Raw genomic sequence first — 257882 nt, forward strand, 5'->3', positions numbered from 1 at the left:
TAACCATGAGTTTTGTTAGCAATGATATTGAGAAAAGTGCAGCAGATAAAGTCTAAGTGTTGTCTCTTGTATGTACTAAACTTTTTTGTTGGACATCACTGGGATCATACGTATGCAGATCAGAACAGAATTTGCTTATGGTAAACTCTTCTACTGAAAACAGCCTATGTTGTCCTTGTTTATGCCTGCGCAAACATTGCCATTTCAGTGGTGATGTTGCAAGTAAACAAAGGTTGAGTTTGCACTGTATACTTGAGACTAAACTATTCATGTAAATTGCTTGAATATGTTATGAATTTGCGAGCTTACCCAATGATATTCACTGACTATAACACAGTTAGATTTTCATGTCTAATAACTGTCAAATGACTAAGTGTTTTTCATTAACATAAATGCTCCACTTTTTGCATTTGCGTCAGAGAACCTCAAACCACTTTGAGACAATTTATATGGTAGCTCAGCCTCTCACACAAATGGCTTATTCCCTTTTCCCACCTCTCCAATATACTGTCATATATAAAATATTTTCATCAATATGCTTGTTTGCTCTGATTCCCCTCATCGATAGCTTTAATTTTTTTAAATGCCACAATTATAGATGTTTTCTCTGTGATAAAGCCTAAGAAATGAGCCTCAAGGAACAGAGAATATCAGATTTTTCTGTGTAGTCAAAAGTACTAAGGTGAAATGTACCTGTTTATCTGTAAAAATACTTGGGATGGAGTGAGGGAGCACCACACAAATTTATTGTACATATATTTAATTTTACATAACTACTATAAGGCTTGCTGTTGCTATAATCAATACATTTGTTTCATATAATTGTTTTTAGAATCTTAGCTGTAAATCATTAATGAATATTATTCCTGGCAATGTACATATGCAGTTATCTGGGATGCAGCATCAGGAGCAAGATTCCAAAATGTGACTAGATTACGCAATAGGTAGGAAAGTAAGGATTACAACATAAATAAGCAATGACTTTGCTATGTACTTCAGTTACATTTGTCAATATCAGTCAAGCAAACTAAACTGAAAGATCTTTGTAACGTATAGTCAAAGAAAAGTATTGCAGTGATACAAACTACTTTTCGAAATACTGGCAATTTTATGTAATCTGTCCAAGGCACAGCCCATCCCCAGAGTATTTACGCATGTTTCATGGAGTTTTGTATCCTGTCTGGCGACTAGCCTGAGACAGACACGAGCATTTTTTGTGACATATAATTGAATAATGTATTCTGCAGAGGCTGTACATGAGGATATGGTGTTGATCCATGCCTTTGTATTGCATATTAGTGTTGAATTTGGAACACAGAACAATTACTGCACTATACTATACATAATCAATGAAAGACTAGCACTTTCAGAAACTCTGCAAACTGGGATAAAGAGTGAGCAAATAGAAAGAAATATATTGTTAGAAATAATACTGTAGAAGGGGGTATGTGAACTAGGGAATATCACATAGCTCCATCAAAGCCAGAGGCAGTTACACCCCTAAATGACTTATTCGATAGAAATATTTTTGCCTGTAACTTCTACCACTGGGAGCTAACAGTTCACAGTTAAATATGCCATGTGCAATCCTGTAACCTCCTGCTGATATAAATGAAAATGCTCCCTTTGAGCAAAAGTGCCAAAGCATGCCCTTACTTAATGAATATTTATAGAAAGGTGTTATTGAAAAATGAAAAGAGAAAAAAAAATGAAAGAAAGAAAGAAAAACATTTCTGGAGGAATTTTCAGCAATGTGGTTTGAAATTTGGCAACAATTCGGAAAACATACCATATGTGACCTTAGACAGGCTTCAAGCAGTGGTAAAATTATTAATGTGGTGGCCGGGCTCTCAGCCCAGAAAAGAAATACGTATTACTTTTTGCTGTGCATTGCCAACAGGGGAAAGTGCAAAGGTGTAAGACTGAGGACGAGAGAGCAACTATAGAATGCAAAGCCTGGCCAACAGATTTGGAGTTGGTTAAGGCCAGGTTGAGCTGCACTCTCTCTGCAGCTTCACAGACCTACCCTAAAGCTGCCAGTGAGCCTATGTATGTGAGCTCCCACCCAGTGCTGTTCCACTGACATCCTGGCAAGAACACAGGCATCTATTTTTTATGCAGTGCTTTTCAAGCAGAAGAACTTAGTAGGGTGCATTCCCATCCTGGCTGACACAAGCAATGGCGACGGTTGCAATCTGTAAAATGTTACTGCTACTACTTATTCTTACATTAATTAAAAAAAAAAAAAAAAAAAGTGAATGCCTACTAATGCTAAGCCCAGATCAAAAGATCAAAAAGGAACAACCCTTTCCAAATGCCAAGTGGAGGTACGCAATGGGGGGAAAAATATGTTACTGACCTTACATTTTGGTTTGTTCTTTGCTTTGAAGGATGGCATGGCAGGTTCCCTTTCTCTGTATACACTTCTGCAGCAAGAACACACATTTATTTTTTTCACTGATGAGTACGTAATTTGCTCATTGAAAATTTTAGCCTAAATGTACCTAGAAATTTGCTAGCTGAGCTTGATAGAACATAGAGAGGCCACATGAATTAATGTTTGGCTAATTCAGGAATTCTGTATCTTGAACAAACAGGGTCCATTGCTCACATCTCTTGACAAAGGTTCCTTAGCAGAGAGACCTTGCACTAAGAATGCCTTTTTCCCCCACAGAACACATCAGAGTGCACACATGATAGCATATCAGTGTAATCATGAACAAAATAACACTTGTCAAAACAAGTTAACAAAATACACTTTGCTGCATACTAGTTTGACTCATGGGCTGAATTGCAAAATTTCTGTACCTCACAATAGGATTTCAAGTCACTATGTCCACTTAGTTCTCTGAAGCAATATATCATTTGGAGCACTTCAGAAAGGAGACATGCTGTTGTTTTAATCTTAAAAATCAATGGGACAACATAGCCCAGGGCTTTCAAACATTAATTTTTATCAGATTTTTTTTTTTTTTCTTTCTATTGGTTCTTAAGTGGTGGACCTTTCCTGCCACAAAGCATGAGTAAATTAGAATGCATGTCTGGAAACATGCTTATACTGGATGATATGTGCATTAGTAGTTTTTGGAAACAAAGACATTCTTTCACTCAAGTAAAATTTGCAAATCCTGCCCCTTGGCATGAGCAGCTCACTTCTTGCACTCCAGTTCTCAGAGGGCAAAAAGCTGGTTTGGGACTTTTTTTAGTAGCCCATAAGAAAAATAATACCATGTGATATAAAGACATTCCAGCATGTGTTAAATACACTCATTTCTTTTAAGCACAGGAGCATTAAGCTTAGCATTTGTTTCAGATTTCTAGCAATACTACCATTGCTGTGTAATAGCTGCAAATTGTTCCATCCATCCTATTATGAAGTTTCTTCATTTCTTGACAAGGGGACTGTAAGTACAAGGCAAACTGGGGGAAGGGAGAAACAAAACTGTGTGAAATGCTTAACCTTCCACCACAGTTCAACAAAGCTAAACATTTTTGGCAAACTGCCTAGATTTTCTAAGGCTACTAATGTTTTGTAAGCCCCCAAAGACCACAGCACTTCTGGCTCGAGACAGAAATCACATAGGAGACCAGCCAGAGCTGAAGAAAATTTTCAACCGTGTTGAGTAAACAGTTCAAGAAACAACAGTTGGTCATGGTGCTCTTAAATGTTCTGCATGAGCTGGCTGCCACATCTCAGACAAAGATGAACAATAATCATAAAGATATTGTTTGACTTCAAAATGCTTCTAGAAATCATGGTGAAGGTCAGTGGGAGGTGAAACATGGTGTATGTTATTTCTGTTGAAACAATATGCTGGAAAAAGGAGCAAAATGATGAATTCACTAACTGCACAGTAATGCTCCTTAAAACTCATCTACGTAAATCATCATGAGGAAACTGAAGTAAAAGCTTCTCCCTATAACAGGATTTCTGATTCTAACACCATAGAATATAAGTTCAAGCTTAAGATCATAGATGTCATGGCACAAAGTAAAATGCTTTGTTCTGAAAAATTGTGCAGTGATTTGGGACTGATGAATTTAGCATGGAGAACAGTTACACATCCAATCAGTGGTCTTTTAGCCATTTTTTTTTTTCCCCATGTCTAACAAACAAAGCTATTATCCTGTCTTCATAAGGCAAGGCTTTTGTGTATAAATATTGTTAATAACAACGACCCCTATCGCTGTGAAAAGAGGTTATTGGGCTTCAGTTCACAAAGCTTTGTGTATTTCTCTTTCCAACTGTATTAGTTACACTAATGCCAAAGATACTGTTCTTCCCATTGCTGTGATGATCTTCAGACCATCACAGCTGTAATGACACTGCATTTTAGCCAATTCATTTTTATTTAAAATAATAAAAATAAATAAATTAAAAATCATGCACTATTTGGTGCTTGAAGACAACCAGCGGCACTTAAGAATGCTCAATATTGGATCATCTGATGTGTGTTTTGATATTTGTGCAATGAATTTGCACAATATACTTCAAGATACCAAGAAATGGATGGTAAACAGTTTATGAGCTGTAGTGACGCACCTCAGATTCATGTTTGCAGTACCTTGAGTAACTGCAGGCTTATAACTGGCTGCTATTTTTCTTACTGAAGAAGAAATTTGATTCCTTACAAGAAGAGTTACCGGCTTATTTTTTAAAAAATCTGAAATTAGTCCAGCGTACTTAAATCTCTAGCCCTGAACTGTAGCCCACACTTAGTAGCATTCCTCTCCTGGCTCTAATTCCAAGGTGATAATTTTATAAATTAATAGATCCTCTGTGCTTTGTAAATCTCTAACAATCTCGCTTTACTTGGAAATATACCACATTTTCCACATGGTAAGAACCTTTTGTCATACTAAAAATCAGGAGGTGTGGGGATTTGTTAGCTTTTTAAACTTTTTTTTAATTTCGTGTTCAGTTCATGTTTAGGGTAATATTTGAGATGACTCATGTTCAACCCAATCTTTTAGGAAGCTAGAATATTATGGACCCATTCCTTCATATCTTGCACAAGGAATACAGTCATAACACTGAGGCAAATAATGACAAACAAGGACAGAAGGGGTGAGAGCGTCCTGCCAGGAAAATCGAAGTGCCTGCTTAAAAGTTTTCATTACATGCTGACTTCTTTTCAATTTTATTGCAAGCTTAGATTTCTTGATAAATTTGCTGTAGCCGGGAATAAAATTGTCAGATTTGTTCCCTGCAGGATCAGCGTAAGGTATCTTGCCATACTGTCATGCGCTTCAAAAGATAATTTGACTGGTTAGTTCAAACAGCCAGTATTTTTGAGAAACAAATGGTAGAAATGTTAAAGGGACTGCTCAGTCAGTTACACTTCATAGAACAGAGAGATTAAATGAACATTAAGAAGATTACAAAACTTTTTGAGTTTTAATCATCATACTGAAAGTATATTGATTGTATGTATATATATATACATATATATAAAAACAAACAAATATGGAAATAAGGTATTTGATGGCATAACAACTACATACCTTGGGTAACAAAAGTATTTGGTCTTCAGACTCAATCAGCAGAATGCTCCTGAACCCTGCTGCTGTAGCACTGTACTGCATACCTTGTCATGTGCTGTTACAATGCATGTCAAAGGACAAACGTTATTAGCAAAAGTTTCACAGATGATTTTCACCATCTATTTTCTGGTAAACTCCAGTTAAAAACAATTTCATATTTTGCCCACAGGCTAGAAAGCCACGTTCTTGTCAGAGGCATTTCTATTTTAGCTGTCATAGTCCAAAATGAACATTTTATTTTAAAAAGAACCTGGAAAAATTAATATGAAAGGGAAAATGTTATTTATTTTGACATTAAATAACTCCAATAAACAAATTGTCAATTTATACAATACAATAAGCATAATGTAGTCTTCAGTTTCATAGCAAATAGTTGAAGACGAACTTGACAGAAGGCACTGCTTTTACAGGAAGTTATTTTGGTCACATCAACCTCAAAATTCTTTGCTAAAATTTGACTTTGCCATGGACTGCAGTCTGAGTTTGTTTTTCTGGATACTTCTTGTATCCGTTGTGATTGCAGGGAATAATTCAAACACCCAGTAACTAAGCAATATGAGAGAAAAAGTAGGTGAAGAAGACTGGTCATACATGAAATGTATGATCTGTTGGATTGGTCATTTTTACGTCATGTTTGCAGTTTAGGTAGAATATTTTGTCTGTAAAACAAATAAAATAGCATCCCAACTTCACACACAGTGACAAAACTGAAATTTAGACTGTGCAAATTTCAGTCTTAAGTGTCGTATATTAAATCCACTGATAAATGCACAAAAGACAGTTTACTTGCATATATCAGATCACTAGTGATTTAACATATGTACATGGTTAAAGTCCTGGGCAGGACTGTAATTGATCTGTGGATGTTCATGTAGCGGATGCACACTGGAAGGCCTTTTAAATTCACTCTGATCTCATTCCCATAACAAAGTCTGATACTTCTTGAGATTTTCTCTGTTTGCACTAAAGCTTCTCAAGATTCATTTGAACTTTTTGATTTTTGGATGGAGAAAATGGAGCAAGGGGGAGTGTAAGGGGTTTAGCATGCTTATGTTCCTCCTACACACACCCTCTTTTTATGCATGTGTAGGAGGAATGAAGAAAGAGCTATTATTTCTTTTACTTACTACAGTTTTCATTTCCTTTCCCAATGTCTGGATGCAGAGACTGCAAGAAATATTAAAAGATTTTTTTTTAAAAAAAAGAGAGAACAAAATAAAATAATTTTAAAACCCTCACAAACATGCAGCATTGTTTGTTGGGATTTCATGTTAGTTCCAGGATTGTGGGTTTTGTATTTTTTTTACTCTCCAGAAAACAAATTATGAAATATTGTCTTTGTAGGAAATACATGCCTAAATTGATCCTTCCTTATTTGTCAGTCTTATGCAAGAATGAATGTCAAACACTAGGTGCACACTTGTGGTGAAAATTTGTTGAATTGAAGATTTTAAGAATTTTGATACAAACCTTTGCTGTACATCCTTTTAAGAAAAGCTTTCCTTAGCCAATTGGTGCTCATCCTGCTCATTTTGTGGCTGTTACTTCAGCACTGTAGCATCTCTGTTAAATTCCATACCTCTTTCAGAACATTTTTCCAATTTTTCACAATCCTTTTTAAAAAAAAAAAAAAAAGTTAATTTCTGTCTTGTAATGGACAGGCAGTTCCTCTGAGTTGATAGCATTTTCAGGTTCAATACATCTATTCCTTATATTCCTCCCAGGTAAGTAATGACCAGAAAGCACTGACAGACATTCTAAATCAAGACCCACACTTGATATTCAAAGATTTTTCCAGGCAGCATCTTCAGGATTTTCCAGAGTTTTAGGATCTCCTCTTAACTTCCATCGTTGGTTCTTCAGGAAGAATGATAGCCTTTTTCCAAGTAAGTAAATGCAGGAGGTGGATCAAAAAATGCTTTCAGCAGCAGAGTAGAGCAATCTATAAAGATACCTGCTATCCAAACAGTTGTGTGTGCCAGCTGGCAGCCAGATATGCCAGGGAATTCATTTCAGGTCCTAACCCTAGAATTGGATGCCAGCTGAGCACTGAGAAGTCCTTAGAGAACCAAAATAAGCTCTAGATAACCAATATCAGTTAAATAGGATTATATTTATACAAAAAATATTGTAAGAATTTACCTTATTTTAGAAAACAAGTAAACCATATAGTACAAAGGTTAGTCTGTTAAGCATTTGCTTCTTGTTGTTGTTGGTTGGTTGGTTGATTTCCTCTGTAGCAGAATCTTAGAATCATGGAATGGTTTGGCTTAGAAGGAGACTTAAAGACCATGTAGTTCCAACCCCCTGCCATGAGCAGGGACACTACCCACTAGACGCAACCCACTCAGGTTGCCCAAAGCCCTGTCCAACCTGATCTTGAACACCTCCAGGGATGGGGCATCCACAGCTTCTCTAGGCAACCTGTTCCAGTGCCTCACCACCCTCAGAGTAAAGAATTTCTTCATTATACCTAAACTAAACCTACCCGTTTTTTGTTTAAAACCATTACGCCTTGTCCTGTCAAAGAGAACAATAGTAGAGGACTCAAAATATGCAGTAGGGGACTCAAAACATGTGAACTAAGGTATGGCCCTGAAATCTTTGGGAAAGATCCATTAGCAGGTACAGGCATGTGCATGAAAGCACACAGTGGCTAACGTGAATAATTCCCGTTGGCTTTGCGTGAATTTTTAGTGCACAGTCTTGAATTCTTCGGAATAGTAAGCCTCTCCTTTCTTCTAAGATTCTCATGCTGATTGGGGAAAATTAATGTTTTAATTTCCAGGATTCTTGTTTCAGACTTCCTTCTTGTATTTGAAACTGACCTTATACCAGCAGAAATCAGCAGTAGCAGGCCAATGAAATTATTTCAATGTTGAGGTAAAGTTATTTTTGGAAATTATATTATATAGGGATCTGAGCTGAGCAGGCATCAGGAAGAAGGAATTGTTTCCATACCAAAAACCTAGAAGAAACTCAAGTAAAAAAGAAAAAAGAAAGAAAAGAACTTTTGCAGTAGAAAACATTAAATCTGCTTCACTTCAGTTGCAAGTCAGTGCAACTGGAGAATGATTTCTTACTGGGAATTTAATTCACTTGGCCATGTATTCATCTCTTAGGCCATTGTTAACCATTGCCTCTTCATACATGAGCCCTTTCATATCCATGTTCACTGGCACTGTGTCAGTGTCCATGCGTATATTTTAAAACTTGCAAATTTATATGCATCTGCAAAAGTGTGGGGTCTTTTTAAATGAGGGTGTAAATCCTAGGATAAACTGTGATGTGAAAGCAGTATTAGTGACTGCAAAGGAAAACACAGCTGGCTAAAACTAAACTATTTGTGTAATTTAAAGAAAAATAACTTAAGCCCTCCTCTTCCTCTTCACTGAGATGTACACACAGCCTCTTAAAGCATGTGAGATGAAGTTTCAGTTCAATCAGCAGTGTCCACTGCAATATGTAAGAACTACATTGATTTACTCTAGCTGAGGAACTGGCCCTTTATTTATAATAAATATAAATAAAAAATGTTTGTTTAACCTCAAAAATATCAAGAACATCAACTCATGACTTGCCTGTTTTTACTGGAGATTCCTCTGGATGACTGGAAAAAGTTGTTCTGAGTTAAAAAAAGAATAGGATGGAGAGAAAGCCAAATTAATGCCAGAGGACAGTTTAAAACTGTTGAGGACAGATGTTTAGAGTGTTCTCTGGGTCAATTTGGGGAAAAATATGATGCTGTGACCCACTTAGAAATTCTATTGACACTGACAGTTATCTGTTTTGTTTCTGAATAAACAGAGAAGTGTTGTATCAGTTAACAGTAATAGTGGCATTTAACATTTGTCTGTTTAATCATGATGATTCATCAAAAATCAAAAATTAAGAAGAAAGAAGAAAAAAGGAAAGAAGGAAATCCCTAGAAGATGAATCTCTTTAAACCAGTTAAAAGAAAATCAGGATGTTCTTAAATGTTCTTATTGCAAGCCCAATGAGAAAGCTCAAAATAACTCCCTTCAGGGTTTTTTCTTAGGCCCTGCCCTAGCATGGGTTGTGCTAAGAATAGGAAGAGTAGGTGCAGAGTATGACTTGAACAGAGAGTACCTTGGAAGTAGCCCACTGAGGTTTCTATATTTTATTCATGTCCTGAAATGAGGAATTCTCCGTCTACTGAGCAGTGTAAATTTAGGAGAGTGCTGAGTCCTCCTGCACTCCACCCTAGACCTTCTGCTAGGACAGTAAGTTTTATAATGTCCCTATCTGCAGGTCAATGTCATACCCTGTACCTTGTTTTCAATAGGCATCAGGTGTTTCTGGATTCCACTAAATCTTCTAGGAATGATGTGAAGCTGGTAATTCATCAAATAATTGATGGCAAACTGACTTAAGCATTATAGACCCAGAAAGAAGACAGCAAGATATTTGTAAACAAACAAACACACAAACAAAAACAAAAAATGATTCTCATTACAATTGACGGTACAGACACGGCAGGGGAAAGGGTGTGTGGGTGGAGGTTTCAAGAGGTTTTCAGCAACTCGGAGGATCATTGGCTTGAGTTTCTCAATAGACACCTTGTGCAGTGCCAAAAATATATTTGGTTAAAGTTCCAGCAGCTGCAAAGAATTGTTGGGATGTCATGGTTTTCATGCAGCTGGGAAATTAGGAGACTTAGAGCCAACAAAGATGAGGATGTTCAGAAAGACTTTTCTTCTACCAGTGTAGAGGCCAATAAAGTGATGCTGTTTGACCTGCGGTGTCTGCATAAATCATGCAGGTGCTTAATATGCAAATGGGAGAGCTGTCCCCCTTTATGGGGCTGTGCATGTGGAAGTGCATGTTGTGCTAGGCAGGGCTGTCCTGGTGTAATTCTTTGCTGATCAGCAACTGTCCAGGCATTTGGCCTACAAATCACCATCTACTGCACACGGGAAGAATATGCCTAAAAAGCACATCTGGCCCAAGGTCAGACTGGAGAGAATCATCATGTCAATATTGAAAAATTAATAAATATTAATGCCTCATTGAAAGCAAAATGCTGACTCTGATACCTGGAAAGCCATTGTGAATTATTGTTAACACTGGAAAGTATGGGTTGAAAGACAGGGTTAATTCTCAAGAGAACGTATATAGAGAGATATGTGTATATCCATAATCAGGAGTGCCAAGACACCAGCATGCTAGCTTGGGGAGGAAAGAAGGAATCCCCAGTAAATCATCATCACTAGTTTCTGGCTCACCTTCCCTAGAAGGCCTGAAGTCCGCCAGCCTTTAACTTGCAGGTAAGTACACAGTATTGGTCCTTCAGGAGAGCATCGGCTGAATCCTGAATCAGATCCTGAATCCTACCCCTCCGTCCTGAAAGACTGTATCATTCTAAAACTTTTCCTGCCCTCAGTCTTTCCATGTCCATTTGAAACTACTTTCTTCTTAACGGTTTTTGGAAGGCATTGGCAGAATTAATGTAGCAATGAGCTCAATGTTTTCTGATGAACTTCTGGCAGTGGGGACATGCATTTACTACAATTGCACCTTATAGATGAAATCCATATGTGATCAAAACATGTAGTGGAAAGAGAGGTACAGTCCTTATTCCAAAATAATGGGTACTGAATTCATCTGTGGGAAGAAAACATTGCAGGCAACAGGTTTCGTGTTATTGACACATGTCTGAGAGCTTTGCATAACAGTGAAAGAAGATAGCAGAGCCCAAACAAACAACACTAAATAACCCTGGTGAAACAGAAGCAGCAGCAAATCCCCAGTAGCTGCAAGTTCTTCTTAGCCTGAAAAATCCTGAATCTCCTGTTGTATGGTCCTGTATAGCCTAAATATTTTGGCTATCTTATTTGCTAAAATTACTTTCAAAAAGCAGCAGTAGTGTCTTTGGGGCTGCCTACATTGAGTTAAATAGAAGTTCTTTCTGATTTCCTTAGAGAAATGATTCTTTGATTAAAATGTCATCTTCAAACTGAGGCAAAGTGCTTTCCATATTATTATTGACTCCTGTAATGTGTCCTCCCCAGACAGATATCTTCTGCTGTAGACAAGGAAATACAGACTTTACATTAGACTAAAGGACCCAAGGAGACTAGTTAACGTATTGATTTTATGATATAGGATGTAGTTACCACACTTGTCCATTAATTTAGCACTCCAGATATCAACCACTACCAAGAAGAGTAAGTGTATGAAGCTGATATTTATAATGATAATCTGCTCTTCCCAAGCAACAGCCTCCTTTATCATGAAACACAGGCCTCTGAAAAAGCAATTCCCTCATTGCTACTATCTGAAATAACAGCTTCCTCTGACTACAGAGCTCCAAATACAGTAGACAACCTGTACTGAGATGCTTCAGGGGGAAATACCACATGTGAATGAATGCCCTTCTTTGAGTAGTTACTATGACATGAGGATGCCCTTTGAAAACCCTAAGAGTTTCCTGCTGACAACGCAGTGCAGAGTAGCTTTTCCACTGGATGAGATGTGAATACTCAGAAGCATTTGCAATGGTTGGAATGCTGTGGATTTCCCTTGAGTAACTTAAACTCTATGAAAATCACCTTGAAAGTGATCGTGTGACCCAATAGTACCATGTAAAAAGGATAAGACTACTCATAACTGTGTATTTTTACTCTCTCACCTGTGCTCAGCACAGAGTGCCTGGTTTGTACACTGAAATGTATAAATAGCCTTCTGTTATCACTAAGTGTGACAAACACTCCAGTCATATCAGCACTGGCGTGGCTTACTCTTCAGTATGCTAGCTCAAGTTGTTTTTATTATTAAACAGACACTGTCTATAACCATTTCATTAGCAGTGCTGTACAGCTCTCCTCTAAGAGGCCTTCTACACATTGTCATACAAATTTTATAGACTTAATTCAGAGCTCATGGTAAATAAAGCTGTTCCCAAACTTAGAAATCCTGAGAGCCAAGAATCACAGTTTATCAAATCTCCAAAATAAATAAGGCATGCTTCAAACTTGCTGAACCTTTGGCAAGGGGATACCATGAACACTAGAGTCTGGTTGTTGATAAGGGAATGTGGACTTTGAGAAGTGTTGACTGACACAGCACTCAAGGGAATGGAAAAGAGAAAGTTGTGGAAGAATGAAAATGTGTCAGCTGATATCCCAGTAGGATTTTTTTTTTATTTTTTTTTCTCGTTCTGTCAAGATATCTTCCTGGTGGACTGCAGGGAAGAAGAACTCCCAAACTTCTGCTGAAATCAGTTTTATGAGTTTCTTTTAACAGTGTTGTGGACTTGTTGTGTGATGATGGGCAGTCTTGTGAACGAGTTTTTTCTAAAATGCCTAATAGGTTTGTTTACCTTGATTTTGATATTTGTAGTTACCAATACTTTTCACCTTCAAAAAGTATATACCCTTGCTATCTCAATTAGAACATACAAAATGATGCAACGGAATTGACAGACACTTTGGTCTATAGCTTCACTCCATTACTAACCTGTAATAGAGGATAACTGCCTTCAAAACTGAGACTTCTTCCTTCCTGTTTTTTTTTTGTTTAATTATTATTTTGTTTTGAGCACCTTTCTATGCATCTCAAGGCTTTTCTTTTCTTTTTCCTACTTCCTCCCTAAGAAATGTACTTCTTGTTCTTGGAGGATATGTCATCTGCTCGTTCTGTTGCTAGCAAATCAGCCAGGAACATTTCCAGTAAGAGGCCATGTGTCATGATGCACTAGCACTGGTATCCCACAATTATAAATAGACCACTGCACGGACCTCAGAAGGGGGTAGAAGTAGACATTCTCAAGAAGTAGACATTCAAGATTACTGCAGTCTTACAGGAGAAAAATAACAACTCTAAAAGCTAATGCCAGGACCCAGTGTTCAGTTATTCAAAGGGCTGTTTTTTCTCCTGAAGGGGTTGGCTTGTGTAATGCTTTGGACATTTTTTTTTTAGTTTTGTCCTATTTGTTTTCCTCTGGCACGTGGACAGACTGCTGCTACCCAGCATGTGCTTTAGTATTATTATTAGTTTTTAGGAGAAGAAGGAAAAGTTTCACTGTTACGGTTGCTTCTGGTTTTCGTGTTGCTGTGTTCTTTTCACAGCTTCTGTCCCCAAATATGCATAGCTTTGTGATGTGTGGATAAGAGGTCTCCTTCTATTCTGTGCATAAGAAATCTGCTAGCTGAGTCCAGGAAGAGTCTTTTCAGAGCGACTCAACAAGTATTTGAAAATCTTTCATTTGGGCCTCCTCAAGTGCTTTCAAGAAAAACAGTTGCATAGTTGGAACATGGTAGTACTTGCTATGAAGTAGATGCTAAATCTGACCAAAAGGGGTCGGTAGCACCTTGCATTAGGATTTGCAATGTTTTTTTTGTTTTGTTTTGTTTTGTTTGTTTGTTTCCAAACACATTACACAGTTTTCTAAAACTCCTCCCTCTCCTTCTCTGCCATTTGCTAGAATAGAGCATGCCAGGTGGACACCTGTAAAACCCTCCCTGAACTTCATTGATTTGGGGTTTAACAGGCAACTCCTGGTAAATCCTAATGTGGTGCTTTGGTATGCCCTTAAGCTCCAGCTGCCTGTGCTGTGTCTCTGCTGGAGGTTTCCCCTTCTGAAGCTGAGTCAAGGAAACGCTTGGGTCTCCACTGTTGCAATCTGAAGCCCAGCATTTTAGCTTTACACACTGATGGAAAAAACATGTATCCCCTTCTCATAAATCAGATTTGGGGACAATAGATTTGGAAGGAAGCAAAACAGGACTAGTAGCAATGTGTGGTTATGACTTAAACCACCACAGCCATCCTTGCCTTTTTCTGAATCCTGTGGCAGCATAAACCTCCAAACTTTCCTCTGGAAAAGAAAGAGAAGCCTTACTGGTTATGTGGATGTCAGATAAACACAGGGCACCTGTGCTCACAGAAGAGAAGTTTGGCTTCAGCTACAGAAATTTCTTGTTTAGTATTTCCTTGATCTCATGTGCTAATGCACTCATTACATTGAGTGAATTCTCATAAGGTTCTAGCCATGTACATGCTATTTCCGGCTTCTTCAAAGGTAGTTCAAGTAGGACTAGATTTTAAGGAAACATTTCTCTTCAGAAACTTTGGGTTAACTTTCAAGGGTGTAATAAGGCATTTGGGCTGCAAAACAGAACATACTCAATTTGATCTCCTTGTGTAGCTCATGTAAGTCCTGGAAGGCTACAGCAAGAAGCAGCAACATTATCTGTGCGTATTTGCTCAGCACTCCCACTTGTAGGGCTCTGTTTTCAGCTGATTGCTTGCCAGGTTGGAACCACTTGGCCTTGGCACTTTCATGGCAGGTTTCCCTGGCAAGCATCAGTCTGAATGAAACTTTCCAGAAACAGCAAAAGTGATTCGGCTTTCTAAGATAGGAAGGGAAAAATATATTTTGCTTATATGTCTAGAAAATATCTCATAGCCTCTTCATTAAGAAGCTCTTGTGCAGACTTCTTTTTTTTTTTTGGCTTTGTTTTTATTATTATTTTTAATCCAACACAGGAATGGTTGTGGAGTCAAGGATTTCCCGGTTTTTCTGATCTGGAGAAAAATAAAGGTTTATGTTGGTCTGTCGCCTTAAACTGGCGTCCATAGCCAAAACAGAGGAGGCTTTAAAAGCGAATATCCCCGTTTCCCTCTCCCCCTAGCACAGGGGGCCGCCCATTATCCCGAAACACCTCCGCGACCTGGCCGCTTTCCCCCGGCGGCAGGACGCCATTTTGTGCGCTCGAGTGGGAGCGGCCTCCCCGGGCCGCTAGATGGCGGCCGTGCTCTGCGGCCCCTGGCCGTGCTGCTGCGGCGGGGCGGGGCGGGGCGGGGCGGGGCGGGCCGCGGAGAGGCCGCCCAAGGGCGAGGAGGGGACGAGGTGTTTGAGGCGGCACCTCGGGAGCAAAGGCTGCCTGCACGCCTGGCAGAAATCCCCACGCGTGCCTGCCGCGGGTCATCGAGTGGTAGGTTTCCCAGAAGCGCTGTTGCAGTGGGTTTGAGCTGAAAGTGTATGGGTCTGAAGGCAAAGCCTCTAAAATCCATGTCCTCCACTGAGTTCCCTATGCCTGCGTGCATGGAAATCAGGAACACACTTGGTTCTGTTCAGACTGAAATGAACTGTGATGATTTCAGAAAACTGGTCTGTAATTTAATTAAGCTGCTTTTGTGTTTCTTCTTAGTCCAGCCCCTGTCTTTGGTCGAACTTTGTGTTGCAACTGTCTGGAAATAACATGCCAGGTTACATCTTTTTTCAAATTGGTACAAAAAGGGTTACACTCCAATTTCTTTTGGGTCTGGCTCTTCCCTATATATTCTTCAAAATTGCTTAGATGAGATTGTCTATAGGATATAGCATTAAAAAAATGTAGAAACAAAGTGTTATTAAGACCATAAAATCAGGCACACGTTAAATTTAACATTGCTTGTATGTCCTGTGTTTTCTCCTTCCTACAGAAGTAGAAATGCATTATGTATAGTAAAACACACTACTTAATTTCCACCATGTCAGTATGTTCCTTCATCGTCTTTACTTCATCAGAGTTATTACTTGTACTCTGTTACGGTGACTGAGTTGGTGATCTGTGGGGACACTTTTGCAATACTTTACAGTATCTGTAGAAAATCGGGCTGTGTTACTGCGCAACACAGGCAGTGTTGTGATATGAAAGCCAGAACTGCCATTAATTTTGGTGGTCACACTGAGATGCCTTCAAAATGCTCTTCAAAGCACTCTGCATTTTTATACCATATTAGGTATTCAGAAAATCGTTATGATACGTTGAACTGCAGCTGCGAGGACTCGGTAAACTTGGCCAGATGTTTCACATGGCACAAGTAAAAAGTGAGAGAACTGGTGATCATCCCATTAGCGAAGGTTTCTGTTCAGAGACCTGCCATGTGTTACATACAGAGGCAGGCATGGGATCTCATTCTTCAGGCAGCATTCAACTGCCTTGACCCTAGGAATATTTAGTTTTCCTCCCTGCAGTGCTCTCATAAATTTGCCACCTGTCTTCTGAGTTATTAAAAAAAAAAAAAAAAAAAAAAGGAAAAAAGAAAAAAAGAAATAAGAAATGAGACGATTACAAGAACAACAGTTGTCTTGGCTATGCAGCTGTGATGACAGTAGAGCAATGTATATCATAAGGAATAGGCACAGAAGAGAGCACATTAAGAGAAAACAGGCATTTATAATTGTGATTTTTTTATCTTATGAATTTCTTCATTGCAAACACAATATTTTTAATATTTTTGCCATTCCCTAGGTTCTTAGAAAAACAAACTGAAAGCCAAACTATATTTTGTGCAATCATAACGGCACCCACAGCGGGTATCTGAAAGATGGCAATCTTTGGATCCATCTGACAGCCATCTCCTACTTGAGCTAACTATGTAATTGATAGTGGTAGCAGAGACTTATTTTTCTATACTGACTGTCAGCAGACAGGAAGAAGGGATGTGAATTCCCAGGATTCCCTAACCTGTTGCTGGGAATGGAGAAATTTTCCCATACCATCCAGATCACCGGAAGGGAGTCATCACTAATTGTCCAGATCCTCAAAGAATGAACCTGTCTGTCCTTGTCATACTACTCCTCATTTCCTTGTCTCAGTCTTCTGTCTTGTTCTCACTGCCTCTGGTTTTCTTCCCTATATTATTCCTCCTTGAATCCTTCATTCTGTCTTCCTTCATTGTTTGTAGCAATCTCAACTCTCTCTCCAACTTCATAGCTCATTCTGTCTTCAGTTCACCTTGGTTTCCTGTCTTTGGGGCCCAGTACTCTCCAGGGCTAGATTAGATGAGCTGATATCATTTCAAAACCTGCAATTTTCCTGTTATCCCTTGACTATTCCCAATGTCCGGCTCAGCCTGGGGGGTACTATGCTGCTCCCCTGCTCCCACTCTTCATTTCCTCCAATTCCAGTACCAGTTTCCCTCATCCCGTCCCATATAACAGGGACTGTTCGAGTCTTGGAACCCTCAATTATAGTGTGTTTTCCTGAATGTAAGCACCATGCAAGTAAAGTTATTGTCCTGTCTGTTTTTAAGTTAGGTAGGTCTTCAGATCTTCTGAACTTTACCTACTTTCTTCAATGTACTCTTCCTGCAAGAAGTTCTCAGAGAATATGCCTACAGCTCTTGAATGGGGAGGGAGTGCAGTTGAGGACAATCTTACACTGTCTGGAGCTCCATAGTCAAATCAGCTTGGTTGTGTTACAAGGAAACAGAAAGAGGATAGCGTATCTTCTGTCTCCTTCACTTCAGTACTAAGTGTAACAGAATCACAGGTTTAAGTCCACAGGGTATGATCAAATCGTCTTTTTTTGAACTCTTACATGCTGTGAGGCCTTATGTTTCATTCCCTTAATATATATTGGATTTGATAAATTGAATTTTGACACTGAGATGATCATAGTTTCTAAACAAGGATTGGAAAGCCTGAGGAAACACATACACATGCACACACTTGGATGACAAACAATGTGAATCACTGCATTTTTCAACATCATGTTTTGTTTTGTTTTCTGAGAGCTGACATGAGGGCAGTGTACAATACAATTATAAACTGAATATGTTAGGCAGGCGTATACACCTTCCATCAGATTTCTTGCTGCACTATTTTCTTTTGTGCTATTTTCTTCTAGTCCAAGATAGAAGATGTGAAAATTCTGCTACTATTTTGGGTTGAGCAGTTTTCTTTTTTATTCCAGCAGAAAGGAGGAGTAAGCTTATGCCCATTATGCTGAATTTTATTTCATCCTCTCTTGGGTGTAGATGAGTGCCATTTAAATACTTCCTTTGTAAACCTACAGAAAGCAAAGATAAGCCGCTGATGACATTATCTGAGGGTGCATGAAAGTAAAGATTTGGTTATACCTGAGTTACTTGTTTGTTCATTTAAGCAACAATGAAAATATGAGTACCTTACTTGGCTAAGTCTTATAATATTTAAAGTCAATAAGTGGGGCAAGTTTTTCTAAAGAAGTCTGATTTATATGGTTTTATACTTCATGACTAGACAGTCTAATTGTTTTCCAGAATTTATTTTATTTTAAAACTGTGTCATACTTAATTTAGAAACAATTTCATTCACGCTAAGTGCATTAGCACATACCATCAGTAGTTAAGGAATTGGGGTGTTCAAGTGTGTCGTTTCTTTGAAATATCTTAATGATTACGAGCTCTTTCAGTAACTTCTTCCATTCTAAAAGCAGGAAAAATAAGGAAAAAATCAAAATAGGGAAGAAACACAGAAGTTTGCTAGATTTACTGAAATGAAAAAGAATTATGTGAATTCTAAATAGGCCCAGTGCTTTGGCGAGATAGAGGAAGGTGATGGCTATATTTGAAGGAGTTAATATTATTATTTCTCTTCTGTTGGAAGAGCACCTGGAGACCCCATTTGTGATCAGCTCCCCACTGTGTATTGCAGATACACATAATAGCCTCTGGTATGCAGGAGGTCAGATGAGAAGGTGTTCTGGTCCCATCTGTCCTGAGTCTATGAATAATAGAAGACATCCGCTGCCCAATGTTTACAATGAAAATAGACCTGGCTGACGGTGAGGAAACATGGAGGTACTCTGAATTGCCACTTTATAGCTGGAAAACTGAGAAACTGATACACAACTTGCCCAGGGTCACGTAGAAGTTGAGCTAGTTCAAAAGTCATACCGAGCGCCAAACGAAAGGCTTGGCCACAGGCATGGCCTTTCTCCTCAAGTCCCTTATAGTTAACAGACTGGTCAGTGCAGAGGCAGGACGCATTACCAGCTCCTCTTCAGCTGCTTTGGAGGAAGTAATACTGCTATGCTCGTGCAATGTTTGCTGTCCCCACCTGAAAAGGATGTACCAACACCCAGCCTTCGGACTAATTGTAAAAGTGCTGGAGCAGATCTTTGTAATTCTTTCTGTGCTTGCTTAGTGAGGGCAGGAAACAACCTCATGCTAAGCAGCTAGGGATTATTAAGTGCGTTTAGCAAGCTGAATGAGCTAACTTTGATAGCAAGGGTTTAGGTCTAAATTCATATTCAGGGAGTTACGATAGCCCTTTAGACTGCCTGTGTCCCACTGTGAGAACTTCGCAAGACCCTACTTATCTGGACACCAAATTTGCCCAGCTTCTATGTGCGCCCACATTCACTTATGTTAGAAGTCCCTAGACATCTAAAGCTCTAAGAACTGAACTGCTTCAAATGAGACAGAACTGGGAAGACGCATCTAAAATCACAAAGCTGGGGTTTCTCTGCCTGTCCCAGCTCCTGTGCCCCATCTTGTGCTGTTCTTGCAGCAGGCTTTGCAAAATACATGAGGAAGAGAAGTGAACGCTGCATTCTGTTCAATGACCATGTAGTTGCAATATTTGCCCAAGGTGCGATTCCTTCCTCTGCCTGAATGAATTTAGATCTGTGTCCCACCTGCTCAATAAGCTCTAGCTCTCTGAGCTGGGGCCATGCTCACTTCCCTTTATGTGGCATAAAATACAGTGGCTTCCCTGCTCATCATGCTTGGCTTTTTTGAATCTCGTTCCAAAGCATCTACATTTCTCCACATATTGGCATAAGGAACGCAGCAGCGTTGCGCAGGGCTGGCCAGGTGCCACAGTACCTACAGTCGCAATGGCTTGCTCCCTATCTCCATACTCATTTCAGTAGCTTGAGCTGCCCAAACTCAGAGCTGTCCAGCTCAAAAGTAGCAGCTGCACTTTTGCTGTTTTTTTCTGAAATTTCTTTCCTTATCAGTGGAGAAAAGTCATCAAGCTCTCTTAAAGACCTTTAAGGTATCAGAGCGAGCACAAGGGGGAGCATCGATTTCCCACTGGCTTGTGCAGAGGATTTACAGTGCCTCAGTTTCCAAAATGTCAACTGGAAGCAATGTACCCTTTCACAGGAGAAGGAGGAAAGAGGAATGCTTGCTATTCTTCTACACATATGCAAATCTAGAAAAATCAGCTGGTGAGATGAGTGCTGTTAAAACAGCTGTAGTAGCCCCAAATGTTTTTAGGTATTTCGCGTTCTGTTTCTGCTGCAGATGAAGAGAGCTGCTTCTCCTTCTCATTTCAAATCCCACTCTTACACCTTACAGCTAAGAATTTTGGTGTAGTGAGAAGTCAAAATGATGGTGAAATGTTCCAATATTTCCTCATTTGCTTTGTTTGGACCAAAGTGCATTTGTTACTGCCTGGGTTGCATTCAGTCTCTCCAACTGTTTTTCCTGCTGTGACCTTGTGATTTTTTTAAGGTTTATTTCTCAGTTCCCTGGGAATCCTGAAACAGGGAAGAAAGTTGATGTGCAGTTAGCAAGAGGTGGTTTAAGGCTAAATGTGGGTGTCCAAACTCCGCATATCCCAGACCAAAGAAGTAAGCAAGATACTACCATCTTTCATAGTTTCTTTTAAAATGCATGATTTTTTTTTCTTTTCTGGTTTGCTCTCAGCCAAAAGCTGGATGTATTTGGAAAGCTGAAGCAAAATAAGTTTTTTGTTTGAAAAAGATATGAATAATTATTTTGCATTTTTAAAAATATCTTTATTTTCTCAGCTTGTACATTCAAAAGATGTTAGTCTTAATTGAGAATATATTTAGGGATTTATCATTTGTAACAAAAATACTAATACTGAAAAAAAATTAAAAGCCATGCTGAAATCCCCTTTCATTTTTTTTCCCATTTACATCAAAAGTGAAGAAGCATTGCTCTAAGCTGCTTGTCATTTGGTACAAAGTGTGTTTTCCCACTGGCTTCAGTGGAGGAAGGTACCTAGATGTTGCTTTATGCTGCTGTTATCATGGAGGTTTGCATATGTGACTGATACAACACTGTTACTCGAGGATGTAGACAAAAAATAGGATAATTTGAAGAATATTCACAAAGATGTAAACATGGTATGTACAGGTTTACATACACATAATATGTTTGATACTCTTGCATGATACCCCGGTGAGTTGACCACTGTGAAGCTGGCAGTAGCTGGGAGCAGTGACTGAAGGTTCCCATGCCATTGTTCTTCGCTCCTGTGTAACGTCTTCGGGAAAACACTGTGCATAATTCGACTGACTGTTGTGTGGTTTCAGTTGGACCTAGTTAGTCTGAGCATCGTTTATTCACATGCCCATATGTCAAAGAACTGTGGCTAGTAGGTTAGCATTCAATTATTATTAGCGCTGGTGGTTTATTTGTTGTTGTTTTTTTTTAGAAAAGACTTACTTGCTTTGACGACATATTTTTGCTGTCTAAAAGCTGCGATGCATTCAGCATCAGACAATTTGAGGGTGTTAATGGTTTTCAGAATCATCTGGTTGTTCTTAAAGTGTTAAAATAATAATAAAAAAATGCACAGAAACATTATTGAGCATGTATTTCGTTTCCAGGAGGGGGGTGGGGGGAAGAGGAAATCTATTATTTAAGAAAGAAATACATCCAGTGTGATAAAAGTGCCTTCCCACGTCTTCTGGCCAGGTGCTACGTGCATATAAATGTTTCACGTTAAGCTTTAAGATCAAGGAAGAGTCTGTGGGGAACCTTGTTTCCTGGAGATCTGCTTGCTAGAGTAGCTCCCAAGTACTGACTTCCCATTTTTTATTTGGTTATTAAGGATGAAAGGCTACATCATTTTCTGGAACAGCAGTTCCTTGCATGCCATTATCTTTGTCCACAGCTATGAAACATGCATTTCCATGGGTTCATGTGGATACTTAGCCTAATTCAGCTCAGCCACTATCACTGCGGCTTTACATATCTTTAATTCAAAGGATCACCTTTATATCATATTTTAGAGTGAACAAAAGATATGTGGTTTCATTAGATGAGAACTGTCTTTTTTAGATACAGCTGAGTATAATAGGTCTCCAGCCTATGTAATTCTGAGCACTCTTTGTTGCTAGTGAAAAGAAAACATTGAAAGTCCAGTTTTCTGAAATGACTCATTCTGGGCAATGTGTGTATCTAAATGCAGCCTTACATGTCCAAATCATTAGCATGAAGTTTTGCATGCTATCAAATGTCTATAGAAACAGTAGAAAAAAGCAATTGCAACCTATTTGTACTCAGTTTGCATCAGCAAATCATCCATATCATCCATAGTCTTAGAAATTCCAGCACTTACTTATTTATCACAGCTACCCTGTAAAAATATTCCTTCCACAAAAGTCAAAGGCTTAAAAAAAAAAAAAAAAAAAAGACTGGCAAGAATAGCACAGATGTTTAAAATCTCTATATAACAGGCTTAGAAAATGTATCTTCAGCATGGAAGAAAAATCCCCTTTTAGCTACTGTTATTTTTGTTGGTTTTTTTTAGCTAATTTTTATATTTTTGTTAAAACGTTATCAACATGAATGCTTCTGAAGTTGGAATAAAACATTTGCATTTATCTTTTCATTTTAAAATAGTAATAAACAAGCTGAAAAGCTCTTGCAAAATGTTATTACTAATGTAAATGACAGAAATTATGCTCAGTCAAATGTAGCATGTCACTGTGAGATGGTAAACGGCAATACCTTTCATACAGTGGTGTGAAGGAAAGCACAATACATGCAGCAGTTTAGAATGAAGCAAAAGCTTGCAAAACAAAATGAAACTGGGTAATTTACCAGGGGTAAGGGTAAGTATTGCTTTTTTTTTTTTTCCTTGGGGTTAAAAGATCCAACCTATAGATCTCTCTCTTCCTCTGACCTCCCTGCTTCTGTGTCTCACTCTTTAGTGTGTTTGAAGGTAATTCTGATTCATCAGGACACCTGAAAATAGGTGTCATGGAGCTGCTTGGGAAAAATACAGTGATGGCAATCTGTTCCTGGAGAGTTTGTGCTCATGCATTTTCTCTAACATGACACTCATATCAAATATAAACTTAACAAGGATTGATCTATATTCTGTACTCCTCAGCTGTTGTCGCTGGATCTATTTCCTGCTGACTCTAGGGAAGATTAATTGCGTCGCTCAAAACCAGACACGTAGTTGGTGTTGTGTGGAAAAGGGAAATGTATTGGTGCATATACTCACGTTTTATTTGTGGGAGCAAGAAGACCATACACGTACGTGTATATGTATGGGTATGCCTATATATAAAACTCACACTTCTAACTCTTCTGACCTAGACATAAATACATATGAATGCCAGCATCCTTCTCCTGAGACATACAAACTGATTTCTAATATAAAAGGCCTTTTTAAACAGAGAACTTTTTAAGGAAAGAAAGAACATTCATTTGCAAGTAATCATAAATGGTAAACCAGAAATAATAATTCCAAATATTTTCCATTTTTACATTAAATTCACTTTAGTTTGATTCCTTTTCTCTTGTTTGCTGTCTCCGCACCTTCTTGTGACTGTTATTTTTCATCAATACCTTTTCAGAGAGTTTCTTAAAAATTGAAGGAAACTTATTGCTCCTTATAAAGGTGATTAAGAGGAATTTCTATGCAGACATATGAAGGCAACAGGAAGAAAAGGGAGTAAGCACAACTCTTTATCATCTTCATAGTGAAAACAAGACTAAACCACAAGGCTTTGATAATTTGTTATGTGCTGGGGGTGTATATTGTTTTGAAACACTTTTGCGAGACTTTCCATAAAAAGCTATTCACATCAGATAAAAATTTATTTTCAGAACTTGGTCTTGCCTTGCCTATAACATTATGCAATGGGCATGGAGAAAACATCATCAATTTTTAAAGGAAAATTAAGTGGTTTTGTTTAACTTGCTGTTTAAAAAAGTAACATCTGGAAAAGCTTCATTTTGATTCACAATTTCTGTGCTGGAAAATCTAAGACTTAGCCAGCTAAACTGTGCTAACTGTAACCGGCTTTACCAAAGCCATTCTGTTTCTCAATCTTACTATTATTTATGGCACTTTATGTAAATATAAAATGGCTCCAGTAAGATGCTTTCTTAAGATGGAAACCAACTGAAGGACTTTCAAATAGTAAAAGATAAAGATGTGGTTTAAATTAATTTAATTCAGAGGACAAACACAGATAAAAGCAGTGAACAGCAGACTAATATCTTTGGCACAGGAAGGAGACAGGTGATCTGCCTCGTCCACTGCCCTCACAGCTCCACATCCGCTTCTTTGCAATAGGTCATTGGGATTTGAAATCTGTTTTGTTTTGTTTTTAGAATAATTCAGGTAAAGAGAGTTACTGGAAACAGGTGTTCAATGAATCAAGACCTTTCGTCGCAGAAGTCTTAGACTTGTGAATAACTACAGTGTCCATTAACAAGAACGACATTAACAAAAGTGAAAACCATTACTCTTTTTCTCCTGATTTGGCAAAACATTTGAGTGCTTTCCTAGGTTGGGGGATGTTTGAACACTGCACTGGGGAATATATATAATTTTGTGACTACGTTTGTTGGGAAGATGATGCATCCTAAAAGTTGTGTTATTGAAGGAGTTTGAATTGAAGTCTCAGTTCGTTTCCTCTTTCATAATTCTTGTTGGATATGTACAGAAAATCAGGGTTCCAGAAGAACTAGCAGGAAAAAGAAATAATTAAAAAAATAGGACTTTTTTTGCTTTCCTGTGTAGCATGAGGATATATTTCCTGAGACTTTCTGAGAATTTTAACCTAAAAAAATCTCTTTTGAAGGGACCTAAGGTACTGCATTCTGCTTTGGTTTCTGCGTCTGAAATGTTATTTTGAGGCAGTAAAAATTTTGTTTACTTCAGTGTTCTGTTAAGTGTGTAACGGTCTGACAAGAACTGAATTTTTGGTGGGCAATTCTCATCCAGGCTTCCAAAAGGATGGAAGTATGGCTGTCTGTGATTACAGGACAGATGAACTGGTGACTAGTGTGAAAATCCATGTTTTTATGTTACTTAATGTTTTCCTTTATATTTGTCCTTCCTTCCACATGTATTCTCTTTCAGATTTTCTTGTTTTCTTCTGTTTTTTTTGTTTGGTTGGTTGGTTTTGAGGTGGTGGGGGTTTTTTTTGTTTGTTTTTTCAGGAAGCTTTTCTACTCACTCAATATTTAACGTTAACAGAAGTCTTTGAGGAAAAAAATAATCTTAAATACATCAATGGGATAGTAAATATTTTTATTTCTAGTACTTCCTTTTTATTACTAAATCCCTCTCTTTCTTGTTTCTGATCTCTTGGTTTTGTTCCCATTGTCTTTTCTCTGTCTCATATATTGTCTGATCTTTATTTTCCTTCTTTACTTCTCTTTTTTATTTTCCCTTTAATTGTTCCCACAGTAGAATATTTTTTTTCTTTCTCCGAAGTATGGACTAGTTCTGTTTCCCTTCTTCTGATTCATTGAACCCTGAAAAAGATTTGTTTTTCTTTTTTTTTAGGCTCAGTAATCCTTCTCCACTCTCAGGACTATGGAGGAGTGAGGTGGAGCCTTGTACTTCTGAGAAAGGATATAAAGCTGCTGGCATTTGCCCCCTACGAGGGACAAGGACCCGCATTCAAAAAAAAAAAAAAAAAAAAAAAAGGCAAAATGAAGAATCCAGGCGGAGCCCCCTTGAGAGCTGAAAACTGCCTTTCCCTGATGTGAAAAAAAATGTAATTTACACTGTTTCAACAGATCCCGATTGCTCTAAGGTAAGCCTCACTTATTGATAATGTGAGTGGTTTGGTCTGTCTGTAATTGTGAATTTCAAAGCTGTTTACTAAGGCAAAGCAAAGTTTTAAAACTAGTGTGCCTGCCTAGAAAGTGTACTGTGACACGCACAGGGCTTGCCTTCGGTCCGATACATCTTCATGCTTTCCCTGCAAATCGAAGTGCGTGGTCATTAACACGGTGAGTCACAGTAATGTGTTATGATCTGATCTGGCATTTATAAGGAAACAGAGTGTCTAGCCCTGGCTGCCTCTCCTACAGGTCATTTGTCCTAGTGATAAAGAGAGTGGTTGCTCCCAAGGGAAAGGAAAGCCGCCCATTATGTCAGCTCACACCCTGGAAAAGGCTACCGATTTCAGTGCATCTGCTTGTGATGTGCCCTCTAAACAGGGTCAGTGTTATAACTGGAAGCAGAGAGCAGTTTCAGCCATGTGTGCTCAGAGAAATGGTGTAACTAACTCTGGCAAAGATAAATATAAAATATAGACAAGGTGGCTTGCTTTGTATTCACTTTTTTTTAAAGAAATACATATATAATGATTTGTTTTCTGGATCATTGATTTATATGTCAGACAGATGAAAAGCAAAATTTCTATGATGCCTTTATCATTATTCTGACAAGGACTGCTTTTAAGTTAAAGACTGATAAAGAATGCCAACTTTTGACATTACTAGAACAGCTCTATCAGCTTAATTTTCTTCTGTTTTCCTGTTGTCATAGAAAGGCCATTAGAGATAAATTATGATCTCAAACTGGTTTATCTAGTGACGTGCATTTTTTTCCATAAATTGCCCTGGCTGGTTTTTAAAACAGAGTATAGTCTCACTGGGAAGCAAGGTACAGATCGTCGAACTTGCAAATATCAGATATCATCAGTCTTTAGGCCAGTGGTTCTCAAACCACTGGAAGGCCATGGTGAGTTGTCCACAGCTGAAACATTGCATAATATTACAGAAGTAAATGTACAAACTCATTTGTTCTGTTTGGCTGTACTTTTCTGCACACAGCTTTCTTAGCATGCTGGAGACCGCTAGAGTGTGCTCAATTGTAAGTCTGGTAGGAAGCGCACACAGTCGTGCACAGGGAATGTTCAAGGTTGCTGGAAGTTTATTCTTTCCAGTAAATTAGGGAGCTAGTCCTCTTGTCATTGTAGATCAAAGTTAATTGACCTCATACCATTAGCATCAGTATAGTTACAGCGTAGAGTTTACAGAGAAAGATAGAGAATTTAAAACTGGAAAGTTTCATTTTGACCAGACTGTCTGTGCGTGTAAATTGTGGTTTCAGGCTTTGCATGAGTATGTCTGTGCAGACTCGGAAGATTTCGTTCAAAAGTTTGTTGCACTCAGGCTCCAGTATATTCTGTTGCAAACCAGCCATTATTGTCCCTGTTTTTCTCCTTTCTACTGGTTTACTAGGCTGATGAATGTTCAGCCACAGCCTTTTCTATAAAACATAATTGACAGCTAATAATACTTTGCACCTTTTTAACCTGGCATAGTTGATGTTTTCAAAGCCTTTAGAAACATTAGCTGAATCAAGCGTCACCCAATCAAGTAGGGCAGTATTATTCATGTATTTTGACAGATAAACTAGAAAACAAAATCAGTTTCCTTACAACCACAAGATGTTTGTGTGAAAGCCAAGAAGAGAACATGTATCTTCTGACATTTATTCCTATGCTCAACCATAGAAAGATTTTTTTTTCCAAATACGAATATGATTATCATTATGATTGAAGGATTATGATTAACATTCTTTTGGGAATAGCTAATATGACTTCTTTATTTTTATACCAGAAGCTTTCAAGTGTAATATATCATCCTGAGTATATTATAATAGGACTGACACAAACAGAGAGTACACTAGAAAAATCCTCACTGCAGCTCAGCTGGATATTAGCACAGATATATACGGCAATATGTGACCTGAAAGAGAGAAACAAAGAATCGTAGAGAGAGGTGAGAAGATGCTGATAAAATCAGTAGAAAATACAGACAATGACAGGGAAAAAAAGGAAGAAAAAAATAGGAAGAAAGAGGAAACAGGCTGGATTTATGTGTATCTAAGACTAAACTGTATACCGTAGATACTGTGTACAGAATGTAATAATTAGATATCATTTAGTAATATAAATACATAGAACCTAGATTCACAAAGTTTGGAATAAATATACAAATCATGTTTCCTGTCACAGTCTGTAAGGACTCTGCTGTCAGTTCTATTTTTAAAACATAATGGTATGGGAATGAAAATATTCTGTATGTTTCGCTAATGTGATATGATAATGTAATATATCAGTGTGTATCATATCATATCTTGTATCTGTGTGTTTTCAGTGAGCAAAAAGATATTTGGAGAGGAATTCTTAATTTACCAGTGAATACTAACATTTCTATAGAAGGACAGAGCCCCAGAAAAATAACATGCAGAGAGTTATTCTAAATATAATCAACTTTTTTCATGTAGCGTGTGTTTGCAGTATCCGCTTTCAAGGCTTTGGTATCACAGAATAACTGGTGGTGTTTAGTCACTTTCTGCACCAGTGATTCCATCTGCTGGGGATTCAATTGATTTTTCACATCTCAGCATACGGGGGCCCAGACTGTGCCCTCTTGCCTGTAAGCGTGCGGTGGCACCAGCAGTAGGGGATGTCAAGGCAAATACTTTTAGGACAAGAGTGACGAGGATGGAAATACCATGGAGAGCTTTAAGGTTTCATGGAACTGCAGACATTTTCTTAACTGAGCAGCCCAAAATGTGGATTTCGTACAGCAAGAGGCTTTGTCAAGTAGGATCTTGCCTTCTTACTAATGTTAAAAAAATAATTGTGTGTTACTGTCGCTTAGATTGAAGCAAAATTTCTTTCCTTTCTACATTTGGATCTTATCCTCCAGTCTTTAAGCATGAGATTAATTCACATTATTTTTCTAATCCTATTAAAAGATACTCCTGGGAAGACCGTAAGGTTAGGGATGGATGTGGGAGCAAAGGGATTGATGCAATGTTGGCAGAGATTTCCCTTAATGTATTGTACCATCAGGCAGTATTGGTATTAACTGCATTTAATTGCTGTCAGGGAACTTAAAATTTCTGAATAGGCTGAGGAGAATAATAGGTTCTCCCTGGGCACTGCTGCTCTCTTTTGCACCTCTCTGATCCTATGGTTTCTCAATATAAAATGGTAACAGATAGAGGCCACTGGGACTGCAGTGCAAATAAGGTAGACAGAGGAACATAGGCATGGAATATGAAGGGGCCTGTTGCAAGGACGGAGTATGGATTACTTTTTGGTTTCCCTGTCTGGTAAATATAATCCCTATGCTGGTAAAGCATATAATCCCTATGTGGTAAAGCATAAAGTTTGTAAATATTGCTTGCTTTCATATACTGTTCCTGTAAAATCAACCTTCATTTCTTGCTAGGTCATTTGAAGCTCATGAGAACCTGAGACATGGTACACTCTGAATTACAGTATTGAAGGGTATAAACTGATTAGGAAAGTGAGAAATACATACATAGACAGGGAGATAGTGTTGTCTGTCAGAGAAATAAAAAATGAGACCACTGGGAAGAGGGATATTGAGAAATATCCAGGGTTCAGAACTGGGCAGGTTTGTTAATTTTATAGGGGGGGGAGGGGGAGAAAGTAATAGTGGATTTTATGATCTCATGGGGGACTTCTAATTTCCTATACTAAGACATAGTCCATTGAAAATTTGGGCATTTGCATACCAACTTTTTTTTTTCCAAATGTATTTTCCAGAAAGTCAGGGCTAGGATATTCTTGGAAGTGAATGAAGTTAGATTGTTTGTTTGGTTGGTTGGTTGTTTTTTTACCAAACAACCAGTGAACCAGCAACAAAATGATGTTTTATGCTTACTTTCACTGAGCAGCAAGATCTAAAGGGGATGGACATAAAAACTTAACTTAAAGCAGCTTAGAGCAGATTCAATTTTGTTCAATTCTCTTTCTGAGAAAAGTAAAAGATAAATATGTACTTCTGGGACCTTAGAAAGGCAAACTGAGAAACTGAGGTTATTTAGTGAGTACTGGTAAGCCTACAGATTTGAACATGGAGGGGGCATATACCAACTTTGAATCAGAAAAGTTTTATCAGCAAGCAAGATGACACTGGTAGGGAAGAATGCAAGATCTCCCAGGAAGGACAGCCATCTTAAACTGTGTGCTAAAAGAAAGAAGAGAATCCATAGGGAATGCAAAAGGGGGTGGACTAAAAGGAAAAATTATGCTATGGAGGTTAAAAGATTGAGAACTGAAGAGAGAAAGGCCAGAAGCTGTGTTACACTTGACCTTGCACTCAATGCCATGGCCAAGATGAACAGCGCTCAGGAAAAAGGGACAACACAAGACTTGTGTCTCTAGGACTCCTGACTCTTTTCTACCTCTTTTACTGTCCCATTTGGAAGATAAATAGTAAATTCAGGAGGAAGTTACAGGACAAAAAAGATGGCCTCAGAGTTGACTAAGATGAATTTTAGTTCTCCATCTATAAAGCAGGAATAATAATATATAATATATATCTATATAATGATATAGATAGATATCTATAAAGCAGGAATAATAATATATATATATTTGCTGGTGGAGTTGGTATGTGTGAAAATACATGCATTCTTGCTGTAAAGCACCACAGACTTGGTGACACAAAAATCAGTAATTTTATTCCCAGTGCAGGAATGGGGAGTGTGTGAGAATAAGGTTTGGAACGATACATTCAATGAACAGTATTTAATATGTAAACATTTGCTGAATGAGGCAGTGATTTTATAGGGGGAAAAAAAAAAAAGTGATAATGACATTTCCAGATAGTACCACTGCCATTTCACAGAGAAACTGAAGGTTGTGTGAGCAACCTTAATAGAGGTGTTTCCTTTAGTTTTGCAGGTGTTTTTGTCAGTTTGTGAGAGGATGACTTTATAATCTTTATATACTTCAGAATTAGTGTTGCATAGATGTATTTGTGTATACATATGTACACATACAGAGGGAAAGAAAGAGGAAGTTTTATTATATGTGCGTATCTTTTATTACAAATGTTAAAGACTGAAATACTGCGTTTTACATGCATGCAGAGCACTCAGCACAGTGTGTCGGGGTGCGACAGTGCCGTTCCATCCACCAGGGAGCAGGATCCACCCGAGCTGCAGCCGGTCTGTGCGCAGAGTTTCACTGGGCTCAATGCAAAACTGTCGGAGCGATGCCTGGGGGTGCCAGATGGTGCACTTCTGGTGCCCGGTGCTGCTCATATCCACAGGGGCCTCCCGAGTGCAAGTCCACGGATGTGGCCAGAGGTACCTATTAGTGCAATTACTCTAAGAAACTAGTTTTTAAAATGCCAATAAAAGTGTTCATTTAAAATTCCAATCTGTATTTTATGCTACCTTTATTCAAGTTAGCATATTGCAATTCAGGCTAAGGATAAAAAATGAAATTCACAGGCTACAGGCATTGACAAACATTGAGCAAAATGAGACATTTCCACTATTTATATAGAAAAAATAATTTCTTGTGACATTATACAACAATATCTCTGTTTGCTTTATTCACTGCTGGGTGTATACCTCGAGCTTACTGCATGGCTCTAAGTTCTAAGACACAGCACTTCAGCAATTCACTGGCTTGCTTCTGTGATAGAAGGGCAGCTTCTCCTGCATTGCTGCTTCTGTCTGCAGTGTAGTTTTTGCTGCTCGTCTGAAAGGAATGGTGGATTAGAGTGAACTGTAGAATGTGCGTTATGAACAGTACTGTTTCAGCAATTCTACTCATAATGTTAAAGCAGAGTTAGGATTTTGTTTGTCTTTATATTTTTTTTACACAAATTATTAACTTTTGAAATGATCGTGAAAATATCATAGTTATTCCAATATATCTGCATTTCAGCCTTTTCTCCTGTTCTTGAGGTTCATATGAAATTTGACTGTTTCTTCCCTTTTATTTTCCACCTTTAAATATTGTAAATCAAGCAGTCAACACATCCAAAACATATCAGTTCTTTGAATCCTTCTGGAAGACTCCCTACTGTGCTCTCTGAATTTTTAAGCTTTTCAGCATCTCATATGACAGCCAGTTTTCTTCCAATGGACACGTGCAATATGCAGCCTGTCAGCTTTTTCCCAACTCTGTAGCTCAGAGAAAACATTGCTGGGTTAACTTATGTTTGATAGCTGCGAGTGCTCAGGCCTTTCTCAATGAACCCTGTAACCATACTTCTTGCACGAGAAGATTAAACACCCATTGCGGTAGCCCTTTGGTTAATCTTTCCCATGCTCACTTTGCTCGCAGGCTGGAGTCACCAAGGCAGTGTGGTTTTGTGTGCCAGTCTCGCTCCGTGTGCTCCCTCTAGTGATCCAACCACGTAAAACATTTCTTTCCGAGGGGGGAGAGCTGGAATTTCCCAGATGGCTCACAAAACGTTTAATGAAGTGTGCAGCACAACCATTTCATTACAACATATTGTGTACTTTTGCCTTTAATAACTGCATTCCTCATCTGAGAAGTCTCTGTAGCTTTCAGAAATGAATTACAGTAGTATCATTTTTCTCAAAATATATTTTTCCATGACAAGAATAGCACTTTCCTAAACTATTGTATTTATTAGCAACCTGTTACCCTCTGACACTAGTGTCATTTTCATCAGCCTTGATAAAGTGAGTATCATTTAAAATCTCCTGAAAAATTATTAAACCAGCTTTATTTTATTGGTTTTCTCTTTTCTTTTCTTTTCTTTTCTTTTCTTTTCTTTTCTTTTCTTTTCTTTTCTTTTCTTTTCGAAACAAACAACAACAAAAAAGACTATAAAAGATGAGAATTTTTATTCTGGTTTGATGGCAGGCAGAAAAATCAAGCTAATCACCTGAGGGTGAAATCATTTTGCTTGGCGGGACAGGAATTGTACTGTCCTGATGAAGAACAAGCTGACTTAGATGTTCTCCATCTTCAAGCTAAAGTATGAAGATCGGTGCTATTCCCAGGTGGCTACTGCTGCAGCGGAGTTGCCCTTTTTTCCTGACAGTTTAGAGGCACTGAATTTGTAGAAATAGAGACTATACATGATTTCTTGCTTTTTGCTCTTTCTTTGGTTCTGTACATGCCTACCATCAACTGCTTTTTCTCTGTCCACTGAGGATAGGAAGGTATCTATCAAGATTGCATATAGGTAAAGCGGAAGGTCTTGCACTTACTTTCCACACGAAAGGTGAATTTTACCCTGTTAGACAGATATAATGATAGCATAAGGGAATTTATTCCTTCAGAATTAAAAAATAATAGTAATTAAAAGAAGGCATAATTAATACATTGACTTCCTGTACCTTATAGTACTTCTGCTTAAGTAATCATTCTTAATTTATTAAACAAGTTTTTGGCAACAGCATAGTTACTGAGGGATGGAGATGAGAATTAGTTATCCCTGGCAATTCCTAGCTAAATTAAGGAATTAAGAGGCAAAGAGATTGAACTGCCTTTTGATCCAGAAGTCGTTCTTCTGAAATACACTCTTACATCTTTGGAGAAGTCATGTGTGACTTAGTTGCTGTGGACAGGGACAGGATGTGATCTCTTTCCAAAGACGTCCGTTCAGCATGGATGTTCAATCCCCTGTAATTCATGTCGTTATGAAGAGTTGTGATTGAAATAATTTAATTTCTCATATATTTGCATCAAGCTATTAGAAGAAAATACGCTTTTTAAAAGCTGAGGCTTTATTTCCCATATCAGAATTCTGTCTGTGGAGCATCACTGAATTGGGTTTCATGTTCAATTCCTGACAGATATTTGAAAGGAGAACTGTTGTAAGCACAGCAGCAGCTGCAGCTCAGCTTCCCCTGTTTACAGTGTGAAAGTCATCCTATTCAGTAAAGCCAAATCCTGGCCCTTTTGGACAAATGTTAACTTCCTGTGAACTTCATCAAATGCCAAGACTGCCTGTGATAGCCTCCAGTCGCGTGCCAACATCAACGCTTCAGTAGTGTTTGTTTAGACACAAAGCACAGTGTACAGACAACATCCAGTTTTGGTGCCAGCTGGGTATTTCTCAAATTACTAGGTACAGGACTGGGTCCTAAATTTGCCAATAGCCTGGGCAATTACATAAACTAAACTTTGGACAACTGAGAGCTGCTCACATGTAGTTTTGCTCCATGTGCACAGTGTCTCTGGTAGATCCAAGAGGTATTAAATCTAACGTGCATGTTAGATTAATCAGTGCATGTGCAGTGAATCTTACTAGCCCAGAAACACAAAGTGATTTGTAGTTACTTCATTACCAACCAGCAATTCTACACTAAAACCAATCTAAAGCATAAACAATCTGGAATTAACCTGGCATTAACCTTTGGCCATTGGCATTGCTTATTAATACCTCCATACTTTCTGCTAAATTCTGATTTAATTCATTACTATAGTTGGGGGAAAAAATAAAAAATTCCCTATTGAGAAGAATCAAGATATTATGGCAAGCAAAAGAAAGTCAATGAAAAGGCTGCTATCTCCCTAGTCTGAAGGACATTAATCAGCAAATGCCCGGCTCCAAGAAAGCTATGCAGGCTGACTTCCTTGTGCAGGCTGGGGACTGGGGACAAAGGGGATGTGAAACCAAGAGAGATTCCAGGTCTTCAGAAAAATGCAAAGATGCTGAGTGGATTGTTCACAGCAGCTAGAGATGAGTATCTCTAGAGAGGAATAAGCAGAAACTGCAGCAAACGGCAGCTTCTCCTCATGCAGGGATAGAGGTAACATGGCTGAAAGCGACTTCTGTAAACTTACAAGCCAGGTGACAGTATAGATGAGACCTGCATATATTAGGTTTTTCTAACCCTTTGCATGGCTGCTTCATCTAAAAAGAAAAAGAAATAAAGAAAGACAGATTGATTTGTGGTTAGCAAATACAATCAGCCCAGCAACTGCACTGCAGTTTTTCTGCACTGCAGAAATCCATCTGAAGGTTGTGGGATTCACCAGTGAGGGTGGCGCAGGGCAAAGCTGATCTCAAGGAAGGCTTGCCAGCAGAACCAGAAGGGATCCAAGTGTATCTTGCCTTATAATCATGACACTGCTATCCAAGGCTGTTCTCTTAGATCATTGTTTTCCTTGCCCATGTGTTAAATTGGGCAATCACTACTTTGTCCACACTGCTCATTGAACAAGGTTTGATATCTTTTGCTTTGTTTTTAGTATCCTGAGTGCTTTGGTAAAAGGGGTTGCAACTTCTCTGCAAATTATAAGGTAACTAATACTGAATCTTCTCTTGTTTGTGAGCCGAGTCCAGGGAAGTGTTAGTGGAAGCTGAATTTGTTGAGAATGCAAAGCCAATGCTTCCATGAATTTTAAGTAAGATAAAGGTAAATTTCTGTTCCATGTAAAAGTAATCCTGCCTCCTCCAAAACCCTGAAACCAGCAAAGAATAATGCAACAGAAGGGTTGATCTTAAGAGTTACATCAGTCAAGTGGTGCTCCAAAGCAAGGGAGCAGCTCAAATACAATTTTAGCACCTCTGCCTTTCAGAACTCAGTTGGATGTAATGTCTACATCAAGGAGCTGACAGAATGAAGCTAACTGGTGTGAAAAAAAAAAACACTCCTTCTGAAGAAGCTTCTAAATACCAGTTGTCTAAATCTATTGATAAGCATGGATGCATTATTAATGAAGCCTGCAGCCTGCCTAGTTCTGCTCAGATGGTTCAAGCATTTAGTAGGAAATATTTCTGTGAAGTGCTGCACGGAATAATGACAGTGTCTGTCTTAAATCGAACAAATGACTGTAGCAAGCTCTGGGGAGGCTCAGAGCAAGCAGATGCTTTCCAAGTGAAAGGCAGTGGGGTACCACCTGCTGTAGGCAGGCAGGCAGGAACAGTCCACTAAATATTGACTTGTTAATAATTCAAGACAACAGGAACCCCTAGCTCTTCAAGCATGGCACTGCCCCTTCATCATGTGGCTTTTCATCACCCTAATGAGGTACTTGAAGAATCAGACACTGAAATGTCTTGCAGACATTCCCAAAAGACTAGGACTCAAGCTGCCATAATTCTGAATAAGAAGTACAAAAAAATCAAGAGAGTTTAAAAATGGCAGGATCAGTGCTTTAGCTAAGTATTGCTTTTCGCGACACGTTGCTGTGTAGTGACTCAGTCTGTGGTTTGTATAGATACTGGGGTGGAATGCTTGTCTTCTGTGACATTTCTCTGGCTAAAAATAATTGACATTCCAGTCTATTACAGGCATATTGATAGCTTTCTTTGCAACAAGAAAAAGAGCTCTGTGAAAATCTTCAAGAGATTACTTGCAACTGGAATTATCAATTAATACTTCCTACAAAAGATCTTGGTTTTGGGATTAGTGTGTGTTTGGGACCCTCCCCAACCCCACTTTCATCATGCATGTTAAACCAGCATTTCAGAATGAATATTCTTCAATTGAAACAGTCAAAATTGAATAAGCAATGGACAATTAATAACCCTTCAGAAGTTAGCAAAGCTTCTGTGCAGACTTTATTGACTTCCTGATTTACTGCCAATAAAAGCAGTTTCCCTTGCTTGAACACTGCAGCTTTATGATGAAATGCAGGAGCTGCTGCATTAGCTGCTGTATTATGTATCCTGGTGATTGTTGTTTCTTCTCTCTCAAGATGTGACCATACCAAATCTTTCCCATTCATTCCCCATTTTTTAATGTAAAATATTTTTCTTCCCAAAACATAAAATTTCTCCTTTATTTTGGAATGGTTAAATAATATTCTGTTATGATACGTTTCTTTTTTTGCTTGATTTTCCCAGCTGTCAAACAGTTGAGATCAATCAGACACCTGACTTCTTTGCAAACTTCATAGGGTGTTTTGCTGCTCTTAATCAAGCTGATGAGGACTTTGCTTTGTGAACAGCTTTAGTAACTCCAAACCTAATTAACAGACTGGTTGCAAAGCAAGTGATTATCTATAGTGAGTGTCACGATCCTTATACACCCACAGGCTGAGTAACTCTTTGGGCCATGACTTTAAAGTCATGGAAAGTTCATTAGCGTGGCTATGAAGAGGGTGCTACTCCCATGCCACAATGTGTGAAAGTGTCTGGTGACTTGCCAGCACTGACCGCAGAGCTTTATTTGAAGAGCCATGCGTGTGTGTGACTGTCTGCTGCACTGTTGAACTTCTGCTTACAGCGTTTCACGATTTTTTATCACTTTAACAACCTCAATCAGGTGGTTCGTGAGAGATCTGCATCCACTGGGATACATGATCCGACGTGTTTTTTCAGGTTTTTGACTCCAAGATTAAAGTAAAAACTGACTTAGGTCTGGCACGGCTAGGTCATCTTTATGCACTGGTAGTGTTTAGATTTGTCAGGACTTAGAAAATGAACTGGGCTCCCTTACTGAGCTAATTGACATTGCTCCCATACCTCGAAAACCTTCATGCTTTTTTGTTTGCGTTGTTGGAACTTCGTAGCAATCTGCACTGTTCATTCAGTGGTGGTTCGTTAGGGCTGGAAGTGATATGCATGAAAAAAGTCTCTTTAATGTGATTGCCAGAAAATACCCCATTAGCATTTCCTCACAGCTCTTAATTTGTTGGCTACAGCAGGTTTGGGTCAGTGCTCAGTGTTGTTTGGTGAGGAAAAGCAAAGAGGTGGTGATCCTTGGTTATGCAGGCTTTACCTCTAGTGGGTGGCTTTCCTGTATGCACAAAATCACAGTGAAGAGTTCAATTACAAACACTATTGCATGGGTAGTACCATAAGAAGAAGCTGGTCCTGGTAAATGAAGGAGGTATTAATGGCTGAACTAGGCTGCTCATCTCATCTGAAGGTGTTCTTTGATATGCTTTCCACACTGTTAAGGAACAGACTTACATCTCTTGTTTCTCTTTCACACAAATTAGTTCTGGGATAAACATGAAATGCCAGAGCATTAACCTGACGGAGCATCCCCTATGTTTCTCTGTTTTGCTCAGTAGGGGTTGCTAGTACTTCCAAAACCAGCACATGTTCCCTAGTATGGCTTCAGATCAGATAAAAATTAAAAAAGTCAAAGCTTCTAATGAACAGATACATATGAAAACAGCACCAGCTGTGTTTTGTATTACCTTAGTAGCTGTACAACCTGTTGATGCTGGCAGTTGATAATGCTTATGCTTTTGCTTGGCTGATCATTTTGCGTGCAGAATATGGGGTCTGATTCAAATCTGCCAGAGGTGGCCACAGCTGCTTATACTTTGAAATTTTAAAATTATTATATTTGAAAAAACCAAGGAATTACAAGCCAAGATCAGGGCTTAGACTACAGCAAAATATGAATAGATAGCAGTAGGTCACAGACCTGTGTAGGAAAGGAAGCTGGGTCTGGTCGGTTGCTTTCCCAGTACTTCCTTTCCTTGGAGAAAACAACTCCTGCCTTCCTGTTCTTGCTGTTCCTAAAACGTATTCCCATAGGTAGGACTTAGAGCCAATACTCGGCTGCAATATTCCTGTTTTTTGTCCCATTCTCTTCCTCCTCTCCAGGCAAGTGGAGAAATTGCATTTCTTGTAATGGCAAAGATGAGTAATCATATAGGTTCAGCAGATAAATTGCACATTCTGTCATGTTCAGCAGTGTTTCATACAAAAAGAGAGATAAAATAGTTTATATTAAATTATATAAAGTAAAAAGAGGATGGGGTGGGGGTGAGACTGAGACAAAGATTGTCTGCCTGAGGAATCCTGATGATGACAGTGAAGGCCCCCCAAAGGAGACTGACATAAAAACAGCTAGTGATTGCAGCCTTGAGCCAGCCTTGCTGTGGTGGGAGACTGTAGGTTGGCATAAGATATACAGGAAGGTTGTCCCACTGATTTTTTTTATTTGTAATTTTTACTTTAAGCTACACCTGAAATAAAAGTTTTTCTTCAGGATGCCAAATGCTCTTCTCCTACCCTCTATCACTTCCTGACCAGGTTTTCCAAGAATTATAGCTGGGTAACAGAATGACCTTGTAGCCCTTGGGACTTTGTAGCAAGACTCTTCTGTGGTTCAGCAAACTAGGAATTATAAATTGTGTCTAGCTCTCATTGATGGTCTCTATCTGTAGTACGGAGAAAGGCAGAAATTACTGAAGTGCTATTTCGGAATATTAAAGACTTCTCAGATATTTTGACCCTGTTATTAGATGCAGAAATAAAATGTGGTTTATTGGTGCAAATCCTACCTGTTGCATAAATGTGAAAATGAAAGTTAGGATTCACTAAAATCCATAGCAGAACTCCCACTGATCTCAGCAAAACTAAAGTTCAGGGCAAATGCTTTCAGTCTGTAGAACATAGTAAGTAGAAAAGGTTATTTAGTAGAGCCTGTCTTTTAAGAGCGTTACAGCAAGTGTCTACTTTGAAATATTAGAAATGAACAGTCAAAATATTTTGGAGTATATGTGTGAAAATTGAACTTTATAGGACACAAGCCTGTTCCAGTGCAGATTGACTGGAAGCCTTTTGAAGCTATTAGTATCGTATATATAGAGAGAGAGATGGCTTTGCTATTTGTACATAAACATCTTTATTGCAAATGCACATTTCTTACCAACGTTCAAAGGAGAGGCCTTGATGAAAACAAGGAAGAGGATTGAGTGACACTGATAAGACTTTGTGGAACATTTCTGCTTTTGCTGTATTTCTGTAGTTTGTATGTGTCTGTGATAGAAGGGACATGGGACTACAGAGAAGCTTCCTTATGGTTCTTCTGTTCCTAAGTGTTTGCCAATTTATTTCAGCTTCCCCATCCCTCCCGCCCCCAAAAAGGTACCAAGTCAAAACGAGTCACAAGATTGTATGGATAAAGTACAGGTGAGGAGCTGTATGGTTTACCACAAACTTGTCACTAATAGCATCAATTATTGTCAAAACTGGCTATGTGAACAATGTGAACATACATCTGGTTTCTATAATGTAAAATTCGTGTTTGTATACACTAATGAGAAGATGAGGTGAACCATCTGGCACCTGCAAATAGCTGTCTGAATACAGCCTACCTTTGCAGACAAGATAGCAAGCAAAATTGAATTAGCAAATGTTGTCAGAGACTGAAAATTTGGTCCCCAATTTTATTTTCAAATAGATGCTGCTTTCAAAATGTGTGACAACAAAGTAGTAACTACATTTTTTTTTTACATTACTAAACATTAATCACTTTCCTGCTTTCTAAATTAAATGATGGAATAAACAGCAATCTGTTTTTCTAAACACAGTGCTACGCATTGTCAGATCCTGAGATGTATGTCAACAGAATATGTGACACTGTTGAGAAGCTGTGTGTGTGCAGTTTGCATGTTTCAATATGCTTCACTAGTGGAAGTAAGAAATTGCCGAATTCCTCACCAACACTGCCAAGTAGACAGGATTTAAGGAGGAGAACATAATAGTGTTATTCAAGAGTGCCTTTGATCATGGGAAGCTTAAGCTTTTGAAATATCTTGCAACTGGCTAGCTTAGAATGAAATTTTTAAAGGCTGCAAGGATCTTAAAGCCTTCAAAGGTGTGCCTTCTGTCAGAAATCACTGTGATTACTCTACTATGTGAGGCTTTGCTAACAGAAGAAATGCTTTGTACATCAGCATTAGCATCTTGGACTGCCAGAAGTATTGTCAGTAAATTAGTTTTACCTGGTCGTTGAGCTCTGTGGCCATTGGCCCAGTACACCTGCCATAGCCCCATCAGCTCAGCTGCCAGGCAAGTATACTGAGGTGAGATGACCCCTGCAAGGGTCTGGGGGTAAGCACAGCTGTCAGTGAGGACTTCCCCCACCACTGGTTACCCGTTCAGAATCAGAAATTGCATTGCTGGGAGTAGCAGGGAAATAATTAGCTTTCATTAAATGGTTCACTGTGTTTTTAACCAAGCAGAAAATACAGCACTCATCTGCTAGTAATTTTAAGATGATCTGAAATAACACTCCAAATATCTCCTTGCCATCAAAACACCAGAGGAACCCCAACCTACTCTTCCCAGTGCTGAAAGGGGACATAATAAATTAACCCTTTTTATTAATTCAGATTTTTTCTGTGATTAAAATTTTAAGTAGTTTTCTGCTATAAAACCAATTTTGATGCAACCTTGTGCTTTATCTGCAGTTATTCATGTGAGTGCTCCTCCAACAAAGGAGAGGAAAAGTGGGGGAAATTCTGCATTGTGGTAGCGCACAAGATTGCATCTCCTGCAACCACACTTGCTGCTCTATTGCAAACTACATCTGTTGCTCCATTTCTGAAGTCTCCATTCCACCCTTCCTCATGGCCCTCTTGTTGTTTTTGCCTCTGAAGACAGAATAATGCTATAGAATGCAATAGGTTAGGAATGCATACATTCAGTACCACCTCTCAAGCTGATCCCAGTTTTCTTTAATTGTATTTCTAGACCCTCCAACTGCAAAAACAAAAATGTCCTCTAAACTTAGGCCATTAGACATGCAAATGCTGCAACTGATTTTGCAAGTAGTTTACTATTTTTAATTTTTTTTTTTTTTAACTGGAAAAGAAGCCTGCTAGGGACAGCTAGAAGAACAGCCCACCCTGCTGCTCATCTGCTTATCGTCCTACAGATGGCTTGTTCTGTGGCCTTGGGCATGTCCCTTTCCCTCTCAGACTTCCAGGTGCAGACCAACATTTACGTTATTTTCATGGAATCAGTTTCGTAAGCTTAAATTCACACTGATTTGCTGACTCTGAAGAAATGACTCACTAAGTTATATTACACAGGGCTGCTGTAAGGACTCATTGGGAGGGTGTTTTGAATATAGGATACTCTAGGGCTGCTAAATGCTTTTGTATTGTCAGGAAGGCTCTAGGGCTGCTAAATGCTTTTGTATTATGATCAGGACTTTTTATACATTATAGACAAAAGTGCAGCAACAAGTCGTGCTTAATATTTATCGGACTGCTTTTCTTTTTCTATATGGTATTTTAATTTGCAGGTAGGAATAATTTTTTAATGTGAATTTTCTAACCGTAAAAGAAATGATCTTGTCTAGCACTGTAGCGCTCTAACGGGAGGGTACAGCCTTTGTTGGGAGTGTGAGACAGCGGTGTCACACAGCACAGAAGAGTGGCCCCTTCCCAGGGATGTTTTTTGTAACAACTGCCTGTCCCACACTAACCTCTCTTATGGCAAGAGTGTCTTTTTATTGAAGGCTTTTTTAGTGTTCCAGTGTATTTATTTTATTTTTATTTTTTGGTGGGAGCTCCTCAAATTGGCAGGATGAAAGCAAAGAATAAGAATAAAATGTTAGACCCAATTCTGTCACAACAAAATATAAATAAGTACATATGAATTGAACAGACACTACTGAATTTATCACCAAGGCAAATAAAACTATATGGATGGACAGATGTGGTCTCAAATAAGTTAGAGTATTTGTTTTCATATTCACTTCTTCTTCATATTTGTTAAAGAGTAAATGTTCCTGAATGTTTCTTTATTCAAATAACTTCCCTTGCTTCATTTTGCTTATGTGGACCAAAACTCTTCTTACCTAAAAGTTCTGTGCAAGAACCTTCACAGGTTTGCAGGTTTGAGGGTCTTGCCTGTGCAGCTTTACAAGAATGTGAAATGAGAAAAAAAAATGCAAGACACTGCTGAACCCACAAAGAGATGGACCTTCAGAGTCTATCTTTATATACAGGCTGGAAGGCAGATATGGGATGTGAACTATGAAGAAAGCAGTACGCTAGTTCTGCGCGTGTAGATGTCTCAGCAAGAGCTGAGAGTGTGATGAAGCATATGCATCAAACAGAATGCAGTAGCTTTATATATAAGCTTTAGATACAGCTTATCCCAGATAAATAAATGTTGTCATTGCTGTGATAGTCTAAACACAGAAATGAGGCAAGGCTTGTAGGAAAAACTATCTTTCATTAGGCCTCTGGTAGAGTTCAGGGACCTCTTCACATTTTGCTTCTATGATGCGCCATAGCAAAGCAGATCCATTTCCCACTCCAGCAAGTGTTGGAGCCCCGCAAGCTGCTGACCAGTGAGGAAGATCCTGTTTAGTAAGACCATCCTGAATTCAACAAAGAGGAGGAAGGAGAGGATGGGAGCAGGACTTCCATGCTAAAGGAAACTGACGTTCAGTACTAGGAAGGATGATGTAAGCTGAGCCGTATGCTTTATTAAAAGATCTTTTTTTATTATTTAAAAAAAGAAATATTAGGAGATGTTCCTTTACAGTAATAATGTAGTTTAACAGAGTTGGTTGAGCGTTCTGTCACCTCACAGCCATTAAATTTTTCAGCTTGGGAAATTCAGCTTGGGAAGCTCCCATTACAAAAAGTTTATTTGTTCAGGACTGTCACTTTATTGCAACTCTCAGAAGTGATTGGATGCTTCTCACATTGAACTGTCCATTCTAAATGGGCTATTTTCAATACTATCTTCCCTTTCACTAGCAATTTTAGGTATTTGATACAACCTTTCCTTGATTGTGTGTTGAGGAAAAATGTGTTTAACAGCAAATTGGTAATTGGTCAGCAAAACCATGGCCACAGATATTTAACCTGGCTCCATGTTCTATTACGAAGTATTTTTTACCAGAAAAAGGACTCATCCCTTTTTTCCCATCTTTCTTTTAAAAAAACTAGTGCGTTTTTAAGTATATCTTAAATAAGTTTGTAATTTTGGCATCTTAAGGTGCCAGAGCAGAGAAATGAACCATAAATGAGAAACATCAAAAGTAACTTAGAGAGAATTTTTTTTTTAATATTAAAGCGATGAATCACAGGCCAAATTAACAAGTAAAGGAATCTGCCTATAATGAAATCTTTTTTTCTAACATAACACTTCATTATAAAGGGAGTTTTTCTATAATAGTAGCAAGTGTAATTACATTTTTATATATAATTAGGACATTATTATCATTTCACCATATCAAAGTTCATTATAAGACATCTCCAATGCATTTTTCATAGAGCAAAAATAAAAAGAGAACAGGGGTCCTTCAATTAAACTAGTATAAGGACATCCACAGAGACTGAGGGAAGCTGATCAAACAGCTTAGCCCAAAAGGGACCAGGTAGAAACTCATCACTTCTCTGGCACAGGGAAGTTGTGTTTTTACATATCCTACTTGGTATTAATTATACTTTTCACCTTTCTCATGTTTCACTCCATTGTTTGGGAGACAAAAATGTTTTTAAAGTAGTCATCTACCAGAAGTGAATATGAAAGATACGAAATCTCAATATTCTACAAGTTTGAGTAGAGAACTCCTTTGCCTTCTTAGCGTGTAACTGCTTTGCCCACGAAAATACACCAATATTGTCAAGATGACATGCAGATGGAAGCCAGCAAGGTGATCCATTTTCTACATTAATTTGAAAGTACTTGGGTTTCTTTTTTTTCTTTCTAGTTTGAAAAATGATTTGTCCCTTTCCTCTTTCAGGAATCTCTTTCCTCCTGAGTACAGTGATGATTAAGAAACTACTGAGAAGGGGTAGAAGTACAATCACATACACATCATCTTGATTGTAATTTTGTTTTCAACATTGAAAAATTCCTCTTCCTGAATGGGTTCATTATCTCATGCAACTGTACACGTAAATCCCTACATGCTTTTCTGATGCCAGAAAAGGTATATCCTCTTCTTATCAAACGCGTGCACAAGTTCTCTGTTAGAGCCATAGGATGGACAGTGTTTAATTCTGAATTAGCATTAGGCTGAGTGTATCTCATCCCATCCATCTATTGGCATAGAAGCAGGAGGTAAGTTGGTTAAATCACTAAGTAGGAAATTGAATATATCTAATACAATTTTAAAAAAAATGCAGTCATTTGTGAAGCTGGGTATTAATTGTAATGAAATTCTGAAAATGTGGCTTTGGACCCTGCAACTGTGCATGTGTTTTGGGATCTGGAAGGGGATCCACCACAAGGCATTGGGCTGTGGTGTCTAGTGTTTGTCAGTGCAGACATGTTCCTTGTCCAAGATTGCACCAATGCTTGCTAGCACATGATAGCAGATGGATAACTTGAGAACTAATATAGACCTATGAAACAAACTGTGAAATACAGAAGGGTTTAAATGATGACAGATACAATATTTAATTCATCAGAGAGGTGCCTAACTCAGGTGCTTACAAATTTTCCAGGCTGAAAGCACCTCAACTTGATCAATAAGGTTGGACATTTCAGAAGGGTGCAAGAAATGCTTTGTACAGAAGGAATGCCCAACAAGTAAATAAATTTTTAAAAGAGCAGCTTCTACATACCTTCTTCCAGGCTGCTTCGAAGCTAGGAAAAAAATCAAGCCTATATTGGAAGTTTTCTAAATGAGGATGCCATTTCTGTAGAACATCCAGACAGAACCACAAAACCAAACTACCATCCTACCCCTTTGTTTTAACACTGTATTCATGGCTGATAAAAGCAGAGTTAGAATAGATTTTGGTTACATAAATGACCTCTGCTGCAAATACATTGTCTGCATTAGTCAAAGCTTGCATTCACCACATTGCTCCCTGACACACCTGTGCTGGCAGAAGGCTGTAATGCAGATGGGCTCAGGGATAAGGCAAGAGGGGAAATGTGGGGGGGTAGGGGGATCTCAGCTTCAAGTTATGTTCCATCATTTGGTCTGACGTAGGGGCTGCCAATGCCACTGTTTAGCTTTTCAATTTTTGCTGCCATTTCAAAAATGTGGAAAGACTCTTTTCCTTATTTACCAAATCAACAAAGACAAAACTGTGAAAACACTACGTGCTATGCAGTGCCACGTGAATGATGTTTAGCTGACTTAGGAAATAAAAAACAGTCAATTGTATGTACTGTATTTACTGAGGGACTTCTTTTAACTGCTCAAAAAAGTAAAGCATGCCATTTTCACTTTGCAGTACAAATCAAGTGAATCACAATTTTTAATCTATCATTGTACATATATACTAAGTAAGAAGTTACGCAGACTTCATATTTTATTAATTACAGGGATCTCAATTATTTTGCTGCACTCACAGCACTGGTGACGTGGAAAACTCCCAGGCTTCTTAAACTCCTGCTGTGCCTTCTATCCACAGCACTCTTCACCTTGCAGAGAAACTTCATTCTTTGAAAAAAATGAGATATTCGTTTTTGAAGAGAAGAAAAGAACATAAAAAAGATTTGGCATAGAGCTGAGGCCCCCACATCCATTTCCTTTTGGACTTGCTTTAGAAGTCATTTGTGCTGTAATGTTTACAGAAAGCCTAAAAAAATGACTGTGAGGTTAGTGGAGAGTTGGAGCTACATTTAGCAGCTGTCTACATATGCACAAGGGCAGTCCTCAGATTTTTTTCTCATCTTTGCCATCTTGGTCTTTACTCCTTTCTTTGTGTGAAACCCACCATGAGTGTAGAAAGATGAGTCTTCTGTAGCATTATATTTCTGAATTTCTGAGGGAGTAACGCAACAGCTGCTGTTTAGAGTATGTCTGTGAAGTCTTTGCAATAGGGTGAGAAGAAGCTCTGCCTGCAGTCTGGAGCAGATGAAGCCAAATAGCCGTGATAGCTTTACTGTGCTGTTGATCTACACTGCAGGGCTCAGTGCCTCTGGGTTCATCACAGCACCAGCCATGGCTGCAGGATTTCAGTGATTTCAGTGTGGAGTAATCCATGCCTGATCAGCTCAGAGAATGAGTGAAGCAGGCTCTTATCTATCTGAAAGACTATAGATGTCCCCATATAACCATTCATCACATCAGAGACCAACTTTCAAAGCATTTATGCAGCGGCTGTTTGCCCTTTGGCCTTTCCTATAGAAGATTTTTTTGTGCTCACATAGATGCACGGTGGCAGCACTGTGAATTCTTGGTGCAGGAGTGCTGAGCTAGAGGAAATCAAAACTCAGTGACCTGGATAAGATGCTGAGAGTCCAGTTTCTTGCACTGAAACCTTTAACATTTGGACTTCTACCTGAAATAATTTGAATTCAATTTTCTGTGACACTGAGCATTGACACTACTCTTCTGAGTCTTAGCTGTAGTTGTGGGAGCCCAGCATCTTCTGTAAGAAGAAAACCGCAGCAAGAGGAAATCCAGACTTGGACATCCAAAATGGATGTAAATACAAACTTGGACCTAAACTGGAGGGTACTTACAAATGTTTAGTCTAAACTTCTCTCTTAGCTTAGCCTCACTGTAAAGTAAGGATGTTAATAATTACATGCCTCAAGCATGGGTTTGGGGGATTTCAATATTTGTTAAAGCCCTGAGAAATACTCTCTATTCTCTTTAACAAAGTTCTTGGGAAGCAGGCATGTTTTGTGTTAACATGGTCTCATCTGATCTCCTTCCCCATGACAGCTATTTGCTTCCCCAGTAAGCAGCCCATGTTGTACTTCAAATATGGCAGGCCGAACAACAAAAATTTTGCCTATGGGAGCTTTGCCGTTTTTCATCTTCAGGTATTTTTTTTCCTTTTTTCTGTTTTTCTTTTCTTCAGTAGTCATCTTGCAGCAAAATAGATGTTTGCCTGCAGAGGAAAAGAAAAACGTTAATAGGAATGTCTTTCAGTTCACAGTTAAAATTCACCTTTGTTTTTCAAACATGGGTTCCATGCCCGGGGAAAAATGTTGCCATTTCACTCAATAAACGGCAATGAAGTGGGTAATTGCACCTGGCAGCATGACCTGCAGCTCAGTGTCGTCCCCTGGGGGCAGCTTCCACCTGCCCCCCTGCTGGCAACCCACTGGGCCTGGCCCTGCGGCCTGCTGCCATGGCCCTCACCACCCCAAAACCCTCAGCCTTGTTTTTTAGGAGTAACAGGAGTGGTAGTTTGGGTCTCCTCCCCTCTTGAGGGCCGGTTCTGTTCTTCTGCTGGGGTGGGGTTCACATGCAGTTTGACACAGCAGTAAGATGAATGAACACTTTTTTCTCTCACACAAATATTAATGCAGTTCTCTGCAAACTCAGGCAGGCCTCGGTGATTTTATTTAATTTAGATCATACTGTGCAACTTTTCTTTATGGCCAGGAGCTTTAAAAGCATTTTATTTCAACAAAAGGAGTGATTGTGCTGAAGTCAGAGACTTCACAAACCTTGACTGGGAGGTACAGGTCTATAATACTGTATGCAGCCTTAAAGCACGGTGTATCATCAGGAGTTGTTATCTGTGCAGAAATACATACCGGTTCAGGGGGGTTAGGATGGATCTGCAAACGGAGTGGGATAATGCACCCATCTTTTTTTTTTTTTTAATCTTTTCCTTACTAGTTAAACCTAATTTCTTCTCAGAAAATTCTCGAGTTACACATACTGCAAACACACTGGTAATTACAATTTTGTGTGAATATTCACCCAATTTTTGACCAGCTTAATCACTGTTCAACAGCAAGCTATGTTGCCTCCATTATTTTAATAGGACAAACAATCCATAAAATAAACACAGAAGAAGAAATAAAATCAGTCAAAGTGCAAAATGTGCATCTCAAAACAAAGCTATTAAAAGATTACTGAGATTCAAGGACTGTAATGTCTGTCAGACAGTACTAGAACTAGATAAAATGATTCAGCTGATGCATTCAATGTTTTCAGTATATGCAAGCGGGAAAAGTCAGTTTTGAGACATAGCCCTTCAGATGGGTAAGCAGCACGATAGCTGATGAAAAACTGACAAAGTGCATATGCATAGAGAAATGCATTTATACCGGATGGTACTGAGATGAGCTCAGTAACAGACCCTGCAATTGAGGAAATTATATCTAAGTTGGCAAAAGCACAGATTGTCTCACAACCATGCAATTTCGTATTAAGCAAGCAATTACCCTAGTCTGCACAGCATAGAGTAGATGTGGATGGCTGAGGCAGACAATTTGGATTAAATTTGCTGTGAAAGAATATTAATGCTGTCAGCCAAATATGCTAAGAGGACTGCTTGAGATGAATATATAGGTGATCAGCATTCTCAGGTGTATTAATTTGAAGTTAGCAGAAACTCAAGGTAGATCGTGTTTGCAACATCCTTCTGCTTCTAAGAAAAAGCAGGGGAGGCATAACCAAAGTAAGGGAAAAAAAGAGGAGCGGTGACTGACAACAGTATTACACAGTGGTCACTTACTGTCTGTTATGAATAGAGGCTGAACCTGGAAAGGATAAAGCAATGCAACAGCTGCCCATACCTGAAGTATGTCATCTTCCTAGTGAGGAAGGAGAGACCGAGAGACTATTCCTATCTGCAAATTATCTGACTAAATTGCTTCCAAACATTTAAGGTGTCAGTTGGATGAAGATGCAATGCAGATGTGAGTGCTTCAATTTGTTGTGACCAGTATGTAAATCTTGGAGCAAGTGACCAGCTATTTAATGTACAAGCGCTGGATTCTGAAAGTAGGCATAAGCAAATAATGTGATGCCAATGAGAAAGTGTCTGGGCTGCTGCTTCTACAAAAAGGATACCAGGCATCCTATATCAAACCTGCTGGAATTAAAATTAAGGAAGTCATAAATTACCTTTTCAAAACCCAGATTTGACCTGTTCAATCTTGCAGTTCAAAGATTGTGAATCAATTTGAAAATGAGCATGACAAGCCAGAATTTTCCTTAAAGCCAGTATGAGTGGCTTCAAAAATACTTTCAATGCATGCATCTAAAATAACTGTTACATTTATGACACACATACCCTAACTTGGATTAATCCAACAACAGAAGGATTATGGTATACCTTGAGAGCAGCAGAATTAAAGTATTGTAATAGAATGTATGAAATTTTCAACCTGCAAGAAACAGAAAAAATGCGTAAAGCTCTCAGAATCAGTCAGCCAGAGAAGTTATGAGACAGTTTTAAGAGAGGCTGAAAAAGTCCAAAGATGTAAACAACGAGAAACAACTAAATGTTTGTCATTCTGTCAGTCTGGCCAGACAGGAGGAAAGACTCCAGGTATTTCTGAAGAACAGTGGAAGTATAATTACGTGAGGAGTTCACAGAATAAGGACCTCTCTAGCAGGAACTCATAATGCCTGATCACTGAGAGCCCGAAATCTGAAGAGCAAGAGCAGCTCCCAGATGCAAGCCTGAGTGCTCAGAGGCCAAACATCACCCAGGCTACCAGCAGCTACCTGAGAAGAAGGGAGCTTCCCCATTAAAACCAAAGCTGCCAAATCCATATTTCTTTCTGGAGTCCAACACATAAAAATATGAGCTCAGGACCAACCTGCAGGAAGTGGTGTGTCAAAAAGGAGGCCTGGACAGATTAATCAATGGCCTCTCTGCAGCCTTGCCTCCAGTAGGAAACGTTTGGTTTTCAACTGTAAAACTGTTTTGTGTACTTTTTATTGTAACTTCAGATTTCTAATTAGCATCAGCCATGGAGCCGAGCTGACATTTCCTAATTACTTTTTTCTCCAGTTATCTGAACAAGTGTGGCAGTGCTGTTTAGATTAGGTTTGTTCTGTTTCACCAGGATATTTTAGAACAATGTGATTATGCATGGTTGCACCTCGCTACTGCTATCATGACAAGTACAGAAGTTAAATTATGAAGCAAACGTAAGCTTTGAAGAAATTTTTATTTAATCTGTATTCCCCTGTTTCATCTGCTCATCCATCCAGCACAATCTGCATCATTATTAACCACACCATATTTCTAAAAAAAGAGTATAAAAAGTAAGACATCTGTGTTATAACATTAATATATTCAAAGGTTTTTACTTTCATCTTCCAGGCATTAACACTATGTAAGTGCAATGTAGGCGCAACTTACAGCATCGACGAGGTACCACAAGAAAAACGTACTAAGTGGCAAAAAAAGAAGGAAAAAAAGATAGGAGTAGACTGAGTATTATGTAAAAAGAGGACTTTTATTCATAAATAGAGCACTTTCACCTATTGCTCCTATATACCTTTATTTCTAATTGCTACCACAATTTTTAAGGCACTGAGGCAAGCCTCCAGCAGTGTGCTGAAGGTGTGTTTGTGCTGTTATGCCCTCTGGCTTTGCTGCCAGCCTATTCCCTTAGATCAGAGCCAGAAGGCAGACTGTTTTCGAATACCGATCACCTCACCCGGACCTAATCCTTTGAGTTCTCTTTGGCATCTATTCCTTCTGCCAGTTTCCTCGTCTGTTCCTCTCTTTTCTTCTGAAGTTGACAACAAAGACATCCTCAGGGCCCTCCTTGATGTAAGACCACTCTTGATGTTGTTACAGTGTGGTTTTTTTGTATCCTAAAGTTGTGCTACTTTTATATTCAGCTAGCACAATATTTGCACACCAGAAGATAAAGAAAATGAGAATATGTTACACAGAATGATAGTTTCTTTTTTATTTGTATACCTTGGTCCTTTCAGTGAAAACCTTTTTTCTTTTTCTGTCATTCATCTACATACCTGATCAAGAACCTAAAGGTATCTTTTTACAGGCTGTGCTGCTTGTATACCTTAAATTGGCCTGACCTGCCACTTTTAATTTTAAAAAGATGGCTGTATGGGATGTGGATGAATATGGAATTTCTATGAAGCACAAAACTTTTGAACGGTTCCTGTCCTCTGTGATAGTGAGTTTTAAAAGGGAAATCTCCAAAGAGCTAATTAGTAGACAAGTAGAGCTCAGGCTGAACAAAGCTGAAAAGATAGCAGATAACTAAAAGGACCTGGCCATAGCTGACAAAAATCAAAGCACTGACAGAGAGCTGGCAGTAACCTTGGGCTGCTAACTGACAGGGACAATAAAAAAAAGCCTCTGAGTGTGGCAGAGAGTGACAGCCACAACCACAGGCTCTCTGAAGAGCCTGAAACCTCCACCAAAAAGAAGATATAATCTTCTGCCTGGCAGCACCATACACTTTTCCCTCCCATTCCAAACTGGGAAAATCTCAGCTTGTCTAAATAATTCTGCTGCATGAGCATGAACCGAGAGTGGAAACATCCAAGACTGGTGCGCAAAGTTTACTGGCAAACCTGTGGTCTGAGGGGACCTGCTCCCACATCTGCAAAAATGCAGGTTTGGTTAGAGGAACAGTGGAAATTTTCTTTACTTAGCCTGGCACTTGCTGGAGCAGCCACGCTGCTGTTTGATTTTTATTGTCTGTAAACCTTCATGAGATAAACATATAGCACACTATGAAAGACATTACATGCTCCCTGAAATGTAATATGAAATGGAAAACAAAATTAGCTTCTCTTTGGGTGGCAGGGCAGCAGTGTTGTTTAGTGCTGCCTCACAGTGGAATACACTTAATCTGATTCTAAGTTTCACTTAATAAATTGTGGCAATTCTTGTACTCTGTGTGCCCTCACTGATGTAAATGTAAACAACATTTGCACGCTGTGATCAACACACTGTGAAGCCTTGTTCAGCAAATAATCATTCACAAACTAAGGTATTGAGGACATGTACACACGTAACAGGTAACATATTAGACCAGCAAACATGCAAATGAGGTATGTAGAAAAGCCTTGGAGGTTGTCTCATAAAACAGTAGAGATGGTACCTGCAGGGAAATTAAGGCTGCAGAGTGCAGAGAGCATTTCTGAAGTGGTATCATAATTCCTGAAATCACACTGACAAGAGTTTGGGTGTTGCTGTTGGGCACATTCATGTTAAGACAAAGATTCTAACGATTTATTTTTGTATCTCAGTGTTCTACCTGCAGCAAATGTATTTTCTTTCATGTAGTGAAACAGGACCTGACCTTTTTCACAGGTGGCCAGTTTATCCTATCCTACAAGACATAGCTGTCCCCATAAATTAGGGCCTGAGTCCTAGGAAGTTGTATCACAATTCCTTGGGAAATCTCTTGCTTTGTGGAAGGAATAGAGGTGATTTTAAGATTATAGAGGTTAAATTTTATTTGTAGTCTCCAGAAAATCTTGACTGCAGGTAATAATCCTTTGTTAACTCAGTGCTAAACCAGTCACGAGGCTGCATCAGTCCTGGATGCGTGGATTAACTTGATCTTTCAGCTAAATGGTCAGTTCTGAAACATCACACATGTATTTAAAACATTAAATAAGGCTCAGAAGTAGTATCGGCCCAAGGCATGCAAGAAAAAATCATGTATCTCAGTATTATTGTTTCAAGTTTCTTAAGAAATGTCTAACCCCTTTTTCAATATTAACACTGCTATTTAACAGTTTCTGTCTATCTGCAAGCCAGAGCAAATCCAAAATCTCAGTGACTTTGAACTGGTTTTAAGCTCCTCTGAATGCCAATGGCACTTACAGAAATTGGCCTGCAGCTTTTAGATCTTGTAAAAGAGAGAACCATTTGCTTCATTTACATCTGTAATTTATTTATCTATCTCAAGACTGGGGAATTCTTTTATTTATAAATTTCAGTTGTAAACCAGAACACACAAAGTCTGCTTAAGGGAGCATCTGTGTGGTGGATCAATTGCATGCAACCGAGCATCCTGCAGGCAGCCTGTAGTTCACCCTTGCTGTCACAGCCATGGTCTACATCATAATCTTGATTTAAAAACTACGATGGGAATCCTTTGAATGTTAATATTTTTTTAATTTCTCATTCTTCCTATTTGCCACCTATTTTCATTCTCTTTTTCATACGACTAAGATAACCTTTGTCTATGCTTCATTTCTCCTCTTTCTGAACTATGTCCTTCATTCTCAGTCCTTGGCCTGTCCTGTCCTGTAAGAGTTCTTTTTTCCGTTTCCATGCTACATGACTTACAGTCTCTTTGTAAGCCTTTGAGTTCTTCTTCATGGCTCCCACTTTCTTCTCTGCAGGTGTTCCTTATCCCTTGCCTACATGCATTTCCCCTGCATGGGATATATTCCCCTCTCCTTCCCCTCAGAAAATATGTTCACTCTTCCACATTTGTGTTCCTTATTCATTTTATGACACAACTCCATGAACACATATGAACCAGAATGCCACAGAAAGGCCAGCAAGCATATGATCATTTCAGGCTCTTTCTTGCTTATTCTTCTTCGGTAAAATTTGCTTTGACTGTTTGTCCTCTCTTTTCCATTTCAAGCTGCAGTGTCCTCTGTTTTGCAGCAGTATATTAGCAACTGCCTCCACGTAAAGATCCACAGCTTCATCCTCCATTCTTACACTGACAGATCTGAAGAGAAAAGCTTTTAAAATGTGTATTTGTTAATCTTAGTGGTTTAATTCCTCACTAGCTAGAGGGCTAGTACAGGTTAACACAGTAACATGCATATATATATATATTAAAACCATTTTAAATTGGTTTTGGAAGGTAACATCATACTACATTATACTCAATGTATTCAAAATGAATACAGTCTGTATGGGTGACATTCATTTCTAGTAGCGACTGGAATAAAATTAGACCAGTTTAACTGAGATTGACATTAATATATCACTGAGCAGTTAGTTATATCACATGAATTAGATATTACAAATTCAAGAACCATTTGTTATGCTTTTAGTACAAAATTTCATGACATAAGTAAGATAGAGATAAATAGCCAGTCACAAAGTCATTTGGTCTCTTGGGGTTATATTGATGATTCCTCCTGAGAAATTCTAGCAGCAGTTTACCATGCAACAAAATGTGGAACTGGACATCCATGTTTGCTGTAGAGATCTTTTATAATTGATTCTTCACTTCTTAATTTTAATTTTTATGTGGATTTTGTGTATGCATGTGTATTTTGGCAGAAGAAACCCCACTGAGAAACTTTGGAGACTCCTCAATTTAACTGACAAGAAATGTCATAGGGAGAAGATGAGCTCTGTTTTGTTGCTACTTGTAGGGGAAGGAGAACAGCTCTGAGGAATGAGGCGTTATTTTGAATGTTAATTGGATATCTCCCTACTTTACTTTTCTCACAACTACCTTGCACAGCCCTTCTGGATGTGAATATTCTCACAGTTCCAGTAATCACCTTCAGATTGTTGGTACTTTAAAAAAAAAAAAAGTTTTTAAATGTATTATTTGCATTACCGTGTTGCACACAAGCACTTTGCTAGACAACGCACAAAAAGCTTCTAGGGTACAGGTTACAGAAACACAAAAGATACGCATTTTAGTTATTTTTTTTACGGTGAACAGCACTAAGTCCAGCATAGAAGGACAGAAAACTTTAATAAACTTCTTCTGGAAAAGCTAACAAAGGACAGAGATGAAATATTTTGCAAGAATGCTTTTTTTTAATTTTTTTTCCCAATGAAAACAAAACAAGTTATTCTAATTTTCTTATTTCACTATGATTCTATCAGCATATATTTAGGATTTTTGGTAACCTAAAGTATTGTGTTTCACTTCAGACTTTAACATTCTATTTTATAGGCTGCTTTTATATTGTTATATAAAACAATATATTTTATGTTAATGTATTATATGTTTATGTTAATTGTTCAAAATCTTTTCTCCCTCAGGCTTGGGGGAATTTAGCAGCAAATTTTGAAATGCTGCTTTCTTGCTCTGGTTCAAGACAAAAACTCTAAAGTGTCAGAAATTTCTCTTGGGCAAATATCCTCTTTTCTAATTCACCTGTTAACCTATGCTCAGGTTATGCATTGTTTAGCAAGTACATTTTCGTGACTCTGTATCTTGTGGACAGCACTCGTGTTCCATACGCCTTTCTGATAGCCAGCGGGCAGGACGTGTGTGCAGCACTGTGGCAATCAGCAGTTACTCTTGGAGCGTCCAGGCTTTCTTTCTTGGGACAAAATACCACTACACAAAAGATGCTTAATGAAGGTAGTACCCATTTAGAGATGTGCAAAATGAGAGGTCTATTGCAGATCGGCTCTTTTTGTTGTACCTTTGGCTGGCACTCTGTGGGTCTTCCTGTTGAGCTGTCTTTTCCCTGGGCCATGTGGTGGAAGGGTGCATGCAGAACCCTTTAGCCTCGATGAATAACTAGACATGACTGCCAGCCTGCAAAGGACTGGGCCCTTCTGAAACTAGTTGTGCATTTCTGTGGTGGAAATGAAGGCGCCCCTCACACAGTAGCATAAAGCAGGAGCAGCACTGCGCTTGAAGTGCCTTTTCTGTTAATATGCACATTCCTTGAATGCTGTCTGAAATGACCAACAGCAGAAAGTAAAAAAGAAGGCTGAAGCTTTTCCTGCCAACACAGTCCCAAATCATCTGTTACAGCAGGACTGAATATTTACTGAAGAAACATAATCACAAAATTAAATTAACATGAATGCTGCCAGCTCAGCCTCACAAAGAAAATACAGAAAACTTAAAATGTCTTTTCTCCTACTCATACTATACTGCACATCCTTCTGTATTTTTCCTGCTTTTTCAGTATAATAAAGCTACCAGACACTGCATGCAAACTTTGGTCCAGTATACAGAGAATCCTTGGAGCCAGGGTTATCATGACAGCAACAAAGGATTATTTTCTGTATATCTGTTTTGTAGGAAATGTGCCTGAAAAAGTAGTAGAAAATTTTCTCATTGTTATAGTTATGAGGTAGTTTGTGTTACATTAGTTGAATGGGATCTTTTTGAATCTTTTCATTAACATAATTTGCTTTCTTCTTCATAAAAAAAAAAAAAATAATAAAATAATTGAATCTGTTATTTAAGTGAAAATCAACAAAAAACATGTTGAAGCAAATGATGCTAAGATGTGCAGTGCAGAGAGACAACAAACACTCTCATGGTTGCCTGACTTTTTGCCTTTTGTTATGAGGAAGTTGCTTCTGCTAAAATATACCTGATAGAAAAGAAGTTGTATTTTTGCAGAAAATGTGTGCAAACTGTGATTTTCACTATTTTTGATGGACAAATAATAATATCAGGAGCCAATAATGTTTTCTTCTTACACGTATTTGGCAAAGAAAAATATACATTTTCCTTTTGGAGATTCTTCTCCACCCTGTAATGCATTCAAGCTGAGCTAAATCTGATGTCTCTTAAGGTAGTACAGGATGTGCTTTCTTGCTTGCCGTGGTGGGATTGCTAGCAGGGAAGCTTGCAATAGCTTCCAGATTGTTTCCAAATACATGAGTTTTATGGTTTGGGTTACTGATTAAAGGTCACTTCTCTATTTGTATTCTACTTTGACGCTTCAGATGAGATGAAATTCTTGAATTATAAAGCTATTTAGGCAGCTATGAACCACACAGAGCAGTGAGAGCTCAGAGTTCAGCTCCCTGCTGACCAAAAAAGCCCCAGATTGTTCCCCCAGAAGCTTCAGGGCTGATCTTTTTGAAGAGATTTTGTTGAGCCCATAAACTGAATTTTTGGAGGAGTCTTTTAATTGACAGTGGCTCAATTTGTCTAATGTATTTTAATACCGTACATGCTTTTGGTCTCATAAGCATATTTTATAAATCAAAAGAGAGATGTGCTATTGTATATGAGGCAGTCAAAGAGAATATTAATACTATTTAAAAGAACAAAACATACAGCATATGGCAATAAGTATGAAATAAAAATGGGATTGCACAGTAACCTCTTCACATTAAACATGTTACTCATTCAAATTAAAGTGTTAATTGCATTGAACTGTAAACTATAATTAATTATCAACATTCATCCCTCTTGTCTGTTCACTGACTGTGGGAGAATGATTCCTGGAAAGAATCTGGCCAAGTGGCACCCACATACCCATGCCTGGTGATTTTGGTTGGCACTTGCAATCTCAGGGCACAACAGCCCCATGGGACAGTGAGCTGAATGACTACCAGGCTGTCAGAGCTCTCACTGTGCTGGGCTCTTTACACGTTCCCTTTACGCGATTTACCTCCTTTGCCTTCCCCAAGGATTCATCACATGAAATTGACGCGAGGGTGACAAATAGCCTAGAAAAAAATGATCTTCAAATCACATAATTTAAATCCATTCAGTGTGTTTTCATTAAAGTGTCATTCGAGTTCTTAAATATAGTCCCAACACAAATTCCCATAACATATTTAATAGGAGAAAAAAAAAGGCAACCCTTCTCACTCCAAGGGGTCATCACAAAGGTGTTTGCTAGAATGTCAGTGAACACATCAGTTATTAACGTAACTATTCAACAGTATGGCTTCAGATCGGCTCAGCTGAAGTTCCAGTTGCCTTCTGCTTCCCCAGATTACCCCACATGTATGCAGAAAAGGCAGGGGAATTCTTACACAATAATTCAGGGAAGTGCTTGCTTTACTCTAGTTAGTACAAGGGAGATAAAAATACACTCTGAAGAGTTTAATTCTACAGTTGTTTATTATTTATGGCTTTTAGACGCCAAAGCCAGAAGTGTTAACTTGACCCTGTTGCTGTTTAGTTTAACGCTTAAACATTAAATACAGATTATGCATAGAAAATGGTCAGCATGCTTAGTCTCATGGCAACGAATACCAGTAAAATCTTTTAAATACTTCATAAGAGATGCAGAAAGAGGAAACAGTAAAAGCAGTAAAGCTGTACAGCATTACATGTGGCTTTTAGCAGTTACTTACTGTCTTTTATTCCATCTGCAAAGTGCATGCTAAGGATAATGTATCTTTTGACTGTAGTTCGCTATTGTTCCATTTCAGTGGGAGAGAAACAAAACTTGCTTTTTAATCATCTAGCGCTACAAAGACAAAAATGTGTTTAGATTAGGAAGAAAATAATAGGGAAGAGATGCACTTTACATTTTTCTATATTTTTTATTAGCATTTATTATAAAGGTGGTATTTATCTGATCTTTTGTGGTCTTCAAAGTTAAGCTTTCAGTAGATACAGGCTTACAAACATATGAAATGACACAGATGACAGTGTGGATTTTTCATTTACAAAGTGTCCTGTTTCAGCTGGGCTAACTCAGAAGAGTAACTGGAGTTAAATTGGTAACAGCACCCCAGCTAAGTAGACCACTTCTCAGTCTTCAGGAGTGTATGAGTGATGACACCCTTTGGCTAATCATTTCACAGGATTTAGAGTCATTGCATACTCAGTTGCTGACTGTCAGTCTTGTTAGAGGATAGCAAGACCAACATGATTAAAGAATCTGTTTTTGTCAGTGGCTTTTCTCAACTACCCTCATAAACTGGCATCACAATAAGAACAGCAGTCAGAAAAACACAGAAGAGCTAAGTCCAGACACCGAAAATACTTTCACTGAGACAGCTTTTTGCATCTACGAATCAGACAAAAGATCTACTCCAAGTGACCCTGTCAGACACTCACAACATCTCAAACGATAACACGACACAGCACAAGCTCTAGACCACCACACAATGATGGTCCTCACCATAAGTGTGCTACAGTGCTCATCTGCCTGGCAATAGTGACACGAGAGATTTTGGCCCAAGAGACTTGAGAAAATGTGTCCTGCCCTCCACTAAGATAATAATAGTGATATTCCATTAATCTGCCAGATGCCTTTAAAAAAACAACTGGTGTTCATTTTCCAGCAAGTCTGTTTATATTCACCACGGGCAATGCACATCATCAGCAGTTCAATGGTCAGTATTAAAACCTGGATTATAATTTGAAGATTTAGGACACAAACACAATACTTACAGAGTCTGAAAAGTTGCCTGGGAGGACGACCATGCCAATGAACTAATAAGATAAATTTACAAACATGTGGATCTTATTGCATGCTGTAATGAATATGGCAACATAGTAATTCCCTACAATAATGACTTCGCAGTCAGGTTATGTTTTATTTATAGGCTTACCATTTGTTTTGAAAAATGACTACCTGTTTCTTATTTTAATTAGTCGCAATCTCCAGAATCCAGTGAAGGGCACTAGCAACACTAGACAGGAGAAGGCTTATTCTACCCACAAATAAGCCAACACAAAGAGCTTTGCATCCATCAACACTACTTTCCCAGCTCCGTTCTTTTGATAGATCCACAAAACAACCCCCTCAGTGAGAGGTACACTGACTGTGTAAAGCAGAGACATGCCGACACCTGCCACTCCTAAAGCGGAGTTGAAAATCACCTTTCCATCAGTCCCTTGAGTATTCAGAAAGTTGCCTTTGCCCCCAGAATCAACCCCAATACAGTCAGACACCCTAAAACATAGGCAATTTAAGACAGACTTATGTAAAATGAGAAGTATAATATAAAAGTAAGACAAACTGTTCTTTTCCTCCTCAGGTGATGATAATAAAGAGGCTTTATTAACTTTATATCCTTTCAGTTAGCAATTTTATGTAATGTGCAATTAAAGCCTTCTACCAAGACCAGGGCATTCAGGCTCTGTCTCAGTTCTATCAAGACACTTCAGTATGAGCTGGAGAAAAACATTTTCTTGTGCTTCAGTTCCAGTCAATAGCATTGGGGATAACAACGCATTCCAGCTTCATGACAGACAGATGTTGGTGAAAAGTTACTGATGAGCCCAACACACAAAGGCTAAAAGCATGGGCTTTAAAATAGCTTCCCTTCTGTGCTGGTATAGATCATCCTGAGAAATGAGTAATATATGGTTTCTCCATAGCATGGAGGTGGGAATGTCTTTTTTTGCTATTTTTGAGGGAGGAGCTTTAGAAAAATGTAAATTGGGAGGTAGCAGGGTAGGGTGCTAAGCTCCAAACAAGAGTTAGGAAAAGAATGGTTTTAAAAGCGTGAATTGTAAATATAATTGTGTAAAGGAAAACTGAAGCCAACTGCTTTTTTAGATTTAATCAGTGCTCTTCAGTATCAACTAAACATTGGTCTGTGAGAAGCTTATGCTGATATATATGAATTCAGATTATTTCAGCTATAAGAGAAGGTTTCAACTACCAGAAGAATGTTGCTATTCAACCTGCAATAGATAAGCAGTTTTTAAAGACATTAAATGGTATCCTTTCCCATATACTGCTGCAAGCAACTCTTCCTAGGGAAAGAAAAAGTGATGTATGCTCCCTACAATTCTTTACTGAGAAATCATTTATTCTTAATCGATAAAGAAAATAAATGGTACCTCCTAGATAGCCAAGTATACTGAATATCAGGCAATTGTATCTCCTAGACAGAAGGCAGAACCACTGAAGGAAGGTTTTAAAGGCATAACTGCCTTTTTAAGAATCACTTCATTGTTGATAGAAATAAAATTGCACAAGTAACTAAGTATTACTCTGATCTAAATAATAACGTTGATACAACTAAATAATTTGGGACATAAATAATAATTGAGACACAGCTAAATTGGCTCTTGGGGCTGCTTTATTAGCAATAAATGGGTAAAAGGAGGGAGAACATAACAGGCTGTTGGAAGAACATCGGTTCAGTAAAATGGACATGAATCTAATGGAGATGTCAGAGTTCCAGAGTTATTTTCCAAAAAGGAGGCTATTAAGCGTGTTTTCACCAGTAAAACCAGAGGATGTATCCTCTTGTAAACCAGACAGATTACTTGCAGATGTACCAACAATGCACAGAGATGAGGTTCTGACTGCGACAGAATAAGGGGAGTTGGCTGCTTCTTGTCTTGGATATTGCAAAGATGTTTGTGTGTTATTTATAAACCATTAAGTTCAACATAGTTACTTTAAGGGGCCAAGCCTAGATTTCTCAAGCACAGCAGTGCCAGGCTTACCATTACAGGAGGGGGAAAAGAGAAAATAGATCAGATTAATGGTTCCATTCACACAGGGGACTTATGTGTTGCATCTAGCTTGACAGTCTCATTCATCCAGCATAGGATATTGCCTATGTTCAAGCATAACTGATTCCGTTAAAAATGATGTCTATTTCTCTAAAGTGTTCTTATTTATTTACAAATAAAATCAAAGTTACTATCCTAGTCCTACAATTGAGGAAACTAAGACACCGACTATTATGTGACTGGAACAGGATTGTCCTTCAAGTTAGTGACTGAATCAGGAAAATGAAACTGAACTTGATGCTGCTGTCCCAGTGGATTCCTTAGGTAAGGATTGCATATATGAGATAAATCAAATCCTTTTTTTTTTTTAATATGGTATTAGCTCCTCAGCAGAAATACTTTTTTAAGTTCTGCATATATACAAAATACAAAATACTGTAAAAACATGAGGTCAAAGGACTTTTTGTTTTTAAAGTGAGGCTTTACACTTAACTGCAGAGCAGAATGTAAGTATTTAGAAGGAATTTGTCAGTGTAACTTCAACCTTTTCACTGCTTATTTTGATATGTTATACCGACACTGACTGAAACTGTCTTGAAACTGCTAGAGTACATAAAGAACTAATTAGAAGTAGTTCAGTCGATAGTACATACATAGATTAAAATACTGTGATTGATTCTACCAGAAGTGGTCCCTGACTCAAGTGAGTCAAAATCAAGACATGCAACAACTATGATATGTGTCATGTATCAAAACAAACTATCCAGAACCTTAGATCACCGAAATTGCTGTGGACAAAGACTTGTTGCCTCCTGCCTAGTCACAACTCCTTACTACAAGAGGTTCTTTTGTTGTTGTTGTTAAGTCCAAAGGCTTTGTCTTCTCTTCCTCAATGCTTTCCTTTCTCACCTTACATCTCAGCTCTAATTCCAACCTTGAGCCTCCTGTATGTCCCTTCAGACACTTCTCTGAGGCTCCACATGACCAAAGCAAGAAGGACTTTTCTCCATGACTCTCCATACCCCAAATACTGAAAGACATAGCACAGTGGTGCAACAGGGGCATTGCTGGGGAAGTGGACAGGAGGCATGGATCCTCCCACACTGTCTATCTATTCCCCTATGCCACACCATCAACTCATCAGCTCAGCTTCTCTATACACTGAGGTCGGACATGCAGACACAAAGCCACAGGGGGGGCCATGGCTGCTTGCTCTGTGTTCCTCACTCTTAAATGTTCATATAAGACAGAATCAAGGAAGATCTATACAGACCAGGTTACACACTGTTGCTCTCTTCTCACAGACCCTGATAAGACATGAAAATGGAAATGTAAGTGTATCCACAAGTGTTGTTTTGCTAAAAATACAACAAATGTTCCAAGTGCTTTTCCAGTTCCTTCTCTATAATTATTCCATTCATGTCCAGCGATGCATGTCTCAGATCTGATTAAATAAATTTTGGAATTGTAAAGCAGAAAGAGATATACTCATGTGTAGGATTAAAGGCCCCACTGAAGTCAGCAGCTGTTACATGCACAGGGCTAAGCCTGCATGCTGAACAGAACCACCAATCTGAAAACAATATGGGCAGCCCAGTGCATTTAGAGCACTTAGACACTCGCAGGGTTTGAATGTACTGAGCTGCTGTTTTATTAACTATACTTGCTGCTGGAAGAGTCATGTACACAGGTTTCCAGAAAATGCTCTTACAAATCTGTTTCATATACTGTATGTATCTTGTAGTATCTTTCTTTGCTAACTTCCCTGACCTTCACAGTAGCAGATTGTACTCATACTGAAGTGAAAATATTTCATATCTCATGTTTAATTTACTGCTGCTATTACTGCATATAATTAACTTCTACTCACTTATTCCTATCAATTAGCCAATAGAAAGCAGGATAGAAGACCTATAAAATAATTCTGGAACAAGATATATTATCTAAGCAATGAAGCTTGGGACTGGAGCTAGAATTTTCACCATGAGGCCAGAGGTTTTCGTCTACAGCATTACAGAAGGGGTTAACTGCAAGTTTAGGCCCAGCATAAAAAGTCATTTTTAACTTGGCATAGTGGTGGCTCACATAACTTCACAGGGCAAGATGTAACAACCCATTCACATTTACAGATAAGTATCTTACAGAATAATCCAAATGCAAGAATACATGGAAACTGGAATATTGTTTTCTGCTAATCCATTTCCTTTGTAAATGCAGAAGGGGAGATCAAATGTAGAAGTTTGAAGTTTAAATTAAACAAATTTCCCAATCTTTTGTCCAACTATTTATAAACTAAATGTCATCTGTTAGATAATAAATTCCATTAAGGAGGAAAGAAAGCAGCTCTTCCTCATCCTTTTATTCATTCTGGAGGTGAAGATGTTCTGCCTCCCACATCATCTCTTCAGAAGGGCTTGTTTCTGGGGGTTGCAGTAGATCTTTCCTTGTACACCTTTATTTAGTCATTTGATTTAAATTAATGACCCCATTTCCAGAGCTGAATAGCACTGAAGAGTCCATTAAGTGGTATGATAAAGGAGGCTTGCAGCACTTGGAAAGAAAGAAAATCCAAGAAAACCCAAGTGTATGTCACTTGTTGTACAAGCTCCAGTGGACTTAGCTGAGTCAATCTGCTGCTTTCATTGCATTGCATTGGAAAGACTGTGACCGGCGACAGTGACCATGCCCAGATCTTTTGTTTTCAAGGAATTTTTTGACTCTGAACATCTAAAGACAAGGCTAACACCACTGCTGGCTCGTGAGGTAAGCACCAGAAGGACTTTTAAGGAAGCAGAAATAAAATTCTGGCTGCATGACATCAAAATAAAATAATAACATGCATTTCAGGTCAGTGAATGAAAATGATGTGTGGACAAGATTAATCAAGAGTTAGAGGAGATCTATGAAGCATTGTGATATGTCACTATAAAGACGGAAACAGGGAAGTAAAGTACGTCTGGGATACCCGTCATTTCCTGTCTTCTGCCCGCAGGACCTACGAGAAGATGGAGGAATTATAATAACCAAGAACTAAGGGTTCCTCACGTTGAGTTCCTAGTAATAGGAAAAATATTCTCTGACAGAAGTAAGAGTGAGTTGTAAGAGCTGCTAAGGTCTTTTCAGAGTATTAGTGACAGAGACCAGTATGGCAGAAACAAGAGACCTATTGATTGTGTATTTATTGCTATACGTTGCTCTTCATAGTGAAATTCTTGTTCTTTGAAGTCAGTATCTGTAGACTGGGGAACACATTGCCTAAGGTTTCACAGTTGGCTTCACATACCTCTTGTGCTCTGTTCACAAAAAAGGTGACCAGTAACCTTTACTGGGTAAAGGGACCAGTAGCACACACAAACATTTACGTATACATTCACGCCTGCTTTGCCTGCCTTTTGTCTTGACTGCTTGTCTAATTTGCAGTATCTTAAGACAGGAATTATTTCCTTTCTTACCTAAAGCATTTATATACCAAACCATTTTTACAGTCATTCTTGTCCTGCAGATTACCTGCAGGCAGTTTGTTAAAATATTTTACTGTTTTTCTGTGGACGTCGAGTGATGTTATATGCCTACAATTTCCTCACTGTCTGGGAATAATTTGTAGCCAAGTTTCTAATGTAAATACTAACATTTAGGAATCTGCTACCTCTGCAAACATGCCTGCCAGAACAACTGTGGAACTGAATTTCTCAGTTGAAGATGCTGGGACCAACAGTTTGAAAAGTCAGATTTTCTTTTCATCTGTTCCGAGGATAAATGTCTTCTCAGGGTTGCTTACACTTATTTCTTTAACTAACTGTAGAGTGATTCACAATGGAATCACTCCTTACATCTATACCTTTTCATGGAGCCTACACCTACTGGAACATTGTGATTTCATTCCACTACATCCAAAGTCTTATTTGAGTATAATCCAACATACAGCCTTGAGCAGTCTCAGACCCGTGAAAATACTTAAAAATACTGTCAAGTAATTGTTGATTGTAAATGACCAGTTAAAGAACAGTGTGTTTAACATGTTTATGTGATTATCACATGAAAAATGTGCTAGAGGTGCAAACTTTGCTGAGGACAAAGAGCTAAGGGGGTACAGCAGCACACTGGGCAAAAATGGAAATTCCTCTAAGATTTTCATTATTTTCAAAAGTAACTAATCTATTCAAAGGTAGAGATGCAATTATTGATTTGTGGTCCATAACTTTGCATAATGATCCCTCAACAATCCTCCATTTGGGCGAAAGGATGCTGCAGAAGGAACAAGAGTGTTTGAGTAATGGGACACGTTTTTATTCATGCATATTCAGAAATAATGGAAGCAGTGCCTCAAACTTTCAAAAACTGATTTTCATCCAACAGAGACCTGAGCTAGAGAATTTCACCTGGCTGCCAGAAGTTTTCAGAAAGTTTTGAGCTGCTGAAAATGGGGGTAGCATGGAAAGCGTCACAAAATCTGAACAGTACTAGTCATTTTCTCTCCTACTGTAATATGTTATAGTATAATTTATTCATGTTCCAAAGTACTTTAGGTAAAAGTAATGAATTCTTAGTGCTGGAAGAGTTAACTCAAAGCCTGTAATAGTCAATAAAATTGCTCATGTGTAAGATTAAGGTGGGGCTTTTGTCTCAATTAACTACTTTCCAGTTCCACTAAATGAGCAAGATTCCATTTTAGTTGGAAATACAAAGTGCTTGTCAAAATGCCATTTCCTACTGAATTTCAGTTTCCTGCCCTGGGAAAACAATCCCTAACAGCTCTCACCAGCTTCCCCACCTTCATTGACTAGCTCCCTCCACATGTTCCCTGTTTTTTTTTGAATAATTATTTCAATTCCTAAGCATAAAAATGCTTGCTTGCAAATATATTGTTTTTCAATTAATTCTTCAGATAGGAAGATACGCAAAAATTAACATTTACAATGCTATGGACATTGTGCTACAATGCCTCCTCCTGCCTTTATGTGATCATCTCCATTTTTCATACTGCAATGAGTTCCTTTTGTTGTTCACAGGATTCTGTGGCTTGATTTTTATTTTATTTTTTTACACAGAAATCAGATATTTTTCACCCAGATAAAAATCTGTATAAACCGAATCAGACTCAGGGCAGGGTATGCATTTAATTACACCGGATATATTATCCTTGAAACATTATGGCTGAGATGAAGTTTACTTTGCTGTTTAGTCCCAAATGTATTTAAATCAATTTGATTTAATAGGCAGCATTCTCTGAGAAGTTTGTTTTTATACTACCTTTTTTTTTTTTCTTGAACCATCAGAAATTTCCGTTTTACAGTAAAGATTTCAGTCTTTTCTAAGCAGGCCAGGACTTCCAAGCTTTATTTAAATGCCTCAGCTGAATACCAGTATTCTTTCATCACATTTCATACACTGAAGTACCAAAAGGGTAAATAACTTGCAATATCATGTTTGACTGACTTGACTTTGAAAAAGGCACAACCTACATAAAACAACTGAGCAGTTGTTAGGTGCTTAACTGGATCTCTAAATGCTAGCGTGCTAATGCTGGTAATGATTATAAACACCTCAGTTCATCATATTAATGAGTTATAGCCAATAGAAAGGACAAAATCTATAACTTTTCCACAAACTTAGTTAATGTCAAGGTTTTTAAAGGCCTAGTTAGCAAGTCTATAGATGAGATATGTCAGTTTCCCAATTTACGACTCTGACTTGTCCTCTTGTGATTCCTTATAGCCTCTAGCCATTCTCCTCTTACCTGAGGCATTCTCTGGCAAAAACCTGATGCTTCCAGTCATTCTGCATTCTTGTGTTCCGTCAAAAATAATTGGACAGGCAGCTCTCCATAAACAATCAGCATTAGTCACATAAGGTACACAGATAAGAATACCATACAAATAAGTTTCAATAGAATGTCTCGAGCCAAATAATAATAATTTGGCCAGCATGCTAAAAATGTGATTGACAGGGAGTTAATGCACTTAACACTCTTCCAGCAGGCTGTTAAAATTAGTTCCTTGATGCTCAAAAAGTCCTGCTCCCAGAAAAGTGACACCGACATTGACCAGTGAGTTTGTTGCTGTTCAGTAACCTGCTCCATTTCCAGACTATATGATTAAAGTCATTATGGGAACTGTCAGTAGGAGGGAAAAAAAATGGAAACTGTCATAAAAAGCAAGTGTTGGAAATCTTTTTTTTTTTTTATAATGCTAAACTATTTTAAAATATTGTCTCTAATTTTAATATCATAATACCCAGCCACAAAATAAGGAATAGACACAATACATGTAATCCTTTGAGGTTGTATGATAAGTGATACACACATTCTTCTTTATTACATATATAGCAGAAAGTAAATTAATTAAAATTTCCTTTTGCTTGAAAGAAGAGTGGAATTACCATACCAAAAAAAAAATCCCAACTGTAAATTTTACCATCGTATTTAAACCCTCTCAACTGAATAAATAAGACCAGAGAGTAGTGGGAGAAAAAAATAAAATAAATCACCAAGAATTTACAATTGCAAAAATTTTGTCAAAAGAGGACTGGCAACAACATATTAATTTCTAATATCAGTCCTGAAGAGCCAATTAGTTGCTTCATGTACATACCAAATTAGCAGAAATAAAAATGTCCTAATTTCAATTTCAAACTTTCTTAAATGTATTTTAATATTTGATGGAATTACATATGAAAAGTTTTAATTGACCCCCTGAATTCAAAAGCAATGTAAATTGTTGTTTGTTACACAGGGATCACAAGACTTATGTGTTGCTCAAGTAGACATAAATTATAGTATTTGTCTTGTGTTGAATATTTTGGTAGGATATACTGCCTTTTAACAAATTCACAAATAGTTTAATATTAAGCTGTTTAAAGATTTGTGTGTGTTCTTTTTTATTCCAGATCAACATAAATATCTGACCCTATCTTATAAGATCTTGTGCTTAAAAAGCTTTACAGATCAGTGGGTGCTTAAGAAGAGAGCTGCTTTAACCTAACACAATATACCAACACTATAATTTTCTTATATTTATTTTCTTTTCTCGCCTGCTATGCCTAGTTTGACATTAAGAATATGTGTTTGATATTTCAGCATTAAAAACCACTTTAGGCTTTGGTTTCCATTTTACTCCCAGTCAGAAAGATCAGAAAAAGCTCAAGTCACACAGTGAGAAACTTTAATCCACTGAATGAGACATTATCCATTCCACCAGACTACAAATCAAAGAGTATCTCTTAGGCTGCTTAAAAATTCATTTTAAAATCTGATCCTGATTGTACTTTTATGGTATTTCATACCATCAATCATCCTTTTACCTTTAGTCTCTAGTCCACTGCTTTCCCCATAGATCTCATTCACTCTACCTCATTATAATTCTTTAGGTGAGAAAACAGGGTAAGAAACCTTAACAGAAATGAGAGAAAGATGTAAATTTCTTGAGAAAGTCAGGTTCACTAAGAAGCATAGCTAATGATATGTTCTGATCTATGTTTTTTTAAAAAAAATTAGAAGATAGGCAGATAGAATGGAGTGAAAACACATTTCTCATGCAAATAACGTTTGTAATCTGTATTCTAACTCAACAATATCATTTATACAACTAAGCTGTCAAAAATATCTCCTTAGGTGGACTTCCTAAAAAAAGAACAAAAGAAAGATTTTGGAGCTCCACAGAACTTTTCCTAATTACCCCGCTAACTACCTACGATTTCTACGCTTTCCATCGTGATAAGGCTGACCCATCCTGGCTAATACTATAGTTTATGCAAATTGTAATAATTAGGAAACCAAGCTAACTGTGGAGTGCTGGAAACATTGATCAAAAACCTAAACCTTTCTTACACCTAAATTTACAGTCATAGTTACATAAAATGAATACCATCCCCTTGTTTATTGCTAAGCAGTGCTGATGCCTTCACCGAGAAACAGTTGATCACAGGAAGGAAAAGTATGTTTCTCTGCCAACCAGTTTCTCAATGGCAGCTAAATTCTTGGAAATAGAATCATAGAATCATAGAATATCCCGAGTTGGAAGGGACCCATGAGGATCATCAAGTCCAACTGCTGGCACCGCACAGGTCTGCCCAAAAGTATAGACCATATGACTAAGTGCACAGTCCAATCACTTCTTAAATTCAGACAGGCTTGGTGCAGTGACTACTTCACTGGGAAGCCTGTTCCAGTGTGCGACCACCCTCTCGGTGAGGAACCTCTTCCTGATGTCCAGCCTAAACTTCCCCTGCCTCAGCTTCACACCGTTCCCGCGGGTCCTATCACTGGTGATAACGGAGAATAGGTTATTTAAATAGTTAAAATATAGTTTCTACATGAGTCATACTTTCCCAGAAGTCAGTATTATAGTTTCACTCCTTTCACTTGAATCCTGGCCATAATGAAAAGGCCTATTTTACAGCATTGAGAGATATGACAAATATGAACCCACCATGCACACTCGAGGACATCTTGACTGGAAGAAAAAACTGTTGTTAATCACAAGGGAAAAGAATGATTTTTCCAATACTGTGGACCCATCCATGTTACAGTTCCTAATGTCTTTAACAAAATGTAGCCATAACCACTGAATACTGGTAATAGCAATAATCCCTCCAAAATGGTTTGTTACCAGCAGTTAGTGACTCAGTTTCTTAGTTAATAGCCTGAGGGGAAAGGCTTTAAAAAAGCTGTATTCACTGTTTCCCTCTCAGGCAATTTAACTGGCTGCATTAAACTGTATTTTCATTGAGTTCCCTAACATTTGTATTCTGATAAAATTCTAGTCAGGGAAGGGAATGAGGCGGAGGAGGAATATGTCATCACTGTACTTCGTAAGAGAAACATTCAGAAAAATTATTGAGAGTCTTATTACTCTGAATGATGTTAGAATCTGGTAGTGATAGTAACAATAAATTTTAAAGTCTTCAGATACCATGTAAAATTAAAAGGAATTAGCAACTTCATCAGAAGAAAGCTGTAAGAATCTTCAGCCTTATAGTACGATACGATGCCCTTGAAACAATCGGGGAATATCAGAAAAAATATTCTGTGCTTTCATGCAATATCAAACTGCTAATCTGAAATGCTCATTTATTTTCATAAACCAAGTAAAACCAGTACCTTATTTGGAAGAGTAGCACATGCTAGCATGATACATCATAATATTAAAAAGTTAATAAAACATGAGTACAGGAGGGCAGAGAAAATTAATATACAGTTTTCATTTGTATTTTACTGAGTTAATATGTGGTTTCACAAAGTGTTTCCAATTATGTCATTGATGCAAAGGCTTAAGCAAGTGTTTTGTTTTGTTTTGTTTTTCCATAAGTATACATCCTTTATCCATACTTTAACAAATGTTTTCAGCAGATGAAAATATTGCACAACATAATGCTCCATTAGAAGGTAAAGCAAGAGTATTCCTTCACTATTTTAGTTGTGTGATAGCTTTAAGTAAGTCAAACGCATGAACAGTGCTATGCTGATTCCTCTGCCTGCCTCTGCAACTCACTAGGTTTAAATGGTATCTCTTCGTTTTTTGCTCGCATGGGTAAAAGGACTCATTAATCAGAAACTTTTTTCCCCGAGTATGGCAATAAAGTCAAAGGAATGATTGGCATTACACAGAACACTCTGTAACATACACACAGGAATTTATGCTCTCATTAGGCAAAGCATATTAAAAAAAAAAAAAAAAAAAGGAAAAACACCACCAAATACTCTACATCTTTGCATGCACTATATAGGATGAAGGGATGAAGGAATACCGTGCATAATGTGGAGGAAAGTGGGGGAGACCAGAGAGGATTTGAAGTTTCTGGTGTCCCTGCAAAAACAGAAGGAATCATTCTGGGGCACTCTGACAGCCTGCTTTAAAGCTGTGGTGGAAGAAGGCTGGTGGGTGGCACATTCCCAGGTTAAGCTACATTTGCACAGGAGGCTGATGTGAGGTTTTCTGGGGACAGAAATAGTCCACACACGGCCTGTGTGAGACTTTCAGGCAGCTGGTACCACTACCAAGCTGCATTATATGCAGTAAGACTTAGTGAAACTGGCTTTTTCGTGAACCTTGCTTTTATTAAAGTGCTATTGGAGCACTTTGTTCTCAGGTCCCCGTTCAAGTCTCTCTATGACCCTACACAGCGAGAATCCCCTTCCTGGGAATTTTAGATCTACTACAGCTTCCACATGCAGTGGATGCTTATTTTACAGAATTGCCAGTTTTTAAAACTTGCTGAAGTGGGCTGTTCATTCTGACTGTATCATGTAACTCTAAAGTTACAGTGAGTACAATGGACTGTATCATCCAAAGTTAGAAATAAATAGACATGGTTTACTTTGAAACACAGCGTTCATGCAGTTAAGTCAATCAGGGGAAATCTTCAGTAACTAAATGTTGTCAATAAGCAGCATTAAAAATGATTGGAATGGAACAATTAGGTAGCAACATGGTGATTTCAATGCAGTTAGATGTGTGAAGAAACAGAAAACTGGCAAGAAGTGAAAAGAAGAGCTGATGCTTTGAGTAGAGACAAAGGTTTGCATGGAAAGCAATGGCTGAAAGGTCCTTGGGAAAGGACCTATCACACTGACCTGATGTGGGTTTTTCTCCTAGTCAAAAGCTCTATTTTAAAGAGAGGATTTTATGTCACATTTACAATTTATAATTACAACAAGTTGAAATAATTTTCTTTAGTAAGAGGAATAGTGCTTGCAATTTTTTTCTCTCTCTGTGTTATATCTAAGAGGAGCTTGAAAACCTTTTGTTTTTATGGTTTTGCTAGCTGCCCTAATTCTCAAAATATCAGATGTTAATTCTGGTTTTGCTGGAGGACATCTTTGTGGATGTACCTCCTGTACCATCATTGAACTGATAAGAGAGAAGGGACCGAACATTTAGCATTACAATCTTCCTTCAAAAAATTAATGAAACAAGAATATGAAACATTAATGGAATTACTTCATATTAAACTATCCAGAGAAGGTGCTAAACATAAAGGGCCTCATCATTCAGGTGACTGGATGGGTTAATCACTCTGTTTGGATAGAAAAGAAGTGCTGGAAAGGTAGGCTCCACTGGACATTGTTTTATCTTTAACCCTTAGGGGTGTCCAAGCTGTTAGATCCATTTGGCTGAGGCCAAGCAAAGTTTCAAAACATCAAACTGAAGGCTAGTTCCTTTGAGCTGCAAGACTTCTTGGATCAGAAGCAGAGCCTAGGAAGGAAAAGAGAGTGTTCTAAAAGCAAGAGAAATAGATGAGAGAGAAGAAAGGTATTTTCTTGGCTGACAAAGCTGACACTGTAGTGTCTGATTTGGATATTTTGAAAGTAGAATTACTTGTACACAATTTGGATCATCTCTGTTCAAAGTAAAATAATCAGTGTTCATTTTGAATAGCAGTAATTTACACTAGAAAGACACTTAGAAGTTGAGGCATTTCTCTTGTGGCTGGAGAAATCTTAATCACTGTAAATCCTGATTCTGCTATGATGCAGCAATGTTTATGTTTCATGCTAGGCTGAGAAGTTCTCTCAAATTCAACCACAAAACACATCTGACTTAAGGAAGTTCTTAACTCTGACAGTCTCCATAGAAAGATCTGGACTGGCGATAGCAATTTAATTTCTAGTCAGTTTTCTTCCACTGATGATAGAGCAACAGCTGATGACTGTGGCGGGAATTTGAAGAGATGCAGCTTGTAGGTTTTGTGTTTAAAGGACTGGTGGCAACATACTGAGATACAGAAACTGCCAGGTATAAAGATAAGCATTTTAAGGTCACTTCGTAAGAGTATTTTGCTGTAGGGATGTCTGTATTGTCTACCAGTTGTTTTGCTGTGCACAGGAAGACTGGCAGACAAGTGCCCTGCTGTGCCAAAGCAGTGATTCTTTGCTTACCTGGTTTGTTCTTTACATTCTCCAAAGAACTCTCAATTTGTTTCACTCTCCAATGTTTTATTTAAGCCTCAGTGATATGATGGAGCATGGGAGAGGACCTCCTATTTCATGGCTGATCCTCCTTTCAAATCTCCAGGCTCAAACAGAATTGCACAGTATTAGATGACCCCTTGCACTGACTGTTCTGTCAAAGCTCTGGCCGCATACTGCCAGAGCGGTCAGTAATGAAGTGGTTCCAACTGTCGCTGGTGCAATATTAGCAACGGTGTAGGAAATGTAGCTTCTCCATTTTAAAAAAAGAAAACAGAAAAAATACACAACAACTTGGTTTTGTTTAATTTTATTTTTTTTACTTTACTCCTCCTGCTAATACATTTGTGACAAATATTATTTTCCCAGATGACACTTGTACAGTAGGTCTATAGGAAATGTCAGCCAGAAAAAAAAATCCTGCATTAATGTGCATTCTGAAAGCCTTCTCATTATTTCTCATGCCAACTAGGAGCTTACTAAATAACAAAACAGAATGCAAATAATTAAATAATGCAATTAAGCTCATATAAAGTTGGGGTGCTCCAGAAATAGCAGAGAAAAACTGCATACAATACTCATGTATACATGATTCCCTTAAGAAAGTTGGGGTACTGATTTTATGCACACTTTATATTCTTATCAGTCAAAAAATCCTGTGGAAAAAAAAAATAAGGTGATACAGTGCTATGTAATAGCATGCAGTGAGGAGTACAATGGAATCTGTCAGAGGTCACCTTTATGAATTCTTTCGAAATAATTTTCTGTCTGGGAACTGCAGTAGGGCCAAAAACGAATGTTCCAAAAATAACCCCCACTTAATGAGATATATAAAAGAGATTGAAGTTGATTTCATCTTTTTAAACCACAGTGAAGTTTGTACACTAAACTAGACATAGTCAGCTTATTAGGAATTTGTTAATTTTTTTGACTTCTCACCTTTCACAAAGAAAGCTGAGCCTTGATCACATGGAGTTAATGCTTTAAGGAAACTTTACTGTAAGATGTGCACTGTGCGTTCATAAAACTCCAGGAGAGAAGTCTTGGCAAAAAAAAAACTTCATATAGCCAAGAATTTTTAAATACAATTATTGTTAAAGTTAATTAAATCGATAAAATATATAAACTACAGATAATTCAGTGTTTAATCCGTAGTATCTTTAATAAGTAAGCATAAATAAGACTTTTGATTACAGGAATTAGCAACAGATTTAGCAATGCAGAGTATGTGTACAGAATAAAAAATAAGCTGTTTCTCTAACATGCTATAAATAATGAGCAATAGTCTTAATTTTAAAAATTTGAAAGGTTTTTAGATGGTACAGTAGGGACAAATTCAGTAATAAGACAATTTTATCTGCTTTCCAGAGTCCCCTCTTTATCTGTGTATCTTCCTCAGATTGTTTGTCAGATTCGATTAGCATTCCAAGCAAGGGCATACTATTTCTTTTAAAGAAGTGGGGTTGTATTTTCAACCCACTTCTCTACATCCTGTTGCTCTTGAACATCCTAAAAGTATTTTTATTCTAACCTAACATTAAGGACTTTAGAGAGGTCATTTTAGAAGTTCTGTTAAATTGTAATTCATTTCTTCATGTTATTTTGCTGACATACTGAAAGAATGCTGGAAATTACTTACAAGTATTTACAGAAGTAAACACTTTTTAAAAAAAAATATGAATTGGCATTAGTAGAAATGCAAACCCCGCATGCACCAAATCATGGGCAATATGCCCAGATCTTTTCAGACAGCTAAGAAAAATACTCCAAATGTCTGTGTTCTACAGCGACTATGCTAGTGTAACAGAAAGAGTGATCTCTGCTGAGAACAGCAACACAAGTGCTATCTGTAATTGTGAGGGGTAACTTTGCTCATAAAAAAAAAAAAGTAAAGCGGACGACACTGTAAGTTACTTACATGATTTTATCAAAACTCACAGTAGCTCCTTTGCTCCAGTGCAATGTCAGCGTGTAGTGGGTAGCTGGTCCTAGCATCTGAGAATCCACAGAAAAGAAAGCTGTGAAGAGTGTTGACTTGCAGTGCCCTGGGAGAGGCTGACTGCATTCCTTGTGCTTTTGGCAGCATCACTAAAAAAAAGCATTCTTGGGTCTGAATTTTGTTTTCTGTTGTTAAGAGTGATGTCTGAAACCAACAGAATATGATTTTGCATGTTAGACAGGATCTACATTGTTGAAATTATCAAAAACTTACTTTGGCTGGTAAACTGAGCAAAGACAGTATGGAAATTACACAGAAAACATCCATAGAAGCTACCTGTTAGACATGACATTTCTGAGAGAATGTGTCTTGGTGCTTAAAAAATGTAACATACTTTTCCATCAAGTTTTATTTACAGTTCTTAAATCTTCTGTGTATATTCTGGGGTAAATTCAAAACTGAGGTCAAATTTGAAAAATATCACTATCCCAAATCTGTGATATGGTATCTTTTCTCCACCTCTATTTTTTGGCTTTTTATCTATTTATCCTGTTGAGAAAATCTCAGCTACTTTCAACTGTGTGTTTTTCTAGTGTCTTAAATGTGACCATGGTAACCCCATCTTCTACAAGTTCCTAACACCCTTGTCACTGACAACCATTCTTTTCCAGAGTAATACTAAACAGATTGAGAATTTATTCAGTCTTCAGCTCTAACTATACCTTTTTCTGCTCCCTCTGATCAATCTGTCTTGAGTGCTGCTTTACCCTGGTGTATTGTTTTCTTTCCTGCCCATATTTCTGAAAGAGTCTATTTAGATAGTCTGTTTCATCAATTTTAACATCAAACTCTATCATTACCTGTTTTGCCTTAAAAAAATAAACTTCCTGGAATCCCACATCATGCTAACTTCAGAGCAGCTGTCTGCACAGTAAAATAAAGACGTAAGTTCATTATCATGTGCCAGCATCCCTGGTTAACTAAAACCAGCTAGTGCTGGAAACAATAGCCCAGAAATTGGTGCAGCACGAGCTTTGCAAGGCAGGAATCCACATAATCCTTTTCCTGGGATCCTTGGAAAGATTGTACTTTTCTTGTCTACAGTGAGCACGTCACTTTATCTGACCATGTAAAATAGAGGAACTACTCTTTTGTGAGGGCTTCATTCAATATTCTAGTCTAAAAACTGGTTTCTTCCTAATTGTATTTAATTGCACTGTCTCTACCACTATCACACTATTCTGAAACAAAAACGTTATGGTCAAATACTTTGTTAATAATTATTTTTATCCTAAAATATTGTATTGCAATATCATATTTACTTAAACATTTTCTGCACTGTTCATATAATATCACTTATTTATCCTCAGAAGAATATAACATAACCACTGCCAAATCAGGCAGAAGCAGATATCTTCTGTTCGTGATAACATGTCTCTGACCTGTGAAAGAGCAGACAGCATCTCATAATGCAGAATTATGGCACAATTTCCCCCCATTGGACATTTATTTCTTATACCTCCAGTTACTACTAGCTTATGCTCTGAAGCAGTTATATAACGTCTGTACCCCTTTTCAAAGCAAAATACAGTTATATGGTTGAATACTAAGCTATTCTTTAAAATTTACTTTCTATTTGTTGCTCCCAAATTATTTATTCCCTTTTAAATTCTATTAAAATTTGCCGTACAGTATGGCGATGAGCTGCTAGAGTTATTACATGCATGTAAAAAATGCACATGTATATGTTAATCTGTTTAGAACACCCCTTATTTTTATTGTATTACTAATTATGATCTCAATAACTGCAAAACTAAAAAGCAATGCACTAGGAACTATTCCAAAAGTAAAAAATACTGTATTTCCTAAAATCATTCTCTAATGGGCATAAACTCAGAAACACTTCTTTTCCTGACTTTATTTATTTAGAGTTTAAGTCTAAAAATCTCATTAATTTCAACTGTTTCTATTTCCATCACATCATAAAATAAGTAAAAGGAGGTCATAGGCCATGTTCTCAGCTGGCATAAAATGGCATAGCTAACAGAGCAATGTTTTATGCTATCTGAGAATCTAGTCCTGCATTTCTGAACATTACTCATTTGCTATTTTAAAACGTATTTTTAATTTAAAGGGTATGAGCCACTGGAATTTGGAATATATACACAGAAAGCTGTGAAGCATACTGCCTGTAATTACAGAAATTAATGTCAGATGAATACCTAATATTTATCTTTGCTAAGATAACCGATGTTCCTTCTAGACAAATGAAATGCTAACGATTTCCTATCTGCACCTTAGAATGCAGCCTAATGCAATGCTACATGGGTGTAACTTATTACAGTGGAGTTTAGACAAGAAAGTGTGGAGGGAATTCACTGAAGGTGAATGATGGTGACATACTATATTGAAGGAGAAAGAGCCAAGCTAAAAAGAGGCTGTACATAGTGCTCATAAAGTAGTGGTGAGGGGATAAACAATATTTCGTATACTCAGAAATGGTATTTTTCAATTAAGAATAAATGATTCAAAACTGAGATGAAGTTTTAAATACACAGAAGGATCCAAATATCCTAAAGGAGGAGACCACTCTGAAGGCTGGACTCATTTTAGCGGCACAAAATTCAGAAGTACAGAATAACAACTAACATATTTAGGGAATAAATGTTAGAGAATTTAGAGAATGTTTCTGCAAGAATATTTCTGTGGGAGATCAATTTTTGGAACTATTGTTATGTAAACATTTAAAGCCTGGAGAAACAATTTGCAGTACATAGGAATTACACCTTTCAGTGACAGCTTTGGAGGCATGATGTCCAGGGCGTGTGGTGCCAGAGCATAAGTACCTTCCACTGGGAACAGGGCTCTGTATGGAATCTCATTCGAGACCTTGGACTAAGAGGGATTTATCAGTGTCACATTACCAAGTCACTTGGAGCTCAGCTCATCCCATCTCTGGCAGGAAGAAGTAGGCTACCTCTGCATTTACTAGCTTATCAGACTTCCTCTGATGCTCTGGCAGCTAACAGCATGCTAAGACATGAAATCTGTAGAGCTTCCTCTGACTTCTCTTTATCCCTGGCAAAACAAGTTTGAAGAACTGGGCTGAGCAGCCACTGCTTTGCAGCTACAGATCTGACTACTGGGTTTGGTGTTTGCTGGAATGTTCATTATCAATGTTATCATTTAGACTTTTCTGCTTAATACTTGTAACAGCCATAATTGACCATACTCTACAGCAAATGACCTACTAGAAACATACAGTGGCATGAAGTTTCTTATAAAGATATTCATCACACCGGCATCTTGCATGGGGATTCTTAAACAGAAATTCTCTCTTTTCCTTTAACTCTACCTGCTCTGCTGGAATTTCCTTCTCAGATGGAATGTCTTCTTCCAGAATCAGCCACTCCTTCATCTCAGCTCTTGCAATGCTGACTGGCAAAGGTCAGCTCCAAGCCATACAACTCTGGGGCCTTGTCTTCACCTAATACTATTTCCTCTCATCTACGTTGGATGCAATAGTGTAAGTTCTTTTTCGTGAAGTGGCTTAGGAAAAGCACTCTTCTCCATTTCAGGATCTGCTTCTTTCCTCCATTTTTGTTAAGACAAGGATGAAGCAGAAACATCAGTGGATTCTTCTAATGGAGCACAATTTCCGTGGTACCCAAATCCACAAATCACAGCCACTGCTATTAGATGAGTTGATATGCTAATAGAATACTTTATGTTTTCCTTCCTTAAGAGAAATGCCAGATAAAATTGTTACTCTTTCTAAATGGTGCCTGACTGAATATCTCTTAAACATGTGGAGCAGATACAGCGGTAAGAAGGTATTCCCTTCATCAGGGTATTTCCACCTCGTAACTCAAACTGATCCTAGTGAAACTAGCTGAGAGTGAAAAGTCTGTTTACATGTCACATATGTTCTAGACATCTCACCTTGTCTTCAAAACTGCCAGCTGCTGTACTTGGCAACACTGATATCAGTCCACTGGATATTCAGTTGCATTTACCTGCATTTTCAATCTTCTTTTCTCAGCCAATACCTGTCCTGACAGTGTTTTCACTGTTTTCTCTCTAGAAGTTTACTAAGCAGGTTTTAATTACTTTTCTTCTTCCAGTAACATTAGTTATGCATTTTTTCTTCCCATTCTGTTAATTTTAGTTTTTCTCCTTCCTCAACAATTCCTGATCTCTTTTTTTCAGTAAATGTTTTTTAATAAACATTTCTCTGAATTACCTGTTTCATGTCTCTCCCCCCATTTCGATCTTTCTCTCCTTTGCCTTCTTTTTCTTGAAAAGTTATCCTCAGTTTCCACACACTTCATTTTTTAAAGGTATTCTAATAATTTCTCTAATCAATAATGTTATATTCCACTCTTCTTTTGTGAGATCATTCTTTGTTCCGTTCTTGTTACTGTCTGCCTCCATTACACCCAGCTTGCACAAAGCTCTGTGCAAGTATCTGTGGTGTTCGGTAGTTGTTTAGAGCAAACCTGCACATATATGTTGACATGATATCCAAGTCACAGTAAGAACCCTAACACCCCTTGCACTCACATATAAAACATCTCAACATTTGCTAAAGTTTATATCTAACTGGCATAAAGCAGCTAAGAGCCATGGCTCTAGTTCTGTGGTTGCAACAGTATGCTCAGGGAGAGCTAGAGCTCTGCTTTATGTAGAGGTTTACATATGTTTACATGTTGTTCTTTGTTACTCAGCTGGGGATGAAAAATAACTAGGAGATGCTAAGGGCTCCCATGCCTTTTAGTCTGCCCCAGAAAAAGTTTCACAGGTCAGCTCGAAACATTGATGAATGCATATGAATTTACATCGGAAGTGCCCACGCAGTCTGTTGCAGCAGATCCTGTGAGTGTTTAAAGTCTCCTCTTGCTTAAAAAGTTCCTTCATTACATTTAACTGCAACACCCTGGAGAGGCTTAGCTGGAGAGGCTTAGCATGAACTGACAACATCAGATGTAGTGGCAAATTGTATGGTGTGCCAGATGACGAGGGGTGAAAACACCTACCCATGAAGGCACACTATGTAAATCTGCCAGTTCTTCTAGTGGGATCTGAACTCTGCATGAAACAGCAACAGCTCCCATAACTTACACAGCCCAGTCCAATGTTTTGCTACCAAAAGCCATCTGGATATTTTCTCCATACTAACAACTCTAGCGGGATCTCACCTGTATAATTAAAGAGCAATATAACCATTAAATTTAACCAGTTAACATTTATTTTACTAGACACAAGTATATATATTGTGTTTTTTTTAATGCTAAATTTGTTAAGTCACTTTTATAGATTGTGTTGTTATAATACAATAAAATTCCAGTTGAAATAACCACTGAATATATATAGACCAGGTGAAGAAGGAGCCTCTCCCTCAATGAATAATTCATTTGTGAAACATGGAAGTGATAAAATCTGAGAACAATAAATCTACAGCATCTACAGAAATCTACAGAATCTACACCACAAAGCTGGTGAGTGCTGAGTGGGGGCTACTCACTTGAGCCCAAAGATAGTGGAAACAGTTTGGTTCTAGCCACCCTGCTGAAAATGCCAAGACTGTTATCTGCTGTGTTAATGTAATCAAAGCTATGATCATGATCTCTCCAGCCTCAAGTGTAGAGAAAACACTGCAGCAGAAAAGCAGCTGTCAGTTGTTTCTAAACCAACTGCAGAAAATAAGCAGAACATGTTGCTAATTCAAGCTGATGACAAGAGTGCGGAAAATTAAGAGACCTTTACTCCAAAAAGATCTTCAGTGGCTGGAGGCAGAGAATGTAGGAAATTTACTGTGGGCTGTAATAATTGCTGTCTGCCCTGGGAAATGGCATCAAGGCCGGTGCAGTCATAGCTCCATGCAAGCACATCCTCTAATTATTGAAAAACCTGTGTAGAGTCTCAATGTTAATCAGTCTCTCAGAGACTTCAGCTTTATGTGGTTAGTGCAGATTTATGGCATTTTTCTTTTCTTGTTATTAAAACTGATATTTCACAAGGAAGAAAGTATCTCCAGACAACTGTTAAAATGCAAAGTTTCAGTCATAAAAGAGAACTGCAGGATTATTCTGAGACTATTCCACAGAGAACCCAAACAAGAAGGGTAAGAAACAAAACATCAAAGACACATGGAAAAATGGAGAAAGATGAAACTTTAAAATATTAACTAAAGACGCAACAGTTGGCCTGTAGATTCAAGAGGTTATACTGTAATTAATTAAGTGCTTGTTACAATTAGGGAAATAAACAGTGCATATAGTAATGCAACATGAAGAATACATAACTGTAAAAAAAAAGTAAATCAAATTAAGAGGTTTGCATGGCCACATTACTAAGGTTATTTGCATTACAGTATCAGTGATGTAATTAGAAAATAAACACAGAACTTTAAAATTCTATTACATGGCCACAGTTTGTTTCTTCTTACTAATGGTGTGGCAATAGTATAATGTACAATTTCTAATTATTCCACTGGGACAATTTAAAATGATATTTTGGTCTATAATGCTGAAACAATTTTGAAATATATGCAGCAGTCTTTGCCAAATAATATATTGAATCTATAATGTTTCAGATTTTCTACTAGTTGTGCCTACAGATTTCTGGCAAACAAAGTGGAAAAAGTTGTGTGTCTCAAGATCTTTTCTCTTACTGTTACATATTACATCAACCCCAACCTTCCCGAGGTATCTGGCACTTCATAAATAGTAGAACCCTGGGAAAGTTCACAGAAATGAAACCATAAAAATTGCAAACTTGTTTTTCACTGACAGGATTTGAGGAGTTTTTTTTTTTTTTGGGGGGGGGGAATAGATGTGTTAGTCACACAACATTTAGTTGTTAGTTGTCATTATTTTGAAAAATATGAAATAACAGATCTGATGCCTACAGGTTTTAATTTACTAGTGATTGCTGACTGCTCTTCAGTGGCGTAAATTAACATCAAAATAATCTTTCTGGAAAAGACATGCATAAATACTGCATAAGGACTGACCGTAGATTGTACTTACAACCCAGGAGTGGCACATTTACTCTGTATAGAAACAGATTGGGCAAGATACCCAATTATCTACATGGCAACAGGAAGTTCAAAAGATGTAACTGGAATAAGCAGTGGGAATGCCTGAATCAGAGCATAAGACTGGAATCAAAAAAGGATATGCAAACTGACACCTGACATCAGCTCTTTGTACCTCTTAAGATGCTAATGCTTGAAAGAAAATAATGAGTAAAATACCATGGATATATGTGCAGGAAAGATGCAGAATGATTTAAGGTACAAAAATTGTATGGAAAAGCAAGCAATGTACATAAATAAGTTATCTCAGATGAATGGACCTTGACTAAATCTTTCCCAGGAAGAACAAAATAAATAATTCCACGTTATTTGTTTTGGTAATTGTTACTCCCAAAGGCAAAGCAGAAAAGGCAGGTGTGTTCATGGCAGCACCATGGAAGTGCTGATCTCGTGCTTCCACATGGCCACGATTGTGCCATAAGCAGTACCAGCTGCTTTCTGGCCGTGTACTAAACTTCCAGTGGTTCTGGGTGTCCCTGCGGCCCTGCTCCAGGCCTGCTCCCTGTCTGGATGATACAGAATTTTCTCCCTCTTCGAAAGGTGATGTAAACTTACTGAGAAAAAATTACTAAGATAAAGATGGCAAAAAAAAAGGGATTGCTTTTATTGGAAAAAGGCCCATTTAGCTATGAGTCCAATGAATAAAAAAAGAATTAGCTGTAAACGAGAGAAAGAAACACCAGTACTTGAATGGAAACACTAAGTGCAAGGAAGGAGAATCACTGGCTGTTTAGAAATGTCTGCATGGAAACAACCCAAGTAACTGAGTGCCATACATTTTTGTCTAACTCTGTATATTGTTAAAATTCAGAATGATCAGGCTTAGGATTTCTGCAATGCCTGTATTTCACACACTTCAGTCATTGCATTTGTCTGCCACGGTACTTTAAGAACCTATGCCACTTAATTTGCAACTGAGGAAAGAAGTACTAATTTCCTGAAAGCTCTTGGGGACCTTCTCTTTGCAATGAGTCCTACGTGGCTGGATAACAGGGGCCCAACTCTCAGAGGAGAGTGCAGGAAATGCATGCTAAGAGTGTATTCAGAGACCAACAGGCAGTGCAGTGCCTATGTTGTCTTCAGGTTGAGAAGCATGAGGATTCACTATGAAGCCCTAGTGAGGGTTCGGATGCAAAGTTTACAGAACAAACAAGAAGGCTATTAAAATTATAAACATAGGTGATTGTAAAACTATATTATGCAAGAGTCTTAACCCTGATCTTTTAAAAGTGCTATGACAGAAAAGGCTGGTTCTGCAAAGCAAACAGGAGCAACTTAGTTGTTTTCCAAACTCTCTACCCAACACCACTATCTCAAATATATTCTATCAGGCACGCTTGCCTCCTTGGTTAGCCAGGGTTTGGCAATGCAGTTACACTGCTTCCAGTTCCAAACAAGCACCCAAACACCCAGACTGAGCATCTCTAGCTATCTCCTTCCACTCTATCCCCAGCCACAAGACACTCCATATTTTGGGATGCTGTCCTATGACTTTACCAGCTACTTCAACAAGCGTGGGCACAGGTACTTGCTTGGTAGATCCTCTATACTGGGTTGTGGAGACCTCTCAACAATTCCAAGAGCAAAGGCAGCTGGGTGCTGACATCGCAATGTATCATCCAGCAGGAGGTAATGCTGAATTTCATTATGGATGTTAGCTTCTAATCTTTCTTGCAGTAAACTCAAATTATCTTGAAAACTGCCTTAACCCATCTGCCAGCTGAGCCATATCACTAAACTGAAATTTCAGTTCAGTTTGTTTCAAGACAGAGATACTTAGCTGAAGCTGTTTAAATAACATTGTTTAAACAAATTATCATTAGTCACTCTGTTGGAACACATATCTGGCAACATCCAGGACAGAGCTAAAGACTGACAGGGTTATGACATAAAGGTAACAAACTGTTCAGATTCACAGTCATGTCCCAAGAAAGGAGCTATTAGCATCATCCTGTCTTCTTTTTGGGGTTGAGAGATTTAAAATTCAGAAAGCCTGTATATTTGTGAAAATGATGGCCAAGATAGAGCAAGGTAGGCAATATGCCTGATTTCTTTGAATCTGAGGAAATTCCGATGTAAAAATGCTACATATGTGTACTACAGTTACAATAGTGTGAAGTTTGTCCACAGTAGAATCGATGCCAAGAAAATCCATTTTCAATAAACAATGTGCTCTCCCAAAGCATAATTTGTAATGAACTCTCTGATACAAACTTCTGCTTTACATTTTGAAAAGAACTTACAATAACAGTTTTGGCCATGTGGACACCACAAGACAAAGGCATTTACGTCAAAGCCTGCTGCAACTGCACGCATACCCATTTCCACAGCAATATATGTTTTCCAGGATTTATGCTCTTAAATTGTCACTGCCAGCTGCTGTCTTTAATTTCATTCTCTGGAAGATGTTACTTTGATTAGATAAGCAAGCAGAAAAAGGGTAAGGTTTGACTGGATCAATGTTACCTTGAGTTATACATAGACATCCCTGCAGATTGAGGAACAATAAAGAGCAACAAATGGCAATTCCATCACTGAACAATTTATTTTGAGGCAGATCCATAGCAAATGAGTAAAACTGTTCTTCCAGGCACAGCAGGACAGTGGCTTATGCTGTGGAACTGGTGCTATCCATTCTGCACATCCTGCAACCGGTAAAAATCTTCCCTTTGCATGGTAGAGAAGAAGAAAATCATACAAATGTTACTGATTTATTGCTGGTTTGCATAGTACCATTCCAACAGAAGCTCTGTGTGTTGGCAGTATTTCACTGAATTCTCTGGCTTCAGCAGCTCAGTTATTATTTTTGTATCATCTGGTAATTTAGATACAGTTATTGTAGGTTCTTCAGCCAGTGTTAGATATTCTCTATACTCCCCTGAGTTTTGTATCCTGTTTTATACTTCCTCTCTTGTTTTTATCAGTTGTCACCTATTGTGCCTCACTATTTTACACTCGGGTGCTTCAATTATATATGAATGTGATACGCTTCACAGCAGCTAGTTTCCATTTGCCATCTAAATATCTTTGTACATGAATGGAGTAACCTACATTTAACTTCACAGACAGTTTGCAAATCTGTATTTCAGCTTTTTTTGTCTGCTTACTTTTTTTTGATAATTGTTTTCTAGATGTTTTTCCTCTGTTTTCCAAATCTACAATAAAACTCTTTCCAAAAGAGGGGAAAAAGATAAATAAATTAGGCAGTAAGTCACAGAGTCTGTCCCTGTTCCTAAACCTGAAGAGAAAAAGGTTGGCTTGGGATATTAGGGGGTCCACCTGATAAAAGAGGTTTAGTTGTTTTACTGGCTCGCTTGGTGGAGTTCATGTCCTTAAGCTGGGCAATTTCTTTCAAGTAGAAGTAGCTTGTCTGGTTTTGATATCTTATTACTAGTAATTGTTGGCAAAACTTTCTAGCACCCCACAGAAATGATTTTCAGAAATGCTTTCATTGCACAATTGACGTAGAAGCTGTTTTTCCAGTACTCCTAAAAATAGGACACTTTGAAAATAGAAAGGCAAAATCCCTGCTCTAAGTGTTGCCAAGACAAAATCCAGGTAAAGAGGACAGCAGGTATGTGGACTGGCACTGACATTTATATGAACTGCTTTGACTTGTTTTCAGGAAATACTTGCACTGTCTAATACACATAAATGTTTTTGATACTTGTGTATTTTTTTAATCGACAAAAATACACTGAAGAAAAATCAAGGAAACCTCACATAATGCTCCCCTATATTCCTTATAGAACACCATTAGATAGCAAAATAGTATTTAGTATCAACCCAACTTTGAGGTTGGGCTGCAAGTCTTAAAATTGTATGAAAAAATGAAACTGTTTTATATTAGCAAAACTATATTTCTTTTTTATCAGGTACTTTTTTTTTCTTTTTCTTTTTTTTTTTTACTCACCTACTTGTCAGGTGTCTTTGCCTCAGTCTACATTATTCAGAACATGTAGTGGGTACACAACATTCACTGAAGAAAAATGACCTGCTCACAAAGCTTATGCCATGCCTGACCACGATTATTTTGAGGGTACTTGCACTTTTTAGAGTTACTTCACAGAGCAGATAATGATCCATTCAAACTCAAGCAAAGCGTGGGTGCTTGTAGAAAAACATATACAACAAGCATGTATTATTGTAGGAATTCCTCAGTCCTAAAAGAATAGAGAATAGCAGTATAGGGACAAAAATACAAAGCAGAAGACTTCAATATATAGCTATATAAAATTGTATTTGTTTTGATTTCTACTTTTAACAATTCCTTGAGCACCTATTGTACCTTTTAGACTATTTTGAAATAATTGAAAAAGTAAATAATTTTGGTTGGACTTCTTTAATCAATTGTTAATACATGATTTGAGTGACAGTCTCACTAATCAGGAAAGCAGCATGAACAAGTGGCAAGTAAATACAAATCAAAATGCATCAAGAAATAAATGTCTGAAAAAACAGCAATGCACTAGGGGATTTTCTGACTTCAAATCTGTGCAAACACAGATTGAGCTTAAGATGTGTGGTTATTGGTTAAACAATTTTTAATGAAATATAAAGACCTACGTGCTCTTAAATGGATAATTTATGTGCAATGTTATTGTCTCTCAAGGTTTAATTAAATGTTTGCCTTGTGGCTAATCAGATACAATTAATAAATGAAGCCTGTATTCATGTCACTGATGGGGAATGTTAAAATGGCCTCCATTAGAATTTCAGTGTCACTGTTGTGGTTGGTTGATAAAAACAATCTAATATATCAGAAACTTCCACAAAATAATTTGGTACAGACAGAATATGAAATTACATTAATATATACAATGCTTTTATCACAGTGGATAACTTCAAGTTCAGTTTGAAGGTAAGTACCTGTAAGTCCTTAAAGTGGAAGGATATGTTTACATGGTACTTTTCATCCCCAAAGCAGTTTCCAGAGTTCAATTTAAACATCTCCTATACCTACAGAGCAACATTTCTTAGCCTTATGGATACAAAAGAGTTTACAGTGGAGAAAAAACATCCATTAATCCACAGACCTACTGCCCTGAAGGATTTTAACTGTCTCTGGCATGATACACTAAATGTCTTAGGACTACATAACAACACCATGTGATTTTTATCCTCGATACTACCTTTCTATGCCTTTTTCACTCCAGCTACTTTAAAGTTATAAACCTCAATAGGTAGGCATTTAAAACGTAGGTAAGCCTCCACTGGGTACTTTCCTACCTGAACAAGTTATATAAATCACAGGCCAATAGGGATTAGGCCAAAGGCAACACTGGCTGTCACTGACAGCGTTCCAGAAGTCAGCTAGAAAGAGAATTTCAGATCTACTGACCACAAAAGGCATCTGTTCTGTGCAGCTAACAGAGTGTTATTTATCATTTACACTGCAGCAGTGCACAAAGGTCTGAGGCTAGGCTCCATTTTGAAATATTATCTATAATATATATAATATATAATATGTAGTTACTTGTCAGCATTGTCACTGTTTACAATTTAGCTTAAGATGAAAAGCAATCAATGGGCGTCACCAGAACTAGAAATCAGTAACAGAAGTTTAAGAGCCGTTTAGTTTAACAGAAGTTTAAACAATCTTGAGTGACCAAGTGCAAAATTTCTGAGTTCCAGCTTATCGGAAAAAAAAAGTACCCTTCAACAAAATGAATATGAGCACCTTTTGTTGGCAATCTTTCTAATGATGTCAAATGATTTTTTTCACCAACTTAGGCATAATCTAACAGAAAAGGAAAAGAACTGTGCAGGATAATTCTATTGTCATCACTTAAGTCATTAATTTTGACTGTATCTCCTTTAATTTAGTTAGATCCTAGTTCAGCCACAAGTCATACCTCGCGTAGAATCAAGAAATTCACTCAGAGGAATCTGAAAAAATGTAAATACTACTCCCTTCTATTAGCATGAAAAGGACATATTTAATTAATTACAATACAGTAAGGATATTTTGTCTTAGGAAATGAAAACTTATTTAAGAATAACATATTTCTCTTGGGGTTATAAAGATATCTTTATCTGTAAGTCACTGCTCTTTTACACAGGCTTCCATTTATTACAGACTGAAGACTGCACAAATTAAATGGGAATAAGTGTATTAGGCAGAGCTATTTAGCCCAGTGCTCCATGAAACAAAGCTTGTCCCAATATATACCAGATGAAATAGACGACGACACACTGAATACAACAAACACAGTAAAGTTTCCTAATACAGTGGCTGTTTCTATCAGTTATTAATATCAGTTCTACACATAAAACATTTTCTAAAAAATACTGTACAGAATAAACAGTCTTAACCTAAATTCTGATTACTATTTTCCAATCAGTCATGAAGGAGACCTTCAAACTCACTTGCCTGAGGCACTGAGAAGCTCCAGGTCTTTGACGCTCATGAAAGAAAGATAATAATCACTCTTCAGGGGAGAGAGATCTTATTATATGTACCCTGTGGATTTTTTTTATCCTTTATCTAACTGCACCTTTGTGGGCCTTTAACTTCTTAATGGGTTGTTTATCCTTTCCCCCATAATTCATGATGATAAGCTGGATGTCACGTAGATACCGTTATGGTGATGAAAAAGTTGTACTTACGAGCTGAGTCAGTGATGTAGTTTGATTAACTTCTTATACAGGTATTCTAGACAGGTAAAGCAAATAAGATGATAATGTTACAAATGTTTCAGTATGTGCAAATCTATCTGAGGCATATCCATAAATCTATGAGTAATAATACCTGAAATAAGTAAACAAAACCACAGAACCAGGATCAGATATTAGTGGGATGCATTTCAGTTTATGCAAAGGGTTGGGAGGTAGGGTGGAAAGGTGGAGAGAAGATATAAACAGCAAAACAGCAATGCTGGGGCAGTTTTCTCTCTAATGCATGTATAATATAGGACCTACAATGGCATGACATAGGACTTAACAGCCTGAGTTTTGGAAAGCACTATTACTTGCAGCCCCATCATTCATGAATAAGCTTATTAAAAGATCTCACCAAATGCCAGTAAAACCTTTGTACAATGCCACCTCTTTGTTATTCTTACACATGTCTCTCAGATTAAATAATTAGTGGTTTAGATACTTCTGAAATTTGTTAGGTTTCTGTGAATTCAATCGTGGTTTCTAATAGCCATAAAATTGAAGTGTGGTGTCTCTGGTGCTTCCAGGACTACAAATAAATGTTTCTACCCTCTTTTGAAGAACATAAAACTCAAATTTTGAGGTATGCAGAACCATAAGGCCTGAATAAGAGAATTTTTTGCCCATTCAATCCCTTAATTCAATAGCTGAAGAAATGCTACTTTTGTAAGATTATATATTTAAAAAAAAAACAACATTTTTTTTTTTTTGGCATACCTTTTTCCCTAGTACCTATTCTTACCAAGGCACATTCCATACTTTCATAAGCACTCGTACTAGATTGTTAATGAAATAACCACTGCTTGTTTTAGTAAACCGTAATTAGATTTATCCTCCTATTATCTATATCAGCCCTTACACCTATTGGTTTAGAGCTAAACCTGGAAGGATTGCTATTTACGTTAGCAAGTTGTTAGTCATATGAATGGTTTCATTTGAAGTGAATGGAACAACTTATATAAATAAATGCTCACCAGCAGGTTAGAGCAGTGTTAACACAGTCCTATTTTGCTTACTTCCCCACTGTAGTGTTTAAACTATGCAAGCTGAGAGAAATGGAGAGTCTGATAAATAGAAGCCTGATGGTGTCTAATCCTTTTGCTCTAATATTACTGTGGAAGACTTCTGTCTAAGTACTAGCTGCAAGCTACAGCAAGATGAAACATGACAAGAACCATGAAATAAAGATTTTGGAGACTTGCATTCTTTTTCAAATATTTGGCTTTTTCCTAAACCTATTATGCCAGTAATGGCGCTTGACAATGATCTAGTATATTGATGCATAATATGTATATAATGAATAGCAAGACTAGAGATCTTTACAGTAACTTTTACACTGTAAGTTTGTTTGATCTTCATCAGCACTGTTGTCTCCAACTCATCACTCAGATAGGAAGCTAAAAGAGGAGATACATGATGGTACATTCCTGAGGCTGGTTAAACAGGATGCAAGTGCCACATTAGAAAAACATTGAAAATCGTTAGTCAATGTGATACTACTTACTCAGATATAAATATGTATTTGCCATGAAGAAAAAAATCAGAGGCAGATCATCCAGTTTTTGTTGTGCTTTACAACTGCCTCTGAAATTAAAACTGATGGCTTTTACAGGAAATATAACTTTTATATACAAAAGTTCTTCATTGCTGTCAAAGAAAGCAGTACCAGGTCTTGCCTGGCACAGCCTTCCTTGGAACAAAATGTAAGACTTGCTTAAAGTGGCTAATTATTACATTTACTCCTATTTGTGATGTGGTTACCCTGCTTACTTATTCAAGTGCAAGCTTCATGCTAGCACTTGACCAAGTTTTGCAGCATCGCCATTATCAACTGACAAAGAAGCTTATCAACACATGGCAGAAATGGACTCCATACTAATCCAAAAATTCCTCATGCTCATCTCTGAAGAAACCAGAGGGGTATCACAGAGTGATTATGAGTAAAACCCGTAAATGCAGTCTTGAAGTCTACTATGAAAGAAAAACATTATAAAGTACCTAGAGAAGTGGTTCCTTTTGTGTGTACAAGAAAACCATTTTTGGAGATACTTGGCCTATGATAACCACAGTAAGCTACACATTTCACTAACATAGTAACATTGAAAGGTAGAAATGTTGTTTACATCTCACATGTATAAGGAAAAAATGCATAGAAAAAATTAATCATTTTTTCAGAAAGATTATTTGTTTTGAGAAGTGGTAGGTTTCTTGTTACTTGGTTTAAAGAAATTTCACACAAAACATTTAAAATTAAGGCTAGGAGTATCAGCTGCAAAACCTTACAAGATTTGTCTGCAGAAATTCTCTGGTTTTCTTAGTTTCTGTGTATTTCACCTGGTATGAAGAACAACAGTAGTGCCACAGTCAACTTTTGGTTAAAGTTCATACCAAAGCAGTACCTAGCTTAGTGTGCCATCCGAGGTCTCACAGAGCTGCAGAATGTCCTCACCGACCTCCTTTTGACCCTGGTTCTCAGCCTGGAGGAGGAGGAGGAAGTTTGATTAAGAAATCCTCTTTAGAGATTATTCCTGTTCCATCATCCTGTCATGTCTCCACAGCAGCTTGCACTAGCTGTTGTACTTCTCGTGTACTTTGTACAAGTCTGTACACCAACTGCTGCCTGGTAGAATGCTCAGCGTTGCTACCGTCCCATTCCCCATTTTTGCATTTTTGACATTTTGACATTTTCTCTTCCTTTCATATTTTTCTCCATGATCACTTGAGTTATCCCCAACTATCACTTTCTTTCCCTCTCTTCTAGAGTGGAGGAGTAGGGACAGTTCAATTATTATATATATATTTAGCAGACAGGTCAACAGGTAACAGACAAAATCAAAACTACCAGGGGGTGAAGATGGACAGCTAGGCAGGAGTCAAAAGCCAGCTTTGTATATGATGCTCCCTCCAGCACATTTAAAGCAGAGGGATGATAGGGATGATTTTGAAGATGAGGGATGGCCTAGAAAATTTTAGTACATACAAGAATCATTACACTGTGTTTTGTTTTGTTTTGTTTTTTATTTGTTTAACAACTTTAGTGCCTTTTTTTTTTTTTTTTTTTTTAATGGATAAAGAAATAGTGCAGGGATTCTTAGCTGTTGTTGTGAGCAGTATTCAAGACTATCCAGAAATGTCTTGATAAGTTTTTGGCATTGCTGCATCTAAGCACAAACAATATATTAGTAATCACATCTTCACCCAGCCGTTAAAGCTGAACAAACATTTCCTAAGGGCAACACCTATACAAAATGATAAATATATTGCACTTTTTTAGGTTAGATTTTTGAATATGCCAATATCTGGAAACCAAGTTTTAGTCAAGAAAATGCATTTTTCACACAAATGGTTTTTGCAAAGTTTATCTGCTGTAGAATATTATGCTTCCTTGGACACTACCAGTGCCCACAAAATTAGATGACCTACCCAATGGTAACAACAAAAGTTGTTAGCAAGTGAAAATACTTTTTTTTTCCATGAACAGATACATTTTCCCCTGCCTGCCAAACATTTCTAGACCAATTATATTGGTGCTACAACACAGCACTGTAATAGGACTTGGTTTCATCCTTAACCACAGAAAGGATATTGCCTCTTTATGTTACTACACAGGTAGAGACTGCCTTTGATTCTTTGTTAAAGAGTGTCCTTTCTAAGTTACACATTGTTTGGCACTCAGGATCCTTTGAACATGTTTCCATAAAAAAAGAAATCTTACTTTGCTTCCTAGTCAAATGAATTATATATGTTTAACACAGCAGACATACCCATAGTGTAAAATGGCTGCTTGTGAACTACTTCAGATATTATTCCAGAACATTAACAGTAATTTTAAATCTGCCAATTTTTTCCCATTTTTTATAAGTTTTCTTTGTAAGTTTATGTATAGAAGCACTTCATGCAAAAAGCCGTATGATAAGTCAAATGTGTTGCTGAAGTCTAATTAAATCTATATGTGAAACCTGCAGCTTCATTATGAAAACAAAGTCTGCTTGCCAGGATCTATTTTTTTTTTTTTTTTTAATTTTTTAGCAGAAGCACATGTTAATAGAAATTACCTGTCCTCTATCAAATTATTTATTTACTGAGTTTTATATTGGCAGTTCCATATTTTGCCTGTGACCATAGTCATTTTCTACAATTTCTAACTTCCAGTGTACAAGTATGATACTACATTTCTTCTTCTATTTCATAGAAGTTTTCCTTGTTAACCAACATAGCTTTCTGAAAAATGTATTCCTTAGGATTATGACTTTGGGGGTATCTGGGCTAACATACTTAAACAGTTTCCAATTAACCTTGTCCCATCTCAGATTCAATTCTTTATCCCAACAGACGTATCTTATAGTAGTTTTCACCTTCATAAAATTAGGCCTTTCAAAGGATTAAGTATATATATTATTGGTTTGGACTTAATTCTGTTTGCACATAACAAATGTGATCAAATCATTACCAGTTATACCTAAGCTATGACTAATTTTTAGTTCTGTGATCAATTCCTTTTTATCTGTCAAGGTGAGGTCTAATATAGAATTCCCCTGTGTTGGACACAACACTTTTTGAGTTAGGAAATTGACATTTAAAATATTTTGAAGTTCCAAGTACATTTTAACACTGGCAGCATGAGACCTCAAGCATGTGTCACTCAGATTGAAAATCAGCACAGTACACGAGTGTTTTCCCTGTATGTTATAGATGGGTAAGGCATAGGTCATGCTGTTCTATAGTGTGATTTGATATCAGCTAAGTACTCTGTCAACTTCTGACTTATCCATTAGGACATTGACCCATAAACATTCAAGATCATTTGCTTCCGATTGCCATCAACTCAGAAACAGGTAATGCCATTTTTGAAGTGCTTTCTGTCCACTTGATCCTTCCAAAATAGATCATAACAATTGATTTTGACATGCCAGTTTTCCAAACAGTTTTAGCAATAAAAACTAGGTCAAATCTGTACTAAAAATGACCTCTTCTGCTGGTGTCAAGTTTCCAACAGTAGAACAGAGGCTACTGAAAAATCTGTGCTCTTTGTACTCTTTGGCATCCTGATCATGGTTTCTCATTTTCATTCACACTTACCAAAAATTCTTTCTCAGTAGTTCCAACTCTTAAAAGCTCCCAGACTCCCTAGCTGATCAGTCCCTTAGAAGAAAGCTCCTTTGTTAGAATAAATTAGGCTGTGGGCTCTCATCGACAGAATTTTCCCTAAACCCAGTCTTCATGTTATGTCTCTTAGACGTTAAGTCTAGGCTTCTCTGCTTGCTCTTTTTAACTGCTCAAAAGACCTGAAGTATGTCTGAGAAGACAAGAGATCCTGAAAGGAAAAAACACTTGTTCACCAGAAGTGTTCACCTATAACCTAAAATACTGCCCATAAAATTCCCTTTATCAGTAAGTATTGCCACTGATTCTTTGCCTGCCAGCTTCAGAAACTTATTTAGCTTTGAGATATGCTTCTCTTGGAGTTCCAAGAAAGCACACTAAAGCTTTCAGTTAGTTGAAGTGTATATATTTCCTAATGACTGCCTTTCCTTTCCACTGCAGACAGCCGAAGACTTTTTTGTGAGCATTGTTCTTACAGGTTGGATGGAACAACCATCAGCGTCCCTTACCGTCCAACGAGCTGGGACTTCAGAAACCCTCCGCAGTTTTGACATCAAAGACCTGTTAACGTTTAAAAACTTGAGCTGCGCATATTTCTCACAGCTTCCATGCCTCTCGTGCTCTAAACCTGGCTTTGCTGCTTGAGGCCGCGGGACTGCCTGAGGAGGGCGGCAGCAGGAGGGCGGCCCTCAGCGCCGCCCCCGTTGCCATGGCCATGGCGAGGCCGCGGCACCGGAGCCGAGCCCGCGGGGCCCCGACCCAGGCGCCCCCTTCTCCGGCCGCGGGGCGGCTCCGCCATTTCGCGGAGGGGGGCCGGTAACCGACGTGCGCGGAGCCTTCCCGGGGGGAGGGTCTCGTCCTGCGCCGCGCCATGAGGAGAGGTCCGTTCCCCTGGGAAGTTCAAAAACTTTATTTATTTATTTATTTATTCATTTATTTCGAGGGGCTGAGGTAGCGCTAGGGTTTAGGTTATGCAGGGGGGTTAACGAGTGAGGGAGAAAAAAAATGCTCCTGGCTCATAGTCAGTATAGGCTAGGAAACGCTGTAAGACCTTATAGTGGGCAGGGGCTCGAGTGTGGGGGAACAGAATGCTGCCTTGGGCTGTGACATAATGCAGGTTATCTGGAATAAATTAAGTCAAAAAAGCTTTAGACTTTAAAACATACAGATTTTTTAATAAGTCATATCGGTGCTTTCAGTATAACGAAGCAGCTTGGCTACAGGTCTGTTGTGTCACTCTCTGGCATCCTTTTATTTCATGGGGTGCAAGGTAGCAGCAAACATCTCCACAAAGATGGTTGGATGTAGCTAAGCCACTTCTGGGCTGTTTTCCATCTTGGGAAATACCCATCCTCTGGTTAGACTTAAGCATGCTTCAAAAATTTGTAGGAAGAACTAGGAAGTTTCTCTGCCACCTAAAATGCACCAGGAAATGCCATTCCCATCAGCTGGCCTTTTACCTTTAGCTTCAATGCATGTTGGGGTGATTCCAGAGTACGGGCAGATTCCTACTGGTTTCAAGAGGAGCTAGAGGTAGCACTTCCTTAGTGCCAAAGTGGGTTGTTTTGTCATTTGTTGAATTCCCTAGGTGTTTGGTTAAGTAAATAAGATGCAGCTTGAACTTCATAATGAAGGAGCAAGATGTAAAGAGATTGGCAGTCTTTAAATGATTACCAAAGAAATTTATGAGAATGCAGTAGCACACACTTCAGAAAGCTGTGTTGCTAACACCTTCCATCATGTGTTTCTGTGGTAGTATATGGTCTGCAAATATTACAGTTATCTTGGAAGTAAAGGAAAAACACCATCTCTTTCGCGGGGAGAGCAACATCTCATCTCTGTAATAAAAACATAATAGAGAGTAAATTGAGGCTGGTTTTGGTGTTTCGTTTTTGGTGTGTAGTTTTGTGAGTCTTGATTGTGTTTTGTTGTTGTTGTTTCCCGTTCCCAAGCTTTGAGTTTGACGTCAAAGTCAGGGCAATAGTTATAATCCTTGCAAGGCAGTAATGGACTCAGAAAAGCTTATTCGGTGTGCTTTATGTTAGTGTGAGACCTCTGCATGCCAGCCCTTCTGTCACATTCTCAACTAAGGTGTGGTGGGAGCCTGAAGTGGGACCAGAGAGGAGCTGGTGTATGCTCCAGCCAGGTCCAGGTCCCTTATGGGAGCCACCTGGAGCCTGTGACCTGTGGCATGTCACAAAGTCCTCCTACCTGTTAGTTAAAGCTAGATGTTTCTGGTGGTTGCAGTGGCTCTGACAGGGTTTTTTGGGCCTCCTTACAGCTGCTGTCCCTAAGTTTCCTGCCCCATTACTGCAGATAGTTGGCTCTTCTGCCTGCCAAATTCAACACCTGCCATTTAGCCCTGGTCTGTTTGCATTTTTTTCCACCCATTGCTTCAAAACTGAGGCTTGTAGAAAGCTTTGCCTCTTCTCTGGGCTTCAATGTTGTTGTTACAAAGTTTACTTAGTACTCTTCGCTCAATAGCATCTTCCTAGAAAGAGATTTTCCTTTCTATATTGCTCATGGATACAAACCTGTCATTCTCTATAAGAAGCATAATCTTTTATAGTGATGAATTACCTATATGCTTTTATTGGTATTTTTTTCTTTCAATTGCACACTTGTGTAAAATGTTGCTGCCTCTAATTGCAAATTATTTATAAATAATATTTTTATTTCTGTAACACACTTATCCTTAGTACTAAACCTCAAAGAATGACTGAAAGGAAATATCACATTAAGTTATCCTTTCAACTCATAGTTGTTTATCGCTACTCCATTCAAAGTAACAGTACAAAAAATACTTCAAAATAGCTGTAGCAAAATCTTTCATCAGTGAAATGGCTTTTTTTTTTTTTCACAAAAGGCTAATATATAAAATACTATGCCAGTCTGATACCAATCATTCCATATCAAGATGATTCATATCTATTTCTTCCCGTAAAAGAAATTTCCTTCCGTCAAATGTAGCAAATAGTTAACACCCCCCACCCCATTATATTCTGTTTTCCCATCCCTATTAAAAGTTTGTGCCTTGAGGCCTACCAGCAGGGCATGCAATACCTACATTAAACCAAATTTAAAAGTAAGGGTGCTCCTGCTGCTAACGTCCTCAGATCACAGACATGCAAAATGAAGGAACTGGCAGCTGAAACTTTAATGGTACGAAGTGTAGGCTGAATACTTGGGGAAAAAACACAGTAGCTCTATATGACAAAAAAGTCCTATTAGCATTTATGTACTTCAGAATGACAAGCTAGACAATTCTACCTAACTGTGGGGCTTTGTGCTTCTGTTTTAAGTAAAATCCTGTGTTGCAAGTGTAGTATTACTTAGATTTTCTACTCAAATGGTTGTTACTGGTGCAATTATGTGTTATTTTGAATGTTAATGCAGTGCCTGTTGTTGCATAGCACACTGCATGTTCAATCCTTTCACCTTATGTATTAACTTAGAATATTATTAACACTTGGGCCTGCGTAGCTTGAGGAAGCATGGGGAATCACATGCAAGTAAGACTCCTGCATTGCTTGCCTCTGTGTAAATGAAAAACAGTCCAATGTAACAGAGAAAACCATTGAAAGTAAGATCATAACTGTTCCTATGCATTATGGCCTAATGAGACAATGCTGAGTCCTGAAAATATTTGTGTGGAACTGGAGCCCAGCATTACACACAGTGCAATGGAAATAAAAGAGAGTTAACTGGGATGTGACATAAAAAGAAACTGGATCTTTGCGAAGGTATTGTTTGAAATAACGTGGTGTGTATTTGTTTTAGTTGAAATGAATGTGCTGCCTCAAGCAGTCATAAAAAGCCCATTGGAGCATCCCAGGTTCATAGAGCAGACCGTTTGCCCACCATTAGACTTTGCAAGGTATGTGCCTTTTTTCTTTCAGAGTATTATATTTACTGTGAATAACTTCAATCAGTTATGCCAATGTGAGAAATTATGCTTGCTTTATTGTGATATTTTAAAAGGCAAGAATCAAAGAGAAGGAAGTTCTCTGTTAGGAAAGTTTCATTGTTAAAAGGAAAGAAAAAGGAAATGTGTTCTGTTTAAGGTTGGTATTTCATCCTAACTTTTCAACCCCCCTTCAAGAGCTGTAGGAAGTTATTTCTGATTAGTAGATGTTGTCTTTCATTGGTGCGAATGAAGGTCAATAAAAATGTTCCTACTTGAATAAAAAAAAAAAATAATTTTTTTTTCTTTGTATTCAAACAAAAAACAGTTTGGAATCTCTCAAAATATAATGAATAAAACTGTCTTGAAAAAACATTATCTTGTACTTAATAATCGAGAACGTAAAATACAATGCCATAATCCTTTCAAGCTGTCCTCTTACGCGTGCCTGCATGGCTTTTCATTCAGCTTCCATTTCTCCTCCCAGTTATTAGTATCTATATATCTATGCATTTTTGTTTCTCTGCCAGTGAGTGCTGGTCTCCCAGTTACTATTCTGCCCCACTATTTAATCAAACAAATCTATTCTTTAGTTAATCATCCATAATTGTAGTCCTGAAAATCTATGTTTTTTTTCCTGGAATTGCCTCCATTTCAGAAAGACTTATGGCTATTTTATTCTTCTTCCTTTCTCCTTTTTTTCTGTTTTTGTTTGTTTGTTTTGTTTTTTCCCCAGTCTGAGTGTTCCCCATCGCCCTTTGGCTCACAGGTCTGGGGCATCTCTGAGTTCAGCAGCTGTTTCTTCCTGTCTAAAGCAGTTAGGATTCAGGAACAAGGTATTCTTGGACCCAGCCTTTCTGAGGGCTTCATACTGGCAGATGTTCTCTCACACATTGATAGAATGAGAAAACGCAATTGTGTGTGTCTTAAAAGATATTAAAAAACTAATAATTTAAATTTGTATGGCTGGAGCCATGTTCTGCAGCCATCACTTTTTCCGGTAAATATGTAGCTGCAGAACTTACCTCAGAGGTAGGATTGTTTCTTTCCTTTACTTAGGAAACTTCATCTTCTCGAAGATAATTCTCCAGCAATTCTGTAGAAGTTGTGCCTATCTGCAGAAAAGAAATGTGTGATTCTGTAATGGTGGAGGCAATGCTGTAGATGCCTAGTGATTAGAACAAGACAAGCTCTGCCATTTTCTTTGATAGGAAATGCTGGGAAAGCTTGAGTCTAAGTTAACAGAATATTCAATGGGGATAGAGAGTTATGTGAGAATCAGTTTGGTCCTTCATATTTCATGCAACTTTGTTCTGTTGTTTGATTAAAATGCCATGTGTATTTATTGTGAAGTCTGTTTCTAGTAATAATCAGTAGCTATTTTTGCTCTGTAAACTGTTAACAGAAATAGTTATAAGAATGCATGGTATAAAATGCTAACTGTGGGGTAGCTGTCCCTTGGATTAAAATATATTTGTTTTTAATAAGGGAGAGATGTAAATAAGATTCAATTTACAGGTGGAGAATACTTTTGTATAAACTATTTATGAAATATAGTGAGTCATAATTGAACACTGGAGAAATAAGCTTAAAACTGTTTGGAAGAAGCAAGTGACAATTTCTAGAAGAAAAGAAATGATGCTTCTTAGCCAGTGCCATCCTCAACTCATTCCTCTATTAGAAACAATGTCTGTTCTAAGTCACAGAGTCAGTTCTTCACATTAATTACTTCTATTATTTTTAATTCTCATTGCATATAACAAGATATTTTAAATAATGATTATTGGAGGTAATGGAATTATCTACTGTGTTTTTTTCCCCTATGTATGCTTGTCTTTTACTTCCATCAGTCCAATACACAGGCTGTGGTGAGGCATACATAAACAGCAGCTAGTTTGCAAGTTGTTGCTTTTGCTCTCTTTAACCCTGGCTGCATATGTCTTTTTCTTTTCTTAAGTTAGAAAGTGTTCCCAATCAGAATTCAGGAATTTTTATCTTGACTATAAGGCAGGTAACAGTTTAAATCATATATGGTTCTGTGTTTTTTTTCCTGATTGCTTCATATTTAAATACCTTTGAGAATATAGTGAGAAAACATCAGTCTTCCCTTTATTCCAGTTTGAGTTTATTTTTTTCATTGCAGCATAGATTAAATTGAGGAAAGCTGGCAGTGATGCCTAGAAACTTGTATCTTGAGTTGAACGTTTCAGTTTGGGGATCTGGACCTTTTAGGATTTTTCCTTCTATATCTGGTGGGTTCTCTATGTGCTCGTGGTCTGAAAAAGGCTCATTTTTGCAATCTTAAAGTACAAAGTTCAGCTGTTTTTACATTTTCTACCAAATAGTTCATATTTAATTACACAGACATGCTACTTTTCAGATACATTTTCTGAATAGCGTATACTTATTTGAAAACTGGTATTTCTGAGTAACTATGTTTTTGTTACCTGGTATAATAAAACTATTGCATCTTGACACATATTTTACGTCAGTTTAAAATATATAATAACTGCTTTATCTTTGTCCTAATGATGCTGTCTTCCTAATTTGTCACTATTTTGAAAATTTTGATATTGATTACATTTTGATGTTGATTATTGCTGAATTTTTATGGCAGTATCTATAAGGTGTGTGTTTTTTGTGGCCAGCAGCAATTCACATGGATTGTGTTATGTGCTGCCTGAAAGCACAAGCCTCTGTTGGTGTGTCTCAGTAGTAGTAAATTCTGGAACAAATTTAAATGCCTTATTTGTGCTGGAAGTTTTCACTATTACATTGTTTTAAATACAGACATATCAAAATATCTCTACATTGCTTAGCTCTTTTGTTTTCATTTCAATGAACTTCATGAAGTGTCTTTGGTATTCTCAGAGCAATAAGGAGCGGGATGCTTATATTAGCTAATGTTATGAAAAGAATTACTCTCATGCCTGTAATGAAAGACAGCAATGTAATACAGACAGAGAAAGAGGAAAGTAATAGATTTATGTGAAACACTAATGTTGAATTTCTTTTATCTTTGATTGGTTAACCAGACAATCTTTATGGTCTTTTAAAGAATAAAAATAAATTCACATTACTTTTATGAAGTTAATGTCCTCTGCTGTTGGAATATCAGAATCTATTTAAATACACTTTATGGTCAGGAAGTGCATATTATCCTTTAAAATTCAAGGCATCTCTTGCGTATCAGAGTAGAGATGCTGGCTCAAATGAAAGATGAAATGATGTATGGTTCAAATTTTAAAATTAGATCTTTGCACCTTGAAATTTTTAGGAATTGTGCCATTTTTTTGGCCACTGCCCTGTGTTACCCCTCTAGCAGAGCACTTTTAGTAATGCACTGCTCAAATTGTGGACAGCTGAGAGCAGACTTAAAACTCTGCATTGCACTAAGGAAGATATATTTGAGTTGGGTTTGGGGATTTTTTTTTCTTTGAAAAAGTTAAATACACAATAGATTAGACCACTCTGGTTCATACTGATAACGCAAAAATGTAATGGTTCTGATTTAGAAAACAGATTAAATATAGGTAGCCTAATTAATTGTTGTTGATTTAGCTAACACACAATTTCTTGTAGCTTAGAGAGAAATATCACATAACCAGGTCCTTGAAAGCTAAACCAATTCTTTTTTTTCTTGCAGAAATAAAGATTTGAAATAGCTACAGACCTAAAAATTAAAAAGATATTTGTATGTGTTTATAGAATGTCTGATACATTACTCTGTCAATATTTCAGTATTTAGCTCTACTTGGCAATGCTAATATATTATACATGCTGCAGAAGTCTATGTTAGCACCTCACAGTGTTTCTTTTAATTTTTTTCATTTAAATTTAGGATTCATTTGATCAAAGACAAAGATGGCATAGATGATTATTTGGCGAAGAATATCAAAGGGTTGTCAAAACAAGAAGCTGCTGCGTAAGTTGGCTTTTTTTGAGGCATTTTAACATCCATAAGTTTATTGTTTCCTTTGTTTCTAGTCATCATAATCATTTAAATTTAAAGTTCCCTAGGCCGTACCCTTTTTAGTGGAACTTGGCATTTAAAAATTGAAGTTGATATTAAAGAATGATGGATATTTCTCCTGATCTTAAATGTATCAAAGCATTTAACTCCTTGGCTTTATTAATTTGTGTATTTACCAAGGTTTTATATCATGTTTGTAATGCTGTATTTAAGATTGTGTCAGTAATTGTACTTGAAATTGTGCTTGGTTTTTTTACCTTTTCTTTTTTTTTTCCCTCCTCTGAGCCTCTGTGAAATATCTCCTCTGGGGTACAAGCTTAGTATATAGACATACATGTTCTTGTAATTTTGAATTATTATTTAGCAAAGCCCAACTGCTGACTTCTTTGGTGAAGCATTTAATACACCATTAGTTATTTAAAAACCCAATGAATGAAAGAAATTTATATAATTTTTGATTTTTTACAGCTGAGGTGTTTACACTTAGATGTTACAAGAGATTACCAACTGACTTATTTTTCTGGGGTCTTTTTACAGAGCTGGGGTTCAGCACCATCAAAATTAATTAAATAATTCTTACAAATCTGAATTGCTTAAGTGAGATGATTTATTTATTTCAATATTTAAATAATAAAAAGATGCACATACAAGGGCTCTAGGCTCTTTAACAATTAATATTGCAAGATCACCCTTGTGGATTAAAAACATTCTGTTAATCAGACAGGAATTTGACCAGCTGGCCAACATGCTTCTTTTCTTTTTCCTAGCCTAAGGATGTACCTGCAAACCTTCATAATGCACTTTCAAATGAGAATCTAGAAAAATACCAGGGGTATTTTAAGTCTAGAGGTAATAACTTCAGCAGTGTCCTAAAACTCTACCGTATAATACTCAGCCAGCAGACTGAGTAGACTTTGATCATGCTGTCATACTAACCATTCCTGGCCTCACAGCAGCTTTATCTGCTCCATGCTTAAAGAATATCGAAGTCCTACAATACCAAGGCAAAGTGGGGTGCCGTTGTAGCAGTTTCCTTAGTGTTTTTTAACATGCTGTTTTTCAAAGTTATAAAAACCTCTTAACGATGAAAACTGAAATATCATATATATTCTGGTTTATTTCTAGGCAGATTTGTAAGTACACCTTTTGAAAGATTACATTCATGGTCTGTGTTTTTAGTTACTCTTAGAATTTCAAGTTTTGATAGTAACTCAGCAGTTACAGAATTTCTGTAGTATATAGTTTACAAGTACTGTTCCATAAACCTTTAAAGCAAAAAAATAAAATAAAATAGAAAGTAACAAACTAGCAGCTACACAGCTACATTAGTACTGGGCTAATATACTTGTAAAAAAACTAAGTGCATCAAATGTAATTTTGAGCCAATTTAAAAGTAAGGCAATGCCATATCTGTAAATAATATTACCGAAATCAATGTTGTTTTGTATGACTCTGCAGACAAAAGATTTTTTTTATTTAAAAAGTGTGAAAAAGGGCTTATAATATGTTGTGTAGCTTTAAAATAGTTTTCATTCCAAAAGTAGATTGTTGTACTTCTGTATAAAAGGGCAGGGCATCTTTCTTTTGCCACCTAAATACTTGTACATTTGTTGAGATACTTAGACAATACTTACTTAGTGAATAGATTTTAAGTTTTAAATACTGTGTAATGGAGTTAGGATCTTTTGTGGTTTTGTTTTGTTTTGTTTTGTTTTTTCCAGAAGAATTGTCACTGAGTGCTTTAAAATTAAAGCAAAAAGCCACTAGTTTTAGCCAGTGCAATAGTGTCATGGAGTTTGGTCAACAAAAGAAGTGAACAAGATTTTTAACAGAAATTTACTTTTTTTGAGCTAAAGCAAATTCTTCCACATTGATTTGCAGTTGTGCTGACAGCATTTATGCACGTGCAGATCAGTGGTACTGTATGTTTAAATGCAGATTCCTTAGTGTAAGGATATACTGATTAATGATTCTCAAATTAGGTAGTGTGAGTTCTGCATCCCCTGTGCTGACAATTGCTAGGGTATGTGGATGGAAGAAGTCTTGGCAATTTGCAGGTGGAAAAAAATCAGCTAGTGTGCTCTCAGTAATCCAGTTACTAAGATTAGTTTGTTTACTGTACCTGTTTACTGTTTATTGTAAAGGACAATATTTACAAGCAATTTCATGCTCCTATGGAAATTAATAATAAATTATTATTTAATAACAGTTTATGAAATTAACATCCATGTTGTTACTAAGCAATTATTTTGTCAAAATATTCTTGTAGTCACACTCCTGCTTACTATTAAACTTCATTTACTTTTTTCAGTGCCAATTAGGCAGATAACCGTTTATTACCTGTTAAATACTGGAATTTAAGCATAGTATTACATATATGGAAAAAAAGCAGTATTCTTTAAAATTGTTCCCTAAAATTGTATGCTGCATGTTATTCTTTGAAAACTATGTAAGCTACTTTCTTTGTAGTTGAAGGGGAAAAAAAAAATGTTGCAGTCATTTTTCCATTATACAGTATTGTACTCTCTTCCGAAGTTCAGTAAATGAGAAGAATGCCTCTAAGTGTATTTATGTTATAATCTCTGTTTGGGGAAATGCAGAGGTTTTTTGGTATTATTTTTTTGTATCAGGATGATGTGATAGAGGAGAAAGGAAAAACAATGCTAAAGGAAGATAGTACTTCAATTACATTAAAACAAGATATTGCTTTGTTTTTTTTATTGATTTTGTTTTGTTTCCTTCTCTAAGCCCATGTCCTGAAATCAGAAGTAAATGTGGTGCAAGAAGCTACAAATGGAAGAGAAATGAGGAGGGGAGGGGCGGAAAAAAAAAAAAGGTTCCCATTAATGCAGAATGTGACCGCTTTCTTGCCACAGGCTTTTGTAAGTTGTGAGAAGGTTGGCTGACTCTACTGGCCTTCATGGTGCTTTCCCTGAACACTGTTCTTAGTCTTGACTCACCAAATCATTAATGGCTCGAAATCAGGTTGCAGTAAAAGTTAAAATTTGTTCTTATGACTGATCTAAGTGTCAAAAGGTTCATGAAGAACTGTGAAGTAAGGCATTTTCCATCAAAAGACTGATTACAGGATTGAATCTTCAAATGAAATTGGAGCCTAGAATGATCCAGAATTTGATAATGTCATTCTTGTTTCCTGATCTTTTTGTCAGGGCCAGAAAGATCAAGTAACAGTTCTCTCCTCTTCATACAAATTAAAACCATCTGGATAAAACCATATTAACAAAAAAGAGTTAAAGACTAGAAAGAGACATTTTGAAATCTTTTTGATGAGAGGGACAGTTTTGGTTGGTAGTAACAAAAATATTGCATTACTGGTTTTACTGGATGTATTTCTGTGAATTAGATGATGGGATTAGACTTCTAGTGTCCTCACTCTGGACTCATTGGTAGTCAGATGACTTCTCAGTTATACAGAGAAGGTACTGGCTGACCTAGATGAGCAGAAACAGTAGTGTTTGTGTTTTCTGTCTTGTGAGTGGTTGAGCAGTGTCTTATGGATAGCTTAGCTTGATAATTTTCTTTCTGTAAAGACGTACTCTGACGTGCCTTTTTCAGGCAGGAGACAAGATTATTGTATATACATTTTGAGATATATTGAGTTGTTCTACATAGAATTCACGAGAAGGCTGGTCCATTTAAAGATTAACTAGAACAACAAAAGGCAGAGGCTTTCATTCTGATGGGCTGTGGCACCCAGAGCAGTTGCCAGCCAGACCTCTCAGTCGTGTGGAAGAGCAGCCATTGGGAAGAGGAATCATTAAACTGCTCTGCAGATTGTATACAAGTGGGTGTCTGGCTCCTCATAGGTTTCTGCAAGATTTTCTTTTGGAAGGTGACAGCATTTCCATATTCTGCAGCTTTTATGTCCGGAGCATGGCCCTCAGTATCCTTCAAATTCTCAGACCTATCCGCAGAAGTAGAGACTTGAAGAGTTAAAAGTATTATTTGGCTTCTCTTTCTCTAATTAAATATAGTGTTGGAATTCTCCAGAGGCTGTATTGGTCCTCCGAACTTTGGAATTATTCCTCAACAATTTCATGTTTTATGAGACAGGCTTCTGGTAATTTCAAAGGCAGGTGAGTATTAAACAGCCCTCTTAAACAACGGGCTTTGTGATTTATTTACTTTTTCCAGTCAAATGATTGACATCAGCTGCACTGAGCTACAAGATGTGAGGTACTGTTAGAGTCTGTCTAAAGAGACTTTTACCATTTTTTTGCATCTTCCAACTACTATAGCAAAGTGGTACTTCTTTGAGTAAGACAACATCTCAGCATAAGAAAGCTGGAATGTAATATTTTTTGCTGTAGGAATGATGACTAGTGAATATAGTAGTAACTCTTTACTTCTGTAAACCTGTGTCCTGCTTTGCAAAAAGAGCAAAGGGGATTTCAGACAAGTTTAACTTGGATCCAAATAACTAGGTTAATCACCCCATATAATCAGTGGAGGTAAGTAAGAATAATCTCTTGATTAGTTGAACCCCATCATTGAATCTTCAGACAACTGCTCTAGAATAAGGTGGATTATACTTTTGAAGTACCTGTTTCTCTCTGTTGCCTATATACTGAACTCAGGCTGAGCAGCTCAGCTGTAGACATGTATGTTTTATCAGCTGAATCCCACACTAGGGAACTATTGCATTTTGAAAAGCGTAAAATAAATCAGATAGTGAATGTACCTTTCCACATCTTCTAATTTCTGAGGTGGTGTTTATACAAAAAAAAAGGCAAGTCCAGAACAAAAATGACCTGGTATCCATCTTGAATCTTATGTTATCGCCATATAACAAAAGATTATTTTTCCATTCTTCAGTTAAAGAATTAAAGGGACAAATTATTAACTATCGTCCCCTCTCAAGTTCCTGCTGTTTTCAATGTCAATCTTAGCTAGGGCAGGTTAAAAAAAGAAAGATATCAGAAAATCAACTAGGGCTTATATGCAAGTCTTCAAGATAACTTTGAAGAAATAACAGATTTCTATCCTATGTCCTTGCTTGTTTTACCCATTGGTCTCTGCATGTTTAACCCCATCTGTCCTCCAGGACTAGAGAGGAAGGAACTTCCTCACCTGATTAGAGCCAGGGTGTTCCAGAGACTCCAGTAAGGGAGAAGAATGGGATTTGTGGGCTGATGGAGCAGAGAAGGCCTAGCTTGAAGAGTGTTTTATTCTTCATTTTCATCACAGCCATGACAGACTACTAAGCCCTGCTATTAGACTGGGCTTCTTCTGTCCTTGTCCTGTGTTTATAAGTTGTTTAAATCGTGAGAGTTCTGGTGCTCATTTTTAGCTTTGTTTCTGTATTTGTCATTGTTCTTGGTGTTAATGGACCTTTTCCTTTAAGGAAGCTGAATGCAAATGACTGATTGAGTCTTTGATTAATCCAGATTTTCTAGTTGCTTTCACTTCTACAAAATAAATTAGTGAACTGTCTTCATAGGTTACCTGTGGTATCTTTTCCTAAACAAATAGATTGGGACCTCTTTTTCATTGACAGCTTACTATATTGCCATGTTCTCTTTTTAACAACCTGACATCTTTACAGAGGCTTCCCAATTTGGACACACATAATATAGGTTTGGGAATTCTGTGTTGTAAGGTGGATTTGACCATTTCTGTGTTATGAATTCCCCCACCCCGAAGTGGTTTAGGAGGCAAAACTGAGGAGTGAGGATCTCAAGGGACAGAGGCACTGCTAAGAATAAAAGCTAGGAAAAATATTTTATTAGTGTGGAGCTAAGGCAAGGAAGAAGATGCATATGCTATTACCAAAAAGCTTGCAAAAGGAGATTTCAGACATAGATCAGCTAACATGTTAAGTGCAAATTCTGCTTTCCCCTTGTATTTCAGTCCTTGATTGCACAGTGTTTGGCTATAGTGAGGCACTCATTGAAGCTGCTTCCATTCCTTCTGTGTATAATACTATGAAGACAGAGGGAGAGAGGAGAGTTCCAAGAAGCTAAAGCAGCAGCAAAAGGAGCAAGAAGTCAACTGGTCTTCGCCTTTCATAGTCAAGAAAGATTTTGCTGTTCTTGCTGATACCAGTCTTTGGATGTGACCCATGAGCACCTTATGACCTTTGGTCACATTGTTCAGGTTGAGAACTGTTTGAATGTTGTGTCAACTCATTTACATTCTACAAGGACAATTCTTCATTTTAAAATACTAATAACTAAGGAAGAATGTAATTCAAAACCAAAGAAATGTAGCCCTTCATAGTAAAAGAAATTTTAAATTAAAGCTCTATCCCAAACTCCCTGCTGATATGATGCTTGTGGAAAGGGAGATGGCACAAGTTACTTATTGAGCTAGATGATAAATTTTAATTTTCTTTGCCATTGCTTTCACAATATTATTTAAATATGTATTTTTTTTCTGTCTGAATAATTCCTAACAATCTTACTTGTCACGACCAGGATTCAGTGTCTATTAAACAACTTCCAAAAAGAGATTTTAGTACTTAGAGGCACACATTCTTTTTGGTCAGATGAATGATCTCTGTGAATTTCAGGCCTGATAAACATGTGATTTAGTGTAATTGGGCAGCGATCTAAAGAACAGAACTGTGTGGGAAGTGAATGGTTTGCCTTTCCTAAAGAAACTTCTCTGTACATTTGTGTAATGTGAAAGGTTTTTCTTGAAAAGGTTAAAAAAAAGTTCTAATCAACTTCTGTACATTATGTAGAACTTCATTTTCTAAACTCCGCAAAAGAAAGTTTCATATTTAATGGGAAATCATGAATTATTCCATTTATTATCTACTTCCTCCTTTCAAAGACATGATCTGGATAAAAGGCGGGGTGAATAATTTCAAAAAATACAATACATTTTTAATGGGAAGGTGCAAACTACAGATTCTCATGACTATTAGCAAGTATAGAGGAAACAGAATTTTACTTGCAAAAACTCATCAAACTCTTGCAAAGATAAAATACATGACATACTTTAATAAAGAAGAACACAGAGCTGAAGTTTTTTCTTTTTTATGTAACTTGTTGTTTTTACTAAGTTTGGTCTTACGGTTTTCTAGTGCTTTCATTTCTCAGTAGTTCAACAATATTTAGTACTGGAGATAATGTACAAGCTATACACAACTGATGTCTATTTTTAAAACATTCCACAAAGGTGAAGCATCTCTAACATATGAAAAAGTATGAAATAAAGAAAGACAGTCTAATTTGCCTTGATGCAGTCATGACTTCCTAATAATTCTTACAGTGAATCCTTCTGAATTTGTAAAATCCTTGCTTTTCTTTCCCTCACACTTAATCTCTGTCTATTTGTCTTTATACTACTGAGTAAGTTCTGGTACTGAGACTGAGTAGGTCATCATAAACAAATGCAAAAATACTCTGGGAATTGTTCATGGCAATAGTATGATTGTAAATGAATAGCCTTGTGTAGTGTTTTATGGTAGTCATAAGATGATGATTGAGCTTGAGATGATACAGAGAGAAAATAATGATAATTATCTTTTTCAAAGATCATTTTACATGCTGTGAAAGACAACTGCAGAAATTCCTGGCTCTTGGTCCATTAGGTCAGCTCTGAAATAGGAGGGGAAAGTTAAAAAATAGTTCATTTTGATAAATAACTGTCCATAAAATATGGTTGGAATTACTTTTTGTTAATGAGCATAATTAATTTAGAAAGAAAAGCAGAAAGATTAATGAAGATAATGTTTTTTTTCTTCTTATGCTTGAAATAGAAGGTAATGATTACAGGTGTGTGTGCACTGTTGTATGAGAAACACTTTTATAAGGGTAGCACCTTTTTTTATTTTAAATTGCTTTCATTGCATTTATGTTTAGGAACAGAATATGCCAAAAGTTCATTGCTAAATTTATATCTCCATTTTCTGTGTTAATGAGGATTCTTAATTATTACAGTACTCACATTCATTTTAAAATACTTCTTCTGTGTCATCCTTTGATGTTTATAATTGATTAATTTTTCATTTTATGTAGTATTAAAGTGGCAGTGTAGCTTTGAACAAAAGAAAGCGAGTCCAATATGTGTGTTCTTTGTGGGATCCTACTGACAGGATATGCATCCACTTTTGATTGCATGATTTAGTTTAAAGCGTGTTTTGACAACAGTCAGACTGTGAGGCAATAGATGAAAAAATACTGCATTACTTGTGCTGAAAGTTATTGTACCTGTATATATGGTACAATATTTGTTTTCTGGTACACTTTATTTTCATCTTTACATTAACAGTTCTGAATATATAACTCCATAATCCTTTTCTTATTTTAAAAAATTGAATTTTTGCATAATTCATTTTCAAGGAGATGTTCCTACCTCTGATGATATGTACAAATTGTTATGCAATATTTTTTATTTGCTATTTAGAGTAGGGACCACTTTTTAAAACATTTGGGGGGTTGGTTGATTTTATGCTTTTATAGTAGGACATTAGCTATTTCATCTTCATAATTTGGAATTAAAATCTTTCACCCCACCCCAGAATATCATATAATCCTCAGCTTTAGTAATCAAAAATTCTCATGTGTAAGCTACTGTCTATTACTACTTAATAGCATTTACTGTACTTTCATATCTTTCTTTAATGAGATTGCTATATTCTACAATTTAACATATTACTGCCCAGTAAATATTTCATTAAAAGAAAAGTATTTAAGCAGGCAGCCTTTAAACTGGGATTAAAGAGGGTTGTGCCCTCATGCAGTTAAATATCCTTGTATCAGTAGCAGTATGTGGTGAAAATGTGCTGAGTACACCAGCATGCTGAGGGCTTGACTCACCCAAGTATTCATGTATATATATTTTCCCACTGAATTCAGATACTCTGACTACTTGGATATGTTTTCAAGTTCGGTATGTACCTAACCTTGGTGGATTGCAACATAAATGCATGACAATGTGGTTTCTAGCAGTGTGAGTACATGGTTTTATACCACTGTAACGCTTGATCATAGCATCACTGAATGCTGAACAGGTAAAACCTTTCAGCGTCCATATTTACTAAGTATCTAAATAAGTAGACCCCTCAACAGGGCCCTGCAAAAGTGACTTCACTACAGACGTGGGTCACCAACTGTTACAAAACTACTAAGGTTTTTTGGATGTCCAGCTGTAAATAAATGATAATTCTTTGTTTGATTCTTAGGCAGAACAGCCTGAAATGATAAGCACTTACAGCATGCTTATCTTTTTTGCTTTCTGTAGTATAAATGGTTTTACTTTATGCATACACTTTTCAAATTTTACTGAGGAAATTCTAATATGTCCCTGTTCATGTCGTGTGTGTATGCATATAAGTTAAGCATAAAGTAGCTAAGTGTTCACATACTTGATTTATTTTAATTTTTCATGTAGTTTTATAGACAAGAAATATAATAACTAATACTTGCTTAAATAAAGGTAAGCAAAAATATCTTGGTTATTTTTTCATAATTTTGTCATCCTGATCTAAGGCATTTATATCAGTCATTGACTTTCGAGCTACAGAGGAAATCCCAATTGGATGAAATCTATCTGAACACAGTTTTTAAACAGTACAATCATCGGTATAGTAATTATTTTACATTGTTAATGCATTCTAATTTTATATACTATCATTGTTTAATCTATGCCATTTTGAGCTTTACAAAATGGGATCATTACAGTACACTTGCATTGTAATCAGCAGCAGGCATTAACTATAGTGTTAATTAAAGCCTAGAAAATCTAAAGAAATGAACCTTAATATGAAAAATAAATAAATAAAAACGTGACATCTGAAAGTAGTAGTCATCTGTACTTATTTTGCACGTCTGTAATTGACCACATCAGACAGGAGACTTGGAGAAGCTCACAATAACAAATTCTGTTATGATCTATTGACTATTTTGATTAATCCTAATACCAGTACTTGTCTCTTGGACTCTTAATTTCTGTTCCCTTTTCTCTCTGTAAAGGGTAGAATGCAAATAGCTTTGTTGTGTAGGATTTGAAGTTAAGGGGAATGTAGGATGGTACTCTCCTGATCTCCACACATTGCTTAAGACTCCTGTAAAAGTACAGTACAGTAACATAGGAAGGTCCCTGAGATGGCAACAGCAGTGTAATTTCGTTAGCCTCAGTGAAGATTTGTGTTTCTGATTTTTGCACCTGTAAATGCAGATTAGAATCAGGTTTCTGTGCTCAAGCCAGATTTCTCAGCATGACTCTGGATGGTTTTAAATAGCAATGATAGTAAAAGAAAATTATGTAAGTAGTTGTATAGTGTAAATAAAGTGAAATACCTGTAGCAATATTGTGGTATATTTAAAGCACGATGTATGTTAACGATAGCAATGCCTTTTCAAGCTCGCAGATCCACATTCAATAGTTGCTTCTACCTGTGCCATCTAAAACATGGTCCCACTAAAATGGCAGCTTTAACTTCAGTGCGTATGTATTTGGTATTGAAAATGTAGCTGATTCTTACACATACACAAACACACACGCACACCCCACCCCACAAGTGCACAGAATTTTGCAGCACCTCGTGCCATAGTGCTGCATCACAGGATCTGCTGCTGTATGCCAAAGGCAGAATACCCAACCAGATCAGTAAGTTGACCTCGTTTCACTATTTTACCCAACCTGGATGAACAAACATCTAGTAACATCAACAGGGATGTTGATGAGAGATGAGAGAGATTGTGGATGAGGGAGACGAGTGCGCAGTCAGGTGATGCTGGGCATCCGCTGTTCCTCTGTGTTTGTGTTAAGTATTGGCTTTCATCTGTTGAATTTCATGATTTAAAAATAAATAATCTGCTGGTTTAGATTTATTTGCTTCTGTTTGATCATAAAAACAGATGTTCTTGTTATTAATAAGATGTCTTTACAGGTGCATTTGAAATCTTTCTCCCAACATGCACATTTGGTCGTTCAAAGGGGAAAGAGGACTTCAGGTCTATATTCACCTTACAGTTCAATTTCAAAATGAAACACGGGTAACATTACCCAGCTATGCACTCCTTGTAATTTGACTAGCTTAATTGCTTGCACGCACCTGCGCGCGCAGTGCAGGCATGTTTCTGGCATCGTGCTTTTGGGGCAGCGAGCAGCGGGAGCCAGCGCAGGCAGCAGAGCCCGGCTCTTCTCCTGCGCCCTGCTCGGGGGCTGCGCTCCGCGAACACGCTCCGTGGTGCGGCTTCCCTTTGTTCTGCGCCGTGCCGTGCCGCGCTGACAGCTGCCTGATTAACTTGTCCTGGCTGCAGTTTTCCAGTTTTCCAGTAGATGCCCCCAGAGACCATTAAACCTCCTGAACGTCTCCGCTTACAATCAAACGAAAGGCCAGTCTTTTTTCATTTTGCTTCCCGAAGTAACATAATTGTTCAAAGGAAACCCAAAATCGGCGTGGACGCAATGTAGAAAAATAAACTTGCTGTTTCAGTAATATATCATAATTAATACATTAGGTAGTAAGGTTCAAAAGGCTCAGCATAAACCAGTTTATTAATGTACTAGAACCATAAAGTTAGCAGTTGGATTTTATAAAATAAATCACATACATTTAATTAGGTATCCATTTTTGATACTGATGTTAGGAATAAAGTAATGTGCAGTAATGTGAAACGTGAGACATTGTATTTAATCTCTTATTTTACATGCTGCACGATATTATAAAAAGCAGTACAAAAAGGATTTTGAGGATTGAGGACTTATAATTTATTTCAAGATACTGTGAAAAGTTTTCTTCTGTCACTGACACTGCTCCTCTGTTCAAAAGGACTGCTCATTGGAGAAAGAAGCCTGGTGTTTCCATCTGGAACCACTTGGATAACTGAACCAATTTCAGAATTGGTTGCAGTGTCAAGCTCTCTGTTAGGTGTCACTAATAACATTCATCCCCATACTATCGTTCATTTCTGGCCGTTCTGTATCTTTCGTGTGATCAGGCACTTGTGGCTGATGTGTTGTAGTAATTTAAAGAAACAAATGTATTGTTTGTCTCTTTGTGTATTGTCTGTTTTTAATTATAGCTTTGTGAGATAACGTTTATCTTTATGCCTCTAAAATTTGAGCGGCTATCCACAATGTAGTCTCATTGCTTAAGAGTTATCAACACAGTTGTCTTTGCCAAAGAAAAAATGTGCTCTGTACATTTGGTAACTTCAGCATTACTTCAATTTATATATTAATTGGCATGGTCTTTTGTTAAAAAAGAATGGTGAAACTAATTTTTAAACTGAAATTTTCCTGTATTTTTTGTTTTCCTATGTTAGTTCATTAATAATGCTGTCTTGTGCAGAAAATGTGCTTTGACATCAAGTGCATTAGTCCACAACAAGTAACATCTTACATGGACACAGTTTTTCTATTTATACAAATATTGGTACTGTGCAGTGAGTGTTAAAAATCAACTGAATGATGTTTTGTTGAGTTACTATTAAGATTTTTTAGCAGCTAATTACTTTCTTCTTTGCTTCTAACACATCTGATCATATAATGCATGCACACATATACTAATATATAGACCACATATAAATAAATAAAGGTGCATGTATGTATGTCTGCTATTTAGATTTTTTTCCAGTGCTTTGGGTGATATTACTGTAGGATTCAGTCCTAGGCCTTTCGAAGATGCTGGGAATTTTTTACATATATATATATATATATATATATATATATATATATTTGTTTTTTGTTAAATAGAAATTTTAAAAAGAAAAAGAAAGTATTCCATATACAGAGTAGATAATATATTGTACCTTATTAATATAATATCTGCATGGTATTTTGAAGCTGTATACTGAGAACCTGGTATGTGCCAAATATAGTGTAAATGATAAAAGATACTTCTCATTTACTTTTCGAAGATAAATTTTGCAAATGTTTTCTGGTACAGAATAGTTGTGTTTTTTTCTCTTGTACGTGTAAACACTATGCATTTTTCTATATTGAAAAATGTATACATTAAAAAATAAATTCAGTGTTATAGTCTATATTATATCATGTATCTTTTAGAATTGTGTAATATTTGTTGTGTTCAGTTCTGCAACTCAAATGTAAGAAATAAAAATGAAGGATTAATGTGAATTTATGGAGTAATTAATAGCTTTTTTTATAATGATATTAAACTTGAAATAATGCAGATTATTTACTTCTTGCACCTCAGATTACCATTTACTTGATTGACATCTAGCTAAGACTTTTTTTTACATAAATTCAATTCTAATTAGGACTGTTAAAGAACTACAGTAGTTCTTCTTAGGCTATAAATACTATTCTAACTGGGCTATTGTTCAGCATGAGGTCATCTGAATTCCTTGCATACACTGCAAATCTCAGTTTTCACCATTCCATATTTATTTTAAAACCTCTCAGAATTTGTAGTTAAACAGATTTTCCTCTTAAAAGACAGTCTTAAAAATTAATAGAAAACTTAAGTGGAATACACAAATTAAAATTACCACGTTTAGGTCCTTGTCATTTTACTGGGAAAAAGGGTTTGTTTTCTCAAACTAGATACCTACTCCTGCAAACGTTTACATTTACGCTTCAGTGTTTCAGGTAGTCCCATTGGACTCATAGCTTTCTCCAGGATGGCACACAATAATTGTTTCATGCTGCATAAAAGAAATATTTTGATTATTTCCATAAATAAAATCTAAAAAGATGTATTAACTCTTGAGAATATTTGATTATACAACTTTTTGATATGTATATCTTTTCAGAGTTTATGAATTGGATAACTTTGATGTAAATTCACAATTGCGTCGCTTAATTTTAAAATCAGGATGTGAACCAGTCCCAGCTAAGTTATATGCTAAAGAGAAGCAAAATAATATTTTATGATTGTGTTTCTGACGTAGCATTTGTTTGACATATTAAACCAAGCCACTGTATCCTACAGCAAAACTATTGAATGTATACATTGTTTTGACATGTAGGATGTTTCATTTTTTCCTCTCTGCACTGTTTTAAAGAAAACTAAGAGTTTATTGTGTTTTCATAAACTAATGTAAACACATCTTTTTTCCCATCAACCTTTTTTTTTTTTTTTTTTTTAACAGTGCCAGCTAAAAATATCAGCATATTTTGGACATGTTTGCAATATATATTTGGATATTTATTCACTATTCCCATGTTTACTTCCCTAGGGTAGGATATTTGTAATTGTATTTTGGTAGAATGTTTTCTGAGAAGGGAAAAATATACCCCTTCCCTGCTGGCGAACTGCAGAGGTCTCATCTTGAAAGCTGTTTTAGTATCTGTAATTATTTGGTAAGGTGAAGAACAGAATACAGGTTTAAAGGCTTAAAATCCGTCTTTCTTATTCCCAGTAACAGGAATTCATACAAGGAGAACATCTGCATAGACATGCTGCGACAGGGTTATCACAAGTCCTTCTCCGAGCTCTTCACTCTGATACAGAAGTGGAATGCCTTGAGGGAGGCTGCAGGGCCTGGGTCAGCCATATGGCAGCAGAAGTCCCTGGAGGAGCAGCCTGATAAGCTGGATCAGCTTTACCACTTCCTGACCAGGGCTGAGGCAGCCCAGCGAGCAGGTAAATGGGGGGATTGTGGGTAGCAGAGCAGCAGGAGCCGCAGCCGCCAATGCCTGGGGGAAGCTTCCAAATTGTTTCATGTATGAATTTGAAACGTTACTGCATCTTAGCACATTTCAGCCTTAGTCAACTAAGCTGTATTTATAGAATAAATGATTAGGAGCTGCAGATATCGGGAGAGGTTTTCTGGGGAGGAAAAAAAAAAAAAAAGAAAAACACGGAGAGTGCATTATAATATCAGAAATGTTTAATATATTTATAGCTTTGATAACACCTCAAATATTTTCTCATAGTTTCATTATTTATTGTTTTTCTTTCTCTATTGATTTGACTAGCTGGTTTTGTATTAGAAAAATTTAATAGGTGAAATGCTGTTTCAAACAGTAATAGTTTTGTAAATCTGATTTTATTAAATATACTGTCTGCTAACTGTTTGGATTTGTGACTGACTTAAAAAGGATTGTGAACATGTCAAATAAAATACAGCACACAGATGTAACATGCCACCTGTGAATTACTAAATATTAGTGAAGACATAACTCCAAATTACTGTATTTTCTCTATTGCCTACTATTTACTGAGCGCTCGTATTTATCATTTTGCTTTACTGTAAATAGTAACATAACTTACTCTGTCTTTCTCCCTTGGAATAATTGTAGGAATAGAGACAGGTAAAGCTCTAACTACAATTGTTTCATAGCAGAGTTGATTTCATTGTAGTTGGCTTGTTTCAAGTTACATTTTGATTGTTACAAAGAGGAAAATCTAAAATAAAGCTTGAGAGTTTGGGACCTAAGCTTTCTTACTGAAACTTTAGAACAGAAAACTTTATTTTAGAAAAGACAACTTTCCACTCATTTAACATGTTTATTTTATGTTTACTCTGAAAGCAAAAAGTTGTGTATCTTTATTTAATTCACTACAATCCTAGCCAGCCCGTGATAGGAAGAAATATTCAAGTTTTTCTTGAGTGTGACTACAGCCTGAACATGGACCCATGTTGTCCGCAGGAGTACGAAAGAGTTTTGCACCCAGACCACCCTGCCATACATAAGCATTCTGCCAATATGTTGGTGTTTGAAAAGTGGTAGTTATGGCATATCTTGATGGACCTGCTTCCTGAAGCTGCTTGAGGAGAGTATTTTGTGTTCCTTCAGTGCAAGATCTTTTTCAGTATTATTAACTGCTGTGTGCCAATAGAGGTGGCAAATACCCTCCCAGAGAAGAGGAAAGGTGCTGACTGTGCCGGTTCTGCCCCTGTGAAAGGCAGAGGCCTTTTCTCTCACTGAAATTGGCATTCATTGTATGCTGGGCTTGGTGAGAGATGGGATACTGCCCATCAGCTGACTGATTGTGTCGTGCCTCTGGAAGAGAGTATTTTCACGCTTTGCCTGTTCAAGTTGGTTAAAATGAAAGCAAAGAAATAATGAGAACGTGCCAGTGGAGTTGGCAAGTGTTCAAGCAACACATTTGGACTGAATTGCAAGATCAGTATAGTGAGAGTTTTGATTTTTTGCCAGTTTCAGTGTAAACCTTTCCACAAATCTTTGTTTTAAGTGAGGCAGACAAAGGGGTGGATGCTATTTGTGTCACAGCTTGTTGGAGCTAGTAGTGCTGTGAAGATAACATATGGATTACATAGCTCATCAAATACTAATTTAGGAGTTCCACTAATCCAGTTACTCTGATTCCAGTCAAACTAGTTGGAGCTCTGGCTTACAATCTCATGACAACTTCAGCTGAAACCACTTAAAAGGTGTTCAGCAGTTGGCTTCACCCTTCAGCTGGAACTTACTACAGCATAGCAGTCACAACAGCAACCAACCTGCGTTTGCTCCTCAAGCACTACAGTTCAAGCCAAATATAGCTTAAAGCATTTAAAGTAACATTTGGGGCAGTGAACTGTGAGAGTTTTACAATGTGGCTGATGTCACTAATATTAGGCTAGCTGAAAATGTACCCTTCTCAAGTATGCTGTCCTGAGCTAATAGTTGTGGTGAAGAGATTGCAGGTATAAAGGTATGAAAAAAAATCTGTATGACTTATACATTTTTTGATGAATTTAAACTTCATGAAGAGATTGTTTTTTTTTTAACCTGAGGTGGTAAGTGGAAAATGAAACATCACTGGTGTCAGTAAAAAGCTTTCCCTTTTGTTCTTTAGCTTTCTCACCTGATATTTTTGTATCACAGTGTTGCTGTCTCATTGTGAGTTTTGCTTAGAACTGTTGCTCCGAAGTTTCGAGTTTCAGAGTTGTTACTATAGCACGTAGAGAAAGTTAGGTATTTGTTGATCCACTTTCCATATTTAGTGGTGGGATATGTTAATCTTTTGCTGATAGTCTGTAATTTTAGATTCTGCAATGATGGACATAAATTGTTTGCTTTGACAGGATGAATCAAGGCAGTCCATTATGATGTGGAAGTTGATATCAAAGAGCAATTATGTTATTATTTCTTCATTTAAAAATTGTGACTGTTTACCAGTGTTATGTTGTACATACTCTTAAGCTTTGGATACACCAGTGAATGTTCTGTTTTCATTTTTAGGAGAACATTCTGATTGAACTTCAAATCATATGGGAATCTTTCTTTTAAACTAGTACTATTGTGTGCAAAGAAAATCTATTTGTCTGTCTAACTTAATCTCGTAATCATTGTATTTGAATACCTTCTAGTATTTAAAAATAGGGAGCTAGCATTAGTTCTTGCAGCTTCTCAGAAAAATAGCTGACAGTTATTTTGCCCTAGGTACGGCATTACACACCACCCACTCCCCCCAAACAAACAAATTGGCAGAAATATTGACAATACTTGTTGACTGCATTCCTCTTTGGTCGTCTTTGATGCAAATAATGTAAATGTTTCTGACTTCAGAATAGAGGTGTTTCTAATTATTTCTTGATCATCCTTTGTTATCATGTACTAACCTCTCTTTTACTAGTTTTGGTCTTCGTAGCTTAAAAAAAGGGGGGGGGGGGGATTTACCTGTTTAAATATGTATATTTGTAGGTGTTGTTTTTGGTTTTTTTTCCAAGAAAATTGCAGGATAAATGCCAAAGTAATCTACATAGCTCAACATCTAATGTATGCCATTATTTCTTGATACGTGTTGTTGAAAATGTTGTCTCTTTTCAAAAAGAAAAATTATATTTTGAGGCCATCAAATAGCCTGCCCAATTGGCTGCCTGGTTTTACTGCCCGAAGTAATTTCACTTAAAATTATAATTGTCCTTTAAAGGCATACCAATGTCAGTAGGTTGTTATTACTATCCCTTTGGAGAGCCATAGCTCCGTAGTCCCTAGTCAGTACTGTTCTGAAAGTTAGCAGGAGAGTGAGTTTGAAGCCACAGTCCCATCCTGATCTGAAAACGAGGATTGGTAACCAAATATCTTTTGGCTGCTGACATCCTGAGCACAAATGATGACCATACCCTACAGAAGTGCACCAGATAAATAGAATTAATTTTATCCATTTTGTCTGTCTAAGATGCAGATAAAATTTGACCATCTGCATGTTTGGGTGGGTCGTAGGGAAACAGCAGGAAGAAAAGAAATTCACCTCTTGGAGTTTTTGAACTGCATCTAGTTTAATGCATGCCTGGGAGAACAGTTTATTGTAATGATGAGTGTTGCTGTTCCTCAGATAAAAATACTTAGAAGTGAAATCAGAAGCTTTAAGCTGCTGTTTGCACACCTTTCACTGTATAACTGATTCTTTAAATTGTTACTTGGTGGCTACAGTCTGTCTTACTGTTTTAAAATGCATTGCTAATTTACTTCTTAGGCCTGTACCTAAAAATTTCATTAAGCTTTTTGAATCATCTCCTCAAATTATTGCATAGCTACCTTTATTTAGTTAGTTAGCACTGAGCCAAAAAGAGGATGGTGCTATGCAGATTGACACTGTACAGTGCAATCTAGTATTTTAGACTGGGGTCAGCAGCCTGTCAGGGATGGTGTGCCAAATCTAGTGTTTGTCAAACTAGGGGTCACCTGTGCTAGTTTTATTCTAAACAGGCTTGTAACGCTTTGCTCTTCAGATTACATCTGAATTGTGTATTGAATGTGGGGTTGAACCCTAACTGAATCCTTACCAATGGTGACTAGTCTAGGCCATGAAGAGCTCATATGATCAGTGCTTGCCAGTGTGGGCTGGTTTACCTGTGTTGTGGCCCCACCAGATGAAGGGGATGCAAGGCAACTTACAGCTCAGGAGCAATTAAAGGAAGAGTCCTCTCAGCCATTGGCTTTCCTTTGCTGGAGCAGGGGAGCAGAAATGGGAAATTCCCCAGGTGAGTGGCTGCGACGTGTATGGAGCAGTCAGCACTGTGGTAGCAGATGACCGTTCTCTGTGCCAAAGCCAGCGTGTAGAGCTAATAGTCAGCATGGACATGCCTTCAGAGCAGCAAGACACTGCTTATTAGCTGATCGTTGGGGCAGCTAGTGGATAATAGGAATTACAATCTGGAAGCAGTTGCCTTTCTTAGAGCCTGCACTACGTTTGTGATATGTCAAATGCTAAATCTGTGCGTGCTACAAGCTGCTGACCTGTGTTCTAGGGAATATCAGACACAAACAATTAGGAGGAGCTGCTAACTTGGTGCTTTTTTTCCTCACTTCAGCGAGCGAACTTTTGACAGCATGAATTATCATTTGTTGTTGTTGTAAAAGATGACTTTTCCTAAAGTATATGAAAAAAGCATGAGTATTTGATGTGTTCACACTAGAAAATCTTTCTATGTCTGAGGCACTAAAGGTTGAAAATAGAGTTTAGCATTTTACAGTGAAATGCTTTTCTGTAAGATTTCACGCTTATGCCTTAGGCTGGGCTTGAAACATTGCAATAACTGTATTACCCATGCTATTGTGGAGAGGAGGAAAAAAAAAGTGATTGTGCATTAAAGAAAAAAAAAAGAGAGAGAGAAAAGAAAAAGGATAAACATACCAAACCCTCCTTTAATATTTGCTTGGTGGAGGTAGTTTCTGTTTGGTTTGGGGGGTGTATGGGCAAAGGAATACTTTTGTTCTCCAAGCAGATTTGTCCTTTTCTACTTAATATTGTTTCACAGGAGAAAAGCTAGCAGTTGATAGAGACCAGTGAGGGAATTTATTGTTTTTGCAGTTAGCTTGCAGAAAGTGAAATGATTCTGCTCTGGAAAGAAGCCAGACCTCAAAATATAGCCAGCTGACTTCAACAGAGGCAGCATTTCTGCATTTTAAGTAGTGCCTGAGTGCCTCTAATTTAAGTGGCATGTTTTCATTCCAATGGCTTGAAGTCCTCTTTTAGCATCCCAGATTACCCGTTGAATTGTCTTATGTTGCTATCATTAGATAGCTTTATTCTTACTTGACAAAATTATATCCTGACCATTTCCCAGCATCTTTGTATAGATTGTACTTTGAGTATATTCTGCTTAGGTGCTTAGTAGCGTTGGGGAGGGGTGGAGAGGGTTGCACCCTGCGTGTGCCCTGCTTCATATTTAAGAAATGGAGGCTCTGCATGCAATTTGATTGTGTCAGCATGCTACCCCATAGCAACCTTTCTTCATTTGCATTTGTGTGTTTTCACTCAGTGAGTGTGGCTTATGGAAGAAATTCTAGGGAAAAAAAAGGAATCAAAGTGTGGTCTTCTAGCTGCAAAAGTAGAGGCATGGTTGTCCCAAACCATGGGACAAAATGGGACTGATTCTTTGCTATGTATGAATTTAGGTAGAAATAAACTGTTAGTAGCACCATATTCTGTTGCTGTTCATGCTCCTTATCAGCCCAAGAGCCTCCATCCTGGATCTTTCTGTATATGAATTCTTCACAGCATCAGCAGTCTTGCTACTGAGTCGCGGGTATTGATCTCTCTGGCAAGAGAAAAATGAAACTTCCAGTAGTGATGATGTCTTTTTCAGACATCAGAAATGGCTCCTAGTGACTTAAATGATCTTAGGCCATTCCTTGACATGTCTTCAAGAGTGAATGGTCAGTTATAACTAAGTCATATTCACTAAAAGCAAGTAACTGAACTGGAAGAGGAGTGTTATCACCTGTTGAAAAGTTTCCCTGCAGCCATTGTCTGGTAGGAACAAATGACTGACTGATTGGTGGTTCCTTTGGTAGAAAATACTCAGACAGAGATAGATGTTGAAATATTTATTTCTGATATCTGTATTTTAAAGGTGAGTTTCTGAAGTACAAGTTCTGTTTTCTGTTAACAACAACAGCATCTTCTTCAGGGAAAATGCCAAGCCAGGATCTCTTCAGGATGTTGTTTTCATCTCCACTCTAAAGATCATTCTTGTACTTCTTTTGAATTCATTTCCTACATCCTGTCACAAAGGAGATCATACAGACAGATGTGGCGGCAGTTGTACTAAACCACTTCACAGTAGCACGGCTTGCAGATCTTCTGTATGTTTCTTTTCTTTCCTACCAAGTCTGTTACTCGTACTCAGACGCCACCTCACTATCCCTGTGCATTGCACTACTCAACAGTTGTCTGGCTGAACGCAGCCAACAGGCAGAGCACGGACCTGAATGATCTTCTGCTCCATGTACGCCTTTGCTTGCCAAGGGTTCTTGATAACAGCCCAAGAACAAACCAAGATATTATTCAGTGGGCTGACTGGGGACTATGGCTCGAGCATGACAAGAAAAGATCCTTACATGTCAGCTGAGATGCACCTGAAGAGATTCTGATGCAGAGCAGGAAATCCTGTATGTGTTTAATATATAGGGTTTAATGTTTAAACTCAAGTGGAAGAGATTTTTAAATCTGTTTTAACAAAAAGATACCAGTAAAGTTTGATAGGAATATTTTCCTTTTGCGCATAGATATCCACTTTCAACGTTTTTTGTTTTGTTTTCCATTGCGAAGGATGATGAAAATATTTTGAAAAGTACAGGTCAAACAAAGTGGAAAGTAAATTTTCTATAATTCTGTGATGAAAACATTCTAAAAAGTACAAAATAAATATTGCAGCGTAGGATGACATTTTCTTTTAAAAAAACACAATTGAACAGAATTCTTGTGAATTATTATTACTGCCTTAAATTTGGTAATTTGGCATTGAAAAAATATTAAACTCGCTAATTGCTTATAAGGTGTGTTCTCAGCAGATTTTAAGTTATGTCTAAAACCACAAAATATCAGGCTTCACCATCTGCTCCATTGAGTTTGGTTTGTTCTGCTCAGCTGCCATTTTGGGCAGCCATCCTGCTCTTAACAGCATTCTCTCAATCCCGTGTCTTCTGGGAAACCTGGATTCACCTTCCATGGACTAGATGTAATTTTCAAATTACTAATGAGAACAGCATTTGAACCTTTATTTGTGTGCATTCTTAATTCTTTACTCATTTAAGAACAGTTTGTCTTGCAGGAACTGTTTTACAATTGCTTGTGTGACTCAGACTTCCTTCTGTTCATTTGGTATCATATTCCAGCGGTGTCGTTATCTCTCTGATAAGTGGTGCAGATTTTTTTTTTTTTACATCAATGTATACATAAAAAATTTCTCTACGTGTAATCTATTAGCAGGTGCAGAGAACTTACTGTACAAAATCAGAGGGGTCAAAACTTTAATGACTGAGCTACCTATGGGAGATTTTGTAGAAGAGAGTATTTACCTATTTTAATATTTTTGTTCTCCTGGGGAGATAAAAGTTCACTTTCACTAAGTCTGACATACTGGCTTTGCTGCTATCAGAATAATCTCAGTGAATTTCTTGATTTGTAAATCAGAGAGACGTTGAATCCAGAAGACAATACGGCTTTTAAACATCTATCTTTTGGGGTTTATTTTCTTGTGACACCAGCGTATCTGGTCAGCCACTGTCCAAGACAATTACAAAGAAATGGTTGTCTTTGTGCACTTCTCATTGTTATTCACCGGCAGGATAGTCATCGGAGGGTCACATTAAAGTTCATTCAATCAAAGCTGTGGCAGTAGCAATAGTCCGCCTCAGGTCAGTTCCATCTCCTGAGATTTGTAGGGCACTACCTGAAGTTATTTGCATAATTTTATGTAGCATTAGTGCCTTGGTACTTTGTAGCAAAGATTTCAAAGGCAACAAATTTGTATCTAGTGTTCTTCCCCAATGACAATCTAATTCTTTCCTTTTGCTGTGTTATTGTAAGCATTTGTTGGCATCCTTTAAGTTCATTTTCACTCCACTGTAATCAATATCTGATGTGTATTATTATTACCTTAGATTAAGTTAGTGATTATAATTAGCTTTTATATTTCTCTGTGTTTAAGTGGTTATGTTTGTGTGCTTGTAGTCATCATGGGAACCTCTGCCTTCTACTTTAGAGATAAACATCTGTTGTGGTACAAGATTAAATTGGGATGAAAATCACAGCCAGGCAGTATCTGCTTTTCTTCAGCGACTGGAAGGGGACCCTAGGAAACATATAGCTATATCTGAAGTGGTTATGTTGGGTGTATCCCAATTATATATCTCAACTCTTATATGCACACATATGTATGTATGTTTTTATATATATGCATATGAGCACACGCACAGCAATACGCACTCACTCATGCACAGCTATATTTGTGTATTAAGCCCAAACCATTACTTACCATTGAAGGAGAGGGATTAGTTCGTAAACCAAAAGACAAAAAAGCAAGTGCTCAAGAATGGAGGCAAAGCCATTTCAGCTTGATTTCAGAAAGGCACAGAAAATTAAGTAGATGTTCTCCAGAATGGGCAGAATAGATAAAAATGGAGGAGAAATAAATATTAGATAAACCTGTTGAAGACTGCAAATGTGATTTGGCGGTAAAGGAATTCCTTCAGAAGGCAGAATACAGTTTTTACTGCATTGCAAAGCACACTGAAGGGCTTTTTCAAGACATTCTGAAGTCAAAGAACTTAGTAACAATGACATGAGGGATGAATGAGGGTTTTGTGTTACTTTCTATTCAAATATATGTAACTTGCAATTTTTGAGACAGAACATACTGGAGATGAGGCTGAGGAAGCACTCCTCTGTGTGGTTTAGAGATGCAAACAAAGTACTTTTTTGAGTAATTACCCCTGTTTGTTCTAAACAATGCGAGGGACTCATATCGATGATAGAATGTACAGTCAAGAAATTAGTCCTTCTGGAAAGTTGGATTTTCCCCAATTTTTCCTGTAGATTAAAAAATAAATAAATAAATAACTGCATCCTTTGATTTAAAATGTTTTTGATATAATATCATAGATCTAAAATGCTCAGAAAAGATCTGGACTTGGAGTGAGATCATGCCTGTATTGAAATCAATGTATTAATGTATTTTTGTGTGCATGTTTATTTCTCTGTGATGCTCCATATCAGGAGTAAGAGAAGCTTTTTTTCTTTTTTTCCCCTTTTCTCTCTTTGTTGAGCAAAGCTTACAAATTGCAGAACTCCCGAAAGCAAAGCAGTTCTGTTCACACATCTAGCTTATCCAAACATTCTCTTACCTGCAGCAGCACTTGTGGTTCTTAACTCCTTCTTTACCCAACTACATGAGAATTGTTTTTAAGAACAGGCTGTGTTTCACAGCCACGAACACAGTAAGAAACCAACCAAAATTGCAATGGAATTTTAGTGAATTATTCACATTCACATCTAACATAAACAGAGTTTGGAAAGAAAATTCATTCAGTGTGCCAGCAGTAAGTTTAACAGTGAAACGTATAGATACATGCTATGCTCTCTTATCTCATGGATTCTTCAGCATCATGTAGGGAGCATTTTCTTCAATACCCCTAGGGAGTAGCACTATTATAAGAGTTACCAGGTAAGTTTTAGTTCTCTAATCCAAATTAATAGAGCTTTTGAGTAATCTCATGTGGTTTTGGTTTTGTGGTTGTTTTTGTTTTGTTTTATATGTGAGAGAAATAAATTCCATAGGCACTCTCATTTTGTAATTTAAAATTGTGAATAATGTATTTGTTGATAATTTTGTGGTGCTACTTGGAATTGGAACTCACACTGTTTTTATAAATATTAGGAATAGTGTGTATTCATTTAGCTGGCTGCTAGATGTTAGAGTGGGAACTAAATGTGTTTTTTCTCCAGATCATAAAGGAGAGCTGAGAGTTTAACTCTCCTCTGCTTTCCATATTTACTGAGAGCAATACCTTGGTGGACTGTCTTTTTCAGGCCAAGATGTAAAATTCCAGTTGGTCCTCAATTTGAGAGAGTGATAATGTAATAAAAATGGGAAAGTAGATAGAAAACTCAAAACATTTCTTGTTAGTCTTATTTTAAATATTTTAAATGGTATGAAATTAGTGGGGGGCACTTGCAGAGTGCTCTCTTTGGTTCTTTATCTCCATCATCATGGCTGCTACCTCAGACCTGTTTTGAAAGCATTCAGTGCCTTTTCAGGTCTCAGTGCTTCAAACACTTCTCCAGTAGAAACTGGATGTGTGGGTCTTTTTGCTCACTCTGGCTTCTGTCTTTCCATGAGTCTTTTAGAGCTTTTGTGTGTTTTATTGAACTAAATTTTGTGTTTGTAAAAAAAATAAAAAAAATAAAATAAAATAAAATAAAATGATAGCAATTCATTGCAGTTTTGCTAGACTGCATTTTCAATTATGCCTAATTTGGAAGGTTGTCATTTTCACTTTGTCATATTTCCTTGATATGTAGGAGAGCTTGGTAGTATTTGTGTGCTGGATATATAAATACTCCTTCATTTTCATTATATCCTGATTGCTGTAATGTGTAAGTTTTGTGAAAGCTGATGAAAACTAGCATTTTGACTATTATTTGTTTTTAAAGGGCACTATGGGGAGGTGTATGATAACCAGCTTAACTTGGCCTACTGTTTCAATGACCCTGAGGACAAATGGTTAAGGAATTACTTTTATGAACGATGCTTTAACACTGCTCAACTAATAAAAACTGATGGTGGGAAAAGACGAGCACAAGCACATGCACACGTGGGCCTCATCAATGAGGAACAAGGTAGGTCACTGAGCTCATAATGCTACGTTATATCAGCATTAAGATGGTCTTATTTGGTAATCTGTGTTTTGTTACAGGGCACTGTATTTCTATGTAAAAATGGTTTGCAACCATAATTTAAAAGAAGTTTAAAAGCTATTTCAATTTTCGTTTTTGGAGTAGCAAACAGACAAAGTCTGTAATTATTCATAGACCCATTTTCTCTGTTTACTTTCCATCAACAGTTGGAAGTATTCAGTCAGATGAAAACCAAAGCCTAAGTTTAAAGGGAATATCCATTTAGCACAGAGGTCCTCTGTGTTAAACCTATTTCCTTTTGTGTATTTTTGACAAGAGACTGGTAATGCTGCTTCAGGCCACAGGTGGATAAGTAGAGTGGCATCTGTAGTTACACAAACTGGTTTGATTTAAAAGAGGTATGAACACATAATTTAGTTTAATCCTGCCTCAACGATGGAAAACTTACACTTGGATAAAAGAGACTACAGTTTTTTGTACTCTTTTTAAAATCTTCTGTTTCTCTTACCTGAAGATCACATGATGTTTGTTTGTATGTGACTGCCATAGTGATGTTTGCTTCAGCTTTATACCTTACCTTAAGCTCCATTTCTCCATTTCTGTGTCTGTATCCTCAAACTGTGAATCTCTGAAAGTGATATCAGGTATTAATTAAGGTAACTATTATTTTTGTTTCCATATTTTAAAAATAATACATTACCTTTAATGGCAAAGGGGGTTGTGTGTGTATAACAAGATGCATATGAAAAAGGTTTTCCTATGTTTGTATTATATCAAGAGACTCAAGCAACTGAATAAAACCTATCTTCCAGTGTTAATTCCTGAATACACTTTTTCTCCTAACCATTTATTCAAATATGTGATTTGCACGGTCATTATTTTTTGTTTATAGATGTTACTTCGTGGGTTGAAAATGTTCCCAACCCTGAGCACAGCTTGTGCTCAGTTTCTCAGCTAGAATGGCTTTTCTCAGGGAAAAAAATCCACAGAAACTGAAATATTTTGTGTAAATAGTGCAATTCTAGTAAATGGCTGCCAGAATGGGTATGTTTTGAATGATGGCCTAGCTTCCCATTTTCCCAGGAAAAACTTGGACATGAAACATAAAATCTGTAGGCTTTTGTTGTGATTTTCTTTTTTTATTTATTTCCTCCCATGTTCCCTTTCAGCTGAAAAATCCCAACTTAATATTTCCTCATGTCTTCTAGACTGGTAGTCATTCATGCTATTTCCTCTGAACTGGTGTCATATCTGTCATGTTTTTCTTGCCTGCAACACCCAGAACTGGATTCAGTTTTAAAATTGGAATTCATACCCCAGTGATAGATAAAATGAAGTGAACTACTTTTCTTCCAAGTTGTACAGTTATTTGTATTTTCGTGTATGACATCCACATTGTTCATTGCATAAATTGCATTCTCATATTCAGTTCATGATCTTCAGTAATTTCTAAATTCTTTTCTGAAGAACTGTTAATTAGCTATTCTGTTTGCCATTCTGGGATCACCAGTTATTCCTGCCTGTTATAAATACGTTTTGTTTGTTTATTTTTTTGCACTGAGTATTTTGTAGACAGTTACTAGAAATTGTCAAGATTGTTTTTGACTTCTGATGTTGTCTTTCAACATGCTTTGTTTTCTTCCCAGTTTGATATCATTTGAACATATAATAATCTTTTGATTCTGTAATAGAGATCCTTAATAAAAAAAACTAGGTATTATACTGGACCTAGGACAGGGACCCGTGGCAACTTACTGAGTGCCTTTTTCTATTCTGACAGTGAATTACCGATAACCAGTGTGTATCTATAGGATTTCCCAACCAATTTGCACTCACCTAACAGTAGTTACAGGTGAACTATGCTTCCCTGATGCTTTACGAGGAAGTTATGACAGTGAGGAAAACTTTACTAACTTAAAAAGAAGTTTGGTCTGATGACATTTGCTCTTGATGTATTGGCATTGGTTGTAATACATTTTCATGTTTTATCTACATGCTTGGGAATAATCTGTTTGATTATTTATTCCAGTTTTATTCCAGGAATTGAAGCTAAGCTAGATTCAGTTTCCCAGTAGATAAAATAACACTTGCTTAAAGCCCAGCCAGTCATAACCAAGTCATTTTCATTTTGAGTGAAAAATGCTTAATTAGGTTATCTGATCCTCGGTAGAATAAAATGATTGAAGTTGCTGGATTTCGATTTTTTTTTTTTTTTGCAACCTTTTCACCTGGGTCTTCAGTTACTAAAACATAAAATTATAAGAAGGCAAATAAAAGCAAACATTCCTATCTATCTTTAAGGACTCATACAGAGTGTGACTCACAACCATTTGCCATGCCACTGCCAAACTTTTTTTTTTTTTAACATTACCTAACATTAAGATGTGTTAAGCAAAAACTATTGAATACTTATATATCTTTAAGCATTCAATCCTATTGAAAAGCATGTAAGTGAAGTTATTAAATGCACTTAGAAATGTTTAGCAGAGGGGAAGTTTCATTTTCCTGGTGTAAAATACTAGAAACTTCCAGAAGAAAGGCTTTGTAGTAACATTGGTAAGGAGAGAGAAAACAAGGTACATTTCTCACTGTCCAGGGTAAAGTTCCACTGAATCGATAGCATCTGTGTTTTGCAAATTTTTTATTTCCATAGAGAGAGGTGAAAAAATCAAGAAGCTGAGAGAAAGCATAGGATTTGTTTTGAGGGACCACTGAGAAAAAGACAGCAGATGTATTCTTTGCACTTTGTATTTTCAGAGGGTGAAATATTAAATTGCAAGTTTTGAGTGCAGAAATATTGTAAGAGCAGATGATGTGTTGGGATTGTATAAAATTACGTAAGTATTAATGGTGTCATGTGTTAAAGTCTGAACACACTATTTTTGATTTTAGAACGAATAGGCACAGCTTGTAAATTGTATGATATTTTTTTTCTTCCATTATTTATAATGGTGTAGTCTAATTTGATAGCGAACTGAAGGAGTCAGGTGCCTTCCTCCTGTTGGGATATATACATATATACAGGAATAGATACATATGTATAGAGGTGTATGTGTACACGAATATGCATATATGGGAATGTGTATGTGTACATACATACAAACATACATTCCAGTATTTATATGTACACGAATGATGTCTAACATTTACATTATGTTTTCAACTGATTTAAATCATCGTATCTATATTAATTCCATTGATTAATAATGCAGCCAGGAAGGGAGGAAAACTTGAAAAGAATGAGATGTTAGTCTTACTCTATTGGGTGAGGGAACTGAAAAGAACTGGTACAAGATATTCATATCTTATAGTATGCACGCATGAATGTATTTTTTTATTTGTGAATGGAAGTCATCTGTATATGCTTAGGAGTATAAATATATATTACTTGGGAGTATGAAGTTAAATAGGTACTTGTAAAAATTGTTGTTTGCCTTAGAAGAGAATCAATAAATGTGAGTACTTATTGTGTAATCAAATCTGAAGTTCTTTGACTTTCAGCCTGGTCCCTGTCCTAGAGGTTGGATATAATCTGATGTTCATTAATCTTGAAAGCTAAATATTTGAAGTGTCAGTTGTATAGACTACAGCCATGGTATTTGGATGCAGATGTGAGTAGTAGCTGTGAGTACATAAGGGAAAGAAAACAGTAATAACTGAGTAGCCTGCTACAGACGCAAATAGAATATTCTGCTTGGAGCAGACATGATTTCAGTGGCAGTTCTTTACAGAATGAGTTTTTTTTACCTCTTCTTTAAAAAAAAAAAACGCGTTTGTGAAATTAGGTCTCTGAGTTACCCAGATGAGAAGCTACTCATGGATTATTGCAGAAGTGTTCAGGTTATGATACCATTCAATTGGCTGTACTTATCTCATAGTTTGTATTTCCTCAGGGAGCTGATATTATATAGTTTTATTAGTTAGGTTACTAGTCATTTTCTCATAGAGTAATTAAATGTCATGATGTTACTTTATGCATGTTGAAAAGGCAATTCATATTCTTATATTTTGTCTTATTAAATCCAGCATTATTTATCATTCAAGTAGGCATTGGCTTCATGGCAGAATCTCAGTTTTATTTTTTTTTAAAAAAAAAAAAAGGAATTTCAAAAAATATTTTTATTCTTGTGTTTTGGATGTCTTTCTGGAAGTAATAATCAGAATCATCATTATAAATGCGTGTATTCTGTATATAACAGAATAAGATTATTATAGTCTGAGGACAGACTATGATAGTTCTAACTTATTAGTGTAAATTCTGCTGAAGTTAATTACAAAGTTCAGGTTTGCACAGTTCTATCTTACAGAAGAAATAAAGGCTGAGTGTATTGATCTATAATGGCCAGTGCTGGCTTGTATGTGTTCTTATATTGCCAGTGCTCATCATTACAATATTTGAGGGCTTTCTGTTTTGTATTAAATAGTTAACATCTGTCATTCAAGAAATGATGTAGAACTTAAACATACGCATTTGAAAATTTCAGATAACTCATATGAGTAAAAAAAAGGAGCCAAGGGGAAACAAAGAATTTGTACTTATAGGAGCTATTTACTTCAAATAGGTTGTAAGAGGATCAGATGGAATGTGTCTATATGTTCAAAAAACATAATAAAAATAGACATCTGAAGGTGTGCTTGTTCTAAAAGCGACCATCACGGCCATTGCAAGTGTTTGTATATACATGTGTGTATAGGTATGTACATATATCTATATAGCCAGTGCTTTAAAGCCAGTAGTCCAGACACCAAAATTTCAGTCTTAATGTCAAGCAATTCTGCCGTTGTGAGACAAGCTTAAAGGTAACTAATGAACATATCTGATGGCGTTCTTCTAGTACAGATGCATGAGCACTCTTCCTTTAAGGCAAACCGCTACAAAAAGATCAGTTGGTGGTACGCTGCCTGTGGGAAAGTGAAGCAGGTAGAGTGACATCAAGAACTCTGGAGGAAGCAAAGAAAACATCATCACTATGATCTTATGAATATCTATCCTCCCACCCTCAAATGGTGCAAGGATCTCAGCAGTTACCTTTCAGGCATTAGCAATGAAGGTAGACATTCACAGGCCATGCTTCGGTTCCTGTATTAGTAAATCAAAGAGCATCCAGGGATGTCTGTGGACACAGGAGTGCAGGATAGTGCTAAAGTGATGCTAATAGTCCCACACTTCCTGTTAGTTTCTGCTAATTTGAACTTCCCTCCCTTGCAATTATTTATGGGCATAGAGTTTGGCAGTTAGGAGTTTTGCAAGTACTTCCTAATAGGCAGTTTTCATGCAGCCACACTGTTCTCAAGGAGTTTACTAGAATAGCTGCACTTTTCCATACCTGTTGGTTGCAGTGCTTGAAGACGTTTCTGGGTACATTTAAGTAACTAGTTCTGAAGAAGCATGTAAGTTTCGAAGTAGAGTCCAATGAATAAAACTTCCCCCAACAAATTCCAAATGTAAATCAGTGCCATGCCAGAAACTGCATCTCCCCTGGTACAAGAACTGCGAGATGTGTGAAAATTATGCCATTAATCTCAATGCAGTGGTGACTTAGTCATTGGATTTATTTTCTGCTAGCACATAAGGATCAACAAAAGTGTAGGTAATACTTTTTTTGAAATGCTTACAGACCAGAAACACTAAAGGCAGGCAGAACAAGCGAGAGAAAGGTACAGCATGCAAAACTGTTAAATATGGCATTCAGCTAATCCATAAACCCTATTTTGTTTTTCTTTATATGCTCTTGGATTCCAAATCTTAAAGAATTCCTGATCAGGGTCTCCTTAGTCCTTTCTGAAATATATTTAGACATTTAAAAAAAAAAACCTGTCGTGTTCTGCAAATTAGTAGAGGTTTTTTAAGTGTTCAGTCTTGATCCATTTCTGCCTTAATTATAAGCAATGTTAAGCTCCCATTGGTGTTCAGTCAGGGCAATGCTATGCTAGAGCTGAGCATTTCTCATCTCCCCCTGCACCCACACCTCCCACACCCCCCAAAAAATGAATTGGACCTAATAAATACAGTCTATTTTATGTATTAAGATTTGATAGAGACTTTTCTGGTGGAAAGGCCTACTGAACACAAGGGAATTAATAATTAATTTGTTGTGGAAAAAAATGGGGTTCTTACAGACTTTCAAGATCTGGATTAAGATCAAGGATTAGGATTCTACCTGTCATCGAAACTAAAGGTTTTAATCAAGGCATTGCAAAAGTTGGTGGAAAGATTCCTTTTGAGTTTAATGGACATTTGATTCAAGCTTTTGAAGTTTAAGTACTAATTACTGAGTTTATTTGGTAAACAACAAATTGAAGTCAGTTCCTGGCATCTTTTTGCTTTGGAACATAAAATATCTAAACTGACTGTTTCTTGTTCTTAGCAGGCCCTATTTAATCCATTGCTAAGTAATTGTTGATTTCATGTTTTTAATTGTTTTTGGCAAGTGCTTTTCAATTAAAAAATGTAATGTGTAAATAATTGAGGGAAACTCAGCATATGTTCATGAGTATCTATGCAGAGGAAATATGCCCATTTAAGCAGAATTTCCCCAACTGGTTTGCCTTCAGGCAGAAATAATTTATATTTAGACTTTAAAAAAAATAAAAAATAAAAAAAATAAAGTTGCTTCTGAAAATTCTCATGCTTTTTTGAGTAATTTTTGTGAATTTGTTTTAATTATATTATCATATGATTATCATAATATTATATAATATTTTGCTAGGAGATTCCTAAGGATATCCAGAATAAAATTCACCCAGGGGATGGATGGCTCACATGCACCTTCTACATTAATATAACTATATACCATTGTCTGTATTGCAGGTCTGCCAAGTCCATTTAAACAGCAAATCTTCATTGTGCTGTATAATGTAGAAATGAAAAGTGCACCTTTACCATCCAATTACAAAATTAGAAATGGCTGGTAAATAAAATAAACCAGTGGGACAACATTTATGAAGTGATAAATTTCTTCACTACACATAGAGTGCAGAACTGTTACTGATAACAATATTGCTGCATCTGATAAACTAGCCAACCTGTGTATTTAATGCTGTGTTTCCACTGTAGGGTGTAAAGCCAGTATCTAGAGGTCCATACTGTTGTATTCAGAAGTACAGGTCTGACACTGGAGGAGGGAAACCTAAAATGGATCACGTTTCTTTTTTCAGATTCAAAAGTCAAAGCTGCAGCTCAGCTAATAAAGGCCTTTTTCGTTTCATCTATCCTTGCATCTGTGTTAGGGTTTCCTTTTTGTAAGGAAGGCCAAATTGTGATTTTTGAGAAGAGATTAGTCTCATAATTTCCTTTCTTCTTTCTTTATCTTTATATTGGGATGTCTCATAGTTTTGACCAAAAAGAGTAAGGGGATTTAAAGATACAAATGCCAATGTACTTTTTATTATTATTATTATTATTATTATAGGGAGCCTGAGTGCTGGTCAAAATATGACAGTGGTCTAAATAAGGTGAATGTTAGATCTAGAGATTTAGACTGTATATCCTTTGAGGCCGGAACCAACTTTTTGTTCTGTGTTTATACAATACCACTTCCTTTTTGCTTCTGTAACACCTGCGCTTGGTAGGATTCAGTGTGTGCTGTGATAAACTGAAAGATTTACGTGGATGTGCTGTTGACTGCTGTGGACGTCTTACCAACTCTTAACAAATGAAGGTGAAGTTCATTCCAAATCCACTTGGGGGACAGGATTATCACATAGACTTGTTTCCTTTGTAGACTAAGTAAAAATGTCTTTTTGTAGTGTTTGTTCTGTAGAAGTCACATAGCATGTTTATCTGTGCTTTTAGTTCTTCTTTACATAACAAACCACATCCAGTAGTAACCAAATACCATCAATCTGACATGATATCCCCCACTCCAGTTGCGTATCCCAGATTGCTAATTTCTAAGATTGATTCCAAACAATTTTTTCAGAAAAAGGACTTGACAAATAGCTCAGATCTGAAAACTTATTCACAGGTCCCAAAATCCTGTACCTTTGGCTGCATATACCCATTGCTAAATTTTATCTTTGAGCTTATGTAGAAACATACACTTAAAAAGAGTCTCTGCGTTAGGGAACTTTATAAAGAAGTGTTTCCTTAATGGAAATAGAGTTCTGCATGTCCAGTTTGACCATTTTAAACACTTCTAACATTTACTTTTCACCATATAAACTGACCATAATTTCTGTTATTCTGCATTTGCACTATAAAGCAGTTATATTTTTTTCTGATTGCTTAAGAATGGAATGCATAAGTTAGCTAGGAAAAAAATAAAAATAAATGTATAAATAAATATAAGTAAATAATTAAAATGTTTTAAGTAGAAAATTACTAGGAGATCAAGTCTTCAGATACAATGCTTTTCTCTGTCAGTCAGTGGCAGACAGAAGCAGCCATAAATCCAGATAGATTCTTGGGAAGGACAGATTTAAAAGGCTTAATTAATTGAGCTCATCCTTGTGCAAGTACAGAATGTAGTTCCCAGATAAATGACATCTTATTATTACACGATTGTTACTAGTGTTGAATTGGCAGGTACTGTTTTAAATTGATGTTATAGAAATTGTGTGTTTTCAATTCAAATTAGTATACTCTTAAGAAAGTCTGAAAAAAGCTTCTGAAGACACAACGTGAAAGCAAAAAGGGCCTGCTGAATTGATCAAAAAATATTCTTCAAATAATTTTTATTAATTTTTTAAGAAGTGTTGGTAGGCAATGAAGATGTTTTGAGTAACAAAACTCAGTGAGAGTTCTGCAGGGTTCCTATTTTCACTTCTGAAAATTAATACTGTGAAAATGTCTTCATGCTTCTCCATCAGTTGATTTAAATCAATGTGTATTACCACTTCATTGTGTCTAATAATATTCTTTACATTAGGAAAAAAAAACAGGTTTGCTAAATCCTTTCACCAACACTACCATGTGCCTATGCTAATTCTTCAAATGGAGAATCTTTCTGTTTTGATGTAACACCTAGGGACAAATCTGTATTCTTTGTAATGAAAAGCTTTTCAAAATATTCATAGCATTGCAATAGTGCTAATTCTAATCTGTGTAATTTGTGTTTTCCATAGAAATTCTATCACATATGCAAAAAAAAAAAAAAGTGTTCTTAGGTATTTGGTGACTGTAAAGTTCAATTCAAATAGTTCCTAAAATTACTCAAAAAAAAGTATTACTGTTGTTTACATTGAAAATTGAAAGATATCCTATCAGAAATATTTTAGAAAAAACATTTTATGTGCACTTGAATATAATGTGTAGCACTCATTAATTGTTTATATATACATATCAATAAGAATCATATCCTTTATTAAAGTTTGTTGTATCAAATGTTGTCCTGTTTGCTTTATGTGCATGTTCATAAGACTATGGCATCTAATGAAGAGAACTTTTTAAAGTATTGATAGCCATGAGTAAATTATACAATGTTTCATCTGTGTTAAAGATTCAAAGTCCAAGGTCTTTGAATAGAACTTAGAATAAAAATGTAATTAGGTTACATCCCTAAAGTCTGATATATCTTTAAACAAGACTGCAAATGAAACTTTATTAAAACTTCAAATGAATTATTTCTTTGCTTTTTTAATTCTTCTCTTTCATGTCTATTACTGACATTTCTGCTTGTATTTTACCTGTCTTTTCCAGGTATTTTAATTATTTACTGCTTAATGAGTAGTTCTGAAATGAAGCTTCATTCAAAGCTGCCCACTCACTAACTTTTTTTTTAAACTTTTATTTCTTCAAAGCTTTGCAAGGTGTTGGACAGCTGAATCTGCAGTTGTCATCATATTAGATAAACTTTCCTGAAGGAGTGTTTCCTTTTAGTAACTGATAGAGGAGATGCTATTTCCAGAGGTGCCTTCTCTGTGGAACTGAGAGCTGATTGGAGTAAAGCTATTGTCAATGGGACTGCATTTCCACAGCCATTATCAGTAATGTGTAGAATTCATATGTAAAACAAACATTACGGAACTATTAATAAAAATATATCTTACTCTTCAGAGAATCATATAATAAATCAAGTGGAAAGGGACCTCAGGAGGTCATTAGTCCAACCTTGCTACTCCAAGCATCCTTTTGAAGTAGATTATCTGCACAACAGCTCTGGTGCTGGAGCATTGCATCTGATATTAAGTTTATAACTGGATGCTGTGGAAAGTAAGTGGAGTAGGGGTAGAATCTGAATAAACCCTAATCACTAAAAAAATTATTTAAACTGAGGTAAGCATTTGATATGTGTTAGCAAAAATGCAATTTCAAATGAAACTAATCTGCTTCAGTGCCACCTTCTGTATTTAAAAGATAATGATCATACATCCTTGGAGGATATATAAACAATGATATAACTTGTTTTCATTTGGTTATATCAACCTTAAAAAATTAAAATAAAAAAAATGAAAAATAAATAATTTTTCCCTGAAAAATAAAACTGCAAAACTTGTCATATTTCACTATTCATCATTGCATTTTCACCTCTCTCCTCTCTCTGCGTTTGGTACCTGCATATGAACACTGAAATATTTGTGAAACATGAAGTTCAAACATCTCGCTTGAATGTAGGCTTGCTTGTAGTCAGAGGCTGGAGCCCTAAATTGTGAGCTTTCTGAATTTACTTTGCATTTTATATAGCCTCTGTAGGTAGGAAGCACTTTGTTGATGCTTTGCAAGTATGAAAAAGAAGTCTTGAATGTTACCAGGAAGCAAGAATTCTCTTAAAAGGGGTACACTGAACAGTACTCTGCTGCTGTTCAGTACTGTGTCTGCAAAGTTCTCCTCTAGATTACAGTTGATTTATATCAAATAGTATTTGTTTATGTACAATCAAGTCAGAAGGCGGCATTTGACAAATGCTGCTTTCATAGAATATGTTAACCTAAAAAGTTAAAGGAATTTTAATCGTAAAACAAAATTTGCTATGTTGGTTCCTTTGAACATGGATGTGTAACAGAAGAGTTAGTAGAATTCTCATATATGACCTGTTCTCTTTTTTTTCTTCTTTTTTTCCCCTGAATTTGGGCATTGGTCTTGGAAGAGTACGTACAGTTAGTGTTGCAAAGTCTTCAGAGATCCTAGATTTCATCTCAGACCTAAACTTCTGTGAAAATGCCCAAAGCAGTATTCTTTCCACAGCTAAGTAAGTCTAAAGTAAAAGGAAAAATCAGTGAAATAAAGTGGTTCAGATAGTAAGAAAGTATTTACAGATGTGTTTCTAACTTCTGGAGTCATTTAAGAATTACATTTAGTGTAAAATCACTCTTTGATTTATCATAGTCTTTCATGCGTGTCCATATGTTGTCGGTTTTGTCCCACTCTGTGAAGTACATGCAAGCTGTGTGCACATACATTTTCAGGAGAAATCATGTAATTGACACCAGATTTTCTTTGTAGACTTACTGTGAGTTGTGGCAATAGGTCTAGAGAAGTAGCAGTATGTCTCTTAGAGAAAATATTAGAAAGGTTTATGTAGAGCCAGAGGCAACTTAAGAAGGCCTGGAGCTAACCAAGAATGTTGAGGGTACAAAATTCTCTAATTTGGTGTAGTAAGTGAAAGAAAGGCAAGAGAAGGATATTTGTTCTGGGCTCCTCTGCAAGAGTGCCTGTTCCTCCTGTACTTCCCATGCTTTCTTTTAAGAACAAGAAGTTTTTTCACAGCAATTCTTCATCTGTTAATGTGCCCTTCAGTTAATCCAGTTTTTCCTCTTGCTGGTCCACAGTAAACTATCCCCAAAGCAGCTGTTGTTTCAGCTGCACATGGGAATCCCTTCCTTGTCTGCAGCCTTTGTAGCAGAACCAGGGGAAGGGATTAGGGACAGACAGGCAAGCAGACACTGAAAGTAGTGGTATCCCTAGTTTATGAGGCGTCCCTTAAAAAATTCTTTAAACAACATATTTTTAAAGCATTTTTAATATCTTATGTTGATGATGTGCTGTAATACAGTACAATAAGTGATTGTCTCTACTCTGCTCTTGTAAGATGCCACCTGGAGTAATGTGTTTAGCTCCAGGAGCACCAGAATAAGAAGGACATGGATCTGTTAGAGTGATACATACGGTATCACTATACACAGTGATGTAGCTCTCACTAGATTACTGGATTCCTGTGGTTTTATTTTTCCTTTTGGACAACAGATAGTTGCTTAACTAGTGTCAGCAGAAATTTTATATATATATATTTTATTTATTTATTTATTTATTTTATATTGCAATACCAAGGGTTAGCCCAGCAGTTCTTGGCCCGGGCAGGTGAGCATAAAATACCATCTTGTTGCATTGCAGTCTCAGTACACCAATGCCATATCCCAGGCTGTGTGGTGCTCAGCTTTCCTCCTATCTCCTTCCTTCCAAGCCTCAAGCTTCCTACTGCTCTGGCAAGCTTTCAGTTGACCTAGAGCCTCTTATATGCTCTGGGGAGTACATTATACTCTATATAAGTAGAGTTATGCTACTGGTGTATTGTCAAAGTGGGAAATTGGTCAGGATATGCTGTGATGAGCAAGCATGTTCATTACAGTATTCTTATTAACTGCCTATGTCATTTTGCTAAAAATCTCTGTGGCATCTTTCTAAACAATGTTGTCAACTCCTGTATAGTAGATGACAATAACTATTTATATTAAAAGTGCTCTCCTTGATTTATATCTGATGATCAGTTGTGTTTTAGAGGGACCTTGCAGAACTATGGAAAAGTTTTATCCTAAATCTTTTTCATAATTTTGTCTTGCTGTTGCTGATTGCTATATAAACTTGGGGTTTGCATCTAAGATCAGTTCTAGTGACTTCCGTACAATTAACTTGACCTCAGGAGTCCAGGGTGGTTCAGCTATTTACTGAATGAGAACTTGCTTTTCTGGTTATTGTGAGGTTTTTTGTTTGACTGCCCAGTGCGTATTGAAGATTTATAAACTCTGTAGATAGAGGCTTACATTGGAAACTGCAAGATTTTTAACTATTTCAGTCTGAATAGTGCTAACATAGTTATCATAACTGAATGTCGGAAATAAAAATAATACAAATAGTTCACGCAGTTAAAATGAAATGTAAACCTGTATCTTTTTAAATGGTAATAACATTTTTTCCTTTTCTTTTTGCTACCATTATCTGTTGCTTCAAGCAGATTTTATGTCCACACAGTATGGTTGAAAGAAATGATTACAAAAGATGTCCTACTTCTAGACTAAAATATACTGCAATATATATGTAAAGCTTTATTGTTCCTTTTGGTTGTTGTTTTAAGCTGAAGTGGAATGTTTTCTAAAGTCCTCAACAAATGTCTACAATTTAGAATTAAATGTGCTTTCTGCATACACCAGTGCTGTTGAAGAAATGTACCTAACAGGCCTGTCACTTTTTTATGCAATTGTTTCTGTGGCATTATTTTCATTGGTAAATGTACAAGCTGGTAGAAAAGGAAATCATTAGGTACTTTCAGTACTGCTGAGGCATGGAGCTGGAACAGGTCAGTCACTGCATTTTGCAGATTGTGACATTTTAAATTACCTGTTCACTACTGGAAGCAATCTGTGGACCTAATTAACATCTCACCTAATTAATGTCAGAATTGTGTATAAAGAACTCTAGACAGTTTTGCACTGAATTTATTTATTCAATACCATATTATTCAAATCTGCTATCTTTAATTTCTATACTGAAAACTTCAGGTTTGTGTGCTGTGTTCTTAAGTGGGAGTAACTCTTTTTTTTTTTTTTCTTCCCTCCTTCAAGTAATCAATGCACTGCTGAATGAGTTCATTTTAATGCACTCAATCATGCCTCTAATGTTTGTAGCTTACGGGCGCAAGCATCAGTAATGCAGGAATGTTATATGGCTTTAGTTTGGGCCATTTCATAAAATATTCATGGAATCAAAAATGTGCATCAAAATAGCGGCTGGGAGAATTACATTTATGTGCCTGCTTTTATGGCAGCTTCACATTTAAACCCATTTGTGTTAATATCTAGTCAATCTTTCTACTCAAAAAAAAAAAAAAAGGGCAAAATAGAAGTCACCATTTTGGTTGAAATTTCCCCAAAATATCTATTTTGATATAACAAATGTATACTTTGGAGTAGGTTTTTGGAAGAGGAATTATAAAAGAAGTTTCAGATAATATGAAAATGTTTCTCTTCAGTATTTACAAAATTACATTGAGTTCTTTTGTTTGAATTAATAGATCTATTTTTTGACGTCTAAGCAACTAAGTTCAATGAAAGCCATAGCACAAATCTTTGTTCATGCATACATAGTTGCTGTGAAGATGAGCATCATTTCCAAAATTTGATACGTTACTGGCTGAGTCATGTCTTTGTCAATTATATCATTTTGATATAATTGTTTAAAACTGATTCTTTACTCACAAAATTATATTATGACAATGTTTACCTACCATATATGATTAAACTATTTCAGATAGGGTTTCTTTTGTTATGCCCTGAGTTCCATTGAACTATAACACTTTACTAGTGGTAGTGTACATGTTGTAGGAGTTTCATTTCTGCTTTACGATTCCTTTTATAAAGCTGGAAGAGGTATCAAAGATTCTTAACCTCCATTTAGTATGCACTGAGCTAATTTCTGTGTGGCAGTGGGAAGAATAAATATGTAATTGCTGTTAATGTTGTTAACTGGAAATAGTTATACTCCTTTCTGTCAGATTTTGCAAGTAGAATTTTCAAATACGGATTTCCTAGAAGCAATTTTGTATGTTCTCTTTGAATTCTTAGAAATATAAAGGATATAATTCTACAGACTATTTCAAATTAGTTTCCTACTCATTGTTTTTCTTCTAATTTTTCTTTATGCTTTTTTTTTTCAATTAACAACAAAAGCTATTTAAAACTCTATGTTGTCACTGCTCAGATTATTTTTTTTCTTATTCTCAGAAATGCTTTTCAAAATGTTTAGACAGCATCCACCTCTGCCTGTGCCTAACAGTTACAATAGTTAAGAGTTTAAAAATCAGAATGCACTGGCCAGAGCAATTCCGACTGAACCAACTCATCAGAGTAAATAAACCTGCCATCCCCCTGAAGACATTATCTTTCCACAAGCATTTGAGGTTCACATAAATATTATTGATTAAGTAAATAGTATGGTATGTCATTTGTCAATGAGAAAAAGGGATTTCAGGTGATTTTGATGGAGAAATGAATTTTGATATCTAAAATGTTTTACCTTCCACAAATTTGAGAGGTCTGCAGGTTGCAAATTGCTAGTATTTCTTGAAAGAGCCTTCAGTCAGCAAATTTCCATCTGTGTAAGGGCTTTCAGGTCAGGAATTCCATCCCTCCCTTGTTTTAGCAAATATTTTTTAAATTAGCTTTTTTTTTTTTTTCCTTGTCATCATCTTTTTGGCATTTTTGTGACCAGAATGTGTTGGTTTTTACTTCACAGTCTTTATGGGTAGTTCAATGAAGTATTTTAATTTAGTTCCATTTGAGTGCTACCAGAAAGAATATACTACTTCTGTATTTTGAAGCTTGATGTAGATGGGTTGTTCTCTAAAGAGTTTTCATTGAGATCTGGCAAAAAGGATGCCAGCTCAAAGCTCTTATGGTTAGGCCAACTCTTAAGAACTATGGGGTACATGGAATATATGAGTTCAATTTCCAAACTGACAAACTTTCTCAAGGGGATGTTGCAAATGAGGGAGCATGGATAGGAATTACCATATCTGATCATCCTGACAATCTAAACAATAGTTCTGAGGGATGCACATGTAGTTAACATGAATGTCCGTCTAAGAGTTTATATTTAAGTGTCTTAGGAGAAACTCAGATACTCTGTTCAGTTTCAAATTGTGTGTCCAGTTCATACCATTCATTTGTTTGCTATTTCCCATTCTTACTAGAAGTTTTTGAGTTATACATGAATTAAACTCTTTTATTCTAGAGAATCCTTTACAGGTGTAGTAAAACTAGACCACATAAATGCATGGCTATATCCTTTGGAAAAGACAATCCGTTGGTTTGTAGACTGTGGGGAGAATTTCAAGGAGGACTCTTATCCTTGTGAGTATCCAAGTGGATAGAATGCTAGATCAACCTGTTAAACTTAAACTTATCTTCCCATTCTTTGTTAGAAAACCAATACCAGTTTCTTCAGTTAGTATCTAAGATCTGTGTTTAGCAACCTGGATAACTGCAATTCTGTTGATTTCTGAGTTGGACTTCCCCTAAGAAGTTATCTGGATAGGCAGAAACCCAAATAAAATTTGGAAGTTTCTTTAGAATGAAAAGTGATTTGGGTTTTGCACATCTGCATCTCCATTTCCTGTTCCATCTACCAGCACTCAATCCTTAAACTAAACTGGTTTTGGTCATGATAATTTCACTTTGCATTTCTGTTTGTTCAGTGTTATGTCAAGTATGTGATATTTTAGAAAAAATATATACATGTTTTCCTGTCAGTTTACAGGGTCTTGTACCTACTGTGGCAGTAAGACTTTTTCCAATATCTTGGGCCATCTCTTCAAAACCTGTCCTCTGCTGTGGTGGAACCGAGTAAGGCCGGCTGTAGGATGTCCTCCCTTTCAACTGGCACTTCACTCTTGAGCACTGTTGGGTTGGCTGGAGGCCTGGGGAACTAGCCTTGTTTTGCCTTACAATGCTTAAAGCAGGTCATTCTCTGAACTGCTTTCCCTTCCTTTCATACAAATAGAAAACAGGATCCTGCTTCGATCCTTCGTTCTCAATTCTTTAACAGTTCTTTTTGTACTTTGAATGCAAGCACTGTAAAAAGTCTGCAAAACAGTACCCATTTTTTACAGATCATGTTTCAGAGGAGGTGTTAACTGCAAGCACATCTAAGCAAACTTAGTTAATTGCCTGTTTCAGCTTTTAATAGAAATAATAATTGATATATTGATTATCCATGGGACATAACTCCTCCATCTCTCTCTCTCTCTCTCTCTCTCTCTCTCTCTCTCTCTCTCTCTCTCTCTCTCTCTTCTCTCTCTTCTCTCTCTCACACACATAAATTGATGAAAGAAGGGTTACCTTCACAATTCTCCCTTGCTATAGAACATCCTTTGTAAAACAAGGTACTGTGTCCAGAATGTATTTTGTATGCTAATGGTCTTAGCTTACCTGCTTTCTACTAGTTTTCCTCTAACCTTGTTTCCTTATGTATAAGGAAAAAAAAGATGTTCTTTCAAGGGGCTTTGAATTTCCACTGTCCAGAAAGCCTGGATATCTCCTAGACTGCATGTAAAAAGCTAGCTGAAGCTAGCAAGGGAGGGAGGAACTAATTGCATGTTCAAGTGAATTTAACTTTCTCCTTAAAGATGTTTGAGTAGCTTACATTTGAAGACCTTAAAGTGTGTTACTCTAGGCTCAATACTTAATGTGTTAGTGGTTCATGCCCTTCCAGTAATCTTACAGCATAGACTCACCAGAGTTGGCCTACTAATAATCCTTGAATAAATTTCTTTGTATTGCTTTGTCTTTTATCAATTCATTTATTTAAATAAAGGTTCTTTTCCACAGTTTTGATACCTCTGTTTTCCACATTGCAACAGGTTTCCTTTATGGAAAAGGAAACTTGAGGAACAGATTGAGCCGTGACTGTTTATGCATACATCTGATTTATTTTTTTTTTTTTTTTTAATTTGGGATCCACAAAGGCTGTCTTCATGCATCTATAATGGATGTGTTTTCTAGAAAATTCTGTCTTAATACCCTTGGGATCATAGACCTTCAACATTTTGAATCTACAAAGAAAAGCTATTTTAAAATGTGAAAAGTTTAAATTACAATATTACTGGTAACTGAAATTTGGCAGTATGTTCCAGCACCTTAGATATAGTTAGACATTGAAGATTTCTGAAAAATCTGTGAAATGATTGGGATGCGATTTACTTTCTAGTGATAAAATGATTATACACTAATAACTTCTCAAAATGTTGATTACACTGATTGTAATTATGAGTCACATTTTTCAGGTCATGTCATGAAGGCTGCTGAGCATTTTGAAGCATTTTATCAATTAACAGAGGGCTCAACATGGAAGGATGAGACAGGCCGTACTTACAATTCACTGGCATGTGAGCACCTTTGGAGAATTTATACATTACTAGCAGACAAAATGCTAGAAAACAAAGAACAAGAACAGGCCATCAAAATGCTAAGAAAAGCTTTCAGAATGGCAAAAGAAGGTAGGTGTAGAATAACTTTCCCGTTCCTCTATTTGATGTGCATGCCCTGATTTTCCCAAGATTGAAGTAGGAAGTGTTAAGTGTTCAACTGAGTGATTATTTCCTTTGAAAGTCAAAGACAATTGCTATCATTACACTTCCAGATCTCACTAAAGCAGAAAGACCTTGCTGATGACAAAGAATGGTTTAGATTCCTAAAAGCTTTATCTCCAAAAACCCAATATTGTGGGAGAACATTACTGTATAAAACAGTGAACCCATAATCAGAAAGTGAGTTCACTGATGGAAGTTGAGATTTTTGATTATCTAGTCACTGTTGATTTGGGAATTTTTGAGTGATATTATCTGCTGGATATCTGCCTTTTCATTTTACATAGTTACTTATTACTTGCAAATGAAAATAAACACCATCTTCCAGACTTTTTTTTCCAGTAGTTTACTACTACTTAGTTGTCAAAAGATGTTTTTAGATGTTCATTTCTACAGGCTTTGTTTTTGTTTACAAATTATTTTTTAATAGATGCCCATGTTCTGGAGGGAAATTTTTCATATATTATTATATTTTATATTTTATTAAACAGTTCATGATCAGAGAACAACACATTAAATTGATTGTTCTACATTACTTACTGAAAGATATTTTCTCTGATTTTGTTGAACTTTCTTGTTGAACTTTGTTTAAATCCATGGCCTCTGTTTTTAATTACCTATCTATATAGAAGCAGCTCTGTTTTGGATGGAAAAAAAGATAAAAATGGCAAAGGTAAGGGAAAGGAAAAAAAAATACTACAGTATATAAACATCTACATGTTGTTTAATAAACTGCAAGACCTGTCTGTGCTAATGTAATTTTGTTAAGACTGCACTGGTAACTGTAACTTTAATCTATTCTTCAGGAGGTGATAAAAAGATGGAAGGAGAGGCTGCATATTGCTTAAGTTTGGCGTATCATTTTGCTGGAGAAGAAAAGACAGCATTATCAGTAAGTTTATTTTAAAGTTGCTTTAATTTTCACAATGCCTTTCACTGCCTCCTTGGCATCTTAGGAGTTTTGTATAGCAGAAAAGGTGTGGAGAGGCTTGCCTTACAGACCTTTTATAACTGTATCTAGTTCTGCAGACAGACATCCAAGTGGCTTAAGCAACTTTGGTTCCAGTGAGTTCCAGAACAAAGTTGAGGTTTCCAGGCGTGGTTCTGTAGAAATAACATAAATTGACAACTCAAGTTATATGTGACTAGTTTTTCTCTCCTGTATTCTTACACACACAAAATAATTGTACCTAGTTTAATTTAGCTATGATTTTATTAAAAACAACCCCCCATACACACACAAAAAACAATTTTTGAAAGTAGTTTGATATAGCACGTTTGTGAGCAACAATTAAAACTGTCAATCCACACATAGAGCTTTTCAGAATATGTAGGAGAAATATGAATTACTTTTGGTGTGAAAAGCTGTAGTGCTGATGTAATCTCTTCTGTTGATGCATGACTTCAAGTTCCTGTTCACATGTTTCCCTTGAGCTTCCCATACACGATAATTCAAATAGTGAGAATTCTGCATGTGACAACTCTGGAAGGAGGGTTTTTGTAGTTCATCTTAGGTCAGTGGGTGAAGAAAGATAAGCATCAACTTGATTTGTCTGTGCCAGTCATCAGAGAGGTCTCAGTTTTCAATGACCCACTGAAAAATGTGGGAAATGTATTTTTCTGAATGTTTTATCCATGATTATTGCAATTAATCAGCTGGACAATTTCTTTTTTTTGTTTGTTACTTTAACTGTGCAGTGACTCAGTATTTTATAAATGAGCATGGTTTATAGAGAGCATTTTTTTGTTGTTGTTGTCGTGGCTGTATATCTTTCTCAGAAGGAGACCAATAGAAGTAATAGAGTGAATGGAGTGTGAGTTTAAGGATTGCTTACTTGGCTTCTGCTGTGTAGGGTGGGTTCTAGATTTCTCTTGAAATATGCCCTTACATGCTTTTAATGATTGTGATATGATTTTTCCAAAAGTTTTTGACCATCTTTATATATAATTCTTCAAAGCTGATAGCCTTTTCTTCTAAATCAAATGAATTCTGGAAAGTAGAATGTTTATGTTGTAGATAACAAATTTCTACTCAAAGAAGCCAGAGAATCTGCTCTCACATCACTTTCAGTCCAAGTCTGTAGCTGAACATGAAAATATCTCAGAATGAGAAGTCTGCATAAAATTTTATGAGATTATATCTAAGGGTTGTAACAGCAATAAAAGAGATGATATTTGATCCCAAGAAATACAGTATGAAAGATTAGGATAGAGTTGTTTTTGTGCTGAGTTTCATCTGCGTTGTTTTTTGACCAACAAGTATGAAGGTATTTTTACCTGATCAACTATTCTTGTTAAGTTTCTGAGAGTCAGAATAAGTTGATTGGATGATGAAGAGCAGTAAGACAAATAAATAGGCTAAACAAAGCCATCATGCACATTTGATCTCTTCTTCGCAGTATAAATTCATTAATGAACAAGACTGTACAGTCTCTGTGCTATATAAGGGATCAAACTACCCTTGAAAGTATCAAAAATATTAGATGCCCTGGCATTGTTTCCTCAGGGTCCATTTTCCTTAAATTTTATAGCTACTCCTTTCCCAACATTGCTCCCCCATGTCCCCTGCCAAAAAGTGACAGGAATCACTTGGAAGTTCCATTTCTTTTCTTTTTTTTTTTTACATACATAATTTATTTATATATTTATTTTAAGGAATATTATGGAACCTTGAATTTTGTAATGTACTACTGTTAATTTAAAGTGTATACATAAAAGGTTGTGCCTATTGTTTTTAGCTTTACAAAAACAGTTAACAGGTATGGAAAGCAATATGCACTTTAATTAAAAGGGAAAGAAATTCTCTGGAGTACAAAACATAAATAGATAAATTTTATTAGAGTATACAATGGTATTTTACCTGTAATGAAAATATCAATATTTTGCGATAAAAATAAGGATTTCTAAAATAGTGACATTTCCAATAATCTTACATAAGAAACCAATAAAGTACTTTCATTCAGAAAATATGTTGTACATTATGGGACTAAGAAAAAGGGTAACATTTTAGTTCCTTTTGTGCTTAGCAATGATCAATATAGACAGCAGTAAAATATCAGTGGTTGACAGTACTGTTGAGCACAAGTTGTCTTCACCCTCCAATTAGAAATCATTGCCTAAAATTTACCCTTCTGTTCTCAGTTTAATGGTCTCCGTATCCAAGGGGAGCTCAGATGCTTACAGAGATGAAATCATTGCATCCTGCTCCCAAAGGACTACTGGTTATCATTACACATAACATGCAGACAATACTGCTAGGAGCCAGTTTGCCTCATGGTAATATGTAGTTCATCACCAGCTTCTGTAGCATGCTAAAGAGGTCTTGCCACACAGCTTGGGACTACTCGGGTGTAGACTCAGGGGTCTCAGCAGTTATTTCCCTGCTTTGCATCAGTTTTCATCTTCTTTATCCTTTTGTGCTGTGGTCCACCTCAGGCAGTCTCCTTCTAGGGGAATCTGAAAGGAGCAGCTGTTACAGATACCATTTCCTCCAATTGTTGCCACTTGGTTCCTTTTGCTGTTCAGTGTGCTGCTCCCTCCCCCAACACACACACACATAGCATGCATATAAACTTGTTTCATTCATGTCTTCTTCCAGAGTGGAGAAGCATATGTTCAAAATATTCATTATCTGATGCAGTAATTAAAGGTTGAAATGATTAAGCTGCAGCCTATTACATCAAAAATATGCAGTCACTTTGTATTGAATGGGCTATTTTTGTTGGAGAAAGGTTGTTTTTTTTTTGGTGTATAATCTGACATAATTTGATTTGGTGTATAATCTGTACAAATTGATTTAATTTTATTTGATATATTTGATTGATTTCAGTGGACCTACTCAGATGTAAAAACATAAATATGTGCAAGTTTAAAAGCCTAAGAACTAATTATGTTCAATATCAGTGGGCTATGTTCCTAATGTTTTTTATATCATCTGTTTTTTTATATCATCACCAAGACTATTGGATTTTCCCCCAAATATGACACAAAATATTAAAAGTACTCATACTATAGATTTTATCTTAAGCATTATAGATTTCATCAGGGAAAGTTCTGCACCTAGACTAACTTTAAAGTGAAAGTTAGTGTTTGTTTTTCTTTATGCTTAAATAACAAGTGAAGTATTAAGTGAAACACGTTTGTGTCATTTGAAATCTTACATAAGGTATTGAAATCTAATGATATGGGTTTTATATACATTTATATATACACTAGACTCTAAAGAATGCTTCAAAGTGTTGGGCGTCAAGGATTTTTTCTCTTTCAATTAGTTGCATCTCAAATTATCAGGAAGATTCCAGTTCTCATATGTTTCTGAGCATTTGTTTATTTCAAAGTGTTCTTTCATTTTTGGTGTTGAGTCCTGCATATGTGTATCCTTTCAGATATGTTACATATTCAAATAATAGAGACGGTGTTCTTGAGCACTGAGACTCATGCCAAAATAATGTGGTAATTTACAACATAATGTCACGTGCATCAATTGTCAGAATTATGGTATACAAGCCACAGGCATAAAATTATCAAGAAAATTTATGAACTTATAAAGGCATCTTCACATTCAAAATGACCCTATTAAAGTAATCAGAGGTGATTTATGACCATAAAGTTAATGTCTGAAAAAGTCTGTATCAAAACAACTGAAAATTTTGTTTTAATTCATGCAAGTAGAGAGAATGTAAGTAAATGTATCTGGGATGCAGATATTCTAAAGTGATTGTACATAGTATATTTTATCTAATTGCATCTGTTATATTTAATTATATAGATAATGCCCATGTGTCTGTATGAATTTGCACATCAAGGAGGATCTTAGCAAGTGAAAGAACTCAAAAAAGTAGACTGCATGTTATCCTCTTTTCTCCCATGCATTGTAAAAGGTGGCTGAGAATAGTGAGCATCATTCCTTTGAGGTTTGCTTGCTATTCTAGTGCATTGCTAGGAGGCTGAACTTCAAGACATGTTTCTGCAGATGGTGTCTGGATAGAAAACTGAGTTTAGATTTAAGCTTTCATTGTTTTCACTACAGAAAGAAACACTTAAATGGAGGCTCAGAAAAAATGTCAAAAGATAGTATTGAATAGAAACTATTTCAAATTTCCTCTTTTTCATCTGCCAGATTGTCCTTTATCCATTTATAGTGGATATTTAGCCATTACTGATGAAGTATAACCTTCTCAGCCTAGCAAATGGGGTCACATGCTTGAAAAGGCATTTAGCATACAAGTTTAAGAAAAGCTGTCGACATTCCTAGAGGCCTTGCTTTTATTGAAGCAGTTTTTGAATTGTTCTTAAAACTGTACTCGTATATAAATTCTGTATTTTTCATATCTAAGGAATAAAAGACCAGACAAAAATCTGAGTCAGCCTTGAAGGTAAGCACTTCTGACTGATCTTTACTCTGATAGTGGATTATGTACAGAGAAAGATTTTCTTCTTGAGGGTCTGGAATTAGTGAGCTAGTCTTGCAACTGATTAAATTTCTTGTTTCTGAGAGGTTCCACTGCTGCTAGGCATTGATGAAGATAGGATGAAAAAAAAAAAAAAGGAACAATTAGTACTGGTGGTGAACTTTGCCCTGACAAAATACACTGACTCAAATACTGAGGGAAGTAAGAAATTAGGGATTATCTGAGTTGAGAATCCTAAAGAAGAGCTGAAACTTCAGGGAAGAAGTGAATGTCTGATCATTCAATCAATTTTTTGTTGTTAATTTAGCACTTAATTCTTAAAGTGAAAAGTTTATTTTATTATTTGGATATGAAAGTTAGCAGTCTCTTAGTGAAGGATGAATTCCTTCTGTTGGCTTAATTTGGATAATCGTTTTCCTATTTGATCCAGTTTCTTGAAAACCTGATTAAAAATAGGTGAAAAAATACCAAGTAGCTCTGAGATGTAATGACTGTTTTCCTTCAGTACTTTTCTGCATACTGCACAAATTCACACCTTGGTGATATGGTGTCCAATACAATTGCCTTGGAACATAGTATTATTTTCCTTTTGAGCCTGCAGTTCAAATTATATTTTGCTTGGTTAATGGCATCAGGATAGCTCCCCTCAGTAAATTAGAGATTTGTCAAGATAAATGTACCACAATAATACACTTTGTGAGAAAGCAGTCTTAAATGCAGTGTTGCTGCAGAATTACAGTAGTCAAATTACACAAAAATCATAGAGTTTGAGGAGCAAGAAAACATGAAATATGTAAAACAAGCAAAACTATTAGTTCATGCATTACAAGCCAATCAAAAGATTGTCAGATTATTAGCATGTCTTGCCATAGCAACAGTGAAAGTAAATGCAATATTGACTTATTGTTATCAGCCTTCCTCTTCATGGGGTCTCATGTTCTGTAAGACTACCAAAGGCTACCAAAATGCCATAGAAGTGTGGGTTTTCATCTCGGCTGCTACGATTTCAAATGTAATCATATATACACCCCAAAAGAGCAAGAAGATAGTGAGCTGCAGATGTGACTGTACATTCCATTAAATAAACCTATAAGACCTTTTCTAAATTTTAGGACTATGTGACCACTGGTGTTTTCAGGAATCTGAATATGAGTTTAAAACCCCACTTCTTGGGGCTATGTGAGGAGGACATTGTTCGGTTTGTGTGTTTTTATTTCCAAAATGGTATGAAAGTTGCTGGTTTTATGTATATTTCTAAGGTAGCATTGTTTAAAATATACATATTAAACATCCTGAATTTAGAAGTTGTGACATTTTCCAAACTTAGAACTCTATTTTTTTGTAAGATTTTGACCCAGGACATCTATTATGAAATGAAGATTTTTTTTTTAATTAACTTACATACATGTGCACCTGTGTCCATGCATGTGTGCACACACTGTGTGAGTTAGCAGAAAAACTGGAGGGGGCTGGTGTGCGACATTAATGAGAATATTAGTGTTGAAGCAAGTAAATAATAATAGTAGATATTATCCTAAGATCAAGAGAACTATTCATAATACTCCAATCATTTCCATAACGTTGTAGCTAGCTATTATGTCTGAACTCAAAAGAAGCAAAATGTCACTTACTGGAGGTTTGTTTAGCTCTGACATGCTGGGCATGCTCAAACATTGAGGACAAAACTATAAAATCTCCTCAAACTGCTCTGCAAGGGAATAATATCTTTACATTAATTTTTCACCGAGGCATTGAAGGCAGAGCAGTTGGCAGACGTGGGGGATAAGTGGAGCCTTTGCTCTACCCCTACCTCTTATGCATAGCTAACGGGATGGAACAGTACTCTGTGCTGGATATGGCCAGTGGAGATAGCTCTTCCTTTTGCTTTCCCAGGCAAGGTAGGAGCCAAATTGTGCCCACAACTATGCAGTGTCTGTTTTATGAGATACAGGGTTACAATTAGTCTATTTACCCTGGTTGAGTTTTTTTTCCTAAAACTCTAACTGCTGCTTTTCATGACTTAAAATACAGGATTAAGGCGGATATTTTCTACTTAAAACTTTTTTTCTACAGTATCTAATAAAATAAATAAATAACTGATGATATACAAGTTTCCATCTGTTTCATTCCCACAGGCTAGAGAAAGAAAAGACAAAGCAGTACAATTTACTTTATAGAGATGTTATAGAGGTTATTTACTTCATCGACTTTAGACTATACTGGATTTCTAGCTTAGGTGTGTTAAACTTAAGAACCTAAATGCTGCATATAATTGAGGGAAAGAGATAGTTACAACACAACTAAGTGCTGTATATGATCTGAGAAACAATAGTGTGAAAGATCTTAAGAACTGTCAGTAATATGTTGATTAGAGAATTTACACGTATTATAACTAGAGCTGCAGTAAATGGCTGAAAAACTTTATAAGAAATTTTTAGTTCTATTAGATAATTTACTTAGAGAAGTCAGGCCTTTTATATGTTTTGAGAAATGGAGCATTGGCACCCACACTGTACAAACTTGGGAATTTCAGTTCTTAAATACAAATACATTCATCATCTGAGAGGCTTTATTTTCCTTTGTATAGTTTAGTTCAAATGAACAGGTTTTTAAAAATTCTATAAAGTAAGGCTTTTTAAATTAAATTGGTTTCTCACGTTGGTATAGTTCAAGCTACAGCAAGTTACTTACTAAAGCATTTTTAAATTTCAATATGGTTATTCCTGTTGACTTCAACGAGATGACTGATATTCAGGTGTAAGCAAATGCTTAACAACTTAGCTTGATCGGAACCATTGATGGCTAGGTTGGAGAAGAGGAGGTCTCAATTCAGTCGTCTGATTTTGAAGAATTTCAGACTTACCCTTTGATAGATAAATAACCTGAGATATTAAAACACTGAAGTGTGCCACTTTAAAACCTAAAGCTTGCAGCTTTGTTGCTAGAAGCAATTTGCTTTGCTGTTTTGCTTTGAGCTTATGTATTATTTCAGAGCTGATCAAAAGAATTGGTAGCAAAGTGTGAAATAAATTGTACTTCTAAATAAATCGATTTAACATTCCTTGGTGCTTTAAGTGATTTTAGTAATATTAATATTTAAAATATTTCTGTCTGAAATCTTTTTATGACTACATATAGCAATAATGGCCACCATTTCATTCTGCTCTTTTTCATATTAGAATATTACACAGTAAACATTGTAAAAATACTATCTTTTAGCACTGAAATGGATGCAAAAGATTTCAAGTGACTATTTGCATGTAAATGACTCAAGTTTTATTCAGTCAATAAAAACAGTCTATTAATTCTTTTACTACATTTCTCACATGGGTTAAAATTTAAAGAATATGAGGTTTTCAGTTGAATGAGAACTTTTGCTTGACTTCTATATACATATGCAGAAAAAAAAATTAGCTGACTTACATATTTTGCATACCTTCCTAGTTTCTCTAATATTTTTCCATTGTGCTATGCAAATCTAAGGGTTTGTATGTTTGCTTTTAGCTAGGAAAACTTTTTGCAATTAAAAATATTAGTTCACGAATGGACTAGATATTAATAAGCATGAAGGAGGATATTTATAGGTACTTTGTCTAAGAAGTAATGAGCATTGAAGCATGCACATGCATACAGTACGGTTATTAAGGTCTTAGGAGGCTACGGCAATCTGACAGCCAGGTACATTCATGTAGGCACAGCAACGTGATAAAAGCAGTCCAGACATCTGGATCACAGTGCTGCTAATACAAAAACATTTCTGAACAATTCATATAGTTGCACTTACCCAAATATCCAGTCTTGTCCACCCTTTTCTCATTTCTTTCTCCGCTTCTGCCTTTGTCTTTTATGTGCTTGCAGAATCTCATTTTTCCTTTACAAGTCACCTCCATCTGCTTATGTGTCAGAGTGGCCCTCATGCCACACATCATATTGAGGAATTCTCAAGATGAAGGGCTGTATTCACATCACTACCTCTGTCTCAGCACTGTTTCATGCTTGTCACTGCTCAGCACTCAGCGCCACACTGGCTTGTTTTGTCAATAACCATTTATTTGTTGCTGGAATAGTAGCAACCATTACATCTGACCTCCCTGTTTCATCAATTATGGATAGATTATTGGATGTGAACATCTGCAAAAGCTTGCTGTTGAACTTACCTCCTGGCTGGGATTAGATAAAGTATTAAACTGTTGTTTATTGTCAAGCCAAAACTCTACTGGGAAGCCAGGGAATTCCAAGACTAGCAGACTCCCATCAGCAAGTACCAAAAATTGTTTAGTATTGCCACCGTTTCCCATAAGATCGTAGCCATTTATTATTTACACTTATTACTAGTTGTTATAACATACTTGATAAAAGCTCTTGGCAGGCATAGTGTTTCCAGCTATTGTCACATCTGTCAGGATGGAAAGGATACATAAACTGTTTTTTCCTCTTATATTGCTGTTAAAGGGTAACAGATGAAGCTTCTTCACTCCAGACTGTTAAGCCATGCTTTATTTTGAAGAAATATGCCAACAATGGCTGGTTTGGAAAAACATTACATTCCAGTACTAAATAAAGATTGCAACAACCTTTACTAGAATAATGTCTCTTGCAGTAAAGACTTCAAATTGTGCAATAATAATAAATGAGAATACCTGGGTTTGAGGTTTGAGTAGGTTTTTACTCCAAGGACATGGCTGATTTATTATTATTATTATTGTTATTATTTTAATAAAACTATGAGGTGAAGTATAGTAAATAGTAAGATGATGACTACATTCCTACAAAGTCGTAGATATAGGGAATCAGAATTAATACCACTATAAGGGGTACAGAAGGCCAGAATTAACAACAGTAATACAGAAGAAATAAGAAAGATGAGGACAAAAGTTAACGTTTATTCAATCGTCTGTACATTTCATGGTTTTAAAGTTTCCTGTGCAGCAAAACATAGCATTGAGGGTGAACTTCTGACCTCATGGAAGTCAACAGAAGCTTGAAATGGTTCTGTGGAAAGGAAGTTTTTTAATGAGTTGCTTGTATTTACATATCATCCATTCAGAACTGAAGCAAAACATCTGTTCTCTGAATATTATGTTAAGTGTACAAACATACTTGATACAGACCTAGAACCCTAGATCTTATCCTGATAGACTGTTAAGAAAGGAGTGAAACATTAACCTCCCCAGGGCTGTAATCCATCAAGCAGATATAGCCATAAGTAACTTGAGGCATGTATTGCTGTGCAACTTTGCAGAGCACCAGGGTAAATATTACACTTGATGGCCAAGTGTAATGGGAGGGAAGAGGAGTGGATAGAGCAATTAATTCTCCAGGAGAGTGTCCTCCAAGCAACACCTTAGTAATAGCCATGTCCTAGCAAAAAGCCTACACTATAGGGAGAAGAATTCTACCAAATCAGGGATTACTCCCCCTTTTCTCAGCATGGCATTCAGTTTTAGTATCCCTTAACTGCGAGCATGCAAACAGTCTAGTGTACTGTTTCTGGGTGCTCACTGCACCTGAATACATTCAGCGTTTAGCAAGGTGAGGCCTGCCATTCAGTTGACGTTGGTGTATTATTTTCCTGGGATGAGCAAACTCTGCTATAATCAATACATTAAATGAACAATAAAATTTTCTTATTCAACCTTCCTTATACTGTGTTTGCCAAAATAAGGATACATCTGGATTTGTATTGTGAAAGTCTTTGACCTTACTCAGGATAGCCACGGGCATGTTCACCACTTGAAAAGTGGCGATGAAGACTGCACTGGTATCAAAACATAATCCAATTGAGTACGTTAAGGGTAAACTCTGATTAAAAAGCAGGAAACTTAGCTTCAGAAAACTGGGGGAAAGAAATCCAAAAAATCATGTTAGTATTCTTTTATAAATAAAATGCCCTATAGCTCCATGTGCAATGGAATTCTCTTGCATAGAAAAAAAATAAAAATAAAAAATTGCAGTTTCAGGAGGAAACCTTAGAAATATGAAGAAGAAATTAAAGCTGAAGTAGTTTTCCTGCAGACAACTTTCGTGTCTCATGGAACCTCCTTATAAGTGGGGTTCATAAAAGAAGCTGCAACTGAATGAATGTACATGTCCTCTCCCTGTTGTGTAGGTACTTCAGCCTCCAAAAGCTTGGCAGATTCACTCTGTAGTGAATTCAGAATAATACAAAAGATACAGAGGGCAACTCTGGGACAGAACCTGAGATTGATTTTTCTGTTGATCTAGAGTGGATGAAGTGTCAGAATTGCAGCATGAGCTGTTTAAAAATCCTCACTGTATTTTCAAATACGCATTTAGGGGGAGCTAAGGAAAGGAGTTCATGAAACCGCAAAATGCCAAGCATACAGCTCTATTGTCTTTTATTTTCACTGGACTATATGGAAAAGATTATTTAGTGACAGTTAGGGCGATGTGTTTTTTTCTGAAAGTACGTAAGAGGTACTAAGTGGTATGAGGCCAGGAGTCTCACTCGATTGCATTGTCTGTCTACCAACATCTCTTGCTGGCTCCAGAAATATTACTGTCAGGTGCTGCTACCCAGGCTGGGCCCTGGCCTGTTACTGCAGTGCCTGTCAGAAATCATTAGCTAGTGATCTCTTTGACTAATGGTGTGGTTGATTGTCTGATTCATGTTCAAGATCTGTAAATGAGGCAGAAGCGTCTTTACTGCTCACCAGCTGTGAAATGGCTAAACACAGATTTTCAGAAATCAAAATAAATGTATTTCCAATAAAGTTTGACAACAATATCAAGTGCAAAGCTGAGAGCAGAACTATGTTTTTGCGGTTTTTAAAGTTACAGTATTATAAATCAGTATCATCCCATCACATTTTTGTCAGAGTAATGTATTTTACCAAAATGATAAAATACTGGTAGGAACATTAATCTTGTGTTGACTTGGATAGACATTCTTTATTCAACATAAATTCATACCTTCGATTTTTACTCTTTCATCCATTATCCCCAGATGTACATATCAAGATTTAGCGAAGTCTACATCCCATTTTTTGAGTCCTCAGTATATGCCAATGAGGTGTGTGCTTGTATATTTATGTATATATAAAAGGGCTATAGGTGTGACAACAATGAAAAATTAAAGGTGAGATTTTGGGGAGGGGTTGGTGTATGTCCCTGGATGTCTTTAAAAGACGTTTAGATGTACAGCTTAGTGATATGGTTTAGTGGAGGACTTGTTAGTGTTAGGTCAGAGGTTGGACTCGGTGATCTTGGAGGTCTCTTCCAACCTAGATGATTCTGTGATTCTGTCTTACACTAATGGCATAACCACAGGAGGGTCACACTAGCATAATACTGAGATAACTGAGAAGGAAATTTAGGTTTGAGATCTGACTGGTATTTTTCTTGGCAGAGGAGGCAAATGTGAAATTCACTACTTCCCAGAGAATTAGTGCAAGAGCTGTGCCACAAACAGGTTCTAGTTTGAGGATTTAAGCAGAGCTTGTTACTTTGCTTTATTTCTGTGCTATAACAAATTGTAGCCACAATAGACTTGCAAAGGAAGAGGGTTGTTTTTGTAAACAAATAGCTGCTTCCATAGTAGCTGTCCTCCTTCCAGATGCACCCATATCCAGCTTTTGGTGCTAAGCAAAACAAGAATTATTTTTGATTTTTCAATTTCCTCTTTTTTGAAGTGATAAAAATTATTCCCTCCCCTCCCCCCCCTTTATCTGTATATGCCAAAATAATAGTGGATGGCATTTAGAAGAGTTATCTGTAACATGCAAGGCAAAGTTGAAGTCTTCATTCTGCCACTTTCCCAAATCCTGCATGAATGAGAACAAGTACTTGAAACCCAGCGTTCATTTTTGTATTTGAGTTTGATTTTCACTTTATTTTTTTTAACCCATGTTTCCATTGTGGACATACAAAAGTAGGAAATTTGAGACAGTTCTTATGCTTGGCCACATAGAGCCAAAAATGTAATTTGTGACCATAATCAGTGCAGCTTTTATCATTTTTATTTTGTTACTTACCTTTTTTTTTTTGAAGTCAAAACATACGTTATTATAATCTGTTCAACTGTATGTATACTGTGATCTTTTCCCACTAGTTTGTAGGAGCATCAAGCTCTCTTTGAAACAGTATGGAAATTTTATAACAGGGCGAGCCTAGCATCATCAGGATAAAACTATTGCAACAGCTTCTTTCCTCAAAACTCTTGGTAGATTATAAATAAATAAATCTTCCCTTCAGTAACTTTAAATCTCTGCAAACTGTCTGACTTTCAGCCAGATTTGTGTAATACCCAAACCCACTCTTTAAATATATGTTAATAGTACAGATTCTTATGTAGTCCCATTCAGTATTTCTTTACACAATGTTCTATATTTTTATTTGCATTTCCTTACCAGGAGGAAAATTACCATGATGACATTTTAATGCACAATATTTACTGTGTAACACTGGAGCAGAAGTATGTTCCTTTAACAAGTAGTTTCTTGTTCTGAATCAGTTTTTCCATCTTTTTTGTGTAATGACAGCTGTATTCCCTAAGACCACAAATGCAGTAAAACTGCATATTCACTGTGCACATATGTGTAGGAGTTTTCAGCATTAATTATTGACATTCCACCTCTTTGGATGTCACTGTCCTCTGCACAGATTGGCAAGAATATATATATATTTTTTCAGGACCTGTTTCTGAGCTATACTTACATCTAAATGCCGAACAACTTTTCATGGAAGCATATAAATTCCAATAGATCCAAACGGTCAGTGTTCCCAGTATTTATCCACTTGTCAGAGAACTAACAGGTGAATGGCCCAGCTATGCCCACTCTGAACTCTCTTGCCACAAGCATGTCTTTTCTTATATGGTATTCATAGGAACCCAGATAGATGGACTGGTTGTTAATATCCCATGAAAATAAAGTGGGATATTTTCGTGTCCATTTGGTGTTTTCAGGCTGTTTACAGATTCTGGCAGAGATCATTGCATCAATTCCCCTTGATTTGCCAGCATGCAAATTCTATAATTTTTTGTTCGGAATTAAAATTAAAATTGTACTGTAAGTACAAGAGGCTTTGGGTTAAGTCCTCTAATGCTAACATGTTAATCCACTGTTTTATCCTGCTCTACTTCTTTCTCTATCCTGGGTGCTGAAGGTGAGGCATGCACCATAGGTGATGAGGCCCCTTTTCACATCCTCCATATAAGTGGATACTGAGCGAGTATAGCCTACAAGGGCACTAGCACTAAACAGCTACCATCCACCAAGAATGTGTCCTTTTCTGTGTCCCTACCTACTACCTGAAGCTGGAGGAGTTATTTGCAATGAAGACATAAAGAGTACATTTTCTATTGTAATCTGTCCAGATTTCCTCCCTTTCATATAGATGATTTAATTATTTTTATTTCATCGTTGTTAATAATGAAATGTCAAATTTGTGTAGTAGTAGTAGGCTGGAACCAAAATGGGTGTTATTCATTAATATGAATGAGTGAGTTTGCATATTTATTTATTTACTTCTTTTTAGCAGCTGTTGCAGAGACGTAGTAAACCAACTTTTTATTTCAGCTGCTCTGGCTATGGCTTTTCCTTGTGTGTTTTTTTTTGTCAGTACTTTTTAGGTTTCATGATATCTTTGATAGAAAAAACAGTGTAGTAGCCTAAGCCTTGGGCACCTAAGTAACCTTTCAGTGCTGGATTTTAACCACTGGAGGCCCTGTGGCCTAGTTTAATAGTGCGGAGGCCAGTTTGATATAGGGGTGGTTTTCAGTCCAGTATATACAATTTTTGAAACCTGATACTCTAATGGCAGGCTTTCTGATATGGGCATGGTACTACAACACATGTTGCAGGTCCTCTGAGCTAAATGCAGAACTAAGAATGGTTTCTTGGGCACTTGCACGTTGCTTTTATCAGCCTGGATTATCAGAAGGACAGACGTCAGGACTTCACAACTTTGTGTATGCATTCAGTTTAGGGCAAGGTCTGAACTGATATGACAAGTTCCTAATAGTAGTGCCTTCACTCTCTTTGTCATATCATTCATCGATAACTCAATTGACAATGACCTTCAAGTATAGGATGCAATGCTGATGTACATCGAACACAACGCTGATGAGAAAGTACTTGAGGGAAGATAAGTAGTCTGTTGTATATTAATAAGCCATGCTTTTTGTAAACACAGGGTTTAATTAACTAAATATAAGAGCCTTGTCTGGCGATACACCTATGTGTAGTAAGACTTTGAAGAGCTAGGAAATCTGAATAATGGAAACAATAGTAGAAATGGTGACATCCATAGGGTTAGCACATGCAAGATGTCTTCTTTTGAGCCGTGCACTTTGCCGATGACAGCGAATGCAGTCTTAATAGAAAGTGCCCTATCTTTTACCTCAGCATAAATAGGCATCTTGGGGCATGTGGGATACTGTCATATGTCCCCGTGCATCTCCCATCCCCCTTCAAAGCTAGTAAATGACATTCACTACTCCTTTCTTGGAAATGTGCAAAAAGGATTTCCATAGATAGTCTTTGGAGATTTCCTGTGTTCTCATGTGTGTAATAGGTTGGGTCAAGCAACAAAAAGGGAAGAAGGAAAGAATACGGTTTAATTTTATATGCATTCTCCCTTCATCATCATTGGAAAAAGAAAGGATGAAAAGAGAAATTATGCAATACAGGTGACGTCAGTGTTAAATTAAATTAAGATCATATGTTTTTATGCAGCAGCTGTAAGCCTTCAGTTATGGGAGAGATCATGATAAGAGAGAATATTCACAACAAATACTAACAGATCGCTAGTGTGCATGAATAATTAGTCATAAATATAAAAAAATTATCTACAATATTGTAAGCCAATCTGGTTTAAATGTGTAACCTATAATTTATTCAACTCTTATGCATCTGAATTGTACTAAAAAAAGTTCTCATAGTGACACTTTAAAGAAAGAAAAATAATATTAAATTGTATTTCAGTGTATTTTGCTACAACTCTATGAATGCAGAGGACATAGTCTTAAGGTATTGATTCATAGAAATTCATAAAAACAGCCTCTTGAAATCTTTTAAATTATGGATAAGGAAATTTATATCGTGAATTAGGAAATATCTCTGGGTTTTGCAAAGCACCAAAATGTAGGGATTTAAATGCAATTTTTATCTTTTTAATTTGTAATTATTACATAGTTTCAAACAACTATGAGTAATGATCAAAAACCTAGTCTTAGTACAATTAATTGAAAAAGAAAGCGTAGATGGAAAAATTTTAATTTTGTTTTTCATGTGGACACAGAGATTGGAAAAAAAATGTGGAAATGCTTAGCATTGTATTTATTGAGTTTTATTTTCCTGCTTCACAGATTTTGAACACCTCTGTAAAAATATTCACAGCACTGTGTGATTCTTCTGGCCTAGGAAGAGCATATGAAATGATAGCCAAGATCCTCGTAAGGTAGGTTAGCATATCCTTGTCTGGCTGTCAGTGCAGATTCATTCAACTGTGAAAGACTTAAATTGTTAGAGGTCTGTCGCTTCCCATTACTGACTGCTTAAATTTTAAGCAGTGCCCTTCTTGCAGTAAGTGACCCTTTCATCAAAAGTTATTTTAAGCTGCTACAATTTTTTTAAGTGTATGATCCAAAGCTCTTCTTTACCTATAAACTGTAATATGCTTTTTTTTATTATTTCTGTATTTTGAGAGCTTTTTTCATTTTTTTCTCACAAGTTTGGTTTAGATCTTGCTGAAAAATAGAAATCTAGACATACTTTCCAGGTTAAAAAAGAAAAACTTTAAGAACGTAGCATGCTTAAGTAGGTGCCCCAGTGTAATCTTTCCAGACTTCTGTAAATTTCCATTTACTGTTCTACCTCACATTTTCTGTGAAGGCATTTCTGTTTAGTGCATGTTTAACTACACATATATTTGTTGCAAATAAGACAGAATCATAGAACTGTGGAATCATCTAGGTTGGAAAAGACCTTCAATATCACCGAGTTCAACCATCAGCCTGACCTATTGAGTCCCATGACTAAACCATGTTCCTTAGTGCCATAAAAGATGCTTGTCTTTGTTTTCATTTCAGCATTTGGCATTAAAAACTTCTTCCAGGTGAATTATTTTGTAACTACTCTAAGTTCTTACACAAATAATTTTGACACAAAGCAGTATAATGCAATTATCATATGGCATCAGAAAAAAAAGATATTAAAGGGAAAGTTGCAGTTTATCCTTGACTAATCACATGTTTGTGGACTTCAGTGCATATGACACATGATAGAAAGTAGCAAATTGTTTATAGAGGAGGACTTGCCTCCAGATTTAATTCATTGTGTGGAGCATTGACCATTCAGTGCATATAGGGATCAGCCACAATCAGCTCATTTCATCTCTATGATGCACAGTTCATGGCTGTTCATATTCTGAGCGTCCTAAATAAGCAGACAGGATAAGATGTTGAAAAAGCTGCAAAACAGACCTAGAAGACCATGTCCAATTTTCAGAACTGACAAGCTTAACTGAGAAAGAAGTAGTTGGTGGGACACCAGCAGTTGCAATGAGTCACTTTACATACTTGGCTCCCATGGTACAGTGAAACAGTAAAAGTTAGGTGTCAGAGCTCTCAGAAGTATTCATGAGTTCCTTGTATTTACAAAAAGCAGGAGTCTGGGTAGAGGGTGGCCTAAGATAGCCAAGAGGACATACTGTCCTCTGTGTGTATACACACAGATAACTCTGTATTAACTTCCTCTCTCTGATTTAGGTATTCTGGAATAAGAGCACCTACATTTATTTAGCATAAAGCCCAGTGAGAGGCCAAACACAAGTGGTGGATCCTAGAAATCAATACTAACACGAATACTGAATAATATTTTTTTCAATGACCTGGATAATGTGACCAAGTGCACCCTCAGCATGTTTGCAGATGATACAAAATTGGGCAGGAGAGGCTGATATGCTAGGTGGTTGTGCTGCCATCCAGAGGGATCTCTCCAGGCTACAGAAAAGGGCTGACTGGCGTCTCATGAAATTCAGGAAAAGGAAATGCAGAGTCCTGCACCTGGGGAGGAATACCCCAGGCACCAGTACAGGCTGTGGGCTGACTGGGTGGAAAGGAGCTTGGCAGAGAAGGACCTGGTTTTCCTGGTGGACAAGTAGTCCATGAGCCAGCAATGCCCACTCATAGCAAAAGTAGCCTGGCTGCATTAGGCAGAGCATTGCCAGTCAGTCAAGGGAGGTGATCCTGCACTTCTGCTCAGCACTGGTGAGGTCACTTCATGAGCACTGTGTCCGTTCTGTCTCCCAGTACAAGAGAGGCATGGACATGGTGGAGCAAGTCCAGCAAAGGGCTGCAGAGATGTTAAAAGGACTGGAGCATCTGTCCTCAAAGGAGAGGCTGAGAGAAGGCTCAGGGGGGATCTTACCAGTATCTCTCAGGCAGCAGTAAAGAAGGCAGAGCCAGGCTCTTCTCCATGTTGCTCAGTGACAGGACAAGAGGCAATGGGCACGAATTGAAATACATGAGATTATGTTTAAGCACAAGAAAAAAAATTACTGTGAGGGTGAATGGTGAAACAGGTGGCCTAGAGAGGTTGTGTAGTCTCCATCCTTCAAAAATCACTCAAAATCCCACAGGACACAGTACTCCTCTATTTGACTCTGCTCTGAGCCAAGTAGATGGACTTGATGATATCCAGAGGTCCCTTCCAACCTTAAATATTCTGTGACTCTGTTATCTTTCTCTTAAGCAGTCCTTCTAGATGAATTCCTTTTTGCTGTGTAATGCTCCCTAACAGAAAACTTTCTGTAAACTAATATGACGTTTTTTCCAGACAAACTTACTTTTCAAAACTCAACAGCAGAATTTTTCATAAACAACATTGTGCTGGTCCAGTTCGTTTGTTCTTCCTTACTGCTTGGAGCAGGAGAGGGCATAAAAAAACAGTTTAATGTAATGAAAAAAAAAAATAATAATAAAAATAAAGAGAGGCTTTTAAATTATTAATTAAATATACAAGTTTCTGTTTACCTTCCTACTAAACTTTTGGATATTTATTTGTCTGATATATAGCAAACAAGTCAATTTCTGGCAAGTTTAGAAAATATTGGATGAATGCATGAATAATTACTGTTGGTGACACAGTCTCCAGACTCAGCTAGATCACTTTTTACTTGTTGCTTTTTTTTTTAACCTGATCTAGACTAAACTTGTGCAAATCATTTTAAATTTGATTGATAATGCCTTTACAAAAAAGAGATGACTGTGGCATGTTGGAGAAAGCCCTCCCTGATGGCTCAGAAATTGTCTGTCTTTGGATTTTTTCTGAAATCTTTGCTGCAGATGTTTCCACAGACCATGGGAAACCGAAAATCTTTATCATGTGCATTTAGGCATGTCATTTTCCAGGGAAAAATCTGACATAATAGCATCATGTTCTTGACTTATTCTGCCAGTGTCCACCATGGTAATGACTTCTTGTGGACAAATGATTTATACATCCAATTCAATCACATGAGCAATCCTATAAAAGGTGCATATTTTCATAAAAGTCTAATAGGGGTAAAAATCTCATAGGGCATTTTAGCATGAAACTGGAAAATGAGTTGCTGTAGATATGTAATCTCTTCTGCTGAAGTCATCATAACTGTTTTGTGGGATCATGAATGACTATATCTATAGGAAATTGCATTTTATGCATTTAGAAAGGTGATGTCTAAGGAGACAGAAAGTATATGGCTGTATAAAATAACATGTAGATTTTTGAAGGAACTATAAAATATTAGTTATTTGAGTAGGAAAGACCTGTTTATCATGTTATCAGGTCTTGTGCAGGATAAAGTGTTTCAGTAATTCTTCTAGCATACTTTAAATATCTCAAGCAGTAGTGCTTTTAAAAATACTTTCTTCAAAAGATTGTTGAAGTGTACCAAGTGACTGCTAGTTGGCATAAGTGAAGTTCTAGCTTTGAGAAACATCTTTCTGATACGTATCAAATTGATTTCTGTTTGCTTGAAAGACATTATATGCCCTAGCAATTTTTATATTTTCTACACATGGAACATAGGCTTTTATATGAAATATAAAAAATGACCAAAAATACATGAAAACATTTCTATTAATTCATGAAATTAAGAAAACCTTTTTACATTTTCTCCTGTCACTGATTCCATTTGCTTTATTACTTTCAGCCTCTAGCCCACAAACTTGGTGGCACAATCAACAAACCCCTCAGTGGCTGTTTCATCCCTGCTCTATTTGATTTCTCCACTCTGAGTAAATGATTAAGTTTTCATGCATTGGTTCAACCAAAATCTATGTTCACTCAACCACATCCTTTATTGATTACTTCTACTGCAAACAGTAGGCCAAGTGTGATATACATAATTGGACAGTTGTCAGGGGATGTGGGTGTTAACAGTCCTGTTTTCCCAATTGGAAACTGGAATCACCTTGATACACAAATATTCTGCACTGTTTCATTCTCATTCCTTGGACCGAGGAGTCCTTTTCCTCAGAATATATGTTTTTAACTCTCAAAGGTCTGGTTGAATGGATTTAATGATTATACCATATAATATGCTCTTCAAGTTGCACCTGTGCACTGCATATAGAAAACTAGAAAAACTGGAATTAATATTTGTCTAACACTTTAACCTTGTCCTTTAACTTATATAAATCATATGCTGGATTTCTGTGGGGAAACATTTGATTTTCTCTTCTTAGGAAAAAAAAGATAGATTTGAAAAAAATATGTTTCTAATTTTAAAATTTAGATTTTTTTTTGACATTTGGCAGACATTTACAGTAAAGTATGTTTAATATTTTCATATTAAATACATAAGTTAGGAAATTTTATTAAATCCAGCTCTGCTGGTTGACAACTAAGCTTTATAGTAGCATATTCATGAGTACTTCAAACATGTTAGTTTCCAGTTTTTTAGCATCCTTTTGTAGCAATCTAGCTCACTTCAGTCACACAATCACTACAATATTGTAAATTTGCAGTGAAGCTTTACTGTGTTTCCTGTGCAGTGGAAGGCTCTATCATATTATAATTACTGTTTCATAAGACAGGGAATTGCAGACTTCTGCCAGATTTTGAAAACACATATCATTAACATAGTTTATAATAAAAACCAAAATATGAATAAAACCCAGACAGTCATTTGCTGCAGGAATATAACCTGAAGGTGTTTTAAAATAGAAAATGAATCACAGTTCTTTATCACTTGCAGAAACTTTTGTTTCTGTGAGTTTCTTAATTAAGAGACTGTATTTTCTGTCTGGCTTGGTGGCTTGACATTTAGCATGCTGCACTCTTCCATTAGTGACTCAAGTTCATGGCTAATATTGAGGTCAGCTGCAGTAACACTTCAGCCTTAAAGGGAAAAAGAGCGTAGTGCCTTACTTACAAGGCAAACCCAGATGTCTATCTTATATCTTGTAACCATACAGCAGAGATCTTATATTGTTAGTGTGCGCGGCTTTATTAAAAAAAAAAAAAAAAGGAAATCTGCAAATGTTATTGTCAAAGTACATTAGCCAATTTTCAACTTGGATTCAGCTGTGACCTTGGGTTGCTCTGATCTCTCTGGGATTTGGAGGTGACACCTGCAATCCACAGTTTATAGGTTGCCCTGTGTGACTCCAGCAACCTTTGATCCACCCAGCCGAAGTGCAGCATTACACATGAGAGAAGGCTGTCAGCCCAGACTTAAGAGACAGCACCGTATGGTGCTGCTGCTGTACCACCAGGGTTCTAGAGCAAGAAATGGCACCTCTGAATGACAGGAGCACAAAAAGTCTTACTGGCAAGCTAGCACTCCTGCTTTCTACCCTTATCTTCTCAGGATGTGAGGTCCAGTTTCAGGATGTGAGGTCCAGTTGTACTGAAAATGTTATCAGCTGCTCAGTAGAAGAAAGTATTAAAATAATGGAAACTCCAAAAACCCTGTAAAATCATCACCTACATTTTCATTCTTGCCCTTAAAAATGGCACAATTTTCTGAAGAAAACTTCTGTTTCTCTCAAAGGATCCAGTTCTGCCCTCAGATATTCCATGTGGATTAGTCTCACTGGTTTCAGTACAGGCAGGGTCTAGACACCCATATTGGAACTACAATCCAAATTTCACCATAAAGCAGATGAGCCATCACAAAGTAGAGTTAATTTGGAACAGGGGGATAGATCTGCAGCCTTTGGAGAAGCCATCTGAGTGAATAATTAATTTTGTTCCTTGTCCTCTGCTTCAGTCAAGGAAAAGTAGCTGAAACTCTTACGTCCTTGGAAGAGTTTATGAAGGTTGCTGAGAATGCTCATCTAAGCCAAAGCCTGGCAGATGCATGTGTATTGCTTGGGAACATTTACAATGAAAGAGTAAGTACTGGTTGTAGTAATGATGTCAAACAATTGAGTTTAACTCATAAAAATCTGCTTTTGCATATGAGGTGACCAGCAGAGTTTGATCCAGGTATTGTATCTTACAAGAGATACCAAAGGAGAAAATAATATGTGACTGAAAATGTGCCTTAAGTTTTTGGGTAGGTTGAAAATTTCACAACACGTTTAATACATGGGATATCATTCTTGAATGGGTGAATGAAAATTCCAAGTTCTGATCATACGAACCTTTCAGTGTCATGAAAATCATGGATCAATGATTTCAATTTATATTATACATTGAAAATGATCCTTTTTTAAAATGAATTTATACTATTACTGCAAATGAATATAGAGTTTTTAATCTTAGCTTGATTTCCTCTATACATTCTCTCAGCCAAATTTATGAAATGGGTGCCAGAAGCAAATATTTTGGCAAAGATCTGTGTCAGTAGTAAAAGGGCTTTCTGTTCTTTTTACCTCCATCTAGCTTGACAGCTTTGATTTGGCTTATTTAATTCAGATAACAAGCAGAGACAGACAATGCTAAGCTAGGGACAACTGAGAAATTCCCTTTATTGTGGTTCCTAAGGTTTTTTGAGGTGCTTCTTTCTGAGCCACATGTCAGTCTCTGAATTGTCTTTCTGGGTTGGGCCCTGCAGAAGCAGCAGTTCTGTCGGCAGCCTGCCTGGGTAGCAGCTTCCCTGTTCACTCAGTGCAGCACAGCCTCCAAAGACACAGAACTTGCACTTGGCTTTTGTAATCAAAAGGGTTAAAAATACAGGTGCAGAAGTGAAAGATTGATGTTGAACCCATTACCACCTATTTTAGAGCTGAAGTGCTACATGAAATTATTTAGATAAAATTAGTAATAAATAGAAGTTGCTCTGCAGGCTGGACAATGTTGAAATTAGGAAACACTTTCACTATGAAGAAAAAAAAAAGAAAGAAATACCCTTTCTAAATCATGCTGGACATTTCAGAACTGGACCTTTCATGTTACTGGCAAAATGCTGTTTTCAGTGTGTATATATGAAGGCACACAGGCAGCAACTGTAAATCTCACATTTTCTAGCTTTTAAGTACTAACTTTTGCCCAGTTTTCAACAGGTTTTCTTTTCTATGTGTAATATGTCAGACAGGCTACTTGCCCCTTTGCTTTTACACTACCCCCAAATGTCTTTTTATTTTCAGGATTGTTCTCACGCAGAACTCTCGCTACTGAAGTTACTGACCCGTTGCACAAGCAGTAGAAAAAAGTCTTACTCTGTATTCTCCAAATTAGGCTGGGAGCCTTCTGTTTGCTTAAGTTCTTAGCATAGATGCAGAATTTCCATTGAAAACTAACTTTGAAATTCTGAGAACTTGCTAAAGTAACTTTAAATTGGACCTGGAACTTTCTTTGAAATAGAGGGTGGTGTGACACTGTACTTAAATATTCTACCCCAAATTTGAAAAACAATTAACTAAATTCTGTTTAATTACTTTTATATTTCACTGCTTGTTGACACCATTGCTAATAATCAGTTGTACGAGAAGTGATATTTTAATAATTAACCTCTTTGGGGTTGTTCCCTAAATTGTGTTTCTCAGTTCAGAATTTGCTGCCTTGAACTGGGTTAGGGGAGTAGAAGGGAAAAAATATATAGTGACTTAGACTTAGGAACCTATGTAAAATATACAATTTAAATAGACAAAAAGATTTCTCTTTAAGTTTTACAGTTCTCAGTTTTCCATACTATTTTTTTTTCTGCAAGGTCAGCAATGTTTACTGATACGGAGTCTTAATTAACATTTCTTCTCGTGGATCATTGCCTGGTTGGTGTCAGCTGTCATAGCCAGTATTATCTAAGTTAAGCTATTATTAGGGTATTTTTATTCCACTCTGTTACTTCGCCTGGTGATACAATTTGTAGTCATGCTGTCCTTCTCATGAAATTACAGATATCTCTATTTATATCCAGATCTATCCTTAGGGACCTTTAGTAAACCAGGGATATAACTTACTATCCTCCCCAAAGTGGCTTTGACCAAATTCACCTTGCTCTGTCCATGCTGTTGCTATTTCTTTATAGTTCTGTCATCTCACCATTCCATCACCATCATTGTCTTTCCTTAATGCTGTACACTAAGTTCCTGCTTTTTAGTCATGATTGTTTACCAGCGTGTTTCATTTTTTTAAATGCCTGTTTTTATATTACGCATTAGTAGCTCTGATTTCTCCCAGTTTAAGCAGGTTCCTTACTTAATATGCATAAACTCTGATGGAGTTAGTATGACACTCTGTCATTTCAGATTTCACTTTTCTCGAGTTTCCTAGTCTGATTTGCTGCATTCCTTTCACTAATTGTATCACTGAACCTATTATAGTTTTCATGAGTACAGTAGGTAGATGTTTCTCCTTTCTGTTTATCGTCCTACTGCTTATTGTTCTTTATTCATTGCTGAGTCCTCATGTGCCTGATTTTGCTCTCCTGCTGTATTAAAACAGAATCTGAATTCCTCTTATCCTTTTCCTTATTTTTTTTTTAATTTCAGACACCCTTTAACAGTCATACAAATTTTGATCCTCAATAGTGGTATCAAGAGCAACAGGTATCAAAGTGGAGTCTGTGTTCCTGTCCTCTGTACTCTGTGCAGAAGGGAATTTCAATCTTTCTAAATCAAGCTGAGAGTTAAAGGATAAGACAGCTCCGAAAACACTTTTCAGTCAGGGGTTTGCGCCATCGGGGCAGCAGAATTCCTCACAAACTGGAGAGCTAGGAGGCATCTTCCATGGAGAGGGCCAGCTATAATTAGTCTGAATAGCCGCAGAAGTTTTTCTAGCTCTGACAATAGCCAGAACTGATTCCTTTGGAATAAGGTAAAGGATGAACAGTTACATAATGACATGCTCCCAAGATGTTTTTTTCCCCTTGTCTTGTTTGTTGACTGTTGTTTTTTTTTTTGGCCACAAGAGCCTTAAACTTTCCTCTTTGTAAGCTTGTGATCAAGATTTTCACCACAAGTAATCTATTAAGGGGAGAGAGCTATCTGGAATTATTTTTAATTTTCCCACTTTTCAATCACATTCAATTCATTCCTATTCCTCTGTTACAGCTGGTAGCAATTTTACGTCTATTCCTCATTTATATTTGTTGTTTGGCCTGTATTTACTTTGTCCAGTTTTATTAATATACTGTTTATTTATATAAAGAGTTTATATCTATTCTAGTTTTCTCCACTGTATTTTTGATGAGTGCTAATATTTTGTTTGACCTTACTAAATTTTAGATCTCTTTTGCATTTAGGGGCGGCCACTGCAGAGCTGCCCATGTTATTTCAAGGCCTTCTTCTTGAGCCTGAGTTAGTTAGAATCCAGTAAAAGTTATTAATAGCTCAGGCAGCACAAGTTACCTATCTTTTTCTAAAGAATTAATTTCATTTGCTATCACATAATCACACAGGTAGTGTTATTAGGTTCCTTTGAAATTCCTCAAAGCATTGCAAAAGCCTTTATTTTTAGCTTGTTAGAGTATATTGCCAAAATTGTCATCTGATTCCTTCCCTATAATACTTAAACCTTAGACAATACTAATACTAGAGCAGAAAGTTACTGCATGCTGCCTTATGTAATACCAACTCAAAATGCAGTACCTTTCAACCCTGGATTATACTACCTAGTTTAAATGAGAGGTGTAATTTATTTCCTAGCAATTCATTCACTTTGTCCTTAGATTTCTCCAAATATCTTACATATGCACTATGTAGGTCTGGTGCTATGCTGCTTTCTAAATTAGAAGCTTGCAACTCTTTTTTTGACTCCTTCATCTCTTATGGTAACTCATAGTTTCACGGCAAAGAAAAAATATGCAAAAGGTAATACCAAGATATATTTTAGCTTTTCAGTGGTATCATTCAGCCTATCATGATTTTCTCTAGTTTTCTTTATTCTTCCCTGATTGGGAATTTCAGGTTTTTTTTTCTGTACCTCACATTAAAAAAAAATAAAAAAAAGTAGTTCTTATATTTAACTCTTTCAATGTATCATCTGCTGCAGTTTATACTCCTTATTACTGGACACATGAATGCTGGATTTCTGTAGGCTGCAGATGAAGAGATAAACTCTTTGGGTTTTCTATTTAGGAACAGTTGACAAATTTCTTCTATTGTTTCTCTTTTTGTTTGATCAGGAATATCCCTATCTTTTGGCATATTATCTTTTCTTCTCATAAATCTTTAAGTTTTGATTTCTGTTCTCAGTGCTTCATTTCATTATCCTCTTTTTGTTTTTATTTTTTTCATTTTTAAGATTTCTTTTCTAAAATTTAGTATCACAGTAGTAAATTAAGACCTTTCCTCCCACAGGGTTGTTAATGAAACAATGGTGACAATTGCTAAAAGGCCTGACTGAAATCAGTGTTAATACTTAGCATTGATACAGTGATTTGCATGATCAAAATACTACACAGACAACTAAAAACTATTTAGTTCCTGAGAAAGATATGAACATTGCTTTCTGCATTTTAGAGGTTAGAAAACACCAAGGGTGTTTTGGTTAATACCAAGAGTGATTTGGTTAATACCATGCCATGAGTCGTTCTGTGGGCTGGCCTCCCAGCTACAACATCTATGGTGTGAGGGGAGCAGGTTTTAACATCAAGGTAAATAGAAGCGACTGCAAGTAGTTTTTACAATTCTTTTAATTCCTTTCCTTTTTTTTTCTTCCCTCTTCTTTACTAGGGGAATTACAATAAAGCTTTTGAATATTTCACTAAAGCTTTTGAGGCAGCAAGCATTTTAAATAATTTGCCCTTAGAGGAGGAAACAAAGACTTACTGTGGCATTGCGAAGACTCATAAACTGATGGTGGCGTTTAACAGCTATATAGAAGCAGAAGATCCTGTCAGTCTCAAGTACCTGCTGGCATGGAAGGAGAACAGAAGTGACATGTGCACTGACCCTCTCACAGTCGGTAAGACATTGGTTATGAAACACATTAGTGCTGTATTGTTCTCAATGGTTAAGTCATTTTTCTTGTAGAGTTTTATTAAATTATTTCCTGGGTTTAACCTTATTGGATTACCCTTGTACTGAATGGAGGTTAGATTTACTCCTTTGTGTGCTTATTTTAAAGACAGAATTAAATAGGTTTAAATACAATATATCGGGGAGAAACAGTTTCTGGGGTTGATAACTTCTTTTCAGTACTGTTTTCTAAAACATCACAATTCTGGGCAAACAGTGATACGTTAGTTCAGTCAAATATCATAATTTTAAACTTAGAAAAAAATCTTAATTTGCAGTCAGCTCTTCAAGTTCATCCAGAAACAATTTCTCTTTCTTTTTGAAGTAAAAGGTAATTTCTGCTTAACATAGTGGACATGGCAATGAATTCAGAAGAGCATCCTGTTTTATTTTTGGCATCCTTATATGTGAATAACACTGGGGAAGGGGGAAGTAACTCTTCTGATTTCTCCAATTTCCTAGTTTTAACTACAGAAGGGAGGAAAATTTTGTGTGGAGTAGACCTCTTGGCATTGGTAAAATTTTCTTTCTTCTTGGCATGCTGAAGAGTTAAAAACTGCTTAGAGTTCCCATGATGGTAACAGGGCAGTTCTTTCTTAATGCGTTTCTTTTTGAATGACTATATATATATATTTATGATTTTTTTTCTCCTGAATAAGTGGATATCCAGCATTCTCACTAACAGACTTTGCTGGCTGGCAGAGTTAACTGGGCTCATGTCTCCTGCAAGGCATAGTAAGTTTCTAGACCATTAGTGCAGAATGTAGTGAAGATGCTATCAGGGATGGCCAAAGAATCCAATGTCAAGCAATTTTACGTGTTCCATATGAGGTTCATAAGCTGTAGGTGCAGTAAATATGAGTCCAACAAAAATCGACAATGGTAACAGCAAAAAAACAGGAGCCCTGAAGAGATAGTTAGGATGATCTTTGTATCTTTAGCATGTACATTACTTCTTGCGCCTAATAAGGTTTTCCATTCAACCTTTTACACATTGCTTTCTCCAGTCAGTTGTGATATTCATTTATATCCTGAAATGGTATGTGCTCCTTTAATATCAAGTTTCTTGCTCCTCTTTAACAGGACATCAGGGATAAAAAGAGTATGACTAGAAAAACCCTTTATGTCCTGGCAAACATGGTAGCAGAAACAAGTTTTGCCGGCTTAGAGTCTCTTTCTTTAGCATTTCTGCCTAGTTTACCCTCTGTTACTTATGGTATTACAATTTTCATTTTCGTTCCAGTAAACTCCAGGAACCCTGTGGCTACTGCATATTTAGCAGCTCTTCCAGTTCAATATCATTTTTCTCATTAGTGCTCCAAGCTTACTCTCATGATACCCAGATTACATCCAGGAAAACATAGTGTCACACTGTCAGCACAATCTGTAACATTCTTCATGTTTTGTGTGCCAAATGTCTAGTTAGTACTGGCACTACATTTTTAATATCTTTGTCTGGCAAAACATGACCTGGCACCAATTCAATATTAAGATCTACCAGCTCTGAGTTTCAGGTACAGCCTTTGTCCTATCTTCCAGCAGAATGTCTGTGCATCCTGTGATGAACTCATCACTTTGGAAATTCCTGCTGTGATAATAGAATGGTATTTCTAGCTCTTTCAAATAGCTCAACATTGATAATCTGCTAGATTTTTCTCAGTCTTTTTGAGGATAAAACAGCTAAAGACAAGATACAATGGTAGTTCTTTATCCACAGGGGAATTTAATGAAATGAAGAAGGAAGGTAATAAGTTTTTATTTCTGTCCTGACTGGATAATTTTTCTGTGACAAAAAATAAGAGTAGTTTCTGTAGTCTTAAGCAAAAGAAATACTGAGGCTGGTGGAGGAACAATAACATTTAAATTCAAGTACTGCCAGATACCTTATGTCTTTCAACCAAGGCTTATTTTCTAAATCAATCATTTCAATAACCAAGCAGGAAGAACCATTAATTACTCAATTTACCTCAACATTTATTAATAAAATGGATGTTTTGACTAAAGTTGTCATGGAAAAAGGGATGGGATTGTCAGAAAACAGTGTTGATAAATGCACAGGAGAATGTGTTTCTATCTGCTGTATTTGACTCAGTCACCTGACTTCACTTACAAGAGAGTTATTTATGCCATAGTGAGATGCCACTGCAAGAACAAATAAGACTTTATTGATCTTCTTGTGTTTTGTCAAAAGTATACAAAAATAATTATCAACAATATCAGGAGGCAAAAATTCTCGTGATTTCACCTTAAAGCCTAAAAAAGGAAATATTTTCTGTGGAGAAAATATTTCACAGGTCTTTCAATGGATGATCTCCTGATTTGTCTTCTAAATGGGAGAAGAATAATTAAAAAATCTGAAGGCAGGAAAATTTTGGATCGAATTTTGGATATTAATTAAATGAAATGCTCCCCAAGAATTGTGTTTCTGTGAGTCTGGTAACTCTAGGTCCAGGTTATTGTATCTGGCAGTGCTTTGCCTCAGCAAAAGACCTGGGGTGCCTGAAATCATCTAGACATTTTTAAGAGCAGAGTTCAAGTTAAAATATTTTGTTTTCCTCATGCTGAAAAGTCTTCAGTTGTTTTCTTGAGAAATGTTATGTGCTTTTGACCGCAGTTTATATTTACATTTATTGACTTTGGACAATTTTGCAACTTTGCAAACTTAACACATTTTACTATGAGTTTTGTGTGTGTTTTGGTTTGTTGGTTTTTGTGTTTGTTTTATAATAGCACTTATGCTGCATAAGTGTTTGTCTTACCTATACCATAAGTTGCAGTCTTGTGATCAATAGAATTATCTTGTACCATTAACACTTTCATTTTTCAGCATGATCTGGACTATTTCTATCATTCCACACCTGAGCAGCCTTCCATATGATTTAAAATGCATGCACCAGCTAAAACTATAGCTTGGAAAATGCAATACAATGAGTTTTTATCCTTACTCCCAAATATATAGTCCCTCGATATTCTTTCTCCATCTCCCTCTTACAGAGGTAAGGAATGGTATGTTACATAATATGAGTGGGTCCTTTTTGTTGTATAAAAAGTCAAATTCTCATCAATTCATATTCTTAAAAGCTCATTAAGATGCTCTATAGTTATTTTTCTTCAAAAGATGTAGCTAAATTAATACAGTGAAGAAAAGATCTTGTCAGATGAATTTTAGATGAAGTTTGTGTGTGATTTTATCATTCATTAATAAAAGGATTATCCCTAAAGAATGGTAAAATTAGAAGGGAGGTGTGAGATCGAAGATTACACTAAACACATTCCATTAACATTTCTCTACTATAACTTACCACGAACACATAATTTATGTGCCATTTTGATAATATTGTCTAACAGTAGAACGGTGTGCTTCATAATGTGATAAACTATTTTTTACTGTCTAGTCTTTGTGAAGTACACTAATTCCAGAAATACCTCTAACATTGCAAATCTGGGCTTCCACCCATTAATAAATGATGCTAGTTACCTCAAATGCATTCTAATAGCTGTTATGCTATGGCACTGTACCCAAAATGCCTGTTTCCTAGTGAACATTGGTTTTGATTTGCTAAAGTAGTGTCTATTATAAATCATATTTTGTCTGTCCAGTAAATGTTTATTGGTGGTAGCAGGTTTGTTGATATGACAACATTTGGGGGAGAAGGAGAGATATGGCGTACTGATCAAAACTACGAAACTTCATACCTTACACAGATGTACATCCTTAAAATAGTTCTTGATGTCAGTAGAAAAGTAGAGGCTTGTGTTAAGAGCTTCCTTTCCCTTCATATTCCATATCTGAAGCTCTGTCATGGATTCTGGCATATCACTGTACTGAGGTAGGACTACCAGAATTGGGCACGTGCTTTGCATTTTTGTTATATTTTTTTGTTATATTTTGTTATATATTTTTTTATATTTTATTTTTTATATATTTTTGTTATATTTTTTGTTATATTATTTGGCCCATTTATTTGTTTGTAAGTTCTGTTTTGTAGTTAGCTTGTACAGAAGGTGAATATATAAACTTGTGTGGTGACTGAATTAACCTGCAGTTTTAATGTGCTCTCTTAACATGTTTCCACTTGATAGCATATCAGTGGGTTATGTAACAAGCCTTTTGAGTAAAAATATTTAAATATACACACTGTCAGTGACAAAGCAGCGAGACTGACTTTAAACAGACCAAATCGTGATTCTTTCCCCATTCACTGCCACACAGAAGATGGGAGTGCTTCAGACCCTCATTCTGAACATGGTGAATGTGGCCGTGCCTCCTGGTGGCCTGCTCCCTCTGTCCTCTCACCCTGTCTATGTGCTCTGCATGGGCCTGGAACTACGTTCCTCAGTGGGCTCTGCTTCAAGTTCCACGTGCTTATGATTTTTGTCAATACAGTTATAGAAATTGAGAGTTTATTTAATTGTTCAGAGTACATTATTAATACGACCAAAAATGATGAAAAATAGAAAGGATTTTAGGGACAGATTTTGGTGTTTTCTCAGAAAATACAAATGAACGCGAATGAAGAGTTATACTTGTTCACTTTGGTAAATAACAACTATGATTTTAAATCATGGAAAGGAAGCCTTTGACCAAGTACAGACTCCAAAGCTGTCCCTGTGCCAGAGGCATAAAGGCTCAGTTCTTAGTAAGCTTTTTTCAGAAGTAGCGTAAACACATCAGTGTCCCCTGCTGGAATTCAGAGGATGGCTTCTGCACACCGTTGTGGAATTTATCAAATAGAATAGTTTACTCACTTCTGGAAAAACACTGGTTAGAAATGCCAAAATATATGCATTTGGGAAAATAGGGGAAAACAAAAAAGCTTAGAAATGCTTCTGTCAATTTTTTTCTCCTTACAATTTTCTAAACTCCTACTGCTTCTTAGTCACATCTGACGCTCATCAGTTGCTGAATTTTAGCATATCTCCCTTTTTAATCTTCAAAAATCTCAATCTTTTTTTTTTTTTTACTGCTGTGTCCTTGATATTAATGCAAAATACCTTAAGTAATTATCAAGATAGGTGGCTGGCTAAAATGGTAGGAAGAACTACCTGAACAAATTTCAGTAACAACAGATGTTAAAGAGCAGTTTCTTTCAATGTTTTGAATTACAGAATGATAATTCTGAACAGGAAAAAATATACTTAAGTATATTGTTACGTACCTGTCTGCAAAAGAGATAGTATTAACTATTTGAAATACCTTAAACAGCATGCTTAAATGTAGGTGGTGATGATGATATGGAACATCTTAGGAAGATATGTTTTGGAAAATAAGCTTATGTAGTGCATGTATCTTATATGAATTTATTTCTTCATTTATTTAAGTCAGCTTAGTGATACGCTTCAATAGTTTTAGAAAGTGAGGGTGGTTATTGCTTGGACTACAGAAAGCACCAGATGTGAAGAGAAGAGCTGAAGAGGTCTGAAAACACATTTTAAACATCTGTGTTAGTTTTTCTTAATGCAATAGTTTGTTCTGTTTACTGCTGATGGTTGAAGTTTGTCTGAGAAAATATACAGGGGGATGCTTACATTCAGTGGTTTTGTGCTTTGTAGGGATGCATTTTACCATTTCTGTCATGTGATTTCTTTCTAAATACTGCCTTAAATAATTAGTAATTTCCACACAGGGTTGGACTAGGCCAGATCTGTGGATGGGCAATATTGTGGATTTCAGAAGAGGCTTCACAGAACATTTCAGTGCTCAGAGAACTTTCTTCATAGTCTGTGCTAAGAGTTGACAGTTCTTACATGTCTGAGTGGTGTTATAACTTCAAAAAATTCACTATTGTTCTGTCTAATGTGATTATGAGTGTTCTTGTCATCTACAGTTTCATAAGGACATCTTAACCAGAGCAGAATTTGGGTTCCTCATCTGGATTTTTCTGCCGTCTGATACTTTCTATGGAAATATCTAAATTGCACCATGAATTTGCTTTAGAGGCATCCTGTGCTAAACATTGCTGGCATCCAGCTGTGTTTTCTCAGGCAAGCTTTCTAGATCAGCAGAAAATGGTTCCCTAAACAAGGTGAATTGTTCTTTCTTGTGGAAAAAAAATGTTGAAAGCGGTGTTCAAACTAAGATATATTGTCAGAACCTTTAGTGTAGCTTTATGCACTGAACTACTAGCTTCATGCACTGCTCTGTCAGTACTCCTACCAAAATTGGAGTTCCTTAACAATTTAAAGAGTGAAAAATCTCAGGGCAGGAGCTCAGTTCTACTCTGAACCCATAGGACACTTAAATGGTACAAAAGGAATGGCAGCACTTGCCTAGCCGCATTAGAGCACTTCTGGAGGAATCCTTGATTTGGAGATACCTACCCGGCAGCTTTAGGTTTGCCTGCAATCCAGAGCATAAGAAATGCACTGACAAAGAGAAGAGTCATAAAGCAGAACAGGTGGCAGGTGCTGTGCTTTGGCAATTCCCAGCTGATTGCAGGGCCAAGGAGGAATAACAGGTTGGCACACTTTGATGTGGCCCTAGGGCTTCTCCACGTGTGCCATCACAGGCCCCATTCCTTTGCAGTATACATGAACAGAGATGTCTCTGGTGGCCTTATTGTCTTGTTCTCAAAAGGGAAAATTGATCCTCAGAAAGTACCAAACAGCAGACTTTTATGTGGTGGTGGTGTTGTTGTTGCTTAATATTGAGAAGGGTTGTTGTCATTTAGACTTCATAAAAAAACCTTTTATTGATGCTATCTGCAAATGTGCCAACTGAGAAACATTGGCCTCAGGCCAACATGAAAACAGTTCTGTGCTGCAAACCCGTCCTTACCAAAAGCTCCCCAACAATCTCTGGACACAGAAAATCAAAGCCAAGACAAAGAAACTGTACTCGGTGCATATTTTCTGTAACAGAACCCTTAGGTCATCTCAGGAGTCACAGCCAGCCTATCAAACACCTTCCTTCTTGGACTCACAAACCAGCTTTCTTTTCTGCATTTTTTTTTTTTCTGAGATGCCTTCCCCTGCCTAGGAATATCCTTTTATGTTCCTCTTATATTTAAGTGACAAATTGCTTTTTTCATTAAGACTGTGGCTTGAAGATAGTCTGGATTTAAATGATTTACTTTTAGAGAGAGCCAGTCTATTTAATACAGTGAAATGTCATACTTCCACAATTAATGTATTTATGAAACCGTATTTCTTTTGCCTACAAATCCACCTCTTTTTATTTTGTTTCTGTAATCATCAGGAATATTTTGTGATTTTTCTGAAACAGTTCTTTTCCTTTTGTCTCTCCTCCTTCCCTGTCAGTTCTGAGCCCTATTTCTCTTTTGTTCTCTCTCCCATTCTTCTATTCTATATTGCAAATTATTCTCCCTTTCTGGCTCCATACCTTCGTTCTGAGCCCTAATTTTATGTGTGTTTGCAGTTAGTGCTTAAGGAACATCAGCTACCTCTATACTCAGTAGCTAGCATCTCAATCTGAACCTTATTAGGTGTCTCTCTTGTGCTGCTTGTACAATCAATAGGTTTGTTTAAGAGTTGTGTGTCAGTACTTACAGTTTTGGTGCTGTTCTTCATCTGTGTTTTTATTAACATGGTAATCAGAGAATACCCTGGAAAGAATCGCACTTCATATTGAGCATCTTGGTAAACTAGTTAATAGAAAATGGTGAAGTATCAAAATAGCCTATAAAGAGATCTTAATCACCTGTGCAAATGGCTTGACCAGGTTTAAGTATACAACTAGGTGATTAATTAGCTTGAAGATCCAAATGCATGCTTAAGTAGATGACCGTGCCCCCAGGCTCATCCACTTGTTTCTACTCACTCAGTTAAGCATTCGATATTATCTGTAATACAGAATACTTCCATTTAAGGGTTCATACGAGTCTTGCTGCAGAGCCAAGTAATTATACAGCATTTTCTGTAGTGTCAATTAAGTACATAATTTTGACCATCTAGCTATTATTCTGTAATACTAACATTAATAAGTATCAGACGGAGTATTTGATTAGGGGAGGCCAATTCAAAATTGTTTTGAATCAGTGTTTTTTCATATTTTTCCATGGCTGCTACAATGTTCTGGTACAATTCATTTTCCTAAAAAATCTGGCATGTTTTTGAAGTGTAGTTGCTTTGGATGTTAGTCAAACACAATGTAGCTGGTGTCAGCTCCTGTGGGGAATTCATCTTCTGCAACAGTTTTTTAAAGGGGAACTGCAAGTGACCAGCACCTCTCATATCTAAACCTTATGTTTATTCATAGCTAAATATAATGCCTATGAAAGGTCTATGATACTCCAACATGTCTTTTTTGTAACTACTAGGCAGTATGAAATATGCCTTCACAACTCATATGAACATGGTGAGATCTGCTTAGACACATCCGATTGTGCCTACACATCTCATCTGGGCATCTAAGTGATAATAATGTGCATTCAACCCATTGCTGATATAAAACTGAACCTGAAAAATGGTGGATTAATATGCCATATAGTAGCCTTGCTCTGCTCATGTTGTACACCCAAGGAGTCTGAGGAATAGGAGCTCTTGATAGTGCCCCAATAGTTACTGTCAAGGAAAATCAGTGTTATAATTGGTCAAAACCAGGAGGGGAGAAGGATGCCTGCTGCACAATGTTGGTAGTTCTGGACTATCCACTGATTTTTTTTATCCTGGGTGCAATATTTGCAGCCCCCTGTTTTCCTTATCATGTTCTCCTAGTGGAAAACGTCACTTGGGGGTGATGTGGAGCCTAGCCCTTTGACTCCAGAGCATGTCAGTCTGCTGAACAGCATCTTGAGATGTGTCATTCCCCAGAAGTGAGCTTACCTGCACTGGTATCTTTAGCTTAGTTTTGTGAATAGTAATAAAGAAAATTATGTATATATTTGGTATTTGTTCAAGGACGTACAGCTATGCTGCAGCTCAAATGGAATTCAGATGAAACATTGAATGTTTTGAGCGTTAGGAAATCAACTGAAATATTGGAGGATAACTGGCTTTGCATTCTTATCTCTTTCATACCTTGAAAGAGCTCACTGTTTACATGAGGGACAGCATCCCTTCTGTTGCTGTGTTAAAACTGCTAGTAATAACCGCAACAGGTTATCTGTGATCCCGAGAGCAAGATTGTTTAGGCTAACAACTTTGAAATTTTATCTGTATAAATTTTATTTGGTTTTAGTTTAAAACAACATATTTTTTCTGAAATACTTTACTATGTTTTTAATGATTGTACTGCAATTATATTAGCTGTTTGGAAGATGGATGTGCATGTTTATTTTATATATGTGCATATATTTATATGTACATGCAAAGAGAGAGGACCTTGATGACAAAGAGAGGGAAATGCTGCAAATATACCCAAAATTGTGGGCCGAATATTGTTTTTGTTATGCCCTTAAGATCCTGTTGATTTTGGGGGATTGCACAAGTGTAACTAAGAGCAGAATTCCTCCCTTTTATCTGAGATGCTCTATCAAAACTTCTGGGTAAGCAGGGGCTGAAATAATTGGGAGAGTTGCTGAGTATGGCATTCATGCTGGGGGACGTAACCTAGGTTCAGGTAAGAGGGAGGTTCAGATTAAAGGTATTCTAATAAATGGATTTTAGGGTATTCTGTTTTGCATTTCTGAAGAGTGATCCATTGAGTATTTGTGTTGAGAAGCGCTAGAAAATACATTGCTTGCTAGTCGTAGTTGTAGCATCTTTAAGGAATGATGGTGAACTCTAAAATCAGGACGATGCACAGAGAGATCTAATACGTCCATAGGAAAATACGGGGTTAAGTGGACTACATTTTACGCAGTGTTCAGTTGACTTGCTGTGTGGGGAGAGACTGAGCAGTCCTGGCTAATGACTTGTAGGTACTGAATCCTCAGGTCTCTCAGGTGGTTTCACTCGACCAGTTTCAGCAGAATGATGAAAAGGTTGAGATAAAATAAACTGACAGTTGCTACTCATCGCAGGCAGCAAGCTGTACCCTGGCAGATGAGACCCTGGGAGCCCTCTTTTTTAAACAAAGGCTTTCACTGCAGTGAGCAATGAACTCCACACAAAAAGGGAAAAGGAGAGAGAGATTGGCAGCTGGTGACCGACAGGAGGAGGGAAAGGAGGGAAACTGAGAAACACAGCAATTGTTGGCTAATTAGAAGCCATTCCCACCTACTTAATACCAACCCATTAAGCAGAAAACACTTTTCATCTTACTCTCGCTGCTACACATGACATTATACTCCAATCAATACCCTCCCACTGGCTGCCCCAGTGCCCACAAATGAATACATTGCAGTTCAAGAATGCAGTAATTGAGTTGGGGCAGTGAAACTGCAGCTCTCACAGTCACGATCTTTCTCTGAAGATACTAATGCAGTGTTTGTGATGCTTGGATAAAGAGATCAAATCCCTGTATTGACAGCTGTCAACAATTGGCAAATGGATGAAATCAGTGATTAATCCATCTTAATCTTTCATTTAAGAGAGAATAAGCGTTATTTCCAGATTATTTTCCCCCATTTGAGTAAGAGGTCTAGGTTGTTTACACACAGATGTTTAGATTTTTCCAGGGCTTTTTGAACCCTGATCCTCGGTTGTACCTACAGAATATATGCATATATATATGCACATCGTTGCATACGTGCAATAATGCATCTCTGTATCAATTCATCTCACAGGCTTCACTGTCCTCTGGAAGGTTTCAAGGTGGCCCTAAGCTTTTAACGGCATTTCCAGCTTTTTTTTTTTATTGTAGGCTAATTATGCTAAGCCTATATTTTTTATTTAATTTTAAGTCCTACTATGATTTTATTTTAAAAGGTACAGTAGGTCCACGGTAGTACATTGTGGCAGATCCAGGATCTTGCATTTAGGTCATTAGGATCTTGCATATCAGTTCTACATTTAAATTCTTGCAACATTTATTTTCAGATTAAGTCCCATGTTGCCTGAGCCATCTGGAGTTGGTAATACTCTGTACAATCTGCAGTATAAAGTAATACTATGCAGACTGCTGTATAATTCCTTCTCCATGCCAGTTTTGTCACTACAGAATAAAACCAGCAGGAGTCTGTTACTCTCCCACCTTGGTTAGGGCAAAGAAGACATCAGTATAAGCCTTTTGGAAGTGCTGGAAAGAGGTCTTCACACTGCAGGTGACGCCTCTCCATCCCCTCCAATTCCTAAGTGAACAAAGCATCGTTTCAGGAAAACTTGGATGCCTTACAGTGCTAATTTGAAGCCATCTTGTCGCTGCAGATAAATTGTGTACAGTGACATCTGATATTTGCAGAGAGAGACTGCGATCGTGTGTGCTATTCATTGGCATAATAATATTATGGCATTTGCAGTATGCTATTTCTTCTGATGCTGTTTGCTAAAGTACTTCTTACATGCATAATTGTGTAATGTGCTATTGACTCACTGACACCTTGAACTTTTGAGGTAGGCATTATGCGTGTGCAGTAACTTAGCCTGCTATTTGGGGCTCTCACTGTCTTACAGCTTACTTACATATGAGTAACGGCAGTTTAAGCTGAGCATAGGTGGTAAGGCTGATACAGAAGCAAATGTGTTGCAGCCTTTTAAAATGTAAGCTGAGTAAAGAGGCTGCTACTCTGTTGTCTGTTTCCAGTTGTAATGTGATATTTTCATTTATGCTTATTAGTATAATTAACATTAATTTCCACTCAATTAATTTGTTTCCATATATTGTAAAACACCTTTCACCCGCCTCTTTGAGTATGCTCTCAGGGTTTCTTTTGGTACATATTAATGACAGTCTTAGCAAAAGGTTTGTCCTCAGAGTCTGTAAAGTGGGGAAAAAAAGGTCTGATGGAGAAAGCTGGAATCTAACCACTTGTGAAGATGCTAATATCCGTGAGTTGAATATTGTAAGGTGGTGGGACAGAGGTTTTAGTTACTTGAGATATATTTGGATGGGACAATCAAAGCCACATTCAGTTTCCACATAGGTATAAATTTTATTAAATTATCTGGCTCTAACATTTTTTTTTCTGTAAATTATGGGACTTTGATTCATTTAAACACAGAGGTTTACAAGTTCAGTCTTACTTTGTCAGGATGCCAATTAGAAGGATCAGAAGCAGGCTAGGGAAAATGCAAAGAGCAGTTGGCAGTCTTTCCATTTCTCAGTGCCAAAGCCTGTGGGGTTAATTTGAAGATACCCAAATCACCTTGGCAGCATCATTTCTAGTCTTTTCCAGAACTGTGGAATTTAATGAGCCAGAACAATAAACATAGGATCATAGAAAAATAGTAATGGGAAGGGACTTTAAGAAGTCATCTACTCCGGCCCCAAGGCAGGAGCAACTATATGTCGCTTCCAAAAGAAGTTTGTCTCGTCTGTTCTGAAAAGATATCTGGTGATGTGCTTTCCACAGCATCCATGAACAATCTTTTATAAAGAGTAAAATCATGTAAGAAAAGAAGAAAAAAAAAAACTAGAAAGTTTTTCCTGTATGTCTAAAGTGAATTGTTATTATTATGTGTGTCTATGATTCAAATTCAGTGTTTGTTCTATCCAACAAGGGCATTAAATTAATTCCTTCCAGTTTTACAGTTACCTTGAAGAAAGGATTTATCTGATGTGCTGGAGTTCAAAAAAAAATGTTATGGTGATTTCTGAGAAGATTATTAGGGTTACTTAGTCGAGGTATTTGATATGGAGGAATGTAGTGCATTCTTATGAGCATGGCTGTTGGAAGGAGGTAGAGGCAAGGATCCTGTTTTCTTTTTATGTATTTTCCAGTTATATTACGCTGTAGGATTAGTCCATATCACTCATCTGAGCCCAGTAATCAGTAGGCTGGTATCTATTCTAAAAGAGCAGGAAGACGAGGGGCTTCACCAGCAAGAAATCAACCAATGCACAGGGAAGGGTTGCTGCTTATTCTTAAATGGTCTTGCTAAGTGCTGGGAGGCTTTGTTATTCAAAGTCTCTTACATAATTCAGGGCTCTTCCCTTTATGTAAGTTCCTGAAGTAGAGAAGCAGCTAAATTTCTGAATTCATCTTGTTGAGTTAATCCACTCGTATTTCATCTCATACCAGAGATGCAACTGAGCTAAAATGAAGTGCTTGAAGTTCTTATTTATGATTGCAGATGTTTCATCTAGAGCCCCAGATGTGAGATCTGAACAGTCTTTTTTTTTTCCTATTCTAGACTGTGTAGATACTTCAGGAACCAGACTCTGATTTTCTCCACATTCAGAGTTCAGTAATTAAATCCACATCCTTAATTAAATAAAATTATGGTACTGCTGTGTGCCTTCACAATTCTTGATTCTCATAAAGCTGTTCTGAATCCTGTTTTGCCCATTTTATAAAGAGAAAACAAAATATATTTACAAGCCAAATGGATCGTGTTTTAGTCCTTATCAAATGCTTATATTTCCTTCTCATCAATCCATATTTTTCCTGCTATTGCAACTTAGTTTGTTTGTTTGTTTGTTTGTTTTATGGCCTTGAAGCCGCCTTCTAATAGTCTCATCTACAATGGTTCCCTAGCTCCAGGTTCTCAAGTCAAATTCTTTTCTAAGTCACCTCTCCTTTCTATCCTAAGTTTTAACCATTGCTGCCTCCCTTAGTAAAATATTGCATCCTACGGAGGATGCAATTCTCCCCCATTTAGAAGCTGGCAAGCCTATTGTTTGCATACAGTTCTTTCATGAAAAATGTCTGAGGCTTTATTTGTCCTCTGCAGAAGTTATAACGAAGACAATAGAGTACAAAAAGCATTAATTTTCAAATAGATCATCAATAAAACCCACTCAAATTGCATCCAGCAAGCAGTCCTCTCAAGGAGACACTGCTTTGGGAAAAATGCTTTGTGGTAGTTGAACAGAAAGAGGATCCTGCAGAAGCAGCTGCAGCCAGGCAGTTAGCTGGTCTTCCACGCGTCTTTCACTCCACATGAGAAAGATGCCTGTTCAGTTTGCTTCTACCAGTCTCAGCCATTTCACTCTGCTACGAGTGCTCCAGACTGATGGATGGAGAAAAAGGATGCAGCTCCTCTCCTTATATGCCCTCCAAGCACTGCAGAGAGGCAGACTGTTTTTTTTTTTTTTTTTCTGTGAGATTTTTTTTTTCTCTGTGAGATGTCACTGTGTATGTGTGTGTTTAGGGGAGGGTTGTTCCTAATGAAAAGAAGACAATTGTCTATGAATGTTGCCTATTGTCACACTTGAAATGAGACATATTGTCCATTACTGATTTCTGTGAACTTGAGCTTTGTGGTCAAGTTTTCATAGTCGCTGAGTCTTTGGTGCGTCTCTAGCCAAAAACATTTTCAAGTATTTGTCTCTGAGGTTGCATGTGTGGGACGTGCTAATGTCCAACATAAACATTTGCATTTAGTTAAGGGGAAAATGTGTTTCCCTGACTTTATGAAGTTCTGTGCACACTGAAATTGCAGTCCAAATATTAAGGCAGGTGTTGCATTTTACTTGGGTTTACACTGAGGTTTCGTATGTGCCTGAGAATATGTCACTGTGGGTAAAACAAGGGTTTAAGAGCTTCTGAAGCAACCATTACTTAAAAGACTGAAGGACTGTGTTCTACAGCTTCCTGGAAAAAAAATGGGAAAAGTTTGCTTCCATCAACGATGTTTTAATTGTGATACTTTGATGTTAAGGGTTAGAAGAACTACAGGTTTTAGTACCATACGTCTCTTTCCCTCAAAACTGGGACAGCATGCCCTCTGACTGCACTTTGCTTTCTCTACAATACATGAGTTTAAGATACAGGGTGGTTTTGATTTTTTTTTTTTTGGTTGGTTGGTTGGTTGTTTTTTTTTTAAATTATAAGCTTTACAATGGACACTGGCACGAGCAAGATGTGACCCTTACTGCAATCAGGGGTAAGAAAATTTTGTTCTTCATTTTCTTTTTGCACTTCCATGCTAACACGGACAGGAACGCTGTGCAGGATGCACTCGCAAAAGAACACTCTGTAGCATTTTACATCCAGACACCAGTGTAAAAGTGTTATTTTTAATCCCTGTCTCACGACTGTCGCCATTCATTTTGTGTGCAAGGGGTGACCTAGATCCAACCACAACCCGGGGTGGGGGGCCGAGGGGAGTCAGTGACTCGCAGTCGTGCCAGGAGTTGCGTTTGGCCTCTAGAGGGTGCGCTTTGCTCCCTCTTGCTCACACACCGATTTGGTGTGACAAAAGCAAGGAGCGGTGAATATAGCCACTTAGGCATGAGTCGGAGCATCACACAACAGCAGACGCTGCTGAGGCAAGGCTCACCTCGTGCAGTAAACCAGTTCAGCCTGTGCGCTCTTCAGAGATGAAACCTGCCTCTTTTTTCACTGAATCGGACCTTAGGTATTCAGTCAGCAGTCAGATTTATGCTTTAGATGCTCATGAACGAGGATGCTTTCCTTCACATGCCTGTCAGCAGTGATGCTAGCGTGTAGTTTGTATAGTTTTCGAGTTATTTTCTTAAAATACTGACACAAACGTCCTGCCACATAGACAAAGCTGTGGAGGTACTGAAATTTGACGAGGCAGAGATGTGCAACAGAAGGTTTTATTTTACCCTTTGACTTTCTTATAAAACCCGTGGATTTTTTTATTTTTTTTCTTTAATGTGGAAGGAGTCTTCAGGAACATAGCTTATCAATTTACTGTGATATATGTGTGCTTTAAAATGTCAGAATTTGCTCAGTGAAAATCGCATTCGGGATCTGGTAACCCAGCTGCATTCAAGACAGAATAGAATGCGTATATTACTACATCTGATTCAAAGCAATGGCTTAATTGGCCAGGAAAATGTAGTTATCAGATGATAAAGATATAAAGTCAAGGGCAAGATATGCCTGAAAACAAGCATTTTGCTGCCTAAAATTAGGCAAAGTTAATAGGTTAAATTTTGTTTATTGAATAAGAGAACCCAAAGTTGATTGATATAGTAATTTCAGTGTTTGCTATGGCAAATATTTAGCTCATTATCAGTTTTAATAGCATTTTGCAGAACAAGCCTTTTCTTGACATGTAGAAAATACTATTAAATTTCCCTGCATAGATACATTGTTATGACATGCAATAACTACTTGAATATAAAGGAGATTAATAATTTAAAAGGTGTTAACAAATTAGGGCCATCATTAAAAATAGACTTTGAACCATTTTGTAGAAAAATCAGATTGAGGTAATGCTCTGCTCTTATGATAAAGAATTACAGCATTAATTCTGCAAAGTGAACTTATTGCTCCTATTCGTCTCCAAAACCCTGGAGCATTAAAAGACAGGAAGAATGAAATGATCACTGCGTTTTTTCAGGCACAACAGCTCTAATATTTCCATCACAGTTTCACTGCTCAGCTTGCATGGTTGTGCTAGAGGAAAAAAAAGCACATAAACGTCATGCTTCCCTTTGTTTTGTTTTTGCTGGTCTTATGAAATCAGGTCAAATTTTTTCAGACAATTTATATTAATATATTGAGGTTTTTGCTTGTACAGCATCTATGCAGAGTATAAACAAACATTTCTTCTGTATAGAAGCTGTTTTTTTCTTGATCGTAAAATGTAGTTCTTGGTTTTCTATTGCATTTTGTTTTTCCTTTCTTGCAACAATTGATGACCAGAGGCATTTCAAGGTTGCATTCTGGTTGCTTTGCAAATTATTAATTTGTTTTCCTTCTAACTTGAGATAAACAGAAATAATATCGCTTTTGAAGCCTTTTCTTCATCCTTTCATATTATGTTCTCGAAACATGCAGAAAAATGGATCCGGTTTGTTTTGACATAAGCATATTATCAAACACAATTGCAGTTTTTACTCATGTAAGTAACCCCTGCCCATATGAATAGTTTCACTGTCGTAAGGATTAGGAGTGGATTGACGCTATTCTGGAAGTAGTTTATTTGAAACATTTAAATAAGCTTTAAAAGGCTAAGGTTTGTAGTTGTTTTTCTCCTCATTCCTGCTTACTGTATTCTTTCATAGATATTTTGGAGAAGGAAAAAATAATTTCTGGGATTTAAGCAATAAATTTCACGTTTGAAGGACAGAGATACCAGGAGCTCTTTCAGGCCCTGAAGGTAGCAAAATATTTGTCCTCTCCCTCTCTCTTATTCTCACTTGCCGTGGCAGTCATCTCCCTTCATAACATTTCCCTCTCCTCCCCCTTCCCGAGTCTTCCCTCCCCTTCTCTTTGCACTTTCTGAGACCACAGAACCCAGATGGTGCCCTCACTGTTGCCAGGCCCTGAGGGAACTGCTCGTGTTATACCCACCTCTCAATAGCTCTGGTAAGAAACATGCCAAAAGTCCAGTGCTGAGATATGTTTAATTTTGATATTACTCTCTTTCCAGTGAATTTGTTTCACAGCACCATTTTTTTCCCTAAACTCAAGTCTACAAAATCAGCAGTGGTGCAACATCCAATTTAAATAAAACAATGACATTCAGAAGAGTTTGTAGTCATCTACTTGTGATTTTAGCAGAGTCAGATAATGTTGAAGTACCAATCAATACATGGTTAAAGCATTGTTTATATAGCACCTCTATTCCTGCTAATACTAAAAAATTCATAACACTGTGACATTTTTCAGGCAGAAGTGCATATGTTGGTGCAGACAAAAAGAACGCCTCCTTTCATGTACTAAAATATCAGCTTTTTTTAAAAAATCATATAGAATGAAGCATGATAGAGAAAGTAGAACATGCAGCAGAGGAGAAAAGATTTGTGTTCTGATAAAGTACAAAATTAGAGTAACTGTGGCAGAGATACACTTAGCAAGGGACATCAAGGATAACAAACTATTACAATGTTATAAGCCAGAGGAAGATCAAGAAGAGTATTAGTCTGCTATGCAACAGAGGGGAGAAACTCTTCATAGATGCCCTAGAGAAGGTCAACGTGCTTTAATGCTTTTTTTTGTTTTAGTCTCCACTGAAAGGGTCAGCTGGGATCATGTGGCAACCGGAGTTTATAGCAGCCACAAAAGAGCAAGATCTAGGGCTAGAACAGGAGAAAGTAGGCTGGAGAGTACCTAGAGGAGTTGAATCTTCAAATCAGATGAGCCTGAGAAACTCCATCCTACAACACTTAAATAGCTGGCTGGAACAAGCTTAAGGCCATTTGCCATTTTTGAAAACTTGTGGGGGTTAAATCAGGTTGCGGAACAGTGAAAAAAGACAAACCTGATGTGTGTTTTTAGAAAGGGAAAGAGGAGGAGCCAAGGCATTTTAGACAGATCAACTTAAAAATTTGCCTTGGAAAAATAGTGGAACATGTAATCAAATATTTTACAGATAGCTAGGAGAATACAAAGAAACGTGACAGCCAAAATGGATTTGTCAAAAATTGTGTCAAGCCAAAACAATTAACAGGGCTTCTCAATAAAGAAGTTTAAACAGGAAGAAAGAGAGAGAGCATTTCTGAAAATTTTGACATAATACAACTATGCTCATAAGCAAGTAAGGAAGTGTGGACTATAGGAACCTACTATCAAGAGGGTGATTTAAAACAAAAAAAAAAAAAAAAAGGACTACAGAAAGCTTAGTGGTTGTTGTTAAAATGGAAGGCTGTTTGGCATGTGCTCCTGCAGGGATCTGAGCTTGTGCTATCCAGTATTTTCATTCCTTATCTGGAGACCGAAATAGAGAGTATGCTTATTAAATTTGCAGATAACACAAATCAGGAAAGGAACATAAGTATTCAGGTTCATGGATTGCTGTTCAAAAGGATCTTGACAAATTGAGCAACATGTGTGGTAACATTCTTATCATTAGTGTGTGTGTATAAACAAGAATAATCAAGTGCATAGCTATAAAATGTGAGTAAGCCCCAGTTTTGTTGTGGGGGGGTGGGGAGAGGATGATGGGAAAAACACACAAAACTCTGGCACTGAATCATAAACTTAACCAGAATCAACAGTGTTAAGTTTTTTTAAAAACTGCAAACCTCATACTAGGATATTAAAAACTGCTGACTCTTGATGTAACCCTTCTACTCTACTCAGTGCTGGTAAGGTCTCCATTTATTGTTGTAGCAGTTCTGAGTATCATGCTCTATGAAGTATGCAGACAAACTGGAGAAAGAATCCAGAAAGATTGAACAAACTAAACATTATGACCAAGAGAAAAGATAAATGGCAGATTTGAGCTTCTGTGTCTACACAAGAGACCAAGGGAAGACCCAATAGCGGATTTCAGATATGTAGAGTTTGAAGAGGAGGAGAAAATAGATATTGATCTCTTCTCTTTGTCTGTAGTAGGTTGAAATAGAAGTAGAAAAATGCAATTATTGGAAGGATGTTTCTGATTAACATTTTATTTGGCAATAAGCATTCATCTACTAAGAGAGGTTGGGCAAATCATTCAACTTTCTTGTGCCTCAGTTTGCCCATCAGTGAAGTCAGCTTTAAGATGTTGATATTTTTTTATAAAATAGCTTTCCGAAATAATTCTTGACTTAAGGAGAACAAGTATTACCATTAGATAACTTAAGAGATAGTCCTCACCTACCACCATTCATCCCCTTATCCTTTCCTCCCTGGAAGCTCTGCAGTTCTTTCTTCTCTTCTTATCCCTCCTCTTTTCCTCTGCAGAAACCATTTCGAGGCTACTGAAATATTGAATTTTGTCTTCCCGTGGATTGTTCGGGTAACAATATTCAGTTTTGCCTATTGTTGAGAAGCTTGGAATCAATTTCATATTCAGGTTTAATGTGAGGGAAAGCTATGAAGAACTGAAGGGTGAAATCTACTTTTGCCTCCTGGGATTAGAGTTGAGAGCTACAGCCTATGCCTTTCCCTCCTTCCACTGCCCATGCCTCCTCTCCTGTGTCTGGAGAGAATGGGAAACCCGCCTTGTTGTCCTGCTTGAACTGCACAGGCACTACCATATGTTGTTTGCTCACTTTCCAGTCTGGCCCATTTTTTTTTTCTCTTGCCTTTATCAGGCTCTGGACTGCCAGGACTACAAGTTGTAAATGCGTTTTGAGTTTCTGTCTGTGTTTTCTTCCAGAGCAGCATCTCTTTGGGGCCTAAGTCACTCATATGACCTGCTGTTCTGTTGCTATTAATGGCATTGTTATGAACATACTGACTACACACCACAAGTTTTTATTTTCGTTTTCCTCCTCAAGTACATTTTGAAAGAAATCCTCAAGAGAACATATATATTCTAAGTAGGCAGCTTCCTCTTTTGCTATTCCCTTAGCTGCATTGCCCCCCAAATGAAAAGCCTGTCTTAAGGGAGCTGCAGAACACAGACAGTGTCTTCAGCATCCTTTCTGCTTAGAATCTGAAGGGTTGTACGGGCAGCTTTGGCCAGAAATGGTGGGAGCTAAAGTGTCTAGCAGTGATTCAGTATAGTCCTCAGAACTCAAATGAATGGTTTGATTCTAAACAAAATTGGAGCTGTAGGTACTCGCTTGTAAGTGTGCATGCATGCATTGGTGAACATGCTTTATTTCTGCAATTGCTGAAAAAAATCCATCTTATAAGAAAGAGGGGTGCAATTACTGAATGCTTTCTAAGACGTTTTTGTGCCCTGCCCTAGTATTGTGAGGAACACTGGAGCTATTAACTATCGTGTATGAGTTATGGCACCTGGATATGGCATCCCTGTGTAGCAGAGACATATGTCAGGGGGGTTGCAGTGCTCCAGTGCAAATCATTCTGGAGAGTGGTACACAGATCCTAGTTAAAAGGCATCAGGAGTAGCTTACAAGTAGTAGTGTAAGTATCAACAGTAGCTTGCAAGTAAGATTTTGGGGTGGATATTATTTCCTACTTTCTTGTTCTTAGTCCATTTTATGAAACTTCCCTGCTCTTCCTGCAAATCAGTCTCCTCTTGTTATGTTTTTCCAAATAATGCACTGTATAATTACAGTTTTAGAGCTGTTTCAAGGTAAAATACTCTGGTGTACACATATCAAGTCCTAGAACTTCAGGTAATTGCCATCCAAAGATGACCACATGTTGTAACTGAAAGGCTTACATCCACTGGCTGATGTCAACGAAGAGAGAGATTTTCTCATTCAACAGTCCTTATGCAGCCGCAAGGTTGTTTCTCTTGCCTCTAAGTATGCTGTTACAATATGTTTTTCATTAGCAATTATTTTTTCAGGTTAAAGATGTTCTTATCTCAATATAACATGGTTTTCAACTTTAGGCATGGGTAACTAACAAGTAAGATGAATTCGACACAACTCCTATCTGGTCTACAGTGTTTTCTCCTTCTATCCACTATTAAGGGTTTAGTATCCCAAGAAATTTAGGCTCTTGAATGTGAACTAAGCAAATATAAAATATGTGAGGGTTATGTTTTAAAATATTATTTTAAATATTTGAATATTTAAATATAGAAATTCAGACTAGTGTTTGAAAAAATGTATTGAGTTTCACTACTTTATGGTTGAAATGTATTTATAGTTTCAGTTTCCTACAAGCATTTAAACTACATGAGTGCTTACATTCTGGGGGAAGAAGAGAAGGGGAAAAGAGCTATAGAAAGAAGTTGGTTCAGAGTTTGACTTAATAAATGTGACAATCAAATATGGGGGCTTTTTGTAAACAGAGATAAGTGGCGCTAGCCCTAAGGCTGAACTTAATGTCAAAGAGGGTGTTCATGCAAAGTAAAACAGTGTATCTAGTAAACTAGAGAAATGTCATCTTTAGAGAAAAAAATCTCTGAAGACTTTATGCCACTTTTAACAGGCAACAACAAAAAAGCCCGAGCTGCACCTCAGGATATGATCAGTCGTTTTGAACTGAATTTGCTCAGTGCTTTTTGTTCTTCAGTGCTGTCTGCAAGACTTCCACGTCTCAGTCGTAAGGCTGAGAGTTTGGCAGTTTTATTTCTTTGTTATATTTTCATCGCGTGAGATTAAAAAGTCACGGATGAGTGATGTAATGGAAACAAATGTTACCTGTGTCTGAACAGGAGGAAAAAAGCCCTCAGCTGCACTGAATCCATGCTCTTATTCTTTCATAAAATTGTTTGAAATTTCTTGAAAGTGATTGGTGATGTTGTGGTGGTTGTTTTTGTTTGTTTTTTTTTCCCCTTCTCTGCTTAGCCGAAGTGCCTCACTACTAGAAGTGAAGTTCAGTAGCCACCTTAGGAATAACATTTCTCAGGATAGCTGAGGTTGAGAGTGTTGTGGGTATGATATGTTCATACTCTGTAGGAGAGGATGAAGGCTGCATCACTCTCGAGTAGCCCCTGGAGGTTAGCTTAGAGCAGCGGTACAGCTTTGGAGGAAGCTGTCAGCCCTCTGGGCTACAGGGATGTGCTGTTTTTAATAAGTACATTGCACAAGACAGTAGCTATGAGTTAGTGTGTTTTCACACAAGAAAATCATTTTTTAAAAATGATTAATACATCCAAAGCTGCGTAGTTAATTTCTGAATTATAGTCTGCGTTCAAAATGCTGGACTGTTCTAGGTGCTTTAAATGTGAATAGAGCCTAAATAAGATAGACTCTACAGATGGCCAGTTTGGCTCATCCTATACTCAGAGATTTGAATTCGAGATCTATTTGTTTTTGTGAAGGAGTTAGAGATATGAAGACAATTTCATCTCATTCTATGGTGGCTCTTCAGCTGAATAATATTTAATCTGATAAATCAACATATTAAATTTTGGGGGATAGAAATTGAGAGGATAAAATAATTGGGACTATCAGTAAGCATTCATTTTCCATATATCACAATGTCAAATATGTTGTAATAAATTGGTTTTCAGAATGTGGAGAGCATCAGACTTTAAGGTTATTGTATACAACTCATACCTTCATTTCTTGCTTTAGTACTTGGTGATGACAAACAAAATATAGGTACTTCATATATCTCATGCTTTTCTAGGTTTAGCTACTTACGCTCTTTGTCAATTAACTGCTGAAAAATTAGGCCGTGTTATTGAACACACAGTATGTAACATATCAAAAAAGTTACTCTAAAAGAAAAACTGAGCATTATGTTATCAACTTAAGTAAAACTCAAATGTTCACTACCAGCGATTGAGTGGGATAAATGATACAATGCTAAAAATATGACATAATGTGACAAAGAATGCTTTGTATTTTATTTTACATATTTTTTCATGATTGCAAAATCTTGTAGATCAAGTGTTCACAGTCCTGATTCACTGATGTGCTCATTGAATTTGCACAGTCATAATCAAAAGTTCTGCAGAACATCACTGATGAACTGGTCTAAAACAAGACCACAAGATTGCCTAGCTTTTTATTTCCAAAGAAATGCATGTCTGCCAGAAATGAAGAATGAGGTTCTGGTTGTCCTAAAGCTGTTGTGAGTGGGAGATTATACGGACATATATGGTAGTGATGAACAGAGATCAGAGAGACCAGAACATCAAGGGGAAGGAGAAAGGGGAATTAAGAGATCAAAGATTGTAGAGGAACTGGAGGGAGAGCTGGTTTTGTCTTCCCTGCCAAAAAAGGTGTGTTTTTTATAGTGAAAAAACTAACAGTAGCTTAGTTATCTTGCTGTAAAAGTCGATAAAAGCTCTGTAGCTTTTACTGTGATGTAGATGAGCAAAAGCAACTGCAGAAGTGAACTGTAACACCTCTGCCCTTTATTTCCCCTTTTCCTTAACAGTGAGATAATTTTTTAATGAATGAGCAGTGGATAAAATTACTCTAAATTTCTCTGGTTTATTTCATTCAGCACTATTCAGAGGGGGAAAAAACTGATGATAAATGGCAGCCTAACTTGAATAAAAATGGTGGAGTTTGATTTTCATACCAAACAACACTTGACAGCACAGGAAGGACTCAGAAAAAACACATAGAGAGTAGTATCTGGAGAGGCTGAGGCACTGAAGGTTGTGCAGTATGAGATAGGCATTTATTTCCCTTTTTGCTACTGATTCGCTTTATAAATGTTGGAAACGATAATTTTCTTTCAGATATATTTTTTTCTTGCTTCTTTAATCACTGAAAAGTACTGTTATTCATTAATTCTCCTCCAAATCTTTCATTATTCAGGAAGAGAAAAGAGCTTACTGAAACCTAAGGTCAGTTCTCTTTAATATTGGCTATTTATAATTAGGCAATGAAACCCATACCTAAATATTTAAAGCAATTTGAAATGTTGATTACCCTTACTCTCAATGGAAATATACACTTTATTTTTAAGAAGCCTAGGGAGACAATGAAATTTGTGTATTTTGAGGATTTTGAAAGTGTATGTTAAAAAAGGTATCTGTCAAAAATGGTCAGGTACAGTTGATTCTGATCAAAAGTGTTATTCCAGGACTATTTTTTATTATCTTATGATTCTTGGATTTTGGTCAAAGATGTGACATTAAATGCCCAAAGGTGGTAAAGACACTTTCTATAAATTTTAACTTTTGTATAGTTTTTCAAATGAAATTAACTGTGGCTTTATTTGAGGAAGCTTGTATACAGATTCCTCCGTCTCATCAGTAGTAAGCAGTGCTCTGGCAGAAAGGTTTGTATAAAGGATCTGTGAGAGCACGCTTACAGTGGGACATATCCTAAGTTTCCTTTATCACAGAAGTTTCTGTAGAAAGAATTTGCACGTCATTGAGTGCTTGTGTGGTAGTAGGTGCAGCAAAAGTACAAATCAGTAGAATTCCTCATGCATGGTTTGTGTTGCTAACAACTGCTTTGGTTTGGTGAATTACTTTTGTTCTGTTAAATTTTCACCTACAAATGTGTACTGGAAGTCAACATGTCTCTCACCAGCTTCTCCGTATTTCCTAGAGAATGTAGTACACTAATTCTCATTTTAGTACCTGAAAATGGTTAACAAAAAAAACTTCATCCCCTACATAAGAAATCTAAATTACATCGCCAAATTGTAATAACTTCATTTTCTGGTCTTCGGGATAGACCTTGTAGTAGTATCCTCTTAAATTCATAGCAAAAGAATAAATTTGTTAATAGAGTCAACTTTCCTCTGGGATTATGTGTTTAACAGATGTCTACTGTGTACCTTATCTAGGGAGTTGATTCTTTGTTTAGTATAAGTAGCATTGGGATCACAGTAAAAGAGAAGGCTAGCCTCCCTTGCTGTCTGCAGAGTAGATTGCCTTAAGAGACATTGAGACCAGTAGAGAAAAAAAGAAATTACACTGATCCAATAGATACACTGCTGAGAGGTTTCTATTATATTCTTACCTCAGACATTGTACCACCATTAAATTCACACTTTCAGGCCCTGGGAATCAGGCCAGCATGACAGAGAAGTTTGGCTAAAATGAATCTGCTATATTAGTTTTTGTGAAAATGATTAAGCTCTGCAGGTTCAAGATCAGTACTATTTTTCAAGCAGTCATTGTTTCAAAGCTAGGCAAATAAACCCTAATATAAGAGAGAAAATTATAGGGAGCCATACAAAGATAAAATTGAGTAGCCGAGTAAACAAACTACCAGAATACATGCTTTCAAGTAGAAAGCAACACTAAGTCAGTTATTTGGCATAGTTAAAAATCAGCTGGCAGGCAAATATTTTTTTCAAAGTATTTTAAGTAGACTGCCCATCAAATAAGCATAATTACAATCAGAATTCTTATAACGTTCGCAAAATTCCTAAAGGCAATCAGCTCCACTCAAATTAGTAACTTGGATAAATCACCATTAATTAGCTAATATAAGCCAGCAGGTGGTTTTGAGCCCAGAGAGATTCCCTGGTTAGTTAAATTATGTATACTACACTACAGCATAGATAGAGTAAGTGAAAGGGGAACAACAGACACAGGTCTGTTTTTTAAAAATAAAATGTTTAGGGACGATGCTCGGCTAAAGTCTTCTCCAACTCCCCGATCGTACCCAAAGGAATACAAGGCGGCTGCGACCCCCAGCTCAGATAATATAATCTAGGAATGTTCTGTGTAGTTTCTGTTTCAACACTGAAATATATGCAGGGAACAAAATCTGCATTTTGGAAGCTTGCTTGAATACATTTGTTCTAAAGATACTTACTGCTAGAGGAGGGACATGGCAGGAACTATGTTTGATAAAAATGTATCTACTGAAGCCACAAAGGTAGCCTTGTCGGCGTACAGGTTATTCACAAAAATAGGTGGGAATTCTTTTGGGGGGAGCTTGAGGTAGGCACTTCCTATCAATAACATAAAAATCACATTGTTGTGCGAGATTAATGTCCAGTCCTGCTGTGAACAATGTCATTGTGCTCATTTGGGGACAATAACTGTTGGGAACCAATCTGAACACCTGTACATTAGTACAGCAGAAAAAACTTCACAGATTTTTTTTGAAATACTGGTACTGATAGCTTCATGAGATCCAGAGATTTTTCTTTGAAAAATCTGGCCCAAATCTGCATGCAAATCTATTGGCTTACAATGATTTTTATTTGCATGGTGTGTTGCATGAAAAATCTCAGAGATTGCCATAAATTACTACCACCCGTAAGACTTCTGTTTGGTGATCATGCAAAATAAAGGCTCAAAAATATTTTATTGTATTTGATTTAAGCTAATGATGTTGTGTGGGAGGAAATGGCAAGATCAATGAAGGTGTTTGTCCCAGTAGCAGCATCTCTGAAGGTCTGGACTGTGATACAGTAACTATATTTTGAAGGATTAAAAATCCTGCAGGCTTTTAATGAAGGATGTGCAGGTCAGGTAGTAATATTTAATCCCAAAGTGTGCTCTTGGTTCATCCATGCTCTTCACATTAATCAGCTTAGTGTAATGCTCTGTTTACAGAGAACTAAGATTGCATATCAAATTCTTTTACTTGCTTGCTTGGCAGACTCATTGCTGGCGTATCCTTCATGCTGAATGATGTATTTTGATGAATTTGTTTTCATACATCTATGCAGGTTTCTAGTGTATCGCTATCTTCCGCCCAATGTAAATGATAAATGTATTATAGGCAAATTATCCAAGAACTATTTAGTACTTCCATTCAAACACAAATTTCTATTAATTGATACTAGAAAGAATAGCACAGGAAGAAGGTTTTTTCATTGCCGTATTGTAACCCAAATCCTGAAGTCCTTAGTGTTTTGCTTGACCAGAGAAAACATGAAACCTGTACCTACTTAATTCCTTGCCACTTCTGCAGTGAGCGCTTAGGAGTCAGTCTTATCCCACTTAAATGGGAAATCATACAGTGCTTACCACACCAGTTGTGCAATGTTAGCATTGTCAGGCCTCAAGATGTATTACAAATTACTCTGCAGTCTTCACAAATTTTCAACTAAAAACACATTCCAGTGGACCGTTTTGTATGGCCTCATAGACCAGCGCTTCTTTACTGGCCGCAAGTCCCTCAGAAAACAGGAGAATAGATATATAGGGGTCGAAAGCATGAAGATAGGTGCACATTGTCAACTTTCCAGCCAGTGACAGACACTTGGTTACAAGCTGATATAGTCCAGAGCTTAATTCATTTTCGTGTGGACTTCTTTCTACCCATCACCAATCTCCATGGTGCTACTACAGTTGCTTCAGGTCGCTCTGCCAACAATGAAGGATCCTAAGCTAGAGCCAGTATGTGTGGTGGGGCCTGGGCAGCAAGGGAGTTTGCCAAATTTGAGGGGAGATATTTTTCCTAATTTTTTTTAAAAAAGGATTTCTTAGACTTTCCCCTAGCCTTTCACTATCATAGTGGAAAAAGGAATTAGGGCCTGGGCAATGATTTGAGAATGCGCCCTCAGTCAAATGCAAAATATGCAAAAACTGTAAGAACCATAATTAATTTGGTAGGTAATACTAATTACACATATACACAAAAGTAGTGTCACTAGTTTTTTAAAAAAGGTGTCCTGTATTGTATTTTAAACTACCTTAAAAATTCTTTTTTCTGGGCATGTTATGGAAGTATACAACTGTTCAGGGGAAAAAAAAAAATGAAAAAAAAAAAAACACAGACTTGTTGCTCAACACATGCAACAGAGCCCTTTGATATCTTTTTTTGGACTTTGTAATAATGCTGTGACTACCGCTGTTCACAAATATTTTATTTATAAAAACTGTCCTCCCACAGGGCTGCTGCAGATGATCTGCAAGCTGAAGACTAGCCTGTAAACTCCACTTGCTCTAAGAAAAGGTGTTTCTATCTTTGAACATCAGTGCTTCAATTGAGATTTTTAGTAACTAGTAGAATGTGTTCCCAGTTTCAGTATATATAGTAAGGGGTCGTCTCCTGAAGTAGCTGTCCCTCTTTCTAGCTCCTGAATAAAGCATTGAGATAATAGTTTAATGTCCAGTGTTTCTGTGACAGTGCTCTATTGTTGATTAAAAACTGTACAAAAACAGTCAATTCCTTAACATTAGCTAGCACAACAGGTAGAATTAGTGTTATTTTTGCTAGTAAAAATAGCCATTTGGTATTTCAGACTATCGCTCATGTGCCATCACTTATTAGTAGGTTTTGAGTGAAAGCCAAACAAACATTATTGCTCAGAAAATGTAAAGTTTAATAGAATGAGTTTTAATGGCCAAAAATACCATATTTCAAGAGTAAGGAAGACCTTGGGATCAAGTACAGTGGAGGTAAATCGTCCAATTTACTACAGTGAATTGGAAGCATTCCTATTTAGGTTTTTTAATGTTAACCCTTCTGCAGTTTCCACAAATGATCATGCTTTTCTAACAGTAGCATACTGGGGAAAAAAAAAGAAGTGGTAGTAGGGCAGATCAAAGGTCCATCTAGCCTAGTATCTGTCTAGGGCTGGCTATTAGGTGAGGAAAAGATAGGACAAGTTGACAGTGATACTTCCGTCTGGTATTCTTTTCACATTTTCAGCAACCTGCAAGTTAGGGACTTTCTGACGCAGAGCTTGAATGTCAATCCTACTGTTAAATAGGCTTTCTTGTATTGTCCATGAATTTGTCCAGTCTATTTCAAACTGTTGCGTAACTTGAGCAGACATCTCATTGCAATGAATGTCATGGCTCGACTCTGCATCATTTGATTTCAAAAGAAAAAAAGTTGCCCCTCAACTTTTGTTCCAAGAGAAAGTGAATTATTATTTCCCACTCCCCCTCTTCATGGTACTTACGAAAACATGTACATCTCTTTATATCCCACCATCAGTCATCTTTCTATCAACCGAAGCTCGCACTATCCCTGTGCATAGCAGACTGTTTTCCACACATGCATTAATTTGCATTTATCAGCACTGAATTTTATGCGATGCTTTACTGTCCAGTCATGAAATTTTTGTGAAGTTCTTTAAAGTTTTGATTTTGATTACTCTATGTAATTTTGTGTCAACAGTAAATTCTATCATTTAACTGTTCACTAACTTTTTTCTTTTTTTTAACATTTAACAGTACAAATTCTACTATAGATCCCTGTTGAATTCACTACTGATCTGTCTTCATAGTGCAAATCAATCCCTCTATTCCTATCTTTATTTCATACCTTTAAACAGTTATTAATCCAGAGGAGAAATCTGATGCATTTGGGGACTCTAATCAGCCAGATAATATTCATCCATCCAGATTCTCACTCATTCCTCGAAAGAGTAATAACCTCATGAGACCTCTACAAAAGCTACCTTGATTTGTTTTCCTTATTATAACGTTTAAATTCACCTATCTATCCTTATATTCTTTATTATAGTTGTAACTAATTCACCTAATATGGAGGTCAGATTTGTACTGGTCTCTCATCCCGTGGAATATTCTTTTTTTTTTTTTTTTTTTCATTAATGCCTTGTTTGGCACTTCCTATTATTCTGGCATTGAGGGTGAGTGAAGCAGTACCTATGTTTGTGTCCTTCAAACCTCTTGAGCAAATACCATTTTCTCTCCTGACTCACTTCTCAGTTTGTACTAACTCTCATCCACTGATGTGTACTTGAGACTCTTCCTCTCATGCTTATCTAGAAAACAAAGATGCTGATGTACATCTCTGCTGGAAGTCTTCCTTAGTGAATGCCATCCCAAGAATACATTTAGCCCTTCTGCTGTTACCTTTTATTTCTTTCAACTTTTTTTTTCTCTGAAAACAACAACCAACCAAACAAAAACCCATGCAACTATGCTTATTCCCACTGTTGCATTGTAAGGACACAAATAGAAATGGGAAAAATGCAGTCTGTGGAGAAGTGGTGCCTGAAATCTGCTTCCTATTGTAAGATGAAGCAATGGACCAAGTCATATTTTTATGCCAATATCTTGAAATCTTTCAGCTTTTATATTTTAGAAAATTGTCTCTGGTATCATGGCAATGTGAACATTAACATTAAAGTTCAGGTTAAAAATGTGTAGTTTTTGGCTGTTTGTGGGCACAGTGACAGTGTCCAGTTGATGTTAGATCGTACCTGCAAGCAGCTTTCTGCATTGGTGGCAAAGTGGCAGGACAGAGAACGACCACAAAACAGCTGTATTCTTCTGTGCTATTCAAGGGGATTTCTGACAGGCATGTCAGGCTACAGAGGTCCCGATTCTGCTTTTAATGAAGAACTATATGTTGGGGACTTCTGTGGCTTCTCACGTGTTGCAAAGTCCAGGGAAAGCTTCTAAGAGGTGTTGGAATACATCCTGAAGTGGTAACTAAACTTTTAGTGACGCACAGTTTCTTCACTGTATTGTCTTTTTCATTATTTGAGGGGAAAAAAAAAAGTTGTATTCTTCATTACTGTTTCCACTCTTTCTTCCTTCATCCTTCTGTTCACATAATTGCTGTCTTCAGGGTTTTCTCTTATCTTTTCTCTGTGTTTCTTTCCTCACGGGGACTTGAGTCTTCACTCCCAGTTCGTTACTCACAGAATAAGTTAAATAATCAGAGATTAAGTTTGACCTGATAGTAAAATGTCATTCTTTGGATTCAGAGGTAACATCCTAATCACATTAGGAGAGGAAGAAGAAGCTTGCTCTTAAAGAGATGTTTTATGCTGTGTGCCTACTTAGACAAGTGCCACTGCTTTAGGTATTGATTAGTCGATGGAGGAAAAATTTTAATCTCTTGGAGGAAACAAACAGAAGGAATTGTTCAGAGAAGCTGTCCTAGAAGTCTCTGGGTACTTGAGAGAAAGGGGTGGAGAGAAGGAATGTGGAATGCATAAATGTACTGAAACAATAGAAGACGTCAGTGCTCGAAAAAGGAAAGACTTGTATCTTCAAAGCATTTTGCCTGCTTACCCAGAAAGGAGCAGGGGAGATTTTGAAAGAAATGAATTCAACTCATGATCCTTTACTCATTTTTTGATTGGTTGGTTAGTCAGTTGTTTTTCTGTTTGTAAAGAAGTCCTGAAATAGGCATATCTGGAAATTTTCAGAAGATGTGTGTGCTCTGCAGTATGTTGAGGGAACTTTTCAAAGTTCTCTTTAAAGCTGGCATGTTGTGTTTTTACCGAATTACTTTTTCTCACAAATGTAGTGATATGTGTTGTCACAATTTATTTAAATGTTTACAAGATTTTAAAGAACATGACTAGAAATACCCTTCCTTTTTCAACAGCTTAGCTTTAATCTTTTACTACAGTGTCCTTAGTTTGATGGATTTTCTGGTGACTTTCTTTATATGGTTGAGATCTATGTTTAAAAGAATAATGCGTGAAAGTAGGTAGGTAAAAATATAACCTTGGATTGATATTATATAACGTTTTTATATTGATTAAGGCCTTGCCTGCAGCTGTAGGGCATCTTTGCTCTCAAGTTAAGTAGCGTCATAATGCAATATTTAAAAATAAAAAGTAAAACATCAAGAGACATCCTTTAAAGCCTGATGCTATAAGATATGCATACAATTAAATACTGCATGTTCCCACCATAATTAGCAGAAATGATTGTGTACAAGTGTGATTGTGCACAATTCCACGCATACCCCAATGAATAAACACCAAGTTAGCAGAACTTCTAAAATTAAAGGATAATGTTGACACACAAATAAACATTTATGAGATGGCCCATTGCTAGATCCGGGAATTAAAACTAGTGAAGTTCTGAAGAAATTCTAGACATAAAGTGTTAGATAAACTATTGTTAATGTAGAACTTAGTAGGTCGATGAACAAGATTATATAATGAGAATGCTACGATTGGACTATGATCCTAAAAATTCAAAGGACATAGATTTAAATACACAAACTGGGGAGAAAAAAGTTCTTAGGCATTCCTTGATGCCTGATTCAGTTTTGAGAGAGAAACTTATTATTCTCTTCATAGATCCCTTTTATTCTAGATGCTGAGCTCTCCTGTATTTACAGCAGAGATTTGTCTTTGTCTTTTCCCCTCCATTTTTTGGGTTGTAACACAAAAAAAAAAAAAAAAAAAAAAAAAGGATTTTAAACTTAGTTCACTTTCTGCTGCAAGATCCTTAGGATTCTGCTTAGAGATCAGTGTGAGAAATTAAAAAGAAAAAGAATGTTTGCATATTTTAAGAAAATGGTTGATTAGAAAATAAGAATTTCTAGGTACTTTAACTATAACAAAACTAAGCCTTAAATATAGGAGCCAGATAATTTGGGTTCAGCACAGTAATTTTCTGCACTTTTGAAGGAGTAGGAATGAAGGAAGGAAGGTATGAACCCATTGGTCCACTTTTTTGTCCTCATCAACCTACTGAAGAAAGGTCTTCATATATGATACTGGCTCTTTTACATGGAATGGGCTTCTTGCTTCTAACATCCCTGGATGGTACAGATACTAAATAAAAGTAGCTATGATTTTGCAAAAGATTTCTCATGTTATTCTCACTATGAAATAGAGCAACACTCTGAAGAAATCAGAGGGGAAGTTCTACAAGCTTAATTCTTCGGTGGTCTGTTTTAAGATTATTGAGCATCTTGTTAGTATGCTTTTCACCACCACCACCCCCTCTTCTTTAAATAACATCTTTAGAAATAAAGTTCAATTATAATCTTAGTTTAGCTGGGGAGAGATGGCATACAAAAATACTTTTAACATTTTTAATTCCCTTGGAGGCTTAAGTGCAAGGTAAAAACCTTGAAGAAACCTAAAGCTTTATGGAGAATATCTGGCTGTACAGAAAATACTTAATTGGGATCATCGTGTTTCAGTTGCCATTAATGGAAGAATTCAGCTCAGATTATTACAATCAAAACCATTTAGTACCAATCCACCCACTGATTAATGAAGAGATGTGCAATGTTTTACGAAGTCAGGATTCAGTCCAGACCTGAACCACTAATTTGGCAGTGATACAGCACACACTAAGTTGTTTGTTTACCTTTGGTTTCATTGAATAGATGTTTCCTTTGGAGAAATGTTATTTATAAAATAATTAGAATTGTCTTAAGAAATGTAGCTGTCCATAAACAGATTCTGAACTCTTCAAAGTATATGTCCCACATCTCATAATTCAGGCTTCTCTGCTAAAACTATTTTTGAAATTCCAATAGCTGTAGTCTTTATTTATTTGTAAATCTTTTCTTTGTGTGTGGAATTAAACTTCAGAATAAGTTATAATAAAATACTCTGTTTTGTTGCATCATTACTTAAAAACTCCCAGGGAACTGAGTTGTAAATATTGCTCTCTGTAACATGTTTTCCCTATAAAATAGGAAAACCAATTTCATACCAAACCTCCCTTTCCACATGATAATTAATAGTGAGTTCTTTCTGCCATTGCTAACAATAATGAATGTACAATTCAACAACAGTGAATGTAAATATGTAAAAAGATGTGTTTAGGAAGTATATCCTTTTAAAATATCTAAATTTACTTAGCAATCTCTAAACTGAGAATGTCCTAAAAGACCGCAGAATGCTTCCCTTTTCTGAATTTCATGTGGGTGTCTAGAGTAATGAATAGTAAGAAAGAGTGACCAAAATTCAGAAGTGATGTAGCTGATGTGCAGATGTCTTGGTGGGTGTAGCTGTTCTGGTCTGAGTCATGTAACATTACAAGACTTTCAGTTGTGCTTCGAAGTCTCTTGCACTGTGAAAGTCACTCACATATTACTGGCATTTGTTACTGTCTAATCTGATCCTTCCCCTTTGTGGCCATACCCATGTGTTACAAAAGACACTTATTACATTAGAGCAGAATTAATCCTTGTGGAATCTTGCAAATAACAGGGCTGGTGCTGGGATTGTGCCACTCCAGAAGTAACCAATTTTGGGAAAGATTCCAACTGTTGAAGTCTTACTGATGACTTATGCATTATTGTGGACTTCATTTATCTTGTTGAGGTGAGACTGCAATTTTAGATAGTGTCAAATGGTGATGAGAGGTCCAAAGGAACAGCTTTTCTGTTTGTCCTCTGTGTGCTTAATAAAAGGAAAACTAACCTCACTGCCTTAAAAGCCATTTTGGTTCCATGTCTTGGGTTGAATTTCTACTGTGCCAAGTCTCCAAGAGTAGCTTCTAATTAGAAATCCCTTCTAGTAAGTTTTTGACTGTCATCTTACGCCAATTTAAGAAGAGGTTTGGTGGAGAATAAAACTTGGCTACAAAAGTTGCATGCAGGATAGGTATCTTCTGCGTCAGTCAAAAATAGAAGAGAGCATTCATTTTTTGAAGACATATTGCTTATTTCCTTTGCTCTCAGGAAGGAGTAATACCATAAAGAGTAAATACCGATAATATTGGTACAATTGGTATATGTACCAGCAAGGTGCACAGATGGATATATAGATTTGGATTATCATTAGAAACCTAATTGTTGGAAAAGGTTTTGTTTGCAGTTATGTTAATGAAGAATACTTCTGTTAAAACAAATAAATAGTTAGAGGTCTTAACCAGAAGTAGAACACACCAAAACTAACATGGACTTTATTTCCTATTCTTTCAAGTACACAAACTTGCAGATAGGTTAAAATTTTTAATTTAATTACTAATGAATTTGAAGTCAGTGACTAAAAAGGGCACCTCGTGAAAAAGTGCATTGCACCTTCCCCGAAAGGAAGAAATATTGGACTGATGAAGGCAACCTATAGAGAATGTGAAATAACAGCCGAGTGCTGGCATTTTAAGAATGTCTGTTCATAGATGTGCAAGTTTTATTTCACATTGTCCTCACCCTTCTCAATAAGAATGACTGATAGCCTCACTTTGTGATTTCCCAGCTTTTAAGAGTCTATTTTTATTTATTTTTTATGACCAACCTTACACTTGTTAAATGTAATTTTTGCTTTATGTAACATAAAAAAAGAGCACATCTGCAGTATGCTGTCCCATGAATTAACAAGAATGACTGGACATAAGACAAGAAATCCTTTAAAAACATATGTTCACATTAAATATCTGGGCTATCTCAGTAAAGGAGGTCTTATGGGGTCATTTTTGATGCAGTGCAAGTAAACCATTTCTGCTCTCCTGAAACAGTTTCTTTCAGGTTTATATTGAGCTTGTATAAAGGCACATTACATAAATAAGGGCTTAGTTTGTACATTAGTCTTTTACATCTTGGATTCTTACTAAATCCTTGTTTTTACCAACTTGATGCTTAAGAGAGATTGATTTCTGCTACACGTGTTTATGGTGTTTATTTTGATATGTCTGGGATTAAAAACAAAATTAACGCGCATAATCAATTTTGTTAGAATTAAAAAGTGTGCTTTGGTACCTTCGGTTACATTCTTCTCAAGAAAAAAAGAGATGTGATAATAAAGGGATTGATTTATTCAATCACAGGGTATAAAAACATTAGCCTTGGGAAAGAGCCTTCCTCTAAGAGCTTTAGCTGCCCAGTCTCACTTGTGTGGCACAAAATAATTTGCATTTTTAGAGAGATTTCATGTCTTCTGTGAGCCCTAGTGAAACATGAATAAATTGCTTTCTTTTCCTCTTTTCTGATTTTATAAAGCTGAATCCATTAGGGGCTGAGTCAAACTGTAATGAAAGAAAGGCAACAACTGAAATGATGGAAACCCTGGATTAGATTTCTTAGTAGTCCAAGCCCAGCTGTCATGGCCTACGTGTCAAGTTAGTGCTCTTTGGGGAGGCCCAACAGTACATGCGAATATTTTTTTAACTGCTGTGTTACAACAGGTCTCCAAAGCAGCTAGGAATTAAACAGAGAAGCAAAGATTAAGAATTAAATAGAGCTACAGCAAGCAGTTTGCCAGAGAGATTTGTAGTCAGGCAAGTAAAACCTTTCCAAAACTGCTAACCCGCTGCTGTCTGCATAAGACACTTCCTCGTGACCCACCTTGCTCCTTCGTACACGCTGAGTTTGGGATCGCTGAAGGTGCATGTGAAGGAGATGGTTGTTCATGTTGCTGAGTGAGCTGACCTGGCTCTACGCTAGCACAGGCTGTGGAGTTCACCACAAAACACTGCTCAGCTCAAACAAAGTGTGAAAGGCTGGCGTTTTTATTCTTTCGTATTATATAATCTGCTCAGCTAGCTCATGATATTATCAGGTACAATCTAAACAGAACCCAAAGAAGCCAAGGTACAGTTTTTAGTTTTATGCCCAATAAATATTTTTGCACACCAGAATCAAACTAGGGCTCCTCTGTTGGAAGAGGGGCAGTTGTCAAGATCTGTGCCTGTGAAATATTCCTTCTGCTGGAACAAGGCTTTGCATGAAGACTCTTAAACCTCCAAGCAGGTGTGTATTATTCTAATTTATAAGCATTTTGTCTATCACACCTTGTGAGCTTTGTGATGAGGTTGGAGCATGATTTGGTAAGAACATACTGATTCCAGCATGGATTTGAAGAGGAAAGCTGCAGGTTTGTTTCTTACTGGGGAGACCTGGTCTCCTATCAAAGCACCAGATGTTAATCTGAGTACATTCTAGTGTTAAATTATCAAATTACAATTACCCAGACTCTTCTACCTAATGCTTGGAATTTATCCAGCTTTGATTTGAAAGACACTCACTCTCTCCCATGAAGGGGATGATGGCACAATCAAGGGGTTCCCTAGGACAGTAGTAAATTCAGATAGCTGAAATCATCTGAAGTCCCACTATTCACTGTGTTTACTTGCTCGGGAAATAGTGATATCAAATCTATGTAAATTTTAAAATAGATTTCCTGCATTATGAGAACAATTACAAAGTAAAACAAACAAACAAACAAAAAAACCTGTCAGTCACTCTCAGACTTGTTCCATGGGAAAATATCCTTCCTTATTTCTGAGCTAGTGACCTTGCATGATTTACCACATCCTAGGAAGGCACTTCAAGCTTGCAGCAGCTGTGACTGAAATGGTGTCTGCCCCAACTTCCACTGATGTCTGTGTGAGGGACTGGGCTGTAAGGAAAACCTTTCCCTTAACAGCCTAACCTACAGCAGCAACAGGGAAGTAACTCTGCTTCCTTTTATCCCTTTGCTTTGTGCTGGGAGGAAAGGTCCAGAAGAAGCCAGATCGCCCATTTCTGTTCTCCCTCTGCCAGGCGTAGAAACCCATTCCTCCCTGCAGCTGCATGGAGCCTCTGAAGGACAGCATCCTTCATCGGTTCACATCCCGGCCTCATCACTCAGTCAAAGACTGGAGTGGCAGGGTGACATCTTTTACATTACGAGGACATGAGTTTGCCTGATGGATGGTTCTAAGCTCTGCAAAACAATGTGATTAGTATGGCATAATTCAAAGTGAATTTAAAATCACTGAAGTAAAATATTTTTAAAAGACCTGTTTTGAGACAATTTGGCATAGCTGACATAGCCATGCTGACTTCAGCGAAGCTGCATGGGTTGGATCACTTGAGGATCAGGCCCAGACTAGCCAGGGCATTTATTTTTAAATTCTAGCTTCTACTTATATGTTCTTAAAAATCTCTGTAGTTCTATAACTTTCCAAAGCAGCTCACAAGTCTTATGCTGACTGCTAATAAAGCAGAAAATCCATTTCCATTTTTCAGTGTAATCTTTTTTTCATGTGAATCTATTTCTCATCAAAAGAACCGGATGACTGGTCTGAAAGCTGGAGTTCTCTACTCATCTGTAAAGAGGGGAGAAGTAGTGGCCTTTCAAGTTGTCCCAAGTTATCCGGAAGAACAAGTCCGTAAATCCAAAAACAAAGAAGGAGAAACCCAAAACTCAAGTGTTGTTCTGACCAACAGAAGTATTGTTCCCAATTCCTGATGAAAAGAACTAGGTCTGATCTCACTCTGTTGGTAAAATCAACAAAGAAAGCTGATAGAAAAAACTTTCTCCAAAGTGTCAACGGGACACTTTGTGGGAAGTATTTCACGGAATGTTATACCCATGTTGTCACATGTGAATGCAAGCACCCTCTACAGACCTGGACCTTAACTTCCAGCTGTTGCCATTATTACCTATTGGTATTACAGTGGTAGTGCATGACCTGGCTGGTAGCTGGACTTCCTTTGAGCTGGATATTCTGCAGTCGTAATACTGTGAAACGAATAGCAGTAGGAGAAAATGAGATGATGTTCAGCAGCAGAGTAAGCAGTTGCTTGAATATTATCAAAATAATTTAAGCCCTTTGCAAAAGAGAGCACGGAGGTAATCGGGTAGCTTGATGGATATTTATAGGCAGCATGGGAGAAAGCCTGAAGGATGCCTCCACAAAAATTGGACAAGGAGGCAAAGTAGTCTTTGGGCTGAAGTAGAAAGAAGGGAGGGAATCCTTGCCTCCTCTTCAGCTTCCCAGCAACACCCATCTGTCTGGGCAGCTGTCAAGGCCTCCACAACTAGTGGCTGCTGCACCAACCACCCTTTCTGAGGGCATCTTCACAATAACAGAGCTTTCTTGGAAAAGCAATTCAAATATAAGTGATTTCCACCCTTAAATTCATTGATCTGCTCTAAAACACTGCATGATTTCTGATCTGCCTGTACCTGGGAGGGGGAGGAGAGAGAGAGGGGGGATCTGGTTATATGAAGGTAGTGAGGCTTTTTTTTTTTTTTTTTTTTTGGAAGAGAGAAGTGTGAGCACTTTGTGTCAGTCTTGGAAAAAGACATGAGCTGCTGCAAAGAATGCTATTGTCCCCAGAAAACCTCATTCACAAGAAAATTGATACTTCCGTAAGGGACTCTGTATCTTCTTTTTAAAGAACATAATCTTCCAGATGCTTCCCCTACATCTCCTTAGCCTTAGAGGATGCACTCATGCCTAAGATGTGTTAGAGGATGTAAAGCTAAAGTCAGATAAGGAGAAAAAAAATCTCCCTGGCATCCTCTTTTTTTGTAGCAGATGCACTGTTGGATTTTCTCTGCTTCACTGGCTTCAGTTTCTGTACCCAGAAGATACCTTTGGCTAAGCTCTTGGAAGACAGTTTCTCAGGGAGAAAAAAAAAAAAACAAAACCACTGTTGTATAGAGGCCTCAGATGATAAACAGTTTGTGAGCCACCAGGCAGAGTAGTCACTGGAGATGCTGAAATAAAGAAGTCTCAGCCATGAAAAAGTGCTCTTACATATAATTATAGAAGAGTAGGTAAGCCTTTAGAGGCCAGAAAACAGCACAGCCAAGCCAGAACATGAAGAATGAGATCTACAAAACAAGAAACTCTCGACAAAATTGCATGCAGCACTCATGTCAAAACGCAGAGATAAAAGCAAAAAGAACTAAAATCACAGATACTTCAAATCAGAGCAATCTGATACTATATTTGATCCTTAGTATGCTAATGGCACATAATTAAGCAAGAGGAAGTGTTTAAGTAATCTGCTTTCCAGCTTTACCTCCCTTTGGGACACCTTTGAGGGACCTGAATTTCAGAGAAAGGGGTGCTAAGCACTCTCTGACAGCCAGATGCTTTGAATGCACATCAAGCTGCATATTCAGAAACAAATATCACACGCTACCAGTGATTTAAATGCTGAGATCTTCTGTTCAGTGGCATGTTTTGCTCAATGGGTAGAAGTTAGTGTTTACAAAATGCATAATTATGAACTGTCCTGCAATCCTGTCTTCCAGCTTTTAATTGGGCCTTTGTAACAAATACTTAACAGGCTTAATGCAGTGTGTCTGTAAGAGTCGAGGAGAAGGCGTAAGGTTTTATGTGTAGCCATGCAAGATCATTACATAGTAAGTACATAAAGTAGGTTCACACACAAGACAGGACAAGAATTGGGGTGGTCTGGGGGAGTTCTTCAGTGTTCTGACCTGGGCATGATGTGGTCTCAGAATCACTGCTGTGTCTGAAACCTGTGGTTTATCGTATTTTGCTTATTTACTGAGCACCTGCTATACCTTGCTTTTTTTTTAAAAAAAAAAAAAAAAAGTAAATGTAGCGATGGCAATGCTGCACACAAATTGAGTAGGAATATGCTGCTTCTGTTATGGTTATTATATTGTCTAAAACATCAGTCCACTTACTGCTTCATTGCCCTTTCCAGTGAGATTAGATTCCATTCGTAACTCTAAAGATGTGTATTAAAAATGTCTCCGCGTATGTCATTAAGATGCACATTTTTGTAAAAAGCCTGTAGGAATATCTTCAAAAATGCTGGCAGAAGTTCTTCAAGAATATGAAATAACAGTTCCGTGAGCAAGAGAAGGATTTCTTTTCATAAGGATTTCTGAGTAGCTTTTGGGCTCAATCTTCAGTGGTGGCTCTCAGTTCTCAGCAGAGATGGAAGCAGTGGAAGTGTTTTTATGCTGCTTGTATGTTCTCTCCTCACCAGCTCCTCAGGGTAGCCAAGGGTCAGTTTGGCATCTACCCCGAGACAGAGCAGCCCCCATTTGCTCAGAACTTGGCTGTCTCAGGAAGTTCCCCTGGGGCTTATCCTGTTTTTAGGAGAGAGCATGTAGGTTCCAGCAGTGATCTTTATTCTACATCTGAGTGAGGGACGAAAGAAAAGAAAGCCTTCTCTGGGCCTCCTGGGAATTTTCCTTCGCACTGTGGAAACCTTGATTAACCAGCTGGGCAGACATTCAGCCAGCTTCCAAAATTTTGCGTTAGACTGAGAAAGCTTAGAGATACTAAATCTGAAACAATCTTCGCTTAATTTCTTCCAAACTTGGGTTGGAACGTACCAGAGATGAGATGCTTTATTGAAACTTCAATAGTTTGGATTTCATGTAAAATTTGATGAAGGTAGAGCTATAAACTAAAGACTAGTAGCTATTTTATTTAGGTTCTTGAAGTGACCTTCTTAGTGAATGTTTTTCAAATCTGATTTTTCCATGTGTCCTGGTTTCAGTTAGGACAGAGTTAATTTTCCTCCTAGTAGCTGGCAGGGTGCTATGTTTTGGATTAGAATGAGAAGAGCGCTGATAACATGCTGATGTTTTAATTGTTGTAGAGCAGTGCTTACACCAAGCCAAGGACTTTTCAGCCTCTCTCTATCCTGCTAGCGAGCAGGCTAGGGATGCAGCAGGAGCTGGGAGGGGACAGACCCAGGACAGCTGACCCAAACTGGCCAAAGGGGTATTCCATACCATCTGACGTCATGCTGAACAATATATAGTGGTGGCTAGCTGGGGTGGAGGGGGGGGCTGGCTGCTCGGGGATAGGCTGGGCATCGGTCAACAGGTGGTGAGCAATTGCATTGTGCATCACTTATTTCGTACACATTATTACTATTAATACTATTATTATTATTATTGTTGTTGTTATTCTTTTCCCTGTCTTAATAAACTGTCTTTATCTCAACTCACAGACTTCACTTTCCCGTTTCTCTCCCCCATCCCGGAGAGGGAGGGGGGAGGGTGAGCGAACGGCTGTGTGGTGTTTGACTGCCAGCCGGGCTAAACCACAACAGTCCATTTGGCGCCCAACGTGGGGCTCGAAGGGTTGAGATATCGACAGATTTGACCAGAGTGTGTTAAACTAAAATTGGTATAAGTATTCGACCTGCTTAATAGTTGCTAGTCACAATGTTGATTGCCTTAATCTCAAGTCTGCTGTGCCTGTTTCCCAAATTGAGTTTTATAGCAAGGTACTTTCTGTATGTGCTCCCTGTCGTGCTGTTTATCCTCTCCGGGCCCTGGTTTAAGATTGTTATGGTACTGTGTGGTGTAACGATGGCTTATGAAATGATGAGGTATCAGGTCATGACTCTAACCTGGTATTTGTACTCAGCACTGTCGTCGACTCTATACTTCGGAAACCATATCTCAGAAACTATTAGCAATTACACCTATTGCCTTTTTTCATCAGGGAGTCAGTCTCTGGAGGGGACAGGGGAAGATATTTTTTCCTACCTGTTCACTCTCCCTTCCTCCTTCACCACCCTCTTATCCCCCGAGCTAGTTACGGTAGCTCTCCAAGATGTTGAATATCCTTGGGATACTCAGACCAGCATGTTCTTGTTGTTATGTCTCCTGAATGCGCTTCAGGTTTTGTTTAAGGTTAAACAACTACTTAGGAATCTCATCCGGAGATCTGTCTTGAGGCGGGATATTTGCGAGTGGCAGGGAGTGTGGGAGGATATGGGCAGGTTTCTAGGGCAGTGGGCACCTCCAGTGTTTTGGACATTCACCCCTGAACAACTGCAAAATCCTAAAAAACTGGTAGAATGCTTGAAAAAAAGGTGTCATGACTCTGGCAGTTCCAAAGTGACACAAATCACTGTGGCGTGCTGGGGTCTGGCTTGTGCCTATCGAGCTGCAATTGATGCTACTATCAGCCTAGTGACAGACCCTGCGGCCGTTCCAGTCCCGGCTCCTGCAGCCACTCCGGCTCCAGCTCCCGCAGCCGTTCCAGCTCCAGCTCCCGCAGCCGTTCCAGCTCCCGCAGCCATCCCGGCTCCAGCTCCCGCAGCCGTTCCGGCTCCCACAGCCGTTCCAGCTCCTGCAGCCGTCCCGGCTCCAGCTCCCGCAGCCGTTCCAGCTCCCGCAGCCGTTCCCACTCCTGTGGCTGGGTCAGAGAAACGAACTGTAGCAGTGCAAGTTGCCCCTGCAGAGGGTACTCCAACCCCTGTGGCAGACCCTGTGGCTGGGTCGGAGAGACGAGCTGTAGCAGTGCAAGTTGCCCCTGTAGAAAAGGTGAAAAAATGGTATAGAGACTCAGGTCGTTTAGAACGCAGAAAGTCTTCTGCTAAGTCTGGGTCTGGAGAAGACGAGGCTGGGCCATCAAGTGTGCAGGAGGATGAAGATGAGGATGAGGATGTCAGTAAGTCAACAGTAACTACCCGAACCCTATACCAGCGTGAGCTACGAGATGTGCGAAAAGATTTTGGTCGCTGTATAGGTGAACAGCTTGTCACCTGGCTGCTCCGGTGCTGGGACACTGGAGCCAATGGTGTGAAATTAGAGGGCAGGGAAGCCAAGCGGTTGGGATCCCTTGCTAGAGATGCAAGCATTGACAAAGCAATTGGAGATGGAGCACGATCTCACAGCCTCTGGAGGCGTTTCCTGTTAGCTGTGAAGGGAAGGTATCCCTACAAGGAAGAACTTGTATGTCTACCAGTCAAGTGGACCACCATGGAGAAGGGAACTCAGTACCTGAGGGAATTAGCCGTATGGGAAGTAATTTATAAGGACTTAGACGATGCACAAACATCCACAGATCCAGATGAAGTCCAGTGTACTCGACCCATATGGCGGAAGTTTGTACGGAATGCACCATCAACATGGGCCAGCACATTGGCAATAATAACCTGGAAAAACGGTGAAGATCCCACAGTGGGTGACATGGCTAAACAACTCCGGGAGTACGAAGGAAATCTCTCCTCTTCCCTACAGGCCTGCGTCTCGGCTGTGGAGAAACTCTCTGAAGAGTTCCACCAACTTAAAGAGAATTTATCTTCCCCCCCACCTGAACCACAACACCATGCCAAAAAAAAAATGGTGTAAAAGTTTTGTGGCATATCCGTAACCCCCAGACAGGCAAAAGACACTGTCACATTTTGGCCTTTTTGTTGTTGACCTACACTCAAACATGACAGAGATGTTATTTCAAGTTGATACTTGATATATGGCTTATGCAAAAGATGCTACTAATTGTATTGTCACAGACTGGTGTAGAATTTCCATAACGAATAGAACTGTAAAATGTGAGATCAAGAGATTTCCATCACCGTACAAACATCTGATGTGTCCAAACTGTGAAAGAAAGGAAGGTTAAGTTGTGTGAGGACTGTTGAATATGAACAAGCAGATGACAAAACCTACTAAGCAGAGAAAAACTCATATTCCCATTTAGTTTTCTTATCCAAACCATAAAAACCCTGCTCTTTCCTTACAGTGCCATAGTCTGAGTGGACTCTTTACAAGCATATAAAATAAATTCTGTTTCTCATTCATAACCCTACCCATCTGTAAAGACTTTACTCAGAGAAACCTACCTGTTCGATGTGCTTCCTGTAGTTCATTTAAGGCTCCCATTTGTACTCATAAAGATTCATTCATTGCCCTGAATAATATATATGGTATATTGGAAAGAGAACCAACTGTGGCTTTTACAATCTGAATTAAACAACTTTGTCTGATAACAGAAGCACTGTCTCATTTCTAACTAGGCCATAAGCCCTAAGGGTCTTGTATGTGTGCCTTTATTTATTTTTGCCAAATTGTCCTACAAGGATCTGAAAGCCAAGTGAACCGAGCTGACTGAATTGTTTCTCTCTTTCTGCCTGCTCACAAAGACTGAAGCAGGCGTAGGCATAATTGTATTGAAGCAAATACTATCCCTAAACTTACTCTAAAATGCAATTGGATGATCTGTCCTTTTCTCAGTCCCACCTTCTAACCTTCCTCATCGAGAGAGTTCATCTGTTATGTGTGGCTCCTACAAATGCCTGTGATTAATAACTACCGTGATTCATTAGCCTGTGTTGTTTGCATTGTTTCCCAATGGGAGCATTTGCTGTCTAGGGATAGTCCATGATTACTCTGCCTCGTGGAACAGTAAGATGCTTTCAATCTAATGTGCTGTCCATGTTTTAGCATAAAATAATATTAAGGCATCCACATAATGGAACCATCTGAAGATCCATTTTATTAAGCAGTGAAAGAAAATGTGTGTGTGTTTGCATGTGCAAGGGAAACATAACCAACAAATCTCTTTCACCAGAAACGTACTTTCAGTAAACGTTTCACTTAAAGACACAGCTATTTTGGGGTGTCATTATTTAGATCTGAGGTTGAAAAAATACTCTGTAGTCAATATCTTACCTGGCACAATTAGCTTGCTCAAATTGCATACGGCCTACTCAAAATAAGAAAAGCAGGAAGCAGAGGCAGGTTCATGGTATGTATTCCATTCCATTTGGCACATATTTATTTTAAATGCAAGCTACCTTCAAGTACAAAGCCGTAGTGCTCTTAAAAGATTACTGTTTCAAGTTACTCCACATACCTTAACAGAGGCATGTAACCTTTTTACATTATATGATCAACTTTTTGACAGTGCAGGGCCAGCACAGCTAATGGAATAATAGCCTGCAGGGTCCAGCTAAATGATATACGAATATAATCAACCTTTGTGATGACTATTCAAAAGTAATCCCTTTAGCTTTCAACTGCGACATATATTTCAACCAGGCAAAGCCATATGAAGAAAATCTCTGCAGACTCCACTGATACAATATGGCCTTCATATCCCCACAGTGTGTTTGCTGCTCACAGTGAGTTTTAAATTTAAGGTAATGGCTACTGTATATTCATGTGAGCATAGAACAATACCTTTGATTTGTTGGAGAAATGTTACATTAGCTACCAAGGGCCCTATTCAGTAAACTTTGACACAACCCTTATATATGGTTTACTGCTTATGCTAAATGGAATATGCCTGATAAAAATGCTTTGCGTGCCCAAATTGTACAAATTCATTAATCTTTATATTCATAAAACCTCCAAGTACAACTGCCTCCATTTCAAGTGAACCTAGTCAGGATACGTGGCTAAACATGTAGGCCCAATCTGCTTTTTAAAAAAGCATTGCATCGATTTTAATTTATCAAGACAGAAAAAAGTAAGAAAATCTACAAGTGTGGGACGTGCCTGTGTTGTTGAGTCATATTATTTGCTGCTGTATCTTTATTCCTACCCCATTACGTCATACTACAGACTATACAACTGAAAATAGCTGCATGACCTTTAAAATGCAAGTAGCTTTTAAACAAGAATAATAGATTGTAGCTCATCACTTGCATTACACTAGCAGGATAATCTAGCATACCCTGTCATATCATGGATAGGGTGTAAAGAATGCAGTGAGATTTTATTTTTCTCTCTTTCTTTTAGGACAAAAATACAGTATTGGCTAGTAGTGAGCCCAAATACATGAGGTTCACTGTACAAAAGGAAAACAGATACAATAAAAACACTGCCGTAAATTACTACTCCTGCATGTAAAAAATAGTAAGAGTTCACTCACATTAACAGCAGCTGCAAATGTGTTGTTTGTTGCATATGTACCTAAATATATTTAAAAACATGTCCTGACTTTTGGTGCATTATACTGTAATATTTTATGCCACCTTAGCAAGTTAGCTATAAGGGAAAAGTGGGAGAGGACACGGACTTTTCTCCTGTTTGTTTGCCATGTCTCTTCTTGAGTGCACAAACATTCAGGGCATCCTCAGCACACTGCAGCAGGGAGTTCCAAGGATGAGCTGGCAGTGCATGAAGAACCTCTCCTTTGTCTACGAACCCATCGCCTGCTATTTTCATTGTATCTTACCTCATTCTTTATTGGAAAACACAGGGAAAAACAGTTTCTGGGTCACCTTCTGCATATTACTCTCATTCTCACTTTTCTTGTCATCAACTCAAATCATTGCCATTCTTTTTTTTTTTTTTTTTGTTTTGAAGAATTTTCAGCTCCCCAAGCCATGCTTCTTTATCAATTTATGGAGCTTTTCAGTGGAGTTCTAGTTTAATAAAGTCCAAGTGTCTCTGAACAATGCCAAACTTGGATTTGAATACTTTCTCATACCATGGGCATGCAATCTTGGGATCACACTTGTTGGCCGTTACATTTCCTTTATAACCTTTTGATAGGATGGTACCTAAAATTCCTGTCCTCTCTGAAGCCAGTGATCATTGTAGTCTTTGTAACTGCAGCTTTCATTCTTTCTATGACTTCTCACTAACTACGTTGTATAAAGGACTAACAGCTCTGCTTGGACTTCTACTATAGGAGCATAAGGAAATAATGAGATTTTTAGAAGTGTAACAATTTCTACGTAGACTCATGTAAACAGCAAGAACAACAGAGATGCCAATTCTTTCTACACTGAAAATTTGACTGGACAATTTTTAATTATGTTTTATCAACAGCAGTGATAATATGTCAGGAACATCCTATTATGATTAATTATATTTACATACTATTAATGCATATTAATGCTTATCGCTGCATTTTACCCAACACAATGAGACAGAAGGATGCTAGATGGTGTGATCTGTGGTGGTTTACGAATATGAGATGCTTTTATTGTTCCCAATTAACACAGGCCAAACAACCGCCAAGAAAACATCTATGGCTCAGTATTCTGTTAGTTACCCTTGATACACTTCGTATTTGCTGGGAGGGTAGAACTGTTAATCAGACAGTGACAGTTTGGTGTGCAAGTGTGAAGGCAAAAGACCAAAAGGTGCATGAGAACAGCAATTTATGCTATAATTCCCCATCTGTCATGCACATCTCCACTGGGTTTTGTATGTGTCAAAGTACGGAAGATAGGTTGCTGTCACAGAGACACTCTCAAGTGTATTTCCTTGCAAGTACATCTGGTACTATACGTACATAGTCACATGTTGGGTTTGAGGCACCCAGTGGTCTTGCACCACTTTTTAAACATTGAGGTTCCACTGGAAAGAGCATTAATGCTATGCTGGTGTAAAGCTGGGATGGGGCAACATAGTTCAGACCCCATGGCAGCACTGCCAAACTGCATGAGCTGTCAGCTGCTTCAGTGAATTAAATCAGGATGCCATGCAAGCGCCATTGGTGATGCCATGGCTGAAAGACATCCAGATTTAGACATCACATTGCAGAGAGGCAGTGGTAAATTAAGGAGAATCCAGTCAAGGATGACCCAGAGGTCAAAAAAATGATCTCCATTCAAATATTCAAGAGACTGCATTTGCTTATCCTTAAAAAGAGGAAATTAAACGAAGGAAAATGGTCCTTAAAGCTGTGAAGAGTTGTTATAAAAGAGGACAGTGTTCCTTTATTCTTCATGTCTATCAAAGGTAGACAATAAAAAAAAATCATCCTAATTTGTAATAAATATTTATCCTAAGTATTAGGGAAGAAAGTGAGCTATAAGACTGTGAAGCACCAGAACAGAGAGATTAAGGAGGTTGTGAAATGGCCTTCATCAGAAGCCTTTGAGAATAGATTTGACAAATATGTGCCAGGGATGGACTAGATATATGTGCACTTTCTTCGTTTGAGGACGTGAGCTGGTCAGTAGTTCCCAAAACAGAAAACAATCCCCCAGGGATGGTATGGTTGTAACCAGGCAGAGGGAGGCGTATTGCTGGGGAGTCACTGGGAGCAGAGCAGAAAGTGCAGCTGGGAGGTGGGAGTTTGGTGTGAAAATGGAGCAAGGCTGAGTATCACAGACCACAGGAGCAAAGGAAGCATGTGGCTAACAAATACCATGGAGTTTGAGCCACTGCTATTTTGGCCATGTCCATTAGGAGGACGCTGCTCAGAGATGGCAGCCTCACTTATCCAACCTCCTAACTCTGCTCTTGGCTTCTGCACTGTTCACTTCTCCCCCTAAATAGAGTCTTCCTACAGCCATGCCATCTTTCAGTGCTGTCTTTGCCATCCTCATCTCCCAAATGCATCTTGTTTGTTGCTCCCAGAGTGGTCTCACCTGGACGTATCCTGAAAAACTAGACCTTGTTTGAGAACTAAGAAGCCCCTGCCAGTTCTGTAATCTGAAGTTGTATTTTAGGTAGCTAAAGTTGTATCTATTGTCTAGGATTTCCTTCTCTTGTGACTTATTTACTGTCTTACAACAGTGCTCTAAGTCCAAAGCACTAACACACTTTTTTGTTTGTTTGTTTTTGTAATAACAGAGCTTGATAAAGAAACAAGTGATTCAAAGCCCCTGTGAGCCTATTCCAGAGACACAAATTCTAGGTAATTCCTGGTACAGTATTTGCTCTTAATCTGTATGCTTTTTTTTACTAATATGATGATTTTCATAAAATGTCATTTGGTATCAAAATTTAACCTGATTTTGACAGGTAATTGTATATCACTTGTTTTACTTTGTCTAAATAACAATATTTTTCTTGTTCATAAAGGAACAAATTCAAACTTCCTTCACATTTTTTACTGTTTTTCCTGTGTTTGGAATTTAATTGCCTTTGATCCTGTAACTGCTTTTAGTTTAAAGAAAAAAGCCTTTGAGACAGAAGCAAATCTATTAACCAGATGCTGAAGTCAAACATAAAATACGTAGATATCAGCAAGTATAAACTTACAACGTTTGGTATTTGTTATTTGACATTTTTCATTACAGAGAACACCTGCTTGCTTACAGAGAAGCTCATAGATGTCTATTATAAAAACTGGAAGATCCTTGAAGACTCATGTAACAAAGTAAGGATTTTGGTGGAAATTCTGTCACTTAAGTGGGTGCGCAGTGGTGCAGTATAAATATCTGAGAGCTCTAAGTTCTTGTCTGTCTGAAGGGTGGCCTCATCTTTTTTATGAAAAGTAGCTAGTGTCATTGAAATAAATACAAAAGGAAAAGAATAATACAGAACAGAATGTCTGTTGTTTGTGCCACTAATGCTTATTGTCTTCCAAAGTGTCGAGATCCTCCCATTAAGATACCAAACATCCTTTATGTCTGCTGAAGTGAATATGAATCCAAGATGCTCAATACCTTGGAAGATCAATTTCTAAATGTCTAAAATATTTGCTTTAAATCCCAAATTATTGCCCCATTCAGGAAAAACAAATAAACGAACAACAACAACAAAAAAAAAACAACCTACAAGCTTGATGCCTTATATCTAGAACTATCAGTGATTTTTAGCTTCTGTGCTTAACAGTTGTGGCTCAACAATGACCGGAATAGAATAGATCCAGCCTGGGTGGCCCACTGTGGTGCAATTTTGATCTTGTCTGTAATGCAGGTCAAACCCAAACAGAACTAAGTTTCTTTAAAATCTGGTTGAGCACACTTAAGAAACTGCTGAAAATCTGTACAACCAAAGCATTTGTAATGCCATTGACTGTCTCAAGTGAAACATCAATCTATAGGCACAGCTGAAATGAGTATATTTAACAATGAAAGTGCATCTGACAGAATACCTGTATGTCGCCTTTTCAACACGGAAAATGAAATTTCCCTTTTAGTAAAGCCTGTGTTCATTCACGCAATCTGGAAAAGTAAAAATCTGCACAAACTCTTTCTGATAAATAATCTGAATCACTGATTGTAGAGGGTGTGTGGAGAATTGTCTCCTGTTTTGAGGTGCTGACATTCTTGGCTGTGTTCCACCCATGACCCACAGCAGTCTGACTCCTGTGGTCTTCACCATTCTCAGGGGGCATTTCCCAGCCACTGTCACTGCTGGCCCCAAGAACAGTTAAAGGACAGAAGATGGTGGTTATTGACTCACAAAATATATGTCAAAGCAGGATTTGGAACCTTTGGATTTTATTTAGGAAAATTCATGCAAGCTTTTTTAATTTCATATATTAGAAAATCTTTCTTTTGAGCTACGTAAACAAAGCTTTATGAATCCCCATAATTGATCTTTCCTGTCTTTAAACGGAGGTTTCCGGAGTCAGAGTTTGAAGCAAGCTCCATTAGACCTGTAATCAGTTTTTATGACAGTCTTTGAGCAAGCAATAGCTTTTGCTATAGTAATAACTCAATTCACTGGTTTTCTTCAGGGTTGCAATTTGAGTAACTGGTTGACATGTGACAATAGGATTTCTCCCTGTTAAGGCATGGTGAAAAATACATCATTAACTAGCTCTTATTAGATCATTTTTGATGAAGATGCTGTGTGCTTACAATGTAAACAAATACCTGTGGCAATACTTTTGTTCTTTTAGTTAGAGGTCTTTATTTTCTGAATCCAAGGCTCATGACAACGATTTTAATTTAGAATGTTTCTAGAAGGATGAAAATTTTTATACGAATATTCCTACACACAATTATGCACATACATAAGCATACAAATTTACTGAGTGTTAAAGAAGGTAAACGTTTTATGAATACAAGGAAGGGGAACAGGACCATGAATTAGGTATAAACAATAACAGTATACAGTTTATCCCTCATATTTTAATGCTGTTGATGTGAAAGACCAAAAATACTAGAAAAACAACACAGCAACTGGAAATAACACCTGAAAATCACATTAATCTGCAAACTCTTCTAGTCCTGATAAAACATAGCAGGACTTCTTTAACAGGATGCTGGTTTTAGATATTTGTAATTTCTTTTATCAGAAAGTTGTTGAAAAGAATGGGATATGTGAATTTATCATTCATACTGGGGAAAAAATGTATAAAAATACTGTATACCAAGCTGACATTCTAGAAAAGCTGATTATCATTTTTTCAAGGGCAAGTTTCTAAATTCATATGGCTTTTGAACCTTATGTACATTTTTACAACAACCAAACATTATATGTATGCGCCCCAAAAGTTGTTATGCATCTATATTAAATAGCATCCATGATCATCAGTATTCTTTGCAAATCTGAACTCATTGCTAAGTGATAACTTTTGTATGCTGGTGAGGAAATGGTCACAAATTCTTCCTCTAGAGCATTAGCTCTCCCATACTTCCTAACAATACTTGTTAGTCACAAAGCTTTTAATAAAAATAAGGGGATTTTTATCATCCTATAATGATGCAAATACAAGCTGTGTTCTTCAGAGTCAGGAAGCTCCTGGATAAAATGTTGTTTATTGAGCTAAATGTACCTGCCTCCCATCCCAGTAACTATTTGTCTGACGAGTAGCTGTCTGGCTGGCAGCATGTAGCTATTGTTCTGCTCCTTGCAGACTTTTTTTAGTGGAAAAACAATGGCTGTGCTTTCCACTTCCAATCAATGGGGCAAGGTGGTTAGACAGAGTGTAGTTCCGTACATTATAGTTTGGATGGGTTCCTGGATTGAGCCTCTCAGCTGTTAGAAACAGTCAGAGCTCTGTGGCTAGTGGACAGGCCTCGTCCTAACATCCCACATGCTCCAGCTGAAAGCACAGCTCTCACCATTGCTTGGCTGCGCTAGTGACTCACGTCTGCTTCAGAAGGATCACCACTGACTGAATTACCAGTGCTTCTTCCAACGCCGCTTGTCTTTGGTGATCTCTTGCCAGACATAGTCCTGCTCCTAAGATCCTAATGAGATCAGAGCTCCAATTAGTTCCAATTAGGGAACTTTGGTTCTTCCTCTCTTTATGCGAAGGAGACTATGATTTCTTTAAGGAGCTCCTCGTATGGAACAGAATTTTTTTCTGCTCTGCCGGGTTCATTATCATTGCTACCGTTCCTCCACGTTTTTCTAAAAAGCCTCTAATTCCCTTTCCTTCAAAACATTATGATCAGAAAAGAATACTCATGAGAGAGGTAGAACCGAGTTGCAGGCTTTTCTGTGCACTAAGAAATTATAGGAATAGTTGGCTTTAATGAAGTTAAGAAAGCAGGTAAATCAATGTAGCCCGTAATGCCAGTTGTCTGGTTCAAAACAGAGACTTGTCAAACACATTATAGCAGATCAGGCTCTGAATAGTTCTGAAGTGGTAATATTGATGTCTTTAAAATCTGAGTAATGCGTCTGCCTGTGGTATGTGAGACCTCACAATTAAGACTGCTTTTGGAATAGGATTTTAGAAGGTTTCGCTGTTAGATGTATCTGATGGTATTGATTAACAATTCCTAGCAGAGGGTAAGGTTGTACCTCAGAAAGGATTCTGTTTATAATTATGAAAAGCATGTTTTCTAATCATTAATAAGGTATATCTTGTTAATTGTGATGATATATAAGGTATTTCACCATTTACCTGTGAAGCCATTTGGAAAATTAATGTTTGAGTCACAGAAAGGTCATTGCTATTCTGGAAGGGATCCAATCATCTCTAAATAGACCATCCAAGTGTAGACTAAGAAATACACTATATATAATTACCTAGAAATAGATGGAATAAATAAGATTGATGGTAGATATTACTAAAGCCACATTTTGGTTTCCTGCTAGGAAAAAGTAGACTGTAACTGGAAGAAACAATAATGCATGTAAAAATGCAAGAAATAGGTTAAAGTCATAAGTAGGTATGTGAGACTCGGCTGTTACATGAGGTCAGACCTCAGCAGCCTTCAGAAATGGTGTACATCAAAGATTTTGTCTTGAGATTTTGTGAGATGTTTCTGAAGACAACTACAAAGAAGAGAATGAGGACTTTTTTTTTTTAAACTGTGTCTTGTTTGACATCATTTCTCTATAATATCTTCGTATTTTCTACACGTATGCCTACAGGTAGATAAAATGTTTGTGCTGTCTTTGAAGATAAACAAATAAACATGTTAATGAATATTTCCATGTCTGAGTCTTCTTTTGACACAGGCATATTGCTGAAGAGTGATCCTGAGCATAAAGAAGCCCAGCAGCTATGAAGGTAAAGCACGTTGCCAGGAGTTTAACCTTAGGAAATAAACTTCTCCTTCTAAACATTTAAGGTTTACTTTTAAATGTTAAAGCATAAAAGTCTAACATAGCTCTTTGTCAAATGAGCTCTCAAGATCATTTGGATTTGGCAGAGGAGAAGAAAGAGAAAAAGGTCAAAGTGTGTCTTTGATTGAAAGCCTGCTGTTGAGTCCCAGCTCATCAGCAGGATGGACAAAGTAAGTGCCAGATTCATATCTGCTTGCTGCAATTCTGGCTGGCCGAAGTTAATCTCTATGGGTGAGAAAGCAACTTAGTAACTGAAACCGCTGGTCCCTCTCCCTGTTGAATTAGTAGGTTTGTTTCACCGAGGTTAACAATGAAGTTACCTGTTTGTTTTATTACCAAGTGAAAGGCAGACAACCTTGAGACGAGCAGCTTCCAAGCACAGCTAATCTGGGTGAGATCCGAAGGGCTGGAAAGGGCCCTGCCTGCAGTCTATGGGAGCTGAGGGTGTGCAGACCCTGAAGAACCATTTGGTTCTTTGTAGAGTGAGACAGGAGAAAAAGGTCTGAAGTTGTTCCAGCAGCTATCCAGTCTCCCGATCAGCTCTGTAGTTCGGCCATCTGTATGGGTAGACAGAAGAACAGTGAAGAAGATTTTCAGTAGCACACGGAAGACACAGAGGCTGGGAGCTTGTGCATCTGAGGAGGAGCGTCTGAGAGCAGCAGTAGCTCCTGGCTCCCAGTCGGCTCCAAGCTGAGATCTCCTACCCCAAACAGAGAGGTAAGCCTTGTCTCTGGGGGGCAGCTGCTTCCAACACCAACTTTCATACCTGGCATGAGTAGTCTCCAACTAGGGAAGCACATATCCGTATACAGAGATATAGCACCTCAGGAAGGTTACTGCCCCCTACACTGTGACCCGTTCTCTCACTCACAGCGTTGCTCCCCAGTCTTCCTGAACTGTGTCAGAAAACATTGCTCCACCTGGTCACAGGATCACTGTTTGCAAATGAGATGTCTTGAATCTGGACTTGACCACAGTGGTGCTTCCAAAAACATCCTCAAAGAGCCCTCCCTGAAGCATGGTGTTTAAAGTTATTTTCTCCAGTTTTCTTTCATAAGAGTTGTCTGCCTCCCGGCTCCTCAGCATCGGTTGGCTCAGAAAATTGGACACTCTCCCTTTCCACGTGAGTACTGGGAAATCACTCTTCCTGACATTGCTGTGTGCTTTCTGGGCAAACCAGGCTCATGCCAGGCTCACAGCGCAAATTAAAACAAAAAGTATTTATGATAAGGGAAGTTCGGGATTACCTGGCTTCTGTCTGCAGGCCTCGCTCTACCACAGCAGCCCCTTCAACTTTTACACTCTGAATTGCAATGAGCTGTCATGTCTGTGGAGCCGTGATGCTCTCAGAGGAGCTCTGTGGTATTAGAATATTTTGATGAATTAGAGCCTTTGCTTTTACTTCGTCTCCCAGCCTCTGTTGTGGGAGAGCGATATCACCACCAATGTGTTCACATTTTGCAGTGCATTTGGCAGAAATGGCTAAACAACTGCTCGAGATGGGGACAGTTAATCAGAGAGAGGTCAGGATTTATGGCGCTTTGAATTCTTCCCGTCACGCTGAAACTCAGTGCTAATATCTGCGAGCCACGTGAGGGGCAGGGAGGGGTGCGTGTCCCTTTGCCAGGAGCAATAGTGTAGATAATGTGCACTGAGCCAGGGGAGAGTAGGCGCCCATGCAGGCCTCTGCAAAGTAGCTGCTCCTGTGCTGACTGGAGGCTTCCAGGGCAGACCACAGCTCCCGTAGGTGGCAGGGGCTTGTTTTTAAGTGGTGGCTGTGTACACACCATGCCACCAAAGCGCTACAGAAGCAAGGCAGGCAGAGTTGGTGTCACCTGTTCTGTGTAAGGGGAGGAGCCCCACGAGCACGCCTCACGGCCTTGCCTGCAGGGCAGCTCCGCAGCCAGGGCTGGTGGTTACCACACAAAACCAGCCTAGGCCAAGTCAGCTCAGTCGCCTGAAACACAAACTTGCGGGACAATGCAGGTGACTGGCACGGGAAGGAGAGACACCCAGGATCACGGTGAGTACTTTAAGTGCAGTAGGAGCCTGTTGGACTGAAAGGTTTTAGGGCGAGGAGCCATCTGTCACCTAACCCCCGTGTACCAGCCTTAGCGTGCACACACACATCAAACTGCCTCAGAGCAGGCGACGTTCTGCGGTCACTCGCATTAAGTCCTGATCCAAGTTGTTTTCCTCCTTCCTGACTAGAAAATCACAGGATAGTGGAACCTGCCTGGAAAATCACTTTCCAAGGCCACCTGTACCAGGAAGCTTGGTATTTTATGCAAAGTAAATAAAAGCCAGGCTGTGAGGGAAGTAAATGAAGAAAAAAACTGAACTAATATATTTGCAAAAAGTATGCTTGTCTTAGTCACCCCCTCTGTTTTTCCCAAATCCCTCACCCCGCTGTAGGGAGCTGCAGTGTTTCCATCAGTGAGACAATACACTTCCCCTTGAAAGCTGCTGGGTTTAATCTCACCATCAGATGGTGTGATTCATTTCTGCAGTCCCTGTTGTACATTTCTTAATATCAGACATGAGTGAAATATCTGCAGGACTGTAACTGAGAGTGGAGTTAACTATTTTTTCAAAGGAAAAAGATGCTGGAAATATATATAGTGTCCCTCGTCAGCTGAAAGAGCATGTGAAACCTGTGGCAGGCTCCCGAGCTGCACTGCTGCAACCTGTTGAGCCTGTGGTGGAATTGACTCAGTGAGCCAGAAGGAGGCTTTCATACCTCAAAAATACAGCTGGGTGGGTTCAGCTGAATCCCAGGCATAGCTCAAAGTATTTGGGCCAGCTCAGAGCTGGCACATCCATGTGTAATGGGGAGGAGAGGGCCTAAGCCCGCTGCAGGCCGTGCTATATAACGTTCTCCTCCACATGAATTCAGCCTCCCGTCACAGACCCAATGCTTGTTTTCAGGTATTTTGAATCTCTACCTGTCAATAATTTTCAACACCTTTCACATGCAAGTGTTCATGGTGAATCTATGAGGAAAGCTTAGTTCACGGTTTAACATGGTTTTGCCATCTTCAGCTTTTCTTTTGCATGCCTGGCAATAATCAGCTATTTCTGGGGGAAGTACTTTCTATGCGATTTTCTGTTTTGTCATGACCGGTTCCTTGGTCAGGAACTCAATCCTCTTTTCTCACACTCTTCCACGTCCAAATGAGGAGACATTTCTTCTCAGAAAGAGCAGTCAGGCATTGGAATGGGTTGCCCAGGGAGGTGGTGGAGTCACCGTCCCTGGGGGTGTTTAAGGAAAGGTTGGACATGGTGCTTAGGGACATGGTTTAGTGGTAATATTGGTAGTAGGGTGGTGGTTGGACCAGGTGATCTTGAAGGTGTCTTCTAACCTTTATGATTCTGTGATTGCTGCATTTAAAGAAACAAAACAAAACAAACTGTTCATCAGGAGCCAAAGCAGATGGATATTCACACTGGAATTCAGCTAGAATCTCACTCCACAGCAGAAAGGCTTTGGTTTGAGACCCAAATGCAAACTGCAGTAAAACAAATTTTGAGCCTGCTGACTTCCCTCCCCTTTTGCACTTGCTTCCACACTCTTCCCTATACTCGTTGTTTCCTTCCTCCCCTTCACCCAAATGTCCTACCTCTGTCTTCTCAATATTAATGAATGTGGGGTTCTGCAGAAGGGGTTCCCCACCCCTCACAAAACCTGCCAAAAAAAGGCATCTGCAGCAGCTTCTTCACTTCCCTGACTGTCTGACACTGCTTACTAGCTGAATATGAGTCACATCTCCAAAATGACTGTGCTGTTGTTTGCATTGCTGGGAATAAATGAAGCTGTTCGGTACTGCTGAGAAGGGAGGTAACCCATTGGCACTGTGCACATGGAAAGTGAGCAAGTTCTGTTTAGCCGTGCTTATTTTCAACTTCACTGCTGGTTTGCCTAGTGATTTTCAGGTGTTGGAAAGCTGTGGGATAGTAGCACTTGTTCTACATTGAAATAACCTGGGGTTTTGGTCTACCTGCATTGCTTCATAGCCTTCCTTCACTGTTAACCCAGTACCCGTGCTGAGTGAAGACTTAGTATAGATGAGAAGATCATCTGCATTGAGCTATTTCTAATTAAATTAATTAGATGATTAGTAAAAGTTACGCTATGCCCTTGAGACAAACGAAGGTGCAAAGCTCAGGGAGAAACCGATCTCTGCGTACCTGAATGCAGCCAAGTGCCTGCCAGGTTCTGCCCTTGGGGAACGCACCTCAGCCTGCAGGTCTGGCTGTGGGGCACGCCACTGGCTCTGAATATCAGCCACGAATTGGTGATGCTTTTATCCCGTATTGTTCACAACAGCCTCCCCATTAATTCGCTCAGCCTGGAAGCACCCTGGTGTCTCCTTAATAGGGGTTAGCGTTATTTATAGCAATTTACAGGTGTGCTGCTAAAAGACCAAACTGTAAATCACCTCCAATGTTGTGCTGTGATGAAGTGCCTCTACATTATTTAACAAATTGTCCCAACATGACTGAATGGTGGGTGCACAATGTAGAAACTTGCCACAGAAATGTAATACTGAAAAGGCTGCAATCCTGTGCGTTTAGTTTAGATCTGTAATTGCAATTGACATTCTTCTGGCGGTTTTGTACTCCAGGAGTATATTCAGCTTCAGAAAAGTGGAGTGCTCCTGACCTGGGGGTGTCAGCGGGGCAGTACAGTGCCTAATGCATGGGGCAGTGTCAGACAGCTGGCCATGCAGAGGTTCTGGGCACAAAAAAGGAACTGGCTGCACGTATGCATTTTGGTTACAGCCCACTGCCTGGAGTGTGCAGGAGCAATGTTGTTTTACAGTGTGTGAGAGTGATTCTGCCTCACTAGAAATAAGATTGAGATGCAATGTAACGCCAGCCAGAAATGCTCTGAGGTACCTCGAAATAAAGAAATATACATGCTCTGAGATGTTGGTCCATCATATTTGGCCTCAGTCTGAGCACAGCACTTCCCTGGGTCGAGGAAAGGCTTGTCATTGTTAAATGATGAGAGAGAGGAGAGCTGGAGCTGCACCTCCTTCCTAGAAAGCCTGTTCTGAAACCGAAGCACAATAATTGTTATATTGCTCCTTTCTCTCGTCCTTGCAGGTGTTTTTCCTCCTTCAGATGTGCAGGGTGCTGTTATGTGCTAAACAGCTTCTGTTTTTCTTTACTCAACCTAAGGCAGTGTAAAGCTTGTCAGGCATGGAGCACAGGCCCAGCTGAAAGGCCCCTGCCTGTCCTGCAGCTCGGCTCGCCCATGGGGAGATCTGGCACGAAGCTGCGCTGAGCAGCCCGGGCACCACGAGGCAGGAAAGCGCTGGTGCCTGCGGACACCACCAGCGCCTTCGGGAGGGAGGGAGGAATCTGGAGGAGTGGAAGGGGGGGTTGGTGGTCCTGCTTCCTTCCCGGGGGTTCAGGCTTTGGAGGTGTGTGAATTAGGGGGTCTTTTCTAAAGAGGTGAACTGAGTAGCCCTGGCAATGCATTCACTGCTTTTTACGGAGTAAATTTCAGTGAGTTTGTTGTTTGCTATTTAACCTTTGAGTTGTCTTGGTTAAACCTTAACATCAGTCAGAGCTCTTCTAAAGCCACAGACCTTCTAGAGCTATTGGTGAGGGTCCTTAAAACACTCCTGAGGGAAAAGGGACAGGGTGAGAACAGCTGTACCAGGAGCTGTCCCAGGACAGAACAGAGCACACGAGGTTCCCCAAGTGTCAGACGTTTCCCCTCACAGCCACGTCTCAGGAAGGCCAGCGGGGTCACACCGTGTGTGCCTGCCTGCCTGCGTGGTCGTGCCTCTCTCTGCCTCTCCCCAGCTCTGTTTTTAAGTCCACTGGCCCATTTCAAATAAGCATAACAGAGAGGGAAAGGGCTTAAACGTGACTACATCCCCACAGACTTTGTGCAGCGAGGCAGCTGACAGCAGGGACAGGCCCCATGTGTGCCGCACACAAGGGAAAAGGCAGAAAATCACACACGTACCTGCCCCAGGCAAGAGATTTTATTAATGCCCCATCCCCAAGAAAAGCAGGGGTCAGAGTTTGTGCCTTATTGGACACCCGAGAATACAAGCAGAAGATGTGAATCCGAGGGGAAATGGGCCTCTTTGGCTCCAGCGCTGCTCGGCCTCCCCGCCGTGGGCCGGGCTGTGAAGCGGGGAGCTGTGCTGCTGTGGGGACAGGCACCAGCCCGTGCTGTGCCTTGGCACTGGGTTGGGCACATCGCCCCCGCTGCCAAACCCAAACTGAGGGGCTCAGCTGCCTGGAGGCATGGGGCAGGTGCGGCAGGGTTGGGCCCCTGCTCTGGGTGCTCTGCTGGGGCCTGGAAGGGTTCTTCATGGTTCCTCGTCCATCCCCTGCTGGAAGGAGGGCAAGCAGCTCCCCCAGGCACCCAGGGCACTGAGAGCCGTGAGGAGCCCTGGTGCTGCTGCTGCCGTGGACAGAAGCACGGAATTGATGTGAAGGCCCAGATAAAAACGTAAAACTCTGGGAAAAGTCTTTAAAAAAAAAAAAAAAAAAACAGAAGAAAGCAAGCAAAGCATCCAGTCCACTGGGACACGGGGTTAAATACCCTGTCACTCACCTCTGGTGCATTTTTTTCCCCTTTTCTGCCCACTCTCATCCACGCTGTGCCCCTGCTCTGGCAGCGGACCCGCAGCTGCGTACGGCGGCACTGCTGGGTGCGTGCACGGCCCCCCCAGCACACCGGCACCGGAGCCTCGCGGCTGACGTGTTTGGCAAAACTAAATAAAGAAATAAGGGAGTGAATGAAAATGTCAGCCGCATAAATATGCCACGAGAAGTTTAGGCTTGGGATCCGAGCGCTCAACGCGAGACAGCTTTGGGACAGAAAGGCAGGGAGCGAAATTTACACCCCGGCGAGCTGCCACCGGGGCAGCAGCTCCCCAACCGGACCCATCGCACCCAGAGCAGCGAAACCTCTTCAGGGGCCAACTGCGCAGACGGGGGTGCCCCCGGGTGCCCCCAGCCCCGGGCCCGGGGGGGGACAAAGGCTCCCACGGGTGTCCCCGGGGGCAGCACCGGGGGGGGGCTCGGCGGGGTCCGGCTGTCAGCGCCGCCCCCCCCGCAGCCCTCCTTAGCACTCTCATTACCGCGTTATTGCTTTCGCCCGGGGGAAACCCGCAAAAGGCGGCGGGGGGGGGGGGGCGCGGGGGGCTCCCCGCAAGCAGCCCGGGTGGGGGCAGGAGGCGAGGATTTGGGGGAGAGCCTCGGATGCTCCCGAGGCCGCTCCCTCGGGGGGGGCGTTTGGTGCACCCCGAAAGCGGAGCCACGACCCCCCGGGGGGGTCCCCGAGCCCCCAGCCCCGAGGCCTTGGTGGGCGGGGGGGGTCCGGGGGGGCCCGGCCCCTGCCCGCTCCTTCCCCCAAACTCATCTAAATGCCATCAATAAGGGAGCGCGCTCCTTAATGAGCTCTCAACTTTAAAGACTTGAAGGATATTAACAAGCCGCTTGACAAATGGTGCTTAGAAGCACATTAAAGACGCTGCTAATGGAGCGCATAATGACGGCTAATTTTCGATCAGATATAAATTAGAGCCCCAACAGTTATTTGCCTTAAGGACTTTATGGAAATGAGCCCGCTCCGGATAAGCGGGGAGGCGAGGCCGGCCCCGCTGCGCTGCGCGGCGCCGGGCGGGGAGCGCGGAAACTGCGCGGAAACTGCGCCGCTCCCCGCGGCACGGCCCCACCGCCCCTGCCCGACGGGAGCCCCGCAGGAGGAGGAGGAGGAGGCCGAAGGCTCCTCCTGGGGCAGGGCCCAGCTGCCCGGGACGCATTTTTCGTCCCCTGCCGTTTTTCTTTGCGATTTGGAGCCAGGGGAGCGAGATGTTGGTGTTGCCGTTTCTTCTTTTCTCCTTTTTTTTTTTTTTCGTTTTTTCTTTTTTTCTTTTTTTTTTCTCTCCGGCAACAAGTGCCGGCGGCGGGCCCAGCGCCGGGGGAGGCGAGGAGGCACCGGGGGCTCCCCCGGCGCTGTGAGCAGCCCCCGCCCCGCAGGGGAGGTCCCGGCCGCGACCACGCGGAGCTTCCTCGGGGATTTTCTCCCCATCCCTTCCCTCGCTCCCCTCCCAGCTGCCCGGCCTCCTCTTCCTCCTCTTCCTCCGGGCGTCCCTCCTGCCCGAACAGCGGGGACAGTTGCGGGGTGCCCCCGCCACGGTTCCCGCACCGACCACCCGCGTTCCCTGGGGGGGCACACACGCACACCCCCCGCCCCCCCCGCGCCTCCCCTGCGCGGGATTTGCGCGGCGGGCCCCCACTCACCCTGCGCGGCCCCGGGGCTGCGCCTCCGCCTCCTCCCTGCGCGCCGGCTGCCCCGCTCCATCGATTTGTCCCTGGAAAAACGCGGCGCGCTCTTATAGCAGCCGCCAGCGATTAATATTGCATTAACCCTATTAAAAAAAAAAATGGGGGGGGAAAGGGAAAAAAAAAAAAATCGCCGAGGCCCGGAATACCGCGCCCTAGCAAAGCCATCTATTATTAACGAAAGGGTAATTGGGGAGCGGGGCGGTGTGTTGTGGGGCAGGGCAGGGAGACACGGCCGTGACAGCGTGCCGGGAAGGAAGGGGAGCCGAGGGTGGCTAATATTTAATTTCAGGTCTGTGGTTTTCTAATTCGAGATTAAAAGCAGTCACGTCTTTGAAGCCAGACACTTGGTGTAAACGTACAGTTAAAATATTCCATCCCGCGGTCCCCAGGCAGAGCTCCGCTACTCCCAGGCTTCATTAAATTTTAATTATCATCCCAGACTGGAGCGAGGGAAGAGGGGGAAGACCGTCCACCTAATTGCGAGTGATAAAGGCGAGGAGGACGCCGGCAGCTTCGCCCTCCCGGAGCGCGCCCGGCGGCTCGGGGCCGCTCCCGGCCGGGGCAGGGGACGGCCGGGGGCTGCCGGGGAGCGGCGGCCGAGGAGCGGCGGAGGGGGCCGGGGCTCCCCGCGGGGCCGGCAGCTTCATTGTCTCCCAAAACAAAGCGCTCCGAAGCCGGGGGGCTCCGGCAGCCTCCGCCCCGCCGCTGCCTCCCCGCTGCCTGCGCCGGGGCCGGGGGGCTCCGGGCGGCGAAAGGTGGGGAAAAAATAAAAATTAAAAAAAAAAAAAAAAAAACACAAACGAAAGGCGTCTGCTTTCTGAGCGGCTGCCTGTTATCACCTCGCCACTTAATTTTATTTCCATTCTCCCCGCGTTAAACGGGAAGCCCGGCTCGCAGGGGAGCCGCCGTGTGCCTGCAGACGGGGGATGTCAAGCGGAGACTCCCCGTGCAAAGTTAATTTCAATTCCCGAGGAGGATTTCGCCTTCTCGCTCGTTCTGACCCTCAGTAATTAGCTGAGATAACTAATGATTACTTACTTATTCCTTGTAATTATCTGGATTTAATAATTCGCTGTGTAATTTATTAATTCGCCCATAATAGCCTCGAAGTGAGCGGCTCGCCGAGCAGGGCGCAGCGAGGCGGCGGAGCCCGCTGCCCGCCCGACGCCTGTCCCCGCGGCCGCCTCTGGGCTCTGGGGGTCCCCCCGGGTCCCCCCCCAGCCTCTGCCGTCCCCCGGGGGCAGCCCCGGCCCCCCCGGCCCCGGTCCCGCGGCCCCCCGCCTCCCTCCCGCAGCCCCTCCGCGCCCGCGGGGGTTGCGTGATCCCGGCCCGCTCCGCCGCGGGGCTCAGCGCCAGGACAGCGCCTGCCCCCCCTCTCGACCCCCCCGACCCCCCTCGGACCCCCCTCGGACCCCCTTGACCCGAAATCCCCGCTCCCATCCCCAATAGCCCGGCGGGGGCTGCGGGCCGGGGAAGGCGCCGCCACCGCCACGGCAGGAGCCGGGGGCTGCGGGGCCCGGGGGGGCTCGGAGGGGTCGGGGGGGGGGGGTCGGGGGGGCCGTGGGGGCACCTCGCCGTGCCCAGGCGGCTTTGAAGCTGCAGCTGGAGCTGGTGGCAGGGCGGAAAGATGAATATTTACGAGCGCTTTGCGGAGCATCTCCGCTCCCCTCCCCGCCCGGCGTCGGGTTTCCCCGGCTTTTGTGAGCGCCGCACGGTGAAAGCACTTTTTTTTTTTTTTTCCCCTTTTCCCCGCTTTATTTATATAGAAATATTTATAGATATTTTTTTTGTTCGCGACGCCAGAAGGAGCCGCGCAGGCTGCGGGGCCGGAGGGGACCGGGGGTCCCCCGTGTGTCCCCCCCGAGCCCCCGGGGCGGGGCGGGGCGGGGGCGCGGAGCTGGCCGGGGGGGGGGGTCAGGGGGGGTCAGGGGGGGTCTGGGGGGGTCGGGAGCGCGTCCCCGCCGCGCTCGTCCCCCCCCTGCCCCCGGCCGCAGGTTGCGGGATTGGATTTCGATGGGAAAAGGGGAGCGGATGGGGTAGGGGGGGGCAGAAAGAAGCAGCAAACGCGCCGTGCCAGTAAAACGTTAAAATCTGTTTTTTTTTTTTTCTTTTTTTAATGAAAGACGATTCAACACCATTTAAAAATAACGCGGTACAGGACTAGAATAAATAAACCTATTGACTGAATAAATAAATAAATAGAAAAACGGAAAGGAAAAAAAATAAAAATAAATAAAAATAAAAAGGGAAGCGAACCAAAGCAACGAAATCGGGTCATGTACAGGATTTAAGACTGGCGGCAGTCTCAGCTAGAACAGCAATACAGCGAAATCTGTACGAGGAGGTCCAGGTGCGCGCCCACCCCCACTATTTACAGGCGGCCGGGAGCGGGCAGCGCCCGCGCCCCCCCCCCCCTCGCCCTGCAGCGCCCCGAGCAGCGGCACCGCGCAGCCCCGCGCCCTGCCCAGCACACGGCTTCCCCGCGGAGACACCCCCCAAAAAAAAGGGGGCCACCCTCCGCAGCCGGGTACGGCCGTGAAAGGCGGCGAGCGCCCGGCGGCCCGCGTAAATACGGGGCTGGTGAGGAAATAACGGGGCCGGGGCGGCTCGGGGGCGGTGCGCCCCAGCTGCGGGGGGGAGGCGAGGAGGGGGCGAGCCGGGGTCCCCCCCGTGCCCCCAAATCTCTGTGCAACGCGGAAAACGAGGGCAGGAGGAGGGAGGGAGCGGCTGGGGCCGGGCCGGGCGCTGCGGGGCAATTTACAGCCGGCCGAAAGGGACGGTCGGGAGGCGAGGCGAGAAGCTCACGTTCAGAAATCCTACCAACACAAAATGTTTGATTCCCACTATCCTTTTTTTTTTTTCCTTTTTTTTTTTTTTTTTTTTTTACTTTTACCAAGACTTAGATTAAAGAGGTGCAATTAACTCGAATGAGCACGAAATGAAGTTGCTAGAGAGAGAAATTAATAATTTACAAGGGGCTGTTTGGCGGCAATCTAATAACAGCTTTCGGAGACCAGTGAACACAGCGGGGTCGGCTCCTTCCCCGAGCGCTACGACTCCCGAGGAGGACGGGGTGGGGGGGGGGGGTAGTAACGACAGTAAAAATATATATATATATTTATAATACGCAGTGTAAATGCAGAAAACCCTGCCATCTTTTTTTTTTTTTTATCATTATTATTATTTAAATCAAAATACTTTAGAGGCGTCCCTCGCGGCGCGAGCCTCCACTCTGGATTCCAGTCTGGGTCGCGAGCCCCCGAGCGGGGTGCGGGCGGGCGCGGGGCCCCCCCAAAAATCTTCCCCCCCCGACCCCCGTCCCCCCGGAGCGGGCCGCGGCGGTACCTGCCGGCCGGGGCGGCCCCCGGCCCCGCGCCCCCTGCGGTGCCCGTCCCGGGGCCCGGCGGCGCGGGGTGGGCGCGGGGCGGCGCGGCCCGTCAGATGCCGGCCGAGTACTTCATGCGCTTCTGCTTCTGGCGCTGGTTGCAGAACCAGACGCGCACCACGTTCTTCTTGAGGTCCAGCTTCTCGGCGATGGCGGCGATCTTCTCGGAGGAGGGCCGCGGCTGCAGCGCGAAGTAGGCCTCGAGCGAGCGCTTCTCGGGGGCGGCGATGGAGGTCCGCTTGCGCTTCTTCTCGGCGCCGCTGAAGAGCTCGGGCTTGGCCAGCTTCTCGCGGTGCGACTTCTCGGCCTCCTCCAGCCAGGCCTGCAGGATGGGCTTGAGGGCGATCATGTTGTTGTGGGACAGCGTGAGCGACTCGAAGCGGCAGATGGTGCTCTGGCTGAGCGAGCCCACGCCCGGGATCTTCAGGTTGGCCAGCGCCGAGCCCACGTCGGCCTGGGTCACCCCCAGCTTGATGCGGCGCTGCTTGAAGCGCTCGGCGAAGGCCTCCAGGTCGCGGGGGTCGGCGTCCACGTCGCTCACGCAGCCCATGTGCGCCGGCAGCCCGTGGCCGTGGGCCATGCCCAGCGCCGCCGGGTGCATGGGGTTCATGCCGGCCATGTGCGGAGCGTGGCCCGGCGTGGAGACCACGGCGCCGTCGGGCCCCGCCATGGCCCCCAGCGCCAGCCCCGGCGTCAGGTGCTCCAAGAGTTCCCCCTCCAGCGCCTGGTGGGGCTGGTGGTGGTGGTGGTGGTGGTGGTGGTGGTGGTGGTGGGCGCCCGACAGGGCGGACGGGTGGGAGATGGGCACGGAGGACGAGGAGGCGGCCGAGGTGCAGGGGATGGTGTTCATGGTGTGGTACGTGGCGTCCGGCTTGAAGGGGCTGTGGTGCGGCGGGTGGTGGTGGTGGCTCTTGCTCGGGGAGACGATGTCCACGGCTGCCAGGGCTTCGGCGCGGGCCAGCAGGCTCTCGTCCAGACCGCCGAATATATTGCTCTGCAATTGCAAATAGAAGGCGCACATACCGCTCAGCGGGGAATTCGCCTCCCCGCGCGCTCCGCCGTGCCACTAAAACCTTCCCCGCATGTTAAAAAAGAGATCCGGGGGGGGGGGGGGGGGGGAAAGGACGGGGAGGGGGGGGGGAGGACGGGGGGGGGGGAGCGGGAGAAGGAGCGGCACGGGGAGCGAGGGGAGCGGGCGAGGCGCGCGGGCTGCCACGGGCGCGCACACGGGCGGGCACACGCGCACACACGCACGCTTACACGCGCACACACGAGGATGCACACGCACACCGGCCGCCCCACGCCCCGGCGGCCCCACGCAGCGGCCCCAGGTCATAAAAATTCATGGGGGCGCCGAGCCCCGGCGCATGCATAAGTTGGGCGAGCGGCCCGGCGCCGCCGGGTGATTTGCTGCGCGGCCATGAAAAAATCATCAGGCGGCTCCGGGGGGCCGCCGAGAGGCTCCCCTTAAAGCCGGGCGGCGGGCACCTACCGGAGGGGTGGGCAGGCAGCCCCGCCGCATCGCCTCCGCGCCGCCGGAGCCGCCGGAGCCGCCGCCGGAGCCCGAGCCCGAGCCGGAGCCGCCGCCGGAGCCGGAGCCGCGAGCGGCGGAGCCGCCGGTGCCGGTGCTGCTGGGGGGGCTGGCGGCGGGGGCGGCGGCGGAGGGGCAGGGCGAGGCGCTGTGCAGGGCCGAGTACTTGGCTTCGTGGAGGCCGCCGCCGCCGCCGCCGCCGTGGGGGAGGCCGAAGGGCTGCTTGCTGCTCAGGGACATCATCATCGTGCTCGCCGCCGCCGAGGAGGGCAGGGGCGCGGGGCCCGGGGGCCCGGACCCCCCGGAAAAGCCACAGGAGCCCCGCCTACACCCCCCGGCGGAAAGAAAAAAAAAAAAAAAAAAAAAAAAGGAAAGAAAAAAAGCGAGATTTTTTTTTAAAAAGGAAAAATTTTAAAAAATCCCGCACGGCCCCCAGCAGGGCGGCCGGGAGCGGCGGCTCCGGGGACGCGTGAGGGATGCTCCGGGGATGCTCCGGGGCTGCGCGGGAGCTGCGCGGGGTTTGCGCGGGGTTTGCGCGGGGCTGCCTCCCGCCCGGCCGCTCGCCGCCGTCCGCCGCCGCCTCCGCTCCGGCGCCGGCCCTCGCCGCTCGCCGAGTGCCCTCCCCGGCGCCGCGCCGGTGGGTTTTACTCGCTCCCCTCCCTCCCCTCCCCTCTCGGCTGTCACCGCAGCCCCGCTCCCCGCCGAGGGCCCTGCGCGCCTGCCTCCTCGGCCCCGGCCCCCTCCCCTCCGCCGCCGCCCCCGCGCCCACGCCCACGCGTGCCCCCCGAGCCGCGCACCTCCCGGAAAGGGGAGGGCGAAGGAAGGGGGGGGGGGGGGGGGAGGAATTAAAAATAAAAATTTAAAAAAAAAATAAGAAAAAGAAAAAAGCGCCCCCACCCCGCCCTCGCCGCCCCCAAATCCGACCTCCGTTAGGAAATAAAAGGCGTGAAATAAAAGGGGAAGAGGGGAGGGTCCCGTCCGGGCTCCCTCCGGAGCTCGCAGCCGGGGATGCGCAGCGCGCAGCGGCCGCGGACCGGGAGCCGCCGGGGGGAGGCGCGGAGCGGCCGCCGGGGCTCCCCCGGGGGCTGGGGGGGTCCGCCTGCAAAGAGCAGCGCTGTCCCGGCAACTTCCCTGCCGAAAGGGGGGAAAAAATAAATATAGAGAGAGAAAGGGAAGGGAGTCGGGGAAGTCGGGTTTAGTTAAGGTGGCCGGGTGTGTTTCCGTGAATTTTCGCTGTGCGCCAGGAAGGTTAAAATAAGTGCTTAGGTGTTTAATTTCTCACCTAAACAGCAGACTTGGTAATTTTAAGGGAAATAAAAAAAAATTGCATTGTATCAGCTCTCACTGTCGCCAGCTCAGAGAAATGAAATAAATCAAAGTTAAAAGCTTGAGTATCATTTAATTATGGTGCGAATAGCGCTTGGAAAGAAGTAGAACAACATCTCTAAACAAATTATGGCCGGGCCAGGAAGGAATTATTAGATTGAAATTTCATTTAGGCTCGGGAGACACAGCGCTTCAATATGTAATCTGTTATGCCTCATCTGATTTGTATGCTTAATTCAGCTTGACGAATTTATTAGTTTTCATAATAGTAAAAAAATTGAGCAGCACTATGGGCTAATGCATTGTGTGTACTATAAATTGTATGTCACCGTTGAAAGGCTGAAGTCTATAGAAATCTTTTATTAATGACAACGCAGGAAAGAGGATTTTCTTGCAAGCCTTTAAGGAGTTCGTGCCAAACCTCCGCGCTTCGCGTCTCAGTAGGCTATTAACATATCGTCATACTAATTAGGCTACTTCATGAGTGATATAATTTCAAACTTTAAATTATGTTCTAATTAACAAGGGTTGTCCAATTTGCTTAATCTTCAAAAGCCTTTTGGCTTGTCTAATTAGCCCAAACTACCGAGCCCCTCCAACGCCTGACGAAAGTCCGCGGCCGAGCTTTTCTGCCTCGCCGCCGGACCCCGTGCGAGGGCCGGGGAGGGCCGGGGGGAGCGGCAGGGCCCGACCCCAGGCTCTGCCCCCCCCCGACCCCAACCTCCGCACCCCCTGCCCCAGCTTCTGCCCCACCCCGACCCCAGCCGCTGCCCCCGCGCCGCGCCGGGGGCTCTCCGGCGGCCCGGCGGGCGATGGGAGCATCATTCCCGTCCGGGGAAAAAATAGAGAAAAAAATTGTAAAAAAAGGGGAAAAATGAAGGAAAACGCCTGGGTTAGGCGCGGAGGTCCGGGGGCGGGCAGCCCAGCGGGGAGAGGGCTCCGTGCGCCTCGCTCCGCGGCTCAACTTCGGCGGCCGGATCCGGCGGGCCAGCACCTCCCCGCGGCGTGGGTGTAACCCCTCCCGCCTGCAGGGTAATTACGTGCGGTCGTTGTCCTAATGCATGCTGTCACAGGGGAGAACGGAGAATGCACATCGTTAATATGAATTAATCTTGACTTTAATCGCGGCTGACAAGCGGGCTCCGCAGCGCCGGGCGCTCCTCGCCGCTGCGCGCCCCGGGACGGGGCAGGAGCGGGCTCCGGGCACGGGGGGCAGCGGCGGGGACGGCCGAGGAAACTTTCCCTGCCGCGGGACATCCTCCCGCAGCCGGGCATCGCCGCTCCTCGGCCGCGGCCGCTCGCCGCTGCGCTCCCCGCCGGCCCGCGCAAAAGCCGCGCAAGAGCCGCGCAGCCCCCGCTGTCGCTCCGCGCTGGCCTCGCTGCGCCCTGCCCGCGGCCCCGCCGCCGAGCGAGCGCTGCGCTTCCCTCTCCGGGCTGCTCATTCGCTTGTTTATTTGGGGTCTGGGTTATTTCAGCGCGGACGGGAGGCGCGCCGCGATCCGCGGCCGGATCCCCGGGGCGAGAGGGATGCTGGCGGCAGGGGAGGGCGCAGCCCCCGGTCCTAAATAAAAGGAGATTTCCCCCACATACACACACACACACACACACACACGCCCACAGCCTGACCCACGCAGACACCAGGGGAGAAATCCCTGTCGCCTCTCATGTATCCGCGCTCTGATTTACGATTAAAATTTAACGCCGCGCATTCATATTTTACCGAACCTAATGCGCCCCATGAATTTTTAATCCGTCGGGATGCGGGCCGCGCTCCGGGCGCGCTCCACCTCTGCTGCCAGCGCGGGCACCCGCCTGGACGGGGAGCGCGGACCCCCCCCAGCATCCCGCACCACGCATCCCGCATCCCTCATCTCCCATCCCAGCATCCCGCGTCCCGCATCCCGCACCCCGCATCCTGCCCCCGCCCCCAGCAGCACCCAGCGGAGGAGCCACGAAAGCAAACTCAAAGCCCGGCACGATCAATGGAGACTTTTTTTTTTTTTTTTTTTTTTTTTTTTGCCGTCCGTGGCGCCTCGCGCTTCCTGGCACTAAAATAAATGCAAGAAATCGAAACTTAATTACTTGCAAGAAATCCTGAAATCCCCCTGCATAATTCACCCCGCCGGTTCCAGCGGCAGTGGCGTTGAACCTCTGCCGTTCAGCCCCGCTCGCTGCGCTCCCTGCACGGCCCCGGCCCCCCAAGCCCCCCCGGTTCGCCATCCCCATCCCCAGCAGGTGCCCGTGCACCCGGCCCCGTCGGACCTGCCTGGGGTGGGAGGAAACTTTGCCACGGCCGCCTCACGGAGATGTGGAGGGATGCTGCGGAAGAACGAAGAGCACATTTGGGAGCTGCCTGGAAACCGAAGCGTGTTTGATTTGGCTTACATTAACAGCAACCCAGTGCAGAAGTGAGGGGATCTAACAAAACCGGTAATAACTGAAAAATAATTACAGGTGGCTTGTCCCCACTGCCCGTAGCCACCCAGCATCTCAGAGAAGGCTGAGCCCTGGTCCCCAGCAGGCTGCCAAGCAGCACCCAGGGGAGGCCACGCACCGCCCGCCGGGGGCTGCCTCCCCTCACCCCTCAGGGGTCTCGACGAGGCCAAGGCTGGCTGGGTGGCCGCAGCCTGCCTTGGGCGGGACGTTTGGGCAGGCATCTGGCAGTGGTTTCAACCCCCCGTCCTGCTGTAGTTGGTGGTCAGCGTGGGCCTGGTCCAGCAGGGAAACCACGGATGGCCTCACGCCTCCTGGGGCTTGTGAAGAGGGAAATTCAGAGACCTAAAGCGGCGTACAGTGGAAAAGGAAGTAATGGGCTATACAAAACTGATAAGAAAGTCAAATTTAAGTCTCACAGGGAACCTAGCTAGCTTAAAATAGCCCCACAGGTGGTATCTGTTCCCAATGTCTTCCCCACTTGTTCCTTGTACAGAAAACATTAAGATCTCACAGATCATTAAAAAAAATAATCCTATAAATCACAATGTGGATGTCCTTGGGACTCTATTCTTGCTGATCGAGACAAAACCATGGTACCTTAGATTACCCTTCATTATTATAAATTTTTTTTAATCCATTTCACTTGTTATAGATGTATTATCACAAATCCCACAAATCTGCTGTCCCACACGAGAGGTGTACAACGTTCAGCTGCGGTATCTGATGTGTGTCGTCGTATGTTCTGTGCTTTCCATGGTCTCCGCGGTTTTGGTGAGGTCTTGTCCTGCATTATGAGTGAGTACTGGAAGATTTCTCTGGATTTCTGCTTTCGTCCCTTGATTCAGTGTCCACAAAATCAGGGCATGAAGTTACTTGATCCTGCCTGGAGATGAAGGATCTTGAGGGCTGGCGTCTGCGGGATACGTTAGATACATGCTGAAGGGCCCTGCAGGACCAGGGGTGCTGGGCTCACACCTCCTCTCCAGCAAACAGGCTCAACCTCCTTGAACACTGGGCTTTAATTCCCAAAACATGGATATGTGCGCATAGGAATGATAATAATGTCAGGGGTGTCACCCTATACGTGACAATAGACACTTGTATAAGTAATATTTAAGACTAATAACAAATCTTCAACCTTTTGCCTTATCTTGTTTTGTTTGCTTGGGTTTGGTTAAGATTCGGAAGAAATGCTTTCCACTTTTCCAACAATCTTCGGGCACCCAGCAAAGCACTTTAGCAAAGTCCCTGTACACACACACCCAACTTCAAATATTTTGCTGAATTGGGATGAACCAAAATTGCACTTAACTGCTTTGATGTTTGACCAGACACAACACGAAGATGTGTTTTAAAAACTTTCAAACGTCATCATCAACCGTGTGTTTATATATACATATGTAGCAAATACAGCAAATACTAGCCCAAAGTAGGACAAAATGGTGTTTTGTTTTGTTTTATTTTATTTTATTTTATTTTGGGGTCATTATGACATTTTCATTGTAACGTTTTATATTAGACTCTTTGAACGGGGGGGGGGTGGATTCGACAAAGCCTTTACTAGCATTACAACTCGTTTGCTGTGAGTGCTAGCAGCTGTGTAACAGCTTAATTATGGCCCAGCAAGCCATGGCTGCTTTGGCCTTGTTGCAGCTGTGTGTGTTGGGGTTGGGCATGTGGTGATGGCTGCAACTTGCTGCCCCTGTCCTACTCCTGCCCATCGTTTTGTTAGGGGATGGGGATGATTTGTATCATTTTCCAAGTGGAGCCCGAAGCAGGCGCTCCCTGCCGTGCCTGAGAGGGTGAGGGTTTGGTGGCAGGGAGTCAGGAGCTGTCCCTTGGCAGAGGTATGGCCTTGGTGGTACCTGGCTTTATTCTGGCACTACTTGGTGCTTTGTGCTGTGCTGTGTCTCCAGTGTTGTGATGTCTTGTGGCATGTCATAGTGTGTTGTGTGCTATACTATGACTTCACAGGTTGGCACGCCATTTTATTGAAATAGGTAATACGAAATAACATTCTTCTAAAAAGTAAGACTAGCCTTTGCCTTATAAATACACCAAAGGCAGGAGATGCTTCAACCTAGAAATAAAATGGCTCGCTCTGTGCTCCTGAATTGCTCAGAGCACTTAAAGGTGGCCCAAAAGGCTGGAAAAAAAATGGTAACCTGACAAATAAGGGTTAAACACCTGGACACCAAAGCAAGTAAAGCTCAGTGAGCAGGGCCCACTTGCTTTAGCTACCCATGGGCAGGAAAGAAGCTTGTGGGTGGAAAGGAGGTCTCCAGGCTGGCAGGTGAGGGAAGGAAGAGTGTTGGTCGCTCCAAACCCATGTTTTCTGTGGGCTGAGCGGGTGGCAGAGTTAATTTACAGCAAGGCATAATAGAACTGGATGGTCTCTGAGGGGATGGCAGGCTTACTCCTGTACCTAAATAATATCTTTTTAGGTAACGTTTTGATAAAGACTTTGTGTGTGTGCTGTAGTGCCATGGGAGATGGTGGAAGGGTATCAGGTCACAGCAGGGGCTGCTGCATTAGCTCTGTCCCCACCGAAACCACTATGTGTACCCAAAACCTCCCTATCAGGCAAAGAGGGAGGGGAGAAACGCTAATTAAGCATAGTTATGTAGCTAGATGTTGTTTATTTACTCCTTTTTAAGTCAGAAATAACTGAGTGAATTGGAAGCACATATGCTTCCTTTGTGTGCGTGCATGGAGGCTCTGAACATTACATGCTCTTGTGGAGTTAAACCTGGCCTGGGGATGGCTGGCTAGCCTTCCTCTGAGGGAAGAGATGCCATCTTCTGAGGGGCTGCTTGGGGACACCCCTTATTTTAAAGGCGCAGGCTGATGCTACAACTATTTTTAAAACGCTCTGCATTCCTTATTTAATTCTGTGTGACACCTGTCTTCTGGTTACTTCATTGGAATCACTTTTTTTTTTTTGCACGTAAATCAAGCATTACACATGAAGTGGTGAAAACACCAGATTTCTATATCTGCACAAGCAGGGGATGTTTATCCCCTTACTGAGGGAGCTGTTAGCTTAAGGTGCTACAGTAAAGCAAGAGTGATGGGAGCTCCAAAGGAAAGCTGTGCTCGTGTGTTCTTCCTTATGGCAAAGCTCCTGCTGCAACAAACGAGAGTTTAGTCTCTGTCTAGAGGATAGACTTAGGCTGTATGAGTTCTATTAAAATTAAGAGTCTACAACGTTAAATTTGCAGTCTGGTTTTTCCTTTTTCACAACCTAAAAAGAGGTAACTCACAAACCGAAGGCTATGGAGTCTTACTCATGTAGCATATACACAGAGTTACTTTTTGAAGTCATCGTTATTCCTCTCTATATTCTGTCAGCAGAAATTCCTGTGTCTGTTAGCATTTCCCTAGTTCGTTAGCTCATGCACATATGAATTGGACCTTCAATATTATACTGGCCCACATCGCCATCTTAAGATTTTGGGGTATAGCAAGTGTTTAGTTCAGGGTTATAACTTGCTTGAATTCCTTAATTGCATATAGTAGGTTTTTGTTTGTAAATCAATCCAGAAGTCAACAAAGAAATGGTTTGAGTTCAACTTGCTGTTGCTTCTGGTGTGAGAGCAACAAGTTTGTTTGCCTCCCCAGTTGGACAGGTTGTCTTACTAGAAGCAAAGAAGGGGTAAAATCATTTTTTGGATAAAACGCCCCCCAAATTTTGGAGAGGACAAAAAAAAGATAATTTTAGTCTTTAACTAGTGTTTTTTATTCTTATACCATGTTTCTGAAATGTATGCTAGTAGAAGATTAGCTGAAAGAGAAGAAACTTTAGTCTGAATTGTCTGTATCTACTTCAGATTGCCAGAGCTGTGCCATTCAGAACTTGTTTCAAGTTTTATAATTTATGCTGTTGTGCAAATAAGCTTGCTTTTCTGCCATTACATTGTTATAATCTGTCAAGAACAGAAGTGGGTGGAGGATGGTGGGATCTCAGGTAATGGCCTCGCAGGATGCTATCAGAAAGCCTGTGCCTCCTGAGGGTGACTTGTGGACCTAGCTAAATAACATTTTAGAGGAAAAGTGCTAGAGGGGGAAGGTAAACCCCTATATCTTCAGGATGAAGACATTTGTTCCTCTGGCAATGTGGAAAATAGTGCCATAGGGTTTGGCTTTTTTCTTTTTCCGATTTGTTTTTCATTAATACTTGCCTGTATGACAGAACTCATCTCGGGTGTGGAGCAAGCTCACCCAGGAGCAGGGAACTGATGTGTCCTGCCTGCTGCTTCAGGTTACCAGCAATTATTGATATAAGGATGTCTTTGTCCATGTGGGGCTTTAGCTAAAGCACCCAATTTCACACCCACTACCAAAATAAAGCAATACCAGCAGCATATAGAAACATTAAATGTATGCAGGAGTGGGAGAAAACTGTATGTAGTGACTGGGATGGGGGTAAGAGGAACTGACCGAAGTGACTGTGGGGTGTTAATAAACTCCAGAAGCAGGTAATGGAAGGAAAGGAAATGCTGGCTCAAGGAGATGAAGCAAACAGCATACCTTCCTTTCAGTTTGGTCTCAATAGTTAATTATTGAGCAATGCCCAGTCCCCAAGTGTCACTGGGGTGCCCACACGCTGTTGTGTCACTTCTGCAGGGGGATTGCTCCTGTGCATTCAGGGGCTGCAGAGCCTGCTTCTGCTGGGCTCTGCAGAGCCTGCTGTGACACCAGTAAGTACGAGTTAATTGCAAAATTATTTCTGCGCAGCAGTAAGGGAAAAAACACTTGGGGCCAGTTTCCCTTAAAGAAAAAGGGGGAAAGCCTGTTCTACACTCATTTGATTAACCCGTGCTGTTAATCACTGCCAGGTTTATGAACCTCTATTACAAACTTGTTACTCTAAGGGGTTTCAGTTCAGTGATTGAAAAACAGCTGTAGGGCCTGGGTAGGTAGGAGTAGTAAGAAGTAGAAGCGCCGAGACTTCGAAGAGGTGTATAAATAATTAGCAATGTATTTCATGCGGACTCCTTCGTCCAGATGCACTGTCAGACCTGGGATTTTAGCAGGACGCGATGAAAATGTAAAAGGAGCTCTATACTCATTCTAATGTAATGACACTTAACCCTAAGACAATTCGGTGTGTTAGAAGCTGTCGTAGGTCACAGATACCAGTGCTGTGCTGCTCCTGCATCTGGTGCGTGTTTTTTCCAAAAAACATCCGTGTCTGAAAGGCTCCTTACACTCTCATATCTTTGGAATCTTAGATCCATATTTCATAGTTGCAAAACATGCAACATGGGTGAAAACCTGAAATGCATCTTAATAAAGCGAAGTGACGAATAAATAGCAGCCTACACAGCTTTGGAAGATGGAGAGAAATATAGGCAGGGAAAACAGAAAACAAAGGGAGGGACTTTGGGGGAAAAAAAAAATCCAGTGATAAAACTCTAGGGCATACCCATACCCATGTAACCAGCTCCAAAGAAAGTTATGAAGAGTTTGGTCCTATTAAAAGACACCAGTGCAAATTCTCTTAAAACTGTATGTATGGAAGCTGATATCACCCTACGTGTCTTAGGCACCAAGATTAAGACTGTTTAAAACATGGTTTGGTTCAGTGTCATCCCTTTTTTTTTTTTTCTGTTTGTGTTATAGCTGGTCCCTATTTTGGTCAATTCTTACTCTTTCCCATTAATCCTGATTTCTGGCATAAAGCCTGAACTCCACCTGTTTCACATGGCTTTGTTCATTCCTACCCTGTGGAAGAGTCCAGTGGTGTCAGTGTCAGGTTTGTCCAGTGGCTTGTTTCTGCCTTGACAGAAGCCAGCATCAGTCTCTCAGTTGACGGGAAATGTGCAGCTCTGTGTTCAGACACAGGTCCTTCTGCAGAGATAGGTTGGTCTCTGCTACTCCCAGAAATGTTAACAGGATTTCAGCAAGGTCAGAACTTGTTGAGTGTTATTCCTCTTAACCTGAACAGAACAAACACATCGCTCCTCACCTCTTTCTACCAAGGCTTTCTGCTTAGCTTCAGAGCCTGTAATAATAAATCAAATTCAGTGAGTGATCTTCACTTGGCCCCCACTTTCAGTGTGTGGGCTGAATGGTGTGGTGATCACGGTAATCTTGCAGCAAGACCGCAGGCCAGCAAATTTCCAAGTTATGGGCATGAGGGTTTTTGTGCCTCCTCTGCTTATGTTAGGCATTGCACGGTCCCGCTTCGATAATGATTAGAGTTGCTCTTGAATACCTTCTTGCTTGGATGCACCTGTACGTTAAGACACTAGTACTTAATTAGCTTGAAGTTGTATTCCCTCATTGTGCTTGACCAACAATTCTAGAAGAATATGCTATGCAAGGGAGGGTGGTGTTCTCTGTCTGTGTGCCACGTGGTGTGAAATGCGGTGGGGTCTCCACAGAATAGGATGCAGAGTGAAATGCCAAGTTACAGCTGATACAAGGAGGGGGCTGGCATCACCCCTCATCCTCCTGGGCTTGGCTTGGCAGTGTGCAGCCTCCCAGAGAAACAGCACGGGGTGCGCCTGGGCCCCGTGCCCATCTGCAGCACCATCCCCTGGCTCGCGCCTTGCTGCTGCCCAGAGGCACTGGCACAGGCAGGGTCTGCAGCAACACAGCCTGACTCACGGTCAGCTCATCAATGACACCTCTTTTCATGCCAGCGATGTCTGTCTTTTATTTTCAGTGGCCAACCGGACAGGTATTCCACCCGACAACTGTGTGTGGCAATGGTGCCACTCGGCTATTACCTTTTAATATGCAAGGCAGGGAGGTGAGCCTTTTAAATGCCAGGCTTGTGGGAGGTCATCATTAGTCTGTCGAGGTGTTTCTTTATTGCTGCCTTCTACAAATGTATTTGATATAGCAACTCCAAGCTCCGCTGTTTTGAGCAGACAAGATGTAGTGTTTATGAAAACAGACTTCTTGAAGCAAGCTGTGGGGGGGAGAAGGAGAGCTTGTTTACAGTATTTTAAGCCAAATGGCTCCTTTGGCAGGAGGCTTTCTGTAACAAGTGAGAACAACGAGAATTAGCTCTCTCAGCACTTCAACATGCAAAGATTTTTGTCTGTAATGAGAAGAATGAAGCTTGTTTGACACAAACTACAAAACAGCACGGGAAAGATGAAGGAGGGCAGAAACACATTACTGAAGGTGAGGAAAAACAAGTTTGCTGCTCTACTGTGAATTCAAGCGTGTTGCTCATTATAATGTCTAATTACAGCTGGCCTCATTCCAGAGGAGGGGGGAAAGGTAAATCTTGCCAACTGTGCCAAATCCTGCTGAGGATCTGACCACGGCAGCATCCTACCTGACTCTATATAATCCAAATAGTTCCCACTTTATTCATCTGTACCCAGTCCTTCTTTATGCAGAAATGCAAATTCCGTTTGGACTCCTGAGACTTCAAAACTGATTAGAATTTTTATGTTCCTCTGTTAAAGTTTAAAAATAGGATATCCCAAGACAGCATCCCAAATTATAAACTGATCTGAGAAAACCGGAATAGCTTACGTCTGTCATTAGGTGAATACTTGCTTTTCAGCAAGCAGTGCCAGTGATGTGGTTGCAGCCTCATCTTAACTACCTTTCTGTATTTTTTTTTAGCTGTTTAGTAATAAATTAACATCATTCTATTTACTTGAATTGGGATATTCATCCATGTACCATTTAAAAGCAAACTTTGGTTTGTCTTTAAATCCAATGTGTCACTGAGAACAGCAGAGAAGTTGCATTTGTGGTTATCCTGACTTTGCAGTCTTCCTGAGGACCAGAGCATGATTCCTCTGCAGAGGCAGGGCTGATGCTCGGTCACTTGAATGTGTCTGGGTAGGTACAGGGGTGTACGGCCCCTAGGGCATGGTTTGCTGGTTTAAAAGCAGTGGTAGATGAGGACACAGTGAGGCCAAGGGAGTATTTATTGAGTTCAAGCTTAGTGTTGTCTGTTCATGGCCAGACGTTTCCTGTGTAACAAACATGTAGGGCTCCTCTCTTTTTTTCCTTTTTTTCCCCCTTTTCACTTTGCAAGCAACTGCAAGGCTAGTTGGTGTTGCTGGAAACCCACTCCTTTTCCACAGGCAAACAGTGTCATCAGTGCAGCAGTGGCTTTGCAGATGACTTTGGAGCCCAGCTTCCTGGCTCTGAAGCGCCTGTCAGCTCACTGGCCTGGGGACCACAGCCACTTTTCTTCTGGTCTGGTTCCTGGAGTCTGTTCACACATCGCACAATCTAGTTACTCTGCTATTGCCCAGAGAAGCTGTGGATGCCCCATCCCTGGAGGTGTTCAAGGCCAGGCTGGATGGGGCTTTGGGCAGCCTGGTCTGGTGGGAGGCGTCCCTGCCCGTGGCAGGGGAGTCGAATTATAGGTGATCTTTGGGGTCCCTTCCAACCCAAACACTTCTGTGCTTCTCTTCTCTTTCCAAGGCCTTCTGACAGCCTCAAAATGAGCTAATCCTGAAGTATTTACTTTGTCCCTTACTGTCACCCATTCTTGTAGGTGCTTTGACAGTGTTTGTGTATTTAATTTCGTCAAAAGCTTGTAATAGAAAGCTGGTGAAGTTGTCTGGATGGAGGGGAAAAGCTGAGGCTGTGTGTAATGTAACAAGTCTTGTTTATGTAGCTTCCCGCTGTTTGGACACAGCCACATGCTGTTAATATTGCATTTGTACAGTACGTGCTTATTGCTAAGAATGGTGCTTATCTGGGCATAAAAAGGATGTTGATAACTGATCTTATACACCCCCATGGCTTTCCAGATTCTTAGTACAGAAGTGACTTTTTGCCTCCTTTAGCTTCAATGCTGGGGTCTCCACTTGCTTCTGCTTGTCTCATCTCCCACATAAGTCCGTGAGTATAATGAGTATATGTATCTTGTATAATGAGCATAGCTAAGGAAGTCAGGATATATATAGATTTTAAAGGAACTAAATAATTCTTGCAAAAGAGTCCAGAAAGAATTATCTGGAACTATTGATCCTTTTATTTCTGTTGGCCATGCTATTTTCTTCATCAGAACTGTCTGGGAGAAGTAAAAATATCTGTCAAAATAGAGTGGAATGCCCCTCTTTTGGCTTTATCTCAAGTTCCTAGGTTAGACCCTGATCTGTTACACAGCTATAAAACAGGGTTAATGTGATTGTAATAGACACAAATCAGGATTAGGTCTGCAAAGCATAAAATGAGAATTATAGTGAAGCGGAGATTTATAGGGCTATTCCTAGTTATATCAGGAAAGGATAAAAACATGAATGTCTTCCGTAAGCACGTGGCTATATGTGGAAAAAGTTCAGTAGATATATACAACCTCATAATTTTTCTTCCATATGATAAAAGCTTTATTAAAATCTCCTGGAAGAAGAGCAGCCAAGTTTGTTGCTATGAGAGAATACTTACAACTTCAGGTCTGTGTTTGCACTCTGGAAAACAGGGTGGCTTTTACTGTTTTTTTTTTCCCCTTCCAGCACTATTATGAAGTGTAATTAAACCAGGTACCCATATGTTTACATAGAAAGACAAATGGTCTGTTTATTTCAGCAGCTGCTTAACAAGCCACCAGCACAATCAATTAAATTAATCCCAGGAAATAAAACTTCAAATAAAGATGATATCTGAAATCATTTTTATTCATGGTTAGAGACCACGCAGATTCTTTTGACAAGTTGAAAAATCTTATGGGTGATGTTGAAAACTTCAATGTACAAGTGCTAATTCAATTTGAGGGGAAAAAAACTGACTTGATAGAATGGTTTCTGTAGAGATATTATGAGAATAGCAAACCCCCAAGCAATACAGAGGCAGCCAGAGTATTGTATGCTCATTACCTGAATTTTCAAACATTTAACAACTGTAAGAAGTATGAATATGCAAAGCTTCCAGACTCTGACCAATGTTTTTCTTTCCTGTTCCTGGAATGAAGAAGTCAGTGGCTTGCTGTCATTGTGCATACATATTTCTGCTATTAACTCGGTTTAAGTTGCATATGATTTAAGGTCATAGGTCTCTAACTCAGAAGAGCATTTAAATGAATCTGCCTCTTCACCTTAAAAATGTATGCGAGTGTAGCGTTGACCAGAATTTTAGCCACAGTTCGTTGTATGCACATGGCTGTTGGGCAGCTTGGACCTTGTGGAGGCAGTGCAACATCCAACAATTTATTAAATCACAATAGGAAGATTAAAATGGGAGGAATACTCTCCTTGAAAGGGTGAGGGTCCTAAGCAACCGTCCTCATCTCTAGGGGTAAGACCTAGAAAGGAAGGCCTTACAATGGATGTCCTCTGCCAGGGAATGGTTTGAATACAAATTCCCCTCCCTCGTGGAACGCCCCTTGACCTCTGTGAGGATTTTAGGGACATGCCACCACAGCAAGTCTGAAGGGTCCAACAGCAGGGTTAGTCTGCTTAATTTCAAGTTCTGGGACAGATCCTGCAAACTCATTTGCATGAGCAGTCCATTATGCCTGAATATTTTGTGGAATCATTTTATCATAGGTAAGTGTTGACCCAGGTCTTTAACTGGAAATGTGAAATACCACAGCTATATTGGTATTGCTCCTGGCACCTTACCTTTTGCCTCTTCTTGTGTGAACAGTGCCATCAATTTCTGATAGACAAAATAAACACGATACATGTCCAAGACTTAAGATCCTACACTTACTGCTGCATATTCAAAGCTTTGATATCTAATCTTTGACAAGATGGTGGAAGCTGCAAGAAGAGAGCTTAAAGAACAGTTTTTCTTTAAGAGTAAAATCATGTTGCTATAAATAAGGACACCAAGCTCTGCAGGTTAAGGCTAATGGGGCAGTAGCAAATCTGTTTATATTAGGATGTCTCTTAAGAATGAGGAAAATGTGTTTTAACAATAAAAATCTGAATTGTGATGTGCTGCAAGTGCTTTTATCTCTTACAAACCAGTTTTTATCCTTACACAGGCACTGAAGGATTTATTCTAGTGGATTTCCCTCTGCAATACCTGTGGTGTCTCTCCTCCTTTGCTGGTGCTATTTGCAAAAGACTTCTCAGCTGCCTGAGTGACTCAATTCTGGTGAGCAGGCAAATGCTCTAGGTTATGACAAATGCTTCCAGGCTCCAAGCAAAGAGCTGGCAACATCTGTATATGCTCTGGGCTCCTGGAGTCCTATTCCTCTGGTCATGTAGGTGGGGGACATGGGAGCACATCTGGCTGCCTGAATGCTCAGGTTTCCTTCCTGTGGAAACCCAAGAGTGCAGGGGAGAGTCGAGAACATTCCTTCAGAGTGGAGGTGGGGCACGTTACTATCTGGGAGCTGGGAAGTGCTGCAGGCCCCTAATGTGTGATGAGTTGCAGCAGAGGAGCATCACTGCTGCTAAGACATGTGGCTGTGGTCTCAGAGGAGCCTGTGGCGAGCAGAGCTCCTTGCTTGGCTGCTGGTGGCTCTATGCTGCACTTCCTTCATGGACTAATTGCCTACTGCAGATTTCCAGGTCTCTGTTAATTAACCCAAAACTTAAAAATCAGTGCAGTTTTCCACTTAAATATCATGAAAAATATCCACCTACTCACCCACTGTAATACATAGTATGTGTAACAGCTGAAGCCCATAGTATATGCATTTATCATGCTCAAGGAGTTCTCTTCTCATAAAAGAAACCTGCTGGGCTTCAAAACACTGTGGAATGAGTGTCTTGTGTGAACAAGGAGAGGATTGCAGGGAGGGCACAGCATCACGTTTGTGTGCCCGATGTTCAGAGCACAGCCCAGTCTAAACTACAGAGGGCACTGCCAACTGCTGGCTGGGACTTGAGGCTTCAGCTGCCATGTGGCTTCCCAGTGAAGAGCTGACAAGTAATTTGATTGTGAGGAGTAATCAATATGCTGCTGCTTTCTTGAGTTGTACACGTTTCCTAGTAATCCAAATTTTTGTTTTGCTGTCATTGTTAAAGATGATCAGAAAAGAAAGGGTCGGGAATATAAATGAAGCATCCTATTGCTCTAGGCCATGCTGTGCCTAACTCGCACAAAATGCTGCTACTTGGTGCTAACTCTGTAGCTGTCTTTTTGCATAAAAAGGCTGGCTCTGGATTTTGGAATGCTGAATAGAAAATTAAAAATGCAGGCCAGTCGTTGGGAACATTGTACTTACAGTTTTAATAAACTTTTGTTTATGCCTAGAGGTGCCATTAAATTACCAGCCAGACATTAATATACAGTACACAAGGGATCTTGTATATAAGCAGTGATTATTACTGTGTGACTCAGAAGAAGCTTGGTGCGTATACAGATAGCTGCTGGATGGCAGATGAAAAGTGAATACCTGTCTGGATAAGTAGTTGTGGTATTTATACAGGGGATGTGGTGTTTGGTTGGCATGTTTTTCTTTTTTTTTAAAGAATGGAGGGAAAAAGCATGCTTCAGAGCAGAAGCATGGCTTAAGGGGACAGTGGTCTGTCATGGTAGAAATGCCTTCACTGTCATGAAATAACAGAAGATAAGGACGTGGTGTGATGATCCTGGAGCTCGGTGTACTAAGTGCTTCCAAGTGATCTGTTGTTCTGGACTCATTAAGCAGGCAGGTTCCTGATAGCACCAAGCATCTGGCTCTGAGCATACAGGGATGCTGGAACTGGTCTATGCCAAACAGGACTCGCGTCCTGTGACTCTGCGTCCACAAGGGGAACAAATCTGAAGGAAGCTAAGGCTGCAAGAAGCTGGAGCAAGCATGGGCCATGGGCAGCACTTGAATAGCAGGGTGGTGTGGCAAAATCAGATGTGTTTTGTTGCAGGCCTTGTGCTTGCATGCTTACAAAGACAGGTACAACCTCAAATGTGGGATTGCAGGGGTGTTGTGAGTTCATCTAGAAGGAAGAAATTCAAAATCTCTCCAGCTCCTGAAGAAAAATGTATGCCAATTAATTCTGAATTGGGATTTTCCTTTACATTTGATCTATTTCAGAATGCACCACAAGGAAAGCTTCCTATGAGGAAAGCTTAGAAATGCTCTCAGGGAAAAGACACCATCGTAACTCTCCTGTTTCCTGAAGGGTTCGAGGCAGAGCTCTGCTTGATGCACATCCTATAAAGGGAATATAAGGCCCTAACTAATTCAGCCTCCTCAGACTCCTATTCTTCAGTCCAACCTACGTTACCAGATGATCCTTCCCTGTGTTTATCTGCTTTCCTTATTTCTAGTTTCTGTAGCGTGCTTTCTGACTTGCTTGAACCCACAAAAAAAATGAATCCCTTCACTTGCTTACTACAGCACAATGCTTTGGCATATAAGATGCTTATGTGGAACAAAACTGGGGAGCTTGGATGAGACTTGAGAAATGAGCAACACAAAACCAGCCTTGGATGGCTTGTGTGGCATAAGCTGTGTAGATGGCAGGCAGTAGGGTGTGCTGCTTAAAAACCTTTGTGAGATCTGATTAACATTGGAATATTTCAAGGTTAGGGGTTTAAAAAGCTTTCCCTTCAGGCTGTATCTTTCATTGTGCTGTTTATGTTGGGGTGGTACGTACCCCAAAAGCCCTCCCTCAGCTTCCACCCCCCCTGTCTTTATCTAAATAGTCAGTTTAAGCTGGATGCTTCTGGAATAATGACTGCATCCAAAACTAATCACAGTGACTTCCAGATCTGGATCTGATTACTGACAACAACAACAAGAGGCAGTCATGTTTTCTTTCTATTAGATGTTTGTAGAGGGGGGACTGGATTTGTTTCTGCGGTTTTGTTTTCCATTTATGTCATTATTTACCAGTAATACACAATTATGTCCTTTTTTGTTCAGCTTTATTCCCTTGTCCTTGTGTGATATTGTTATAGGCACAGTGTCCCAGTTTTTTTATCACTTCGTTATTTATTAATGCCACAGATCGTGGGATGAAGGTTTGTCAACATCCTCATTTTTTCTTCTATTGACAGATACAGTAACTGTGCAGAAGCTGATTTGTTAATATATAGTTTTCAAAGGACCTCTTCCTATCTGGCTA

The 257882-nt window shown here is 38.9% G+C and overlaps 2 protein-coding genes and 1 long non-coding RNA gene across 5 annotated transcripts; 1 reads left to right on the forward strand and 2 right to left on the reverse strand.

The window, feature by feature from the left end:
- The first annotated feature begins 94926 nt into the window (after positions 1-94926).
- On the forward strand, positions 94927-227043 carry TTC29 (tetratricopeptide repeat domain 29). 3 transcript variants are annotated; one of them, XM_040556625.1, is made up of 12 exons: positions 94927-95096; positions 97996-98092; positions 101961-102044; positions 116399-116622; positions 127375-127560; positions 145512-145724; positions 146621-146706; positions 162555-162646; positions 168446-168569; positions 173295-173526; positions 222299-222362; positions 222748-227043. In XM_040556625.1, the coding sequence occupies exons 1-11, from the start codon at positions 95087-95089 to the stop codon at positions 222334-222336; spliced, it is 1386 nt and encodes a 461-aa protein (XP_040412559.1). In that variant the 5' UTR covers positions 94927-95086; the 3' UTR covers positions 222337-222362; positions 222748-227043. The 3 variants fall into 3 exon arrangements, with proteins under 3 accessions (XP_040412559.1, XP_040412558.1, XP_040412560.1); XM_040556624.1 differs by lacking the exons at positions 222299-222362; positions 222748-227043 and adding an exon at positions 201517-201585; XM_040556626.1 differs by lacking the exons at positions 127375-127560; positions 222299-222362; positions 222748-227043 and adding an exon at positions 201517-201590.
- Positions 227044-232905: 5862 nt separating this feature from the next.
- LOC121070112 lies at positions 232906-235324 on the reverse strand. The gene is made up of 3 exons (XR_005819902.1): positions 235205-235324; positions 233511-233670; positions 232906-233424 (listed from the first exon to the last, which is right to left on the reverse strand). It is a non-coding gene; the product is annotated as an uncharacterized LOC121070112 (long non-coding RNA).
- Positions 235325-238649: 3325 nt separating this feature from the next.
- POU4F2 (POU class 4 homeobox 2) lies at positions 238650-240447 on the reverse strand. Its single transcript, XM_040555803.1, has 2 exons — positions 240127-240447; positions 238650-239628 (listed from the first exon to the last, which is right to left on the reverse strand). The coding sequence occupies exons 1-2, from the start codon at positions 240409-240411 to the stop codon at positions 238687-238689; spliced, it is 1227 nt and encodes a 408-aa protein (XP_040411737.1). The 5' UTR covers positions 240412-240447; the 3' UTR covers positions 238650-238686.
- Between the last annotated feature and the right edge of the window lie 17435 nt (positions 240448-257882).

The sequence above is a fragment of the Cygnus olor genome, chromosome 4 (assembly GCF_009769625.2).
Source record: "Cygnus olor isolate bCygOlo1 chromosome 4, bCygOlo1.pri.v2, whole genome shotgun sequence".
In the NCBI taxonomy this organism is placed as follows: Eukaryota; Metazoa; Chordata; class Aves; order Anseriformes; family Anatidae; genus Cygnus; species Cygnus olor.

What these genes read in the sequence shown, in the direction of transcription:
- TTC29 (XM_040556624.1), top strand. An exon ending in CCTCATCAATGAGGAACAAG is followed by an intron (nt 127,561 to 145,511) that starts GTAGGTCACTGA and finishes CACATTTTTCAG; the next exon opens with GTCATGTCATGAAGGCTGCT. An exon ending in TTTCAGAATGGCAAAAGAAG is followed by an intron (nt 145,725 to 146,620) that starts GTAGGTGTAGAA and finishes TCTATTCTTCAG; the next exon opens with GAGGTGATAAAAAGATGGAA.
- POU4F2 (XM_040555803.1), bottom strand. Translation starts at nt 240,411, where the DNA reads ATGATGATGTCCCTGAGCAGCAAGCAGCCCTTCGGCCTCCCCCACGGC. An exon ending in GCTGCCTGCCCACCCCTCCG is followed by an intron (nt 239,629 to 240,126) that starts GTAGGTGCCCGC and finishes TTGCAATTGCAG; the next exon opens with AGCAATATATTCGGCGGTCT.